The 288,358-nt window shown below is 44.9% G+C and overlaps 1 protein-coding gene and 1 pseudogene across 1 annotated transcript; one reads left to right on the top strand and one right to left on the bottom strand.

Annotated features, from left to right (window-relative positions):
• The first annotated feature begins 161,189 nt into the window (after positions 1-161,189).
• On the top strand, positions 161,190-161,743 carry LOC129502185 (60S ribosomal protein L17-like; annotated as a pseudogene).
• A 17,479-nt stretch (positions 161,744-179,222) lies between these two features.
• HUNK (hormonally up-regulated Neu-associated kinase) lies at positions 179,223-288,059 on the bottom strand. The gene is made up of 11 exons (XM_055313643.1): positions 287,775-288,059; positions 244,908-245,200; positions 232,360-232,415; positions 226,143-226,278; positions 213,324-213,451; positions 206,400-206,535; positions 201,503-201,665; positions 197,004-197,087; positions 188,164-188,211; positions 183,509-183,689; positions 179,223-182,531 (listed from the first exon to the last, which is right to left on the bottom strand). Exons 1-11 carry the CDS (start codon positions 288,057-288,059, stop codon positions 181,873-181,875), a joined length of 2,169 nt encoding a protein of 722 aa, XP_055169618.1. The 3' UTR covers positions 179,223-181,872.
• Positions 288,060-288,358: the final 299 nt, after the last annotated feature.

Genomic DNA, 288,358 nt, shown 5'->3' with positions numbered 1-288,358 from the left:
GGGTGGTTAGAGAGAGATGAGTGGACTCAATGATCCAAGGACTCACTGACTCTGAGCCTTGCAGTGGTTAAGGGCAGGGTGCCAAAGTGAGGAGTAGTAATTGGGTGTTGGCTAGAATAACTGAGAAAGCATTTGTGCTTGCTCAGAACTGGGTGTTTCCCATAATCTTTGCTTGGGCTGAAGCCAGTCATCCTCCATGACTGGCTGACTTTTTTGGTCAAAAGGAACTCATCTCTCTTTCTTCTGTGCTTCTCCCCTACCCCCTCAAAACCAAACAAAGAAACTCTGCCCTTTGGAGCCAGAGCAGCACATGCTTTGGGAGGGAAGTCTCAGAGAAAGTCTCTCTCTGCTTGTTCCCCTCAGTCATCACCTCATCTGCCAGGCTCCAGCTGTGGCCGACACGGCTGGGATGTCTTTGCACAGCTCCAGATGCTGCCCTGGAACTCTGAAGGCCAGTTACTGAGAGAGAAGGCTCTGGCAACAAAGTGAAGGAGTTAGAGCAGGAGTCAGACTAAGATAACCCCAGCAAGGTCTCCTCCACTCTGGGTTCTGGAATGTTCCCACGAGAGAAGCCTGCCCTGGGTTGACTGTTCACTTGGATGACTCTTGGGGCTTTTACTTCACACAGGACCCCTTGCTGGAGTTTGAGGGCTCAAGGAATCGCACCCTGCCCTCTTCACCTGAATCCAGAAGTAACTGAGGATAAGCAAAAAGGGGAGGAGAAAGTGCCCTAGGGCACAGTGCTGAGTTTCCTAATAGAAACCAGAGAATCATACACAGGCCAAGGAGCAAGAGACCAAATCCGGGTGTCCCAGATCTCGATCTGGCCAGATCTGAAGGATGAGGGATGGAGCCCGGGGCTGAGTGATGACCCGGCAACTCTTTCCAACAGATGATGGAAGAGCCTTCTGCTAATGGATGTTGGCCTCATGAAAGGAAATACCAGGAATTGGGAAGAAAGGCCTCTCCACACTGCTGCTGTCCCCAGGACCACCACCCAAGATATTCAGGGTGAGAAGTCTTTACTGACACCTGATGTGACAGAGGGGAGATCACACTGCAGGACACTGACAGCTTAACACTGCACATCAGCCATTAGCCCTTTGTCTCTGGCAGCCCTTTGGCTAGCCCGCCACCAGGATTTCTTCCCTGCCTTCCTCCTGGCCAAGCTGCAGCTCTTCTTGTGTTGCAGGATCCTCTGCTCCTTGAAGACACTTCCCCCACAGCATTTCCCTTGTTACGCAGAGAGAATTTTAGCTGTTCATCCCCTCCACTGCACATCCAAGGAGCATCAAAGCACCCTGTCTCCCTGGGATTTCACCCTTTGACATCTCAGAAGAGCTGGCAGGGACTTCACCCTTTCACTCTCTCTGGTCTGTGCAAGTGGCAGGAAACAACACAGACATTTACTTTCCCACTGTGATGAGCGATGCCACCTCCCCTCGGAAAGCAGAAGTGCCTACAGTTTAGCGTGGGTGTTTGTTAGAATCCTTTTTATTTACCGTAAGACCTTACCCTGATGAGCTAAGTGGTCTCCTCAGCATTCAACAGGGTAATGAGATCAATAGAGTGAGCCTTTATATTAGGTCAATGCCCAATTAACCAATTCTGGTTTAATTTTTGAGAATGGTGTGAATTATGGAGCTAACTTGATTCTTTTTCTGAACAGAACCCAGATTTCAACTCAACTTCTTCAATGGTCCATTCTTTCCCCACTAATTAAATTGCTTCCTAAAATATTTGCTAGATACGTACATTGATGTGGACGCCACAGGTTTTGGACTTTAAGTCAGTTGATTATTTGTCTGTTGCTGGATCAATAGCACACTTTGAAAATTATGATAACCTTATGGTATATTTTGGTGTCTCCTGGAGCAAATTCTTTCATTGTCATGCCTTTTCTCAAATTTCTTGGCTTGACCTATGAGGCTTTCCCTCCCATCAATTTTTTTTAGAGAAATCAGCTTTATTGTGATAGAATTTATATACAAATAAAATAAAATTAATGGAAAATGAAGTTATTGTACAATTCGATGAGTTTTGACAAATAGGTATAGTCATGTGACTACTTTTATGGTTATGATATAGATATGATAATGTTCTACATCATAACTGTAAATTTTGTCACCTCAAAACTTCCCTTGTACCCTTTTGCAACCAGATCCCCTCACCTCTGGCCCCTGGCCTGCTGTTCTGTCACTGTGGGTTTTTTTTTTTTCTTTTCTAAAATTTTAGAATAAGGGAATCCCACAGGGTGTAGTCTTTAATGTCTGACCTCTTTTCACTAAGCATAATGCTTTTGGGATCACCCACGTCACTGCAGGAAGCACTAGCTGTTCTTTATGCTGGTGACGACCCATCGTGTGAATGTACAGCACCGTGTTTCCCATCCGCTGTGGAGGGAACTTGGGCTGTCTCCTGCTTCTGAGTAAAACCTCGAGGGGTGCCTGGGTGGCTCAGTTAGTTAAACTTCCGACTCTTGATTTGGGCTCAGGTCATGATCTCAGGGTTGTGGGATTGAGCCTTGCAACAGGCTTTGTGTTCAGTGGGGAGTCTACTTGAGATTCTCTCTCTCTCTCTCTCTCTCTCTCTCTCTCCCTCTGCCTCTCTTCATGCATGATCTCTCCCTCTCTCAAGTAAATAAAATCTTTTAAAAAATCAAAACAAAAAACCCCTTTGAATTAATATTTGCATACAAATTTGTGAGTGAACACATGCTCACACTTCCGGGTAAATACCTAATGGTGGGATTGCTGGGTCATGATGATATGGCATGGTCTTATGTTCACTTTTAGAAGAAATATTTGTGTGTTATGGTTCCTCTACATCCTCACCAGTACTTGCTATTATCAGATTTTTAATTTTACCTATTTTAATAGATGTATGGTGGTGCTTCATGGATGTTCAAATTTGAATTTGCCTAAGGACTAATGGTGACCACCTGTTCATGTGCTCATCTAGCACCCATATTACTTTTCGGTAAAGCATCTGTTTAAGCTTTTTAATTTTTTTTTAAGTGGAGTTGTTTGTTTCCTTGCTGATTTTTGGGAGTTCTTAATATATTCTAGATACAAGGCCCCTCAGTCAGCTATGTGATTCTAAGATATGTAGCTTGTCTTTTTCTTAACTGTTTTCACAGACCAAAACTTCTAAATTGTGCTGAAGCCCAATTTAACAATTTTAATCTTTGGGGCCCTGAGAACTCTTTGCTAACCTCAGATTCCAAGGATTTTCTGCTATGTTTTCTTCTTTAAAGTTTTATATTTTTCATTTAGGAGTATCATCTATTTGAATTTCATTGTTGTTGTAGAAAGTGAGAGGTTTACGCCGAAGTTATTTTTTTTTCTTTTTGTTGGTTTATGGACATCCAGTTGTTCCAGCGCCATGTGTTGAAAAGATCATCCTTCTTCCATTGAATTGCTTTTGCACCTTTGTAAAAAAATCACATGGTCATGTTTGGGCAGGTCTATTTCCAGTTCCTCTGTTTTGTTCTACTACTACCACACTGTCCTGGGGAGACAGATAAATGAATAAAGAGTCCACTCATTTGTTAGGACTCAGCTCACACTTTTATTGGAAGAATTCTCTTGAAACATTACCAGGTAGAACTGACCTCTCCACCTTTGCCTCTTTGCAGCCCTGGTCCCTCTATCTCAGACCCTCAGCTCTGTGAGCTGCTTCTTCTTCTTTCTTCTTTCTTCTTCTTCTTCTTCTTCTTCTTCTTCTTCTTCTTCTTCTTCTTCTTCTTCTCTTTCTTCTTTCTTCTCTCCTTCTTCTTCTCCTTCTTCTTCAAGATAGGGGGGAGGGGCAGAGGGGGAGAAAGAGAGAGAGAGAGAGAAAGAGAGAGAGAGAGAGAGAGAATCTTAAGGAGACTCCATCCCCTGCATAGAGCCCAATTTGGGGCTCTATCTCATGACCCTGAGAACATAATCTAAGCCACCCAGGTGCCAGTACATGGGTGTTATTCTGTATGTTGGTAAATTGAACACCAATAAAAAATAAATTTATTATTAAAAAAAAACTGCCCAGTACAGGGCCTGTCACATAGCAGTGCTTAATGACATTTGTTGAATAAAATGACTAACGTTGTATGAGCTGAGTGCTGTCTACATTCAAGGAGATGGATAAGAGGCCACGTTCAGCAAGAGGCTTTTTGTTCACAGAGTAACTATGTCACAAATGAGGAACAGACAGAGACATTTTGCTGTCTTGCAGTGGTGAGAAATATTTTTGTCTTAGTATAGCCCAATTCAGGTAAAGAAATATATTTATGGCTTATAGCTTTTTTTCAATCAAAATGAAATAGTTATATTATACTCCAGGGGAGAAATGTTATTTTTCATATCTAAGATCACCTATTTTATTCAATAAAATAATATTAATGAGGAAACTGGCACTGAACTGTCCACATCTATTTGAGAAGTGATGGTCATTGGAAGCCTTATCATCCTTCATCCTGGAGTGGAATGTGGCTCATATTGGGAAACTAGTCAGTATCAGGCTGTTTCTTACTGTTGTAAAGAGTTTTTCTAGTAAGGAATTGATTGTCAAGAGACCAACAAAGCAAAATTTCTTTCAGCCTTTTGTGGGACATGGAAATAGCTTGGTAAGTCAATTTTCATAATGGTGCTCTTTATAATGAAATGTTGCCTGTGATGTCTCTCAGCTATGGAGGGTTGCCATGTGTTTCTCTTCTGGGTGTTAGGGGTCAGGGAGGGTCAGAAACCCAGGGATAGGGGATGTCTGGGTGGCTCAGCAGTTTAGTGCCTGCCTTCGGCCCAGGGTATGATTCTGGAGTCCCAGGATCCAGTCCCACATCAGGGGATCCAGTCCCACAGCATGGAGCCTGCTTCTCCCTCTGCCTGTGTCTCTGCCTCTCTCTCTCTCTCTCGAATAAAATAATCTTAAATAAAAAATCTTAAAAAAAAGGAAAGAAACCCAGGGACAGGCTGGGTTTCTGACTCACTGTCCCTTCTCTGATATTTCAGTCGGCTCCAGGAGACAAGTGATAAGCCTGGAGAGGTTGGCTTGGAGGCTCTCTAAATTCTCAAGGACTTCATGTTTCTTCCTTCCCCAAAAAGGGAGATCCTCAGGATCTAATGCATTGTCTTAGCACACCATCTTCACTGATGCAGAACTGTTAGTGAGTGATTTTTTTTTAAGATTTTATTTATTTATGAGACACACACACACACACACACACACAGCACAGAGAGAGAGAGAGAGAGAGAGAGAGAGAGAGGCAGAGACAAATAAAAGGAGAAACAGACTCTGCAGGGAGCCTGATGTGGGACTGGATCCTAGGACCCTGGAATCATGCCATTAGCCAAAGGCAGATGCTCAACCACTGAGCCACCCAGGTGTCCCACGAATGATCATTTTTAAGTCACCACTACCGTGTCATATCTATGGGAATTGGTCCTCTTATCTTCTTGCATGTTTCTCACTGTCAACCAGACACTTTGCTTCTTCAAATAAAGCAGCACTCTCCTGGAATGTTGCTTGGATTTTGATTGTGTTTTCTTTGGTTAGTGAAGAATTTAAAGTTCTACTTTCATAATAACCACACCAAATGATTTACTTAAACCTGAAAGTGAATAGTTATATGTTTAATTTTCAGAGCCATGAACCTGCATATGAAGATTATGAGTAGGTAATACCATCATACTGACTTTGAAAGAAACCACACATATAAAATCTCTAAGGTCCCTCCAAAAATACTGAAAGCCAAATACACCTTGACATTTAAAGGTGACTTTGAGGGGTAAGACCTCATTTTAGCAGCTCAAGCAACCTCTTTTTTTTTTAAAGCCCCTTTCTTTAAAGAGAAATTTCTAAAATATTTAACCAGCATCTGTCAAGTCTCCCAGAAGTAACCCATGAGCAGCGCTACCTGTGTTCTGGGATTGTAGTGGCCTCTAGGAACATAAGCCACAAATAAATGAATCCAGGGAGGAGATGTGTACATGGACTTGGCAGTAATAGTTCACTGAGAAGTGATTGCTGGGCAAATTTTCTTGAGTAAATAATTAAAAAAGAAAACAGAAAACAAAAACCAAACCAACCAAAGCTCAAAAACAACAATGAAACTGTGATGATGGTGGTGGTGGTGGTGATGATGATGATGATGATGATGATGATGATAATGATGCACCTGGGGGGCTCAGCTGGTTGAGCATCTGACTCTTGGTTTTAGCTCAGGTCATGATTTCAGAGTCATGGGATCAAGCCCCATGTCAGGCCCCATGCTCAGCATGGAGTCTGCTTGTCTTTCTCCCTCTGCTCCTCCTCTGAGCTCACACACACTCTCTCTCAGATAAAAATCTAATAAGTAGGTAAGTAAGTAAGTAAAATAAAAACAATAAACCTCTGACATTGTGGTTTATTTTCCTTAATCCTGATGACGGTGTCATGGCTGTTATCATCCTCATCTTGCGGACATTGAAACAGAGTCTGGCTCTATCCTTTGATTTTGCCCAGTGCCACATAAGAGGTCAAGTGTTGGTCCTGCTGGTCTCCAGAACCTCTCCACACCGTGACCCTGATATCACTGAGTGCTCCCCACCAGATGTGGGCCTATTATTCCTACATGATTCCCAACAACTAAGATTCGATTCCTGCATCAAAGGTCCCTGTTTCTTTAGTTAGAAATGCCTTTGTTTCTGCAGTTTCAAAAAGAGGCAGAAGCCTGTGGTTCAGGAAATGTGAGCGGGAACAACCCGGGAACTATACTGTATTTTTCTTTCAAACTACTAAAGATTTTCTCCTTAGGAAAAGGCCCCCTGTGTATAATTAATGTACCAGCCCCATAGCACTTCTCCTCCACGGAGGGCCAGACCGAGTTTGAGCTTTCATTATCTGAGAAGCAGCAAAACCAAACCAGAAGGTGGAACTCAGCTGAGCCTTTCTCCCATTCTGTTTTCTTTCTTGTGGCTTCTCTGTGGTCAGAATATTATGAAAGCCTCCCGGGGCCCAGAGTCTGTCAAGGATCTCATTTCTCTTCTGCGGCAGCTCACACATGCCCGCCTGTAACCACCCCTTCATGGGGACCTTTTCCTGCTGAGAGTCTTATAAATAACAGCTCAAGAAAGCTTGTGGGGTTGGAAATTCTTCACCCTTCTTTGGCTTTCTTGCCAATATTTTGGGGTAAAAATGACTAGAGTTTTATTTTCTGTCAAAGCTTATCAATATCAGCTGGGGTCCAAAGATATTTGAGGCAGGTTGGAAGGTGGTTTCTGGCAAGTGAAAATCAAATAGATGGTCTCAACTTTAAGTCCAGGTAAAATAGCCTCCCCCTGTCCCTGGCTCCTACCTCCCCGCCAGAAAATGAATCCCTGATAATTATATTACTTGATGTTTGTGCTAGCAATTAACTTCTCCTGGTCACCCTGAGTGCAAATGTAGGGAAGAGACACCTGGAGCTGATAGAAGCTTGACTTCTTTAAAAAAAAAAAAAGTCCCTCCCCATCTTTATCCATTAAAGGGTTATGTTCGTATGTTAAGAAGAAAATCAAAATTACTCATAGTTCCATTACACAGGTATGAACACTATCAATATTTTGCTAAGATTTCTCTCCACTGCACCTATAGGACTTCTTTTTTTTTTACACAACTGAAATTATAAGGTTGACATTATGTCAACAGGAGGGCATCTGCGTCTCTTTTATGGAGCCGAGAAAGGTTTGTTTGTTTCAGGAAATGAATCCTCATAGGATGAAGTCGGAATGATTATTTAGACATTTTAGGAAAAAGCAGAACACGCCTTGAAATGAGAGACTCCTGATCCATCTCCTCCCCAAACTCATCCCTCCCTCTTCTCGACAGCAACAACAGGTAGCGAAAGAATGCTTTGACTTAGAAGAAGTTATTAAGATTCATGGAAGACTTGGACCCACGGGAATCTGAAGAAGGGAGAGACAACATTAGCCAGAGAAATAAGGGCACATTGGTGATGGGATTAGGGTTTGCTGAGGAAGGGGCAAGAGAGTAACACAGGGAGAGGCAATAATAAGAAAAAGCCAGTATGGCGGAGATGGGGTTTCATCCACCCCTGTACACATCCCAGCTTGCTTGCAGCAAGGCAGGGTCATGGGACAAGCTGTGTTTAAAGAAGGTGGAAGTAACAAATTACTCTCAGAGTGAGGTAAAGAAGAGCTGGCATATGACTCTCCAGCTGCCTCGTCCTCTGCCATGGGGATGGAGGTGGCCTTGCATTACAAATGGTGCACCCTGGGTCCTTGAGAGACTTCATGGACTTTTGGTATAAGCGTATGAAAGAAATGTGAGTTGTATTAAGCTATTGAGATTTGGGGGTGTTTGTCACTGCAGGTACAACCTATCCTGTCCTGACTATCTGGCCTTGCAGGTTCCCACAGCAGAGGCTGATGGTGCCAGAACTTTGCTTTCCTGATCCTGCTTGTGGCTTGGTGTGGGCAAAGTGCCTGTGTAGCACAGTTGGGATCCACTGTGGGGCTTCTGAAAATGGTTTTCCATCCTTAGGAAAAGAGACAAATGAGGCAACACTGCCTTTCTTCCTACCCCCTCTTTTTTTTTTTTTTTTTGGCCAGAGGTTGTCATGGGTGGATATGGTGCTGGTACTGTGGAAGCCTCCTTGGGACCATGAGGAGAGTGACATCACTGACATTCTGAGGATGGCAGAGCAGAAAGATGGAAGATATCTGGGTCTTCAATAATACCACAGAGCCAGTGAACCAACCGTGGAGCTTCCCTGCCATTTTGCTTTTTTTTTTTTGCCTTTGCTTTTGATGGAATTAGGAACATCCTTTACATTTTTTAAAAAATATTTTATTTATTTATTCATGAGAGACAGAGACATAGGCAGAGGGAGAAGCAGGCTCCCGGGGGGGGGGGGCTGATGTGGGACTCATCCCAAGACCCCAGCATCATGCCCTGAGTTGAAGGTAGATGCTCAACCACTGAGCCACCCAGGCGCTCCCATCCTTTTCATTTTAACCATTTTTAGTGGGTTCTTCCCCTACTTGCGGTCCTAATATCCTAGCCATCCTTCTAATGGTAAGTAGTACATTAATAATAAAATCATTAATATCACTTTCTCCTAATTACTGGGAACATAACTTTATAGTTTTGCCATTTGTGAAAAGCTGAACTTAGGAAATATATTTAGGGGCAGGGCTTATTCCCCAAAGATTCTTGTTTTATAAAAGGATTCATCCAGTAGGGTTATTTCAAGAAGCAGTAACCGGTGTGCATTTAAGTGATGAATTACAAAGCGCAGGCATTAGGAACCATCTGTAAATTGATTAACACCAGGTGAAGTTGAATGGGCCTAGCTCATCGTAAATGTTCGATAAAAGGCATCCATTAGTACTATTATGTTTATGTCAATGGGCTGCACTTTTTGAACCAAGATTCCATTGCAGATCTGCTGGCAGGAGGACATGGGTGCTGAATCTGGCTGGCTGGGCTTGGCTATGCTGCCATGACACACGAGCCACCGAGCAATCTCACTGGCCCACAGCAGCATCAAGGTCTATTTCTCCCTCATCCTGTAAACCCATCTTGGGGAAGCTGGGGCTCTGTTCATACCATCTACAGTTCAGAGGCTGGTGGAGCAGCCTCTGTCTAGAGCACCCCTAGTCTCATGGCAGAGGGAAGAGACACACACCATGAACCATGCGTTGATCTTTAAAGCTTCTCCCGAAAGTGGCACATATCACTTCTGCCCACATTTCATTGGCCAAAGCAAGTTGATGTGGAATGAGGGACACAATGAAAGAAAACCAGAGTTTGGTGACCAGAGGCACTGACCTGGAGCATTTGAGACCATCAATCAGCCCACTTACCCTAAGATGACGCCATTTTTCAGGTCATTGCTTGTGTTTGTGACATCTTATCACGCTCTGTCCCTGAAGATCCATTCTCTTTTCTCTCACAATAAAAAGAATGCTCAGTTTCTAGCTGGACTGCAGGTTACATCCTTTCTTCCCCAGGCTCCCGTGGAGTTAGGTGTGGCTTGTATCAAACTCTTGGATCAATGGAAAGTGAGCCACTGTGATATGTGATCCAGATCATTCCCTTAAAAGGAAGAGACAGATGCCCTCTCCTCTACCCTTGGCCATTTCCAAGTGTCTGAAATTTAGAACTGTGTTGGACCATCAGTGGACAAGGGTGACACTCTAGGGATGACAAATCAGCAAGGTACAAGGAGTTCCAAGCCCCTCAAGTTCTGTGCCATTGAGCCACCATACCAGCCTGGCTTTCTCCATAAGAGATAAATAGATTTTGGTTTATTTTTCGCCACTGTTATTTTGGGTTTGTATTTTAGCAGTCTTTACCCATTTCCTACCCAATACATTCCATTTCTGTAAAACTCGGCTGGCATTAAATAATAGCATGGAAAAAAGCAAGGTTATATTTAGTAATAAAGATGCCCAACTGTGATACTTCCCTGACGCCACCTGTGGGGATGCTCTTAAGACAGTGCACCTGCTCCTTAACTACGATACTCAGCCAAAGAGAGTGAGAAATGCCTCCTACTGTTAGATATGCCAACTTCTTGGAGTAAAGACTGTACCTCTTTAACTCCATCTTTATCCACTTTGTCTTGCAGACATCCTTCCTGTAGAAATATTTTCCTGAATGGTGGACTGAAGAAGAAGAAATACAAGTGGACAGGTCTCCAAACCATACCTAAATCCTGCATCTCAACAACGAAGTCAGAGTCTTTACTCTGCAGGAGCCAGTGGTTAAGGCAACAGTTCACCTAGGCTTCTGGCCTCTTTGTCAATGTTTCCTTGTGTGCTGGTATAATTTCTCCTATTTGCTAGTATTATTTCTGGTAGAAATGTCACACAGGTTTCACCTCATGTGTCAGCTCATATCTTGGTATGGGCACCATGTTTAAAGGACTCTGTGTCAGATGTCTTAGGTGGGTTTTCTGAAGCAGAACCTGAGATAGGGATTCCAAAGCTCTCGGTTCATTGAGGGAGGACTTTCCAGAGAAAGGGAGCAAAGGAAGCCAAATGGTATGGAAGGAGCCGCATGAAGATGTAGTTTCAGCTGCAGCCTAGCTTCAGTATGATGCCTTGAGGGCCTGGGTGCACAAATCACACCTCACAGCTGGTTCTGCCTTGAGGCAAGAGGGCTGGACTTTCCTAATCCCTTATTTGTCAGTTGTTGGTTGTAGGCTACCTTAGATGAGCCACGTCTCATTTTGTGGAGGGCAATTCTCTGGAGGTGAGGGCAGCTGTAAGCCTCTAGCAGGTGGCATTCATAGCAGCTGGGAGAAGGACAAGGATACTTGCCAATAAAGAAGATCTGGCCTGCACACCCCAGCATCTATTATTCTGCATTCCTGCTCAGAGAATGAATGTTGTGATCAATTAGCAATGTCTGCCATGGGCATGGGAGCCATCTCTGTAGAGAAGTGTGTAGAGGTCTCATGCTAGGAGAAGAGGGAGGGCTAAAATAGGTGCTGCTCCACATCAAACTACTACAGAGTTCAGTCAGGAAGGAAGTTATGTGGAAATCACAACAAGTGATTTGTGTTACAGCCCAACCATTGCCTTATAAACTGAGATCTGGGACTACCTCTTTCCTGAGGACACAGAAGCAGAAAGTGACGGCAAGATCTGTAGGTTGCAAGCAACAGAATTCACCCCTGCTCACTTCACACATTAGGACTGTGGGAAAGAAATGGAAAGAACTTATGGAATTTAGGGCTAATTCCAGGGACCTCAGCAGCAGAACCATACAGATTGCTTCCCAGGGTGGTGCCATAACATTCAGCTCCAACTACTTTTGGTCTCTATGTTTCTGTCGTCATCATCGTCTTCTTCTTCTTTAAGATTTTATTTATTTATTTGATAGAGAAAGAGAGAGAGAAAGTACAAACAGAGGGAGCAGCAGGCAGAGGGAGAGGGAGAAGCAGATTCCCCACTGAGCAGGGAGCCCAATGCAGGACTCAATCCCAGGACCTTGGGATCATGACTTGAGCCAAATGCAGATGCTTAACTGACTAAGCCACCCAGGAATCCCTTACCTAACCTTATTTTTAACCTAATAACATTTATCTGTCCCAGGATCCTATCCAGGGCTCTGTATTACATTTCATTGTGTAAATCCTTAGGATCCTTTACACTGTGAAATTTTCAGGCTTTCCTTGTTTTTTATGACTTTGACACTTTTGAGGAATACTGGTCAAGTATTCTGTAGCACATCTTCTGCTTTGAGCTCTTCAAATTTTGGCCCAGTTTGAGCCTAGTGTCTCCCTCCTTGGATTAACTGGCCATAGCCAGGGGCAAGGTGGAGACAGAGCAGCCCATGGGGGTGGGAGTGAAGGTGGAGGTAGGGGTGGAGGGAGATCTTTGTGAATTCCAGCCACCCAAGCTTTTGCCTATAACTGGTGATCTAATTAGGCTCCCCTTCCTGCAAAATTAGATGACCCGAATTACAACTCCCAGCAAGACAATTTACATGTGCCCCAAATAGTAAAATAAGAAGCAGCACAGAACTAATGGCCAAGGTCAAGCAATTATAGAGAAAAAAACTGAGTTTTTCTGAACAGAACAAAATATGTGGCTATTGCATACTTTATTCTCTGTGCCTAAGCTTAAAAAAAGCCAGTATGCCTGAAATTCCTTCCCCATTGCTAGTCATTTTGATTACAGTGTCGCTGCACACAGCAATTTTTGCCTGTAAACAAAATAGCAAATCCCCAAATGGTAGTTTCCTACAGATTACAAGATATAATTAATTTGTTATTTCTTTTGTTTCTCTCCTCCACCTCCACTCCGAAGATTATGGAACAATGGATGTCTGAGACCCTTGGTTAAAAGCAACTGGAGAAAATTCAGAAATCTGATTCATCTCTAAATAGGTCATTTGCACAGCAAACAACTGTAGTGCTCACTGAACTGAGCTGAACTCATTGAATTCACTGACTCTTGCCTTTATTTAGAAAACAAAGAATTTATCCAGGAAAGCAATTAAACTCTGGCCTCTTTAAAGACACCTGTTGCTCTTTGGCACACTGGACTATTATTTGTTTGCATAAGATGTAAAGGTTAAGGGAGTTTAGACACTTGCCTCTTTGTGGCTACATCATGTTGTCAAATAGAAATGGTCTTATTGTGTATGTCGAACTGGGCAAGAAAGGTAGAACCATGATTTCCAAGTTCCTCATGAGTCTTCTCATCTCTAACACCCTGAAGAGAAAGAGGAAGGGCAAATTTTTGAGGCCACTGTTTTTCTGCCTGGCTTCTTTCACTTAGCATAATGTTTTCAAGGTCAATGCACATTGTAGTGTGTGTCAGGTGTCCTTTCCTTTTTACTGCCAAGTAATATTTCATAGCATTCACACACGACATTTTATTTATCCATTTATCCATTTATCCATTCATCCACTTATCCATTGATGGGTATTTGGGTTGCTTCTTTTCTTTTTTTGGCCATTATGACTAGACTGCTAGAAATGTGTGTACACATTTTTAAGTGAATTTGATGTTTATTTCCATTGAATATGTATACCTAGGAGTTGATATATCAGAGGTCACATGGGACCTTATTTAAATAATATTGGGGCACCTGGGTAGCTCAGTGGTTGAGAGTCTGTCTTTGGCTCGGAGCGTGATCCCAGGGTTCTGGGATCGAGTCCTGCATTGGGCTCCCCGTGGAGTTTCCCTTTGCCTATGTCTCTGCCTCTCTCATGAATAAATAAATAAATAAAATATAAAAAATAATATAATGTGGCAACTCTAGGAATCAGATTCTTACCCCTCTCCAGGGTTTGTTGTGTTGTTGTTTTAGTGGCTTTTCTGAATGAATCCTGTAAAGTCTGCGTTCTCTGTCATGGATGGCCATGAAGTCTCTGCTCATTCCACTTGGTGATGTGCTTCATGATGGGACAGAGGTTCCTTAAAAACCTAGCACCAATGAGTCTCTCCAACTTCGTGGGGAGCTCTGTGTGTGTACTGAGGGGCAGACCTTCAACACCCAGACAGGCAGTTTACAGCTTCTCCTTGGCCTTCACTTCCTGCTTGCACACAGCCTCAAGGTCAGTTGGAAGTGAGAGCTTACGGCCTTTGGAGCCTTTCCTGAGCATAACACAGTGCAGGGCATGCCTACCATCCTATGTTTGTGTGTGGCTTTCTAGAAGCCCAGGAATATTTTTGGAGCTTTTCAAAAAACCCCTGTGAATAACTCATTCTTTGGCTTTTTCTTTTTAGCTTCTTGGTTGTTGGTTGGCCTATTGTTAGGTGCATCATCAGTCTACCTTCTTCCACCATTTTGGCTGACACCTCCCTCCTACCCCCACTGCAGTGCATTTTTATGGTGATGGCATCACAAAGTCTTGGAATTTCATCTTTGAATGTTACTTTTTTTTTGGTCATGGTCTAGATTTTGGTATTCTATCTGGGTATATTTTTGTTTACATGGAGTTTCAAATAATGGGAAAACCTACCATCGGAAAACCTTATATACTAAACTGTCTCTCCATTTTGGGTTCAGATATCAGATCACTGTAATCATGGAGCAAAATCATCACATGCCAGAGAGACAGAGGACTCATGGTTACTCCAAGTAAGTTGGGAGGCTTCCTCCAGAATCCTCTTTAGGACAAAGGGCATGAGAAACAGGGCATAGAAGAAAGACAGCAATTAATTTTATGTCCCAACAAAAGGGGACATTCAGCATGGTTCTTTCCCCCTAGAGCTCCCTCTGAGATGGACACCAACTCGCCATAGGATCTCAGCAAGGGTAATATATCCTGCCCTACCTTGGCCTCATTTAAGTCCTAGGCTAGTCCCTAGTAGACATTAGCCCAAGGCCCAACCCACTACCACCTCATGCCTCTATCCCTTGCCTCTGGGCCTACCAGGCTCCTGTTGTCTGGGAAATCAGCCTTGCTGGGAAGCCACTATCTTTCCTGTTTAAGAACTGGTAGGGGAAAAGCTTTTCACAGCCAGGCCAGAGCCAGAGACAGCTCCTAAATGTTGCCCCGCAATGCTGCCCCTGTAGGTGTTGGTGGAAGGATGATTCAGCTCAGACGAGGTGAGTGCGGGGCGGGGGGAGGGGGGGGGAGATGCCCCTTGGGGAGGGACAGCGGGCGAGCCTCAGCAGCAGCCTGCTGACCGCCCCGGCTGTGACCCTGATTTGCAATGTCTCCTTCGGAGGCTTTCAAATCACATTAGGCTCTGGCTGTCGCTGACTTGATGAGCTATGTCAGAACTGCCAAGAGCTCTTCTGCTTGGCCTCACCAGGTGGCCCAAGCCCCTTGGGAGTCAATGTTTGCAGCAGCCTCTAGGCATTGCTTGGCCTGCTTCCCTCTGCCAGACTGCCCCACCTGCCTTCCCAGCTGCCCTCCTGCTCCCACGCAGGCTCCCATGTGTTTCCCCCAGGCGTCCTGGACCAGCTATCAGACAGGGGCCCGGCGTGTTCTCTGAGGTGGCTAGATCCTGTTCCACCAGTGGTCTCAGCCCTGGCTTCACATTTCAGTCATCTGGGGAACATTTAAAAATGCCAAAGCTTAAATCCCACCCTGGGCCTATTAAATCAGAGCCTTGGGCAGAGACCTGTGATTTTCAGACGAGGACCGTGAGATCGTGAGCAGGGATGTGACTTCCCCACTTCGCACAGCTAGTAAGTGGCAGTGTGGAGACAGCTCCGGGCATCTCGACCCTCCACTCGGTGCTCTTGGTACTATGACTAACTAGCATTGCTGTTATCTCTGTGTTATTTCTGTACCTGCATTTCCCCACCCAGACTCCTTGGACTCTCAAGACTTTTATCCCTAGATATGGTAATGGAGGTTTATGTGTTTCTATTGGGTGTTTTTTTTTTTTTTTTAGATTTTATTTATTTGAGAGAGAGAGACAGAACATGAGTGGGGGGTGGCGAGAAAGGGTCAGAGGGAGAGGGAGAAGCAGGCTCCTCACTGAGCATGGAGTCCAACTGGAGCTCAATCCCAAGACCCTGAGATCATGACCTGAGCTGAAGGCAGATGCTTAGCCAACTTAACCCCCAGGCACCCGACTATTGGGTATTTTTGAAAGCTTAATGGAAATCATGCCTTAATTTGTGAGTAGAACACACAGGCTGCTACTTAGTAAATGTAAATCGTATGGAAGAAAAAAGCTTTTAAAACTCAAGAGCCAAAAGCAGAAAATTAATAAAGGGGTCACTGGTCAACTTTTTATATGTAAAAAAATAGGTTGGGAAGTGTGGCACAAAACCGCCCTGACTATGACCCTTGTGACCTTGTCTAAATCCTAGTTGTCTCACCCTCCAGGGCTCTGGCCAGTGTATCTGGCATTGTCAGAAATGCCAATGGGCTGGATGCATTGGGCAATCTAGGTAAGGCCTAGTTGTTAAGATGCAGAGCTCTGAGCAAACCACCAGGGGAATCTAGAACATTCTCAAATGTCCCATCCCAGAGTGGAGGCTTCTAGGCTCTGAAGCTGGACCTGATAGCTATGCTTATCAGAGAATAAATGTAGAGAAGTGTAGGGTCAAGGACATGGGCACTCAAGAGAGTGAGACAGTGAGGTCTTAAACGCAGTGAACCCTGCTATTGAATGGCAGGTACTCACTAGAATGTTCTAAGAGAAACATTGGAAAAAGTAGTGAGGCGAGAACAGGAATACTTTTTGCCCATGCTCCCTGGGGTAGCCTGCATAATGGATGCCAAAGATGTCCATGTCCTAATCCCCAGAATCTGTGAAATATTGTGGACTATCCTGGGCCCAATTTAATTACAAGTGTCCTTCGAGGAAGGAGTCAGGAGGGTCAGAGTCGGAGAGGAGATGTGACCATAGAAGCACAGGCCAGAGGGGTGTGGCCACGTACCAAGGAATGCAGGCAGCCTCTTGAAGCTGGAAAATGCAAGGAATTGGATTTTCCTCTAGAGATTCCAGAAAGAACCAGTCCTGGTTTTAGCCCAGTGAGGCTGATCTTGGACTTCTGACCTTTAGAATGTTAGAAGAATTCCAGATGACAGTCATAATGCCTTTTATAGATAAATGAGGGGTTTTCATAAGAGGCTCTTAATCATAAGAAACAAACTGGGGGTTGTAGGAGGGGGGAGGGTAAGGGGGTTGGGTAACTGGGTGATGGGCATTAAGGAGCACAGGTAATGTCATGAGCACTGGGTGTTATATAAGACTGATGAGGGGCACCTGGGTGGCTCGGTGGTTGAGCATCTGCCTTTGGCTCAGGGCACGATCCCGGGGTTCTGGGATCGAGTACCACATTGGGCTCCAGGCAGGGAGCCTGCTTCTCCCCCTGCCTATGTCTCTGCCTCTCTCTCTGCGTCTCTCATGAATAAGTAAATTAAAAATCTTAAAAAAAAAATTTAAAAAGACTGATGAGTCACTGACCTCTACCTCTGAAACCAAATAATACATTATATGTTAATTGAATTTAAATCAAATAAAAAAAATAATTGTGGGTTTTTTGTTGTTGTTTAAAAAATTAATACTTGACTATGGTCCATGCTGGAAGCTGGGAAGCAACTCTTTCTCCTCTCCTGACTCTCAGCTTCCAGAGGCTTCTCCTCCTTAGAAGGAACTGCAGTTAACCGGTTCCTTGCAGACGCTTGCAGAGTAATTCTGACAAGCAGGTACACACACAAATGTAGGCTGCGGGCAAATAGTAGCATATTACACACAAGCTTGTGCCCTTCTCTTTTTCTACTTCATAGTATCATGGAGCTGATCCTGTGTCAGGGATTGATTGTGGGGGGGGGGGGCAGGGATTCTTGTGTGTAATGGCAATGTCAATTTTCTTTGTATGCATGTTATCATTTACACAACTGGGCATCTCGTGATAGACTTTTAGGTTGTGTCCAATTTCTTTCTAGTGCAAATGATGCTACGGCGGAGATCCTAGTGATACTGCACTTTGTGTACATGGTATGGCTCTCCCAAAGGGCATGTGCATTTCTTTATTTGGCTAGATATTGCCAAGTTGCCCACCTTCGAGATAGTAGTTCACACTCCCAGCAGCAGTGTTTGGAGGTGTGTGCCCCCAGCCTCTGGCGACACAGCACGTCATCTGACTTGATGTTCTCTAACAACTTGACAGATGGGGACTGGGAGACCTTGGCAACTCTGGGAATGGAGTCTTGAGAAGAACTTGAGGCACCGGTGCCCCAAGCCTGGGAGCCTCCTGCCCAGTGTCCCCAGCACCTGCACGCCTACCTAGGCCGGGGGGCCTCTGGATGCAGGCCAGCACCCTGTCTTCCCCCACTGGGCTTTCAGACCTCCTTGGAGAAGTGGCTGTGAGAGCCTGACTTCTCCAGTTTTTTCTTGGACAGCATCCTTCATGGCTTGATAAAAGTTAGAGCCTTGCAGCTGAGAAGCAAAGTCCAGGGCATTCAGGGACAGGACAGCGGCAGTGAGCTGCTGTGTAATCCTGCAAACACCGGAATATTAGAAGAACGAAGGCATGACTGCATTTTCAGGACACATTAAAGCCATATCTTCTGATTGCTCTGCATTTGACACTTATCAAGCCTCTCCTACTAATCTGAATAACAAATTTATGTAAGGGAAAGTCATCCAGCTACTCAGACAAAAAACTCACCGGGTCACCTTGATGTTAGCCTTCTCTCTCCGACTTGCCTCGCTTCTGTCTTTCCCCCAGCAGGTTTATTTCATGAGTACTGTAATCACCCCATACTCACCCTCTGGTTAAAAGGCACTATTAATTTTAGACCTCCTTTCTTGCCAAAGATCTCTTATTTACCAATTAGTTCTCTAAAAGAATCTGTTGTGCTGAAATCAGAGTGTGTATGGGGGCACGGAGTGCAGCTGCGGAGTCTCTTTGTGGATATGGAGATAGTGAGGGGCCAGCAGAGGAGGAAAAGGAGTCTCTGGTCTTACTAGATACTTAGTCCCTGAAAGCATAAAGTTATTCCATCAATGCAGATGGGGATGAAATCATGTAGTTTGGGCTATTCTCTTTGTACATAGTATTTTAGATCTTTTTTTCCTTCTCTCTCTCTCTCTCTCTCTCTCTCTCTCTCTCTGGCTGTTGTGGCCTGGATTATTATGAAGTCCACCAGAAAAATGCCTGGCCAAATGGTCAGAAATAGGATCAGAAAACTCACAAAGAGAAGTTTCAAATCCCCCATCTAACATACACCCCCCCCTCCTTAGGCTTCCATCATGGGTTGGTTGCTTGCTAGGAGATCCCTAAAAGCAAAGCTCAAAGATGGCAGGGGGGCTGCTGAGCGTACCTATCTTCCAGACACCTTGCAGACAGGGTCAGGGCGAGGTAGTAGTCATGTCTAAGAACAGATCCTGTTGTTAGGATTTGGCCTCTGAGGTGCCAGTGAAGGAATATAGCTGGCAGGGGGTGCATTTAATTTCCTGATGGAAATTGATACAGAGGAAGAAGAGTGAGGTGCGATTTACTGAAATAGTCATACATCTACTCCTTCATTTCTCCACTTAAAAATCCTGCCCATTGGTTGGCTTGTGTGGGCTGCTGAGTGGCTGGACAGCAGATTGCAGGGGAATTTAAATATATTTGAAGGAATAACGGTCGATCCACTTTTAATGCCTCTAAGGAGAATGAGTGGGTCATATTGTTTGCCTTCTCCCCGACCATGGAATTGTTAACACCCTGATTTATCAGAGACAGCATTTCTGCTCCCCAAACTTCATTCCAAGTGGATAATGAAATTAGTTTTGAGGAGACCTTTGTGTTCATGACAGCCTAGTGTCACCATTCAATGTACAGAACAAGGAGGGAGCAGGGCACATTAAAATACATCAATCCCATCCAATCGACACTTCTTGGCTTGGTGTTAAAAATGCATGAGTATGTGGTGAGGCCATGCACAAAATAAATATAAATGGTAAATAAAGAAGAGTTCATCTGTAGGTCTCCAAGTGTGAGCATCAAAACAACACCAAGATTCTTCTCTTCTTGTCTCCTGATTATTTTTGTCTCCAGATTGTGGAAGCTATTTAGAAATAATTTCCAATTTTGGTGACATGTAAGGATAATTATAATAGTATTACCACTAATAATGCCAGTGAATATCATGGTGCTTATTGCTTATTACAAGCTAGGACTTTTAAGAAAGACTTTTACATATAAAAACTCACTTCTCACTGAAATTCTAAGAGATGGGTAGTATTACTGTTCTAATTGTAAGGTTTAAGAGGCTGAGGCATGGAGAAGTTAAGTGACCTAAGATCACAGGCTAAGAAGTGGGTGCAAGAGCCTCCCAGCAGAGCCTTCAGAGCCACCCAACTTTCAACTGCAAAGTCTGAGACTTTGCAGAGAACCCATCTGGGGAAGTGTCACTGCCTGGATGTCTCCCAAAGCTGGAGAGGTAGGGGAAGCAGAATTTGGTTAGGAGTCAGCAGCACCACCCCCGTTCTAGGCCTTGGGCATATTATGCAACTTCTCTGGGTTTTGATTTCTTTACCTGAACAATGGTGGATGATATTTCTTACACCAAGGAAAATGGAGAAAATGGAATATAGTAATTTGGGCATATGAGAGCCCTGTGTTAACTCTAGAATCCTAGGCAAGACGTTGGAGCTAAGACCACCCCCTGCTCTCTGGGACTCTATTAATTATGCAAGTGAGCCTGTGTGTTTGAGGAAGAAAGATCTCAAAGGTCCATTTAACCTGTCAAAATCACAAGACTAAATAAACTTTGGCAAACTGTCCCTAAAATGCTTTAACATACGCTCAGCTTTTTTGTGTGAGCAGCTCCCATCCGTCTCTAGGAGCCCATCCAGTTTTAACATGCTTTGATTCTATTTTTTTTCAGAGTTTATTATTATCAAGAGGGTTCCATGAAAGGCAAGTAACTCTTAAAGCCACACTGTATCAAATGAATTTCCTTTTGATGGGCTGCCTTGCATACATAAAACGACTCCTTCCAGACGGACAACTTTGCTTCTAAGCACCTAAGTTTTTGCCTAAGAAAAGAATCTAACAGCTGTGCCATTTCCAACCACTTTAAACAAGGGAAGGTTGCCCATTGCTTGGTGCTGTCCCCCTGCATTGGGAGGGATGCCTGGTGATGAGAAATGTGAGCACATGGTTCAGCCTACAGAATGAACACATGATGTCGTTATAATTTACACACCACCTACTGTCAACAAAATTGAGCGGTGATTTAGGATGATCTACACACTCATGCTGTGTTGTCAACGACGAACTGGAAGGTCAAATCTCATTGGTGGTTCTTAGACTTTCGAGGGTCGTGGAATTTTTGAGAATCTGATATAGACTAAGACCTCAAGATAAATGCACGGGTGCATGGTCTACATGTCTACAGAAAGGTTTGTGTGCAATTTCAGGAGCCCCAAGATTAAGAATCACAGACACAGAGAGAGAGGAAAATATACTAAAACCTTGACTAATGTGTCTTCTTCGTTTAATTCTTAAATTTAGTACTGGACTTTAAGGCACATGCAAGACTGTCTACAGAGTTTGCGAGACCCAGTGCCAAATGAAGATCCAGGGGCTTCCTGTCAAAAAAACTATTAAGGATTTTGAGACAGCAACAGCAGAGCACCAAGTGTGGGATCCTTCTGGGATAGCGTAGTACCCCTGTGAAGCTGGCCCCGGGCACACGAGGTGAAGAGGCACAGTGGGCTCTTCTGGTCTGTCCTTGAAACTATAGCCTTGTAAAATGTAAGATCCTGCATTGAGAAATGTTTGGTAAACTTGGTATTATACTTTTCTTTTGAACTTTAATGTGGTCTTCATATTTATTGTGGATGAAAAAAATCCAACAAGAGCCAATCTGTTTCCCCACTTATGCCAATGCTGAACGGTTAGCAAGAGATCCAGCAGCAAGTTCCACAGCAGACAGCTGGGGGCAGATTAGCAGCAAACACGGTATTTGGCAGCATGTAGTTCTACTGGGCCGACTGCCCTGGGGTATCTGAGATGTGTCACCTTTCAAGTCTGATGCTTATAAAATGTGACCCCTTTAACAGTTTTATATTTATCAGGGTACCACATACACACGCTGTAAAAAAGAATTCACACTTCCCAACAACTTCTTTGAAAAAAAAAAAGCTATCCCTTAACCCACTACCCTTTACTTTCCATCCTTCTTTCCAGGACTTTCTGCTCTAGTTGTTTCTTGTGGCATTTACCATCATTTTTCTGGATAAGATGCTTGTCTGCAATTTTTTGGATTTATCAGTTTTTGTCATCTATTGACTTCTGGAAGGAGAAATTTGCTTTTGGTAGAGGCTTGATATTTTTTGAAGATTCCACATATTTTGGTCATTTCCTGCATTCCCAAGATAGAAGCCATAAAAATCGCATTCTCAGCCTCCCTGACAGCTGGGTGTGCAGCGATGTAATTTGGACGTCATCAATCAGATGCACCTGGTCGGAGTTTGATTCTGAAGTGAGCACGTGGAAAAAGAGGCATGCAGAGGAAGGTGTATTCTGGTGCCCATGGAGGTATAGGTCTGGCTTTGGGGAGGCCAAAGGGTCAGAGGCTCTGACACATGGTCCAGGGTGTCATGGCATGATGTGCTGGCGCAGCTTGGGTGCCAGGCACTGGCAACAGAGGAGCATCCACGAGTGCAGCCTGTAGTGTGTCAGACATTGCTCCCAGAGATTCTGGACTGCACCTGCTATATATCCTCTAAAAACCTCATTTCCTGCTTTAATGAGCCAGAATAGAACCTGTTGTTTACACCTAGGAGCCTTGACTTACACACTCTGTGGATGAAATGGCTCTGTGATGCTGCTTCCCATCTCTCATTAGGTTTCCATCATTATTTTTGGTTATATCAGTCTCCCATGTTTACATTATTAGGACCTTGTAAATATTAGTTTACTGCTGAGCCAATTTGTATATTATGTGCAACAGGATGTTAAACAGGGACACTCCCCCCACTTTTTTTCTCAATTAAGGCTGCATCTCCAAGACAACAGATCATAATGATTCCCACTTTCCAAAGTGAGGAATGGGGTGACCTAAGCAGGACTTGCAGTAGAGAATCGAGTAACTAGATTTTGCCCTTAGTTGACCACCCAGTTCCAGTCCATAAAACAGGGCTGTAGAAACCTAGGAAGTTGGGGATTAGATGAACATTTTTGTAGAGAGCTATCAACAGCTGAGAACTGTAACACAACACTCCCTGACTCCATCCCACAGCAATACATATGGAGGTGATGGGTGGTACTTCCCCCCTCACCTATAGCCTAGGGAAAGGGGCTTCAGTGGGTCCCCCCAGAGCCTACTCCAAGTCTCCAAGAGCTTGAGTGAACCTAGTAGTGTCTGAATCACTCCTGAAAAATCTGAAGATGAGACCTTGTGACTCTGGTGGTAGGGACAAAAGAAGTGGCAGCACTGTGCTCCCAGAGTTTGTCAGAGCAAAAACTGAAGGCTATATCACTTGGGCCAGATAGCCCACATGGGAGAGGTCACCTGTGTCCAAGAGGACAATCTGGAAGAGCATCTTGGTCCTGAAAGGGGTGTAGACCACTGGATTCCCAGGAGCCAAAGGGGAAAGAGGAGGTGGCCAGCCAGGGGAGGGCATTTGCCTGTCAAGAGAATTACAGATGAGAATTTCCCAAGAATTGTTGGGGTGGGGCTATCTCTGCTCTCTCCCAAAGTGCCCCATAAGAGAAGGCATCATCTCTAAACATACACCCAGCTCAGAAATAGCTTTTCCATCTCACGATAGCACTCATTAGAATAAAAAGGGGCAGTGGGGGAAACCTTCTTATCTCCTTACCTCTCCCTTCTTCCCTCTGCTCCCACCTTGAAAAGGCTAGAAGGCTAGAACTTTTGCTTAGCAAACTGAAAAGAGATGAGGCACAAGTCTGAGTTGTCCATCCCCTGTGACAGTCAAGCTATCATAGACCTGAATAGTCAAAGGGGCATAGCTTTAAATTTGAGGGACGACCATACCATTAGATAGGTCTGGACATTTCAATTACTGAAATGAAGCATTTTTATGATTATAGATGACCAGAAGTCTTTTAAATTATTTAAAAAAGGCATCCTTCTCCATACACATACCAATCAGAGGACTTGCTCTACATTTCATTCAAATGGTGGAGCAGAAAGTAGCTTTTGCAGAGTGCATTTAAGTAGGGGGGCAGGAGAAGAAGAAGAAAGTGGGGTTTATTTTGAGTGCAGGTAGTTTATTAGAGATGTGATCCTAGAAACCAAGAATGGTGGAGGGGTAGAGAATGACACAGAAGAAGGATAAGCCCAAATACAAGTGTGTTAGTTAAGTCACTGAGATAGGCAAAGGTGGCTTCATTCTGCCAAAACTTCTGAGGCATATACAGAGTGCCTCCCAGAACTGGCCATCCAGTGCATGGAAAACAAGTGTTTTCTATTTATCAACTCTTGCTGTCCATTAAAAGTCGTACTTTAAGGTTGTTGCTAATTTTATATTTATTTTAAAAAGATTTTATTTATTTATTTGAGAGAGAGATAGAGAGAGGCCCTCTGCTGGAGTCTATGGTGGGGGTGGAGTTTACTAAAAATTTAAAACAATAATAAAAAACTAGTGTTCTGTCTCCAACAGTATCTCTAGAACCTGTGGTTTCATAATCTCTAGTTTGTTTTGTTATTTGTCTTTAATGTTGTGGTCTTTCCTTGAGTATCAGGGACCATTCAGCTTTCTATTCATATTTGAGTGAGGTAATCCAAAACCGAGTGGAAATTCCTGTGTTGGGGGTGATATCTTTGATGGGTAGGTTCCGCCAGAGAATCAGTGGACAGTGAGGCAGTCATTTCAGTTGGGGATCCCAAGATGTCAACAGCTGGAGGTCTTTATTCTGGTGTTTTTTCAGAAACTCAAGAGACAAGTTTAATTGCCTTCCCAAGTTCAGAGTGGGGGAGGGCACAAGGGTTCCACCATTTTGTACATACACTTTCACTTAATTCCCATATTTTTAATCATGGTTCTCCATTTGCCTCCTGCTTGCCTGAATTGAACCCTTTTTAGTTCAATTTCTCTACAGAACGAATTTCTTTTATCAGTTCTAGGAGATAGGGGGGTGGGAAAATAGAGACTCAACTGTCCTGTGTATACTTTTAGACTGTCCTCATCTTTCAGCCTTGAGACTTACCTTTTCTTTCTGTGTTTTTGGGTCTCCATATCCTGGGCTTTCCCCATGATTTATAGGGTGGGGGAATGGCTTACTTCTTTGTACGTCTTCTGGAGCTCCTTTACCTGTACTCATCACTCAACACCCTCCTTCTACTTTGTAATCTTTTATCTGGGCTCCTGCCCCATTCTTTTTGTCCTTGTGGTTTACACTTAAATTTCTTCCTTTACTGCCATTTCTGGAGTTTTGGAAACAAGAGAAGAATAATCTTCAAGGTTAAGCTGTGTAACTGAAAGTTACAACTGTTGACTTCACAGAAACTGGCCATCTTTATTTAGATGCTGGGCCAGGCTTGCAAAATAAGTCATTTAAGTGACCAACAAATGGCATGGCATTTGCTATAACAGAGCCTGCCCTAGTTAGCGGTCTGCCCTAAGGAATTTTTGAGTTTTGTCTTCTGTAGATTAGGTTCCCTTCTCTTTATCCCCAGTCCAAAAATTCTGTAGTTTTCAAATATTTTCTAGGAGGTAGGATATATCTAGGAAATAAATTTCCCCTTTCACCCCCAACCTCGGGTTAGTAGTGTGTCAACCTTATAGCATTTGTGTGGGAAACATTTTAGCGGCACTAGCTGGTAATTTCCTACTCAACATGTGTTCTCTACATCTCTACCAACAGAACCTAAATTTTTGTTTCAGACAGCAATCATTTAAAATTAAATCTCCATCTCCCCATCTCCTTTACAGACAAATGAGATGCAACCAAGTAGGACTTTTTAGGAAAGCTGTTTTAAATGGGGCTCACTTAGCTGGCATGACTCTCGATCTCTCCCCTTCCCCTTGCCTCCACTATGGACAAGGGTGCTGAGGCTGGAGTTGTCATCTTGCGGCCATCAGTTGACCAACGTGAGGTCAGTCATACAATTAGGATGGCTGACGGTAGGGCAGAAGGAGGCTGGATCTCTGATGGCATCACAGAGGCCACCACGTTAGACCTGATGGGCTCACAACTTCTTGTTATGTGAAAAACAAAACCTCTAATATATTTAAACCCTTATTTAGTCACATTTTCTGTTATTTGCAGCTGAATGCAGCCCATGCTGACGTCAATTTTCTCTGTTAGTAGGAATCTGTGCTCAGTTATATGTTCAGAGAGGGTGATTATAGAAGTTGTGGTCTAGAAGCACCTGGGTGGCTCAGTGGTTGACCTTTGGCTCAGGGCATGATCCCGGGGTCCTGGGATCAAGTCCCACATCGGGCTCCCTGCATGCTTCCTCTGCCTATATCTCTGCCTCTTTGTGTGTCTCTCATGGAAAAATAAATAAAATCGTAAAAAAAAAAAAGAAGTTGTGGTCTATGATGACCTGGCAGATGTTGGTGCTCACCATTTCTCAGCATGGCAGCCTGATTTCTATCTGCCAGCACCTGTGACTTTGCTTGAGATGCTTCTCTAGCCTGGGACAGTCTGGAAGGATGTTTCAGGGCAATCATATTCCCCCTCATTCTCACTATTTGGGAGCATCCACCAACCAATGGCTGATGGGGTTGGTATATAAATACCCCAGCTCCCTTGCCCCTCAGGTGAGATAATTCTGAATCAGGTTTCACACCCGCTCCCAGGATGCCCACGGATACTTCGAGCAGATTGGAGCCTCATTTGCCCACAGTAGTGGCTGGTTTGATAGCACGTTCGTTTGTGGCTTCCTTCTCTTCTCTGTCTCACTTCCACACTCTCCTATTGGGGCCTCTGGGATCACCTCAGAAACAAACTACCTGTATGAGAATCTCTGTCTCAGGGTTTGCTCCTGGGGGAGCCCAGACCCAGATAGTGGAATTTTACAGGGTTGCTTTGAGGTCACAGAAGTTAATGAGGTCCAGAAGTATTTGTTGATCCTTCTCATAAAACTAAGCCAGTCTTTGCAATGTCAGGCGAGGGTGCCTGCTAACTCAGCATTGAAGTGCTTCTGGCTGTCAGTCTTTTCTCGGTGATTCTTTTCCTCTTCTAAAGCTTTCTGTGATCCGGACCCCCATACAGCAGACTAAGAAAGAGGAGTTAGTGTGAGAGGCACACATCATGATGGGGGTTACGGTCTGGCCATAAAAGATGAAAGGGTAGGACACCAACCCCAGCTCTAGTTTACAACTGGGCAAAAATGTTTGTAAGCTCTGGTGAACCATGTGGGGTTTACCTTAAGTAACTAATTTTCTTCTTTCTCTGGTTCTCCTACCTACTGAGGATCATCTCAGGAGATAGTTGCAAGTGCCCCAAGCAGCCAATGCAATAACCTAAATTTTAAGCATGTCTTACAATCAGAAGCATATTTGGGGGGGCACCTGGGTGGCTCAGTCAGTTAAGCACCTGGCTTAGGCTCAGGTCATGATCCCAGGGTGCTGGGATCAAGCCCTGCTTCGGGTTCCCTGCTCAGCGGGGAGTCTGTTTGTCCCTCTGTCCCACCCACCACTTGTGCTCCCTCTCTCTTTCAAAGAAATAAATAAAATCTTAAAAAATATATTTAAAAAAAGAAGCATATTTGAGGAACAGGACTAGATCACATGTCCCTAATTTTCTTCTTCTTTTTTTAAATTTTTTTTAAAATTTTATTTATTTATTTATTTATTTTATGTACCTAATTTTCAACAAAAAGGCCTTGATTTAAAGTATTCCATCTCACAGACAGGGCTGGGTTCAGAAGCTAGTGAGTCCCCAAGTTTAAGATCAGATGTAATCAAACCTATAATTGGTCTAGAATATTCCATACTGTATGAAGACACATTTGTTCCCTTAGAACAGGGGTCAGCAAACTACTGCCAATGAACCAAATGGGGCCCAGCACTTACTTTTTGTAAAGTTTCACTGGAATTCAATCATACCCATTTATTTACATACTGTCCATGGCTGTTTTTTTTTTTTTTGTTTTGTTTTGTTTTGTTTTGTTTTATGGTGGTGGTTGTTGTTTTGGCCCCACAATGATAGGATTGACTAGTAGTGACAGAGACTGTATAGTTTAAATATTTGTTGTCTGGACTTTACAGAAGAAGTTTGCTGACCCTTGCCTTAGGGTCACCAAGAAACCCACCCAAATCTGCTCTTTCAGGAAACATCTCCTCAGCCTTACCCCTTCCCACCATGAGCTCTACTTCATTTCTAGGATCTGTGCATCTTGAAACTTTAAGTTGCACACAAGTCAACTGGCAATCAGTTGTTAGAAATACCAGTTCCGATTTGGTACCTCTAGGATGGGGCCCTGTATATCTAACAGGCTCCCAGGGCACACTGATGCTGCTGGTCCAAGGACCACCCTTCAAGGAGCAAGGTTCTAGAAGGGTGGGTTCTCCACACTAGGACAGCAACTTCTTCTCAGCCTTCCTCATTGTTGGGCATCGTCAGGAGGTACTACTCCCTGACCCTCTTCCTTCCCTGACACAGACCCTCCTATGCCCCCCGAATACAGGGGTGTGGAGTCACTGTCTCCTTTTCAGTAAGTTCTGGTTTTCCATCTGAGGAGCATTTCAAGAGTTAACGAGCTATGAAACCAACAGCCGGAGAGATGCCAGGACTCTAATTAGTCTCCCTTTTTATATTTAGTTTGCTATTAGATAATGCTCGACACCTGTTCACCAGACAAATCTGTTTTTAATCTCTTCCATTTCACTTTCTTGGACATGTGGCTGCACAGACATGTTGCACTGCATGAGAAATGGGGTGAAAGCCAAGCAAAATAGCCATTTCTGTGGAATTAGAGGCACGACAAGGGACTGGAAACAACGGAGGGCTGGTTTGGGCCAAGCGCTGGTGAGGAAGACAGCTCTGTGGCTGGGGTGCACCATCCAGACCTCAGGCTCCGGGTCTCCCTGTCCTTCTCTTGACTTATAGCTCCAGGGCATCTGTGAGAAGTGTTTCCCACCCTCCAGTGAAAAAGGGAGGAGATTACAAGGAAACTCTCCTCTGCCGGGCTTTAATCAGAAAGCAGGTAGACGGTTTTCACATAAACGATCAAAATATTTCAAAATTTAATGTGATTATTTCATTTGTGTGAAGTCACCCAGAATATGCAGTTTCAGCCTTATGGATCCCGGGACCTTTCCCTCGATGCCGCAAGCACTGAATCAATCAAAAACCCTTTCTTTTTGATCTATCACTTCTTGAATCTATACGTGTTCTAGAAGTGGAAATGACCTCTTCCATGGAACCTGCAGGGTTGCCCATTTGGACACATGGATGCCACTTTCACCCAGTTTCTTTGCAAAATAGCACCTGACTCGGTTCCATCAAGTGGTGGTGAAACCCTTGTGGAGCTGGGAAGCACTGGCCTTTCGAAGAAGTGCAACCAGCCATGGGGATCCTCTGGGCCCACGAATCGTCCTTCCCGATGCGTGCGTCGGAGCCTACGCAGAGTGCAGATAGTGCATTTCCTTTCCACTGCTCAGAACTCATTCATCAGCATTAAAAGTTTTTGGCACATGCTGAACATTACATAATCATGATGTCAGTACAGAAGCTCTTAGCATCTTGTCACTGTTCGTGGTAAGCCGTCCCCAAGGTTGTGATATCATTGATCTCTCCAGAAGATAACCCGAAGCTGCCTACTGGCCATATAATTGGCCAGACATTAATCAATAAAGACAAGAACGATCAGAAAAGAAGAACAAAGCACAGTGATCAAGGACAACAAAAACTCTTTTTAGGTCCTTGGGCTTTATCATCTGTTTGGCAGTGGCTAGAACTGACTGATGGACGTGGAGACGCAAATCCATGCATCGCACAGCACCCATAGACGGACAGTGGATGTCTAAATGCCAGCCACACGTGGGTCGGTAGGAAACAGGTATTAGAGCCTCGGAGAGCTCCAGCTATGGAGATAAATTTCATAGGGTGACATGAGAAACCACCACAAGGCAATGTCTTTTTGGTTTGGTTTTTGTTTTTAAAGATTTCATTTATTTATTCATGAGAGACACACAGAGAGAGGCTGAGACACAGGCAGAAGGAGAAGCAGGATCCCTGCAGGGGAGCCTGATGTGGGGCTGGATCCCAGGACCCTGGGATCAGGACCGAAGCCAAAGGCAGATGTTCAACCACCCAGCCCCCAGGTGCCCCAGCAATGTCTTTTTTGAAATAATGAGGACAGAGAATGTGAAGAGAGGGCTTGGTCCTGAGCCCAAACTCCCCAGAGTCTAACATAGCACAGAGATGCTAATCCTAGATATGAACAGGAAGTCATAGCAGGTCACCTTTTTTTTTTTTTTTTTTTTTTTTAGATTGTCACGTTAGCATATATCCTTAAATTAGGACTTTGCTGTCCTAGCTCTCCGGAAACGTTGTGCAACTTATTTTTCACTCACAAATGAAAATGCAGCTTTGGGTGACTACCTCAGAGCTTGCCATATTTTATTTTATTTTAATTGTTTCGTGGGATGTTCCAGACAGAGGGGAGGTTCCGTCCGAATGCTGTCTGGGGTGCTTACCCCTGAGTGCACAGAGCCACGCAGCCACAGATGGGGACTCCAAGCTTGATGGCGCTGTAGAAACACGGCCAGCGAAGAGCCTGTGCCTTGAGTCTGAATTGGGATTAATTACCAATAGGGAGACTCAGCATTTCTGCTCTCAGTGTGTGAATCCTGAGAGGAGAAAGGGCTGAATCCTGAACTGACCCCAGATAAGGCATTTGGTGCTGCCTCCACCAGAGCCCGTTGCCCCTAGTGCCTGGCCCTTCACTCCCAGCCTTTGTCACATGTGCCTTCATGTGCTGTGCTGGGATGATAGATGGCCCCCCAGACAGCAACCTCATCACAAGACTCCCCAGGGCCTCTCTGGTTCTCTCTCTTGACTCTTGGACCTTCTCTTCAGCTCCTCCGAGCCTTTTGCCCCCGACTCTGCACTCTGATTTATGGTGCCTGCTTCTGACCTTCCTCTTACCCCTTACCTGGGCCACCAGCCTTGGCTCCCTGCAAATGAGCTACCCTTCCTGCAGGAACCCTCAGCAGCAGCCCCATGGCCTCTCCCTGGGGAGGCTGGGACCTCTCCTGGGGGGCCAGGGACTCAGGAATCAGGGGATGAAAGAGGGAGGGGATCTCTGGAGAACCAGGGCAGTCATCCTCCTTAGCTACTCGAATTGAGGCATTTTCTAACACCATAGCATGAAGGGGTTGACCCTTGACCCCAGAACCTCTCTGAAGGTGGTTCTCAGTTTATGGGATTATGTCTTTGCCACATGGTAAATCTGCATTAGTTTATCTGATGGGGTGGGCTCAGTTCTCAGCAAGTTTGTTTGTTTTTTTAAATCTTACCATCCTGGGATTAAGATATTATAAAAAAAAATAAGTCTTTTTTTTTCTCTCCACCCTAGGAAGTGGAACTATAGCCTATTTCTGTGTGCGTTCACCACATCTTATGCAAACAACATTTGTATCATGGACTTTAGGCTCAACTGGTATATTACTTGGGGTTTTCCAGAGAAAGAGATTCGATAGGATATGTGTGTATATATATATACATAAATCTCTTTCTATATATATATATATAATCTCTCTCTATATATATATAATCTCTCTATATATATTTATAATAAATCTCTAAATATCTTAGGATATATAGAAATTTATTGTAAGGAATCCACATGATTGTGGAGGCTGAGAAGTCCAAGCTAGAGGCCCAGGGTCCTGATGGTGGAGTTCCAGTCCAAGTCCATGTCAGACGGCAGAGGACGATGATGCCCCCAGCATCAAGACAGTCAGGCAGAGGGGGGCCTGGGGGGTTCATTTGGTTAAGCAGCTGGCTTTTGATATCGGCTCAGGTCATGATCTCAGGGTCCTGGGATTGAGCCCCGAGTTGGGCTCCCCACTCAGCAGGGAGTCTGCTGGAGATTCTCTCCCTTTCCTTCTGCCCCTCATCCCGTTTGTACTCTCTCTCTCTCAAATAAATAATTCTTTAAAAAAAAAAAGACAGTAGGCAGAGAGAGTGAATCCTCCCTTCCTCAGCCTTCTCTCCATATGGGCCTTCCGTGGATTGGATGAGGCCATCCCTACTGGGGAGGGCACTCGACTTTACTTAGCTCACAGCTTCAAATGTTAACCTCATCCAGAAACACCCTTACAGACAAACCCAGAATAATATTTGACCAAATATCTGGGTTCCCATGGCCCAAGCACATTGACACATACCATTAACCATCACAGATGGATGGAGTTGTAAAGCACTCCCCTCTTCCTCTATTCTTCCAGGCTTCTCTAGAGTGCGAAGTCCGTATTTAAAAATACACAAATACACTCATAATATCCTTCACGTACAGAATGGATCCTCCTTGAGAATTTTGCCAGACAAGTTCCAGAGAGGACTCTGATTTGCTTGGTTGTCAGCTACCCATCCCTGAGAGATTCACTAGGGCCATAAGGAGCTTGGGGCACCAGGCGGTCCCTGCAATGACGGAGGCATTCTATGAGGGCATAGAATCCGCTGGAATCCTCGGGCCTCTGAATTCTGAGAGTTTGGTGAACTGAGACCTTGCATTTCTATTTCAACCATGCTTGAACTGAAATTGAATGTTTCTTTTAATGACAAACATAGGCCAGTAGTATTAATAGTGCCTGCAACTCTGAAACCAATAGAAATCACAGATGTATCTTTATCACATTACAATTAAGGCAGACATCTCAAAATCCCATGTGTGCTCGTCACCACTCTGAAAGTGCCAGAATTATTAGGCTCACCCCAGACCCCATGAGCTAATGCATCAATAAAGACACAAGACTATAACTCTATCATGGCGTACAATCTTTTTGATGACTGCCTTTCAATATAATCAGTTCCCTTTTAACTTTATGAGTCTTATTTTATAAACTTTAAAATGTTTTTCCTTCTTTTTAATAAAAATTTATTTATTTATTCATGGAAGACACATGGAGAGAGGCAGAGACATAGGCAGAGGGAGAAGCAGATTCCCTGTGGGGAGCCCAGTGTGGGACTCAATCCCAGGCCCCTGGGATCACAATCTGAGCTGAAGCCAGATGCTCAACCACTGAGCCACCCAGGAGTCCCTTTATTATTATTATTTTTTAAAGCCCAACATGGGGCTTGAACTCACAACCCTGAGATGGAGACCTGAGCTGAAATCAAGAGCCAGACACTTAACCGACTGAGCCCCCTGGCACACCTCTTCTTGATTTTTAGAATTCTGGCTCCATTGATGGGGTAAGGAAGATGATGGTTGTTTCTCTATTTCCTGCACAGGTACAGGGAGGAACCAGCATGACAAGGCACAGGTGCAGCTCCTCCCATGTCTGGAGAGTTTAAAAATCCTATGTCCAAACTTCAGTGTGGCTGACCCAGATCCCCTGTTGCCACAGCCTTATTACTTTAGCACAGTGGGAACCACTGCCTGACTGAACCACCCAGACATCCAATTTATATAATCAATCAATCTGTGTAATCTATCTATATCTATCTATCTATCATCTATCTATCTATCTATCTATCTATCTATCTATCTATCATTTATCACCTATATCATTATTATTATTTGTCATCTACATATCATCTAACATCTATCTATCATGTCAGGAACCAATTGCTTGAACTTTGGTCACAAAGGATGAGATACTTTCCCTTTGGGCCCAAACCAGGGGATTCCTATTTACATGACTGGTGCACGGTCTAGCTGTGGATTTCAGACTCTCATCCGCTGTGGCTGGAAGCACCAGAGCTGCGCCCTGAACTCTTTAGGATTTGGGAGACCCTTTCTCCCTGCTGTTAAGGATGGAACAGCAGGCAGAGCCCCAGGCTTGGCCCTCTCAGGCCCTCTCCCAAACTATGCTGACTGCTCCTGGGGCAGAGGTGGCAGGGGACCCTTTTAGTTCCTGTTAAAGAAAACAAATCAAAATAAAAACCCGAGACAGATTCTGAGCATAGGACCTTTGCTGTCTTCCTTCATTTTTCATTATCATGAAAGCAAAATGTTGCTTCTCTTATTTTCTCATATGCCCACGGGGAGCCCTTGATGTTGATTTAGTCTGACCTAATCAGGTAAACAGGAGAGGTGTGGGGGCCCACGTAGAAGCCACTGCAGGTGCCTACCTCATGGCTCCCAGGAGCCCTGTAAGCTGTGTCTGGTGAAGACCTCCTGCTGCTCAGGTGGGCTGACAGGTGACTGCTCCTCCCTCCAGGTTATTCAGCAAAGATCCACATTTGGACTCAAGGAGGACTAAAGAGTATGGAGGCACCTGAGGTGGGGGAGGGGAGATGGGTGGGCCATGAATTCGTGGAGAGGAAGGAAATGTTCGCATTTGTACCATGCCCCCCACCCCCCTCTAATGTATCACCTGACACCTCTTAGACCATGGGGTCAGGGCAAGGGGCCAAGGAGGTGAGTCATGAAAGATCATGGGAGGCTATAGCACATCCAGAAGAGGTAGTTGGGGAGGGGGCTAGTCTCCATCCTTCTCACACAGCTACAGTGTGGCTTCAGAGCCCTGGGAGTCTGGGAACCTCAGCAGAATTGGCCAAGGTCTGGACGCGGTCACGGAGGGTGGGGCAGACATGAAGGAGACCTGGTGCGGAAACCAAGGAGAGAACTAAGTTAAACTGTTCCTGAACAGAAGTCAGACCCCCCCCAGGAAGATCCCAGGATGGGGTCGGGGTGGGTCTGCCCGTGTGCAGTCAAGTGGAGGATTTGGTATGAGGTCACTACGAATGAGTACAGGTGCATCTAGGACTGATGACCATCTAGGACATGCAGATGCAGGATGGCTCGTCCCATCTGGGCTGGCTGATAGGACTGGGGGACTCTCAGGGCAAGTGAGTGGAGGGGGGTCCAGGTACAGGAATCCACAGAGCCCAGAAAGCAGAATATGAACTAGGCGTCACCATTGTCTTAGTCTATTAAGGCTGCACATTGTCTTAGTCTATTAAGGCTGAATAACAAAATATCACACAGACTGGGTGGCTTATAAATAACAGAAATATATTTCTCACAATTCTTCAGGCTAGGAAGCCCAAGATCAAAGCAGCAAGATTTAGTGTCTGGTGAGAACCTGATTCCTGGTTCATAGATGGCCGACTTCTCTCTGTGTCCTCACATGGCAAATGGGACGAAAGAGCTCTCTGGGGTCTCTTTTAAAAGGGAACTAATCCCATCATAAGGGCTCTACCTTCATGTCCTAATCACCTCCCAAAGCCCCACCTCCTAACATCATCACATTGGGGATTAGGATTTACCAGATAACTGGACATTCAGTTCATAACAGCTATGGCCTCACCTTCCTCTGATGGGCTTCTCTTTGCTGTTGTCCTCAAACATCTGTGCCCCCCTTAAATTGGGGGTGAAAGAGAAGAGGTAAAAGAGTGGCATGAACTTTATGCTGAAAACTTGAGATGAATTCTGAGCTATGGAATGTCGTCAATTTCTATATCTTTGAGGAGAAAAGACATTGGGGGCCCCAGAAATTTACGGTGAACTCTAGACTCTAAACATCCCTCCACTTGTTTATTCATTTACTGGGTGTTTATTTGCTGAACACCTATTATGAGTTGGGTCTGGGGATGCAGACGTGAACATGAAGGTAGTCCTACCTGTAGAGAGTACATAGCCTATGGGCTAGACAGGTGTCTTGGGCTGAACTCAGCTCATAAACCCCATACATAAGATGCCTAGCTATGTCATTTTACACTTGTTCTGTTTTATTTTCAGGGAAATCTGTGTGTTTTGGAGGATAGGGCACATGTAGGGAATGTATTTATGGCACATATGACTCAATTTTGCTGGTTCAATAAGACTTGCAGTAGCAGAAGGACCTCAAAATGGCCAGGAGCAGGAGGAGGTGGAATTAATGAATGCAGAATTTCTAGGTCAAGCTGAACTTTCACAGGGCTAAAGATTATGGAAAACTATTTTCATGGCTTCTCTGCCTATTTATCACCCCCCATGCAGTGAGACCAATGTCGTCAAATGGTCACACACCATCTGCTCCTCGGTCGCCTCTGTCAAATCCTATGGTTGGTTTACTTTACAAAGCGCTACAGAATCTGAGCCCTTTTCTGAGATTGTGTGCTCTGTGCTCTATCACTTTGGAGGCTTGAGGAAAATTAAAGTAGTAAGGGGCATAATTTGGGCACTTGGTTTAGCGTTTTTTGTTTTTGTTTTTTTCCTTTACCAGAGGACTATGGGCTTCTAGCAACTGTAGGCATTTGTTTGCAAAATTTTAAGGGTAGGCGGGTATATAAATTTAGGCAGGGAGAAGGTGTATGTATTCATCGGATTCTCAGAGGTATCTATCACCAGTGCCCATCGCCAGCTCCCAAAACAAAAACAAAGCTTTGGAACCATCAGATAATTGGGCATCTTTCACTTCTCATTTTTTCCTTCTGTACAACAGAGGTGGGTGGTACCTTCATGCCTCCAGGAGATTATGCAATACTGTTGCATATAACTGGTATGATTGTACACAGCAGGGAAGAGGGAATAAACGAGAAAGAGAGACACAGAGAGGATGATAAAGCTAATGCTGCATTTCAGAAGAGGAAGAGGGGGAAACAGTAAAAGAATAATAGTGGGGAGGGACACCTGGGTGGCTCAGTGGTTGAGCGTCTGCCTTTGGATCAGATTGTGATCCCAGGGTCCTGGGATCGAGTCCTGCATCGGGCACCCAGCAGGGAGACTGCTTCTCCCTCTGCTTATGTCTCTACCTTTCTCTCTGTGTCTCTCATGAATAGATAAATAAAATCTTAAAAAAAAAAGAGCAGTGGAGAAAAATAACTAAATTTCACTATCTCATGACCCTTTGGGGCCTACTTGAAAATAACCAAGTTTTCTGCAACACGCGGTTGAGTTGTGCCATCTTCACATTTGTTAATGATCTTAGACCTTTGTGGACCCAGATCTGTGATGTCAAGGACAGAGTGGAAGGGAAAGTGAGAGTTGGCCATTTTAGTGAGCCTTTGTTGGTAACTGCTTGGTGCTGGGGGCCGTGATGGGGGCAGAGAAAGGAAACAACATCACTCCAGGTCTCTCCATGCCCAATGGGGAGAAAGGACACAGATAACCAAGAGTGGTATGGAAGGGCAGTGAGTGTGGTGGACACAGAAGATTCCAGGAAGCGCAGGAAAGGGTGCTTCCCCAGCTGAGGTGATTTAGGAGGGCTGCCTGTAGGTGACAGCATTAGAGCCAGGTCTGAAAGGAGGAGGAGTGAGTCCTGTGAACGGAGTTTTCAGATGAGAAGAAACAGGAAGGACTACGTGATAGAACATCAAGGGGTGAGAGAAACAGCAAGGTGTGGAAGTAAGACCATAGCAGTGGGAAGCCCTTGCAGTATGAGGTATGAGGCAGGGAGCTGCCAGACATGTAGCTGGGGAGTTGCACGAAGGGCAGTTGATGAGGGTTCCGCAATGCCTCTTCCTGTCCCACATCTGCTGCATCCGCACACTGAGCCACGTGGCTCTCTGCACCTAGCCTGCTTTTCCATGGTCCCTTCTACTCTTTCATAGGGTTACAGCAGAGGGGGTTTATCCCAGAAGTGTCACCATGGATTGTATTTCAAGGGGATCCCATGGATAGCCCAACCTGAGAGAAATGCAACCTTGAGAAAATTTCTGCTTCTTTCTATGGATGTGTCTTGGGCTTTAGAAAAATCTTTTGATGGAGAACTGACATTCATTGGTTTGGTGCCCTCTGTTGGAAGCCAGCTCTTTATGGGAGAATTCTTGGGTAATTTTGCACATCTGTGAAGGAGGCATTCGCTATCTTTCTTCTAAACCCTCTTTTCGGAGATGTTTTTCTAGTGAACAGCCTTGGGAGACAGAGTGAATGTCTTTCTCTGAGGCAAAGGGCAGGCGTGCTTACTATCCATTATAAAAGATTCGGATTCTCTCAGCTTAGGGTTCCCCTCTCATAATGTAACTCTGAGTGTGTACAGGTGTCACTTGGCCTCCTTTGGGTCATTCTGTGGGGATTGGGCTTGGGGAAACTGCACATAAGCTGACGCTGCTATTGCTGTGAGTTTTGAAGTCTTTTGTCTCTGACTCAGGAGTCTTGTGTTTTTGAATAGCAGCCATGAAACTGGCTAGCTGTCCTAGCTCAAGCAGCTGTAACAAAATACCATTGACTGGGTGGCTTAGACAACTGACATTTATTTCTCACAGTTTTGGAGGCTGAAGGTCTGAGATCAAGGTGCCAGCATGGTTGGGTTCTGCTAAGAGCTGTCTTCCTGGCTTGCAGACGGCTGCCTTCTTGCTGTGTGCTCACATAGTGGAGAGAGGTAGCTCTGGTCTGTTATTATAAAGACAGTAATCCCATCATGAGACTCCCTCCCCTCATGGCCTCATCTAAACTCAATTACCTCCTGCAGGTCACACCTCCAAATATTATCACTGGGAGTTAGTGCTTCAATGTACGAATTTGGAAGGAGACACAAACATTCAGTCATAGCACCAGCTAACCTGTAGCTTGCAAATAGGAAAACCGTAGACCCTTCACAGTTCTGGGAAGCTTCTTCCTTTAATCCTCTAAGGAAGAAGGAATTATCCCCTCATCTCTGACCCCATGGCATTATTATTTATTCCTATTATAGCTCATGTCCTATTATTGAGATTTATTATGTGAGGGGCTCTTCTGCTGGCCTATCAGCTTTGGCCTCAAAGGGATGGACTTGACTAGTTTTGTCTGCATCTCCCAGAACTTCTGATACCATAGGGGGGCACACAGTGGATAATTGGTAAATGTGTGTCTGATTTGATTGAGGCAGAAACTATGCATATTGGTTCAAGAGGTGAGTTTCCCTCACTCTTTTAGTCCCAGGATGACTACCTGGCTTCAAGAAGGGGAGCTCCAAACTGCTTTAATCTCTGTCTACTCCCATGTTCTGCAGACCTTGGTGCTGAGTCACCTACAACCAGCCACTGACCTCGTCCTTGAATTAATTTCAAAATATGACATGACGGGAGGCTAACTTTCCAAGTTCAAGCCCCAGGAAAATAAAAGTAAGTAAATAAGAATTCAACGCCAGATGGCTTGAAAGGACAGAGCCAGAGTGCAGGATTAACTGGCTGGTAATAAAAGCTGTCATTACAGAGTGTCATCGTTGGCGGGTTATTTATTAGCTCTTCCCTTTCGATACCAAATGTCAAATGTGTTAATGTGCAGAAACCAAGCCTTCCCCTCCCAGCTGCTCCGGTGTCAGGCTGCCAGCTGCATTGTCTCCTTTGCAAGAACTGCCAGGAATTTAGCATTCATATGTCATGTTATGCATACCATATTGCACTTAAAAAAGGCCAGATGAGGACAACTCAGCCTAATAATCAGCCTGTCAATCATTATGCTGCATTGTGCATGGAACTGCTTTACCCCAAACCTTTGTTTTCTGTTAGAATGGGCTCTCTCTGAACCCGGGCACCAGACAGGAGCGTGTGGTTTATTTCACCAATTGGTGCCTAGGATCAAAGAGGCAGATCTACTCATCCAGTGCTCATGGAGGCTGAGGGAATTGCAAAATGACTGCACTGAGAAAAGTTTTTTCTGAGGGAATGGTACTTGGTCTAAAGACTGTCCTTAAGTATCTCTCTGTCTCTGTATACTTCATTCCCTCTTTCTCTCTCTTTCACAGACACGTACCCTAAATTAGTTTTATATGCATCATACTCTTTTTTTTATTATTATATCTGCAGCTAAAGCATGAAGTTTAACCCCAAGCAACCAAATGCTATATTATGTAAGCAAAGAACAAACCTAACCCTGATGAGAGTTTGGAGATGATTCCCACTGTTAAGAAAAAATTGAGCTGACCTGTGTTCCCTGAGCACCCCCCTCTATACAGCAGCGGCATCACTGGGGAGGCCCAAGAGACATAAGGCCTGTTCTGAAGGAGCCCACAGGCACACAGGATATGGGAAGCTAATGTGTCTGTGTTCTGTGCTTGCTGTCTTGTATTTTGCTCATTATTCAAGACAAAACCATTTGGGACAAAATAGACATGTGGTCAGAGAAAAGGGTCTCTGAAAGTCTTCTAAGTCATGGTGATCGTTTTTTCCATTTTTCTTTCTTTTCTTTTCTTTTTTTCTTTTTAAAAAGGTTTTATTTATTTGGCAGAGGGGGGAGAGAGAGAGAGAGAGAGAAACAAGTAGGGAGAGTGGCAGGCAGAGGGAGAGGGAGAAGCAGGCTCTCCGCCGAGCAAAGAGCCTGGTGCAGGGCTCGATCCCAGGACCCTGGGATCATGATCTGAGCCAAAGGCAGATGCTTAACCAACTGAGTCACCCAAGTACCCCTTTCTTTTATTTTTTTAAAGTAGGCTCCATGTCCAGCATGGAACCCAGTGTGGGGCTCAAACTCATGACCCTGAGATCAAGACCTGAACCCAGATAAAGAGCTGGCCGCTCAAATTACTGAGCCATACAGGCACCTCTGTTTCTCCATTTCTCAGAGTTTCTGTCTGAGGCCACACAGTGTGAGAAATTACAAAGACTATGCTACTGCAGCCCTGAAGCCATGCCTTGGGCCTCCTTGGAATCTGGGGCTGAGACAGCGAGGCAGGAAGCCTCCTGAGCACTGGCAGTGGTTAAATGAAACACTTAGCTCCCCAGAGCTTTTCTTGAACAGGACCTCTTGCAGGTAGTCTGGAGGGTGAGAATGATGATGAGTGTGAAGGGAATATACCTGCCCTCAGGTATAACTTACTAAGAAGGCAAGATAGAAACAGGTGAGAATTCCCACCACAAAGCAAGATGAGGTTTCCAGGAATATTATGAGGCAGTGCCTGATCGCTAAGCGGCGGGAGCAGCCAGGGGCTGAGTGCAGAGGAAGGGGGATTCAGGGGCCTGAGATCCTTCACAGCGATGTGGGAGTTTGAGAGGGTCTGGAAAGAGGATAAGAACTAGACAGACAGAAGGAGATGGTGGGTGTTCCTGGGAGGGGTGGAAATGAGATAGGAGGCAGTGAAGTTGCTGTGTTATTGGGATATAAAGGGGCTGAATAAAGAATTTCCCTCTTTCCTTGAGTTTTGCATTAATTGATAAGAAGTAAAAAAGAATAAGGCAAATGGGAGGCAAAAAACATCACTTTTATTACTGAAAAATCTGGTATTGGAAGATGTGGGTGGTGCTGAGAGGTAAAGGAGCAGGCTTCCTAGCACCCACAAAGACAGCCTGTGACCGTGATTGGCCTCCCCAGTGTGAGTGTGGGCCTGGATCCGCCGAGTGGGCAGCTTGGCTCCCGATTTATAAAAGGAAGAAAAAGCTGCTGGACTACAATGCCCTGTTCCTTCTCCTAAATTAACCAGTCAGAGAAGCCCCTCTCTGCCTAGAGTCTGAGAAAAGTTTTGTCAGGTCTCAAAAACTTGGGCGGAGAGGGGCTTCTCCCAGTGGAAACCAGTTGTGGAAGAGATGGGATCCCCTTAAATGGCAGGGCCCAGAGAATCATAAATAGACCTGTCTGAACTGCCCAGGTTTAATGGGGGCCAAGTGAAGACTCCACTGGCTGGCAAGTGAAGCACCTTGGTAGAAACTCTGGGCAATAGAAACCACTGGAAATCTCAGAAGATGCTTTAAGCAGCACTGGGAGAGATGAATCCATGAGGAAAGTATGGGTTGGATTCCCCCAGAGAAGAGACTGGAGGAGAAAGCCTGGCAGGAGCCAGGACGGGGCCAGTGTAGGAAGTATCCAGCCCAGTGGGCCAGCTGTGGGTGCTCATGGGAGCACCACGAGAGGCAGAATGGCCAGGACCTAGTGATCAGCTGTGGGGGATGAGGTTTGTGCCCAGAGGCCTGAGACACTGTGTCCTACGAGCAGAGATGAGGGGACCCTCATCAGAGGAGAGGAGCCCACCTGCTGTCAGGCAGGGATAAGCATGCATGTCTGTGCACTAAGCTGAAGGTGAAAGTAAGACACCCAGGGGTCCTAAGGGACCAGGATGCAGGGGAGGGAGAAGCTGTGCGCATCCCAGGGGGACCTACAAGGGCAGGGTGGGTAGGTGTCAAATGCTGAAGGACCCATCAGGTCGGATGGGGACAGCTTGGGTAATTGCGATGTCGCCGGTGACCTTTTCATAGTCGACACCAGAACAGAGGTTGAGAAAAGATTTCAAATGTTCTGTTTCCTAAAGAAGAGCCAGTGTAACCTGGATCTGGCATTTTCTATTCAGCTAGGGGTGGAATTCTAAAGTGAGTAGGATAATGGCATTTGGACATTTTATTTACTCTCCCCTCGGTATGGGAATAAAATCTCCATTTGTCCGCTTCCCCTGATGATGCCTCTGAAAATGTCCAGCCCCAAGGTCTCATCTTGGGAGGAGGAAGGAAAACCAGTGAGTCGTGTTTGGAGGACGGCATCCAAATGGACAGACTCTCTAGACCCCAGACATTCTCACGTGGCACTTGTGATGCCAGGGGGCTTCCTGACGTGGCTATTTTGACACAACCATGTTGAGCTAAGTGAAGAAGAGGGAGGAATGAGAGGAGAGTTCAGAGATTGACTTGGAAACCCCTGAGAGTCCCATAACTTGGTAAGCTAAAAAATCCAAATGAATACCATTCCCTTAAACAGGCCTTTAACTCTATTATGTATCAGTCAGGTTTCTCCAGAAAAACAGAACAGAGAGAGAGAGAGAGAGAGAGAGAGAGAAGAGGAGATTTATTATAGGAATTGGCTAATGGGGTTACGGAAGCTAAGAGGTCCCATGATATGCTGTGTGCAGACTGGACAACCAGGGAGACCAACCAGATGGTGTAATTCAGACTAAATCTGAAGGCCCTGGAACCTCTGATGTCCAAGGGCAGGAGAAGAGGGATGTCCCAGCTCAACACAGAGCAAATCTGCCTTTCCTCTGCCTTTTTGTTCTATTCGGGCCCTTGGTGGATTGGATAGTGTCCACCTGCATTGGCAAGAGCTGAATCTCTGCACCTGGCTTTTAACCTTGAAGCAAAGCGAATCGTTGTGAGGGGCACGATGGATCCGGAAAATCACTGGATCAGTTTTTCCCATGGTACCACGTTTCAGATCAAAAGCAAGGGGTGCTGCAAGTTCGGGCCTGATTTCTTCGAGGCTCCTTCACTGGCCCGGGAAAGCAGTTTTTAAAGAGAAGGACCCAGAGTGACCACACCACTGCAGTCAGGACAGCCATGCCCAAGGTGGTCGTCTTGAAAAGAGACACGTCTCCCTTCATCAGCAAACCTGGACAGTTATGTAAGAAACCATCATACACTATGGTTACTGTCTGTGAGAAAAGAAAAGTGCAAAACTCATTATGTTTGGGGGAAATTGCCTTGACGTTTTCATGATAATTTCATAGCTTTGGGTAAAAGAAAAAGCACGTTTTATTATTTAATTCTCTTGGTGCCTTATTACTAAAACGTACTCCACAGCAGTGGTTGTCTGTGTGCTTTAAGCACTGTGTATGTGATGGACCCTTTGTGGTGGTGAATTTAATAATTGTAGTTTCAATAGTGGTAAATTCAATATCAGAGCCCCATGACATGTACAGATTTAGACTTTTGCTGAAATAGGGTCTCGAGTCAATGGGCTAAGAAGTCTCTCTGTGTGTGTATGAGGAGAGGAGTATGTGGGGTAGGGTGGGCAGGTGAAGGGTGCAAGCATATGATGCAGCTCCTACCTGCAAATTCCCCTCCTAAGGTAACGTGTTCTTGAAACCTTGCTTTTACATGATACCGTCTTTTTAATTTTAATTTTATTTTTTAAAGTGTTTATTTATTTATTTATTTATTTATTTATTTATTTATTCATTCATTCATTCATTCATTCATTCATTCATGAGAGACACAGAGAAAGAGGCAGGGACACAGGCAGAGAGAGAAGCAGGCTCCATGCAGGGAGCCCGATGTGGGACTGAATCCCAGGACCCCAGGATCACACCCTGAGCTAAAGGCGGACGGTTAATCGCTGAGCCACCCAGTCGTCCCGATATCTCTAAAAATTTTTTTTTATTTATTTATGAGAGGGAGAGAGAGAGAAAGAGAGCAGGGGGAGGAGCAGAGGGAGAGGGACAAGCAGACTCCACACTGAGCCCTGAGCCTGACCTGAGGCTCGATCTCAGTACCCTGAGATCATGATCTGAGCCAAAACCAAGAATCAGATGCTTAACCAACTGAGTCACCCAGGCGCCCCAACACAATATCATCTTTTGTACCGATAAATCTTTTTTTTTCATTGGGAAAACTAATCCCCGGGAGAAATCTGAGTCGTCATGTTATTTTACCATTTGGGAATTTAGGAAAATTCTGGAAGATGTCTGTCACAAAGGTCAAGGCCTTACTGTGGTGCACATATATTATTGTACATTTGTGCACACATATGCATTGTTGCACACTTCTTTCTCTTTTACAAACATGGTAAGTAAAAGAAGTGCCTTCCCTTTCCTGGAACAGAAAAAGAAAAATTTTACAGGATCTTGGAGATCATTTACCTTATTTTAGAGACAGGAAACCTGGTCTCCGAGAAGTCACCTGGCCCACGCAGCCCCATGCAGAAGTTAGAATCCAGGCCTGTGGGTCCCCCAGCTTTTTCCATTACCCACGTTGTCATGTGAATCCATACCCTGCCTCCCTAGGGCTCTCTGCTTTATAGTAGCAGGTGTGAAAAGCTAAGTGCCACCTCTGCTTATGATGAGCCCACCTGAGGCTCTCCCACTGTTGCAGGCACCAGGGTGGTGAGCAAATGAGCAAATGGAAATTCTCTACAGAGCTCAGGACAGAAAAGGAGGCAGTGCCTGCTTTCAATATATTTTTATTTAATTTATTTATTTTAAAGATTTTATTTTTTTTAATTTATTTATTCGAGAGAGAGAGAGAGAGAGAGGCAGAGACACAGGCAGAGGGAGAAGCAGGCTACATGTAGGGAGCCTGACTTGGGATTTGATCCTGGGTCTCCAGGATCAGGCCTGGGCTGAAGGCGGCACTAAACCTCTGAGCCACCCGGGCTGCCCTCAATATATTTTTAAAAGAGCCACGTGCAGTTGGCCTCATTTAAAAATCAGTTCTCGGGACGTCTGGGTGCCTCAGTGGTTGAGCATCTGCCTTCGGCCCAGGGTGTGATCCTGGAGTCCAGGGATCCAGTCTTACATCGGGCTCCCTGCATGGAGCCTGCTTCTCTCTTTGCCTCTGTCTCTGCCTCTCTCTCTCTCTGTCTCTCATGAATAAATAAATAAAATCTTTAAAATAAATAAATAAATAAATAAATAAATAAATAAATAAATATCAATTCTTTTTGGTCCACTTATAGGTCCTCTCTTAGAAACTTGAAATGGAACATTCCTGAATCGGTATTTCCTACCAGGTAAGTTGTAACATGCAGATCATGGGGAGGCATGGGCTCTGTTTGCCCCTGTTCATCATTTGGGCCATGACAGACATTGCCAGGGGGTCACAGTCTACTCCTCCTTTCCCTTGGTCCAAGGATGTCCTTGGAATCCTCAACAGGCAGCCACTGCCAATCAATCACAGTTAACACCCAAGATGGAAACCGGCTGCCAGTCCTGTTACTGCAGCTTTATCCATTGGGGTTGCTCATAGATTTTATATACATATAATGATTTTATTTTATTTTTAAAAATTTATTTGTGAGAGAGAGAGTGAGCAAGTGTGGGAGAAGGGGGAGGGCAGAGGGAGAGAGAGAATCTCAAGCAGACTTCCCACTGAGTGCAGAGCCCGACACGGGGTTCGATCTCACAATCCTGAAATTGTGACCTGAGGCAAAACCAAGAGTGGGAGGTTCAATCAACTGTGCCCCCATATAGTGATTTTATATATATCAGTAATGATGGCGGTTAGAATAACAACATTTACTGATTCCTTACTACAGACCAGGCCTTTGCTAAGCATTTTATTAATATTATCTCATTTCTTTTCATAGCAACCTTATAAATATGTATGAATATTCTCACTTTACAGATAAGGAAACTGAAGCACAGAGAGGTTAAGTAAAATGCCTCAGATCTAGACCCATCAGTAAAAGACCCCAGATTGTCTACCTCTGAGGTCAGACTCTCAGTCTGCTACCTTTGCAGCCTCTAGACACTGACGAGGTGAATGACAGACAAGGTCTTGTCTTAGATCCAGACTCACACAGAGATCTACCAGGACCTTGGTTTCCATTATTTCTGTTTCCATGCCCCTTCTTTACCTGGCCTTTTCTGGACTGCCATCTGTCATCAAAAGGCCAGATGTCTCCTGGTCCTGTGGCCCCAGGACCTGGGATTCCCATTACCTTGGCCTCTCTTTCATTAGGTTGGTTTCACTGGCCCGAGGGTCAGTGCCATGGCAACCTCACCTCCAAGACCCATGCTAGTGAGTAGTGTGGGTGGTTGGGACTGACCCCGTGGCCCTCAGAGCTTCAACAATCTTTCTCCTCACTGGCCTGTGCTCTCGTTCCAGGTAAATTAAAGAAAAACCTCCATCTTCCAGTTAGCCACTGGAAGCAATCAATGGATCTCAGCTCACTCTTCAGGAAAATCTGGACTCCTGCTTAGGTCCAATGTCTAAAAGAACCCAGAACAACACAAATATGTTATTCATTCACCTTTAGCAAGTCAGAAAGAGGAGTTCATTGGATTGGTTGTAGAGAGAAGGTCTTTAAGAATTAAAATCGGGGGGGATCCCTGGGTGGCTCAGTGATTTAGCACCTGCCTTCGGCCCAGGGTGTGATCCTGGAGTCCTGGGATCGAGTCCCATGTTGGGCTCCCTGCATGGAGCCTGCTTCTCCCTCTGCCTGTGCCTCTGCCTCTCTCTCTCTCTCTCTCACTCTCTCTCTCACTCTCTCTCTCACTCTCTGTCTCTCATGAATAAATAAATAAAATCTTAAAAAAATTAAAATCAGACAGTATCACATGTTGGCAGAGACAAAGCACCAGGACTTGCCTGTACCTACAGTTGGTAGTGCTATTGGTAAACCACTTTGGCAAGCACCCTGGTGACACGGAAGTGAACAATGTGCATCCACCATGATTCACCAATTCCACTCTGGTATTTTTGCTGGAGAAACTTGCTCATGTGCACAAGAAGATGTATGGCGGCATTTCTGTGATAGTGAAAAATTAGGCAAAATCAATGCATTAATAAGATCATGGAGAAGAGTCTCTGTGGGAAAGGGACTCTGGGGAGGTTGGATGGGGGAAGGGAAAGAAAGGCCAGCTGTGAATGGAGAGCAGGATGAGAGCACAACGGCGTCTGGTAGCAGAGACCTTGGGAGCTGGCTTCTGCCCTACTCTGTAGATGAAGGGGACTTTGACCTCAGGAGAAGCAGACTTTCACTTCGTCTGCAAATGAGGAACATCCCAAAGAAGACCACTGTATTTTCACTCAAGTTTCCCCATCTGGAAGCAGAGAGTGGGCCTAAGCGAGTCTGGTACGTGAAGTTCCTTAAGGAGGGGACATGTCTGATAAATTTCCCAAATACGTTTTGCTTGCTTTGCTGAATGTAATATTTTTTAAATTTAAATTCAACTGGCCAATACATGGTACATCATTAGTTTCAGATGTAGCTTTCAATAACTCATTAGTTGCATATAACACCCAGCGCTTATCACATCCCGTGCCCTCCATAATCCCTATCTATTGAACAGAGATGTGTTTAGGAGAAATCTAGAACTGGCTTATTAATGTAACCAAATATATCCCATTCAATAGGCTATTGGTTTGGTCGGCTCTGTTGTGGGCTGTCTTGTGTAGACTATTTTATTCTTTGAAGAAAACTGTCAGAAAGACTAGGCCAATGTTTTCCAACCTTGGAAATTGGGATATGTGAAATTTAATCCTAATTTCTTCTTATCCCCACTTGGATTTACTTATTTTATACCCTTTTGGAAGTCACATTGAACTTAAGGAAGCCATTGTTATGAACTAAATCCTTGTGTCCCCCCAGAATTCATATCTTGCAGTCCTATTCCCCATGGGATGGTAGTCATGAGGGAGCTTGCTTTCTCTCTCTCTCTCCCCTCTACATTATGAAGATACAATGAGAAGTCAGCAATCTGCAATCTGATCACTGACTCCAGCCTCCAGAACTGTAAGAAATAAATTTCTGTTGTTTATGAGCCACCAGAACTAAGATAGTCATTCGATTTGATGGTATGGTCCTTCTAATTTATGAGTGAGAAAGCCTTCAGCCTGTACTTCCTTTTCCAGAAAATTGGTGATGTTGTTGTCTGAAGATAGCCTTTCAGTACAGAACACCTGAAAATACTGAATAAAAGAGAAGAAAAATTAACAGATGGGTGACCTGGCAGTGAGAGAAGTCCTTCAAGGTCAGACATGAATCTAGAAGGACAAATCTGTGTAGCAGCTGGCAGTTACCCTGGGAAGATCTGTAGGCTCCTGTGGACTAGACTGTAGTCTAAATTAGGATGCATGTGTGTGTGTTTGTGCATGAGAGAAGATAGAGGAGATGATCTGGGGCCCACACAATGTTCTAGGGTGAATCAGAAACCACTTGCTCCCAGCAAACCTGAGTCCTCCCCCAAAGAAAGCCAATATCACCAAACGCAGGCATCCCTCCCCAGAAAAAAGCCTATGTCACAGAGATAAAAAATGAATATTCTTAGTCATGTTGGCCTTGACTCTGAATATAGGGAAAAGAAAATATAAAAGTCTTGAGGCTTCCTAACTTTGGGTTTGAAGCTAAAATTCATTCTGCATATAACCATATTGGTGTACACATTTTAGATACTTCAGTCAGCAAAGAGAAATGTAAAATATGTATTTCATATGTTTAAAGAAATAAAAGAAAGTATTGAAGGTAAAACTACAAGGCAAGACACTGCCACAAAGGACCAGGGAGATGACTACACTTATGGGTATAAAAAATACAATAATTGGGATCGGGAACTCAAATGATTGGGTTAAACAGCAGGTTAGGCAGCTGAAGAACGATATTGAGAAATCACTGAGAATTCAGCAGAGAGAGAAAGAGAGTGAAGATAAGAAAGATAAACTAAGAAACATGGAAGACATATTTTTTTTAAAAAAAAAGGTCTCCCCTGTTTTTCATCAGAGATACTGGAGAGAATGGCGGAGATACAGGTACAGATCTATTTGAAGAGATAGATCATAGATAAGAATTCCTCCAAAATGATGAAAGACATGAAATGTCAGATTCAGCAAGTTCAACATACCCCAAGCAGGATAAAGAAAACTTATCTTTTATTTGGTAGAACACCAAGACAAAGAGATGTTAAATGAGGAGAGACAGATTACCTACAAAAGAATGATAATTAGGTTGGCAGCTGGCTTCTCAAAATCCGTGATAGAAGCAAGAAGACAGGGGCACCTGGGTGGCTCAGTGGTTGAGCATCTGCCTTTGGCTCAAGTTGTGATCCCAGAGTCCTGGGATCTAGTCCCACATCAGGCTTCCCTGCAGGGAGCTTGCTTCTCCCCCTGCTTGTGTCTCTGCCTCTCTCTCTGTGTTTCTCATGAATGAATGAATGAATTAATTAATTAATAAGTACAATTAAAAAAAAAAGAAACAAGAAGACATTAAGATACTAGATACTATCTTCCAAATGCTGAAAGAAACCATCATCAACCTAGAAGTAGAGAGCTGGCTTGATAGAGTTTACTAGGCAGGCATTTATTAATAACATTAAAGAATATAATTCAGGAAGAAAAGAAACAAACCCAGAGGGAAAGTCCGAAATGCAGTAAGAAATAGGGAAAATAAAAAATGTAAACATTTGGATAAGCCTAAGGAAACAACAACTATATAAAACAGCAACAGCAACCAAAATCATAGTCTAATTTATTTTTCAAAGATGTCTGGGCTTTTTTGGTTCCTCTGCATTTCCCTTTGGATTTTAGAAGGGCTTGTTAATTTCCAAGGGAAAAAAAAACTTGCCTGGATTTTTACTGGATCAAGTTAGAAGTAATTGACATCTTTACAATGTATCTTTCCACCCAGGAACATGATCTATCCTTTTATTTATCAATAATTAGTAATATAATATTAACAATGTTTTGTTGCTTATGAATTAAAATGCTGTTGATATTTATTCCCATGATTTTAATTTTGTGATGTTATTATAAACGCTGTTTTAAAATTTTCATTTTCTAATTGTGCCTTCCTTTTGTATAGATTACATTTAATTTTCTGAAGTGGCCTTCTATCCAATGACCATTGTTAAAATTACTTCATAGTCTGCAAATTCTCTTTTCTATCTATGCAATCATGTGATCATGCTGTGTAGGAATAATGATGGTTTTATTTCTTACTTTCCAATTCCTACTTTTTTTTCCTGGTCCTTTTGCAACAGCCCGGACCTCCAGTACAATATAAACAGACATGGTAAAAGTCGGTATTTATGTTTTATTCCTTATCTCAAGTGAAAAGCTTTCAGTCATTCACTATCAATATCACATATGATATAGAGATTTTAAAAAGTACTCTTATCAGATTGAGAACATTGTAAGCCTAATTGCTAAAATTTTGGTCATGAATGGATGTGAAATTTATCAGATGCTTTTCTACATCTGAGATGGTCATATAATTTACCTAATTTATTCTGTTAACATGAATTCATTAACTGATTTTTAAATTTTAAGTTAGCATCTATCTGGGATAAGTCCAACTTGGTCATGAAGGATTATCCTTTTTATTTATCACTAAAGCTGACTTACTAATGTTTTGTTTAGGATTTTTGTATGTTTTCAGGAGAGGTTTGCTTTAATTTTCCTTTCTTATAATGTCCTCATTAAGTTTATACAATCTACATTATTTTTGTTCCATACAATGGTTTTATACGCATTCTCCTCTTTTTCTATTCCCTGGAAGAGTTTTGTTCAGATTTGCATGATTTCTCCTTTCAGATTTATCAGTATTTTCAAAAAGTTGAGTTTTGGCTTGTTGATTTTCCATTGTTATACACAATTGTTTTCGATGTTATAAATTTTTGCTCTCATGTTCATTATTTCATTTCTTTAGGTTTATTTTACTGTTCATTTTCTAACTTCTTGAGATAGACATTTAGATAATGATGACATCATAATTATAATGATCATAATCGAAATAATGATTTTTCAGCCTTTTTTTCTAGTGTATGGATTTTTGAGGATATAAATGTCCCTCTGTGCATAGCCCAAGCTTCAACTCACAAATTTTCATACATTGTGTTACATTATCATCCATTTCAAAGTGGATTTTTAGAAATAAACTACCTTGTTTAAAAATATTTGAAGATGTCTTATTTTCAGCTATTTGTTTCCAGCTTAATTCTACTGCATTCAGAGAATTTACTCTGATTTTAGTCCTTTTACATTTACGGATATTGATTTTATGTCCAATATGGTCTATTTGAATAAACGCTTTATGTACTCTTCAATAGAATGTATATTCTGTGTCATTGACTATCATGTTCTCTATGTCAGTTAAGTGAAGTTGCTTAATCATGCCCACATTTTGTACATCCATACTGATTTTTTCTGCTTGTTCTATTAGTCACTAAGAGTATTCTGCTTTGTCTTCACTTCTGTTCACTGAACAACAAATTCTACTTTGTGTATTTTGAAGCTGTGTTACTAAATGCAAGAAAATGTAGTTTTATCTTTATAGAAGCTTGACACTTTTTAAAAAAGATTTTATTTATTTATTCATGAGAGACACACACAGAGAGAGGCAGAGACATAGGCAGAGAGAGAAGAAGACTCCATACAGGGATCCCAATGTGGGACTCGATCCCAGGACTCCAGGATCATGCCCTGGGCCAAAGGAAGATGTTCAATCACTGAGCCACTCAGGTGTCCCTAGAAGCTTGACACCTTATTATTGAGAAATATTCTACTTTACCTCTAGTAATGCTTCTTGCTTAAAAGCCTACTTTGTTTGATAGTCAGACCAGCATTCTTTTGGTTAGTGTTTGCAGAGTATATAATGTTCATCCTTTTACTTTCAACTTTTATTTATTTATTTAAAGATTTTATTTATTTATTATTCATGAGAGAGAGAGAGAGAGAGAGAGAGAGAGAGAGAGAGAGAGAGGTAGAGACATAGGCAGAGGGAGAAACAGGCTCCTGTGGGGAGCCTGATGCGGGACTCAATCCCAGGACTCCAGGATCATGACATGAGCCGAAGGCAGCCACTCAACCACTGAGCCACCCAGGTGCACTCAACTTTCATATATTTAAGGCATCTTTTAAGCAGCATATATATTTTTTAAAAATCCAGTACAACAATCTTTGCTGTTTTTAAATAATATCTTTATTGAGACATAATTCACATACCATAAAATTCACCATTTTAAAATGTAAAATCCAGTGGTTTCTAGTAAATCCTCAGAGTTTTGCCACTATCACATTTTGATCTAATTTTAGATCCTTTTCATTACTCCCCAAAGAAACCCCACAAGTCATTACCCCCACCTTCCACCCCTGGCAAGCACTGATCTACTTTCTGTTTCCATATATTTGCTTCTTCTGGACATTTCATATAAATGGAATCATATACAATCTGTGGTATTTTGTGATTGGCTTCTTTCACTTAGCATAATGGTTTTGAGCTTCATCATCTGCACTTCATTCTTTTTTTGCCAAATCACATTCCACAGTATGGGTATACCACATTTTGTTTATTCATTTACCCATTGATGAACATTTGGGTTGTTTCTACTTTTTGGCTATTATGAAAAATGCTGCTAGGAACATTCAAGTACATTTTTTTATGAACATATGTTTTCATTTTTCTTGGATATATGTAGGGGTGGAACTACTGGGTCATATGGTAACTCTATGTTTAACATTTTGAAGAACTGCCAAACAGTGTTCCAAAATTACTGCACCATTGTACAATCTCACCAGCAATGCATGAGAGTTCTAAATTCTTCACATCCTTGCCCACACTTGCTATGGTTTATCTTGATTCTGGCTATCTTAGTGGGTATGAAGTGGGCTCCTGTATTTTCGATTTATATTTCCCTAGTGACTAATGATATTGAACATCTTTTCATGTGCTGGTTTCATGTGCTATTGATGTTATCTTCTTTTTTAAAAAAAGATTTTATTTATTTATTTGACAAAGAAAGAGAGCACATGCACAAGCAATGGGGAGGAGCAGAGAGAGAAGCAGACCCCCTACTGAGCAGGGAGCTCAATGTGGGGCTCGATCCCAGCACCCTGGGATCATGACCTGAGCAGAAGGCAGATGCTCAACCCACTGAGCCACCCAGGCACCTTGATAGATCTTTGCAGAAATATCTATTCAGTCCTATTCTCATTTTTAAATTGGAATATGTGTCTTTTTGTAGCTCTCAAGGTTCTTTATAAATTCTGAATATAAGTCCCTAAACAGGTATATTAATTGCAAATATTTTCTTCCCTTCTATGAGTTGTCCTTTCTATTTCTTGATGGTATCCTTTGAAGCATGAACATTTTAAATTTTGATGAAGTTCAATTTACCTGCCTTTTTTCTTTTGTTGATTGTACTTTTGGTGTCAATATGTAAGAAATTATTCTTTAACTCAAGGTCATAAAGATTTACTTCTGTTTTCTTCTAAGAGTTTTATAATTTTAAATCCTACATTTAAGTCCATGATCCATTTTGAGTTGATATGCTATAAAATGAGTTTAAGTCCAACTTGATTTTCATGCAGATATTAAGTTGTCCCAGCATCATTTGTTGAATTTCCCCATTGAATTGTCTTGGACCCTTGTTGAAAATAAAATAACCATAAAAGTAAGAGCTTATTTCTCTCTATCCATTCTATTCCACTGACCTGGTTATCGATCTAAAACACACTGTTTTGTTTTAAGTTTTGAAGTTGGGAAGCGTGAGTTCTTTAACTTTGTTTTTCTTTTTCAGACTTGCTTTGTTATTCTCCTCCTTTACTTTCCACACCAATTTTTAAGGTGATTTTGTCAGTTTCTGTAACTGGGATTATAATAGGATTACATTGGTCTGAGGATCAGTTTGGGGAAATATAACTCACCTAACTGTGTGGAGTCTTCTGATCTATGAACATGGAATGTCTTTGCGTATTTTTACATCTTCTTAAATTTCTTTCAATAATGTTTTATAGTTTTCACAGCACAAATTTTATACCTGCCTTAATTAAATTTGTTTCTACGTATTTCCTTTTTAGATGTTATCATAAATTAAACTGTTTCCTTAATGTTATTTTCAGATTATTTATTGTTAGTGCATAGCAATACAATTGAATTTTGTATATTGATCTGGTATCCTGCAACCAGGCTGAACCCATTTATTAGTTTGAGAAGGTTTTTTTTTTTTTTTGGTAAATTCCTCAGGATTTTTCAATAAACAAGTTCATATGTCATTGTCAATAGGAATAATTTATTTTTTCCTTTTCCTATTTGGATGCATTTTATTTGTTTCCATGCCTAATTGCCCTCGCAAAAACCTCCAGTATATTGTTGAGTGTAAGTAGCAAGACTGAACATTCTTGTTTTGTTCCTGATCTTAGGGGAAAGCATTCAGTATTTCACCATTGAATATGAGTATTTCTAGATACCCTTTATCAGACTGAAGAAGTTCCTTCCTATTCTTGGTGTATTGAGTATTTTATCATGGAAGAGTGTTTGATTTTGTTAAATGCTTTCTCTGCATCTACTGAGATGATCATATGATTCGCTCCCCTTTATTTTATGAATATTGTGTATTACAGTGATTTATCTTTGGATGCTAAACAATCCTGTATTTGTGGGATAGATACCACTTAGTCAAGGTGTGTATTACCCTTGTATATAATCCTAGACCTGGTTTCATAGAATTTCATCAAGGATATTCACATCAATATTCCTTCTTGGACTCATATTATGCATATATTGATATACTTGGTGATGTCCTACAGGTGTCCAAAGCTGTGTTCATTTATATTTATTCTATTTTATTTTGTTTTTATGTCATTTCAATGGACATATCTTCAAGTTGGCTAATTCTTTCTTCTGCCAACTCAAATCTGCTGTTGAACCCTTCTAATAAATTTCTTTCAGTTATTCTACTTTTCTACCCCAGATTTTCTGTTTGATTGTTTTTAATAGTTTCCATTTATTTCTACTTCCTATTTGGTGGGACAATAATCTTACCCTCACTAATTCTTTAGACATGATTTATTTTAATTCTTTGAATTAAGGAATTAAATTATAATAGCCAATTTAAAGTCTGTAAAGTAAGATAAATATCTGGGCTTACTCACGGATAGTTTCTATTGACTTCCTCCTTTCCTGTGTATGGGACATACTTACCTATTTCTTTGCATGTCTTGTCATTTTTTTGTTGAATATTGGACATTTGAATTAATATAATGTGGCAACTCTAGGAATCAGATTTTTCTTTTCCCCTAAGGGTTTGTTGTTGTTACTTCCACTTGTTTATTCAGTGACTTTCCTGGGCTTAGTCTGTAAATATTTATACTTTGCTGTGAGTGGCCACTGAAGCTTCTACTTGGTTAGCTTAATGCTCATCTAATTATCAGACACGGATTTTCTTAAATGCCAGTAAGTATCCCATACTTTGCCAAGGAACTCTGTGTATGTGTTGGGGTATACTTTCTATGTTCCAGTGATTTACAATTCTGTTCCTGTCTTCGTTTCCTTCTTATACAGAGCATCGGGGTCAGACAGAGGTAAGAGAGTAAAGCTTTCTCAGATATTTCCTGGCCATGCATATGCCTTTCCCATAAGCATGACCTTCTAGATTCAAGGACTATGTTAGAGTTTTTCAAGACCTCCTTATGGACATCTCATTCTCCACATTTTCCTTTTGTGTTTTGGCCAGGCTCTTGTTTGGCACATCTGGTCTTGCCAACTGAGGCAGCTGTGATGTTAACTAATTGCCACTGACTGCCTTTGACTAATACCCACGGAGCAATCTCTGAGTCAGGCCAATGAAGAGAAGGCTTATGAATGGGGCCTTTCCAGGGAGCTGCCAGAAAGGTCAGATCATGACAATTCTCTCAGAATGGGTTTTTTGAGGGAGCTTCCAACCTGTTATGCCCCCTTCCAGAGGCTGCTAGGTGGCTATTTTTTACAGCCACTGTGGTTGTGAAGCTGCTGGTTTACAAGGCTACTGCATAGCTGTAGAAAGGATGGGAGGTGGGAATAGTTTAAGTTAAAATGCCCTAATGCTCACTGTCTTTACCGTTCAGTTGTTTTTCTTGAATAAATGTTCCTCATATAAGTGCAAGCCTTTGGTTAATTTCCAGAGTTCTGAAAAAGTTCATTTTGACAATTTTTGCTGGCGTTCTTTTTGCTTTTATGGAGGGGTGGGATTTTTGGAAGTCCTTATTCTGTCATCATAGAGGTGCCTTCTCAGTCTTTAATTTTCAGGTGGAGTGTTGAGTGAGTTACTATTGTATTTGGTCTTATATTCACTATCCTATTTTTTATATTCTATTTGTTGCATCTGTCTTATTTTTCTTTTCCCTTCATTTTATACCTTTAAAGTAATTAATTATATTTTACTATTGATCTGTTTGCTTCATATATGCACATATGAATATTTATATATATAAATATATTTATTTATAATATATAATATAAATATAAATATATAATCTATTTCTATTCTTTTAGTGGTCATCTTAGATATTACAACTGCCATCTCAAAGAATCTTTTATTAATTAGTATCTTTACCACTTCCCAGATAATGCTAGGGCTTTAAGACCCTTTTACTTAATTTCCCTCTCTCTTACCCTTTGTATTGTTACATATGCATTTTTGTTTAGATATACAGAAAGCCACACAACACATCTTTTTTTTCCAGTCAATATACATTTAGTTTTACTTGTATATTTGCCCTTTCTGTTGCCCTTAATTCTTTCATATGTACATATTTTTAGATTGGAGCATGGTTGCCATACAATGTAATATGACTTTCATACTTTCATTCTCTATACATTTCTAACTGCCTAAAGAAGTCGCTTTAGTATCTCCTTACTACAGATCTGTGGGCAACAATACCAAAAAAAAAAAATCCTTTACTTCTTTCTCACTTTTATGAGATATTCCTTCCTGGGTGTAGATTTCTATATTGGGATTTATTTTCTTTTAGCACTTTAAAAATTATGTCTGTCTTAGTCTGCTAAGGCTGCTATAAGAATAGAATACCATAAATAGGGTGGCTTAAATAATAGACATTTATTTCTCATAGTTCTGAGGCTGCAGCGCCCATGATCAAAGTGCTGGCCAATTCAGTTTCTGTTATAGACGGTCTTCCTGGCTTGCAGATTAATGCCTTCCTATGGTGTTCTCACATGGAGAGATCATCTCTCTCATGTCTCTTATAAGGGCACTCACCCATTTGTGAGGGCTCTATCTTCACAACCCAAACACCTCTTAAAGGCCCCACCTGTTAATATCATCACATTGTGGGTTAGGGCCTCTACATAAAAATGGGAAGAACACAGACATTCAACATATCATTGTCTTCTGTCTCCTTTATTGCTGTTGAAATTCCAGTTTTATGTTTTTGCCTTGGAAAGTAATATCTTCTTCCTTAAGCCATTTTAAAGACTTTCCTCCTTGTCTTTGGATTTCAGCAGTTGAATATGATATGCCACAGGGTGATTTTCTTTCTGTCTGTTCTGCTTAGAGTCTATAGTCCTTGAATCTGTAGTTTGATATCTTTAACTTATTTTGAAAAATCCTTAGCTATTATCTCTTCATATATTGTTATAGTTCCTTGAACATTAGCTCTTTTACCATGTGCTTTGTGTCTTGTGTTGTTTTTGGTTTTGGGTTTTTGTGTGTGTGTGTGTGTGTTTTGTTTTTAGTATTTTTCATTCTTTTTGCTCTCTGTGCAAAGTCAGGATATTTTCTGCTGACTTAGCTTTCAGCCCCCAAATCCTCATTTTAGCTGTGTTTCATCTATTATTAGCTCATATGCAATGTTTTAAATTTCAGTTGTCATAAGTTTTAGTGTTCTCATTTTCATTGTTTTTTTAAGAATAGATTCCATTTCTTTGGTAAAAATGTCCATCTTGTAATCTAGTATTTTAAATATATTAATCACAATTACTTTAAAGTCTGTGTCAGATAACTTTAACATATGGGTACCTGTAGGTCTACTCTCTAGTTCTTCTGGTCCTTCTTCTTGGTATGCCTGATAATTTTAGATTGAATGCTGGATGCTGTGTGTGATAAGGTATAGGGCTTTGGGTGATATTATTTACCTCCAGAGAGGGTTCACCCTATATTCTGGCAGACAGCAAAAGGAAATTCAATGCAATCTATTGAGGGACTGAGAAAAATCAGGACCAATTTATGGGTTTTGTTAGGCTCAGTCCAAAAGCTGAGAAGCTTCTTGGGGCTCCTTCTTAGTGAATCCTGAGGTTGGATTTTACTTTCTCAGCACTGTGAAACCACTGAAAACTTTTCTACTTGACTTCTTAGCATCATGCCTGCTCTGAAGAAAATGCCTCTGTAGAAAAGCTGATGTTGAGTGTTGGGTTCACCCCCTGTGCCTTTCTTTTCTTCTGAATCTTGACCTCTCAAGACCTGGCTACCTTGGCATCCACAAACTCCAATTTTTGTCTTTCTCACCATGTGAGATTTTGTAAAGGGTGGTTAGCAAATGCCCCTAAGGGAGAAGCTTCATGCGAAAAGCTGAGGTTCTTCAATGCAGTTTCCTTCTCTCTAGGATATGTTGTATCAGGTCTTGGCTTCCTTGAAAGCTCTTTAAATGCTTTCAAACAGGGCAGCCCCCGTGGTGCTGCGGTTTAGCACTGCCTGCAGCCCACGGTGTGATCCTGGAGACCCAGGACGAGTCCCACATTGGGGTCCCTGCAGGGAGCCTGCTTCTCCCTCTGCCTGTGTCTCTCCCTCTCTCTCTCTCGCTCTGTATCTCTCATGAGTAAATAAAGTAAAATCTTTAAAAAAAAATAGATGCTTTCAAACAGTTTTTAGAATTTTTTTCTTTAGTTCATCTCTTTGTGTGTGTGTGTGTGTGTGTTTAATGGGAGCATTGGCCTGCTAAGAAGTTACTCCATCAAAGCTAGAATTAAAAGTCTGCAGTTATTTTTTTTTAAGAAACTTAATTTTTTTTAGAACAGTCAGATTCACAACAAAATTGAGCAAAAAATAGAGATCCCATATACCCCTTATGCACAGCCTCCCCCACTATGGACTTCCCACATCAGAGTGACACATTTGTTACAATTTATGAGCCTACATGGACACATCATCATCATCCAGAGTCCATAGTTTACATTAGTGTTCACATTGGTGTTGTACATTCTATGGATTTTGACAAATGGCATTTCCTTTTAAAATAAACTTTATCTGGAAGAAATTTTAGATTGACATAGAATTTGCAATGATAGCACAGTGAGTTCTCATTTATTTTTCATTCAGCCTCTCTTAGTGTTAACATCTTATATTACCATTGTATATATTTAAAAACTAAAAAAAATTGATATTCTACTATTAAGTAAATTCCAGACTTTATTTGGATTGCACCATTTTTTTAAAAGATTTATTTATTTATTCATGAGAGACACACACACAGAGAGAGGCAGAGACATAGGCAGAGGGAGAAGTAGGCTCCCTGTGGGAAGCCTGTTGTGGGAGTCACTCTCAGGACCCCAGGATCACAACCTGAGCCAAAGGCAGATGCTCCATCACTAAGCCACCCAGGTGTCCCTGCACCAATTTTCCCATTAATGTCCTTTTTCATTATTTGTTTTGGGATCCAACCCAGGATTCCACATTTTATTTAGTTGTCATGTCTCCTTTGGTTCCCCTGATCTGTGACAATTCCTTAGTCTCTGTTTTTCATGGCATTGAGTTTTGAGTATTACTAGCTAGCTATACTGTGGAATGTCCCTCAGTTGGAGTTTACCTGATGTTTGTTATATGGTTATACTGGGGTTATTATTATTATTATTTGGAAGAAAAATGCCTTTCTAATCACTTTATATCAGGGTGCACATCACATCATATCAGTGTACATCACATCATATCAGGGTGTACATGCTATCAACCTGTCTTACTCCTGGTGATGTTAACCTTGATCACTTAGCCAAGATATTTGAATGGCTTTTCCACTATAAATTTACCTTCTCCCCTTTCAATATTCTGTTCCTTGGAAGCAAGTCATAAAGTCTAACCCACATTCAAGCAGAAGGGGTGGAATTAAGCTTCATCTCCTAGAGGGGGATATCTATATAACCATGTGTAATTCTTCTTTAAGGAATATTTGTCTCTTCTCCTTTATTTACTTATTGATTCAGTCATATGTTTATATTGGTATGGACTCATATATAATTATTTTATTCTTTGGGTTACAATTCAGTTTTATCTGATTTATTTTATTATTGATTGATTGCTCAAATCGCTTCAGCTTTGACCATTGGGAGCTCCTTCAGTTTGGCTTCTGTGTCCTTTTGATATGCCTCCATCCTTTAATTTTTTGGACACTGCCTTCTTTCTTAATACTACAAGATGCTCCAGGTTCATCTTATATTTTCCCTGTGTAAGCCCTAGAATTGGCCATTTCTCCAAGGCTCTGGTTTCTTTTGTTAGAGAATGCTATTTAGAAATCATTATCTAACTAGCATGCTTGGTATTACTGAACTTGTGTAATACATTTTATAAGATAGAGTCTTTTGTCAGAGTCTGTATTCCATCCTGGGATTCTCTGATTTCTGGTAGATTTTTAAAAATTATTTGTTGATAAAGTTCACTTTTTGTGAGATACAGTCCTATGGGATTTGACAAATGTGTAGAGTCATGTATTCATCATCATAGTACCATGCAGAATACTGACATCATCAGAAAATTGCCTTGTGCATCCCTTTTGTAGCTGCTCACTCTGCTCTGCATCCCCAGCAACCATCGATCTTTCTTCATTTAATTTTAATCCTGCCTCTCTACCTTGTTTGTAGACCTTGGGGTGGGGAGAAATGTTTGAGATGGGGTTTTAATGTCAGCTTTGCAGGAGTGAGCAGGCAATAATGCCTGTTAACTGGATTGTGAGTTATTTGTCTTGTTTGTCATTAAGTCTGTATAACAGCCCTTAGTATGAAGTAGGTGCTCATGAAAAAAAAATTTAATGCATAAAGTACCAGCATGGGCCTAATATAGTGTATGGTTAATTTGTGACAATTGAAAATGTGCTTCTTGAAAGGTTTGAGAACTTCTAAGTATTCTAACACCAGTAATTGAATGTTGCTGCAGTGTAGACTGGCTATACTAATACCAGCTCTGCAATTCTCTCCATCCTCTATCCCCAATCCTTCCAGCACTTGATTAAAATCTGTGCAGTGGGGCAGCCCAGGTAGCTCAGTGGTTTGGCACTGCCTCAGCCTAGGGCCTGATCCTGGAGACCCGGGATCGAGTCCCACGTTGCGCTCCTTGCATGGAGCCTGCTTCTCCCTCTGCCTGTGTCTCTGCCACACACACACACTCTCTCTCTGTCTCTCATTAATAAATAAATAAAACTTAAAAAAAAATCTGTGCAGTGCACTTGATACTCTTACCTTGTTGACCTTAAAAACAAACCCTCCACATAGACCATATTACCTTCATTGCAAAAGACTCTCTTTTGAACCTCTAGGTTTTAATCCAGATTTTTTTAAATCTAGAAATGCTTTGCTACCTAGTCTTCCATGTACCCAACAGTGGTCAAAAAAAAAAAAAGCCTTAGGTAAGCAATGGATATGGCTTCTCTCAGCCACCAGCCATATAAAATGCCAGCAGGTAACAATTCAGGGAGAAAAGATCAATTAACAAGTCACATTCAACGCATCAAGAGATCTCCATTTCTCTTGGCAAACGACACAGAGAAGGCACTTTTTGGATGCTGATATAGGAAGGAAATACAAGTTCATCACCTTGGCCTGGGTTGATCTGCCAGCTTGACGCCTGTAGATTCCTTTCAGAACTGGTGATGAGAATAAGTGCCCTGGTGTTGTAAGCACGCCTCCTTCTCTTATTGTTTTCTAAGGTGATGGAGAAGAGCCAGAGGGGTAATGGAAGACGTGAAATTAAAGATACAGGAGGATTCACCAGGAGAAATGGGCAATTTGCTTGTAAATGAATCTGTAGCCTCAGGGCTATATGTACCCAGAAAAAAAAAATGAAGTGGAAATTTGGCAAACAGGATCATCAATGATCTAATTTGGCTGTTTACTACAATCAAGTTAATTGGTTAACTGCCAGGTTTTCACTTTACTTTGAATTGCTTAGGGACAGCAAAAGGGAAGGGGGATTAAATCATGCATCTGAGGCTCTTATATATAGCTGATGAAAATGTCTTTTTGGAATAGATATTGGCCTTTAAGGTACTTTATGATGAGACTCTTCTTGTATTTTCTTTGCAGAATGACAGAAGAGGCTCAGCTGGATTTCTGGTCCATTAAATAACTTAGATACTGAGATTAGGCCAATTCTTCACTCCCAGGTTCCAGACATTACTCAGCCATGGAGCCAACAAGATGCATTTATAGCAAGATTGAAAACTCCTGGAGAGGTTGGCTATGTGCCCCTGGCCTTGGAGAGTATAGAGGCCGCCTTCAGTTCATTTTCAGGAGTTTTATGTCCCTGTGTGGAAGATTATTAAATAGCCTTCCATATTTCTTTCATTCATTCATGCATTCATTCATTCATTCATTCATTCATAATTGAACACTGGTAATGTGCCAGACAGATGAAGAGATGATTTAGGAGACAGATTTCCTACCCTGAAGAGTTCAACATTTGGTTAGTCGGTGGGAACTGTAAATGAATAGTATTACAATGGTATGACCAATGCAACATTAGAAGCATGTACTATGAACACTGGGTAGGATAGAATCTGCTTGGATGGGTTAGGGGAGGTTTGTTTGTAGAGTTAAGAGTTGAAATTGGTAGATAAAACATAAATAAGATCTCTTTCCTCTGTGAAGGGGTAGAGGTGGGGGAGGAAATGTGTTCAAGGCATGATAACAGCACATACAGACACCTGAAGTGAGGTATTCTTTAGAAGAGTGGCCAGATACTCACTGTGCCCAGAGCTTGGGGTGTAGACAGAAAAGTCTACTGGCAGTACTAGAGGGAGTCTTCGGAGGGTTTTTTTTTTTTAAACCCTGTGGGGAGCCTGATGTGGAACTCGATCCCAGGACCCTGGGACTACGACCTGAGTCAAAGGCAGATGATCAGCCACTGAGCCACCCAGGTGCCCTGGAGAGATTTAAAGGAGGAAAATCATTTGGTCATCTTTGAAAGGTCATTGTAATGGGGACAGAATGAGCAGAAATTCTGGAGGCAGCCAGAGATGGTTCAAATCCAGGGCTACTTTTTTTACTGTGTAGCCTTGGAGAAGTTCCTGGATACCACCAAGCTTTAAGAAAATAAGATAATAACACAGTCCTCCAAATATTGTTGAGAAAATTAGGAACAACATATAGAAAGTATCTAGAAAAGTAACTGAAAATTTTTGTTATAATTATTGTGAGGCTACTATGATGTATTGAAAAGTGGAAGTTTCTCAGTCAGAGAGTCCTGGATTCTGATCCTAGTTTTGCTTCTGACTAGCTGGGTATTCTTTGGCATGTTTCTTAACCTTTCTGAATCCATTTTCTAGCTGGTAGGCAACGATTTATTCAATAAACATTTATTAAGGAGTCTCTGAGTGCAGTCTTATGCTAGCAATGAAGTGACTGCTGTGAACAACTAGGCACAGTTTCCCCTAAACACATAACTCCAGTTTAATATGAGAAAAAAAATCAGAAAAGTTCCAATAGTGGGGAAGCCTGCAAAATACCTAATGCTCCTCAAAACTGTCATTGTCATAAAAAAAGGAAAACTCTGAGAAAAGGTCACAGCCAAGAGGAGCCTAAGGAGATGTGACAGTAAAAGGTAATGTGGTATCCTGGATACGATTCTTGAACAGAGAAAGGACATTAACTAAAAATCAAGGAAATCTAAATAAAGAACTGACTTTAATACTAGAACGATAACAATGATTTAATAATAATGTATCAATACTGATTCATTAAATGTAAGAAATGTACCACACTGATAATGTAAGATGTCGATAATAGAGGAAAGGTGTCTGTGTGGGGAGAGGACAGGGGAGTATATGGGAAACTGTATTATCTTCTCAATTTTTCCGTAAATCTAAAAACAGTCTAAAAATATATTTTTAAAAAGAGACATGTTCCCTGATCTTGCAGAATTTGTTCTCTGCAAAATGGGAATAAGGAAAATGGACACATAGGGAGGTTTTGAGGTCTAATGACAAGCTTGTAAAATGATCTGATACAAGGTTAGTACATGAGAATTCATGAATAGAAGTTTATTTTTCTCTTCTTCAAAAATATTTAAAATCTCACATCTATACATTCATCTACATATCCATATATCTGTTGATCATTTACTTATTATCGTATGTGTGGTTGTCATGGGTGGTAGTATATTTGCAAATATTCTATTTGAGTTTACTTCTAGGCACATTAAAGAATTGCATTTTCCTGCCACATTTGAAGTTAGACATGGCCACGGTTTTGCTTTGGCTAATGGAATGTAAGCAGAAATGAACTGCATTCTGATGGGCTGGAGCTTTTAGCATAACAATTCAAATCTTTACTTAACCTCTTCCTCACTGGTATGTAAATCAAAGGTCTATTCAGGGAAGTGGAACTGCTATGAATGTTATGGGAATAGGGATTGACTTTAGGAAGTGCATCCTACACAATGGAGAAGAGAGGATCTCAAAAGGAGAGATAGATGATGGGAGACAAAGTTATTAGCCAGTCTTCCTGAAGCACTGAAGTGGGTAGACAAGTTGGAACTTTCAGGGGGAGTCTGAGAAGTCTGGTACGTCCAGCCACCAAAGTATGACCATGAATATGGAGCTTCCAGAGTTGTCCATGGGAAATTGTTGACTGAGTGCATCTTCTACTGAGTCTGACAGTGAGCCTCGGGTCACCTTTGGGGATGGGGACCTACGATCAGGAAGATGTGATGGATGTGGAACAGAAGAGAACAAGGAAAAGCTGATAGCCACTGGGCAGCTCTGTATTTGCTGTTTCTGCATCTGATATCCTTCAGAGAGTAATTGAGACGCTTCACTTCTCTCTCTCAAATCTTTTTTGAATTCCTCTTTTGATTAGTTTTAATCCAGAACCATACACGGAAGAGAATTCCAGAGGTGAAATTCCCAATTTAATAAAATTGTCTATAGAACAACTCAGCACAGTCTATCAGCTTCTTTTAACCATTATTTTAAAATAAAGACAATAGAAAAATGAATAGAAAAAAATGGATGATGAACAACCATTCCAAAAACATTCTTACTTCTCCCCCAGGAAGGACACACAAAGTATCACTTTATCCGTAGTTGGGTGATGGTCATTTCTCTTCTGAATCCCTCCTTGAAAATACTAATAATGATTACAGTCCTCATTTCTTCAGCTGATCATGTGGTCACAGTTCATATTGATCACTTACTTTTTCCGCTAGCCAGTCCATATTCTCTTTGTTCTCAGCAAGCACCTTGGGTTGTCATGATTCCCTGCCTGGTAGATGAGCCAGTCACTATTCCTGAAGGTTGTGTACCATTAACAGTTCTGCCTAAGTTGGGTTATAGTTTTCCATTTAGCTTTTCAAAAATTTGTCTTCAATTCTTTTATTATATTAAAATACCCAGAACATAAAATTTACTATCTTAACCATTTTAAGTGTACTATTCAGTGGTATTAAATACATTCACACCAATTATCACGGGACATTGGGGTTCTAAGTTGCCCCAGAAGATTCCTGTGTTTCAGACATATTCTATTGCCCCCCATTGTGTAGTGGCCATCTACTTTCCATGAGATCAATCACTCAAATCAGTACAGTATCTCCCCACTTGTCCTGTTGGTTCATTGGCAAGAGGAACTCACAGTAGCCAAGTGATTGTCTCAGTTTCCAGTTGAACAGAACCATGATTGTGTCTTCTGATGAATCACTAAATTCTACCTCTGAAACTAATAATACAATACGTTAATTAAATTGAATTTAAAATAAAAAAAGAACCTCCTCTGCTAAGGCTGCTCTTTGTAAGCATTTATATGGCACACAAATATCCTTACACATTGTGCCCATTTAGAAAGGCTGAGCCGCATACCTCTTCCCTAGATCTTGTCACTAATTTCCCAATTATGTTTCTTCCAAGTCCCTAAACTTCTGACCAAACCATTAGCTGCTACTCATAAATCAGACACAAATCTCTGGTCATTTCTCTTTCCAGGCAAAATGAACAGTCAGACACACTGCTTGAATTCCTGCCAGCTGGGAGAACCATTCCCCCACTGTTTTTTGGTGACATTATAGTGATACAGCTAGTTGTTTGTACCAACATGTCATGTAGAACCATCTGTAAACCAAATCTGAGCTTTTTTCTTCCTTAGTCACTACATATGAGTGTAGAAAGACCTTCAGAGAGTAATGACTATTTCTCTTTTTTTTTTTTTGACTATTTCTTCCTTACTATGTTGGAAATATGGGATTTTTCCTTTTAAATCTGAACTCATAGGAGAGGAGGTTGTGGGAAGTAGCTCCCAGCTTACCAAGCTAGTAATATTTACATAGCTAGTCACTATTGTTGATGTTCTTCATTTGTTCTTAAGAATCTGAGTTTCCATCTTGTCTCACTTCTCTTCAACCTGAAATTTTTCTTTTAGTAATTCTGGTAGTGCAGTTTCCTGGAAATGAATTACCTTAATTTTCTTTTATCCAAAAAATATCATTATTTTGCCTTCATTTTTAGTGATTATTTACACTGGTTAAATAATTCTGGGTTGTAAATATTTTCCCCTTTCAATGCTTTAAAGATATTGTTTCATTTCTTTTGTTTTCCAGAATTTTTTATGAGAGTTTAGACATTTTTAAAATGTTTTCCCTTGTGTATAATGTGTCCATTTTTTCTGTCTGCTTTTAAGATGTTCTCTTTATTTTTATTTTATTAGCTATAATGTACCTAGGAATATTTTTCTTTATATTTATCCATATTTATCCTGCTTAAAGTTTGCTTAACTTTTTCATTTTGTAAATTTATGTTTTTCACCAAATAAGGAACATTTTACTCATTATTTATTAGTTTCTCTATCCCATCTCTCTCAGCTCTACTAAGTCTCCAATTATATATGTCATACTTTTTAAATTATTTTTCAACTGTTTCCTGAGGCTCTATTAATTTTTCAACCTTTTTTTCTGTCTTTTTTCCAGATTGAACAGATCCATAGATTGGACCCATAGTTTTATGGATCTACCTTTAAGTTCATTTACTCTTTATCTTTTACATTCTATTCTTAAGCATGAACAGTGAACTTTTAATTTCAGATATTGTGTTTTCCAGTTCTAGAATTTATATTTGGCTCTTTTAAAAGATAATTTATAGTTCTGTGTTTTCCTTTAAATCAATGAATGTAGTTCAAAAACTGCTTGAAAAACCAAGTCTGCTAATGTCAACATCTATTTTGTTCTTTCGCTTGTTTTTATCTTGAGAATGAGTGATATTTCCTTGGTTCTTCATATGTTAAGTAGTTTTAGATATATATTATAAGGCTTATGTTGCAGAATTCTGGATTTTGTTATATTCTTTCACAGGAAGGTGATTCACCTTTGATATCTTTGTTTTAGCATCTAATTAATTTGGTTGAACTCAAACTACAAGTCACCTTTAGTGCTTCCAAGCCCTATTGTCATTCCTGGTACAGCTTTTTAAATAGCACAACAATAATAGGTTTAAGTGTGGGTCTTTGCCCTACTGAACTGTAAGTGTGTCAAAGATAGTAACCTGGTCTCATTTATCGTTGTGTCCTTCATACATAGCTTTATGTTGCACACAATGGACCTGCCATGATACTGAATGCATGAGTAAGCTAATGAAGCATGTAATTCAGGATACATCCACTAAATCAGAACACTGTTACTAAAAAGATCCATGAACCAGGAGAGAAAAGCTGAAAGTCTTGCAGACATATATCGACTTTCACCTTCCTAAGCTTGGTGCAATTTTTGATTGTTAATCCACTACCAAGAATCTGGGGCTCAGCTATATTTATTCCTCAATATTTGTACTCTCATATATTATTTCCTACAGAATACACATTGCAGCAAAATCCCATTACAATAAAATAATGAAAATAGCAGATAGTGATTGTTCAGTCATTACTTTAGCTGCATTTCCATTATGTGGGAATAATCTAAATGGTATACATTTGAATCACAATTCAAGCCCACAGCTCAAGCCTATGTTATTCATTCATTCAATAGACATTTGAGTGCTTGTGCTGTGCTAGGTTCTAGGCTCCAGAAATAAAAAAATTAATAAGCACAATTCCTGTCCTGAAGGGGTGAGGGAAATATAGAGGTAGATGTTAGTCATTTAATTAGTTATCTGTGGATCCTACAAATATGTATCGAGCACCTATTTTGTGATGGGAACTTGGCTAGGGTCCAGGGATATGATAAGGAGAAGATGGATAATTCTCTGCCCTCAGGAAACTCAGGATTTCCCTGAAAAGCATTAACTGTAGGAGAGGTTTTCCTATATTATAGTCATTCAAGTACTACCCTCACATTTTGTTTTTGCCATGGCCTATACCACTTGTACTGCTAATTCATATTTTGTCTCACTCTTCAAAAGCTTGTCAATTTAATTTTAAAAGAAAGATATATCACAGATTGCATATACTACTTATGCTTTTCAAATTCATATGAACATAAATGCATAATTATTGAAATGCAAAATGACTAAATGCAAAATACCAAGTATCACATGTCCCATGCTCTGGGGAACACTGCTTTAAGTCTGTTAAATGTTGTAAAAGAGATCTTTATAAAGTGTAAAAAGTGTAATGGGAATATAAAAGGGGCTATTAATCCTGCCTGTGTTTATAAGGAAGGCTTTGCAGAAAAGTCTTTTTGTGGAAAGTGACAGTATCCCCTTTATCATTTTATCCTTGTGGTCAAAATAGTGCCCCTCCCCAGCCCAGTCCACATTCTAGTCTGAACTTATTAATATATAACATTACAAGATGAGGGATAGTTAAGGTTGCAGGTAGATTTTAAGGTGCTAATCAGCTGGCCTTAAGATAAAAAGAAATTAAGCTGGATGATCTACATGGGCCCAATGAGATCACAAAGAACCGTAAAAGCAGAAGAGGGAGACAGAAGAAAGTCAGCATGATTTTATGTGATAAGGAGGCCAACATTATTGCAGGCTATAAAGATAGAGGAAGAGGCCATGAGCCAGGGAAACATATGGTTTCCAGGCACTGAAAGAGGCAAGGAAATTGATTCTTACCTCCAGGGAGTCATGTAGACTTACCAATACCTTGATATTTGTCCAGTAGGATGTGTGGTGGATTTAGAGCCAGTAGAACTGCAAGATAATTGATTTATGTTGTTTTAAGCCACTAAACATGCAATCATTTGTTACAGCAGCCATAGGAAGCTAATACAACCCACAGGGCCAGATGCATCTTAGTCTTTGGCTAAAAATAAATAAAAAAGAATGCCTTTAAGTTCGTTAAGGGCAAGGACCTGATCCTTTTGTCTGTTTTAGACCTAGTACCTACATCACATTTAGCATATAGTTGGCCGTCAGTGACTATTTCGAGTGCATGTGAAGGAAAGCACTATTTGAGCTGGATGATCAAGAATGGGGCACCTGGGTGGCTCAGTCGGTTAAGCATCTGACTCTTGATTTTGGCTCAGGTCATGATCTCAGGGTCAAGAGACTGAGCCTCTTGTTGGGCTCTGAGGTCAGTGTGGAGTCTGCTTGAGATTCTCTCCCTCTCTCCCTGCCCCGCCCCCACTCATGAGCACCCTCTCTCTAAAAATAAATAAATAAATAAATAAATAAATAAATAAATAAATAAATAAATAAATAGAATTTTCCTAGACATGGAATTGGATTAAGATTGGTTTTGAAGATGAGGGAGCTACTTGAGCAAAGACATGAATGTTTGTGGTATGTTTAGAGAAAAAAAAAATCTGACGGAAGACAGCATGCTCAGGGAGAATGAATTATAACAAATCCAGGGTAGTGGCAGGGGGCAGACTGAGAAAGGCCTTGTGTGGCATTCCAAAGAGTTTGATTCGAGTCCTGAGGTCACAGGTAGTCATGTGTCAATCTTGTATGAGGCATTAAAGGAATGTGGGCTTGCCCTCTCTTTAAGCCAGTATCTTCATAACATCCACTGGAATCTTGTGTTTCTGGAACCAGTATTCTTGCAGTCCTACCAAAACAGCTGTTTTGGTAGAAGGCCTGACCTTGTGGACTTGGCTTCTTGGGTGAGGGGTCCAGGGTTGCACATTAGGAATGGCCAGGCAGAGTAAGCCAGCAGCCTGAGAAGCCGGGTGACTCTCAGGCTCCCCTGGAACTTCCTCCCTGCAGGAGCCGACAAGCTGTCAAGGTTTCCTTCATAAACCCCACACTCCATGTGTTGGCAATGTGGCCACAGAGATGCACATGGGATCGGGGGCTGGGGTGTGAGAGCTTAGTTCTGGAGGCATTGCTTCCTCTGTTTTCCTGTGCATTTTAGAGAGAGCTTATTTTGCTTTCTTAAAGTTATGGTGTGGAATAAAGGGACAGTAATGAGTTCCAGATGCTTTTATTTTTCTCCTGCTATAATTGGAAACAAAAATATAGCATGGCTTTTAAATTGAAAGTGCCAGAGAGGAATGATGCTTTTAGCTCTGGGGTTTTAGCTGTGATTTAGAGCCCAGCATGAGGCTGTGGCCGTCATCACTACACACCAGCTCACTCACACTGCTCCCTGCAGACCCAGCTCAAAGCTTTATCTCAGAACCTGAATGAGGTTCAACTGTGAGTCCTATTTTAAGAAACTCTAACACAGAGAACTCAAACTTGCAAAGCAGACAGATTTGGGCAGGGTGAACAGCCACGTATTCAAAGGATGATTGTTTTGCAGAAGACCACAATGCAGGCCTCTTTTAATTGGAGCTCCCTGGGTGCACCTAAAAATCTCCCACACACCATTAATTTCTGAGGAAGGGGACAAAGACCCTTCCAGCCTAAGTGTTCCAAGCATGAAGTGTAAAGTGAAGATCAACTGAAAAATCAAGAGACCAGAGTCTTGAAGTATAAAGTGATCTGATGAAGAAAGAATGGTTGTTACCATGGACTCATTCATACAAAATCCAACTTTGCAGAGAACTTGAAAGTCATCATGTGACCATCTGACTTAGAGTCATACCTGGAATCAGATCAGCTTCCTTGAAAGTTAAACAAAGGATCATCCTAACTGTGCAGGAAGAAACACCTATTGTTAGACTCAAAGCTTCAGGTCCCTTTTGGAGTCCCCATCCTTCCCTTTGGGCAATTGTTGTTATAAAATGAAACAGCGGGGAAGGCAAGATTCAGATTTAGACTGTGGGAAAACAGTTGGCCTCCACCTACAAGACATAATAAGACCAGATTACACTCTCTCCAGGGAGATAATCTTTAACACAAAGCAGATCCCAGCCCCCAGTCTAACAGCAGGCCAGGAAGGGAAGATAAAGTTAAATGGCCACTCAATCCTTATATGATTTGCTCAGCATACTGGAAAAAATAGGAATTCTGGACTCCAGAGTTGAAATTTAAGACTGGCCTCTTGACTTTTGTTCATGGCAAAACAAAAAGTTCAAGTTCTCTTTGATGCCAAGACTCTCAGGTCAGTCTCAATGAGCAATAGACTGTCTCCTTACTTTTCTCACTGCCTATTCTCCTGTTGCCTTTTATATTTTTCCCTTGCAGCCATGCAAGTAATTAATCCCCAACACATTGAACTGCCATCCATCAAGTACTCACTGTGTGCTGGCTACCTTACAGTTTTGCACGTCATTGTCCATTATTACTCCCATTCTCCAAATTCCTGGATTGATCAGCCAATTCCAAAGTCCAGAGACTTCCTTTTTATTCTGTTCTTAAATCATGTGAACCCAGTGATATGGGTCTAAAGAGATTACTCAGTGGTTCTTAACATTTGTGAAAATCTGGGCAAGGCTGGGGCTCTACCCTGGACCTATTCAGAACCTCTGGGGCCTCAGCATCTGTGTCTTAAATCTGCTCACTGGATTCAAATGCCTGGTGGGCTGGAGAACCAGTGCAAAAACATTTTCGGTGATGTGGGGCTTAGGGGGCAATTTGGGGAGCTGACCCTTTTTCAGGGAGCCCTCTACTCTGCTGTGGGTGCCAAAGCCTGCCTGTGGCCCCTCGTTGGGCCTAAGAAAATTAATAGGGGAGACCAAAGAAAAGGCAGGTATTCTGACCCTAGTCTAGCTCTCTGAGTTGGGCTGAGTGGTCCAGAGGGAACCTTGAGATCTCAATCCTTCCTTTTCCATCCTAGAGCCAGGTTTCTGCCTCTTGCTTCTGTCTTTTGTTCCTATTAGTTCTGAACACCTTAAGGGGCCCTCCACGAAGTCTGTCCTAGCCCCTGTGAGAAACTTACTAAGCACTAATAACACAAAGTTTAAACTATAGAAGAGGAGGAAACTTTATTTTTTTATTTTAAAGATTTTATTTATTTATTCATGAGAGACACAGAGAGAGAGGCAGAGACACAGGCAGAGGAAGAAGCAGGCTCCTTGTAGGGAGCTTGATGTGGAACTGGATCCCCAGATCTGGGATCACCCTCTGAGCTAAAGGCAGACGCTCAACCGTTAAGCCACCCAGGCATCCTGAGGAGGAAACTTTAGAGTCACCCACTCCTGCCACGGCAGGGAAGCCCATCCCTGATATGTGGGGTATTCTCAGCTCATCTTCTTCTAAAGGACTTAGTCATCTTTCTCCTTATTTTTCCATTTTGTTGCTGTTTTCACTGAGTATTGATTGACAGAACCCATCCTCCCAGGGGCAAAGACTTTGTGCTGATGTGATTTTTCTGGGGTTGGGAGATTCTTTGGGCTCTAACCTCTTAGCCCACAAGAGCTATCTGGGGGATTGCCAGAACTAAACATCTAAACACAGACATGAACATGCTCTTCTTCTATGGGTGAACCTACTTCAAGTTAAAATCTCCTTAGAAGGATGTATAATGTGTGATTTTTCTGAAAAATGACTTTATAGTCCTGATTGTCTTCTTGGAATCTAGCTTTAGGGAATAATTAAGCATGTGTTCTCACAACAGGGGATAAGAGTGTCCTGTTGCATTATTTTTACCGAGCAAACTTGGAAACACCCTAAAAGGCCAATAATAGAGGATCGGGTGACTGAATCGTGCCAGTCTAAAAGTCATGGTATACATTCTGACTCTGGAATAAGGAAAGTTATTTATTATATTTTAAATGTCAAAAGTAGGTTACAAAATAACATGGACGTTATGATCTCATTTTTGCATCTGGAAAAATACATATCAAGCTATTAATAATTGCTATCTCTGGGCATGGACTAAAGGTGGTTTTCATTTCCCTTTCTATGTGCTTTCTAAAGTAATAACTATTATTATTAATAAAGAATGCATAGTACTTGGTTAATTGGAACAAACTTAATGTTGGTGTTGAGTGAGGGCAGGCGTCTGAAAGTGGGGTAGAAACAAAAACATAGGCACCCTGTAGAACTCCCTAAGGCATAAAGGCTGTGCCTCCATTTGCATCTCTCACCAGTACTACTTGCCAACTGCTGTTGATGTCAACAGGCATCACATGCATTGCTTACCAACAAGGTCTCCATAGCTTTTCATTAGCTGGAAGAGAAAACATGGAATGAGATGCCACAGTGGCCACACTATTTCTGACATTGCCTGAAAACATACAAATCTTCAACACAAAGAGAGCCAACCCAATGGACCGTTGAATTGAGAAATAGACTTTTACTGTTGGAGTTGGCCAGGGAGGCGGCCTCCTGAGTTTGGAGCAATTGAGATAGGAAATAGGTATCATGCAGATGGAGTCACAATATCACTTTCATTTCTGATAAAACTGGGTTTGGAGACCATAGGTTAGTTCTCTTAGTCAAGTGGGCCTGATAAGACACCTCACCCCAGAATAAGGCTGCATCACGGCTCTCTCACTGGTGGCATGGAATAGCTTTAGGCATGCTCTGGATGTCCTGCTCCACATGACTTTCAGCATCATAGAGGTCCCTGCTATCAGGCTAGCTCCCCCAAAGAGGGAATGGCCTGATTCTCTAGTAAAATACCCATCAGTCTCAACACTTCCCTGGGGGAAGGAATCAGGAGAATAGGCACCTAGAGTGTTACTCTAAAGGGAGGGTCTGCAAACTACTCTCTGTGGGCAAAATTTGGCTCTCTGACCATTTTTGTCAATGAGTTCTACTGGAATGCAGCCCCACACATTTGTTTATATGTTGTCTATGGTAGCTGTCCTGCTCCAGCAGTGTAGTTGAGGAGTAGTGACAGAAACTTCATGGCCCAGAAAGTCAAATAATGCTGACCTCTGCCCTAAAGGATGTGTATCCAGGGAAACCACAGGACAGGGCAATGTGTCTCCTGTAGCATTCCTGGCTACTTGGGATGCACACTCTCCTGGCTTCTATCCTGTCTCTGGCCATCCTCGGTTATTAACGTTCATCAAGGTTCAAATCTTGGCCCTCCTCTTCTCATTCTTCATTTTCAAAATCTTCTCTTGAATATTTCAAGGGCTTTTCAAATCACACAAATCTCTGCCTAGGGTGACCATATAATTTATTGGTTTAAACCAGGGCATTTTGGGGAATAACATTTCTGGACAAGACTCTGAGATAATAGACATAACGTGGATTGTCCCAGGGGAAAACTGAGAAGTCAGATCATTTTAATGATCTAATTATCTTCTTTCCTCAAATTTGGATCCCTTTCAAGGGCTTCCAATGGCTCTGGCATCACCATTCTGCCCATGGTACAAACAAGAAGCCCAGGACGTATCCTTTATACCAACCCTCTCCCTCATCAGCCACCTCCACTCCATCATCAGGTCGGCTTCTTGCATCTCTTGGGAATCCACTCACTTTTCCAGTCTTAGCTGCTAAGTCCCAGTCCAAACCACAACCATATCTGGCCTGGGCTTCTCAAGAGCCTTCTCCCTGGCCTTGGGCCATTGGCTTCAGCACCTCCAACCTCCTTTCCACCTGTCAGCCAGATTGATCCCTTGTGAAACCAGTCTGATTGGACCCCCCCTCTACATAAAACACCTGGTCTTTATGCCTTTAGGATAGAGATATAAGTTCTTACTCTTGGACTCCAGGGTCAGCCTGGGCTGCCTTCTGTTCCCAACAAGCACCCTTCCTCCCTTCTGCTCTTTTGGGAATGCTTGATTGTGTTCTGCACCTTCCTGCTTCTGATTTTCCTGCAGACCATTCCCTGTAACTTCTACTGGAGTCCAAGTCTGTCTAGGTCTCCCTCCCTCAGTGTCCACACTGGGTCGTTACTGTGTCATCACCTGTCACTGCACCCTGTACTCTGCAGACTGTAATGATAGCTACATGGTTATTTGCTTACTGACCATCTCTCCGGCCATAAATAAGCTGCCTGAGGATGGGGTTCATATTATTGCTCACCATCATATCTCAGCACCTAGCTCACTGTCAGCACATAGTAGACACTCAATAAATATCTATTGAAATGATGATGAAACAGGAAAAACAGCCTCCATGATATTAGAGTTTGGGGGTTTAGTGTAGCTGGGCTGGGGATGGGGAACTGTGCTGGTTTTCTGTGGCTTCTGTAACACATTACCATAAATGTGGTTGCTTACAACAGAAATTTCTTTTCTTATAGTTCTGGAGGCCAGGAATCTGAAACCAAGGCATCAGCTGAGCCACATTTCCTGTATGGGGTCCAGGGGAGAAGCTTTTCCACCTTTGGTAGCTGTAGGCAACCCTTGGCTGGTGGCCATGTCATTCCAATCACTTCCTCTGTCTTTACATCACCTTCTCCTCCTGGGTGTCGAATGCTCCTCTTTATTCAAGTGTCCTCTAATTTTTTATTTTATTTTATTTTATTTTATTTTATTTTATTTTATTTTATTTTATTTATTTTTTATAAATAATAAAATAATAAATATTAAAAAATAATAATAATAATAATAATAATAAATAATAAAATAATTATTAATAATAAATAATAAAAAATAAATATTTTATTTATTTTATTTTTTTTATTTATTTCTCCCAATAGAGAGAGGCTTAAAATTTCCACTGTGTGGAGGTCGTATTTATTTATTTTATTTTTATTATCATGATTATTATTATTCGTAAGGACTTTATTTTTTTTAAATATTTATTTATTTATTTATTTATGATAGTCACAGAGAGAGAGAGAGGCAGAGACACAGGCAGAGGGAGAAGCAGGCTCCATGCACCGGGAGCCCGATGTGGGATTCGATCCCGGGTCTCCAGGATCGCGCCCTGGGCCAAAGGCAGGCACCAAACCGCTGCGCCACCCAGGGATCCCTTCAAGTGTCCTCTAAAGACACTTGTGATGGCATTGAGGGCCCACCTAGATGATCTCCTTATCTCAAAATCTTCAACTTAACTACATCTTAATCTCAAAGACCCTTTGTTCCAATAAGATCATACTAACAGGTTACAGGGATTGGGATGTGGGCACATCTCTTGTCAGTTGGAGAGAGGTCATTTCAACCTACCATAGGAACATGGGACTAGATTTGGCCTAGCAGAGGCAAATATCTGTCTTGGGCAATTTAGGTTGAGAATCTCTGTAAACCAGGGGACAGAACAGATTCAGTGACTGTGAGAGAGAAACATCTCTATGATGCTTCCAACTGGAGCCAAAACAGACATTATTGTTGTCCCCTTGCCCAATCTTGCCTTCTCTACCCACAAATGAAGACCACCTCATCAAGCAGAGGGTTTGGGTGAGAGCCAGCTCTTCCTGAACTATTGAGATTCATGCCGACAAGTCAGTGGAAAGAAGCCAGAACCAAAGACCCACATTTACTACACAATATTGGGCAAAAAGCTTCATCTCTGATAGCCTCAATGATAACAAGTTACCTTGTCTCCAGGGAGTGATTGGGACGTTTTCCTGTCATTGCTCATGTGTCTTGGGATAATAGTGTTAATACAAAGCATCATTATATTTGCCAAGTTAGTTCCTTGCAAGGACTGAATCTTACTCTCAGGCCTACTTCTTACAGCTGTGAACTCTCCAGCTGCCTATAAAAATAACAACAAAAATCCACCCCAGATGTCTCAGTCACCCCGCACCTGTGTCTTTTCAACTTTCAGGAGGTGTCCTCCTCCAAATTTTCTTTCTAGTGGAACCAGAGCCATCAGCGATCTTCCGTTGCCCTGGGAAATGGCCCTTTATGGCTGGGGCAACAGGATGTCTTTTAAAAGGCATGGCTTTCCTAAGAAAATTAAAAGTATACAAACAGAGGGGCCTGGGTAGAAGTAAATACTACTGCAATTTTAGATGGCTGGGTTCTTTCATTTTTAGGTAACGAGTCTAATTCAATTTCTATAAACCCAATTGTCCTTTTGTGGTCTAACTTCAACTGAGCATGTTGTGCTTCTAGGCAGCCTTCTGAAATGGCAAGGCCTGCTGGTTGTGCTATTTATGAGGGAGAATGGGGTAAGGTTCCATTTTTGGCAGAGGGTAAAAATAAAGAATTTTCTTCTGAGTGGGCCTCTCTTAGGATCCAGCCGGCCGCTCAGTCTGCGCTGGGCACACGTGCACAGCATATGTCAGACTCGCCTCTGAAGAGAGTATGAATCACTGTGCCTGGCGCTGCTTTGAGGAGCTTTAAATCGTGCTGCTCCTACAACACAGAAAGCAGTATTTGATTTTCTGGGAGGGAGATTTTGTAACTTTTTTTGCAGTAAAATATGAACAGTTGGTACCCGCTGTGAGGACTTTAGAGAAAACAAACTAAAAAATCACCATCAGATGACCTCCCTGCCACAGGGAGCTCCCAGACGCCTTTCCTGTGGGTGTCAGCATGGTGGCAGCCTTGTGAGGGGGCAAGGTCGTTCCCTCAATCAATAAACATTTCTGGAAGCCCCCGATGTGCACTGGGGTTGTGCAGGAAACAATGAGCTGGGTGTACATAGTGTGTATTTGCTTTTAATGAAGTGAGCCATTCCCAGCTCCTCCAAAATCACAATCTCAGCAGCAAACTGGTTCATGATAACCAAGTTCAAGTACCAAGTTCAAATTCAAGTTCAAGTAGAGTTGTTTTAGCTATTGAATGCATGGTCATCCCTCCCTTTCTTCTATTGCAAGTGAAGAGGCTTGACTTGCTCTGAGTTACACTCTGGGGAGACTGGGGGTTTGGAGACACTCCAAGAAGTTAGACTGAATGGAATTCAGTATCTCCTGGGACGCCTGTCCTCCAGGACCCTCCAAGTTTGGGCTCAAAGATGCTCAATCCCCTGTGGTGACCCTGGCATGGGTTATAATCTGCCAAGGTTCAAAGCTCCAGCCTGCTGTAGAAGTTTGAGGGTGTTCTTTGAGAGACAGGGCTCAAGGCCAAAAGGAACAAAAACAGGTCCCTCTGACAAGAGCCCAAGACAAGAGGCAGGAGGCCTCTGGTGATGCTTTGTGGCCTGAAATGTATGAGAGGGACAGAGTGACATGCAATCAAGAGCCCAGAGCAGGCTAGAGAGAGGGCAGGTGCTGGTGAGAAAGAGTTGGGAAGGTGAGAGAAGCAGTGAAGGGGAGGAGGTAGGCTAGGAGGGAGAGAGGGGAGTCTTCCCACTTTTATGTCAGAATCCCACTCCTCTACAAGAGGAATGGTGTGTGCAGACAAAAAGTGGACATACTGAGGTGACACTTGCTCTGTGGAGCTCTGAGGAGGGAAGGGATACTGTTTGGGATAGTCACCAGCCAAGTGAGGAGGAGTCAGAGGATGACTTGCCTCCCCAACCCATAGGGATCCCGTGGAGACTGGAGGATGTGAAGACAGGTGGGAAGGGAGTCTCATGGAAACATCAACCTTCAACACCAGCATCTGCTCTTCTGCTAAAGGGACCCTTCTACTCCCGGGAAGTTTTGACCTACTCACTAGGCCACTCTGATGCACTGTGGCCTCTCCTGCAGTCCTCACCAGGATGACACACTCACACGCCCACATGGGTCATTTCATGGAAGACTCAACAACTGAAGTGCTCCGGCTTCGAAACAGGTAACTCGGAGGCCAGGCCATGATCTGTGAGTAGGAAGCTGGAGCTCCCTTCTCAGAGGGGCTGCCTCTGCACCCCCTGAAACCTCAAGATCCCACCATGATCCTGCCTCTGCGCAGCCACTTTGTGTTTTCAGCTCTACCTAGAATGGCTTTGTCGCTTGGCTCACATGGAGTTTTCTGGAACATAGCACACAGATTGACAAAACCTAAGGAGATGTTTCTCCAAGCACAGGCCTAGACAGATCCAATGCCAGTTTCTCTGCTTTTTCTAGTTGGGCATATGTTGTGTCTGATTAGCGTTCAAGCTGCCTTCCCAGCGACAGCTCCCAGAGTGGCAGCTCTCCAACTAGACCCATCCCCTCCCTCTTTGTTGCTAGAACCTGCAGATGCTGTCTCAAGGAAGGAACAAGATTGGGATCACGGGGAAGCCCCGTCTCTGCCTGTGGCTTGGGTGGGGGGGCCGTCGGTGGGGATTTCTGGCCTGGGCCCTTTGCTCTGTCTGAGCCATCAGGAGGTGAAATGTCCATGCTGCTATTTCACCAGATTGGCCAGCTGCAAATGCTAGAAGATTAGCCGGCGAAAGATCTCCCAGCGAAACGCTACCTGTGTTTGCACACAGCCTCCCCTAAAGATGCCCACATCTGTTTAAGACAGGAAGCAGTTAATTCTCTTTACTGACAAGCAAAAAAATATCAAAATAGAAGGAAAAGAAGAGCAATGCAAGTACCAGGCACACATCATCTCTTCTTACTTCCCTTGTATTGTTAGGGGCTCAGCTCACGCAATCTGTTCTTAACTGCTTTTAAACAAATGCCCACTGTTGATTTCATATTAGTTTTGTTACACTAAAAAGGTCTGAGCACCCCAGTCTGCCTCTTCCATGGTAGCCAGTCTCTCTTCTTTCTGGAAGAGTCTAGAATAATCTTTCTCTTGAAGCAAAACACTTCCCTGAGGAAACCCAATGTTATAGGAAGGAGCCCAGACTTGGGAGCCAGACAGATTTAGGCATGAATCTTAGTTTGACTCTGTGTCCTTCAGCAAGTGATTTAATCTTTCTGAGCCTCAATTTACTTATCTGTGCGTGGTTGAACCTGACTCCGTCACCCACTAACTGTGTGACCTTCACTAGTTACTTAACTTCTCTGGGACTTAGCATTCTTTCACATGAGATAAACATTGGCATCTATCTTGGGGCTGTAAGCAATTAGCATGGTGCCTAGCACATAGTAAGCATGATGGGAGTTTACTGTTAGGATCACCATGAGTTGCTATGCAGACCGAATGGGATGATGTGTGTCAAGCACTTGGAACATTGTAGGTATATGCCCAACCTACCCCTCCCCACAGCTTTCCCAGCATCCTTAGCTTCTCTGATTCTCACCTATGAACACAGTCTCAGGTTCCTTTCCAGGGCAGGCCCTACACGCTGGTCTTTCTCTTAGCTGATCTGCTCTGTGATTTTGCACTGCCCTAAGCTGTGTGTCTGTGCTGACCCCAGCATCTCCTGTCAGGTCTAGTTATTCTCTTTAGGCTGAAGGTGAACAGATGAATAAGCATTCCTCTTACAGAAACCAATCCTACTCTTTAGTGCAAATAATATTCAGCAAGAAAATTAACCTTAAATATAGTGTGGTAGATTAACTATGGTCATAAATTCTTTGCAGGTCAAGAAATGGGGTCTATGTACCCACCCCTCCAAACTGGGCTGGCCTTGTGACTTTCTCTGACTAATAGGTGTGGTAAATGTGACTTCCCAAGCCAGACACTGCCCTGAAGATGTCATGAAAGAAAGCTGGTCTAACTTGCTGGAAGATGAGGGGCCATGGGATGAACAGAGGGGCCCTGGATGAAGCTGGTACCAACAGCTTTTGGTAAATTCCCCCACCACTCCTGTGATCTGTGTCTCCAACAAAATCTCACTAGCACTCCAGAATGTAGAAGTTAAACAGAAAAATGTGTTCAATTCCATATATGTATCTTGATGTCTTCTTGAGGGAGTGTTGGGTGCCCGGGATGGGGATGAGATGCAGGTCTTGGTACTACTGGAAGAGTTAACCCAGGATTACCAAGCATTGTGGAGCATCAGCTGTGAAGGGCACACTGTAAATGGGAAATGCTCCTTGTTAAATTGAAGATGGGGCCAGGAATAGAGAGGGACAGTCATGTTTTATTATTAGGGTGAGTGAAATGTTCCCCAAGTTGCTCCATCTCTGTAATTCCAATGTGACTGAATTCTGCACATGTGTTAAAGACTTTGGGGCCCATGAAAAAATGGACATCAGAGCAAGGCTGGGTCTGGAGTTTCAATCAGCATTCAACTGTTTTAGTTTTTGACAAGGACTCTGTGAACATGGCGTCCAAAGCCCAGGGTAGAAAGGAAAAGCACCACCATCTGAGCAATGCAAGTCTTTCTCTAGGCCAGGAAGAAGTGTGTATTTGAAGAATACAAGAATATGATGGTGGCATGTAGTCATTAAAAACTCGGTCTTTAGAAAAACAAACAAAAACTTGGTCTTTGGTGTCAAAAAGACCTAATTCAAATTCTTCTTTTGCCACTTACTAGCTAGCTGTAGCAGTTATATACTGCTGTGTAACAAACCACTCCAATTCTTAGCTTAAAATGACAACCATGTATTTGTTCAGAATTCCACAGTTTGGATTGGGCTCAGGTGGGAAGCTCTTCAGCTGGTCTTTGGGAAGGGTCATTTATGTGGCTGCAGTGAGGGCTCGCTGGTCCCAGATGTCCTCACTACCACGACTGGGTGCTCATCAAGAATGTCTGGAATGATTGGGACCACTGTGTGTCTCTCTCCATGTACTCTTTCTTCCATCTGGTCTCTCATCCTCAGGGAGGCTAGACAAAGTGTCTTCACATAATAGAGAGATTGTTCCAAAAGGTGAAGCTCCAATGCACAAGTGATTATCAAACCTTTGTTTGCATCACTTGTGCTGATGTGTAAAGCAAGTAACATGGTCAGGCCCACAATTATTATGGGGCAGGGGAAAATTATATGAGGATGTGGATCTTGGGAGGTAGAATTCATTGGGGAATTAATATAGCAATCCCCGCACTAATGACACTGATCAAATTCCTAATCTCTCTGAACTTTGGTTTTCTGACCTATAAAATGGGAAGAATCATCTAAGTATTAACTGGAAATAGGCTGAATTTATGTAAGAACCCCCCTCCCTCCCCAAATAAGTATGGTGTGAATGATCCATACTAAAAAATAGGGGGCTATTTTTTCTCATGTCTCATGACATCTGGGGTAGGCTGCTGGTAGTGCTAGCTCAGAGACTAAATGATGTCAGGGTCTAGGTGTCCACAATTCTCTTGGCTTTTCCCTCATGGTAGGGAGATGGCTGCAATGACTCCAGTCCTTTCAATGCCTTTCTAGGAAGCAGGAATGAGTAGAGGAAACAGCAAGAGGCATGCATCAGCTGGGTCTGCCTCTCTTGAAAGAGCTTTCCCAGAGCTCTACTCATGCACATCTCACTGGCCAGGACTGTGTCATATCACCACTCCTAACTGCAAGGGAAGTTAAGAAATATCACTTTTAAAGCTGGGCACAGAACCCAAATCAAGATCTGTTAGCAACAAATGGAAAGGAAAGTATGTTTTGGGTAGGCTTCTAGAAGTAGCCCTTACCCTACCTCCCAAGGTTGCCTTCCACATAGTAGGAAGTAGTAGGAAGGTACTATGTGCTCATTGAACTGTGGCTAGTTTTCTTTTTCTGATTTAGTTGACAGCTTCTGAACCTGGCTTTTCCTCTGTTGCCCTACCATATCTGTTTCTCAAAGAGGGGGAAAAGAGGGAGCTCTGGGTTGTCCCTCTACTCTTACATTAGCGGTGTCCCAGTGATTTCCATGAGAGTTAGTGACAGTACATAACAAACCATCCTGAAACTCAGGAGGATAAAACAATAAGCTTTGTCATTGCTCACCAGTGCACAGGTAGACGGGATGGTTTTCTTTTCTAGGTTTGCTCATCCATCTGAGATCAGCTGCGGGCCTGGGAGGTGGCTGTGCTGAACTTGGCTGGGGTTTCTCACAGGTGTGGCAGGTCAGAGCTGCCAAGGGACACTGGAAGGACCGGATACAGGTAGAGGTGAAGAGTTGCAGCCATTCTGTAATCAGTTCATCCCAGGTTGAGGGATGGTATAGTGCCCTGATGTCATGGTAGGACCCAAGACATTCTGTTTACTTGTAAATCGCACCTCCTTGGTCCTGCTCTCTCACCAGAGCTTCCTCAGATCCTCTGTTTTCTGCAGAAATGTTCATGGACTAGCTTTTATTTTCACTTGCTCAGTCTTCTTGCTGTCCTCCCCTGATGTCCAGAGACCACCAGGACATTGGACAATCACAGCTCCTCCCACTGGCCCATACCACTTGCATCAGGGCACTATCATCCCATCAGGTGGCTCTTCCCTTCCAGGCTGAACCTCTGGGAGGCATGAAGCTTGGGCGGCTGTCCTCCTGAACAGCCAAGGGCCCTGGGGCAAGGTCCCCAAGGCTCCCAATAGTTTTTATCCTATAAGCCCTGATTTCAAACTAAAGATACCTTCTCCTCTAGAGCTTTCTTAACAAGCCCAATTCAGGGCAGCTTGCAGCCAGGTCAGCTGCCTCGGGCTGCATCCCTTTGGGCAAACGTCAAAGGCCTACATTCCTTCTCACCACAGGTGTGAAGTGCTTATGAGCACAGACCCTGAAGCAGGTGGCCTGGGTCCTTGACCTGGCTCATCTATCACCTGCTTCCTGTGTGATTTGGGGCCAATTACTTTCTTCTCTGTACTTGGAAACAGTGATAACCTGCCTCGTGAGTTATCAGGATTGATCATGCTTCCAGAACAGTGCCTGGCACACAGCAATAGGCGTACAAGTCTGTCCCTGCCACCTTTGCCACTACTCTCTCTTTTTGGTCCTGTTCACGCTATGCTTTCATTATGCAGCATTAATCTTGGCTGCTGCTTTAATTATTTCCTCCTCCCCCTTTCTTTATTTATTCAAACCCCGCCTGTGTGCTTTCCATATATTAGTCACTGTGTTAGACATAGGGGACAAAAAAAAAAATCAGTCAGCTGTGGTCTTTGTCCTCATGAAGACAGCTCATTAAACAAACTCTTTAAAAAATCCCACCAGCAAGGAGCAAGGATGACAAGAGCTTTGGTAAGGGTGGTTGGATGCTATCAGAGCCCAGAGTACAAGAACTGTAACTTTTTTAGAGTTCTAAAGTGCTGTTACAACAAATTATGCTGGGGTAACTAGGCCATTACCTGCGGCTTACAAATATTTTGGCTACAGTTCACTTAGATTTTGACTGTAACCGGATTTGACTTGTCTTTAGTGGCTCCATTTCCTCTGAGTTGAAAAGGAGGTCACATCTTTCAGGAATGAGACTTGACAGCCAGTAGCATTTCTTCTCTGTGAACCACTCATAGGAAGGAGGGCCATCACGTGGCACTGGGTATAACTCACTTTGTTAGAGCCAAATTGCAGTCACGGAGTTTTAAAAAAAAATGTATTTCTATTAGAGAAATACGTGGCCCCAGTTTCAAAAGGCAAACAGTACTCAAAAGCCTCTTGAAAACAGCAGTCCCCTCTACCCTCACTGGTTCTTCCTCTCCTGAGGCTAAAACTTCCAAAATCTTTGAAGGTATTTCTTTTGGTATTTCTTTTTGTGTTTCTCAATAACATATGCATATTGCAATTTCTTGATTTCTCTGGGTTGGATGTTTGTATACCCTATGATACTATTGTATCGTGTTGGTGTTTACACCCTGACACTCACACTTCCTCTGCTTCCCCAGCCATCTGACTTATTTCTATATCAATGTTTGGTCAAATTAGTATTCAGGGTTTGTGCTACTTTGTTCATGTAAATATCAATCACAGCTGAACCATAGAGCTGACCAGAATTACCTTTTCTTTCTCATACTTAGCATTAATAATTGCCTCATTTAAAACATTTTGCTTAATTTTCTGAGTATTAACCATTAATTGGTACTGTTGTCTTTACTGGAGCTGAAATTTTTTTGAATAACAGCACATCAAGTTCCTTTTTTTATCTTACGTGTGTCTCCTCTGGACAATTTCTGGACCTGCCTCCAGAAAGACCCCAGACTGCAATTCTGTGTCTTTTTTTTTTTTTTTTTTACATTCAACACAGGAATTCTCATCATGACCATCCTGGGAATTCCTTTAACTCTTTCCCATGTTGGATCCTTTACTTTCTTGACCTCATATCTTTTTCTTTTCAAAAATTTACTTCCTTGCTTTGGTGGAGCATCTTAGTAAATGGAGTTCATGAATACCTAAAAATAATTTCACTCTATGTCCACACTTGACTATTAGAATAACTGGTGTGATGGTTGTTTATGCATCATCCTGACTAGGCTAACGGATAGCCAGATGGCTAAAAAAACATTATTTTTCGGGCAGCTCCAGTGACTCAGTGGTTTAGCACTGCCTCCAGCCCAGGGTGTGGTCCTGGAGACTCAGGATCAAGTCCCACATTGGGTTCCCTGCATGGAGCCTGCTTCTCCTTCTGCCTGTGTCTCTGCCTCTCTCTCTCTCTCTCTCTCTCTCTCTCTCATAAATAAATTAAACCTTTTTAAAAAAAGACGTTATTTTTGGGGGTTTTGGTGGGGGTGTTTCTGGGAGAGATGAGCATTTTATTCAGTAGATTGCATAAAGATTGACATTCACTGATGTAAGCAGGTCCAAATAGAAGAAACAATGAGAAAAGGGTGACTCCCCACTCTCTCTTCTTTTGCTGGGAGGTCCATTCTCCTGCCCTTGGACAACAGGTCTGCCCTGGATCAGATCTTTGAATTCTGGACTTATACCAGTGGTTCTTTGGTCCTCAGTCCTTCAGTCTCAGACTGAATTGTATCACTGGCTTTCCTGATTGTTCAGGTTGTGGACAGTAGACTGTGGGACTTCCAGGCCTCTATAAATGTGTGAGCAAATTCCTAAAACAAATCTCCTCTTACCTATATCTGCATCTATAGCTATAGCTAATCTAATTCCGTATGTCCTATTGGTTCTGTTTTTTTTTTCTGCAGAATTCAATACAGCTGGGTATAAAATTTTCATTTACAAATAATTTTCACTCGTAGTTTGAAAAGCGCTGTAACATTGTTTTTCAGATTCCATTATCACTTTCAATAATTCTGATACCGTTCTGATTCTAAACTTTCTATATGTGGCCTATTTTTTTCTTCCTGGAATTTTAGGATGTTTCCCCATGCCCGCTTTTCTAAAATTGTACAATGGTTTGCTGTGATGTGGGTCTCATTTTCATTCTTCATGCAGGAAACTCAAGTTAGCCTTTTCAATATGGAGACAAATGCCTTCAGTCTTGGAAATTTTTTCTGTAGTTCATTAATAAGATCTTCTCTTCTATATTCTCTTTTATCTCTTTCTAGAACTCCTGTCATGCAATGTTGCTTTGACTCATAGATTGTAATTGTCTTAGCTTCTCTCTCCAACTTTATATTTTTTTGTCTTTCTGGGTGATCTTTTCAACATTATTCTATAATGCTTCAATTTTTTTCTTTTCTATTGGTTTTTTAAAACTTCTCTTCTGTAGGCTTGGGTGGCTCAGTCATTTAAACATCTAATTCTTGATCTCAGGGTTGTGAATTCAAGTCCCATCTTGGACTTTACACTGGGTGTGGGGCCTACTTTAAAAAAATAAATAAAATTTTAAAAATAAAAGTTTCTGTTCTCAACAAAATGATGGTTACCAGAGGCAAGGGAGATGGAGGGGTGGGCAAAATGAGTAGAGGGGGAGAGAGAGATACAGGCTTACAACTATGAAATGAAGTCATGGGAATAAAAGGCATAGTGTAGGGATATAGTGAATGGCATTGTAATAGCACTGTTTGGGGACAGATGTTAGTCACACTTGCAGTGAACACAGCATACTATATATAGACTTGTCAAATCACTATGCTGTATACCTGAAACTGGTATGCAATATTGCATGTCAACTATACTTCAATGTAAAAAAGTTCTGCTCTCATATTTTGAATTTCCTGGAGCTCTTTCTTATTCTATACATCTTACAAATATCACCTTTCATTTTTAACATTAGCTTTTTGTTTAAAATATGCAATACTTTCTCATCTTTCTAAGGATAACTTTTTGAAGCGTTGTTTTAAAAGGTTTCTAAAAAAAATAATAAAAATAAATAAAAGGTTTCTACTCCTTTTACAATAGCCAAATTGTAGAAGCAGCCCAAGTGTCCATCGATAGGTGAATGGGTAAGGAAGATGTGGCATATATATATATAATGGAATATTATTCAGCAATAAAAAAGAATGAAATCTTACCATTTGCAATGACAGGCATGGAGCTAGACAGTGTTATGCTATGTGAAATAAGTCAGTCAGAGAAAGACAAATACCATATGATTTCAGTTCTATGTGGAATTTAAGAAACAAAATGAATGAGCCAAGGGGGAAAAAGAAAGACAAACCAAGAAACAGACTCTTAACTATAGAGAAGAAACTGAAGGCCACCAGAATGGAAGTGGGCAGGGGATGGGTGAAATAAGTGATGAGGATTAAGGAGGGGCCCTGTCTTGATGAATACTGCATAACACATAGAAGTCTTGAATCACTATATGGCACACCTGAAACTAATATAACACTGTATTAACTGTATCAGAATTAACATAAAATAAAATATAAAGAAAGAAAGAAAAACGAAAAGGTTCTGCTCTTGCCACTCTCTACGTCTTTTGAGTTCCTCTTACCTGTTGTCTTTTTCTGTCATTCATGCTAGAACTTTTCCCTCAGATACCTGGTGACACCTGGTTGTCCACTTTTTAGTCAAAAGTGAAGCACAGGGTTTCCTTTGGGAGTGATGAAATGTTCTGGAATAAGATGGAGGTGGTGACTGCACAATATTATGAATGTAGCATCACTCAATTGTTCATTTTAAAATGACTAGTTTTACATTATGTGAATTTCACCACACACAAAATTTTTTTAAAAAAGAGAAGTACAAAATGGCTTTGGGACAAAGATCTCTGTTGTGCAAGGGTAGAGCACGTTGACTGGTATACCTGGACCCAGGGGATAGGCTAGGAACCTCGTCATCTCACTGGGGATTCCCAAGTGTCAGTAACTGTTGGCCTTTCCCATTAGACAGTTCAGTTTCCCTGGCAAGGAATGCTCTGACCTCCTACTTGAGTTGGACTATTAGCCTGTATCCCAGTCTCTGGGACCTCCAGAGGGGGTAAAGGACACACTTCCCTCAGGGTGCCACCTCACCCCACCACGTTTCTCCTGATATCTCTGAGTCAAAGGCACTTGGGTTCAACTTCTCCAGAGAGGAAACTCTGATGTAGTTCTTATCTGCCAGTTTAGGATAATCCCCTGGATGCCTAGATCTGGAAGGTCCCTGTTAGGGAGGGATAGGCCTTGGGCTGCACAGATTTGGGAAGTTTGGCTTTTTCTTATTGCCGATATTGACTTCAGTCTCATTCACATCCCTGCGGTCCTAAGTTCTTGGCTTCCAAATCTTCAGACTTCCAAATTTCTTCTTCCTTCTTGATACTCAAGTTGCTTAGGGATATCTCCCCAGACATAGGTTTCTTCATTCTGCTGACCAGATTTTGTGTGTGTGTGTGTGTGTGTGTGTGTGTGTGTGTGTGTGTATTTTCAAGTACAAAGATCCATCTTTTAGGCTTTGGCTGTTCCTCCAGGAAGTTCCTACTGAAGCTCCAACTCCTGAAGGATGGTAGGGTGGTGAGCTGCATGAGCAAGGCTAGGGGTGGAGGGTCTTGGTACTGATGGGCTGCTTGCACATGAACATGTTACAGGACTGCTCTTCATGCCAGGTTTGTGAATATTTTCTGATCTATAAAATGGTGGGTTGAGGGCAGATGCCCTTTCCAGTCCTCAAAGCCAGTGCTTGGACAGAGGTCTTTCAAAGATCAGGTGTCGGCCCCTTTGGAAGTCGAATTACTAGGAGTCCCTTTGAAACCTGGAGCCGTCATTTAATCTTTGCCTGCACCTTTGGAGCAACATTTTCAGCTAAAGGTATAAAGCACATTAAAAGTAAGAGAATACTTGAAACACAAGATAATCCCCAGGGGATAGAACTATTGACTAGAGCAGGTGACTTAGAACTTAACCCGTTAGCTGAAATGGATCTACTTAAATTTTCATGCATCAGGGATGGCTAATAGTTTGGCCTTACATTCCTCTACTCAGTGACCCTTCTCCTTCCTTAGATCAGATTCGGGCTTTCCCTGGCTTCACACAAACTTTCCAAATTGCCTTGAGGATAGGAATATCTGCAGAACTCACGCAACAGGGGCTCATCAACACATTAGAAAAAAACAAGAAAAATCAGTGGTGTAGAACAAATATTAATATTCTAAAATGTTATAAAGGCCATCTTCATGTACATACAGAAACAATTTGGGAGGGGAAGGGAGTAGACTCAGCTGGGCAGGGAGGGGGGTGGTCTGGGGTACTGAGGAACCTATAGGCAGGTACCCAGAATCTCCTTTCGGACGTTTACCAAAATATGCAAAGCCCTGTAAAGCTGCAATCCAGAATCTAAGCTACTTCTGAAACTCTGCTGTTAATTTTAGAAAATAAGAATTGGAGTCAAGTTTGTGTGGTTTTGGTTTCATAAGTCTTTGTTTTTTTGTTGTTTTTGTGTTTTTTTCCTCTTTTTTTTTGTTCTTTTTGGGTTTTTTATTTTTATTTTTAGTCTTTAAATTTTAATTTATTTTTAAAAATTTTTATGTTTTGGTTTCGTAAGTCTTTTTTTTTTAAGATTTTATTTCTTTATTCATGAGAGACACAAAGAGAGAGGCAGAAACACAGGCAGAGGGAGAAGCAGGCTCCCTGCTGGGAGCCCGATGTGGGACTCGATCCCAGGACTCGGGGACCACGCCTGAGCCAAAGGTAGACACTCAACCGCTGAGTCACCCAGGCATCCCTGGTTTCATAAGTCTTGAGAGAAATTTCCCTCTCACTCTTGTGCCTCAAATGATTCCTTTCTGCCCCTCCTCCAGCCTTCACTTTTCCCTCCTCACTAAATACCAGTCCATCTCCTCCCTCTCCCCTCTTCCTTCTCTCCATAAAGCTCCCATCCTCCCCTCCCACCACACTGTTTCCCCAAACCCCATTGAGACCCCTGCCCCAGCCCCAGGGGGCTGTGGGAGACATGCAGACCTCCTCTTCCTCTAGCCTCCCCTGGCTGCTTCCAGGCCAACCTCTGAGCTGTCTCCACGAGGACTCTGAATCAACCCCTTTGGATCCCTGATGTTTATCTTCCAAGTTGAAAAGTTTAATTGCAGCCAGGAGTGAGGCCTTGGAGGCGGAGCAGGGGAGGGTGGAAGTAATAAATTCCCGCCAGACCTACAGGAGGCTGTCCAATGCCCACTGAGGGGCAGTGACTGCCTGGGGGAGTGGTGTGGGGGTGCTTAGAGTTCAAGAGGCCAGGAGGCTGTGTCCACTGGCAATTAATCAGCATGTGAGAGCTCATAGCTTGTTCTCCATGTGCAACTCTGGTCTGCTTATTTCATCTCTGAAAAATCTAGTTTGCCTTCATCCCAGTTTTTTCGTGACTCTCACTTTTTTTCTTTTTGGGGCAAATTCTTCAATTCCATATGTCTATTTTAACTGAGAAGTGCTTGGGGAGCACAGATGGTGAGAAAGACACACACAAGGTAAAGTCGCATTGTTCTGCTGTATCCTAGCAAAACCTTTGTGGGTTTGGTCTGACATATTTGCAGTGGCCTCGAAGGTGAAAGGGAAAAATTCAGCTTCTTTTGACATAATAAATTGAGTCAATCTTTTGGCCATCCTTGAAAAATGAATGGGCTCCTGAGCTTGCTTTTTTTAAGAAATGTATTTTTAAAATATACTTGTAGTCCAGAGGACCCTGGGTTGCCTACCAAAGTGATGCAAAATCCTGAGCCCAGGGAAGAAATGGGAACGCAGGTGGGGTCTCACTGACTTGGCATCCTGAGTTCTTACTGGTCAAGTGGGGATGTGCCTGGGAAACCAGTTGGATCAACCATTTGTTTCCCAGCTGGTTTGCTGTGTTATTTTGAACCATTAGTCTCTGCTTCACTATTTCCTTATGTGCAAGATCTGAAAGCCTAAAATAAATCCTGAGATGAATTTTTTTTTTGGCATCTGAGGTCTAAGGAAAAAATGTTTGGCTGTGTATACCACAACCTCTAGGTGAGTGGAATTGGCTGGAAGGTCAGTTGTTGGGCTGACTTCTAAAGGAGTTGGTGCCTCAGTTTCTCCATTGACTCCCCCCTTTAGCTATGAACCTTTCCCAAGCAACCAAGACAGAAGACATTTATTTTAAAGATTCTATTTCAAGTTAGTTAACATATAGTGTATTATTAGTTTTAGTAGAATTTATTGATTCATCATTTGCATATAACATTGCTTATTACATCACATGCCCTCCTTAATGCCTGTCACCCAGTTACCCCATCACCCCACCCATCTCTCCTCCCGCAATCCTCAGTTTATTCCCTATAGTTAAGAGTCTTTTATGGTTTGCCTCCCTCTGTTTTTATCTTATTTTATTTTTCCTTCTCTTCCCCTATGTTTTGTTTCTTAAACTCCACATATGAGTGAAATCATATGGTGTTTGTCTTTCTCTGCCTGACATTTCGCTTAGCATGATACACTCTAGTTCCATCCATACCATTGCAAATGGCAAGATTTCATTCTTTTTGATGGCTAATATTCCATTGTCTCTCTCTATATACATATCTCACATCTTCTTTATTCATCAGATAGACACTTGGGCTCTTTCTGTACTCTGGCTATTGTTGATAATGCTGCTATAAACATTGGTGGGCATTTAACCTTCAAATCACTATTTCTGTATCCTTTGGGTAAATACCACTAGCTTCCAGAAGCTGGTCATGTTCAGGACTAGACCAGCTATCTCTCAGTACAAGCCTTACCTAGTAGTATTTACCCAAAGGTAAATTTGGGTAAATTTCTTGGGTCGTAAGGTAGTTCTATTTTTATCTTTAGAGGAACCTCCATTGTTTTCCAGAGTGGCTGCACTGGTTTGCATTCCTACCCACAGTACAAGAGGGTTCCCCTTTCTCTGCATCCTCACCAACATCTGCTATTCCTGAGTTGTTAATTTTAGTCATCTGACCGACATGAGATGGTATCTCATTGTAGTTTTGATTTGTATTTCCCCGAAGTTGAGTAATATCGAGCATTTTTTAAGTGTCTGTTAGCCATTTGTAACAAGTCAGAAGACATTTAATATATGTATTGACACAGATTCTCTCCTCTATTCAGGCTCCAATGAACTTTTCAAGTAGGGCTTGACTTTTTGACTCTTCATCTTCATCTCTGCATTGTCCAATTTTAGTGAGAATCCTGCTAAGTCAACTTAACTAGAATCCTCAGCCTTTGATATTTGATCCAGTTTCTTATCCTCCACCATCCCCCAGATGATATCTGATCACCTCAGTGTGCCTTCAGCAAGAATCCTCTCTGCTCCATTTAGCAAGAATCTCCCTTTATCCCTGATGTTTCCACTTGATAATTTCTACCCACTGACTCCCACCCTGCCCCATGGCTATAAATTCCCATGTGTCCATGTTGTCTTCAAAGATGAGTTTAATTCTCCCCCATTACAGTGATCCTTACTCCTATTGCCTTGGAAAAAGTCTTCCTTACTGTGCTTTCAGAAGTGTCATTTGAATAATTTTTTTTTCAGGACACTTGAGTGGCTCAGTGGTTGAGCACCTGCCTTTGGCCCAGGGCGTGATCCTGGAGTCCTGGGATCCAGTCTCACACTGGGGTGCCTGCATGGGGCCTGCTTTTCTCTCTGCCTGTGTCTCTGCCTCTCTCTCTCTCTTTTTGTGTCTCTTGTGAATAAATAAATAAAATCTTTAAAAAAATGAATAATTTTTTTCTTTAGCAGTATTTTTTTTTATTCAAATGACTGTTTTACTATATGTAATATTGGCCTATGACAGAGCTGTTACGACCACTATAGCTATTTCACAGATGAAGAATCCAAAACTCAGTTAGCATATCACAAGTCCGGAACAGGCGGTGACCCCCTACCATCTGGGTCTTCTGACTCTTGCATGTGTGCTTTCTTACCAGAAGCAGAGGCAGAAATGAGGTGCTCTCTAGTTTGAAGAATGCTTGGAGCAAAAAGGGTTAGTGTCAGAGCTGAGCATGAAGTAGAACTTTGATGAATACTTATTCCTTGCCCCATTCAACAGGGGCAGCTGTATCTGCTAAGACAGGAAAGTTCCAAGCCTTATTATGTAACAGCAGCTGCATTTCCCAGAAAGATCACTATCTTTGCAGCATCTAAGCATTGAGAAGCGCACTGGGAATGGACTGTTGGATATTTTGGGCCAGATCTCTACCAGGGGAAATAATCTGAGTGATTTGAAAGAGCTTTTTTAAGCCCACCAAGTCCTGTGATGAGCGTGTGCGTCATTGAAGACGTCACTTGGTTCTGAAAGGGTCTCTAAGGCTCCCATTCTCACCAGCAAATTTCAAACTCCTTGCCACTGGGCTAAACCAAGAAATAAAGGACATACTGGAAAAAATGAATTTGAAAGGAGCCAAGAGACCCTACCATTAAGTCAATAAGCTAAAAAAAATTAAAAAATAAAAAAAATAAAGGAACAGAAGAGAATTTGTAGTGCTCATCTGTGCTCTGCTAGGATTGCCAGGAAGTTGTCATTAAAGTAATGGCAGTGTGTTTGAGATGAATACTGATCTTTATAAAATGATCCAGTGAGGATTTTGGAGAAAGTCTGGGGCAAAGAAAGTAGTAATTATGTAACTTGTGTCCCAGCTCTGGATCGGTTGTTAACTACTCATGTGACCTTGGATACATCACTTCTCCTTTCTTGTCCTCAGTTTCTTTATTTGTACAAAGAGATAGTTGGGCAAGGGGATCAATTTTTTTAGGGCTCCTATAACTATTTGCCATTCTTTGGACCTCAATTTTCTGTCACAGCACCGGAGAGAAGGGTTGTGGCAGGTTGCAGCTTTTGCCAATGGGCAGAGAGAACACCTGACAACATCCTGTACTCAAACATACTAAGGAAATAATAGTGTCACTTCCCCACACAATTCACATCCAAATGGAGATTTATAGTTACAGAGTTTCCATGCACATTATCTGAATTATTATGATAAACACTTCAGTATTCCCCCAGGCTGCTGGGAGGACTGACACCGATACAAGTATATGGTAAACATACATTCTTTGGCCAACTGGAAGAAACAAAATAGCCTCCAGAAGCTGGACCAGCTATTTTTCAGTACAAGCTTTTGATTAAACTTCGAGAGGATGATTCTGTTTGTGGTCATATGTTTCTATCCCTCTTTCTCTCCCTTCATTCCATCATCCATCCACTCATCCACCCATTAAATCCATCCATCCATTCTTCCATCCATCTATCTATCCACAATCATCCATTCATCTATCCATCCATCTATCCATATACCCACCTGCCCATCCATCCATCCATCCATCCATCCTTCTATCCACCCATCCATCAATCCATCCATCCACCCATCTATCTGCCCATCATCCATTCATCCATCTATTCATCCACCCATTCATCCATTCTTTCATTCATTATTCTCTAAAAGTGTTTACTGACCACATAATTATAGGGGCTATGGCAGGCCCTGTGAGGGATATAAGGGACATGTTAAAGATGGGCCCTTGTACCAGAAGAGTCCTTTATTAATGTGGGAAGACAAGCCCCTGTAGCAAAGATAATAATACAGCTAGAATGATCAGTGCTGATGAAGAGTACAAGAGAGTCACAGGACCCTCGTCACCCCTTTCTTCCCCTTCTGTCTGCTATATTCTCTTGGACACCTGTGTAGCAGGCCTATCCCTGTCAAACCTCTTCCTTAGCTGAAAGTCATTATGTGGTCACATTAACACAGCTGAGAAAAGAACATTACAGAGCCACTTCACAGAATATTATTGAGCTGTTTCCTGAATGGCATTATTATTGCAGCTGGGCCCTCCTACTCGCCCAGAGGAATGTCACTGTGGTAGAATGGGCCCTTCCTTAGTTTTCTCAGAAAATAAATATATATTTATATGTTTACATATAAATATTCCTTAGTTTTCTCAGAATATAAATATATATTTATATATACAATTATGGTATATATATATGAATGGAATATGTTTATATATGAATGGATATATATATTATATATATATATATAATGTAAAATGGATGTGTCCTCTTCTCCAGCTTCTTAGTATTATTATCATTCAACTTGTTCTTTTGTCATTAATTTTAATAGAAATGAATAATTAAAAGGATAAGTACTTGCTATGATTTCTCCCAGACCATCCCACTTTTAGGATGGTTGTGGTAAACTGGGGTTTGTCAAAGGAACATGATCAGTATGGTGAGAAGGGCTTGGTGCAGAGATCACGCCACCACACTGACAACTGTGGATGCTTACCATCCACACGCTGAAGGGCTTCTCAGTGGAAGAAGGATGATGTTTGTCATGGCTTAACATAGAAGGTCAAAGTGAAGATAAAATTCTAAGTCAGGGGAGACCTGGGTGGCTCAGTGGTTGAGCGTCTGCCTTTGGCTCAGGGCGTGATCCCAGGGGTCCTGGGACCGAATCCTGATCGGGCCCCCCACAGGGAGCCTGCTTCTCCCTCTGTCTATGCCTCTGCCTCTCTCTGTGTGTCTCTCATGAATAAATAAATAAAATCTTTAAAAATTTCTAAGGCAGATTGTTGTTTAACATAAGAAGCCACTTTCTGAAGCCACCAAAATGTCTATCGAGTTAAAAATAAGTGAACAAGATGTGACATATCCACACAATGAGATATTATTCAGTGATAAGAGGAATGAAATACTGACACCTGCTACAATATGGATAAATCTTGAAGACATGATGGTAAGTGAAAGAAGCCAGATGCATAAGGGCACCTATTGTATGGTTCCATTTATATCAAATGTCCAAAATAGGCAAATCCAGAGACAGAAAGTAGATCAGTGGTTGCCTGGGGCTAGGGGTGAGGGGGGTGGTCAGAAGACAATGGGAGGGCAGCCCGGTTGGCGCAGCGGTTTAGCGCCGCCTGCAGCCCAGGGTGTGATCCTGGAGACCCGGGATCGAGTCCCACGTCGGGCTCCCTGCGTGGTGCCTGCTTCTCCCTCTGCCTGTGTCTCTGCCTCTCTCTCTCTAGCTGTGTCTCTATGAATAACTAAATAAAATCTTTAAGAAAAAAAAAAAAAGAAGACAATGGGAAGTAACTGCTAATGGGTATAGGGCTTTTTTTTAAGTGATGGACACGTTCTAAAACTGGGGTGATGATTGAATAACTCTGTGAATATATGGAAAACCCCTGGTACATTTTATGTACATTATGTAAATTGTATGTTATGTAAATTGTATGTTATGTAAATATCTCAAAAAAGCTACTCTAAAAATCAGTTTACCTGTTTTTAACTTTGAAAAAACCCAAACCTGCCTTTTTAACAGAGAGTGGAAGGATATACTAGCACATGCTTGACCCGTGGAGAGCCCTGGATGCCCTCTGGCTCACTTCTGACCCCCTGACTTGTCCAGCAATGGAAGACTTAGCTGAGGAAATCAGAACTGTTGTCATTCCTGGAGATACCAGCAAATACATGGTGGCCACCTGAAAGGGGTTGTAGAAGGTTCTTGCAGTAAGAAGGAGAGGACGTGGGTCAGGGTTTGGATTTCCTTGGGAGTAGAGTCTAAGGCAAAGACTTGGGGCCAGTAATTGATTTGAGAGGTGATGCCAGGAGCCAGTAGTTTGGAGCAGGACAGGCAGGGCAGGGAAAGAGGAGCTAACGTAAGGGACAATGTCAAGGTCACTGTTGTGGTCCTTCTGAGAAACGTACAGAATGCCTCTGCAGATGTTCTGCTTGAAGGGAGGAGGCTGGGCCAGCCACCCACCAGCTCCTCTTCCCACTGGCTGACTGCCCCATACTTCCAGGTGGTACTGGTGTAGGAGCCTGAGCGACTACCACCAGGCCCCAGAATCTGTGTACCGCATGCCTGGAGAGGAATGCTGTGAGTGAAGTGAGCCTGAGCTCGCATGGAAATTTCCAGCACAGCTGTGATTGAAATCAGGGGTGGCTCAAGGAGACATGTTACAGGCACCAGACACATCTGCCATAATGGGCAATTTTGGCTCAAACAAGCAACTTGATGGCTCTGAGGAGCATTTTTTTTAAGTGAAGCAAAATAAGATAGAAGTGATCAAATGTATTGCATCTGAAAAATACCATTTCAGGAAATTTTTGTTTCATTACATGCTAAACGTGTTTGTGTGCATATGTATGCATTGGGTTGCAACATAAGGAGTATTTGTTTCTGTGCGTCACAGAGAAAAATGCTGCTCCACTGGAACAGCCTCTAAATTCTTGCAGAAAGTGAAGTTCATTTTAGAGTCAGTTTTTAGGCTGTAGTGGAGTAACTTGAAGAGAGGTGTGTCCTGGTAGAAAGAACAAGAATGAGGTACAAGTCCAAGGAGATTTGGGCTCTGGTGTTGTCTCTGTTTCTTAGCAATAACAATCTGGGACCACCTACCTTATGTAAAGAGATTTATTTTGAGGAATGGCTTATGCAATTGTGGGAACTGGCAAGTTCGAAATCTGTAGGGAAGGCCACTACGCTGGAAACTCAGGCAAGGTTTCTATGTTACGGTCTTGAAACAGAATTTCTTCTTCTTGGGGAAATCTGTTTTTGCTTTTCAAGATCTTCAACTGGTAAGATGAGGCCCACCCACATGACCAAGGGCAATCGTCCTCACAGTCAACTGATTGTAACTGTTAACCACATCTACAAAATACCTTTCTCAGCAACACCTAGATTCAAGTTTGATTAAGTCACTGATACTATCATTTAGCCAAGTGGACACATAAGCATGACTCTCCCACCAGACCCATGGAGGCCTTGGTTTTTTTCAGTTTTGCAGCCCCTTGAATTTGAACTCATTTCCTGACAGCCTCAGAGCTAAGTGCTTTAAGGAGAATGGCATTTGCAGCTGAGGCTTGGGTTCTGTTATTCTGAAATTCCAGAGTGTTCGAACTCAGCCCTGTCCCTGTTTTTCCAGGTGGGAGGACCGAGATACAGAAGGTCCAGCTCATTCTGTAGAGGTCTTGCCACGCACTTGTAGCCAAGCCCTTGCTCTCAGAAAGGCATCCTGTCATTCTTAGAGAGCATGAAGGATTCCAAGGGGATCGTTTGCTCCAGCCAAGTAGGGAAGGAAATACTCTGTCTTAACAGAATCTCCATGTTACCGCGAGTGGTTCTCATTCTCTTGAACAAGGGGAGAGTTGTGTTTTCATTTGATGGTGAACATTATTGAGAGCACATTTCCTATGGAGAACAGGCCCGGGATCCTTCCTTATGGGAGGAGGAGAGGGCCCTCTTGAGAAGAAAGGGGGGCGACAACTGTTCTGGGAAACTCAAGCCGCTCCAACTTGGATGGGTTGTCAGTCATCAGAACCAGATGTGCAAATGTGTCTGGGCCCCTTCACCTCGCCACAGGGTGACTGAGCCCGGAAGGGGGAATGTGGCCTCAAGAAGTCTCTTCCTCATCTTGGATGCCTGTGATCCTCCAGTGCGGGCTGGAGGAGGGGGCCCTGTGGTTGGGAACTCATTGGCCTTTCTCCTGCATTTCCTTCCTCCCCACTCGCTGGTGTTCTAATCATTTCAACATGGAAGCAACCAGGTCCCCATCTTTACATGTGTTCCATTCTTACTGTAGCATGGCATCAGGGGAGGTTGAGATTGGTCAAGCCCCAGTTTCTCCTGCGTGGCTTGTAAAGAGCTTAGCTTAAGCTGCACTTTTATCTGTTTTATGTTGGGGATCTGGGTGAGATTTCACTTGAGTAAGTTCCACTGCATATATATGTATAAATAAAACAATATATATAGTTATATATAAATATAATAAATATAAATAAATATAATATAAAATAATATATAAAACATATATATATATACTCTGAAAATCATTGTTGAGGATAATGGGAAATCATTTAAGGTGATGGTCTTAGATGTAATGAATGTAATACAAGGTTAAAACATATGACATTGTGGCACCTGGGTGGCTCAGTGGTTGAGCATCTACCTTTGGCTCAGGTCATGATCCTGCGCTCCTGGGATGGAGTCCTGCATTGGGCTCCCTGCAGGGAGCCTGCTTCTCCCTCTGCTTGTGTCTCTGCCTCTCTCTGTGTGTCTCTAATGAATAAATAAATAAAATCTTTAAAAAAATATAGGAAAAATTATTAAATCACTTATGACCTTCCAAAATACTCTTTTTAATACCCTTATTTACAGTCTCCTCCATAAGAGTCAAAGAGTCAAGCATTCCTATATACAATCAGAAATTATTAAAGACGGAAAGGTGTATGTGACACAAGGCAAAATACCTCTTACTTGGACAAAGCTGGAGGATGAGTGAAAGCACATGGTGCTCCTTATCCAAAGGAGCAGTACCTCACCAATCTCACCCCTGTCTCCCAGACCATGCCTGGTGAGTCTGTTCATTCCAGCAGACCCAGCTGAACACTGGCTTTCCATCAAATGGACCTAATCTCCCAAGAGTCTCGTTTCACGCTCAGACAACATAACATGTCAAGCCAGGAACGCAACCTGTTTTTTAGATGAGAGAAAGTTCTATTTTTTATAGGAACCTCAAGATACCTCTAAATTCTGATATTTTCCCCCATGTGTATGTAATTAAACAAAATAAAAGGATATTGCTTGGCTTTGGAGGGAAAATAAACACTTTCTGAAATTAAAAAGGCTTGGCATGATGTTGACTTTTAGCTGGACTTTTGCTCGTGAGAAATAGTAGTGCCTTACATTATAACCAGATTTATTCAAAGAAACCATTTTGCATTTCTCTCTAACTAAAAGGTGCAATGACCACCTGACTGCCCTATGGTTGGCTTATGCTTATACTCTTGGGGATAATGAGAAATAAGTGCATGCCCTGGCACAGGGGTTGTTGCCAGGAATTGTAAGATGCATCCAAGGAGGCAAAGGGCCTGGGGCAGGGGGTGCCCTATGACAGCCGGTAGTAGCACAGCATGGCTGCACAGAAGCTTGCCCTGGGCTCTGGAGTTCCTTGAGTGGAGCCATGGAGCCATCTGTCATGAAGCCATGGATATTTCACAAAATCCTGTGGGTAGACTTGTGGATTTTCTGTCTCATGCATTGTCCCTCCACAATACTCATCCTCTGTCAATCACATCCATTTTGGATCCCAAGGGAAGGGAATGTTTTTATCTTGGGCATGTTTCAGGCCTTCTCTCTTGGGTATTTTACTTCTGTAGAGAACTGGAGGATAACAACAATGGCCCAGTGGTTTGGCTCAGATTTCCTAGTTCCCCAACTTCCTCTGCTTCAGCTTCAACCTAAGAAACCCAAGTTCTCCTACTGAGTATCTCCGCCTGGGAATTTGCATCCTCCCCCTCTTTTACCTCCCAGCTCCTTTCTTCTGCAGGCAGTTAGATGTATTCTCTGCCAGTTGCCTGACACTCTACTGTGGCTGTGGCCCTGGGTGAGGACCAGGGTGTTATAACACAGGTCTATAGGCAGAGATAGATCCTGGGAGAAGTCATGCTTGTCATGCCAGGATCAGCTTGGGCTGTTCTAATTACATTTGCTGTCTTACTTAGGATCAAATGAAGAAAATTAAATATTCTTCAACTTCAAGCAGGTCTGGGCAGGTGGGTATAATGCCTTCCATTCTGCTCTGGTTTATTTTTCAGCTTGTATCCATCTATGGCTGTAGAGGTGACTTCTAGAAGCCATTCAATAAAGAACCTACTATTATTGCTACCGTATCTTTCATTTACTGAGTGCTGACACTCTGCCAGGGACTTCACATACATCCTCACCTATCTCAACCATGCCAGGTGTGTGTGATCTTCATCCCCACTTGGTGGAAGAGGAGATGGAAAGTCAAAGAGGCTAATCAATTTGCCCAAGACCACACATCTGCAGAGGCAGGACCTAAATCCAGACAGTCTGACTCCTCTGACTCCAAAGTGGTCTTTTTCTACTACTGAAGCACATTGCCACCAACATCATTTTTATTTCATCACATTTCCAAGCACATTCAAGTCAATGTCTTCTTTCTAGGTTCTTCTGTTCTTTCCTTTTCAGTTTCCACTGCTCTTGGTTGATTCAAGCAGAGTATACTCATTTCTTCAGCAACATGTAATTATTGATTGCCTACTATATGACAGCCACTGTTCTGGACACTTACACTAGAACAATAAAAAAATGAAACAAGCCCCCACCTCCATCATGGAACTAAGATGAGAGAGGCCAGTATATAAATGTTACAAAGAAAAGTAGAAACAAGAAAACAGAATATTTTCCAGCATAATCCTGATACTAAAACCAGACAAAGACATCACCAAAAACAAAACAAAATAAAACAAAACTATAGGCCAATATCCTTCATGAACATAGATGCAAAGATTATTATAGGAGGTTGATAAATTGAATCCATAAATATACAAAAAGAATAATATAATGCAACTAAATGGAGTTTGCTCTAGGAATTCAAGGCTGGTTCAATATTAGAATATCAAAACATCCTACTTATTAATAGTTTAAAGAATAAAAACAACATGGTCATATCAATTGTTATAGAAGAAGTATTTGACAGAATTCAACACTTGTTCATGATTTGTAAAAATCTAAGCAAACTAGGAAAGGTGCTCTTCAATCTGATAAATGACATTTATGGAAAAACTGTAGCTGAAATCACACATAATGATAAAAGATTGAATATTTTTCCCTTAAGATGAAGAATAGAGTAGTCTCTTCTCGTCGCTCCTATTCAACACTGTACTGGAGGCCCTAGCCTGTGTAGTTAGGTGAGAAAAAGAAAAGTCATACAGATTAGAAAGGAAAAAAAAATTGCCCCTAGACAATATGGTTGTCTGTGTAGAAAATCCCAAGGAATTTACAAATAAGCTTCTAAAACAAACAAGTGAGGTTCACAAGATTGCAGGATACATGGTCAACACACAAAACATTGGTCATATTTCTATATACTGACAATGTATAATCTAAATGGAAATTTAAAAGTCAAGAAATTTTACAATAGCCCTCTCACTCCCAAAATGAAATACTGAAATACTTTTTTTGTATCTAACCAAAATTACACCAGATCTTTATGTTGAAAACCACAAAAACCTTTGCTTTCTGATAATGGAAACCAAAGAAAATTCAAATCAATGGAGAGACATACTATATTCATGGATTGAAAGATTCAATATAGTCTAGATGTTAATACACCCCAAACTCATCTGCAGAGTTAACATAATTCTAATCAAAATTACAGGAAGATAATTTTTTACAGATAGAGACAAGCTGATGTTAAAATTTATATGGCAAGGAAGATAAGGGACTAGAATAGCATGTATGATTCCATTCTGGAAAAGGCAAAAGTAGGGCAACAAAAATCAGACCTGTGGTTTCCATCTGGGGTGGGGGAGGGGATAGATTACAAAGGGGCACAAGAGAATTTTTTGGTGTACTGAAGATATTCTCCACATTGATTGTGGTGGTAGTTACACAACTGTGTACAGTGGCCAATACAAAAAGGGTGAATATTCGTCTATGTAAATTATGCCTCAAGAGGTAGAACTTTAAAAAGAGTTGAGGATGGAGATGTAATATGCAGCATGGTGACTATAGTTAATAATACTGTGTTGTATATTTGAAAATTGCTAACACAGTAGATCTTAAAAGTTCTCATCACAAAAAAATTGTAACTGTGTGGTAATGGCTGTTAACTGGACACACTGAGGTGAACATTTTACAATATATACAATATTGTTATATTGTGCACTTGAAACTAATATAATAGAGTGTATCAATTACTTTGCTGTGTGTACTAATTATTAATTACTAAGTACTAATTACTAAATGTGTACAATTATAGCTCAATAAAAAAATATGGCAGAAGTATCTTCAGTTTAAGCTCCTTTCCCCCAGAAAATGAGTCAAGGTAAGGAGCCAGAAAGTGGCCAGAGTTCCAGTTGAAATTAGGTGGCTGGGGAAGGCCTATCTGAAAAGTTGGTATTTACACAATGAGGGCAATCAGCCAAGCAGGAATCTGGGGAGTGGCCAGCCCAAGGGCAACGAGCCACCCTGGACAGTGAGAAACCTTCAGGGACTGGAGTTGTGTGTCTATGAAGGGAGGTGGAGGGGGCCTGGGAGCTGAGCTAAGCACCATGGTGAGGACTTTGTACTTCACAAAGGGTGAGAGGGGAGCCCTGGAGCATTCTGAGCAAGAGGATTATTTCAGGTCATTTCCATTTTTAAAGGTTCTTTCTGCTTTCTGTGTGAGTGGTCTGGTGGGGACAAGAGTGGAAATATGGACACCAGTTAGGCGGCCATGGCAGTAGTCTGAGGAATGAAGAAGGTGGGAAGGTGAAGAAGAGGTAAGGACAGAAGGGAGAAAGATGGGCAAGAGGAGACAAGAGTGGCCCTGTAACATCCAAACCCTCTTCATATGCAATGTGACAACTAAGGGTTAACTCTGACTCAGAAGCCATTCTCTTGGGCTGTCCTAGAATGCAGAGAGAGTGGCCCCTTGGTGACTACACTGGGTAGAGTGTGAGAATTCATGCATGAAAAGCAGGACCCCCGCCCCCAGCCTCCTTTAAATTAGTCACCATCAGGCACCCTGCAGCCTGGACTCTGGAGCCTCTTTCAGAGAGTCCAGCCTGTTGCTGAGGGGAAGAGGGAAGGATCTGGCCTCTGTTCAAGAGAACTAATGTAGGGCAGACTGAATAGAAACAAGACAAAGCTCACCGTCAAAGCTGATCATGATTCAGTATCCAGGTAGTAGAGCTCTGAATGGTGTCTGATTCAGCATTTGGTTTTGGAAAGTTGTTCTCTGGCTCATCCAGTCCCCTGATGAAGTGCACGCTGAGACTGCATTTTAATGTTAGACAGATTTCCACCACAGAAATTAATCACCAAGTGTTGACATTTATGGGGAAAATGATTTTAGTCAAGGAAGTGTCCCCTCTTGGGGCTCCTGGGTGGCTCAGTGGTTGAGCATCTGCCTTCGGCTCAGGTTATGATCCCGGGGTCCTGGGATTGAGTCCTGCATCAGGCTCCCCACAGGGAGCCTGCTTCTCTCTCTGCCTATGTCTCTGCTTCTCTCTGTGTCTCTCATGAATAAATAAATTTTAAAAAGAAAGAAGAAAGAAAGGAAGGAAGGAAAAGAAAAGAAAAAAGAAAAGAAAAGAGCCCCCTCTCCTCAAAGTGATGGGAAAATGTTTCAATAGAAGACAGAGAACCAAGGGTAAAACATAATTTGGTTTCAGCATTGAGGAGAGGGTGACAAATAGTAGTAGCTGTCATGAACTCCTTTAGGGTGTTGCCCACTAAGCCTAAAAATAGTGTATGACGGGCAAGAACAGCTACACAATATGCAAAGTCCTTGGGTAACATTTAGGTTTTCAGCTATAAGATTGGCTTAGACAATCAGGATTTATTATCTTATACATCAAGAGGTTGGAGATTAGCATTTGCAAAACTGGTGAACTCCATAGCTTGCTGACATCAGAGCTTTATGCCTAAGATTTTTGGGGGTTTTGCCTCATGGTCACAACACAGATGCCAGCACTCTATGCACTGTATCTTTACATCATAGTATCTGAAGTCAGAAAAATATGAGTGGGCACCTCTTTGTGTGCCTATTTTTACCAGAAATGAAATGTTTCCCAGAAAACCCCAGCAGATCTGCCTTTCTCATCTCATTGGCCCAAACTGGGTCCCCTGCCAACTCCTAAACCATCACTGGCAAATCATGACTTATGTCCCTGAGGTTTGGCACACCTTCACTAAATATATTGCTGCTTAGTAACCTGAATGAAGTCCTAAGCTAAGTTTTAAATGTATCTAGTGACATACCATAGTGCTATGAACTGAATGTGTACCCCCAGAACTCATACGCTGAAGCCCTATTCCCTAGTTTGATATTAGGAAGTAGGGCCTTTGGGAGATAGGTCATGAAGGTGGAGCTCTCATGACAGGATTAGTGCTCTTATAAGATGAGGCCGAAGAACTCTTTTTCTCTCTCTCTCTTTCTTTCTCTATCTCTCTCTGTCCTGCCATGTAAGCACACAGCAAGAACGCAGGGTCTGGAAAGAAGAGGGCCCTCATCAAGAGCCCAACCATACTGGCACCCTATTTTCAGACTTTATCCTCTAGAACTATGAGAAATGTTTCTGCTGCTGAAGCCACTGAGTCTTTGATATCTGTGCTATAGCAGCCAGAACTGACTGCTAAACTAAACACACATTGTTTGTATTTACTGTGTAAATGGACCGTGGATTATGGACCATGGACCATCGACCAGGTCCCTTGCTCTGTGTTCTGCGTGTATTGTCTAATCTTTGTAATTCCCAGTGAGTTGGACATCTTTGTTTTGCTACTGAAGAATTCGGAGCTCCAAAATGTAAAGCAATTTGTTCATGGTCTCACAAGAATCTGGAATTGAAATCTTGTTCCAGTCAACTCCAATGCCTGTGCTGCTAATGGTATCCGATGGTAAAGAAGGGAGAATGGAAAACAGACTTACCAAGAATTTATTTTTAAGGGGACCCATGAAAATTAACTCATTCTGAGTGAGGCATGCCCAGACTAAACCAGTGAGAAAACTTTGTTTGTCAAAAGGAATAGGCAATCTAGAACATAGCAGGGCCTCTGTTGGCTCAGTTCCTATTGTCTGAAACATTGTAGGAGATCAGGGCCAAAATATCATCCCTTGGTTACCTCTCTAACAAAAATGGAACAATGTGTTAGTTTCCCAAGGCCATCATAACAAATCGCCTCAAGTATGGTGACTTAATAGACATTCATTCTCACAGTTCTGGAGGCCAGAAGTCCAAAATTAAGATGTCTATCACCAGACCTGCATTCCCCCTCAACCCCAGAAGCTCTCAGGAAGATCCTATTTGTTGCCTCTTCCAGGTTCTGGCAGATGCCAGCATTCTTGGGCTTGTGGCTGTGTCACTCCAATCTCTGCCTCTGTTGTCACATGGTCATATTCTCCTCTCTCTTGTGTGTCTCTTAGAAGGATACTTGCCATTGGTTTGAGGACCAACTCAGGTAATTCAGGATGATCTCATCTTACAACTCTTAACTTAATTACATATGCAAAGACCCTTTCTCCAAATAAGGTCTGATTCACAGGTTCTGGGGATGAGGACACAGACACAACTGTTTTTTGGCTGGGGTTGAGGGAAGGGATTCACCCTTCAACCCACCACAAGCATATAGGGCTCTTTTGGTTTTATGTGACAGAACCACTACCCAAATTAAAATAATCAAAAGGGAAATTTGCGTGTTCATGGACATGAGAAGTATGGGGGGGTTCTAGCTTCAAGTGGATCTAAGGGCTCTATGATGTTAGCACAGCTCTTTTCTAGTTTTCACTCCATTTCTCACCTCTACTTGTCTCAGCTTGACTTTGTTCTTTCTGGAAGCTTTTTCCATAAGGCTCTTCGAAGCTCATACTTGTTACCTTACCGTTGGAGAAGACAGTCTTCCTTGACAGCACTTTAGAGCATTCCCAGGGAAGACTCTGATAATCGTATGTTTCTTTTTGCAGAAATAAATGTGAGGAGAGGGACTTTATGATGATTGACAGCCCCACTCAAAGTATATGGAAGAGTAGAAGCATATCCCCAAGGAAGGGAGGCAGGGCAGGCAAACTAAATATGCCTACCACGGGACATTCTTCTCCCCTACACTATGGAAGAAGGGACAGCTTTATCTCTAGAGAGCTCCAGGCTTCCATGAGAAGTGACTAGCAGATAACACACCACACTGGAAATTTGCATCAGAAAACGATGGGAATGGGGTGGCCCCTGAAAGGAGAGAACTTACTCATGGCCACATGTAAGAAAGACACCTATGTGGAGTCCCCAAAACACTTGTGGAAAACCTTAAGGGAAATGAGAGCCTGTGCATAAATTCACAGACTGGTGGCGCCTGGAAATAATTTTAAAATATCCAGAAAAGCCCTGAATGTTTGAAGATTAAGCAACACATTTCAAAATAACCCACAGGTCCAGTAAGAAATTACAATGGTTATTAGAAAATATTTTGAACTGAAAGCTAAGTAAATTGTGACATATTACAGTGTATGGGGATGCAACTGAAGCCATCTTTGGAGGCACATGTATATTGGTTGGCGTGAGGGGCTAAAAAAATGAGATAGATATATATTTCAAAAAGTTGGGAGCTTGGCCAAACGGGGGGATTCATTGCCTCCTGTAACTAAAAAGTCCAAGCAACGTTCTGTTTTCAGACATACCTGGATCGGGGTGTCAGAACATGTCATGAAGTGTTAGTAGCTTCTCATCCTGTTTCTTTTCTTGCCTCCATGTTAACTTCCTTCTCAGGTAAGTTCTTTTTGATGATGAAGACACCTTAAGTTTATAACCTCCAAGCTTGGCAATTTCATGAAAAGAGGAATAAATAGCTCTAACTAGCTCCAGAAGAGATTTCTGGGTGGACTCTGAATGATTGGGCTGGGGACACAAGCTCTCCTCTGAACTAGTCAATGTGGCTAGAGGTCAAGGTAGTCCCATTAGATTTGAATACGAAACAGATTATTTGGACATTTTAAAATTTAGTGATCCCTAGGAATCAGCATACAGTCTCAAAAAGCAAACCAACCTCATTTGTTTTTGTGTTTGTGTTTTTAGAGGTTTTTGTTTTAAAATTCAAGAGAACAGTCCTTCACAAAGCATTTGACGAGGACTACCATGATATCTTTGCGGTGGAAAGGATAGAATCTTAGTGCATTTATAGCTGAGTTCAGTTAACTAGCTGGTGACTGGTGATGATCACCTCATCCTTTTTCTAACAAACTTCCAAACCATGTGCTTAAAACTTGTGGATGATCAGTGTGGTAGGATGCTTCCCCAGATGACATTCTTTAGAGAATTGTCTTTAAAAGGGTAACCCACTGCTTTTTTCCTGCTTTTGGCAGAATTTCTTTTCAGTGTTTCTCTTGGACAAATGTTTAAGGGGATTTTTTTTTTCAAATTTGAAGATGATAGGAAACAAAAAGGCTAAGATAATGTCATTGATAAGAGAGCGTGTTGAATTTGACTAGAATTTTGTTTTGAAGGAATTAAGATGTGTTTAAACAATAATCTATCAATATAAAAGCCTACATTCAGGTCATCCAAGTTTAGAAGGTGGGGAAACATAACTGGTGGTATTATATGGGAGAAGACAGGATGGAAGGAAGCCAAGGGAACGACCCAGCTCCTAAGGAAAGTAAATGCAGCCCAGCACCCCCAGCCCTGCTTTGAGGGGGACCAGACCTACCCTCCATGCTGCCTGCTATTCTCTTAAGTTCCAAGAGTGGGCTCCATTCCTAGGGCCTCAGTTTAAAGGGGGTCCTGACAATCTTGAGAGTATCCCATTCAAGGCATTCTGAATGGTGAGGCTTCAGAACCATCCTGTTGGAATAATGGATGGAAGAACTGAATATATTTAGCCCAGGAAATTGGAGCCAAAAAAAAAAAAAAAAAGAACAGCTGCTTTTAAATATTCAAGGACTACCATGTAGAGGAAGAAGCAACTTTGATCTTGTTACTCCAAAAGATGCAGTATGAAGATGGCAGGGACTTTTAAGAGAGTAGATTTGACTCCAACTGAGACACTGCCTGATAGTTACAGTTGGTCAAAGTGGAGTGAGCACCACCTCTCTGTTTGCTGGAGAGCTCTAGCAGATGTGAGGGGGGAACTGCTTCAGGTAGAGATGGTGCTTTCAGGAGGTCCCATGTTGAGTAGGTTAGAGAGTTAGGACAAGCTGAATGAATTGCCTTTCCCAGTCTGAGTCCAGGTTGCAGATTAGGATTGAATGAGTTGGGTGTGCAAGTGGGATTGACACAGATACCTGAAGAGGACAGGTGAGGGAGAGAAGACCCAAGTTGGAAAGGAAATGGGTCTCCTCTTACAATTATCCTCAGATATTTTGCCAAAGGGCACGCTGAGTACATCTGCTGAAGTCCAGGCCAATAGGAGTTGGATTTTACTGTGTTAGGCAAGGCAGGTTGTCTTTCTAAGAATTTTTGTTTGTTTGTTTGTTTACGTGCTGTCAAATGATGTCCTAGGAAGAGTCCTGTTAGGGATGAGCCTCCCTGCAGTGGGATCCCACATGAGGATAGGTCACTGGATTCTGGCTGTGGTCTAGTACCTGGTGACAGCTCTGACAAATTGATTCTCTTGGGGGACTCACAAATGAGCTGTCCACATTGGCAGCCTACCTAAAGCCCAACCTGTCAGGCTTTATCAGTTTGCTACCAGAGCTCACTGGCTTCAGAGAAGGAGACAGAAGGAGAAGGGACTGATTCTTCTCTACAGTCTCCGTGGGATGAACACTGAGTGATGGCTCACCCTCTAAGTGGCTTGAGGGGTGGTGGGAAGGAGGGTATGCCTGTACCAGGAAGGCAGCCAACTTGCCCCCTAAGAAAACTAGAACCTCGAGAGACACAGTGAGATATATAAGAAAGATCGGCTTCATGAGTCAGTTAGTACCATTCCTGAGTCTGAATTACATCTCTGGTACTTGAACTTGTATGAACTTGGGCAAATGACGTGGTCCCTTTGCACCTCAGTTTCCTCATCCATAGAGTAGAGGCAGTAATAGTACCTACCTCATAGAATGCAGTGAAGTAATACTTGTGAAAGTTAAAACAGTGTCAGGAGCATAGAAAGTGCTAGAAAAGTGTTTAAAACACACACAAACACACACATACACACAACAAATTGAAATGAGATAGACTCTGGTTCATACCCCAGTTCTGCCATTTTCTGGCTGTGTGACCTTAAGAAGTGTCTCAACCTCCCTGGGCTACTTCATCCATGAAATGGAAATGGGAATGCCAACCTGACCAGTGAGGATGGTGTGAAACAGCATGTAAACTAAGCAGGGCAACCTAACTAAGCAGGTTAAGCAGTAAACCTTTGGTTACTAACAAGGGCAACTAACAACCCTTGTTAGTAACCAAAGATGCTGAGAACAAGCAAGAGTGAATGCCCTTGACCCTTGAACAATACCAGTTTGAACTGCATGGGTCCACTCATACATGGATGTTTTACAATAAACCCAGTCCAGTACTATAAATGTATTTTCTCTTCCTTGTGATTTTCTCAATAACATATTCTTTTCTCCAGCTTCCTTTACTGTGTATTTATTTGTAATAGATATAAATACAAACTAGGTGTTACTCCACTGTTTATGGCATCAGTAAGGCTTCTGGTCAACAGTAGGCTCTTAGTAGTTAAGTTTTGGGGAGTCAAAACTACACATGGATTTTTCAACTGTGTAGGGTGTGGGAATCAGCCACCCCGACACCTTCATTGTTCAAGGGTCAACTGTATTTGGCTTCACAATACTATTTTTCCTAAGTTTCCAATAAAAACAGGTTCAGAGAGTCAGAGATCATTTTGTAAGAGTGGCAAGGAGGACCAGGTGACCTGAAGTAATCATAACAGTAGCAAGAAGAGTGACAGCAGAAGCAGCAGGAATTTTCTATGTCCCAAGCCCTGGGCCAAACCATTTGTGTACATTATCCTATTGAACACTAGCAAGCCTGTGAGGCAGGGATGGTCACGATCAGGACCACCATTACCATGTCACAGATGAAGAACATGAGCCCCAGTGTAACTTGTTCAACCTCACACTGCTTTTCAGAGTGAAACCTGGATTGTAATGGGTATCTTCTGACTCTATCCCCACACTCTAGACCACCAGGCACATAGCCTCGGAGCCCCTGAAGACTGGATTCATCAGGGTCTAAGAGTCCCATGAGGAGGAACCAAGGGTCTTAATGTCCCACAAGGCTAAATGAGCCAGAAATGTGATACAGCTACTAACCAAAAAAAAAAAAAAAATGATTTCAGACAATTCTGGGTATGTTCTTATTGTCATCTTGTTGTCATCTGCCCCACCCTGAACTGGTTCTGGATGTTTGAATACAGTCACATTTTGGTTGGCCTGAGTTAACTAGAATTTTCCAACATCCTGGATCACCTTTAACCACAGTTTTAGAGATAATACTTGAAATGCAAGTACTCCAGATCTGGACTGTAACTTCACTGAAATTCACAGATACTGAAGAACGAATTGCCAACATCTTTTCCCCTGAAGAATGCCTGATCCATGTCAAACTACAGTTGCAGAGGAGATGAGAAGACTCAGATTGGGAGGCTAGGGCTTCTGAGGGAATCCAGTTTCCATCTTTGGTGCCTGGGGCTGTGGATGTAATCCCTCAAGACTGTGTCTTCCTGCTGGAGCTTCAGTGCAGATTCCAGGCTGTTCCCTGCAAGTAACTAGTAAATTCTCATTTCTCTCTCTTCCTCTCTCTTTCTGTCTCTCTGTCTCTCTCTGTCAGCCCTTCCACCTTGGAGAAGTGTGAGGAGAGACAGAGAAAGAGAGAGAAAGCACAAAGCCCACATTCCCAATCCACAAGGGAATCAAGGAGTGGGAGAGCCATTCCCACAGAAGGGAGGAGACCAGGAGGGTAGCTGCTCTGTGGGGAAGGTCAAAGGAAAGACGAGTTCATGAACAACGTGGTGGGGGGAAAGCAAGCATTTCTGATGAAGGCTTTTAAGCAACAGAAAGAATGACAGTGATAACTAACACTAGTGTGTATTTCTTGTATCCACACTCAGCCTCATTTTATGTGTATATCTCAGCTTACCAAGAAAAAAAATAAGTAAAGGATGAAGCAGGCTTTCAACAGGAAGAGGTTGGTTCAAGTCTAACTTTCATGCTTTTCCAAGACCAATAATATTGACCCTGGTAGGCAGGAAATGTTATTGTCCCCAACTTACCGAAGAGAAAACTCAGACATTATAATTTAAGTAACTGGCCCAAGATCAACAGTAAGTGGTAGAGCTGGCATTTAAACCTGTGTTTTGGCTCAAATGTACCATATCATGCAGAACTGCCAAAGACATGAATGGATGGTTGCCACTGCGATGTGTGATGTAAACCTCTCTGTCTTCCCTATGAAATATTCAGCAAAATACTATTGCTTACCAGTTCTGGTATAAGGTTTCTTGTTGGAGCCTGGGAAGTGAGGTTGTGTCCTGCTGTAAGCCAGAGCAGTGATGAAAACAAAGGGCATGTGTGGAAGCAGATGACATCAAGGTCACACCAAGGCTATAATAAGCGGGGGGGGGGGGGGCTCTATCTAAAGCATAAAGCAGAGGTAAACTAATCCCTCCACAAAATCTTCTCATGACCCAATAATCTTCCTGCCTGTCCAATCTGAGATCAGCTCAGTAACAATGACCCCTAACCCAGAATGACTCACAGCCACAAAAGTTTATTCTTGCTCAAGCTGCATGTCCATCTTGGGTTGACTATGTCCCTGCTCTTGTCCTCTTTTTTGAAATCTAGGCTGATAAAGAGCCTCTCTCTGGGTCATGTCCACTTTGTAGAAGAGGGAAGCAAACCATGCACTGCTTCTTAAAGCATTTGCTGGACATCACACAGGTCGCGTGACTTTTGCTTGCATTTGTTGGTAACCGCAAATCACAGGGCTAAATCTGATGCTGGGGGTGAGGAGAAGAATAGCAGAGCATCAGGTCCTTCTGGAAGGGCCAGCGTATATTTTTGAATGATACATTCTAAAACAGTCTCAAAACATTAAACCCTTGAGGACAGACAAAAAATGCCACCCCTAGCACCATGACCCAATAAAATGTCCTTGCTTTTCATTATAATGCATCCTGTGGGGAGGAGGGAGGAACAGAAGGGATCGGGAGCTGAGAGGAAACCCCTGGAGGCCAAGAGCATAAATTAGTGATGACAAGAAAAAGGGGACAGCCAGCTTCAGCTGATAAGTGACAAGGGTGAGTGCCCTTGGACCAGAGAGGAGGAGAGGTTGCAGAGGAGACCTGTCCAGAAGGTGGGCCCAGAGGAGGGGAACCTGGTACTGTCTGAAGCTACTGTCTGGTTAGAAAATGGAGCAACTATTTTCTATGACCCAGTTTTAATAATGTGAGTTTGTAAAGAAGCTGGGGGAGCCAAACTTTAATCTCTAAAGGAGCTTAATTTCTATTTAAAAAGAAAAAAAAAAGCACTTCTCTACAGATAAGTGCAGTTCAGTTCAAGTCTTAGAATAGAAAAAGTAAGTCAGAGAGCAGGCCAGAGGGAGTGGCTCGTGGGGAGTGGTCCTAAGTCGGCTGAGTTTATGCCTTCTGGGGTTGACTGTTAAGAGGACCAGAAGTACAAAATGTATAAAGCAATGGCATTCAGCTGAGGGGCTATGGGGACCATGACCACATTTGTCCACAAAAAGTATGGCACACACACTAAGACATTTATGTAAACTGGGCCAGAATATTTTAAATTAAATTGTCATAAAAATCTAGGCTATAGGGGATCCCTGGGTGGTTCAGTGGTTTAGCGCCTGCCTTCGGCCCAGGGCATGATTCTGGAGTCCCGGGATCGAGTCCCACATCAGGCTCCCTGCATGGAGCCTGCTTCTCCCTCTGCCTGTGTCTCTGCCTCTCTCTGTGTGTGTCTCTCATAAAAAAATAAATAAGTAAGTAAAAAATCTAAAAAAAAAAAATCTGGGCTATAAAGTTATGGTGCCCATAGGGCCTCCTACAACTCCTGAAACCAGGGTTCACTCTAAAGTTTCCTCTCTGGGCTAGAACTATCTGATTTGACCTCTTCATGGACTATTTGAGAATCTGAACATTTTTAAAAGAGTTCTGGGCCAACTTCCTGGGTGTAAGAAACCCTTTGGGGGAAGTGGTAGATTGTGTTGGTTAGCAGGGGTGGGGAACAGGCAACATTTGGGCAGAAATTTTGGCATGAAAAGGTAGGCTCAGGTTTAACTCTGACGGAGCTCAGTAAGCATGCCTGATAAAAATGCAGATTACTTATTGATCCTGCTAGGATCTATTGGTTCAACAGTTTTAAAAGAGATGAAAATAAGAGTAATTTAAACAAGATACAGGGTTGATTATTCTCTCATTTATTATTACTTTTAAAAAGATTTTATTTATTTATTCATGAGAGACACACAGACAGAAGCAGAGACATAGGCAGAGGGAGAAGCAGGCTCCCTATAGGGAGCCCTATGTGGGACTCGATCCCAGGCAGGGATCACAACCTGAGCTGAAGGCAGATGCTCAACCACTGAGCCACCCAGGGGTCCCTATTCTCTCCTTTAAAGTCTAAGGGAGTGCAGCTGCTGTGATCCACCAGGTCATGGAGGGATCTAGGTTTCCTCCTTCTCTCTGCTCCATTGTTCTCTGTGATGTCATCCTCATTGGAACCACTTCACTAACCCCAAGTCCACCTTTCAGCCCAGTTAAGAGAGGTGGAGGGCAAGCAGCCTCCCTGAAGGGCAGGACCCTGGGAAAGGCATACATCACTTTACAACATCCATTGGCTGGAGCTAGTCACGTGGCCATGGCCCCTGCAGGGGAAGCTGGGAAATGTAGTCCAGCCAGGCAGTTCTATTGCTACCAGGAGGAAGGGAGGGCAGGTCCTGGATTGTGGTCAGTAAATGACATACATCCCAGTGAAATAATAAACAAATATTTCATGTTGTCATAAATCTCTAAATAATTAGCTCTAGCTAACAACTGCAACTGTGAATATTTCTCAAAGTGAAAAGAGTTTATTCATGATCTCCTGCCCTGGGGCCTCTCTGTGGCACCTGCAAGGCCTTCGTAGCCACTCGGTAGTGTGGTGTGTCCAGAAGGGATGTACCCTTTGTGCAGTGGTCCATGAGCCACATGTTACCTGGTCCTGATGTTCTTCACTCAAGGCAGTAAAGCCTTCAGAGATCCTGAGCTACACCATGATCTTGGGGCAAAATTGAGAAGATGGAGTTTGAGATGGGACCCCCCTCTCCACTGTGTCTCCAAGGCCCTGATCCTGCGCACGGGGAGGTGCAGCAAGACTCAAATGCCTCTCTTCAAAACCAAGTCTTCTGCTTCTGTCCTGAGCCTTTCTCTATGAGGGAACCAGGCAACTTTCTCTCCTCCATCTCTCTCTCTCTCCATCACTCCTTCCTACAAGTAATAACCCCAAACACCCAGGGACAGCAAACCAAAAGACCCCAGGCAATTGGCAAGATAATCCATTTAAAATGTTAGTTTGTGTTTGTGGTTCTTTTTTTTAATTTTTATTTTTATTGAGTATAATTAACATACAGTTCCATTAGTTGCAAGTATACAACATAATGATTCAACAATTCCATACAGTGCTCAGTGCTCACCACAGTGTGGTCACCATCAGTCACCAAGCAATGTTTTTATGGTCTAATTGACTGTATTCCCCATGCTATACTTTTCATCTCCGTGACTTATTTATTCTGTAGCTGGAAGTTCATGTCTCTTAAAACCCTTTATCTGTTTCACCCATTCTCCCACCCACCTCCCCCTCTAGCAACCACCTGTTTGTTCTCTGTATTTCTCTGTATTCAGAGTCTTGGTGGTTTGTATATTACCTGTTACCCCATTTCCAGCAGGTAGCCAGGTTTTGTAATTCTTCACCAGAAAAGCAAGCTGGGGCCCAGGGAAGGTGAGTGAGGGCATCCCCCAAACCACAGACAACACCTAACACAAAAGGTTGATCACTGTCCCTAAACTCTTGACATCTTGTCCAGGGCCTTTCCAGTAGTGGATCAGAATCCCACTAGAGTCCCCACAGGCACTCGGGTTTCCACAGCAAGTGCAGCACTGTCCTCGGCTGTCCAGGCCGATGCCTCACAATGTCAGAAAAGCAGGCTGACTGTCCTGTGACAGTGGGGAGGGAGAGCCAAGCCATCGCCTGAAGGGTTGGGATGACAGCATGAGGGCCAGAGCAGTGTCTCTGCAAGTTCAGCTGCTGCTAAAAATGGCAGCGGAGACAAGATTTGCAAAGTAGAAGGACATTCAGATGGAGACTGGCCTCCTCCCCCTTCCCTGGGGCCTGTGAGCTGTCTGTGAGCTGCATCCGGCTGGTGCCATTCTGGGCAGCCTGACATTCCTCATCTGTGCCTCTCACTGGGCCTCCTAAGGAGATGGACAGATGAGCAGATGGGTGAGGGCAGCGGCAGGGGCACAGGTAATAGAGGGAAGGAACAGGGGACAAGAGAGAGGAAGGGAAAGAAGCAAGAGAAGGTATTGGGGAGGGCAGAAAAAAACAAGAAAGGAAGGAGGAATGGAGGAAGGGAACAGGGGTGGGGTGGGGGAGTCCTATTAACTCAGTTTAGGGGCTCAGGCATTTCCAACTCAAATTCCTTCTAATCCCAGTTGTTAGGGGTTAAATTATAACACTCATCCTCACCACAACCACCACCAAAAAAAGAAAAGGATATGTTGCTGTCCTAATCCTGAGTTCCTCAGAATGTGACTTGATCTGGAAATAAAACCATTGCAGATGTAAGATACCATAGAGTCCACTTACTCCAATATGACTGTTCTTTTTTTTTTTAATTCAGGTATAATTAACATACAGTGTCATATTAGTTTTAGGTGTAAAACATAACAATTCAACAACTCTACACATTACTCAGCTCTCATCTTAATAAGTGCACTCTTAATCTCCATCACCTGTTTCACCCACCCACCCCAACCTCCCCCCTGGTTACCTCCAGCTTGTTCTCTAGAGTTAAAAGTCTGGTTTTTTTTTTTTTGTGTGTGTGTGTGTGTGGTTTTTTTTTGTTGTTGTTGTTTGTTTGTCTCCATTTTCTTTATTTGTGTTTCTTAAATTCTGCATATGAGTGAAATCAGTATGGTATTTGTCTTTCTCTGACTTATTTCACTTCCCATTATGCCCTCTAGTTCCATCCATCCATTCATATTGTTGCAGATAACAACATAGGTGTTTCTTTAAAAAGACACAGAGACAAGCGGAAAAGGCCAGGTGAAGAAGGAGACAGAGATTGGAATGACACTGCCACAAGCCAAGAGATGTCTGGAGCCACCAAGAGCTGGAAGAGGTGAGGAAAGATCCTTCCCCTACAGATTTTGTAGAGAGCATGGCTCTGCTGACAGCTTTGGGCTTCTAGCATCCAGAACTGTGAGACAACAGATTTCTGTTGCTCTGAGCCACGCAGTTTATTGCACTTGGTCACAGCAGCTCTAGAAAACTGGAACATGAGATTCTGGAATGAGGATGGGGAGCCCTTGAAGAAGGTGACCCACAATGGAGCTGACTGATTCTGGTCAAAGGTAGGTGGGTCCATGGGGGTTGAGTTGCCATGGAGAGGGCCCTTGGTGAAGAGCCTAGGGCAAGGAGATTGGCAGGTGATGGGACATTCACAGCTCATGAGGCTGGAGTAGTCAGCAGATGATGATTCTTGCTGCAGGATGACTCCTGGACACTAGAACAGCGCCCCTTGTAGCGGCCGTGTTTTCAGACTCCTTTAAACTCCCCTCCACATGACTACCCACATTACCTCTACTGAAAGCTCTCATCTTCCCCTATAGATCTTTTGTGCCCAGATCTGGAAAATCCTTGGTCGTCATTAAAATCAGAATACATCAAAGTCCACAGGGGGTGAGAAATACAAATTCTTGTTTCTAGGGCATTCCCACCTAGGGGAACAGGGAGGGTTCTTCTTCAGAAAAGTGTACTTGCTTCTTGCAAGAAAAGGAGTGCCTGTATTCCAGCCTGGAAATGATTTTCCTGCTCACCCCTCTCTGCCCCCAACGGCCAAATGACATATCTAAAAAGAAAGGTTTGAAAGGAAGAGAGGAAGAAGAGGCAGGTGGTCTGCTTCTTGCAAATCATCCACAAAAATTGTGTCTCTCTTCAACCTGTGGTCAGGAAAATGATCACAGGTTGAAAATCCTTGAAATTTCATCTGGGTGGGAGCTCTGACTTCAGGGCTTTTCAATGTCCTTCACTTTAACAGACCCTGCTTTTAAAATGGGTTTAAAATGAAAACCTTTCTGAATAAGTGAAATTGGCAGGGGGTTGGGAGGTATGGCAGCCAAGGGGACCCGGGATCCTGAGCCTTCCACATGCCAGGACAAAACAGGGTATTGTCATTCTTTCTCCATCAGAAATATTTATGCTACAAAATGTTGTTAATTCTACAAGTATTAACCAAGCTTAGTAGAGCGTTCTCCATAAAAACTGATTTAGTAGGGCTTTTCTCAAAAAGCCGGTCTCACCACAGATCAACTGAATCTGATTCTTTGGACAACAGAGAAAAGGGACCTGATGTTTTCTCAAAGATCTTCAAGCGATGCTAGTGCACTGTGAAGTGAAGACCAATGGTCTGAGGTTCTGTAGACAGAAAGCTAAAGAGAGGAAGAGCTCTTATTCAACAACATGATACCTGATGGAAAGGAAATACAGACCCCACACTTCCCAGGTGGAAAAGGTATTCAACTATCCTAAACTCCAGGTTTTCTTTTTCTTTTCTTTCCTTATAGCTTGTGCATCAGTAGTCTCCCTGGTTACACAGGGCTGAAAGATTGGAAGGGATGGTCCCTTAGTTTGCAGCACAGCTCTTACTGAATGGGAGCAAGTTGGCCCACGAAGCTTCATGGAGACAGTTGTTTTTCCACATGTACAATAAACCTGATGATGCACCTAAGGCTCATTCTGCAGCTTAGAAACTGAGAATATCCTCTAAACCAAACCCCAAACCAAATAAGTTTAACTTGCAGAAGCCCTGAGCCCTTCAATGACCATGAACATCATTTACCCTGTCCAAGGGTGCCTATCTTATTAGCAATGGGTCTGGGATTCACATGTATGACTCAGCCTCCTTGCCCTCTCTCATAGCAAGAAGGGGGAACAAGAGTTGAAAAATCAGATGGCAACAAAAATTAATTCAAAAGGATCCTAGACGTTAATGTAAAATGCAAAACCATAAAACTAAGAGCTAACATAGGCAAAAGCTGACATGATTTAGGGTATAGCAATGCCTCTTTAGATATGATGCCAAAGGCACAATTCATGGAAGAAAGAGTTGAGAAGCTGACCTCATTAAAATGAGAACTTCTGTTCTACAAAACATAGTAACAAAAGAATTAGAAGATAAGCCACAGACTATGGAAAGGAGTAAAGGATATTGTAGGGTCCTCACCACCAAATAAATAAAGATTTTCTTAACCAGAGCACATACAGAACAGATGGAAGTCTGGTCCATAAAGTTGGAATAACCTGATCAGGACTCTATGATCTCTCTCCTCAGCTGTGCTCTTGGCCTTCACAGGAACTGCCCTAGTTTGGATCCTTAAGCCTCTGGACTATTTCACCTATGCCATAATTGGTCTCCTTAGCTCCTGTATCATTTCCATATAATATTCTATATCACCTGCAATATTCTAAAATTGCATTAAAAATGCAAATCTAATTATGTCATTTCCCTGCTTAAACTTCTTTGATGGCTTCTCACAGCCTAGAAAACCAGGTCCAATCCGCTTAGCAAAGCACTGGAATCCTGGTCAGCTTTTAACTCTCATCCTCCATTGCCCCTACATCATTACCCTAATAAGCTCTAGGCAGATGAAGACATTAGCAATTCTCAAAATGTTACAACCTCACACTTCATTACCTTTGTATGTGATGCTTCCCCTGCATGTGAAGGCTCATCCCTGCTTTGTCCTTCTGCTGAGTGGATTCAGCTCAGTCTTCAAGGACTGAGGCTCAAGATGTAGCTCCAATGTCCCACATGTGGGAAGCTAAGCTTCTTTGAGCCCCCGGGCAAGGTCAATCACACTGGGAATGGAGAGAAGTTAGCGGACCTTGGAATCAGACACATCTGGCTGCAAGAGCCCACCTTGGCCACTTACCAGCTGGGTGAACCTGGGCAATTTCTTATGCCTCATTTTTCTTAGCAGGACAGAGCTAATTATACCTCCAACATAACATTATTGTAAAAATTAAATACGATAATATATAGAATTCCTGACACATAAAAGATGTTCAGCTCATGGAGCTATCATTAAAATGATCACTCTGTGTGAGTTAGGGTAAAGCTAAATTGCTATAACAGGAATACTCTCAAAACATCTAGAGAAAAGAAATGACCTTTGCTTAATAGGGATTTTGGTAATGTGGGTGCAATGTTTGTCAAAATTCAACAATTATAATTATACAATTACAGTTTGTTCCTTTCATTGTATATGAAGTTTTCTTCAGGAGAAAAAGAATTATTAAAGTCTAGTTAATAATACACATGCTGAAGTACTTAGAAGAAGTCTGCAATATACTATGAATTATGTTCGAAAAGAAGGACTGATGGCTAATCGATGAAAAGATGGCTTAAAAGATGGATAGATTTGGAATAATGAAGACAAATATAGTAAAATGTTAGTGGAAGAATTCAGACTGGGAGCACATGAATGACCATTGTATAATTCCTTTAGCTTTTATATATGTTTCAAAATTTTCATAATAAAAATAAACAGACTCCATCACAAAATGGTTTTAAAACTATTTAGTTGTTTTTTTCCCCCTTCAAGTAACAGAACCAAAGTGAGTGTGCCAAGTGTGTGGGCAGTTCTGTTCCATCTGCTCCTTCAGGGGTGCCAGGCTGCTGGGCAGCAACTCAATCTCTTCCAGGTTGTCTAGTCATTGCTCCATCATTCCCGAGATCCAAGAACATCGTCCTCATTTGTGGCCAAAGTGGGACCGCTGTGTCTCGGTTTCAGGAGGGAGAAAGAGTGAAGGAGGTATGTTCACCTCTTAAAGCCTAGACCCAGGTGTAGACAGCATGACTTCTGTGTATATTCTGTTTTGGGAACTGAGTCATGTGGCCCTATGTGACCAAGAAGGAAGACTAGAAAATATCTAGTTCTAAGCTCAGGAAGAGGCTGAGTTTCTCCCACCCTAGGCTCTGTGAGAACATTCAGGAGGCCATTTATTCTGAATTATAGTCATTTGGAATCCCCAGTGGACTGCTTTAGGACACAGTATTTTACATATCTTGAAATTTCCAAAACTAAACATGGGGCCTGACATGACATAGGTCTTAAAGAAATGTTTGCTGAATAAAAGAGTTTGTGGAATAATAAATAGAAGAGTTAATAGTACAAGGTGAAGAGTTAATAGTACCTTCTTGGACCATACATTTCCCAGCATGTATCTACTTTTATCTGTGGAAAGCAAGCCATCTCTTGATCTATAATACGCCAACTCATTCAGGGGCACTGAGGTGGCTCAGTCTGTTAAGTGCCTGCCTTCAGCTTAGATCATGATCCTGGGGTCCAGGGACCAAGCCCTGTGGTGGGCTCCCTGCTCAGCAGAGAGTCTGCTTCTCCACTTTCTATCAGGCTCTCTCAAATAAATAAATAAAATCTTTTAAAAAATATGCCAGCTCATTCAAGTCAAGCAATTCTTTATTAATTTCAGCCTCCCTCCTATCTTTTCTCCTCCCTCAAGTTTTATCTTCATGAGAAACAAGAATTACTATTTTCCAAGTTTACCCAACAATATTAGATGACATGGTAGGAAAATATTTAAACTAAGAATAAAAACGATTTTCAACATTATTAAAGCACTTAAGTAACACCAGTTTCAATTAAAATAATGTGAAATGGCATAGGAAAATTGTCTTCCCATTACAATTGGCCCATAAGATGTCTATTTGGTTACCATTTTTTAAAAATTTATGTAAGTACTTGGAAGTAATATAATTGTTTTTCTTCCACTATATTCTGTAATTCTGTCATTAATTTTTATGGGGCTCTTTGCCCATTGATTCAAATTATTGTGGTTTTACTGCACTTCTCCAGCATTTAATTTGAAACTTAAAGAAACATAATACTGTTGTAGATGGCTTTTTGCTCAAGTGTTAATTGGATCACCATTGAAAAAAATAGAATAGGAAATCTAATGTTCTCTCTTGCATATGATGGATTTGTCTTATAAAAGCTGCAGGATTGTCTTTTCCAATTCTCATGTCATTTCTTTTTGTACAATTCAGGGACTTCCTGCTTTTTTGCATTTACATCAAGACCGCCACATGTAGTTCTGTGATAAGTCATGAATTTCCTACGTTCTTTTGGCTAGATCTCCTTGTGTCTGTATATTGGAGTTTGAGCAAGTTGGTGTGATATGCAAATGTTGGCATGAAGATATGGTGAATTCTGATGGTTCAGGAATTGATTGTTAGAAGGAGAATCATATTTGGATAGGTATGAGCCTGGGGTGTGTGCCTGACCAAAAAAGGCAGTAATACAGAAACGGGAGATATTTTTATAAGAAGATAAATAGAAAGAGGGATGGTTTGAGAATGAGACAGAGATGCCTGTAAAAGTCAGTGGTATTAGGAGAGTGTTCTAAGCATGGGGTAACTTTGAAAACACCTGTTAATCAGGATGAGAATAATAATAGAATGTCCCCAAGTTTTGGGATGAAGATATTTGTTGCTTGCCATGGGAGTTCTGGCCAGGTAGGTTAATGCTGGTGTTCCACTTTTAGAGTTGCAAAGTTCAGGGGTCCCCAAGACCACCCTCAGTTTTAGTAATTTGTGACAAGACTTTACAGAACTCAGAAAAGCCAAATGCTCGTGGTTATGGTTTATTACAGCAAAAGGATATTGATTAAAATCAGCCGAGGGAAGAAGTGTATAGGGCAGGGCCCAGGAGTCATCAGACATGAGTTGTGCCAAGAACACCTTTCTCCAGGATACAATATTTTGTGTGGTGACAAGCAACAGATTATTACTAACCAGGGAAGTTCAAGACTTACTGTCTAGAGTTTTAATTGGGGCTCATCCACATGGCTGAACTTTGTCTCCAGCTAGTCCAGACATGAAATTAATACCATATGGTCCAAGACCCTCTACTATAAATCACATCATTAACAAAGACCCTCTGGCATGGCTCAAGGCCCCCAGGTAAACAAAATCACTCTTATCAGTCAGGTCATTCCAAGGGCTTAGAGGTTATCTTCCAGGGGCTGAGGGCAAAGGCCAAACATTTATTTGACAAGGTAAATATTATATTGCACACAGGTGTCATTCTTGATCAAGGAGGCCTATCCTTTGATCCCCAGGGAAGATCAAAGGATATAATATGTGTCAGAGGATCAGATAGAAACTCAGCTGTTCTTTATCCAAGGGGAAATCTCAGGATTATAACAGGAGATAAAGCCCCAAAACCTGGATAGGGAAATGAGCAGACATAATGGCAGCAGGAAGGTGGTCATACCCAGGGCTGAGAAACCAGGAGCTTCTTCTTATTGGGTGCTTATCCTATGATCCTTGGATGGATCTCTCTAATAAAAAAAATCCAAGACTAGAGTGGCCCAACTGGAAAAAACTTTTTAAAAATCCAATGAAATAAGTATTTGGATTCACATTAGTTATGACAACTAATTTGAGCACCTGAAAGTTTCCAAGTTATATATAGCTTGACCTGTTTGTGGACCAGATAATTATAACATAATAACTGACACTCCATGTGTGCTGATGGTCAGGCACAGAGCCGGGGTGTGGGCACAGATTATAGGCTTCAAATGGTATACAAAGAACACAAGCTTGTGGTTGGGAAGCAAGAGTGACCACAGGTGAGTCCACGAGTCTTCGAGAAGATTGTTCACAAGCCCATGAATAGCAGATTCATGCCTATTCTGCCAAGAAAAAAATCCAATTCATAACCGAACTCCTCCCCTACCTCTCAGACCAAGTCATATTGGGTTTAAATGGGAGTGTCGAGTGTCTCTAGTGTCTAGTGTCTCTAGAAATCACATGGAGGATCCTTATATAAAGACTTTGGCAGAACCTGTAGCCAACACATTTATTTAATCAATCAATCAATCTGTATTTAATATCTATTGAACACCTTCTATGTGTTCATGGCAATAGATTGAGTTTCAGGGATATCACCTTAAAGCTTACCCTTACTCCCACTCTTAAGGAACATATGTATTGGGAATGCCTGGGTGGCTCAGTGGTTGAGTGTCTGCCTTTGGCTTAGGTCATGATCCTGTAGTCCTGGGATCAAGTCCCACAATCGGGCTCCCCACAAAGAGTCTGCTTCTCCTTCTGCCTATGTCTCTGCCTCTCTCTGTGTGTCTCTCATGAATAAATAAATAAAATATTTTTTTTTAAAAAGGAACATATGTATTAAACATCCACTAAGTCCTAGGAGTACATTCTCTTATTTGTCTGGGGTCTATATAGATTATGTGTGGTGTCATCTGCCCCGTGAAAGGTAGTAGTTAGGATCTAGTTGTCTCTTTACTTCCTCTTCCTGGATCCCATGGACTTTAGAGCTTTGGAGAAGTTCTAGAAGCCCTGGTGAAAATGCTAGTATGGGTGATCAAGAACAGGGTTGAAAAAATCAGCAGTATAGCCGGTACTAAAGTAACAACTAGAGACTACTCTGACTGTAGGGTTCATCCCATACAAGTTGTTAAATATTTTGAATATCATCCTGGCTGGATCCTCTCCTCGTCTTTCCCACCAATGCTTTCTCTTCTCAAAGAGGAATATGATCTTCCTGATGGACAAAGATGGCCTCAGAAGACACTTTCTGGAAACTTCCACTTCTCTTCTTGGATGATAATTCTGCACACACACACAGACCCCGTCCCCTCCCACAGCCTAACTTGACAAGACCTAAGGATTCACCTCTGGATAATAGGCAAATCTTCAGAATCTTTTCACTGGTTCATTCTACCCCAGGGCACAGTGTGGTGTTTGGTTCTGACAGGGCTCTATTGTGTATGAGAAACTGTTCTGAAATCTCCTGACAAGAAACTAAGTCATATTACATTGCACTGTATGGGAAATCCACACCATTTCTCTCTCCCTAGCGAGGTAATCACTGCCAATTCACGGTGCTATTGTGAAAATGAGTCATTTGGGGGCATGCCAAAATGGCCAAAGAAAGGAGGACAGCAAATTGGCCCGATGGATTTGGTGGCATTAAATAACACAGATTTAAACACGATCTACGTTGTGTTGTTGTGTCTTTAATCCTTGCTGAGAATGCTGACCAAAGAAAGACATTACCTCGATTTGTGACATTTGGTCCTGTGGTTATATTCCCTTTAAGATTTTTGATTTGTCACTGGATAATATATGCACATGTTTAAAAACTCAAAATGGTATGAAAATGTTCCCATTAAGAAGTCGTGTTCCTAATCTCTTCACATCCACCCTCCTCCAACAGGTAACCACTTTTGTATCATTTCATGTTTCGTTATGCAAATTCAAGTGGTGAACCTTCCTCTTTAAGTTAGGAGGATCCTACTTTAGAAGCTAGAGCTCACTTCCCCACCAAGCTCAGCGTAATAGATGCATTCCCAGCCTTGCCAGCACCTGTGGTGACGACATATGATCTAGGCTCAGTCAATCAAAAGCACTGTCTCCATATCTTGAATCAGAAGGTGGTGGCATAGCAAAGCAAGCATGGGGGAGAATTTTTTCTACATCTCATTTCCAGACACGGTGGTGCTAGTGGTTCAAACTGCAGCTTCTTGGATGGATCCAGGGCCTGTGGGGTCAGTATGCATATGAAGGCATTTGCAGAGCCAGATTACGGTAAGTCTAATGACTTAAATTTCCGGGCTCCTCACCTGAATGAGCCTCTTCCTAGGACCAAAAGGGGGTTCCTGCAATCTGTTCACTGTTTTTATAGAATCTGCAAAAGCAAGCTATTTTAACTGTAATTGGTTAAGACCACTGATCCCCTCCAGCTCCAAATACCCATTTGTCACACTTCCTTTTGTTTTGCATGGTGTCAGAGAGGCTGCGGCATTTTGGGGAACAAGCTAAAGGGAATCTGGGTTAGGATATATCTAGTTTGGGTTTAGTGTGACACATTTATGTGCTTCATAATTACCTCCATAGTCTTTGCTAGCCACCCTAAGGTCAGAATGCTGCCAGGAACATTTCTATCACCCACTGTGCCCATTCACTGAGCCTCACGACATGAAAGGGCAGGGCCAGCTTTTATACGGAAGTATGGATATGTCCATACTCTAAAGAGCCAAGCCCTGGGATTATGTAGAGAGTGGAGGACAGCAAGATTCAAAATGCACAGAGCCAGAAGCCGGTCTAGGAAAATTCTCCTAAATCTTCATGGCGCAAATGAAACTCAATAGATTTTCCCAAATTTGACAACAATCCCACGACTTTTCATGATGTGGCCAGTGATGGCTGTGAACTGAAAGGAACTTTTAAAAATTATAAGTAATATAAAACAAATTTGGATCTCAACCAGGCGACCACGTTTACATCTGATGGAATAAAAGTGGCACTTTGTCTGTGAGGTCTTCCTCTCTAAACCTACCATCCTGGACTCACCAGGAGAAAAATATTAGACAAACCCATACTGAGGGACATTCTACAAAATCTCTGACCAGTAGTCCTCAAAACTGTCAAGGTTACCAAAAACAAGGAAAATCTGAGAAACTCAGGATCCGGCAAAGCCCAAGGACACATGATGGCAAAATGTAATGTGTTATCCTGGGTGACACCCTAGAACAGAAAAAGGAAATTAGGGAAAAGCTAATGAAATTCAAATAAGTGCAGAGTTCAGTAAATAGTAATGTATCAGTTAGTGTTGTTTCGTTAGTAGCAACAAATGTAAATGGTGGAAAATGGATGAGAGGTCACAGGAATTCTTTGTATTCTCTTCACAACCGCCCTATAAATCTAAAACTACTCTATATTAAAAAGACCACCTTAAAAAGACATTTAAATCAGCCATGCTAAAAGAACAAGTGACTTATCTCTTCTTTCTACGGAAAATATTATACAATTAGGTTTCATAACCCTGTTCTTCAACAACCAAAAAGGAAACGGAGAAGTCTATTGCAGCAGTATGTCAAGCAAAAAAAATGAAAATATTAGAATACTATGTAGTATTTCTAAATTTTGTGACATTTATGGTATTTATTTTTCCCCTCATCCTACATATTTACTTTTGTGCCTAATTTTCTGTTTATGATTTTATATCTTTTTAACCGAGAGAAAAGATGATCTCAAGTGGCCTGTGGGCTCAGAGCCCCTGGATTTTAATATTAAATATTTTAATATTAAATTTAAATATTACTCCAACAAATCCCTTTTTTGCACAAATTATCCATGGTTATTTCTGCTGCCTGTAAATAAGGATTTGACAAAAAGGTTGAGCATCTTTTCAGACAGTGCTTCTAAGCCCTGGCTACACATTAGAGTCCCCTGGAGTGGGAGGGGGTGGGGGGTTAAAATATACTGATGCTCAATCTCAGAACAGTTAAGCCAGCATCTCCAGGCATCAGTAGCATTTCAGACTCCGCAGATAATTCTAATATTGAGTCAGGGTTGCAAACCATTGAACAGAGTCTGGTCTCCAAGTGCTCCAAATCAGGGATTTATACTATGAGTCCTGATTTTGCACCCATGGTGTCCTAGGCATGAGGGATGCATAGAAGTATGAAATAGACCATCAAGGAGCTTTCTGTCTGGACATCCTACACTGGCATTGGGTATCTGTTTTTTTCTTGAAGGAGAGGCTGAAAAGAAAATTGAGTTCAGACTGCCTGCAGAGAGTAATGTATGAAATGTGTCCAGGATAGCTGTGCTTTGCTTTATCACATCTAAAGGGTGTTGAGAGTTTCTGAAAGAGTGTTCTACGGATTCTCAGAAGCGTCCAACGAATTTGCGTCTATGAAGAACCTGCCATCACATCTCTTAGCTTTGACATTAATGAGGGAAAAGTCAATCTCACATGGCCTGTGGGCCCAGAACCCCTGCCCTCACGGAAAAGAAAAGCAAATGTACTAGCATCCCACCAGCAACTGTGGGTGTTGGGAAAACATAAAGGAAAAAAAAATCTGCTCACAATGGCAATAAAAATAAACTACCGAGGGGGGAAAGTATTTGGGAGCTAGGATCAGAATACCACAAAATTTTACTGAATAAGTTAAAAAAAAAACTCACTTTATAAGTAGAAAGAACAGAGTTGGGAAAGCTTACCACTGAAAAAAAGTTTATTTGTCCCAAAGTAACTGCATTACTCATTAGAACTTTAGCCTCTATCTCAATAAAGTTATTTTTGGAATTTGACAATGATTTCCAAGTTGATTCAACAGAATGTGTGAAATGGGTCAGTTTTTTTTTTTTAAGAAGGAAGGGCACTAAAAAAAAAAAAAAAAAGAAGAAGAGGAAGGGCACTTGTTTTGTCAGATATTAAAAGAGATTTTTAAAGTGACAAAGATATAAAAGGCCTGACACTTAGAAACCAATAAATAAAGAGTAGAATAAAAACCAAAGAAACAGTTCTACTTATATATAAGATATCAGGAGGTAAAATAAAAATAGTGTTCCAATCAGTGGGGAAAGATGAATCACTCGATACATGATTTTGGAATAACTGGCTAACCATGTGGAAAAAATCAAGCCAGACCCCCTCCTCATAACACCCATGGTAATAATGTGCATATGGATTATATATTTTTTAAATGCATAAAAGTCTTAGAAGGAAAAAGAGGTAAGATTTTATGTAAAGTTGCAATAGGAAAAATGTTATAAGCATAACAGCAAAGGGAAAAAAATCAATAAAACAAAATATTAGGAGAAATGATTTTAAAAAATATTTTACTCTTATAAATCTAAAAATAGCATGAAAGGTAAATTACATCTGGGAAAACAGCTGTAACATACGACAAACACAGGGCTTAATATACTTAAAACACAAAGAAAGTGGACAGACAGTAGGAAAGAGGCAAATGGTTCAGCATAAAATAAACAGGAGAGAATAAGAAATACTCTTACAGTAAATAGAAATAGCCAAGTAATGTATGAGAAAAAGGGTTTGGCCTCCTTAGTCAATAGAATATATATGAAAACCAAGAGAAACCACTTTTTGCGTAACTGGGTTTAACAAACAGAATATGAAGCTAAGTTTTCAGCCCCCAAAATACAAACTGATGTGCCATTTCTGGAAGACAACTTAGCAGTAGGGCTTCAAAACCTGGCAAAGATGCATATCTTTTGGCTCAACCATCTCCTTTTGGGGGAGTCATTCTAAAAAATGATGGCACCAAAAGCACAAAGAGATAAAATTAAGTACGTGTCTAGATGTTAGCAAAGCAAAGAAACCTTCTTTCTTTTGAGAGTTACTTATTTGATGTTTCAAAAAAGTACTAGAGTCATCATCATAGACAAACCAGGATCTTGTGGAACCTCCTTTATAGTTTACGATTGTTTTTATTTACTAATTTGAATTGGACAAGGGAACGGGGTGGGAAAACCCATGACTTATTTTTTTTTTTTTACCGTTTCAGTTATGTTGAGATGTCAACTACACTCTGTATAAAATGTTCAACTATGGCTCTTCACATCACCAGTACTTTTCCTGGAAAGACTTTTTTTTTGATACCCATGAGCAATATCCTATAGATTATTATTATTTTTCCAGAAAAATATGTTTTTTAGCCTTGTAGTCTGACATATTATATTGTTCTTTTATCCTTGTTTTTTTAAGTTCAAATTGCTTGCTTTTCATGGAAGAACAAATTGTGCATTTCTGGAGGGCCCTTATAAATGATTTAAAATCATTGTTTAGCACAGATTTAGTGTAATCATGGTTACAGAGCTAATATTGATTTGTTTGCTTTGCTGCTTGACCTCAGCTAAGATCTCTTGTGGAGGAAGACAGAAGGGACTAGTGCGGGGAGAGGCCTTGGCCAGAGGGTCTCTGGAATCCGAGGGTCTCTGGGTTTGGGGTATGTGGAGATAACGAAGGACAAAGCTTGGCAGGCAGAAACCAGTGACCTCTCATCCTAGGAGAAGTCACAGTATGGAGGGCAGAACACAGGAGATTTACCTTCCTTCCCTCTGTGACTTTGACCTTGGCCTGCCCCTTTCCTCTTCAGAGGGTTCAGAACACAGCAGAGAGCCAGCCCAGAAAGCATGAGGCAAAGGACGTTCATCCAGTAAGAAGTGGAATCCAGTGAAATAGCAAGGCTTGGCTAACATTTCCTAGTTTTCCTATCACTTCCCAAGGGTTTCCTCACTTCACACCCTACTTTTCTGAACTTCACTTGGAGGAGGAGGAAGACAAAAGGAGCCTCTGCTTTGACCCCAGATTGGAGTGCGTGGTGTCTGGGAGACGACACCAACGTGGGCCCCCTGCTTGCTGTCTACACATCCAGTGTTGGCCCCTGCCAACTGAGTGTGCTCCACACTGTGTGTTATCCTCAAGAATCCCTCCGCCCCCTGCAGGTACTGTGAGGCCCACACCCAAGCTGGGGGAGCCCTGAGCAGCTGAGTCACCTGTCCTTGGTCACCAGCCTCGCTGGCTCTGCCCAGCTCACCTCACTCCTCTGAGCGTCCAGTTGAGGCCTGTCCACTGTCACGTGACTGCTTACAACTTCCCATTCTGTGGAGGCCAAGGATATCCCTCAAGTTCTTGGAGTGGACTACAAAGACAAAATACCATTGGGATCTTCCAGCCCCGGCTGAGGGCACCTCTCACACTCCACCGGGCCTCAGACATGCACAGCTTGGTCTGTGTTACAATAACCAGAACCATGGGGACCTCCCCTCCTTCCACATGGCCTCTGGGGCTGCTCAGGTTGAGGGATCTCCCCGGAAGTTCTGGAAGCAGCTGGAGAACTGAGATCAGCCCCTCTAGGATAGTCCTAATGGGTGTGTTCAGGGGGAGCTGGAGGCCTCTGCAGACCTCAGCTAATTTTGTGGATGTCTCTAGCACCTTCTTGGGAAAAGTCTCAGGAGCAATCACATCCTTCAAGCAGAGGAAGGATGAGGGCTGATGTTTACTAGGTTTTCTCTCACAAAGGAGATCGACTTGGCAACAGCTGAGGGCAAGGAATCTAACCATTCATGGGGCAGCTGAAGGACCCTGGAATCAGGCTGGTCCAGTCCCCTCAGTAAAGGGTGGAATGGACACTTAGAAGCAGCTTTTTGGGTTTTTTTTGTACATAAAAAACCTTCATTGAGATTTTAGGAGGAAGAATGGATAACACCCTGCACCCCAATTAGATGGCCCCTAGTCCTGTGTGGCTGGTGTTTTTAGAAAAGGGGGAAATCGGGACAAAGACATGCATGCATGCACCTGCACAGGAGGAACATTATGTCAGGGTGAAGGCAGAGATGGAGAGGGGCACACGTCCACAAGCCCAGAAACACCTAATAGGGCCAGTAAGCCACCAGAAGCCAGGAGAGAGGCCTGGAACAGATTTGCCCTCGCAGCCCTCAGGAGGAAGCAACCATGCTGACACTTGATTTTAGGCTTCCAGCCTCCAAGACTGTCCAACCATCAATCTCCGTTGTGCAAGCTCCCCAGGGTGTGGGACTGTGTGATGGCAGCCTGAGCAGGCCGAAATGTCACCTCAGAGCTCCTTTCCTCGCCGCCAGTGGGACAGCCACATGCTCTTCTCTGGGGACTGTGACCTATTTTGTACCTCGTTACATGAGTGCAGGCAGGAGTCCGGCAGCCAAAGGGTTGCTTGCTGGAGACAAAGTCCTTCTCAAAATGTTCCGAAGTGGAGCAGCTGTCTGCTCCAAGCCTCCTGGTGGAAACCAGCCCTCCCGGGCCCTGGGAGCCCGAGCTCTGGTGTAGGTTTAAATTACTGTCACATCGGAGGAGTGTGGCCTTTTCCCGGTCAGTGGTCAGAGCCCTTCTGCTCAGATCAAAGCACCCACAGGGCCACGAGGACAAAGCAAGGAAATAGAGAAAGAGACATCCAGAAAGGCTGGAAAGCCATGAAAGCACCCCCGCCCCCCACTAGCTCTGCCAAACTCCAAATGACCTGCTTTTAGGACTGGGCTCCCCTTTATCCAGACAATGGCTTAATTCAAGCCAGTCGGCTTCCCTCCTTGGCCCAGGGCTATGCCAACAGTGTGTAGGCTGAATGCACCTTCAAAAATCAGAGACTATAGACCTAAGCATCATGGTGTTGAGCCCTGGGGGAGGACCCAGGAGGAGAGACCTGAACCCTTGGCTCCAGCATTAATCGCTCACTGATGCCTTAGTAACAAACAGCATCCTTCCAGCACTTACTCTGCATCAGGCACAATGGGCATTTCCTGTGTGTTAAGCCTTTTTCATCTTTTAATCGTTCCGGAGGTGGGTTCTTTCATGGTCTCATCTTACCCATAAGGAAACTGAGGTGCAGAGGGTTGAGGGATTTGCTCAAGGCCACTGAGCAAATAGATAGTGGACCCAAGCCACTGTGCCGAACAGCTTCCACCTCTGCTGTGTCCTATCCACTTGGGGCAGACAGGGGATGGGGCGGGGGGAGGACTGGGAGGGGCTCCTGATGTTCTGAAGACCCAGTATTGGCATTTTGTGTCCCTCTGGAGGCCACTGGCCCTGCAGAATGTAAAATCACACCCTATGGAGGTCGAGACTCATACAGTCCCCATTTGTCTCACAAAGAGGCTGAGGTCTAGTGAGGTGACTGACTGGCCCCAAATCCCAGAGCAAATTAGTGGTGAACCAGGCCAAGAGCATCTGTCCTGGTTTCCCAACCAGCGATGTTTGTTAAATACTATGTTCTGTCTTAACGAGAGGGAGTGCTTCTCTTCCACAGCCTGACAGATTCATAAAGGATGCCGAAAAACCCATTCTGGTCACTAAGACGGTGATGTACTTGGTTGGCTTTGCAATGACAGATCTTTCATGGAAGTTTGAAAACAGGGCAGATACTGTGACTTCCAATTGGGACAAGCATTCAGCCCTTTGTAGGCAGACTCCCTTGAGGAAGACCAAATGTAGGTTGAAATATCCCAAGACCATATTCTAGATGTGGAGTTGAGTGAACTAACCTTTTGCTAAAAGTCCGTCAGTCCTCCTATATTTATTGTACCGATCACTGATTAATGTCAGCTGAAGAGAAGGGAATCACAACACCATGTTCAGAGATGGCTCAGAGAGCAGATATCAACTGTTGGTGGTTCTTGAGACATACCTACAAAATCTGTCCATCCATCTGTACATCCACCCATCCAACCATCTATCTGTCCATCTATTAGCCCATCTGTTCATCCATCCATCCATCTATCCCTCTTATCCATCCATCTATCCCCCATCCATCCATCTATCCACCCATCCATCCATCAATTTACTGGGTCCTTACTTTGTGCAAAATATTCTGCTAGACCTTTGGATTTACAAAAGAACAGACAAGTTCCTTTCCTTAGAAAAGCTTGGATTCCAGTGGTAGAGTCAGATTGGAAACCTGTAATTTTAATTCCATGTATTCAGAAAGGGAAATAGCCAAAGGGCTGAGGAGGCTGGAGAGAGTTTCTTGGAGGGAGTAATGGTTAATTGAGTAAGAATTTGCTAGGCAGAAAATGGTGGAGAGGGAGCACGTTCCAGTTAGAGAGGCAAGGATGAGCAATAGGGTGGTGTGGCTTTGGCAGGTAATGATCATGACCCTTGCATTAGTTGAACTTCGAATTGTGTTTGCAAGGTACAGTGTTGACAACTCCTGTCTCGATCAATTCTCCAGCAACCCTATAAGGTAGGGGAGGGCGATGCCAGGAAAGGAAATGTGACATTTGTTCGGGGTCGTGGAACAGCACTAAACAGCTAACATCTGTCGATATTAGCTCGCTATGTACCAAGCTCCCACAAGAAATCCATGAGACATTGGCTCTACTTCCTGGACTAGAAAATTTAGAGAGGTTCCTGAACTCACCCAGGGTTACACTAGCTGGCGGCAGAGATCTGACCTGGACCTTCAGAGCCCAGTCCAGGTTACACACATCCATGGTCTCTCCAGGTGATGGGACAGGATGAGCTTGGATGATGGCATTGGTAGCAATCCCAGTACTGGAGTCAAAGCCTTGAGTCTTCACTCCCTTTTCTACTAAATGTTCCCATGAGTTGCTGTCAAAGCAGCAGACAGGCTGCCCCACAGAGATGGGAGTCGGGAAATCTGCATCAACAGAACACTGTAGCAAGGGGCCTGTGCCTCTGTCTTCATGTTTTATGACTACCACCCCTTGCTTGCGTCCTCCCAATGCCCCCAGTCACCCACCCAGTATCCTGATAGCTTTCTTCCCAGTGAAGACTTTAACAAAGTTCCAATGAAATGTGAGGTCAAAAAAAAAAAAAAAAAGAAAGAAAGAAAAAGAAATGTGAGGTCAGCCCCATTCGTCATTCTCAAATGCCGGCAAACAAGGCTGGTGAGGCTTGTCAGAGGGTGGGAGCCCCCAGAGCTGGTGGTGGTTATAGGGTCAGTGCCTGCTGGTGGGTCTTGGGTTCTTTTCTATCTTACATTTTGCTTTGTAAAATGAGTCTGCAGGTCAGTATCAAACTGTGAAGCCACCAGAATATTAAGACCAAGATATTCATATATCTCTTGATAGTAAGCATCTTGCACTTCAACAGGCATGGCTAGGCCAGGTCACTAGTCTTGTCAAGAGACCCAGAGGCTAAAAACTGGACCCCCTACTCCCAGCTTTGGAACTTGAGGAACTGATGGTAAAAGTCCTGAGGTTGGAGAATGGACCTTGGTCTGATCTAGAGGCTTAGAGGCCATTCTGGCAAACTATTTCTCAAAGGCTCACCTGCAGCAGAATTGCTCTAAAGGATGGTTAAAATGCAGGATTCTGGATGCAGACACAGAGACACAGAATCTGGGGAAGATGGGCCTCTGAGAATCTACATTTTTAACAAATTCTATTCCCCGCCATGCCTCCCACACTGGCCACAGTGACACTGCTCCCAGGTGACTGTTTATCCCCAGCTCACTATTTTGGTTTCATCTCTCCTTCTAGGGGCCAGGAGCTCTGAGCATGGGATGGGGATAAGTGGATGACATTTGATAACAGATAGATCATTCTTTATTACAGAGCAATTGTCGTCCACATGGATTGCTGGATTCTTTGGGATGTGTATTAATCAGGGTTCTTCAAAGAAGTAGAACCAATAGGATATACATACAGATGGATGGATGGATGGATACATAGATACATAGATGCTATCTTTCTAAAGAGATTTATTTAAAGGAATATGCTCCTGCAATTATAGGGGCTGTCAAGTCCAAAATTTGTAGATTAGGCTGAAAGACTAGCCAAGGGGACACATGAAAACTAACCATCAGAGGATGTTTCTTAATCGATTTAATCTACCTACCCAAGGTAGACCTGTAGGGAAAGAACACTTGTTGCATAACACGCAGTAGCATAATTCTACAGTTTATGGCAACAGCTGACTTCAGAGAGAAAAGCACCCCACATCTGCTGCCAGATAGAATCTGTGTAAGCTAGTCAAGGCAGAGGGTCACCTCACTAATAAGAATCCCGGGTTCAGCAAGCAGGGGCCTTTCATAATCCCAAGGGGTTTTCCCCTCTCATCTTGCCTCCTGGCAGCCGATGCTCTGATCTCAAAATGAGCACTTTAATTAAGGTGAGTGTTTATAAGAACCAAGGAAAAGTAAAGCCTGTGCCTTAATTACTTGGTCTCCAACCAAATAATTTCCCCCTGTATTCTTTCTTTCTTACCAAGAGTTTTTAAACAGACGAGCAGAGGGCAGGAGCAGGGGTGTGGTTGAGAGAAAGTTAATGAGTTCATTAGGTTGTGATTCTCAACATGGGTCTGTAAGTTCCCCGGGAACCCCTGCTATTATTACTTATAAACTGGGTGTGTGTGTTTGCATGCGAGTGTCATTTTTTATGTGAAGACAGTCCACACTTTAATCAGATTCTCAAAAGGGTAAGTGACTCCCCAATAGGTTAAGAACCTCCTTACAGAGTTTGGGAAGATAATAGCACCTCGTTTAGAGAACAGTGTGGTGGGTGATCAGCCAAGAGCCACTAAAATGCAATTTTTAGAAAATAAACTTTCCCTTTGAAGAGCAGATTCAGGTTTGCAGCAAAAATGAGTAGGAGGTACGGAGATTTTCCATACACCCTCTGCCTTCCGCCTCCATGCCCCCTCCACCATCAGCACCCCCCGCAGAAGGGACCTTTGTTATTATCCATAAAGCTGCATGGACACATTATAATCACCCGGTGTCTGCAATACACCGTAGGGCTTGCTCTTGGTGTTGTACATTCTGTGTGTTAGGACGAATGTGTAATGACGTGTATCCCTCATTAAAATATTACACAGGGGCACCTGGGTGGCTCAGTCAGTTGAGCACCTGACTCTTGATCTCAGCTCAGGTCATGAGGTCAAGGTCATGAGATTGAGCCCCACTTAGGGCTCCATGCTCAGAAGTCTGCTTGAGGTTCTCCCTCTCCCTTTCCTTCTCCCTCTGCCCCTGCACCTTGCCCTCACACACACACTCTCAAAACTAATAAATACATAAATCTTTAAAAAAAAATACACAGTCATTTCACTGCCCTAAAACTCCTCTGTGCTTCACATACTTACCCTGTCTTCCCTCCAAACCCTGGCAACCACTGATCTATTTACCGTCTCCATGGTTTTGCCTTTTCCAGAATGTCATATACTTGGAATCATACAGTGTGTAGCCTTTCCAGAATCGCTTCTTTCACTTCGTAATGTGCATTTAAGGTTCCTTCATGTCTTTTCCTGGCTTGATAGCTCATTTCTTTTAAGCGCTGAATGATACTCCATTGTCTGGATGGACACTCACCTGCTGAAGGACATCTTGGTTGCTTCCGAGTTTTAACAATTAGGCATAAACTGGCATGTACGTGTTTTTGTGGGGACATACGTTTTCAGTCCCTCTGGGGAAACATCAAGGAGCATGATGGCTGAATCAATATGAATATTATAGATTAATGAGATTTTCTTTAAGCTTTGACTTGCAATGGAGCAGCAATCAGCCCAGTGGACTGAAAGTAGATTGCCCATTCCTCAGAGTGGAGAAGCTTCTCTGTATGAGACAGTAGGTTCTCAGACTGTCTGGGCAGAGGGTTCTGAAGCTTTGTGACCCAGGTTCAAATCACGCCTCTGGCACTTATGGGCTGTGTGACCTGTGCAAGTTACCCACCTTCTCTGTGCCGGTGTCCCTTGATGTAAGGTGGGAACAATACTAGTGGCACCTGCCTCGTTGGGCTGGGAGGTCTATGTTAGTCTGCACATGGAAAGGGCTTAAAGCAGTTCTTTGCACAGCATAAATGTGAGATGCGACCCATTTGGTGGGCAGTGGGTGGTGGTCCGTGGGTGGGCCTAGGAATCCGCATTTTCCACAGGCTCTCCTGGAGATTCCATCTGCAGGCACACGTATCCGCATCACTGTGATCACAGGACTAAACCCGATGTGCCTGTTCAGGGCACGGGCCCTGTTTTGTATGTCAGCACCCAGGGTGCACGAGGGCAGGATGCAATCCAGTGTCTCCTGGCAATGCAGTGGGAACCAAGGATGAGCAGAACATGCCCACAGAGACACGGGGCACGCCGGCAGTTCCCTCTAGCCCTGCTCGGGGCCGCACAAAAGGCCAGTGCCTGCTGTCTCTGCTGGAGAGCACCTTCCCCAGCTGCCACCTCCCGGCCTCTGCTCCCCAGACACCACAAGTCCACCAGACCCAGGCCCCTCCCACGAAGACAAGACACACAAATGCCATCAGTGGAGAGCCAGGTGCACAGGAAGCAGCACCTCGGTCCCCAGGCCAGGAAGAGTGTCACCCATGTCTGGGCAGCCCCTGCCCTGTTGGTGATACAGCAGGAAGGCCAAACGTGGGTCCAAGGTGGAGGCTGGCCGCAAGGACAGTCATAGGGGGCAAGAAGGAGAGCATGGCCACATTGGCAGTGGATTAACCCAAAGGTAAAGAAACAAGGTTTTCACCCATTCAAAGGGACCGCCTTCGGCTAAGCATTGCTTTGAAAACAGGGCCCACATCCACATGTGGACATCAAGTGGCTCCCACTGTGAGGGGGAGGTGCCCCGGAGGGCCTGGGACCACCGTAGAGAAGCAAGCTGCGGGTCCTGGTGCTAGCAACCATCATGACTACAATCTGAGGCACCTGGTGGCAGGTGTGCTGCTGGACCTGCTACAAGGACCCCATACACCCAGCCTCGGTGATGGAGGCCGAAGAGCTCCCAAGGCCGGGGATGGGGACTTGGAGCAGAAAGCCAGCTCTACCATTGACTAGCTGTGTAGCTGTGTGACTGTACTAGTTTCTTAATTTCTCTGATTCTCAATTTCCCGGTCTGTAATACGGGCATAACACAAGGAGTTCCTGCCTCCATCAGCTGCTGTTTAGGGTTAAGTGAAAAGATGCACATGAAGCACCAAGAAGGCACCTGCGTGGCTCAGTCGGTTAGGCATCTGCCTTCGGCTCAGGTCATGATCCTGGGGGTCCTGGGATCGAGCCCCATGCTGGGCTCCCTGCTCAGCGGGGAGTCCACTTCTCCCTCTCCCACTCCCTCTACTTGTGCTCTCAGTCTGTCTAACAAATAAATAAAATCTTAAAAAAAAAAAAAAGCATCAAGCAGAGTGCCTGGCACCCTAGGCACCCAATGGCAGCTGCTGGCACAGTGTCATTGTTATTATTATTCCTCGTAGGCTCACCCTGAGGGCTGTGCTCCCCTGGCCGGGTCAGGGGGAGGAAGAGGAGCGGAGAAGTAGGCAGAGACACTCCTGAACAACGAGACCTGGCCTCGTTGAAAGGACAATGCTTCAAAAACGTGCTTGCAGCGTGGGTGGCTCAGCGGTTTAGCACTGCCTTCAGTCCAGGGCGTGATCCTGGAGACCCAGGATCGAGTCCTGCGTCAGGCTCCCTGCAGGGAGCCTGCTTCTCCCCCTGCCTATGTCTCTGCCTCTCTCTCTGTGCCTTTCATGAATAAATAAGTAAAATCTTTAAAAACAAAACAATAAAACCAAAACATGCTTGCATTTGTTTCCCTTTAGGGACAGAACCAAACCGCAAGCGGCTTTCCGCATGATCTTGGAAATGCAGCCGTACCACTGAGCAATAGAAACATCAAAACTTTCCTCAGACATTCTTGCAGGCAGACTGTCTGCAGAAGACAAGGAAGGGTCTTCAGTGAAAAATAAAATCCTTTACTCAAAACATCAATAATAATTCTACTGAGAGAGGAAAATAGTGTGGAAATAAAAGCAAAGTCCCTCAAGGCTTCTTGTAATCCTAATGTGCCAATCTTTGCACAAACCACCTCTACCCTGGCACGTCATCTATGTACGCTGCCAGAGCTTAGAGATAAAGAGCCACCGCACCCAGTGATCTATCTAATATGGTTGCGTCCCTCTGGGCACCAAAAGGAGGACCCAAAACATCTTATACAAATGTCATCATGTTGCAAATGTAGATGTGGAATGTGGAGGAGCTATGTGTAGGGGGTAAGGATACGCAGACACATTGGTGGGCGCAGGCAAGCAGCAAGAGAACAGAAAGGAAAGAGAAAAACCCCTAATGGGAAAGGGCTGATGTATGGTGCATGGGGGTTGATATGTTTGGGGAAAAATGTTGGGTCATGATGCACTGACCCATCATGATCAGGGACCATGAACCTGCAGGGGGAGACTGAGGCAGAAGAACAGATTTCCTCGGGGTTGACTCCCAGGGCTGCCATTTCCCACAGGTGATCTTGAGCAAGTGCCTCCTTAACCTGGCAATTTCTATATTATAGAAATATAATGATTGATGAATTGATGAATTATGTTTCTAAAATAATTGATGAAGCAGGGCACCTGTGTGGCTCAGTTGGTTGAGCATCTGCCTTCGGCTCGGGTCATGATCTTGGGGTCCTGGGATCAAGCCCCACATCTGGCTTCCTGCTCATCAGAAAGCCTGCTTCTCCCTCTCCCTCTGCCCCTCTTCCAGCTGGTGCTCTCTCTCTCTCTCAAATACATAAATAAAATCTTTAAAAAATAATTGAAGCTTGTTTATAATTATTATAATATTTATACATATATGAATAGAAATATATATACTTAAAAATGTCTGAGCTCCTGTCTCCAAAGCACTTTGGAAAGGCTGGCTGGGTAAGCACTGGTAGGTTGCACGGTGGGTATAGGGTCACAGTCCCGAGCAGACACCCTGCCAGACCTCCTCTGGCCTGAGTAGTAGTGAAGCGTCTGTTGGCTGCATGTTATTTAGATTCTGAGTTTCTAGGGACGGGGAGGGGTGGTGAGGGTCCTGGCTGAGGTCCCACATTGTCCACACAGTAAATATTTAGATAAATCAAGTGGCAGAGTGGAAACTAGCTAGGCGTGCTCACAACTAGTCCATGGAGCGGCCTAAGGCCTGGTCTCCAGGAGGCAGCGATGGATCTCTGGAAATTCCTGGGTAATGGGGTACCCGAGTACCCATATAGGCGAGGGGTCTGGAGGGGAGTCTTCTCCTGGATAGTCAGTGCGGTTCCTCAACAAAGCACACTGGCACCATGTGACTGCCCCACCCGGAGACACCTGGCCCCACACTCAGGCTGGTAGGTCAGTGTAAGCTGGGGTTGTGTCTGAGGCCTCTAAGTGGGGGCCGGAGATGGCCTCTGTCAATGGCTTGTTGACCCTTGTTGGGGACAGCAGTTCTGTGGATGAGGATTTTAGTGCATTTCAGAGGATCACAGGCCCCTGGGGACAAAAGAACCCCCACCTAGGACTTACTGGCAGAGAATCTCTGCCCCCCTCTCCCTCCCTCCTCCCCAGCCTCCCCCCTCTGCCCCCCATACTGCAGAGTGGGAGAAAATAATGCCCGTTAAATGTTTGGAAAGGATTAATGCATAAAGCCAGATCAGATGGTTAGCTCTGGGGAGGGGCAAGGGGGATGAAGTTACAGCCTTCATTTCAACCTAGACTGAAATTAATTCCAGATGGCTTAAAGAATTAAATATAAAACATGGAGCCATTAAAAAAGAAACTTCAAAGGTGCTGTGGGGTAGAGGATGAGACCAGAGATGAACCCCCCAAACATGAAAGCCAGGGGAGGAGTCACAAAGAAAAGGCTTGCCAGATTGGAAAACATAAAAACACAAACTTCTCCACATCAAAAAGACACCTAAAGAATCTTAAAGAGCAACTCAGAAAACACTCGCAACTTTTACAATAGTGTTAATATTATTACTATTTAAAGAGTTCTTACAAAAACAATAAGGAAATGAATAAAAAAAGTAAAACAGCGGCAGGGAATGCAAATTTCTGTTTCACAGGAGAAATACAAACGTGGAAGTAGCAAAAACAACTGGAAATCAAATAAATATCACATGAACCGACAATAAAATATCATTTTACCTATCAAAATTAGCAAATGTTTTGAAGATGATATTGCTCTGAGGCGGTGATTATGATCACGCAGGTACATTGTCGTGAATTAGTGCAACTTTTCTGGAAAAGCAAAGCGGCACTACGGATAAAAGATTTTAAGTACACACCTAGTCTTCGAGGGGCATCCCTGCTTTTGGACTTGACTGTAAGGAAATTATAAAAGACATGAAGACATAGAGGAAGCCTTAGATTTAAAGATACTCACTGTCGCACGACTTCCAACAATGGGAAACTGGGAGAGGCCCAGATGTGCATTAGGTGGGAATTGGTTTGAAAAAGGCACATCTGGGGATGCCTGGGTGGCTCAGTGGTTGAGAGTCTGCCTTTGGCTCAGGTCGTGATCCCGGGGTCCTGAGATCGAGTCCTGCATCGGACTCCCTGCAGGGGAGCCTACTTCTCCCTCTGCCTGTGTCTCTGCTTCTCTTTGTATCTCTAATGAATAAATAAAATCTTTTAATAAAAGAAGAAGAAAGAAAGAAAGAAAGGAAGAAAGAAAAAGAAAGAAGAAAGAAAGAAAGAAAGAAAGAAAGAAAGAAAGAAAGAAAGAAAGAAAGAGGTACATCCAGGGGAACCCAGGTGGCTTAGTCGGTTGAGTGTCTGACTCTTGGTTTTGGCTCAGGTCTTGATCTCGGGGTCCTGGGATTGAGCCCCACCTGGAGCTCTGCATTGAGTCTATTTAAGATTCTCTCTCTCCCCCTGTCCCTCTCCCCTCCTCAGATAAATAAATAAATCTTAAAACAAAAGGCACATCCATGTGTGGCGGTATCAACCCACCAGTGATACTCCTAACTCAGTGCTTGGTGAATAAAACGATGCGATTTGATATATAAATCATTCCAGTTTTGAAGTCTGTCTCTCTTTCTCCATCTCTCTCCCTACTTCTCTCTGTCTCTCATGTTCTTTCTCTTTCTTCTGTCTCTCTCTCACACACACATGACCAAAGTATTAATAGAGGTTATCTCTGAAAAGTGCATATAAAAATTATAAATTTTTGTACTTTTTTACAAGATGTAATACTTCTATGATCAGGAAAAACCCACCTTCATATTGTAAAACACACAGTGAGAACGAGGCCCGTCTCATAACCCGCTTAGGTGACTGCCCCCAGGCTCTGCTAGCTGGCTGCCCTGGAACTCTGACGACACGCTTGCATGCCCATGGCTCACCTAGATACGGAACACTGTTGGGATCTATTAGACCACACAAAAGGGTGACAACCTAAGGATTCTAGGAAATCCTTCCACCAGTGCCAAGTTCCATCCTGAGAGTTACCTGATGAGACTTTTGACCCTGACTGCTGAGAAATGATGGGATGAAGTGCCTCAGGCTGGGGGAGCCACAGTCAGAGCAGCAGTCAGCAACTGTGACCCACAGGCCATTGTGACCCGTAGGCCAAATCCAGCTCACCACCTGTTTTGGTGCAGCCATGAGCTAAGAATAGTTCTTACATTTTAAATATTTATCTAAGTACTTAAACAATATCTTCTATTTTACCTCTTAGACCGTAAAGCCTAAAATATTTGCTGGCTGGCCCTCCCCACTGCCCCCGCCCCCCGCAACTTGGCATTTGGCTACTTGGCATCAGAACATATGTGTACTTGAGGCAAATGTTAGTAACAATTTTCAAAAAGCAGTGCCTTCCTGAAAACCAAAAAAGAGTGAGATCGCGTCTAGTTTGGGAGCACATAGATGCAGGGGGATTTCTCTCCCCTGATACCTCTGGGGAGGGTGGACAGTTTTGGTCCCCGTTGTCATGGTAATTTGAAGTTATATCTCAAAAAGCCTTCGCTATAGGCAACTTGTTCACTTAGCGAGTCCACTTTTTGGCATTTGTAATAAGGAAATAAGTACGTATGTGCACAAAGATGTAGCTACGCAGACGTTCGCTGAAGCATTCACTATGGAATTGAAAAACTGAAAAAATAAAATAAAATAAAATAAAATAAAATAAAATAAAATAAAATAAAAGGAATTGAAAAACTGGAACCAGCCTCGAATGTCCAGCAATAAGACATTTGTCAAATTATGGACCATCCATTTGATGCACAATTATGAAGCCCTAATCCATATGCCACTGATAGACATGCAAAGATGCTCATGATCTAGTGTAGAGTGAGACACAATAGCTAACAATCACACAGTGTGAGCCCACTTTTTTATGATTATTAGCATGCCTCAATAAAATCCCTGGAGAACATAAACGGGGGGCAAGGAATGCAAATGTATGTTTCACAGAAGAAATACAAACATGTAAGTAGCAAAAACAGCTGGAAATCAAATAAATATTACATGAGCCAACGATAAAATATCTTTTTACCTATCAAAATTAGCAAATATTTTGAAAATGTTATCTCTGTGTGATGGGAGAGTGGATCATTTTCATTTTCTTTGCTTATCTGAACTTCGGGATTGCTATGCAGGGAACATTCGTTGTATTTGCCTCTCTGTTCCCTTCCCACCCTGGACCCTGCCGAAGTAGACCGGAAACTGATGAATATACAATCGTACCGACACGTCTTACAACTTCTTGCAGTGTGTTGTACAAATATTACTTGGAATTATTTTTCATCTGGGTTGAAGGGAAGGATCTACCTTTATCTCTCTCCTCCTCAACCCAGGCTGACCGGCTGATCAGGCTCTGTTGGCTGATCCATTGCAAATGCTCCATGGGTGTGACTTTCTCCCTTTCTGTATATTTTGAAGGCATCGTGTCTCTCTTGCCTATTGCTGCAAAACAATATACCCCGAATTTAGTGGCTTAAAACAGCCACCATTGTATTATTTGCTCAAGGTGTTGCAATTTTGGAACGAGTTTGGTGGGGAGAGCTTGTCTCTGCTCCACATGGTGTCAGCTTGGTAGCTTGACCAGCTAATGAAATGATTCAACTTGGGTCATATGTCTGAGGTCTCAGCTCTCGTTACTGGGGGAGGCAGAGGGTCCCTGATTCTCCTCCATGTGGCTTCTTCACACAGTTTGCACTTCCTCCCAGCATCTCATCTTAGGGCAGCTGGACTTCTTACACGGCAGCTGGCTTCCCTAGAGTACAAAGCAGAAACTGATGGGTTTTTGTTTTTGTTTTTGTTTTTGTTTTTTTTAAAGAACTAACCCCTAACTATCACAGTGTCACTTCCACACATTTGTTAAAGCAGGCCTAGGCCAGCCCAGATTCAAAGCAGGGAAGACTAGGATCTGATGGGGAGCCACCAAAGGAATAGTGTCCCACACTCAGCACTTATAGGAAAACTGTCACAAATTCTCTGGAAGGGTATACCAATCAATTACTAATATAATTTATATTTCCCTAGATAGGAGTTCTTAAACTCAGCAATACCTGTGAAAGGATGGTTCCAGGCACCTGAAGGGCTCTGCCAGTTAAGCCTCTGACTCCTGATTTCAGTCCAAGTCATGATCTCAGGGTTGTGAGATTGAGCCCTGCATCAGGCTCTGTGCTCAGCTAGGAGTCTGCTGGAGATTCTCTCCCTCCACCTCTGCCCTTCCCCTTGCTTGCTCTCGCTCTCTCAAAATAAATAAATAAATAAATAATCTTTTTTTTTTTCAAAAAGGATGATTCATTATATATTTACTACTGATTTACACCTCTCATTTGAAATAGTGTGTATTCAATCAGTGCAAACATCTTAAAATGACTGCATTTGTATAGGCCACTCAATAAAATAACCATCATTAAAATATCAACAGCTACTTATCGTTCCCTTAAAAGCAACTAATGGCAACCAATGCATTTGGGCTCAAATGTTGTTCAGGCTCCAGATGTCTTTGGTGAGAATTACCAGCCTAGGTGCCTTGGATATAAATTTCAGAAAATTTTCCAGCCAGATCAGCATTTATCCCAGGTGTGTGGGAAGGATGGCAGGACGCTGTAGACCTTCAGCCGAAGTTACTCTGGCCATGGTGGGCTGCGAGGTGTTGCCTAGTGGGTGCAGGGGAGCATGGGAACCTGGGGAGTCAGCAGCACACTCTCCCAACCCCCTACCACTCCCACCTACACCCACACCACCTCCCAAAGGACCAGAATCTTGCTTCTCAGATTTCTCTGCTGTCTTGAGCATTTTCAACCGCTCTGTCTGCTGGTTCATTGCCAAAATATAAAACTCAGGTCCATCTGGGATTAAGACAGGAGCAGCACCACACGCCAACTGTCCACTGCCATAATTGTCCTCTTTTCTCACCCAAGCCCTTGCACAAAGGCCTGCATTCGCTCTCCACTCTTCCTCGCCTCCCACTCACACTCCAGCCCTCCCTTCACCCCATCTTCCTTTCGGATGTCCAGGCAAAGCTCACCCATGACCACGACCACCAAGCCTCCATGAGATGCTCTTCAACCATGAACCTAAACTTCTCTATGAGCACAGAACCCTTTGATCCTTCCATCTATCCTTCCTCGGACATTTTCCTCCTTGGCTTTGTTCCTAAGCATCTAAGTTTTCTTCCAGTCGTTCTGACCAGCCTCCTTAGCAGGCTTCTTTTTCTCTGTCCACATCTTAAATGTTTATGTGCCCTCACAAGGCTTGACTCTCTTTTTGCTCTTGAGGGCAGGCCAGAGATTCTTGATCTTGAGTCCAGGACCTCATGATGTCCATGGTTCTAGAACCGAGGTCCATATGAAGATCTTTTTGAGTGTATTCTTTTTCTGGCCAGAGGACCAAAGCTTTCAGTAGATCCCCCAAGAGTCATATGACCCACACAGGGCCAAGGCCATTGTTCTAGGCTAATTCACCTGCTGGCTTCATCGATGCTCCACAAGCTGACGACATGTGAATCTTCATCACCAGCCCCTCTCTCTTTCTTAAGCTCCAGGCCTGTCTGTCCAACCATGATGTCTCACAATTATGTCATTGTCTTCTCCTGGATCCTTTTTCTCTTTCACCAAAATTCTCAAGCCTGAAAATGATCTCTTTTCCTCATCTCATATTCAACTTGTGGCCAAGCCCATCAACTCTACTTTTTTCCGTCTGGGCCCATATCTTTCCACCACCTCCACCTTACTGGCTTGGTTAAAGTCAGGAGTTGACAAGCTTTTCCTATAAAAGGCCAAATTGTAAACATGGTAGGCTTTGTGGGCCATGTGGTCTGTGTCACAATCAGTCAACTCCATCAGTGTAGGTCAAAGGCTACATAATGTGGAAATAAATAAATGTGGCTCTGTTTCCATGAGCTATTCATAGACTCTGAAATTTGAATTTTGTATAATGTCATGATATATATCTTTCTCAACCATTTAAAAATGTAAAATCCATGCTTACCTTTCTGGCCTTACAAAACCAGGTAGCAAGCCACATGTGGACCATGGGCCACAGTTTGTCAACTAGCTTTAGGACATCACATCTCTTGCCTGAAACAATCTTCCTTCCTCCAGTATTCCCTGACTTAGACCTGCCATTGTGCTCCTAAAGTGATCTTCTTGAGAAAAAAGCTGTGGGTGCCAATATCCAGCTTTTAAAACCCTCCAACAGCTCCAGTTACCATGGGAGTAGATTTCTCAACTATTGGTATTTGAGGCTGGATAATTCTGTTGCAGGGGGAGCTGTCCTTCCTGTACATTTAGGATGCTCAGCAACATCTCTGGCCTCTACCTGTTAAATGCCAGTAGCCTCCCTGCCTCCATGGTGGTGACAATCAAAAATATATTCAGATATTGCAAGATTGCCCCTGGTTGAGAACCAGGGATCTGGAAAGACAGCACGAACTCCCTGGAAGAGCACACAAGGTCCTCCCTGACTCAGCCCTCCTTCCACCCCATAGCGCCTCGTGCTCCCCACACTCTAGCCATGCTAAGCCATTTTTGGTTTCCTAAGTTTGGCAGGTGTTTCCCTCCTCTGTTCCCACTGAGCAAACGCCCACTCACCTTTCAACATCAGGTGTAGTCTGTCTTGTGCATCTCTCTCTCTCCTCCATGTGTCTCCTCCATGGGGACATGTGAGTTTTTCCTCCACTGTGTCCTCATGGTCATCCCTACTTACTTCCATCAAAACCCCTAAGATACCTTTAAACCCTTGTTTTCCTGCTTGTCTCTCATCTTAGATTGTAAGCTCCTTAAGAGCCTGGGTTTGTGCCTGATTCCTCTCTGTCACCCCAGCACCTGGTTGAAGACATAAATGGGTAAACTGAGGCTCAAGGTCTGTGAAGGTAGAGCCCAAGATCAAGAACATGCCTGGTACAGCCGGAGCCAGAGTATTGAACTACCTACCCCTACGTCCTTCTACCTCCCCTCTGCCATGAAGACCCCCCCGCCCCACCAACCCTTAGCTGTTGGTTTTGGCATCCGAAAACTTTGCTCTCGCCAATACACAGGAATCATTGCTCGGTGAGAAGGCTAAGTTGGAGAACATTTGGGACATGCGTTGCCACAACCCAGGCCCATAGACCCCCTGTTAAAGCTCAGGAATTTACTCGCTCTGCCGTGGGGGAGGGCAGACTAGCTTACAGTGTGGTGACAGGCCTCTGCAGAAACCCAGACCAAGATGACCTAAAGGGATAAAAACAGCAGCCTCTCACCAAGAGGCCAGGTCATTCAAGGTAGGTGGGAAGTCAATAAACACAAGATGCACAGTCCCAGCAACCTGGATCCTTGCATGTCACAGGGAATTTGCTAGCTGCTGCGAGCTGAGAAAAATTACTATAATTAATCCATGCTAAAGAATAATATTATGACACACAATCTCTGCAGCAGGGCTTCTGAGCACCTCGGAGCCACCAGTGCCACACTGCTAACGGCAGCCGGGTGCTGTCTGAGACAAGTGGCTTGGAAGGAGTTTTAGAAAAACATTCATTGGACTGAAGACATCAAGCACCTGTTTTCTGTTTTGGAAACCCAAACCTGGGTAGGTCATGGAGGTCACCAAGAGGATCATGAAACAAAGGCAAGACATTGAAAAATGGCCTGGACCTTTTGGTCCTGCTGGTGCTTCTAAGAGGAGGCAGTGCCGCCAGCAAAGGCCATCTAGCACTGGCAACCTTACTGCATCCAACAGCCCAAGCCCCTGGGTTTGACACGGCGGATGGGCCATGAGCACTCAGCCATCTGGACTTGATTAGGAAAGCTTCCTCTGCCTGAGTCAGGACACTTCTCCTCCTTCTCCCATATTTCCTTCCCACATGTGCAAACCACCATCACTTTGTGCCCGGACAGGAAGCAGGGAATGTCTTCTCTCTAAGTTTCCCTCAGAATCCCTACTTGAGAGCACAAAGGAGGAGGGACTAGGGGGTCATAGACCCTGACAGCTGGAAAGCAGGCTGTGACCATCTCCCCAACTGCATGTCTTACGGAGGAGGAGTCTGAGGCGACGGACTGCAATCACCTACCCAAGAGAGGGTCACTTGCTAGGACGAGACTGAATGGGCTCTAAAGCTCTGGTCTGGCACCTGGGTGGCTCAGTGGTTGAGCATCTGCCTTTGGCTCAGGTTGTGATCCTGGGGTCCTGGGATTGAGTCCCGCACCAGGCTCCCCCCAGGGAGTCTGCTTCTCCTTCTGCCTATGTCTCTGCCTCTCTCTGTGACTCTCATGAATAAACAAATAAAATCTTAAAAAAAAAAACAAAAAACAAAAACAAAGCTCTAGTCTCTCCAAATGTCCAGCAATAGAGGATGTGTCCTGTAAATAGTGGCATCTTCCCCAACAGAGAGCTCTGAAGGCTTAGAGATAGTGAGAAGACCTTTGAAGAGGCTCTTATGGAACAATTTTTTTTTCTTTTCTTTCTTTCTTTCTTTCTTTCTTTTTTTTTTTTTTGAACAATTTTCAAGATACATTGCAAAGTGAAGAAGAACAAGGTGCAGAACTTCACTTGGGGCAAAGAAGATATTAAATATTTGTATTTGCTTGGAAGCTGCAATGTTCTGAATTGTATCTCCCAGAAAGATAGGTCCAAGTCCTAATTCTCGGTACTGAGGGGGGAGACCTTATTTAGAAGTAGGGTCTTTGCAGATGTAAACAAGCTGAGGATCTTGAGATGAGATCATTCTGGATCTAGGGTGGGCCTTAAATCCAATTATAAGATAATAGAAAGGAGAAGGATATTTAATTTGCAGAAAGAAAGCCACTTGGAAATGGAGGCAGAGGTTGGAATTTATGTTGCCGGGAGCCAAAGAGCACTGGAAACCACCAGAGGCTGAAAGAGACCAGGCAGGACTTTCCTCCAGAGCCTGCAGAGGGAGCATGGCCCACTGCAGACTTCTGGCCTCCAGAACTATGAAAGAATAAATCTGTGTTGCTTTAAGATTCCTAATTTGGTCTTTTGCTGTGGCGGCCACAGAAAACTAATCAGATGCTAAATGACAAGTATTTTTGGAAATGAATCTAGATTTTATTGAATGAATAATGAATTCATTATTTAATAATGATCAATATTAAAAGAGCAAAAATTAATAGTATTTCTATATACCAATAATACATAATTAGAAAATAAAAAATTTAAGCTATCCCATTTACAACAGGGTCAAATCTATCAAATACACAGAATAAATATAACAAAGGACATGCAAGACTTCTACATAAAAAATTTTAAATATGAGGAAAAATTAAAGAAGATTTAAATAAATGAAGGTGTATGTTTTGTCTACGGATTGGAAGGTTCAGTGATGTAAATAAAAAATACCACTTCTTTCCCAAATTGATTGATATAATTGCAATGTATATTCGATGTAGCCCCAATCAAGATCTAGGCAGATATTTGTGAAAACTGGTAAGCTGATTCTAAAATGTGTATGGAAGTTCAAAAGTTCAGGAATAGCCAAGACAATCCTGAAAAACAAGAGAGCGGAAGCACTTACGGTACCTGGAAATCAAGATTTATTATATAGCTACCGTCATTAAGGTGGTGTGTTCCTGGCAAAGAGATGAGACGAACAGACCAAGGGAGCAGAATAGGACATCCAGGTGCAGAGCCACATGTACAGGAACACCTTTGTTTTTGTTACACAATGAGAGATTCGTGCTGTAGAACAGGGGAAGTAGTGGCTTTTTGGTAAGCGGTTCTAAGCCAGTTGACAATAAGGAAAAATATTTCTCTTGCCAGCCACCTCACATCCTACATAGAAATCAATTCTAGACCAGCTGTAGCTCTAAATGAGAACAACAAAACCATAGGGATTCTAGAAATACAACAGAGGAATGTCTTAATGACACAGGCGTGAGCCAAGATTTCTTAAAGACACATAAAATAATGACCATGGTGGAAAATATTGATTTACTAGATTTCACCAAAATCAAGAACTTGCATTCATCAAAAGACACTGTTAGAAGAATGGAGTGTTGGTTGGTGGGGACCTGCCTGGGGGGCTCAGGTGGTTAAGCATCTGTCCTGGGCTCAGGCCATGATCTTAGGGTCCTGGGATCGAGCCCTGCATCAGGCTCCCTGCTCAGCGGGGTGTCTGCTTCTCCCTCTCCCTCTGCCCCTCCTCCTACTCGTTCTCCCTCTCTGTCTCTCTCTCTCTCTCTGTCTCTCTCTCTCTCTCTGTCTCTCTCTCTCTCTCTCAAATGAATGAATAAAAAAAGAGTGAAACAGGAAGCCATAGAAAGGGATAAGACATCTGCATTCTACTCACCTGACAAAAGATGTATATCCAGACTATATAAAGAAATTCTCTAATTAAACAACAGCAAAAAGACAGCCCAAAGGAAAATAATGGATAAGAAGTTTGAACAGTCGCCTCGGAAAAGAGGCTCTCCTAATGAGCAGTTTAGAGGATAGAGAGAGACAGATAGATGGGTAGATAAAAGTTTGTGATAATTCGATATGGCAAATAATACAGACGCCGGGAACACTTTGGGAAACGAATTTAGATCTTGAATTTCTGTACATCATGGATCTGCCATGGGTCAGGCCTTGCTGAGTCCACAGCCAGAAGATTTTTAATTGTGTCAAAAAATAAAATCAGTGAAAATAAATTAGAAGGCTCTCAGTCTCATTAGTCTGCAGAGAAATGCAAACTAAAGCCATAAGAAAACCCACATGCACCCATCAGAAAAACTAAAGTGGGGGCAAAGATGGGGAGCAGTATCTTGGTGGTGGAAGCTATAACTCCACTTGGGGAAAACCTTGGCAGCACCTCCTAAAGGTGTGCCTGTCCGTATGTTTATCCAAAGATAAACAAGACTGCCTGTAGCTGCATTATTACGGAAAGTGTGACACACTCATACAACAGGATACCGAGTAACAATGAATGAATGTGTCACAGCTACAACCAGGAACACAAGGTAAGGGACAGAAGCCAGCCTCGAAATAAGGCAGATCTATCATATTTAAACAGCAACTTGCCAGGTTAGAATTCAGGGTAGAAGAAAGGACACGGCAATTGGGAGGAAGCCTCAGATCCTGAGAGATTTCCAATCCTTGACATGGCTGTGGTTACACCAGTGTGGTCATTTGTGACGATTCACTGAAGTGTATATTTATGATGTTATGTGTGTGATTGAAATTGTCATGTGTGTATGTTGGATAGCAACGAAAATTTTCTTCTAAAAAACTTTAGGGAAGGCCTGAAAAGCTCAGACATCTGTTCCCCATCCCTCCAAAAAAAAAAAAAAAATCCTAAAAGATCTGAAAGCAATATTAATTGCTGAGGAGGCCAAAATTTTTAAAAAGAAATTATAATTACACCTTGTTCTTCCCCTCGTTCCTCTTGCTGCCCACCTTTGGGTAGTAGGAGCCAGCCAGCTACAGGCCAAAGCTGGCCTTGAGAGCTTTCATCCCCCATCATCTCCCTCCTCCTCCTCCTCCTCTTCCACACACCCTTCCTTTCCCTGCCCTGCCCTGGCCCTGGCGAGGATGTAAGCTCGGGGGCCCAGAGGCCTCACCGCGTGCACACTGTCCAGGGGGCAGACTCAGTGTTGCTTGGATTCGACGTCGGCCAGCGAGCAGGTGCCCGTTGCGATCACTTCTTAGCTCCTTGAGCTCCCTCTGGGTCAGTACAGCTGCCACCCAGCCTTCTGGACCGCTTTTCTCATGAAGAGGACCTCTGGCGACAGGGGCAGGTGCTTCTCCCCAACTCCTTGCCTGCGTCTTTGGCCGTCCTCCCGCAGAGGCTGCGGATCTGACACGTGCAGCTCGTGCCTCGGCACAGGCTGGCCAGTTTCCTCTCGGGTGCAGGTGCCGCATTTCCTCCTCCGCCAGTTTTCTCTGAAGTTGCAGGATGTGTTCTTGGTGTAATTCAGGCAGAATTTGAAGCTGCAGCTTCAGCCGCTGAATCTCCCTTTCAAGCTGTGAATTTTCACGCTGCAAAGATGCTTCCTCAGTTTGGAGACTTTTTATTTGTCGTCTAAGCTCTTCGTTCCCTTTGCTTTTCTTCCCACGCTTGTCTGGCTAGTTCTTGATGTTCCTGGTCAGAGCTCTGAAAGGACACACTGAACCCAGCATCATCAGTGACACCCTTGTGCCTGTTGGGCGGGGTGATCGCTGTGTCCTGCTCCCCACTTTTGCTGGACTCCCTAGGTCCTGGCACCCTGATGATCTGCAGGGAAGTCAGGCGAGGGGCGGCCTGCAGCCTGGGGCCTGCCCTGGGCTGGAACTGGCTGGCTGAATCTTTTGGGGCAGCTCCACGCCTGCCTTCCACTGCCCCAGCCTTTCTTCCCCCTCCTTTTCCTGACCTCTCTACTTCCATCTTGAAATTCTTTGGTTGAGCAGTTCTGGACTTTCTGGAAAATGAGTGTTTTTACTCAAATGATCCATTATTTTCTTCCAAAGTTGTTCTCCATCCTTCTCTGATACCCTTAAGATGGGTTTTTTCACCAGTGACTTGGGAAAGTTTAGGAGGCTGGCCCATCTGTGCCTTTTTCGGAAAGTTGACAGTGTCCAGAAGTGAGAGCCTGCTCAGGTTTGCATTCATTGCTGACGAGCAGGTTTACAATGTGGGAGGACTGGCCTCCACCCTGGGCGGCCTGAGGGCATCATTGGCTGGTGTCATCTGTCCAGTGTTCTCACTGCCTCTTCCAAGGGCTTTACCACGGGAAGAACACCTTTTGCCCAGCGCCTTCACACTTCTTAGAGTGAGTCGTCTCTTCTCTAGGAAAACCAGCACCACAGTACATACCAGCATTGCCCCAGGGAAACACAGGGACACTTGGGCTATGTCTGGAAGCCAGCTTCCAGAAATCACCAGAAGTACATGCGACATGAGCTCCAGGATGAACTGGAAAGGGAATCCGAGGGCCAAAGGTGGGCCCTCCATGGCTGCGTAGGGCTCCACAGCTCTGCCTCCGAGTGCCAGCCCGTGGGCCACAGCTGACCACTCAGAGCCCTATGGAGAGTTCCATCTCTAAGGTAACAGGTGTCTGGCAAACAGAGATCAGCTGGGCTGGGGGACGGGAGGCCAGCCACATTCTAGAGAATAGCTCCCCCTAACTGCTCTGAAGTAGAAAGCACTGGGAGAGGCTGAAGGGGCCGATCCCAGCCTGGAGCTCACCATTCTAGGCCCCCGTGGCCTTCCTGCAAACCTATGGGGTCAAAGCAGGGCCAGACCATGTCCCTTTATGAGCACAAGAGAAGTCAGGGCAGAAGGGTGGAGGTCCTTCCCCTGGATGAGTCTCAGTCTCTGGTTTAAATTGTCCTTCTGCTTTAGGAGCTCTGGTGCTATCCACAAAGTTCCCGGGATCTTCCTTCTGTGAGGTTCTCTTTCTCCTTGTGTGTGGTCACTGTGGGCAGGCAGGGACCCAGGACTGAAAGGTATCCCCTAAGAGACCAAGAATCCAATCCTAACAACTCATAAGAAGTCAATTGGAATTGACAGGATCTTACAATTTCCTGGGTTTTCTGGGGAGGCTGCATGTCCCTGTTCAATCCGGGTGTTCCTGGAAGGCAATGACTCTGCTCCAGCAGTGACAGAGCAACTCAGGCTCCTTCCCTCATCTGACCCTCCATCTTCAGCCCGTGTCTCCCAAGGTTGCCCCAGGGAGTGTCTCCACATTATCTTTAGAAGTGGGCGTCTGCGGAAGAGGTAGGTCTCCTTTCCAGCTCAACTGCCACCTTTTATTTTGTTGAACCACATCTCGCTCGTCTAGAATCTCTCCAGCAGACCCAGGCTCAGAGCCTCCTTGTCTATCCCCTGGGACTCTGTCATGAGCCACTTGTCCCCTGTCCCTCTACCCAAGAGGGAAACAAGAGAACTGTCAGCCAAAGCCAGTCTGAGGCTCCCTAGGGGTGCCAGGGTTCAAGGGGCAGAGGTTCCCTGGATAGAGAGAACAGAGGCTCTGGCCAGGCTGGTGGTGCAGGGAGGAGGTGGCCAAGTGCCTACAGTGAGAGTTGTTGCTTTTTTTCTTTTTAATTAGACTTTTTTTAAAAAAGATTTATTTATTTATTTTGAGAGCGAGAGATTGACAGCACAAGCCCACGGGGCTTGATCCCACACCTCTGAGATCATGACCTGAGCTGAAACCAAGGGTCACATGCTTAGCCGATGGAGCCACCGAGGTGCCCCACACTATTTTTTAAAAAAAGATTTTATTTATTCATGAGAGACACACAGAGAGAGGCAGAGACACAGGAAGAGGGAGAAGGAGCCTTCCTGCTGGGAACCTGATGTGGGACTCGATCCCAGGACCTCGGGATCACAACCTGAGCTAAAGGCCAATGCTCCACCACTGAGCCATCCAGGTGCTCCTAGACTTTTTTTTTTTTTTTAAGAGCATTTTTAGGTTTAAAGAAAGATTGAGCAGAAAGTACAGGGAGTTCACATATACACCTTTTCCTTCCCCATAAAGGGTCCCCTACTATTAATTAAAGGGTCCCCACTATTACAATGGGTGAACAAGTATCAATTCATTATTACCAACTAAAGGGCAGAGTTGACATGAGGGTTGATGTCTTGTGTTGTGCAGCTCTGTGGGTTTTGACAGATGCATAGGGTCATGTATCCACCATTACAGTATGGTACAGAATCATGTCGTGGTCCTAAAGGTCCCCTGTGTACCTACCCACCTCCTCTCCTCTGGAACTGCTGGAAACCACTGGCAATTTTCCCCTTTCTGAAGTCTGCCTTGGTACCAGTATAGTTACTCTCGCTTTCATTCCATGTTGGCATGACATATCTTTCTCCCTCCCTTCACTTTTCACCTGATTATGTGTTTAAAGTAGGTCTGTTGCAGGCAGCATATCGCTGGGTGTTGTGTTTTGATCCCCTCCAACAGTCTCTGTCTTTGAATTCCTGTACTGTTGACGTTTAAAGCGATCAGTGATACATTTGGACTCATGTCTATCCTGTTACTGCTTTCCATTCATTGCCTTTTGTTTCTTTTTTTTTGCCTCTCTGGTTTTAGTTGACATTTTATATGATTCCATTTTGTCTCCTCTCTCAGCATATCAGTTACACGCCTTTAATAATTTTTTTTTTAGTAGTTGTCTTTGAGTTTGCAACATTTGTTCACCAGTGATCCAGGAAGGGGTCTTCCAACAACATTCTACCTTCTGACGGGCAGTACAAACATCTCTTAGCAGGGTATTCACCTCGTCTCCCTTCCCATCTCTTTACACCGCTATGGTCGGATCACTTATCCAGTAAGTTATAATCACATAATGCATTGTTGTTATGATTATTTGGAATGGACTGTTCTCTGTTAGCTCAATCAAGAATAAGAAAAATAAAATATTTTATTTGACCTTCATTTATTCTTTTTCTTTTTTTTTAATTTTATTCACTTGTTCATGAGAGACACAGAGAGAGGCAGAGACACAGGTAGAGGGAGAAGCAGGCTCCCTTCAGGGGAGTCCCTGATATGGGACTCGATCCCAGTATCCTGGGATCACGACCTGAGCCAAAGGCAGATGTTCAACCACTGAGCCACCCAGGTGCCCCTCATTTATTCCTTTTCTAATGCTCTTCCTTTATCAAGTAAATCTGGGTTCCTCACCTCTATCATTTTCCTTCCCTCCAACGAAAGTCTTTGAACAATTCTTGCAAGGCAGGTCTAGCAATGACAAGTTCTCTTGGTTTTTGTTTGTCCGAGAAAGTCTTTGTCTCCCCTTGGCTTTCAAAGAATAATTTTGCAGAGTACAGAATTCTTGGTTGTTGGGGTTTTTTCTTTCAACACTATAAATACGTCACTCCACTATCTTCTTGCTTGCACGGTTTCTGAAAAGAAATCCAATGTGATCATTATCCCTTTTCCTCTATAGGCAAGGGGTTCTTGAAATCTTTTCAAGATTTTCTCCATGTCTTTGATTTCCTGCAGTTCAAATATGATATACGTAGGTGCAATGCTACTACCCCATGTGTGCAGCTTTATGATCACTGTGTTCCTGCAGCAACAGAGCAGAGAATTCTCCTCTTGTGTACTCGTGTACGTGTGCACACACACAATCATACATACACATCACACTAGTTCAAGAAATTCTAAATCAGAAAAATAAGAGGCTCCTTCAGCATCTATAAATCTTCCATTTTATGTGAACAAGTTTTTAAACCATATTTTATAGGATCCTGGAAACACCAGCCACAGTGACCCACAACCATCCTGTCTATCCCTTGGCCCGGCAAATAAACACTTTGAGTTATGCAGTATTTTGGGTTTCAATGGCAATGCAAAGTTCAGGGTCAGGGCATAGTCCCCACCGTGAGGTTCAATAATTCACTAGAAAGACTCACAGATCTCACTGAAAGCTTTATATACTTATGGTTATTACAGTTTATTGCAGGTTACAGTGGCTACAAGGGTATTTAAAATGCAGCCTAAGTGATACTAGTTGACAAAGATAGTGAGAAGAGTACACAGGTAGAATTCGGGAATGCTCCAAACTCGGAGCTTACAATTGCCCTCTCCTGGTGGAGTCAGGACAACCTCACCCTCGCAGCAACATGTGTGACAATCTGCAAAGAGCACTGCCAACCAGGAAAACCCTCCAAACCTTGGAGTCCAGAGTCTCTATCAGGGCTCCTTCAGGTCCCTCTATCAGGTTGGCCTCCTACCTGGTTAACCTCAGTATCCCTCTGGAAGGAATCTGATCCCAAGTAACCTGAAGCCCCCACCCTAAATCACATTACTGTAGCTGCAAACCTCCAGGCAAACAAACACTCTCCTGCCAGGCAAGATGTCCCAAGGGCTTAGACATCTCCTCCCAGGAGCTCAGGACAAAGACCAGACCTCTCATTGGGCAGAGCTGAATTCTCCACCACACAGAAGATGAGATTTCTCTCTCCCTTCAAAGGAACCACATCACACCTCCCATCTACTTCTCTTCACTGGGTCTCACCAGTCTGGACAGACTCAATTCCCAGCCCATGTGTCTTTTCTAGATCAGATGCCACCTCCATACTCTAATCCAAATAAGTCCCTGCAGTCCACCAGTGATGTGGATGGGGACTGGTGAGAATGGGAGTTTTGTATACCCCTCCCAAAACTTCCTTGTAGATGATACCTAGGTGTCTTAAGATTAAGACAGATCTGATTCACTTTTTTCCTTTTGTAATCTTGGGAATTCATCAGCCAAGGTACAGGTCATGAGCAGACATAACATGAATTGGTAATATCACTTGAGGATATTATACTCTGCTATGAGGACAGGAAAACAAATGGATTGGATGAAATTAATAAGGTGAAATACAGAGAATGGGCAAGCATGTAGCCTTTGAGACATAAGCAGAATTCATAAGGAATGTTAAGTGTAGATAAGAAGTTAGTAACTTGTAAGAGATGTATGTGATTTACAATAAGGGGGGGAGGAGGAGGAGGAGAAAGAGAACGGCTAGAGTGCTACTTGGTTTTGGAAAGACCAAGTCAATAGCTATGGGTCATGCCACCTCTAAGCAGATGGTTTTGTCATCCCTATATCGGCCACCCATCTGTGACACTCAGTATGTCCCAGTCTGAATCCCTTGTGTTCCATCCAAGAAATGCAGATAAAACCCATAGCTGTTGGCAAATTATAGCAGTGGCCAGGCATAAGAGCCCTACATCCCTCCAATAGAACAAGTGTACACGGACTCCCCCTGCTGAACCCCTGCTCAACCTTGGCACCAAGCCATTGTGGCAGAAGGTTGACACAGGCCGCAGAGAGACAGGACAGGTACATGTCATGCAACGGGGATTCAGGAGGATGGCCTTTCCACCGCACCTGCACAACATCCCAACTGCGGTGACTGCCCCGTGCCTCTCCCCCTGCTTCTTGCTGTGTGTTTTGGACTGATTTAACAAACCAGCAAACCACAAGAGGCAAGCATCTTAATTTGATCTGTGCATTCTCTGCCCAGAGACCACTGGAATGGTTTCCAGGGCAGTGTCCACAAGACCAAGGTAATTTCCCCACGTGGCAGCAGAGATTAAGTGCTACAAACTATGACAAGATAAAGTTCAGCACAGAGCTCAGCATTTCACCAACCTTTAAGGAAGAAAGGAGGAAGACGTGGGCCATGCTCTGGAGGCCCTGGTGGCAGCATCTGTCCTTCCCAGCCCAGGGGAGGAGCCTGGATGTTCATGCCAATGGTGAATCAGGCAGCTCTTGGCCTTAGTGATTTGCACACGGGAGGGAAAAATCATGAAGTCAGGATCTGGGTATTTATTTTGCTTCATACCAATTAGAATATGAGTATTTTACTTTTTAAAATGAGACAGGGTCACCATGAACATCTATGGCTTGTCCTCAGAGGAGTTGCACTGGAGAGGGGTTCAGCATCCCAGACTAAAGTTCCTCTCTCTACGAGTGAAATGATTGAGAAGAAGTGGCTTGAGAGAATAAATGATCTTAGGAGAAGAGAGAGCTCCCCAAAGAGACTGCACTTGGCCTTGGGGAAAACAGTGGGAATGAAGTAGAGGGAATCTAGCCCAGGAGAAAGGAAGGGGATGGGTTGCCAGGGCTGGGGATTGGGTTCGAGAACCTTCCTCCCACCCTCCCCTCCTTCTGCTCCTCCCCACACCATCCCCCACCACACGTCTTTTCCTTAATAACCCCCAATAAATCTAAAATTTGTTCTAGGAGAGAGTTAGGGAAATAGATGTGGCCAAAGGCTCTGGGAGAAATGTAAGTGACTAATAAATGTAAGACGCTCAACAGCACTAGTAACTCCAGAAATAGGAATTTAAAACAACACGATTCCTTCGGAGAAATTGAAATAACCGAGGGAGACGGTCTCAGCTCTTTCTAAGTCTGGAGACCTTCAATAACTCCCTGGGTATGCCTTAAGATGTAAATGATTCTGATTTTAGAAGTGAGGTCCCCCCCCCACCCCATGATAGTGAAATAACACTATTCTATCAACAGAAGTTGCAAGCATTGGGGGATTTAATAAAAGCATGGTATCCAGGATTTATTGAAATCGTAACTCAAGGTAGTCTTGCGAGATGACAGTCTTTTTTTTCTTTGCCATTGTTCGTGCAGAGATTTCATTTGGAGAAATCAGATCTGACAACTAGCATTGAATTTCTCAGGAGGAAATTATCCCATCCTCATGATGCCCAGAGCCTTCTCTTTTTTTCTCCCTTGGACTCTCCCCCGACCCTCAGCCCTGCCCTGCTCCCTCCCCTGTCCACTGGAGCGTGGGCAGTAGAACTCATAAGCTATTGAGACCCAGTTACTTTTTTGTTAGCAGTTCCTCCTCCTTCCCTGTCCAGAGAAAATTGAGGTTTGGAGGTACAGTTAAGAGCTTTCTGGCTGGCGTGCCCATGAAATAAAGCTGAAACTACCTAGCATCATCAACGAACAGCAATATACGAGATGGAATGTCCACATGTTCCTTCCAGCCTTCACTTGTTGAAGACAGATTTTTATTCCATACGCCAGAAGGAATTTCCTCTCCTCTTCCTTCCATCTCCTCCTACGCGCTAGGAAAGAGGTTATCAGTTCAGAAGCGAACCTGAAGCTTCTAGTACTGCAGAGCTGCCAAAAGGCATTTCCCTTGTGCTTTGGTTTAGCCACATCCTACCTCCGAAAGTGACAGCTCTACAAAAAATGTCAAGGATGCAGGATGTGAGGGATCTGGCCCATCCCTTGGAAAGTTCTGCAACATTCCCCACAATGTGAAGAGGGGAGAATTCGTGTGTTGTGATCATTCTGGAAGCACTTTCCAGGATTAACGTAGGAAGATCGAGTAGGGTTTCTCACTGACCACCACCTTTGTGATCAATGGGAAAGTTCACCATAATATTCTAATCAAATAACAGGACTTCGAGAAACAGAAATGCTGGCCAAAGCTCCTACTTGGGGCTTCTTTTATTAACTGTTCTAGCTTCAGTAGTGGTGCATTTTGCCTCAAACTTCGAAACTAACAAGTGGGCAGCAGGGAGGACCACAGACTCAGGTTTTGAATTTCCTGGTTGTTTTTTGTTGTTGTTTTTAATTCCCTTTTGCGTCAGCCCAGGGGCTGCTTGGCACCACATGGCTGGGAACAGGCTGGGTGCCAGAGCATCCTGGCTGTTCCAGCAGCAGATTAGGATGTCTGAGAGGCTGCTTCATTCACAGTTTGCCTGCCCTTTGCCAACGTGAACTCCTGTGGGAACCTCCCCACCAGCCATGTAGTAGGGGGGCCGTGCCCAGGACCCCCTTGCCACTCACACTCCTGGCTCAGACTCAGTGCGGTTGAGTCAGCAGCCAAAGGGAAAGATCAGCCTGGGGGGAATGAGTGGGGGGCCCTGGAAACCCCCATCCTCTCTGCAAGCATGCCAGGTCCATCTGTGGCAGCCAAGGCAAGGGTCCCACATTATCCATGCAAGTACCTAGGCATCAGCTGGAGGCCAGAGGCAGGATTATTGCCCAGAAAGGCTCCTTTAGGCTTGTGTGTTTTGCTAATGTATTTGTGACCAGCCTTCATGGGGGGATGTTAGGGACTGAACTGTCTTTCCCAAATTCTCAAGTCGAAGCCTCAAGCCCCGATGTAACTGTATTTGGAAGCCTAGGCACAGGTAAATAAAGATCTTACCTGAGGTCATCTTACCATCTTAAGATTTTTATGATCTTACCTGAGATCATAAGACTGAGGCCCAGTGTAAGAAGAACAGGTGTCTCTTCCCCAGAGGGGCCTGAGGTGACCTCCGGAGATGGTTTGCTACTCCCTGGACCCAGAAAACCCTACAAAATCATGCAAGTCAAGAGGTTCAAATCTTTGTGTTCACTTTAAGAACACACGTGAAATGGCCCAGGCCATCAGGGGTATGCATATCCGAAAAGCCACCAAGTATCTGAAAGATGTCACTTTGCAGAAATAGTGTGTGCCATTCCGTCGCTACCATGGTAGAGTTGGTAGGTGTGCACAGGCCAAACAGTGGGGCTGGACACAGGGTCGGCGGCCCAAGAAGAGTGCTGAATTTTTACTGCACATGATTAAAAATGATTAAAAAATGCTGAACTTAAGGGTTTAGATGTAGATTCTCTGGTCACTGAGCACATCCAGGTGAACAAAGCCCCCAAGATGCGACATAGAACCCACAGGGCTCATGGCCGGATTAACCCATACATGAGCTCTCCCTGCCACATCGAGATGATTCTTACTGAAAAAGAGCAGATTGTTCCTGAACCAGAAGAGGAGGTTGCACAGAAGAAAAAGATATCCCAGAAGAAACTGAAGAAACAAAAACTTACGGCCCGGGAGTAAATTCTGCATAGAACAAATGCAAATAAAAATAAAAAATAATAAAAATAATAAAAACAAAAACAAAAAAAAGAACAGGTGTCACTTATAGGAAGAGACTCCAGAGATCTGTCTGCACTTGCACAGAGTAAAGGTCATATGAGGGCACAGAGACAGCCAGAGTCGGCCGTCTACGAGCCAGCAAAGGAGGCCTCAGCAGAAACAACCCTGACAGCGCCTTGATCTTGGACTTCCAGGCTGGACCGCAAGAAGAGAAGTATCTTGTACAAGCCTCCCCATCTGCGGTAATTTGGTCCGGCGGCCCAAACAGACTAATATGATAGATATGATAGAGCAAAAGCTGAGCAAGTCCTGGGCAAACCCAGACACCGTCATCACCCTACCTAGGGGTCTGCACACCCTCCCTTACCCTTCCTGGAAAGCTGCAAGGGTATTTAGTGCCATCCCACCTCCCACCATGGGAGGGCCAGCACCCCTACCTAGCATTATCTCCAAGGATTACCGGTCAGCCCTGGGTGACAGGCTCCCCGGGGGACACACAGTCCCGGAACTTCCTCGCCAGGCCCCTGCAGACCCAGCTGTGGGCCTCTGAGGGTCACAGGTACAAGCAGGTAGAAACAAAGCTATCTGTTGGCAAATTAAACTCCAATAAAAAAAAATATATATTTTAAATATAATATAATACATAATATATAAATAAATATAATCTAATATATAAAATGTATTATAATATATAATATATATATATTTAAAAAAGAATTAAAAAAGAAAGAAAGAAACAAAGCTGGGGGGATGCTCGCACAGAACGGATAAATGAAATCCCTGGAGTGCTGGAAAGAGCAGCTCCTATATTTTATAGATGAACAAAGTGACGTACAGGGAGATGAAGTGATTTGCTCAAGACTAGAGAGCTTTGGTTTGGGGCATCTTGATTTTAGACTTCTGGCCTCTGAACTTAGGAGAATAAATGTTTGTTTTAAGCCTCTAGTTTGTGGTACTTTTTTATGGAGCTGGGGGAGGGCGGCTGGTGGTGGTGGTGGAGGTGGTGATGGGAGGGGATCTGTGATTATGGGTTCCAGGGCCTGGGATCCTGGGCAGCCAAGGATCCTGCGTTTTAGTGTCGGAGACAGCAAGGACCACTGCTGAGATCCCGAGGTCCACCTACCCCGGCTTCCCAAGCCCCAGGCCGGTCTCCCTCCTGCAGACTTCTGTCTCCGAAACTGAGTGGGAAAAATCAGAGAGGGTGACAAAGCATGAGAGACTCCTAACTCTGGGAAATGAACAGGGAGTAGTGGAAGGGGAGGTGGGTGGGGGGTTGGGGTGACTGGGTGATGGGCATTGAGGGGGGCATTTGATGGGATGGGCACTGGGTGTTATACTATATGTTGGCAGGTCGAACTCCAGTAAAAAAAATACCAAAAAAATTTAAAATTAAAATAAAAAAATTAAAAAAAAATAACTCCATCTCCACCATCAGCTATTGTCAGTGTGAACCTCGTGCAAACCTAAGCCAACCCCAAACTGTTGTTTTCTTTCCTGAGCCTCAAGAACACATGTTAGGAATCAGAGTTCCCGCTGGACCTCCTACTGGGATATTTCCAAGGCTGGTGGTTTACTGCTCTGAAGAGCTGAACAGGAGCCAAGTGCACGCCAGGAAGCATCCGTCCTCCCACTTGGCATCCCCTTGGCAGGTCACCCAGGACGCAAGGGACCCAGTGACCTGCTGGCCTGGCAGCGAGCACCAGCAGCTGCCCCAGCCTCTTGGAGGGCCCACTCAGGACAGGGAAGCCATGGCCCTGGGGCAGACAGGGAAGATGCCAAATAAAACAATATGTAAGGAGAGGTTTTAGTTACCGGACCGACTGCTTTTGTTAGGTATTCGTATTTTATCAAGCAAATGAAACCAGTGGCAACAAAGATTGCATATGACTTAAAAAGAAAAAAAAAAGTCTTAAAGACTCATATAGTCTTGATAAGGTACTGTGGTTACATAAGATCTTATCACTGGGCACAGTCATTAGGATGGCTGCCATCAAAGCACAAACAAACAGGGACCCTGGGTGGCCCAATGGTTGAGCATCTGCCTTTGGCTCAGGTCGTGATCCCAGGGTCCTGGGATCGAGTCCCGCCACAGGCTCCCCGCAGGGAGCCTGCTTCTCCCTCTGCCTGTGTCTCTGCCTCTCTCTCTGTGTCTCTCATGAATAAATAAATAAGATCTTTAAAAACAAAAAACAAACACAGCAAGTGTTGGTGAGGATGTGGAGAACTCGAAACCCCTGGGTGTTGGTGGGGAGAACGTGAAGTGGTGCAGCCGCCATGGAAAACAGTATGACGATTCCTCAAAAGACTAAATGTGAAGTTGCCATATGATCCAGCAATTCCACTTCTGGGTGTATATCCGGAGGCAGTGACAGTAGGATCTTGAAGAGGTGTTTTTGCACACTCATGTGCATAGGAGCTTCCTTCACGATAGTCAAGAGACGGGAGCAACTCAAGTGTGCATGGACAAATGAATGGGTGAAGACAATGTGGTATATTGTCCACACCAAGGACTATGATTCAGCCTTAAAAAGGAAGGAAATTCTGACACCTGCTATGACATGGAATAAGCTTCAGGGCATCGTGCTAAGTGAAAGAAGCAAGTCATCACAGGAGAAATACTGTCTGCTTGCACTTACAGGAGTCAAACTCGGGGACAGAAGGTAGAAGGGTGGGTGCCAGGGGTTGGGGAGGGAGAGGAAATGGGAGTCAGTGTTTGCAAAATGAAAAAAAGTTCTGGATGGGACACCTGAGTGGCTCAGTGGCTGAGCATCTGCCTTCAGCTCAGGTTGTGATCCTGGGGTCCTGGGATCGAGTCCCGCATTGGCCTCCCCGCAGGGAGCCTGCTTCTCCCTCTGCCTGTGTCTCCACCTCTCTCTCTGTTGTGTCTCTCATGAATAAATAAATAAAATCTTTAAAAAAAATTCTGGAGGTGGATGGTAGTGATGGGTGCACAACAATGTGAATGCACTTTATGCCACTGAACTGTACACTTAAAAACAGTTGAACTAGTACATTTTATGTGATGTATATTTTTCCACAAGTTTAAACAATGCAAAAGAGAATATCTCTGGGGAAACCAGGCAAACGGGGAACGGCGACTCTTTATGCTAGTTTTGCAACTTATATGAGTCTAGAGCTATTTCAAAATAAAAAGTTAAACTATAAACCATTTAAAGGGTAAAAAAAAAGTCTTTATAGATGCATGAGAAAAAAATTCCGAGTATATACCAAATGTTGTTTTTAGATCATGGGATTTGGGGGAGCCATTTTTTTCCTTTTTTAAATGTTCTAAACTTGCTAAGATGCTGCAGTGTTATTCCAACTGGGGGGAAAGAAACCCTACTTTTAGAAAGTCCTCTGACACTTCTTTAGTTAAACATAGAAACCTGAGTCTCTTTTGATATCCAAAAGCCGAAGCTGAGTCTTATTTTAAGATCTCCAGCCACTTGCAAAATTTATTTATAAACAAATATTTATAGATTTGCAAATCTATATTTATAGAGCAAGTAAATTTTTGTTGAAGGAATTATGACCACCATCCCTGTAATCAGCAGGGAGATGAAAACAAGACAGACCAGCTGCTAAAAAGGAAATAGTTGTCAGCCGAGGCTAGTGGCGGGATGCTGTATTCTGAATGGGGAAAGAATGTCATTGCCACCAACAGGCTAGGGTCTTGTCAGTGGCAATCGGGAAGCTTTTTGATGAAGCTCAGTCACGACGTAGGGACACAAAGGCTCCAGTGTCCTCCGTCAGCCTCCTCCACCCCTTCCTCCATTGCAACCCACAGCACAAGGTGCAGAGATAAGTTTTCTTGAGAAAAATCTGAGCAAAAATTCTCACCGCCTAGTTGACAGGCTGTTATGGGTTAAATTGTGTGTCCTTCCCCCACCTGCAAAAAATACACTGGAATCCTAACCCCCAGTACCTAGCATGTGACCTTATTTGGAGACAAGCTGTCTTAGAGATGGTGACGTTAAGAGGAGGTCATGACGGCAGCCCTAGAGCCATGTAACTGGTGTCCGCATGAGAAGGGGGCATATAGGGGCAGACATGCACAGAGGGAAGAAGACGTGTAGACACAGGAAGAAGACAGCCTACAAGCCAAGGAGCAAGCAAGCCAAGGCTACCAGAGACCAGAGATAGGCCTGGAACGAAGTCCACTTCGCAGCCCTCAGAAGGAGCCAAACCTGCCAAAGCCTTGATGTTGGACCTGGAGCTTCCAGAACTGGGATACCAGATGTTTCTGATGCCTAAACCTCCTGCTGGTGGCAAACAAATACACTGGCCTTCCTGGCACTGCCGGGCCTGCTGCTTTCCTGATGAGCCCACTCTCAGGCCCCTAAGTGTAGGCTCTGCCTCTGGATTCAATCGCTGCTGGTTCAAGCTCTCCTTTCTAGACTGGCATCGGAAGTGGCTGTTTTCCCATTTGTACCCGAAAGGTACCAGCCTGTCATCTTTTGCCCTGTTACTTTCAGGTCTGGTAGATGGCTTGACAAACTGACTCCTAACCCATCCAGAAGACCCCCCTCTCTCACTACAGCCTGGAGCAGGGACACAGGAACTAATGACCTTTGGGACCCAAGATGCTAGCCACGCTGGGAACCTGAAGGGCAGAAGGACAATGGGTTCCAAAGAGACAGTTATACAGCCTTGCATTTCCAAGGTCAGCAAAGTGAGTGGGCACAGCCCCAGATCGGGGTGCATCTCCCACCCATGCCAGGATTGGATGGTGGCTCCAAACTCACAGCTTGTGGCTCAGCCCAGAATGAAGGAAACGTACAGCCCACTCGCCACTGCGGTGGGGGGGGGGGTGGCTGGTGAGTTCAAATGGAATCACGAGCTCCAGCTCTGTGTGGTTTGGCAACAGTAAAAACCCAGCAATACTAACATCTTCAAACCTCAAACCTCCTCTGGGTGGGGAGGAGGAACCCTCAGCGAGCCTTCCTCACTCCGTTTCCAAGGGGCCTCCCTGCCTGTGCACCCCTGACCTGCACGCAGATCCTTGAAAATGGTACATGTTGCTCCTCTGGGGGCAGGGGTATTCCCAACAGCTTGCTGCGCCCTTTCTTCTCTGAATTAGCTACATTCTTGGGTGATGTCTGCACACATCAAGTCCATCAAGTCCAAAAGTTGGATCGGAAAACTACAATAATGTCCCTATCTATTTGATCACTCAACAAATGTTTGCTGAGCACTTCCTATGCTCCAGGCACAGTGGATACTGGGAATACAAGATGAGAAAGTTAGGGTTCCTACGCTTGGGGAAGAGTATACAGTTGGAGGTAGAAGGGGAGAGAAGGATGCAGAAATAGATAATTATAAACTAAGATAATAAGTGATCAGGGTATGTATATATAACCAGTTATGGGAGAATCAGAGAGGAGCATCGTGGTCAACTGAGTAATATCCTTGCAAAAGATAGCCACGTCCTACTCCCCAGAGCCTGTAAGTGCTATTTTTTATGGCAAAAAGAACTTTCGATCATAGATATGATTGAATTAAAGGTCTTGCTATGGGGGAGGATATCATGGATTATTCAGATGGGCCCCATCTAATTGCAAAAGGCCTTCCAAAATGCGGGGATGAGAGCTTGAGTTAGAAAAAAGAGGTATATGATGACGGAAGTGAGGATGGGTGTGAGGTGCTCTGTAGGGGTCATTAGCCCAGGAATGTAGGCAGCCTCTATCTAGAAGCTGAAGAGGCAGGGAGACAGATTTGCCCTTCAGAGCCTCCCAGACAGACCAGCCCTGACAACACCTTGATTCTAGCCCCATAAGATCCATTTCAGACTTCTGATCTCCATTGATGCAAGAGGATAAACTTGTGTGGTTGAGCCATTAAGTGTGTGGGGATTTGTCACGGCAGCCGTGGGAAGCCAACCCAGTCCCGGAGGTTAGGGATAATGATTTCTTGTGGGAAAAGTGCCTCTGACACTGTCTTACAAAACAGGCAGGAAGGGGAGCCCAGCAGAGAAGATGGCAAATGTGCAGGGGAAAATTCGAGCCGTTGGGCATGGCCAAAGCATAAAGTCAAAGGCAAGAAACAGTGAGAAGCAAGTTTGGGGGTGGGCAGGGCCCAGGCTGCCCAGAGCCCTGCATTCTGGCTAAGGGGTAGGGATTTTAGCCACTGGATCCCAGGAAGTCAGGGAAGGGCCTGGAGCCAAGGATTCACGTGGTCAGAGCCTGCTATTATCAGGAAGAGCAGGGGCCAGGTAAACGCAGGGTGGATTTCGAACAAACTAGATGCTTGTTACAATGGACTTGATCAGAGAGGATCGGGGTCGGTATAGAAGCCTCTGAAGGGAAGTGGCCCCAGTGAAGTGTGGAAAAGGCACGATCCTGAAGTTGGTTGAGTGTGGGAGCTGAAGCACAGGAATCAAGTACGACAGCCAGGATTCTGGCCAGGGGGTGGGGTGGGGGGGTGGGGGTGTCTCAGGGCCAAAGGAAACAGAACAGAGGAGTGAGAGCAGATCGAGAGGGGAAACCTGGTAAGTCTGGCTTTGTAGGTGCAGACGTTGAGGTGCCTATGGAGCCTCTGACAGACATCCCCCCGGAAATGGACACCCACTTTTGAAGGTCAGGGAGATACAGATGGCGACAACTTTGGCCAGCAGGTAGGAGCCAAGACAGTGAGAGAGGGCAGGATGGCTGGGGACAGGAGGGGAAACACCATTATTTAGAAAGCAGGTAAGGGAAGAAGAAATCCAAAGGGAGACAGAGAGGGAAGAGTCAGATAGAGAAGAGGAGAATCAGGGAGCTGGGGTAGGAGAGAGTTTCTGGAAGGAAAGTGTCAGCTTGGGCTGACATAACAAAATACCATGGGATGGGTTTGGACAACCAATATTGCTTTTCTCCCAGTTCTGGAGGCTGGAAGCTCCAGATCAAGGTGTGGGCAGGCTCCATCTCTCCTGGTAGGTGGCTGTCTCCTCACTGTTTCTCCATGTGGCCTTTTCTCTGTGTGTGAGCATCCCTGGTGTGTCCCTTCTTCTTACAGGGCCACAAGTTCTATTCCAGTAGGGTCCACCCTTATGACCTCATCTAGCCTTAAGTACCTCCTTAAAGACCCTATTTCCAAATACAGTCATGTTGGCAGTTAGAGCTTTAACTTGGGAATTGGGGAAGGGGAGCAGAACTCAGTCTGTAGCAGAGATAGACCAGGGAAAAAAATGAGAGATGTCCACTCTAAGCCTGTCAGTCTGGCTGCGACTAACAGGCTCCGTTCGAGTGCTGCAGCAGCTTCAGGAGCACGTGGCTGACTAGCTGGTGGCTCTCAGTTTCAGGTCCTGGGAGGATGCAGGGGGGACAAAAAGAAAAACAAATCTTATATATTTGACAATGAGAAAAGTCCTAATGGTGCTGGAGAACAATTTCAGGGAGGCAGTGGGAGAAGATGCCAGAATGCGGTGGTGCATGGTGGATGGAACATGAGGAGACAGTGCAGCAAATACGAAGACATCTATTTTTTTTGAGGGGGGTGGAGGGGCAGAGGGGGCAGGAGAGAGAGAGAATCCTAAGCAGGCTTTGCCCTGGAGCTCGATCCCAAGACCAGGATCATAACCTGAGCCAAAATCAAGAGACGACACTTAACCAACTGAGCCATCCAGGTGCCCCGTGAAGACATCTTTAGTGAGTGTGGCTATGTTGGGATGAGAAGGGAAAAAGAGAGAGCAGATACAAGTTGGAATGGTGTTGGGTCAAGACAAGGGGTGGCTCATTATCGTTTATGGGGCTCTACAGAATAAAGCTTTGTGGGGAATTTGGGGGGTGCCTCCTAGCCAGACAGCACATGGCCCTCTTAGGCCAGTGTATTAGATGGGGTTTTCCGGAGGAACAGAACCAATAGAACCAATGTATACACATATTACCCTTATATGTCATATATACGTCCACGAGAGAGACACATTTATCAAGAAGAATTGGCTCATGTGGTGATCAAGGCTGCAGAACCCCACAATCTGCCATTTGCAGAGGCTCGGGAAAGCCGGTGTTATCTTTTACTCCAAGTTCAAAGACATGAGAACCAGGGGAGCATTTGGTGTAAATTCCAGTTCAAAGGCCACAGAGGATGAGATGAGATGTCCCAGCTCAATCAGTGAAGCAGAAGAAAAGGGGAGAATTTCTCCTTCCTCTGCATTTTGTTCTATTCAGGCCTGCAAGGAATTGGGTGATGTCCGTCTACACTGGGGAAGAAATTCTACTTACTGTGTCCTCCCATTTGGGAATTCAAATCTCATCTGAGAACATGCTCACAGACAGAAAGATTAAACATTTAATCTGACTAGCACTCCACAGCCAGTCAAGTTGACGGGTAAAATTAATTACCCCGGGCAGGGTAAACGTTTGAACTCTGCATCATGACTATCTGTCCACTGAAGTGGATTTCTGTGAGCCCAAAGTAGTGGCCTGTGAGGCCAATGGAAGTCAATGACTAATCTTAAAAGGAACTTGCTCCAACCCATCTACGTCTGGTGGTGGCAAGACCCCCCACACCAGGCAGGCAGGTCTAGGCCAGACGGTTGAAGAAGACGTGCGTGTTGCTTCATGCCCGAGTGAATGGTTGTAGTTTTAAGGGCGAAGGCTCTCCAAGTTTGTATAAGGCAAAACAATGGGCAAGCTAGACATCTGACGTATTAAAAAGAAACATTTGGCGAAGCCAAGAACAGATGGGAAAGAAGAGAGGTTTAAGGAAGGCGGGAGCCGGTTCAGTGATGGAGCACAAAGGAGTGGCCTTGTCACTCACAAGAGCAGTGGAAACACTGAAAGGTCAGCATGTGGGACAATTAATCGTGAGCGTGCTGGCTGACGTGTTACATTCACTTGGAAGAGAACTTGACCACCATTGGAATTTCTGTGAAAACTTGCCAAGGATTCTGAATGATGAACTTAAAACTAAAAAGCCTTGGCATTTGCTCTCATTGTTCAGGGGTTGGGGAGATGGAGGGATGTTTGGGAAAAAAAAAAAAAAGCACACGTTTTTGAGAAAAATAGTAACTGATCACTGAACATGGTGTTTCTATTACGATCCAGAAGCAAAGCGTCAATGTTTGTGGTAAGAAGCTTCAACATCCCTAAGATTTAGAAGGAACACCCATTTCAAAAGCAAAAGTGAAGAATGTGCTCATTTGTTTCTTTAACAAATTGTTCATGCTCACAAAAGAGAGTTGACTAGATTTTTATGCAAAACCATATACGATAATTAATGCTTCCATTGCATGTACTTGGTACCAGCGTGTGCTAGGTGTCTTTATAGATTAACTAATTAATCTCATTTACCCTATTACCCCCAAATTCCTATTTTGCAGATGGTTCTGGGTTTAGTACCATGCTAAATGGCAAGAGTGGAAAAAGAGTGGGTTTTATGCCTCCCACGTGGAGTTTGTACTGATGGCCCTTGCAAGCCCTCCATCTTCGGAGGAGGGTAGCAACAGGTGCTTTGGGGATGTACTAGATGTGGGAGGTGAGGGGAGAGTGTGGTCCAGGATGATTCTCAGGTTGGGGCTTCAGGATAGAGTCTGGGATATCCTTTACTGTGACACGGAGCATGGGAGAAGCTGGTCTGGGGCATGAGATCATTTGTTTTGAATATCCTTGGTTAATATGGGCCTTCTCTGGAGCTTGAGAAACATGCCTAAAGCTCCAGAGAATACTCTGTTCCAAAAATAGAGTTGATGACTTGATAGAGTTGAACTGGGTTTTGTGAGGACTCACAGGTCACATCAAGATTCCATAAACCCTTGGGCACAGCATTCCCAAATTGGATGCCCCACTCCCCCACCCCTCCAGCTGTCCCTCTGTGAAAGTCTATGTCAAGAGGACACCAGAAATCTACCTGCTTAAGTGTCTACTTCTTTGGGACGGGCATGCCAGTCACTTCATGTGGTCAGGGATGGATTCCTCTCCTCTCCGCCTCTAAGCATCCCAAAGTTTCCACCCAAAACATCACATCCTAAGTCCTCTATTCTGAACATCTCAAGACTTTGCAGAGTTGACTCCCCTGTGGTGCCCAAGGCCTCATGCCAAGTCCAAGGTTTGCCAGGCTTCTGGCCCTGGTGACAGCAGGATGAGGCCCTTAACCAGTAGAGTGTGCTGAATAGTGACTCCTCCAAAACTCACATCCACCTGGAAGCTCAGAATGTGCCCTAATTTGGCAGTAAGAGTTTTGCAGATGTAATTAATTGAGATGAGGTCATTTAAGATGGCTTTAAATTCAACGACTGGTACCTTTATATAAGCAGCCATGTGAAGACCTTCAGGGAAGAGTGTCATGTGAAGACAGAGCAGACATCGAAGGAGATTGGCCACCGGAGCTGAAGAACGCCAAGCCCTGCCTAGAACCACCAGAAGCTGGAAGAAGCAAGGAAGGATCCTCCCACAGAGCTCCAGAGAGACCATCGCCCTGCTACACCTTGATTTCAAACTTCCCTTCTCCAGAACTGGGAAGGAGTTAGTTTCTGTTGTTTGAAGTCACCAAGTTTGTGGTGCAGTCCTAAGAAACTAATACGGCCTGATAAATGGGGTGAGAAGCCATCCTACTTCCCTGCAAGATACAGAATGGACAAATGGACAATGGCTAGAATGGATACGACAGCTGAGCCCTGACCCACAGCCTCTGCAGTAACCTGAGCCAGACCACACCCTCTACACCAATCAGCCCAAATGGTTAGGATTTGGTTGGCAGGTTAGTCGCCTGTCAACTTCCCTAGGTTTGCCCTTGCTTCCAACTCAGAACCAATCAGAGACACCAAATATGCTCCCCGAACCTATCACCCTAGGACCCCCCTTCCAGTTAGCCTACTTCCAGCTTCTCCATGACAACAGTTGCCCAGCAGGGCACCCCTGAAACCTTCCCTTTATCCCACTGTAAAGCTTTCCTTCTCTGCCTGCCGCTGAGTCTCCGTTGAACACAAGTGATGGTTCTGACCTCTTTGCTACAGCAAGCTCTGAAAAATTGCCTCTGTTTGTTCTCATCAGCTGGTCTTCGTTATTTCCACACCTGCGATTTGTGGATATGTTAGTTTGCTGTGGCAGCCATGACAAAATAGCATAGCCTTGGTGGCTTAAGCAATAGAATTTTATTTTCTCGCTGTTCTGCAGGCTGAAGATCAAAGTGTGGGCAGATTTGGGGACTCTCTCTTGGGTTTGCAGATGGCAGCCTTCTCGCTGTCCTTGCATGATCTTTCCCCTGTCTTCTTGCATCCCTGGTATCTCTCATTGTAATCAAATCTCCCCTTCTTAAAAGGATATCATGGAATTGGGTTAGGGTCCACCCTCCCAGCAGCCTCTTTTTTGACTTAATCATACTTTCAAAGGCCCTATGTTCAAATACATTCGCATCCTGCAGTACAGGGGTTCAGACTTTGATATATGGAGTTTGGGAGAGCGCAATTCAGCCCACAAGAGTGGAGGTTAGCTGGGGGGAGACAGAGGTGTCTGAATGTCATCCCAATCAGCCACATAACCTGCCTCGTAAAAATGCATTATCTGTGTGTAGCTTGTAGATGGTTTGTGCACAATGAGGCTGGAAGCTTGGGGCGACAAGATGTGAGTGAGGATACCGGTAGTTCAGAGTCAGCATTAGGCTACAGAGTAGAGTCTGGGCCTCAGTGTACTGGCCCAGTAAACAACTGTGTGAGTAGAGTTGGTGCGCCAAGGAATTGGCCCCACATCTCACATTGTTGCCTCACATTCTTGCCAAATCTCTCTAAGGTCACCAAAGGAAAACAGTCACATGGATGTACGTGCATTTGACAGATGAGGACAATGGCTTCGCTGTACCACTAAGGTCCATGATTACTTGTTTCCAAGGTGGCGAATGGACTTAGGATAGGAGGACGCAGTGCTTTGGCTGCCCTCTGTGAAGGATATTGGTACCCAAAGTTTGTGCCCTATTTATTTCCCAGGCTTTTCATTTTTATGTTTAAAAAGTATTTGAGGGCTTATTCTTGGAATTATTTCCCGTGTCCTTAAGTGCCCTTCAGCCATCCACTAATCTAAGTCATTTAACCACTCTTAGCATTTACTCTCAATCCTATTCATTCATCATTTAATCCACCCACCCATCCATCCAACCACTCACCCATCCATTCATCTTCCCACCCACCCAGTCACCCATCCATCCAACCACCCACTCATCTACCACTATCCATCTACCATCCACACCCCCGTCCATTCATCTCCCCAGCCACCCACCCACCCACCCACCTATCCATCCACTATTTATCATTCACCCATCCAATCCAACCACCCACTCATCCACTGCTATCCATCTCCCATCCACTCACTCATCCCTTTATCTCCCCACCCACCCATCCATCCACTCATCTACCACTATCCATCTACCATCCATCCACCTACCCATCCATCCATCCATCCATCCATCCATCCATCCATCCATTATCCACTCACCCATCCACCCACCTATTCACCATTAATCCATTCATCCATGTGTTTAGATCACTGGTTATAGATACAAAGATGAGTGAGACAGTGTCCCAGAGCCCTGAGGACAGAGCAATGTGTTAACAAGTATTATAGTCAGTGCTACAACATGTATACCTAGGAGTACTCAAAGGCAGGCAAGACAAATGAGGCTTGGGAAGGTGGAGAGAGCACTTATACGTACCCTCTCCCTTCAAACACTCCTCACAAATCAGTTTCCTTCTTTCTATTATCATCACATATCCATTATGCGGCCCAAAAATCTGAAAGGGGAGCAAGTAGACCCAAAATCATGACATCCCTAAACAGCCTCAGCCTTCCTTTTACTCTGGGGTCTTTGCCAGGGATAGTGGAAAGAAAACTGACCATGGAGGCAGACATTGCCACTGCCAAATTGTGACTTCTTCAATGTATCATTTCTCCATTCTGGTGTCAAATACCTCATGTAAATCAATGTAAATGAGGAAGGTTGGCACTGACTTCTGCCTTTAAAAATTATTCCCTTGGGGCAGCCCAGTGGCTCAGCAGTTTAGTGCTGCTTTTGGCTCAGGGCATGATCCTGGAGTCCCGGGATCGAGTCCCACTTCGGGCTCCCTGCAGGGAGCCTGCTTCTCCCTCTGCCTGTGTCTCTGCCTCTCTCTCTCTCTGTGTCTCTCATGAATAAATAAATAAAATCTTTAAAAAATATAAAAATAAATAAAAAATATAAATTATTCCCTGAACTATCCAAAGCAGAGAGGACAATGAGGGTTGGACTCACAAGACTCACACTGATATTGTAGCTGAACACATGACACGTTAGTTGTAAGTAAAAAAAAAAAATAATAATAATAATAAAATTTAAATTAGCAGTGAGTTATAAAAACTGTTCCATTAAGTTGTTTTGTGCTTATTCTAAGAACCCACGTTTCTTGGTGCTCTACAAGGACTGCCCCAAATTCCAGGGGACTGAGCTTAGGACTGGGTGACCCCCAAAGTCCCCGTGATTCTGTGACTTGGGCCCGAATGTTCTGGAAGTGAGAATGGTTCATATAATTGAAGTGGTCATGGGTGGGAAGGACTTTGAATGGGCTCTTTGGAGCTGATTCAGATGACACGATTCATCTTTCAGTAAAGGGGACACTTGTCCAGCCTGGCATGACACCGCATCATTCAGGTGTGAGTAATGGCGATGATTCGTCTATGAGGCATCATCCAGCGTCACATCTGCTCTAGATTTAGGCTTGTTCCCTAAGACTTTCAGGAAGCTCTTTCTTTATAAGCAATAAGAACCCATTTTTGAGAGGCCACTCACAGAGAGAAAGGGGACATGGCTTGAATGGAAAATGATTTGCACCCCATAGCCATGCTCCTGCGCAGATGAAGGCAGGAATGAATCCGAGGTTGTGGACTCCATGGCAGTGGCAGACTTGTGACAGGGACAGCTTTCCTGAAGCACTGCCATGCCTGTTGATGGCAACCAACTCTGGAGATCCACCTAAAGTGATACAGGAAAGGACAGCAAAGAGAAAGGCCAGAGTCTCTCCTCACCTCCAAATTTCCTTAGGTTAAATCCTGGCCCCTGGACCCTTCGCTGGTTCATTGCTATTAATGAGGACTCCTTCTGAGCACCTACGAGCCCAGATATCACAGGAGGAGCTTTCTCTTTTTTACAAGTGGCAAGTTCCTAAAATGAACACCTATAGCGTGTGGCTGAAGTCCTGCTTGTGTGAGCCAGGCAAACTACCTACACTCACGTTGTTGGTGGCAACAGGACCACTTTCCAGGGTTCTCAGGAAGGTTACAACCTGAGGCCTCAGGGCCCCGTCGGCAGTGGCCTGTTTTTATGTGCCCACCAGGTAAGAATCATTTCCACATGTGTAAAGGGTTGTAGAGAAAACAACCCCAAAACTACAAACACAAAGAATATATGACAGACTACATGGTCGGCCCCTAAGCATAAAATATTTACTACCTGGCCCTTTACAGAAAAAGTTTGTACGTCTCTGGATTAAAGGAAGATATATTCTTGAAAACAACTGCCATAGGGCTGAGCAACAGAGAACACTTGGAAAGGTGAGATTTCACTGCAGAATAAAAAATACCACTACTAAAAAAAAGGATATTCTGTGATTTAGTTGTAAGAAAATATAAGTGGGATGCAGCAAATGGGACAAAATTGTCAGATTTGTGGAATGTGTAAATATTCCTATCTGGCCTCCTCACTGTGTTGGTCTTCTAGGGCTGCCATAACAAAGTGCCACAGACTGGGCAGCTTAGCAGAAATTTCTTTCTTTTTAGTTCTAAAGGCTGGAAGTCCAGGATCAAGGTGCTGGCAGGTTTGGTTTCTCCTGAGGACTTTCTCCTTGGCTCATGGTCTCACATGGTCTTTCCTCTGTCTAGTGTCCCTCTAAGTGTCCAAATTTTTTCGTCTTATAAGGTCACCAGTCAGACTGGACTAGGTCCCACCCTAACAGTGGAGTTATTTTAACTCCCCTCTTTAAAGGCCCTTATCTCCACAGGCAACCATATACTGAAGTCCTGGGAGTTAAGGCTTTAATATATGAATTTGGGGGGGGGTACAATCCAGCCCATAACACTTCCCCCTTAAATTAAACATTAATAAGCAACAGTGCTTATCCCTTTATTTAAAACCAATAATCTGTACATACTAAGAGGTGCCATAGCTGTGTAACTATGGAGAAAGCCAGTCTAGTTTCAGGGGCCCATTAAGTGGTAGGCATCCTTACCTTCCCTGGGGCAGAAACAGGAACTGTACCCCAAATGTCCCTATGTGGCCCCATATTTCTCAGCCTCTTGCTCACAGGAACGCCTCATTTTAGCCCTCAAACACTCAAGGGCAGGGGAAAGCCCTCCAGCTCACTCTTCCTCTGCCACAGCAGCCACAGAACCATGTTGAGTGGATGGAGCCACGAGGGCAAGGCAGCCTGGATCCTTGAGTCACCACATGGAAGATGGCTGCTCTGGAGTCGGCCAAACTGCATCAAATTTGTGTGAGAAATAAACCCAACAGGTTGGGTTGCCAGAGAAGTGAACACTGATGAAAGAGTCACAGAGGCATTCTCCTCTCACACGTGCCACGAATTCACCACCTAACTTTGGGCAAGAAGCCTTGTTCCAGGCTCACATCCTGTCCTTTCCAGCTGGCTCTGGTAACAAGGCCTATAAAGAAGACGTTATTCCTGAGGGTTTATAATACCAGCCAAAGCCTTTCCTTTTAAAATAGCTGATGGGTCATCTTCTGAGCAGGGAATATGTTGTGTAACCAGCTCGGGCCCTGAAGCAGGACCCATTTCTTCCTTCCACCTGAGAGTAATGCATTTCCTGGCATTGTCTTCTCTGAGACATGACATTGTTTGGTTTTTACACCATTAAAGTTCCAGCTGACCCCTGGGTTCGCTCCACACCAAGCTCCTCTATGCTGCTGGAGCTGGTTGCCCCAAATGCCTCATCCACACACCAGCTCAGAAGTAGATATACCGTGGAAGGGGATCGCAAAGGTTGAAATACTCCCCATCCTGGCCCCACCCCAGTCCCTTGGTGCCACAGACATCCGATCTCGGAGATAAGTGTGTGTCACAAAAACAGGTCGACAGAAAAGAAGTTCAAATATATACCCCATTCATCTTTGGAACCAGATGTCTGAAAAGCTCCCTTGACGAAAAAGCTGCCACAAATAATGCACTCATTTACTACTCAGGAAATATGCTCCTTTCATTGAGAAGTGATGACATTAAATTGAACCAGCTCCCAGTACTGCTCTGAATTATTCTCACTGTGCCTGTAGCACATAGAGGGTCCTACATAGAAAACAACTATAATAACCGAGAGGCTTCCGGACCCCCCCTAAAAATATCAGTCTTGCGCTCTTTCTGAATTCGCTTCATTTTATGACACGGCTACTTAGAAAATGTTTTATTGATTTAATCTAGTAAAACCCAACGGCCTTTTAACAGCTAATGCAGATATCAAAGACTTCCAGCCAGGGGTTGCTCCTCACTTGGAAGATCTGTTGAGAAAGAAAGTCTTTCTCCAGCCTCAAGAGTCGGTGGTGGATGGTGGAAAGGGCATTATGCACAGAATCTTAAGAAGCCATGCAATTCTGATAATGACCTGATACTGCAAAGACCCGGTCTATGTGAGGACCTCAGAGATACCTGTTGCAATGACAGCTTGATCTGCTGTTGACTCTCCACTCTGTTCATGACGGTCACACTCTGAGTTCTGTGTGCTCAGGGAGGAGCTCGGTATCCCAGACCAGCTCTGGGACCAGCTCACTTAGGGACTCTGGGGAGCTCTTAAGCCATCCAGGACCCCGTTTTCTCTTCTTCAAGAGGATTGGGGTTGAAGCACATAATCTCAGTTCCCTTTCTGTTCTAGAATGTTCTGACCCCTAGGAGAAGATAGCATCACCAAAACCAGGTACTCATTGTGGCACCCCAACTCCATCAAACTTCAGGGTGCTTCGTGTGCAGTTCCACCATGCCATCCTCTGAGCCACACCACACAGGAAACACAAGGCTTTAGGCAAGGTGGTCTATACGAAAAGCTTTTTGCAAACTGTGATGAATGAAGCCAGAACTGGAACAATCCAACCCTCCCATCCCACCTCACCACCCTTCTTCCCCCATCCCTCACCCATCCTTAACTCAAGGACAAAAGCTAGAGGCAATGTTCACAGACTGTCATTCTTCATGTGCCATTTTCAGAGCCTCCAAGAGAGATCCTGAACCCGCTAAGAGAGAAAAAAATGCTCATTTGTCTTGAACCGCCGGTTGCTGTACGTTGGTCAGGTAAGAATTCTGTAGATCGTACACCTGCTGCAAGTAAAATGAAGCGATGATACAGGACCAGATGATGCCCTCAAATGTCCTGTGCCCCAATTCCCACTTGTATCCGGTCAGCGGTGGGGCCAAGGACTTTACCTAGAGGGCAGCCCAACTACTGCAAAGCACTCAGTGGATTAAGATTTATCCGATGCAAATAAACGAAGCAGTCAGAGAGAGGGAAAAGTGTATTTCACAGTCATTACAAAAGTACATATATTTAATAATGGTGACATAAATACAGTCCTTACTTACGACCAAATCGCACAATTACAGTCGACTTTTCCTCCTGGACTTTACACGGTGACAGGTCAGTCATTTCCGTCCGTAACTACAGGCTGACTGAGGTCATGGGCACAGGCTAATGAGAGACAGTCACAGGTCAAACAGACAACAAACTCTGTACTTGCCAAAGGGACGGTCAAGTTTCCCATATAAATATAATAAAATAATAAAGAATTTAACATTTCTTCTTTCACTCGGTTTCATAGATTTGTCAGGTGCTCACATACAGAAAACTACAGTTGACCCTCCCCTTTCCTCACTCCCCCCTCACCTCTCACCGGGTCTGGAATAAACCTGAGTTCACAGTTCAAGTTACCGATGGTGACACGGTTAGTCGTATGACAGCTGGAATCGAGGAACAGAAAACATGCCCGATGAGCTAATCCGCGATACAGGAAGACACTCATGTTCTCAAGGAAAGTACAATACAAGAAAGAGACATAAAGGGATAGATGTTCACAAGGCACAAGGACACAGCCTGCAAACCTGCAGAGCGGGACACCTGCAGCTAGCAACCATGTTCAAAAAAGGTTCCTTTACTGATCCAAAACCACACACTTCACGTCACCTGGAGAGGTTTTTTTCAGAGGCGTTTCTTCTTTCTGCTTAGCAAACTCCATTTTCGATGGAAAGTTCTGGAACCCGGTCTGGAGCCATACAAAGGAGGAACACCGACAACCTGAAGCCTGACTCCTTCCAAACAGGCCCCAGAGCCGGGATGACCCCAATAAGGGGGAAGCAGCAGCTCCGGGTCTTGTCAAGGGTCAGCCAGGACTGGGCATCTCGGTGGCTTCCAGGGTCAGCCAAGTATCCACCGTTTCCTTGCTCAGTCAGAAACGTGTGGGGCCGACGGAGGTCACCACGGCGAAATGAGACAAGATGAAGAACCACCCCACGGCTCTCTGGGCCGGGCGGGCTGCCAGTGGAAATGAAGGCAGGCTTTGCCACTCCCCAGGGCCACGGCCTGTTTCGGAATCAGGGGGCGGAGAGGCCTCACCTGGGGGTGATCACAGCTGTGGGTTCTGCTCATGCCTGCACTCGTCAAGGAGCTGAAGACCCCAAGCCGCTGAGTGACCTGTCTCCTGAGCTAACCGCTCTCTAACCCATGCTGCTGTGTTCTTTTTGTTCCAATTCTGTTCCTGACTGAGCGGCCCCCGCCCAGCGCCAGGGCCCAGGCCCCACGTGGAGACGGCCCCACCAGGCCCCCTGCTAGCCACGGTCACACAACACTGGGATCTGCAAAATGTGCACATGGGATGGCGCAGACACAGAACCGGAGACGCATCTTTGGTTCGAGCCTTGGCAAAAGGTGTGAAAACAGAACGTGGACTCAAAGCACGTTGGAGGGACGCTGCCTTCCTCCGAGAGGCCGCGGTGCCGCATCCGAATGTGCTCGCCGCCGGGCGAGGCTGCTCGCAGCTTATAGCAAACTAGTTCAGCTCTAAACCACACTTGTTTCCTTGGCAGCGTGAAAACTGCGCTGGGCAGAGGTAATGAACGGTGCCTTCCGAATGCACCCACATCCAGCCTTAGCATTTTCTCTCTTCCTAAAGAACCACCTGTAAGCATGTCCCATGCCTTCCAGAAGGATGAGGCTGCGTTGATAGGGCGGGAGAAACGCAGGGGCCAGCGGCGATCGCGCCTTCCTGCGGCCCACGGCAGGCCGCCAGCCACTGAAAACATCACGGGGGTGGGGGGTGGGGGGCCTGAGGCCCTCCATGCCTATCTTCTCGAAAAAACAGGAGTTTGGTAGGATCGCTTCTCATCTCCCCATCCAGGGGTTTTTAAATTATGCTACTTCGCTCTGACATCACATAAAGGGGGAAAAAAATCATCTTTGGAAAAGATAATTCAACGCTTAGCAAGTTTCAACCAAAATAAAGATGGCAAACGCATGTCCCCTTTGGCCTTTTCCTTTCATTGGGCTGCCCGTGGTCTGGCTCCGTGTCTGCCCGGCTGCCCCTGCCCGCGCAGAGGGGCTGGTGCTGCTGGCGGAGGCTGCGGCCTGTCCTCCTCTGAGGTGCCTGAGCCCTGGCAGTTGAGTCACCGGCTCCTCGGGCCTGCAGGGATTCACCCCTGCGAGAGGAAAGGTTGCGTGGCCTGCAGGAGGAGCCACTGTGTGACTGGCCGACTGCTGAGAAGCCACAGTCCTGAGAGGCACACACAGAGCAAAAAGTGAGGAAAGATCTCGCAACAGGCCGTGATGTGAGGAGCCCAGGGGCCGATGCACGGTTTCCACCCAGCAGCAGGCCCTGGGCAGGGGGAGGCAGGCGGATGGAGGACATGAACGATTGAGACTGCACCTGTAGCCAGCCCTCCTGGTAAAGCGCAGCATCGCCGGGGTCCCTGCGCAAGGCCGGGTTGTGCAGGCTTTGGGTCTGCGGGTTTCAGCTGTTCACAGTCAGGACAGGGCACGGCAGGAGGGGAGGAGACCTCAAAGGAGGCTCCCACGAGGCCTTCCAATCTTCACACCCCAAATCGCGCGTGGAGCTCTGGTCATCGCTTTCTTCCGAAATCCCCAGAATCCTGCCAGTGGCCCAGGTTAGCACTGGCCTTTGACCCCGTCGGGCACGTCGAAGGAGAGGCTCACGGGGGCCATGGGCTGCAGCGGGGGCATGCTGGCCTCCAGGGGCCGGTCTGCGGGGGGCTGCAGGCTCTGCTGTCGCTTCCGCAACATCTGTCCTATGCCCATCATGGGGAACCGGCCTCGGCTTTTCACGCAATTTGGGCTCCCCAGGGGCTGCGTGCCGCCGCTGCTGGGAGCTGGAGGTGGGGGACACATGCCCTCCTCCTTTGGGGGGCTGTTCTTCTCCTCATGAGCAAAGGAGACCAGAGTGGGATGCAGAGGGGTCTGCAGAGGGGACAGGCTTCCGGGCAGCAGGGCCGGGGAGAGCGTCCGCTCCCCGGGATTCCCGCGGGCCAGGCCCCCCGGCGAGCCTAGGATCCTATAGTGATGAGATGGGGACGGCGGTTCAGTGTGGTCCTCGTGATCCACGGACTCAAAGGAGCGCACCATATCCAGCACCAGGGGGTCTTCCTTGGGGGGGACGCCAGCACCCCCAGGGCCCTGCACGGGGGGCTCTGGTCTCTTGACAATCCTGGGGGTCCTGGGGGGTGGGACAGGGATGAACTCCATGGAAGACGAAGCCACACAATTGGAATCTGAGGCTTTGCGGAAAATATTGCGGCAGCCGAAGGCATCTGTGTCCAAGAAAGCAAAGAAAATCGTGAAAACCATGGAAACAGTGTGAACGGCCCTCCCCTGGCCGCTGTGGCCTCCTGACCGAGAGGGACCTTTGCTGGGGAGGCCAGAGGACACCACGAAGCAAAGCACCCCACATCCGGAGGCCCCCACAGGGAACCACATGCTCCCTCTAGGACAGAGGGGACAGCAAGCCCCTGAGGCCAGTGACAAGAGGCCTCCCAAGTTCTAACCTGCCCATGGTGCCACCTTAACACCTGTTCTCCTTTGGTTGCTTAAAATTCTGGACCCTGCCAATGAGTCTTTGAATAAAAGAGGGACAGGGGAGCCTGGGTGGCTCAGTGGTTGAGCATCTGCCTTTGGCTCAGGTTGTGATCCTGGGGTCCTGGGATCGAGTCTCGCATCAGGCTCCCTGCGGGGAGCCTACTTCTCCCTCTACCTGTATCTCTGCCTCTGTGTCTCTCATGAATAAGTAAATAAAATCTTTAAAAAAAAAAAAAACTCAACACCTGCCCCTTGTTCCCTAATACTATGCACCCCGGTCTCTACTCCTACATCCTAGTCTCTATCCCTGAAATAATCTGTGCCCCAGTCTCTGCTCCCACAATACCACATACCCTGTCTCTGCTCCCACAATATAGTGCACCCTGCCTCTGCTTTCCCAAACCCCGCTTGCCCAGCTGGCTGACAGCACACGGTCCGGACCTTGACTGTCCTTGGGTTCCCTTGGGCATGCTCACAGCTTTCCCATGGGCACAGGAATCGTGTGTGCCCCAGGGGCCCACACAGCCACCCAAGAAGGACACACAGTGACTGAGCAGCCCAACACCAGCGGCCTAGATGGTAGCCAAGGCAACTTTGCGAATGAAATGCAACCACTTCCATCTTCATGGCTACTCCTGTGCGTTCAGTCAAGCCAAGGAGGTAGATAGCAAGCCCAGAGGGCCCTGAGCCATCCTGGGTGTTTCTGACCCACCTTTGTCGGGGAAGCCAGACTTGGGGGCCTTCCGGTCCTTCAGCAGAGCTTTGGTGTTCTGAATCTGTGTGATGAGAGAGGGAGAGGGCTGTTTGTGTGAGGGCAGGTTCTTGTCCAACTTCTTGGAAAACGGCCGATGAAGCAAATCTCCTCTTTTCTCTTGTTCTTTAGGCTTTTCATCCTTCAAGTCAAAGTAAATATACGTACTCAGACACACGCAAAAATACACAATGTGGCTCCCCTTTGAGGAGTCGTCCAAGTAGATCTGAGAAAGCCCAGCCTCTCAATTCTCTGTTCTCAACTGCATGTCAAACAACAGGACAGCTAAGGCCAGGCGGATGCTCCAGGGACCCACCTCCCTCTCCCTGGGCCACAGGCAGGCTTCCATCATCCCCAGCTCCCTGCACGGCACTGTTCCCAGGTGCTCCAGCAAGGGCGAGCTCACCCCTAGGAGGCCAACCGTTCCAGAACAAGCTGAAGGAACAAAGCCAAAGTGCATGTGGACTTCTAGAAATCTGTAGTCTTATTTAAAGCAGGGACCTGGGGCGCCTGGGTGGCTCAGCAGTTGAGTGTTTGCCTCCGGCTCAGGGTGTGATCCCAGAGTCCTGGGATGGAGTCCAGCACCGGGCTCCCCAGAGGGAGCCTGCTTCTCCCACTGCCTATGTTTCTGCCTCTCTGTGTCTCTCATGAATAAATTTTTTTAAAAAAAATTTTTAAAGCAGAGGCCTAAGATTTTGCCCACAGCAGTGGTTTTGCAAAGGCAACTTGGCAAATGAAATGCAACCACTTCCATCTTCACATCTACTCCTGTGCGTTCAGTCAAGCCAAGGAGATAGACAGCAAGCCCAGAGGGCCCTGAGCTATCCTGGGTGTTTCTGACCCTTCTGCATCCTTGGTCACGCGAGCCCTCACCAATACGCTTAAAAGTGGCACGACTTGGCCATTTTTGCTCTAAGTCTTGCCTTTACTGAACTGTATTATAATCCCTTTGACAGGAGTGAATTTTACTGTTTTATGTAGTTTCAACCCCATAGCCTCTGGCATAAAGCCAGGCACAAAGAGAAGGCTTAATAAATAGTTACTGAAATGTTAGAAGAAAAAAAAAAAGCCAGTGAAAACCAAACTGAATGAGAATGAAGTTCGAGCTTCTGGGAAAGGTGCTTCAGCTCAGACGTTCCTTCTCTAGCCCTAAAGAGTGTTTGATGTTTACTGTTTCACAGAGGTGACTGAATTCCTGACCCCACCACCAGTGAGGGGGAAAAAAAAAGACAGTTTCACAGGTTTGCCTTAAATGTTAAGAGCATTTGCAATTCAAGAGAGCTCATCCATTTTTCATTGATGCTCTTGAAAAGCTTCTTAAGGAAGCCTCTGCTGGTGCTCTAACAGCCCTTTCCAATGAGGATTTTCAAAGCTTTTATGGATTGGGGTTCATTACACCCAGCTGGCGGGTGGGAGAAGATGGCAGGGAAGAATTGCAAGTGGGGGTGCCAGGCTGAGGCGGGGGGTAGGGTGGGGGGGATCACCGTGAGGGCCCCAGCTCCTTGGGGCTGCAAGTCTGTTCCCAGTGGAGGGCTGAGGGGGAAGAAAGGAAATCAGCTCTGCAAACTCCTTCCCCTGTGTCCTCAGAGATTTTTTGGGGGGGACTTGGGGTGCTGGGGGTTACTCCTGAGAGCACGGCCCACGACAAAACAAGACCTGGCTTCTTCTCTCACAAGACCAGGGAACAGCCAGGAGCGGTTAAATAATTCACCCAGGAGCTGGGTGAAAACTCAGATTCCCACAAAGTGGGTGTTCTCCAGCCTTGCCTCCGCACACCCTCTGGAAGCCTGGGGCAGGGCCGGGCAAGAGCAAGGCAGCTGCACTGGGGCTGGCGGGGGACAGGGACCAGGCTGTGGCCCCAGGGCTCCAGGTCGGCATTGGGGATCCCAAGAGGAGGCTTGCGCTCCAGGTCATTATGCGGGGACCGGGACGTCTGCTCCAGCCCATCTCGGTCAAGGCCACGATCTTCCACTATTTCCTTCTCCCTGTTTCCCTGAAGACGCCAACAGCCAAACTTTGCTCCCAACGAGAGCAAACGAGAGTGAGCGTTCACACTCCCCATGCCCCAAGCATCAGAGGGGACGTGCCAGGCTCATCCTGAAAAGTCTGGCAAAAATCTCCTCCTCTCGTGCTGTTCTTTCTCCCTCCGTTTTTATGAAAAAAGTCACGAGTTCTACTGTTTATACTTTAAACAGCACAAAGGCAATCGAATGCGCTTCTATGAAACACTGTAAAAAACGGTCTTTGGAAGAAAAGACAAAATCGCAGTTCCCTCCTTTTCAGGACTGTTTTCCAGAATGATGAGATCTGCTTCCTTTGGGGTGTTCTGTGATCCCTACTCTTTAGGGGAATGCCTGGCTTCACGGCTTCATCTTGGCTCCTCCTCAACTCTCTAGGTTCTCAAAAGCCAAAAATCCCGATGCAAAGTTTCTGGGGGTCAGTATCGCCACCCAACTAGAGTTCATTAGCACTGAGAGGTGTGTCAGGCATGAATTTTCTGTAGAAAGAGCCCAAGGATGGCTCTAGAAATCTCTCCTGGTAACTGACAAAGGGATATTTGGCATCAAACAGAAAGCCGCTGTAGCGGTAGAAGGATGGGAGGAATGGAATGAGGACACCTGCTAGGGCCACCTTGCAGAACTTAATTCTAGAATCCTGCACCCTGGTGTTTTCTCCCAAAGCACGTCCTTCTCCAGCCCAAAAGAATGAGTGATTTCACGGTGACCCGTTTCTTAGGGGGATACCAAGAATTTACCACCCAACAGATCCAGGCCGAGGAGAACTGCTGGATCAGTCCGTGTGGATGGGTCAACAGCCCACACGAGAAACTGTTTGTGTACCCCCGGCCAGTCTCAGTGCCCCCTGAGCACAGGTGACCAAATGCAGCCGACCACCCAAGTATACCTTTCCATTTGCACACCCTATTTTCTCCACAAGAGATCTTCCGGGGAGCAGGATGCTACACTGCTTTATGTAACAGAAACAGATCTGCAGAGGGACTCACTCTGCTCCCCCTTCGGCATGCCTACACCCACTCCCACGCTCTCCTCCCAGCAATGCTGCTGCCTGCAGCGGCCTCTTTGACTTTCTTCTGATTCTCACATGCTCTCCACACCCACCCACCCCCACCCCAAACTCCCCAAGGCAGATCAGAGAGGGGACCCCAAGAGGCCCCACAAGCAAGCCCCTCATGAAACAGCCTCCGGTTTCCTTTAAACCACTTTCCACCCACTGCACGTGTGCATGGCCATTTGCAAAGCTGGGCACTTTGAAGATGTGGACTGGACTGTCTACCCAAAGCTCTTTCAGTGTCAGGACTGTGTGACAGAAGAGAGCTAGTGAGCAATGGTGCACTGGGCTCCTGGAGGGCGAGGTCTACAGGCCCGACAGCCAGTGAGTGGGAGGAAGAAAAGCAGGTCCTCAGCCTCTGAGAGCTGAGCCCCAGAGCCGGTCCCTTCAGACTCGTCTCTGGGACTCCAGCCTCCTGGGTTCCAGAGTGGGACCCCTCCCCCTTTCTCCCTAGTTTTGGTCCTCGGGTGCAGCAGGGTGACCTTCAGCAAGTCACTTCCCCTTGAGAGAAGTGTCTTCCAATCTGCAACCACAAGTATGCTCTTCAAGGATTAAAAACGAGCCTCACATCTTATCTGTTTCACGATCTGAAAAGCACAGGTGCAGCCACACCTCTTCACCACCCCAGGCTGCCGGGAGAACTGTTGCCCTGGAGAGTTGCCCTGCCCCTCACATGGTGGAAGCTGACCACAGAGCAGAATGCTTAGCAGAAGAGCCTGGGGTCTGGAGGTGAGCTGAAGTTGTTTTCTTTGTAGAACTATCGAGTCCAGCTCAGCATGGCCTCTTCTGAAGGCCCGGTGTCCCCGTGAGGATGAGCTAACCTCATCTGATCGTTTGGAACATCAGAGCTGGGTGTGGACAGGGAACACCTGGGATGGCCCAGGGGCCCGGATGGTGCTTGCTGGTGGCTTTGGGAAAGTCACAGAGAACTGAATCTGTCACAGGAAAAACACAACAGAGTTGAGAAAAAGAGGGCTCGGTTCCTAAGTGAGGCCCCTGAAGCTCTGGACTGCTGCAAGGCTCACTTCTCATACAGGAAGACACACGAACGCAGAAAGGCAAGACAATAAAAAAAACGGTCAACTAAACATAGAAAGCACCAGTCTGATCTGAGGGGATTCTGATAAACCCACTCATTTTGGATTCTGCATTCTAATTCAGGACTGAGTGGGGGTCTGTAGAATCCAGAGCCCTGAGCAGAGATGTGAATTTCAAGTGTCAACCTGGCTAGGCCACGGTGCCCAGTGTTTGATCCAACAGCAATCTAGATGTTGTTGTGAGGGTATTTTTTTTTAAGATGTGACTTTGAGTAAAGAGGATGACCCTCCACAATAGGGGTGGACCTCATGTAATCAGTTGAAGGCCACAAGAGAAAAAGACTGAAGTGTTCTGAGGAAGAAGGAATTCTGCTTCCAGAAGGCCTTGGGACTGAGCTGGTACATCCACTCTTCCCTGGGTATCCAAGCATGAGACACATGCACACACACAGTTTGTTGGTTCTCCCTGGAGAACTCAGACTAATCCATCATAACTCCCCAAGCTCTTACCTGCACAGCATGGAATTCAAGGTCTCTTGTCCAGGTGTCCAGGGAGGCCTATGAAAAGCAACATTTACAACGATTTAAGAAGCTGTACCTGCTGTTTATCCCCGAAACTCTATCCCCTATCACTTGCAGCTCGGATTGAGAATGATTGGTTTCAATGTTTAGAGGCAAGAAACCAAACTCCTAAACCATCATGCATGTCGGCAGCAGATGTTCTAATTCATGCACTGAATAGCTTTTCTAGGTAAGTTTTTTTATTAAAATCTAAGACACATAACGAGGGAACGCTCTACTGGTGAGGAAGCGGTTCAATCAGTGCATTTTCTCTAAGAGCAAAAACATGCCTGAAAGCAGCACCCAGATCAAGATACAGAACCCAACTGGCAGCACCTGGAAGTCCCTCCCACCCCCACCCCGTCCTCTCCCAGTCCCCAAAGGTAACTACCATTCTGATTTCCAACAGCACAGATGGTCTGATCTGATTCCAAACTTTATTTTTACAAGTTGCCTAGGTTTGACACAGACGCCAAGCGAACATTTTATTTTTTTTTTTTTTTTTTCTTTTTTTTTAAATTTTATAAATTTTTATTGGTGTTCAATTTACCAACATACAGAATAACACCCAGTGCTCATCCCGTCAAGTGTACCCCTCAGTGCCCGTCACCCATTCACCCCCACCCCCCGCCCTCCTCCCCCTCCACCACCCCTAGTTCATTTCCCAGCGTTAGAAGTCTTTATGTTCTGTCTCCCTTTCTGCTATTTCCCACACATTTCTTCTCCCTTCCCTTATATTCCCTTTCACTATTATTCATATTCCCCAAATGAATGAGAACATACACTGTTTGTCCTTCTCCGGTTACTGTGGCCAAGTTCAAAAAGGGTGTTGCCTGAGTTCTCCTCTGGGATTTTGATGGAATCTTGTCTCACATTTAGATCTTTCATCTATTTTGAGTTTATCTTTGTGTATGGTGCAAGAGAGTGGTCCAGTTTCATTCTTCTGCATGTGGATGTCCAATTTTCCCAGCACCTTTATTGAAGAGACTGTCTTTCTTCCAGTGGATCGTCTTTCCTCCTTTATCGTATATTAGTTGACCATAAAGTTCAGGGTCCACTTCTGGGTTCTCTCTTCTGTTCCATTGATCTATATGTCTGTTTTTGTGCCAGTACCACACTGTCTTGATGAACACAGCTTTGTAGTACAACCTGAAATCTGGCATTGTGATGCCCCCAGATATGGTTTTCTTTTTTAAAATTCCCCTGGCTGTTTGGGGTCTTTTCTGATTCCACACAAATCTTAAAATAATTTGTTCTAAGTCTCTGAAGAAAGTCCATGGTATTTTGATAGGGATTGCATTATACGTGTAAATTGCCCTGGGTAACATTGACATTTTCACAATATTAATTCTGCCAATCCATGAGCATGGAGTATTTTTCCATCTCTTTGTGTCTTCCTCAATTTCTTTCAGAAGTGTTCTATAGTTTTTAGGGTATATTTTGAGAACCATTTGAATGGTAAATGGTTCTCCAACCTTTTATTTTCAGGTTGTAGGTGTCCTTCTGTCTAAAATGAGTCTCTTGTAGACAGCAAATAGATGGGTCCTGCTTTTTTATCCAGTCTGAAACCCTGCGCCTTTTGATGGGGTCATTAAGCCCATTCACGTTCAGAGTTACTATTGACAGATATGAGTTTAGTGTCATCATGATATCTATTTAGTCCTTGTTTTTGTGGATTGTTCCACTGAACTTCTTCTTAAAGGGGAGTTTTAAGAGTCCCCCTTAAAATTTCTTGCAGAGCTGGTTTGGAGGTCACATATTCTTTCAGTTCCTGCCTGTCTTGGAAGCTCTTTATCTCTCCTTCCATTTTGAATGAGAGCCTTGCTGGATAAAGTATTCTTGGTTGCATGTTCTTCTCATTTAGGACCCTGAATATATCCTGCCAGCCCTTTCTGGCCTGCCAGGTCTCTGTGGAGAGGTCTGCTGTTACCCTAATATTCCTCCCCATGAAAGTCAGGGACTTCTTGTCTCTTGCTGCTTTAAGGATCTTCTCTTTATCTTTGGAATTTGCAAGCTTCACTATTAATGTCGAGGTGTTGAACGGTTTTTATTGATTTTAGGGGGGGATCTCTCTATTTCCTGGATCTGAATGCCTGTTTCCCTTCCCAGATTGGGAAAGTTTTCAGCTAGGATTTGTTCAAATACATATTCTGGCCCTCTGTCCCTTTCGGCGCCCTCGGGAACCCCAATTAAACGTAGGTTTTTCTTCCTTAGAGTGTCATTTATTTGCCTTAATCTGTCTTCATGGTCCCTTAATTGTTTGTCTCTTTTTTCCTCAGTTTCCCTCTTTGCCATTAACTTGTCTTCTATGTCACTCACTCGTTCTTCCACCTCGTTAACCCTCGTCGTTAGGACTTCTAGTTTGGATTGCATCTCATTCAATTGATTTTTAATTTCTGCCTGATTGGATCTAAATTCTGCAGTCATGAAGTCTCGTGAGTCCTTAATGCTTTTTTCTAGAGCCACCAGTAGCTGTAGAATAGTGCTTCTGAATTGGCTTTCTGACATTGAAGTGTAATCCAGATTTTGTAACTCTGTGGGAGAGAGGGCTGTTTCTGATTCTTTCTTTTGAGGTGAGGTTTTCCTTCTAGTCATTTTGCTCAGTGCAGAGTGGCCAAAAACAAGTTGTATTGGAACACGGGGGAGTATCACTGGTCCGTCCAGCTGGTCTTCTGGGGGAGGGGCCTGCTGTGCTGATTCTCAGGTGTTAGCACTTGGGGGAGCTGCTCTGCCCCTGCCTGCTGCAGGGCCCAGCGGGGGTTGTTTACCCCGTGGGGCCCCAGGAGGATCAGCCGCAGTTGCTATGGCAACTCTGGAAGCCTGGATTCAGCCTCCGCAGGAACTACGGGGCGCAGGAACTACGGGGCTCGGGGCTCTCGGTTCTCCGTCTGCAGGGCCTGGAGGCTCCGGGGCGGGGCCGCTGATCTGCTCAGCTCGGGGCAGGAGCGTCCTCGCTGTCCTGGGCCCTCCCGGCCTCTGCCTGTCCCGGGGGAGGCCGGATCCTGGGCTGTGTCCCGGCGCCCTGTTCTCCGGGGCCTGCGCTGTTGGATTTGCGCTCCCGCCCCGCAGCCCCTCCGCTGGAGCCGCCGCCCGAGCCCCTCCGAGCTGCTCCGGCCCGCCGTGCGCGCTGCAGCCCTTAGGGAGCTCGGCGCACTCCCCTGCGCTCGCAGGTGTCTGTTAGTGTCCCCGGGAGCCCGAGGGCATCCCCGCCCTCCTGGGTCCTGCTCCAACTCCCTGCGAGCCCCTTTCCGCCCGCCCGGGAAGGTTGGTGCAGCTCCTGCTCCTCCGGGACGGGGCTCTCCTGTCCTGGGGACACTCGCCCCGGCCTCAGCCCGGCTCCTCGCGGGGCCCCTCCCCCTCGGAGGCCTTTTGTTCCTTTATTTCTTTTTCCCCGTCTTCCTACCTTGATAGAAGCGCGGACTCTTCTCACTGTAGCATTCCAGCTGGTCTCTCGTTACATCTCAGGCCGAATTCGTAGATTTTCAGGATGATCTGAAGGTTATATTTGAAGGTTTCTCTCAGAAGTAAAGCACTGAAGGAGTCCACAGCATTGGTTTAATTTTTTTCTAGTGGGGAGTGGGAGTGATTTCTCATTTTCCAAAATTCAGTCACTTGTCCTCAGCTCACCCCGCGAGCCGAGAGACGCCCACGCCGCCGCCGACCCGCGGCTCCCGGCGCACCCAAGGTGCCCAACGGCACGCGCTCCCGCGACCGCCGGGGGCGCCGGGAAGTCCCCAAGCGAACATTTTAATATCTTACCTTTAAAGTTACTGCCCCTGGGATGGGTTGAATTGCATTCCCCCCAAATTCATAACCCCCAGGACCTCACAATGTGACCTTCGTGGAAGACAGGGTTAGGACAGGCCGATCGCGTCCACTTTGAGGCTTGGGGGGGGGCGTGGGAAAGCACACTGTCCTTTCCCCTTGAGGAGGGGGCCTGTCAGGCAGTCACCTTTACAGAGGTCATCCAGCCCCAATGCAATGGGACTGGTATTCTCTCTTTTTTTTTTTAATTTTATAAATTAATTTTTATTGGTGTTCAATTTACCAACATACAGAATAACACCCAGTGCTCATCCCGTCAAGTGTATTCTCATAAAAAAGGGGGAAACTGGCACAGAGATGCACAGACACAGAAGATCAGGGCGGTGCTATAAGTCGAGGAAGCCCAAAGTGGGGGACCCCAAAGATCCCTGCAGCCCCTAGTAGCCAGGTGGCACAGGACAGGTTCTCCTCTCACAGCCCTGGAAGGGAACCAGGCTTGATATCGGACTTCTGGCCTCTGGAACTGAGAGATGGTGAATCACGGCCGGGTGAGCCACCCTCAGTGTGACGGGACGGCAGCCCCGGCAGGCTGATCCGATCCCCCTGCCAGCCCCCTGCACAGCACTCTTCCAAGGCTGCCACGTGACTCTGCTCTACAGAGAAGCCCTCTGAGCTCGATTTTGCATTGCTCTGGACATTCACCTTTTTTTTTTTTCCCCAAATATTTTAACAAAAACAGCCTCTGGTTCTGTGGGGTTTTATTTAATAAGCCAGTGGGAAAATGATGACTGCCCCTCCTCCATCCCACCATCCTTCAGGGCCTCTTATTTTATTTTTTTATTTTATTTTTAAATTTAATTTAATTTTTTATTATTTTATTATTTATTTTATTTATTTTATTTTATTTATTTTATTTATTTTATTTATTATTTTTTCAGGAAAAGGAATCCCCAGAGCACATGCTCGAAATGTTCTTAGATAAGACATGTGTCCCACTTTTACAGACATATTTGCCACCTTTTCAAGGAAGTTACTGAGGTCGTACAAGAACAGCACTGTGATCCCAAGGGGGAAGTTTTTTTCAATTTAATTCAGCTCTTTGTCTCCTAGGAGAAAAAGGACTGGGACTAAGAAAGAAGGGGCCACACTCCCTCCGGGGGCAGGGACACGTCATGGAGCCACCTCCCTGGCCAGCTTGTGTGCGACCTGAAGCCCATCCACCTCTTGGTGTCTTCTCCTGGACCATTGCAAAGAAGCCCACAAAGGCTCTGAGTGGGCTTTTACCTGGAAACTCTGGGCCCTTTCAGATCTTCCGAACACTTTTTCTAACTGGCCCCACTCCATTTCCCGGGTTCCAACAGAGGCGGGTTGGATAATCTAGTAATGGCCTGTAATTTAATTAGTCCAAGTACCACTACCGTTTGGAGAAAACAAATGGATCATAGAAAATTGAAATGCTCTTTTCCCATTAGTGTTCCTGTTTAAACCCTAACTGTTAAATATTTCAACAAATGTTTAAGAAGCTTGCCGTGTGTTTTCAGGCCAAATGAGATAATCACCCGAGAAAAATGATCTGGGTGAAAAAAAAAGGGGGGCCCCTTTCCCATCACAGACGCTCTCAATCACAAGGCAACTACGGACACAGGAGTCAGCAAAGTGGCTCAGAGGCCACTTGGGCACACACATCGGGCACTTGGTGTATCTGTGGGTGCTGTTACTTGAGTCGCTTAAGAGTCAAATGCAGGGGCACCTGGGTGGCTCAGTCAGTTACAGGTCTACCTATGGCTCAGGTCATGATCCCAGGGTCCTGGGATGGAGCCCCCCACCATCGAACTGGGGAGTCTGCTTCTCTCTCTCCCTCACCTGCTCCTCCTGCTTGTGTGCTCAATCTCTCTCTCTCTCTCTCCAATAAATAAATAAAATCTTAAAAAAAAAGAAAAGCCAGATGCAGACCAAGAAGCAAGGGAGTCTTATGGTGAATCCTACATCCTCTGTACCCCAGCTGAGGCGACAACCTCCGAGCAAGTGACCAGGAGATGTCCCTGCCTGCCTTAGGGCACGGACACCTGGTAACGATGATGGGACATGGGTGCTAGGCTGCAGGTGTGCCCTCACCCTGGCTTCAGTCAAGCGAGGTGTCCCACCTGGATCATTCCACCTTCTCCCCTTATGGTCCCAATTCTACCTGGAGGCCCAGGTCAAGGTCCATTTGATTCTTTCATGTGTTCATTTGGCAAATATTTGCTGAGCACCTACCACATGCCAGGCATCATGTAGATTCTAGGGATATCGTGAGGAGCAAAAGGGATAAGGCCTCTGCTCTTCTGGAAATCAGGGTCCAGAGTGGGAGAGAGGTGTGGGTCAAACACTCCCGTGAAAATAAAACGTGCAAATGGGACAAGCTCTAGGATGCAGAATGGGGCGTGATGGCCTGTGGAGAGCCGGGACCCAAAGGCAGAGCACGGAGAATGGCAGGGATCCAGGAGGAACTGACCCTGCCTTGGAATCTGAGGGTAGAAGATATCACTCAGCAAAGAGAGGTGAGGGGAACATTCTGGAAGAGGGGACAGGGTGTGCACAGTGCTGGCAGCCAAGAGAGCACAGTCTAGAGGCCCCGTGGGACTGAGCATACAGCTAGAAGCTGGGCTGCATGTGGGGTCCGGGGGACAAGGCTGGAGAGGCAAGCAGATGCCAGTCTAATCCGGTGGCCATGGTACCAACTTTGCCTTCCAGGTTAAGGAAGCCTTCGAAGGTTTGGAGCAGGGAAGCGATGGGATCCCATCTGAGTGTGGACGGCTCAGCTCTGGCTGGCATATGGAGAGGTGAGAGCCAGGCATTCGTGGGGAAGGGGGGTGGGGCAACCAGTTAGGGCTGCAGCAGACATCCAGGGCTGGGATGGATAGGGACGGAGGGGCCGGACAGGGTTTGAGAGGTTTAGGAGTCAAGCCGGCATAACCTGCTCCAGGGGTGAGGAAGAGTAACTCCTGGGTTTCTGCTCTGTACTGAGGGGTAGGGATGCCATTTAGAGAGACACTGGGGGCCGGGGGGGTTTCTGGGCACGCCGGATTAGAGACCCTTGCTCACGCAGTGAGCAATTAGCCGGAAGGCTCTGGAGCTCAGGGGACCCTCCTGCCCTCAGCCTGAAAGCCATGCATGGGCTTGCAGCTCAGCCTTGATGCACTGCCACTGCCCCCCCCCCCCCCGCCAGCTTATCCCCATCCTCATCATGCTGGTGCTGCAGCCTGGTTCAGAGGAAGGAGGCCTCCAGCCTGGGGTCAAGGCTAAGCCCCCACCCCCAGCCCCAGCCATCCCTGGAGTTCCCCCCAATTTCCCTGCCCTCGATCCTCCCCAACCCCGGCATACTTCCAGCAGGGGCCATGGCATGGCCTCTCCTGCTCTTCAAGTCAGAGCCACCAACGGAGAGGTCTACGCTCACTGTCTTCACTTCCCTTCTTCCTCTTCTGAAACCCATGCAATCTTTTTTTGCTTTTGCCACTCCCACGAGCCGGTCCCTGTTAGACCCCCAGGACAGCTAACTGCTCAGCCGACACCACTGACCATTTTAGACGTGACCTTTCCCATGGTCTCCCTGCCGCCATTCCCTGCAGCGTCTCCTGCATGCTCCCAGGCCGCCCCTGTCATCCCTGCTGGTTTCCTTGGCTGAGGTGCAGGGGCTCCTCCTCTCCATCGCCTTCAATCTCACCATCCCTTGGCTGTGCGCAGATGCAACAGCCGTGCCACTCATCCTGCCCTACCTCGATGCTCAGGCCTGGCCTTCCCCTGGCTCCCATCACATCTACACGTGGTGCCTGGTAGCTCGGCTCTCCTGTCACCTGTGTCACTGGACTGGCCTGGGCCATGCCCCGGTGCTCCCCGTCGCTGTTGAGGATCCTGGCATGATGCTCAGTCACCATCCATGGCCTCACTCAGCCTTTGCTCAAGAAAAACCGGGGAAGAACTGCCTTCCCTGGGGTCAGGCCCCATGCAGGGCACGGAGGAAGGCTCCCCTTTTGATCAAATGGAACCATTCCGGAAACACGTGGCAGAGGCTCCGGAGGGGAAATCAAGCAGATTCCCGGGAAAAGTGGGGAGAAGGCAAAGGAGCTGCATCTGACTAAGTGTCGAGTGAGGAGTCCTTGAAGGGTGGGTGGGGGGGCACCCTCATCCTGTGCCCCTCGCCCCAGATCCAGCTTTCCCAGGCACAGTCTCTTCACAAGCACGTATTTGGTACGACTTGCCACATGATACCAGTTTTTACTCTGAAATCAAAGAATCTTGGTATTTTCTTAGTTATGCACTATGTAGCATCAAGCTGCCAGGAACAGGTGCCTGGAAAAGTTTGCTTTCCCCCAAAACCTTTCCCTGTCCTTCATTTTACTGTCTCCTTCTGGTGCCAGGTGTTACACTCATGCATACTTTTGAGCATCTCACTTTTACCTTTTGAAGCCCTGACAATGGTTTCCAACTTTGGCCACTCGATGGAATAAGCCAGGGAACTTTAAAAATCCTGACCCCCGCCCCCCCCCGCCCCGCCGCCCTTCAGCTCCCCTGCCCTGAGACATGAGATTCAGGGGAAGTGGTCTGAGGTGCAGTCTGGGCATTCAGATGTTTAAATGCTCCCAGGTGGAGATCCCTGGGCGGCTCAGTGGTTTAGCACCTGCCCTCAGCCTAGGGCGTGATCCTGGAGTCCCGGGATCGAGTCCCACATCGGGCTCCTGCATGGAGCCTGCTTTTCCCTCTGCCTGTGTCTTTGCCTCTCTCTCTCTCTCTCTCTGTGTCTCTCATGAATAAATACATAAATTCTTTTTAAAAAAAAATGCTCCCCGATGATTCTAATGCATGGCCACAGCTCAGAACCACAATCTAACTGATAGTGGCTTGACTGTAAACCATTTTGGGGGGGACTCATTTAAGCAAGTATTTGTCTTTTGTCCCACAATCATTGGTTTCCTTTCCATTCTGCTCTCAAAATGGAAATCCACTCTTCCTAAGCAAACCTGGCTTTTGCTCTGGGGGTCACTCACCTCATAGGGCTCCTTGGTGGGCCTGCACTTTTCTATCTGGTAGAGCTGGGTCTTGTAGCAAACGCTGTCCTGGATGTCAGATTTCTGGATGTCAGAGGAGAAGGAGGGGAAAAAAGCAGGCCTTAACTCACAGGAAATAGAAACATCCACTAAGCAGTCATTAATTTTCAAACCAGCACTTGGCTGAGAAAGTGCCTAAAGTGGTTGGCAAGCCAGTTAATTGTGATGCAAAGCCTCATCCGAGGGTGGCCTGCAGGCAGGATGTGGGCCTCTGGGAGAGCCCCAGACCCAGGGGCAGGCAGCTGACTTCTGTTACTGGCTCTGGCAGGACAGGGCCAGTTAGTCCTGGGCACGTCGCCACTCCTTGCTGATCTCAGTTTTTTTCATCCGTGCAATGAAGTCTACTCTAAGATGTGAAAGCAGAAACCAATTATGTGAGCTAGAAAGAATAACTTATTCTGTTGACCTGCTAAACAGGATATAGATCTTGCTTATTGGCTTATTGAAAAACAGCCCTCGTCTGCCTGCCCACCCAGTGAGTCACAGCACATTCATAATACAGTTTAAAGATGATGGAAAACTGTTATCTAAGAGATGTAGGTGCATGACTAAGGTGCGATCCTGTCTGGAGACGGGCAAATTAAATGACTAATTAATTTACCAACCAACAGATATTCACGGAGTGGCCTTAAAGGCTCCCACACAAAATCCACACTTCTTGGTTTTAGGAAGAAGAAATGAGAACTGGGAGACAAAAGGGAGAAATGGCAAATAATTAAGGTATGTATTTTACTTTTTCATTCACTAGTTTTGGTTTTAAAATTATACATGGGTTGTTAGGTAATTGGTTGATGAGATTAATAGTTGGGACAGTGCTACTGTGCAATTAAATTAGCGATGTGTGGAAATTACGGAGCAGACGAGTTGCAGCTGTTTGCGGGGATTAATTCGCTCGAGTTAAAAGCAGCCCCTCGCCTAGGCATTGGTTCTCAGACCAGGTACGCCCCATGATTGAAGGGTTAAGTGCAAAACAGACACAATAAAGTAAAAACCTTCTCCAGCAAGAACTACACTCGCTGAGTTTCCAGGGAACTGAGTTTCCAGGGAACGTGCTCAGTAAACAAAGCCAAGCCCAGCTTTGCCACACTGGCATGCCACCCCGATGCTGGGCAGAGCGGAAGAGCAGAACAAGCAGATGGCAAGAAACAATGACAAATCAAGACACAGCCTAAGAGCATCAGGGATTGTTCAGGAAGAGTGTGAGTAACCAAAGTTTGTATCTGTAGATGTGGAGGTGGACAGAGGAAAGAAAATATTTTAAAACTGAAAGTCCCAGGGTGCCTGAGTGGCTCAGTCAGTTGAGCATCAGGCTCTTGGTTTTGGCTCAGGTCTTGATCTCAAGGTCAGGAGGTCAAGCTCCATGCCGGGTTCCACACTCAGTATGGAGTCTGCTTGGGATTCTCTCTCCTTCTCCCTCTGCCCCTCCCTCTGCTCACGTGCCCCTGCGTTTTTTCTCTTTCTCTGTCTAAAAATAAATGAATCCTTTAAAAAATAATAAAGTCCCTTGGGGTGCCTCACTGGTTCAGTTGGTAGAGCATGCAACTCTTGATCTCAGGGTTGTGATTTCAAGCCCCGTGTTGGGTGTAGAGATTACTTAAAAATAAATCGATCAGCATCCAAAGAAGTTCTGCCAAAACAATGTTGAAATAGGCTAGCTTATTTAGGAAAGTAGCAATTTCATCCTTTAAATATGGAATTGTGAATTTTATAGTCAGCTTCATGGAGACACTTTTTTTAAAACTAATTTTAAAACTAATTTGAACAACAGTCTTCATTTGAAAAAAAAGTCAGCATGTTGATCCTCTTTTGTTCCCTTTTACTTGACAGCTATTTATATTCTTCACTACTAACTTCTACCACAGTGGTCCCCAAATGGTGTGACCTTGAATCCCATATAAGTGAAAAAAGTATAGGAAGGCACCTACAGTACATGCATATTTATAGCTAGAAGTATACACCACTGTACTAACATACGACACACATTATAAAACATAGATCTAATAGGAATTTAAAGGGATACAATAAGCAAGAAACATGAGGCATGAGGTCTTCTTATTAAAAAGAAATGGGTGGTGCCTGGGTGGCTCAGTTGGTTGAGTGTCTATCTGCCTTTGGCTCAGGTCATGATTCCCAGGGTCTTGGGATGGAGCCCCGTGTCAGGGTCCCCCACTCAGTAGGGAACCTGCTTCTCCCTCTCCCTTGGCCCCTCCCACTGTACTCTCTCTCTTTCAAATAAATAAATAAAATCTTTAAAAAAAAAAAAGAAGGGTAATGGGAAGCAGCTTTGAGCCCAATATCTTTTAAGTTCATTGTTGCAAGAGAATAGAGAACCTGGATACAGCACAAGAGATTTTCTGACTCCTTATCACATAATAAAAAGATATAAAAAATACAATGTGTTAGGGCACCTGGGTGGCACAGTCGGTTAAATGTCCAACTCTTGTTTTCGGCTTAGGTCCTGATTTCAGAATTGTGAGGTCGAGCCCTGCATCAGGCTGCATACTCAGCTTGGAATCTACTTGACTCTCTCTCCCTCTGCCCTTCCCCGAGGCATTCATGTACATGCACACTCTCTCTCTCTCAAATAAATCAATAAATGTTAAAAAAAAATTACCATGTCAAAGGTCCTGTCTTTCTGGCCCCAACTTCTCTCCTGCAGTAGCTTTCCTGTAACTGTGACACCATCTCTAACATCTAGTGTCAAAGCTGCATATCTGTCCCTATCAGAAGTGTCATCCCATCACTGCTTATACAGGGCACATTTTATCCCATAAAAAAACACTGTTCTTATTTTTAAAAGCCTTCTACTGTTGAGAATGTTTCTCCTGGTGTACATCTTTCCTTTGGCGATTCACCCAAAAAGTACTTCTGTGGATAATTTCAACTGTTGAAGCAAAATCCAGCAAATTCCCTAAGCTGAGTCAGCTTAGAAACATCTGCACTCTCATCCAACTATTTAACAAACCTCCCGATGAGCTTCTTCTTCTATTCAGCAATGTTTTCTACACATCTCCCAAATCAATTTACTAAAGAGATGCCCTCGGACTATCTCGTCTTCTGGGCGTTATTGTGTGATCATTTCTGCCACGGCAAGGAGAATAGCATTTCCCCAATTGTAGGTGGATTTCCATCTTTAGCTCTAACACAGAAGCCTCACAAAAGGCTTCTAAGCCTATTGTTTAGTGGAATTTTGTGAAACACTGCGTTGGCTATCACATGACTTTAAATTACACTGAAAAAAAAGTTAAAAAGCACTGAACAAAACTCTGTAAGTTCTTCATGTTCTGTTTTCTAAATGTCTTCCTAGGGGCACCTGGGTGGCTCAGTGGTGGAGCGCCCCTGCCTTTGGCTCAGGCCGTGATCCCGGGGTCCTGGGATCGAGTCCCGCATCAGGCTTCCTACAGGGAGCCTGCTTCTCCCTCTGCCTGTGTCTCTGCCTCTCTCTGTCTGTCTCTCATGAATAAATAAGCAAAAATTTTTAAAAATGATAATAAATAAATAAATAAATGAATTTCTTCCTAACAGTGATAGCCCCACATCATCAGATCTCAAGGCGCCATATACACACATAGGGTGAGGGTCACCCTTTATGACAGTGGATTTGCAATCAAATCTCCAACAGGCACCTTGACAATTCTGAATTTCTCTACCCAGTGGACTTCCTGTTAGAACTGGCCAGTCTCCACTACTCCGAGTAGGAGAAACAGGAGTGGTATAGAGAACCATACTGCTTTTGATCAAGTTTTCTACAGAGAATTATTTTTAAGTGGAAAGAGATGATTTAGTCACAGCTAGATACCGAAGCACGGAAATCCCTTCCCCAGGCATATACAAACTGCCTGTGGCAGAGGACAAAGGTGACCCAGGCATGAGGGAACCACTACCCACCCCCGGCTTACAGGACTCCCAGCTGTACCTCATCTGTGGCACAGGACACCTGTACCCTCTGATGCCCGGACTGAAGGCACCAGGGGTCAAGCCAGTAAAACACCATTTCATTTTTACTTTCCAGAGAAGTAAATATAAATAATGGCCTCCTCATAAATCAGGCTTCAGGGATGAAATCGCCCGAGAGGCACTGCCCCCCAACATTTATGACCACAGAAGTCCCCAACACCTTTAACATGGGAACCCAAGGAGCTAAGAGGTAGACAGAAAAGGCAACAGAGAAACTGAAGGGAAAAGTGGCTTGAGTCTCTCATAGAGCTGCCCAGGGCTTCACTCTGTGGGAGGATATTTGAAAAACACCTCAGATAAACAGCACTAGCTACCTGAGAAGCAGGTTTGGCTACTATTTTATCCCACATTCAGAAACTCAGCCTCCCACTAATTTAAATTAACAGCTCAGATCAAGTGTCAGCAAGTGAGAAATACTCTAGGTGTAAGAGCTCCTTTTTCCACAGCAAGCAGAGCAAAACTGCCACTAGGGCCCCACTCACCCCTGACAAATAGCGCTCGAGTTTCTTGTTTAAGAGGAAGTAGATGGCAAGGATGTGGCAGGCACGGTTGGAGAGCACAGTGTTGATCACGTCACTGTTCTTATAGCCCAGCTTCTCCGTCATGTGAAGCACCACACTCGGGCTCAGGTCCTCCAGGGAAATCCTGCACAGGACAGCGAGAACCTGTCACCTCTCCATCTCCACTGAGAGGCCATGGGGCCCCCTCAGGGATGCTCACAAACATGGAGGCACAAAGTACCCCCTCTCCACCACCACCAACCAGGGCCCCTATGGAAAAAGTGTCCATCCATCCACCCATCCATCCACCCATCCATCCATCCATCCATTCATTCACTTGACTTGCTATTAGGAATGATTTCACACACACAGAAAAGTAGTGAGAATAGTGTAAGTACCCTTTGTGCACACAACACCAGAATCCACCACTGTTAACACAGTGGCCCTATTTTCTTCATTTATTTATTTATTTGTTAGCTTATTTAGTGCTCAAGTATTTCAAATCACAGACATCATGACCTTTCTTTCTTACACAGCCCAGTGTGCACCTTTAAGATCCAAGGACATCTCCTGCAGAATCCCAATACTGTCCACACACCCAATAATTTAATGATTTTTAAATAATTTCTTAGGATTCTCTAATATCTAGATTATATTCAAATTTCCCCCAATGACCCTCAAATTTCTTTACAATCTGGCATTCTTTTCTAAAAATGTGTTTATTGGACATGGGTAGAACCTACACTTGAGTTGGGTCTAAGTTGGGCTGGGAATGGAGCACATTTAGGGGCCAACCCAGACTGCGTTTAAAGAAACAGTGTGCGATCCCACGTTCACAAAGAGGGAATTAGGGGCTTGGCTATAGAGTGGGGTGCTCTCAGAGGATAGATCAAAGCTTCTTCACAGGAGTATTATGAAGATAAACTCCTTAGGAAGAAATGCATGCCTGCCATTCATGTATCCACTCATCCACTCATTCATTTAATCATTCCTTCCACAAATCCCTGTCTCATGGAGACTACATTCCAGTGGGGAACAGAGGAAGTAAATTCATTTAGTCTTCAGGACAATCTTATGAGTAGGAACTACTATTATCCCCATGTTACAGATGGAAGAAACTGAGGCCCACAGCTTAAAGTGACTTGCCCTAGGTTACAAAGGCAGGAAGGAGCAGCCTCCGAATGCAAACCCTGGTAGCCTGGCTCAGAGTCTAGATGCTAGACTACACTCAGCAGCTCTCATATAAATAGACATGAGGAAGGCTATGGAGAACAAGAAAGCAGGCTGAGGAGTATAGTGTGTGTGTGTGTGTGTGTGTGTGTGTGTGTGTGTGTGTGTGTGATGGTAGTAGGGGCTTCATCACCAAATAGAACATTCTAAATCCCTTCAGGGAGATATAAATAGAGCACTCTGAGCAGAAGGCAAGGCAAGGACATCTAGCCCTAGAGCTCTGTAGCCCACCAACACCGCACCAAGGGTCCAAGGACATTTTTGTTATGGGACCTCAGACCATAACACCCTGGGAAACCACACAGAATAGCTTCATAATGATACAAAAGGATAAGTTGGCTTGCCAGAGTCATGGGCCAGTTGGAAAGGGCAGCAAAAGCAGACCTAGGTCTGCAGACCCTCTTCCACCACCCATTGGTATAAACTATGGCAGCACCCACTTCCTAGATATGGGTAAGTGCCATCCAAAGAAAACACGCCCAAGGAACCACAAAATCTGTCTCCTCCCCCCCTCTGTTTGCCACAAAATCACTAATTTTAAATAATGGATGGGAAGGGGGGTGGAATGACTAATGGTAAAAATAACATCTATTAAAAAAGAATACAAATACTTGAAGTTTGCAAAGCACTTAACTAAAGCAGAAGACTAGATTTTGGAAACTACCCAGGAAGTGTGCAGGCGTGGCCCTGTCCCCTGGCCAATCAGACCACTGCCCTGTGCTCCGTCCTTGGCCAATCAGACCACAGCCTCACAGCCTCATACCTGGCCAATCAGATTATGGCTGTGTGAGCCACCCCCTGTCAGTCAACCCAAGGCCACCCTCAGCAGCCTGCCCTCTACCCCGGGGAGGGGAGAGCCATCCGGGGGAGAGGGGTGCCACCAGGGTGGGGCTGGGAGGTGGAGGGGAGACAGGGGTGGTCAGCAGGGGCAGGCACCCCATCTCTGCCTTTCATATCCACTGTCTTCAGAAACAGGAGAGCTCTGCCAAAAGGCACTGTCGACTCTATTGATTGAGGGTACAATTTAACATTTGCAATAAGCGACCTGTACCTTTGGAATTCTGCAATACCAGTTATTTAATTCTTGCTATCTCCCCACGTTTGATCGATAGAGACACTAGGAAAATGTTCCAGAACACTTGGTGTAATTCTAAGTAAATTCGCATTAAATCCCTTGTTACACTACTGTGGCTTAATCCCACCCTGTGTTACCCATCACCTTCTTTCCCTCCCGCCCACCTCCAGAGCTAACTGGATGGTGGGAGACTGTCCAGCCCCCACCAGGGTGCTGAAGGAAGAAAGCAGCCAAGGTCGCCTCCCTAAAAATATCTGCTCCCAGCACAGGGAGGCCAGCCGGGTGCACAGCAAACTGCTGATTGACTGACTGGCCTGAACTTTTATTATAAAAGGTTGACTTTTAAAGATATTTGCCTTTTGGAGATAACTTGGAAGCCCAAATGACTTCACAGAAGGCTTTACAGAAGAGCGATATAAAACATAAGCCCTGTATTCTCACTCTTTCCCAAAAGCAAAACATTTTAACATCTAAAATCACTGAATCTGAGGCTAGGTATGTTGGGAAGCTATAAAATATACTTTATAATACAGCCTATATTCTTTCCCTGATTACATGTTCTTACTCCATTTATCTGTGAGCCGGTGATGCCAGAAAAATAACGATCAAAAGCACTTTATTTACTTATTATTATTATTAATTAATTAAAATTTTTTTTTTTGCCCTACACATTTTTCAAAATAAAGGCTCCTGCAAGAATTTAGATCTCTGGCTTCCGTACTTTACAACGGAACGTCGATTTGCCTCTGGAACAAAGTGAGCAGTGGGCCTTGTGTAACAGAAGACAGTAAGTGGTTGTTTTCTTTAATAAACAGGATCTTAACCAGTTTCACAACCCAACTGGTTCGCGTGCAGCCTTTCAGCTTTCTGACCATGTCCAAATGCAAAAATTGCCGACCTGGCCAAACCAGGAGGGGCTCCCCGAATTTAAGTTTCAATCTACAAATGCCTGCCTACCACCTGTGGAAAAGCTACAGCACGAGGCGCCTCTTCGTGAGTGAGGATGCGGCCCACCAGGAGGGGGAGAGTGTACTTCCAATACCAGCTCCGCTTCCTTTGAACAGCTGCCACGTTGAGTGGATTGATTATGCTCATTTAGGCAGTGATTACATTAGCTTAATGACTCATGTGTCTGCCTCCAGTCGCCCCTCCTTTAGCAGAAAGCGTACCTGTGTGCTCTCAGCCTTCAGGAGCATCGGTAATGAGGCATGGCTTCTCGTCTTTGCTTTCCATCTCACGTCGAGGTAATATTTCTGGTGTCTGTTTCAGACACGGGCCAAGCAGAGCCAGTGTTGGAAACCTGCAGTCTATTTCCAGGTTCCCTTGGTAACCTAAGTAACCTGGACTTTGTTTAAATTACCTCTCAAGAGTCAAATGCTAGAATTCTAGACGGCAACCGAGTGAAACCACCTGACCTATGGCCATGGGGAGTGTAAATCTGGCTCAGAAGCATGGATGCAGACTCCACCTGTGGCCTTTGGAGTTCTTCTAGAACTTTCTCCCCAAGACAGAGCCCTGCCTGCCTATCCTCTTTGGAGAACTCGGTGCGACAGCTTTACTAAGGCTTGGTGGATGTTTCCAGGCCTTCCTGGACATTTTGAAAATATCTGTTTCCCCTTCACCAGTGGTCCCTGTTCTCATCTGAGCTTCAGACTAGAGTGAGCAGGCCTGGGACCTAGAGTATGGGTCCCAGGCCTGGTGAGGATCCTCATTCCTTCACTCGGGTCGGTTAACAATATGTCAAATGGGTAGGAAGAGAGTACAAGGAAATGTGTTTTGATGTTTGTTTTCCAATCTGCAGTCAGTACAGCAGCAATGGAGACATGTGGGCCACCAGGAGGTGCCCCTCAGTGTTTCCACGCTGTGGCGATGCTTGTTCGAAGCATTCTCCTCTTGGAAGCTCCTGAGGTGAAGCCTTCACCGGAAGCCCGCAGGGAAATATGGCCTGAAGCAACTGTCTCCTTCTACCGCCTTTTCTTCATGCCCCCAACATTCTAGGGCAGGGGACTTGGGGCTGAACCAAACAACAGAGCAGAGAAGCAGCAGAAGAGGAGCCCAAGGTCTGAGAGGGGAGCGGGCCCATTCTACTGGATTCGGCCTGATGTTGGCAGGAGAGCTCAGGAATGGATCTCACACACACTCAAACACAACCAGCTATAGGCACAGACACACTCAGACACACATACATACTCATTCAGGCCACAGCTAGTCTAGACTAGACCAGACTAAATGGTCCCTTTGTGTGAATTAGAAAGAGGTGCCACGCTGTGAAGATGCGAGTCCCCGGGGTGAGTGTGATGAGGGAATGTGGCATGGACTTCACCTTCCATCCACCCTCTCCTGCGTGCAGGGCATACTCTGCACAACCACCTGGGATGGCCCTACCCACAGTTCCCCTTGGGCACCGAGGTGGGCTTGTCTGTGGATGTGTGGGCTTGGAGTGGGGGATGGGCAGCCAAGAAAACACACAGCTTTTCCTTGAATCCCCTACAGCTTCCTGTCCAGAAGTATTCAGGGCTCATAAGACAGCCGCATTTGGCCTGAGATGGGGTCCCTCTGTGTGTATTTGATTACCTGTTGGGATAGGTGACATTACATGGCACTTTGCCCGTATAATTCTCATTAAGCCAGCGATTCGCCAATGCTTGCTGAATATTGGGCCTCTTCACAGGATCTGGTTCCAGGAGAGAGCGCAGGAAGTTGATGGCGCCTGTGAAGACAGTGGGCAAACATACTCATGTTATAGGCTGAATGCACATGCCACCGAGACTCGAGGCAGGTCCACTACCTCTCCTGAGTCACTGCCAGCATTGATCTATTCCCTGGATCTCTGGGTGCCTCAAGTCCAAAGAGCTTAAGATATTTGTCCAAGGGATGAAACTGGTACATGGTAAAGCAAGAACCAATTTGGGTCTCCCCATGCCCTGCACTTCCCAGTACAACCTGTGGTCTTAGCTTGCAGCGCATCTCTAAATGCGAGCCAAAGAGATGTTCTAGCTCCAGGCTTGGAGGATAAAAGAAAGTAAAGAGAAAATGCTTGTCCTCAAGGTGAATTTTTGAGGAAGTACTCAGAAAGGAACCAGAGGGTGAACGCATTCAGAATTATACCCTCTAACTTGCAGCTCACCACGTGACACACAGAGTCTCAAGAGACCAAGGGAGGCCCTGCTTTCTTTCCAGTTTTTGTTTTGTTTTGTTTTTTAGAGTAGGGGAGAGGATAGAGGGGGCAGAGGGAAAGGAAGAGAGAGAATCTTAGGCTGACTCTACACCCATTACGGAGCCCGACTCGGGGCTCCATCGCTCGACACTGAGATCATGACCTGAGCTGACACACGAATCAGACACTTAACTTGCTAAGCCACCCAGGCACCCCCGATCCTTTCTTTTAAAGCCATTGTGCATGGCCATCTGCTTAGTCTCCAGACCCTGTGGGCTACTGACAACACAGCACCCCAACCAGCCGGAGCCCATGCCCATGTAGCCAGGCCCATCAGAGAGCCAGTTTTAGGGAGAGTGTCAGTAAACTCTGTAACAGCCACCCAAGTTTTAAATTCCTAGTCTGTATACAAAGTTCCAGTAAGTGCCGCACTATAAACCTGTGTCTACATGATGGGCCCTTTCCTGTTGTGCTCTCCCTTAAGATGAAGGGGCTGCTTGGGCGGAATGTATGCCACTCAAGTTTGTCTTTGTTTTGCAGCCCACCGAAGTTCACAGTGGTCACATCAGCTATGCTGAGCCTGGTATGTAAGGAAAGAATATGAGAAGCAGCTGACAAATAAGAAAATCCCGACAGCCCCCTTTCCTTTTCATCTGAGGCAAAAAATGATTTTTTCAAATGCCCTGGGTCTCCTTTCATTAAATGAATATTTAACAAAGGGCCTGCTGTCCACCCAGGCAGTGAGGATAGGAAGCCGGTTCATCTCTAAATAGATCTTTGCATCCCATGGAAAAACATGTTTATAATGCATAGGAAGGACACAGGCTCAGAACTGCTAGCAGGAGAATATGCATGAACACATATGGACCAAGAATGCTAGGGATTACTTCAAAATGAAGATGGTCTTAAAAAAAAAATGAAGATGGTCTGTCTTGCTTGAGTTATGAGACTACGATTTTCCTTTTATTCTATGCTCCTTCTCTTATGGAGCACGGTCCTATCATCCTTGTGCTATAAAAAAATCTTTTTATATAACTTTGTCCATGATATCCAATTTCCAATATACTAAGGAACAGACTCTAGAACATAATCCTAATTTATTTGGTTCTCAAAATTTTCTATCCTTCTCTCCAAAGCTATCTTTCAGTTTTCTTTTCTCCTTTTTTTTTTTTCAGGGGAAAGCACGAATGCAGTCTCCTACTTTCAGTTTTCTAACATAATCTCTCGAAGAGAGACTCTCAAAGAAAAGTCACTTTCTCACAGACTTTAGTTGTCATTCAATACTGTTCTGATAGAATGGTGGGTGTTTTCCACAGGGTGGAAATCATGCCATCAAAAGAGGGGCTGATGGTGATGCCAGAATCAACCCCAAAGAAACAACTTCTACTTGCTCATGCCACCAGGTAACTTCTCTAATGGGTTCTGATCCAGTTGATGTGGTCACCAGAAGGTCATTTCTCATTGAGAATGGAGTGGGTAAAAATAGATGTGCAGACACCAGAGCAGTCATGAGGTACATTTAATTAATACTCTAAGTTTTATAGCTGGGTCTCCAAATAAAACTTCCCTAAAATATTCTTCAATGGTCTGAAAAGCAAACCAATATCCAAAAAAATAAAGAAGTTCCTCTTTCTGGAAACTCTATCTCCCCTCTCTCAACTCCCTTACATTGCAAGAGCCATCTGGATGCCTAATCAGGACCACCTATTGGTCAAATCAGAAAGATGTGAGCTTAATCCACTGAAATGTGGAGGCTGTGAGTTCACGATGTTTCTGAGACATCTCTGTCGCTTACCCTCAAAGGACCCGTACAACCCAGGCTACTGCCAGGCCTTTTCAGAATATGATTAACCAGAAGAGCTAAGAACAGACTGGATGTGCGTTTTTGTTCTATTTTCAGAACCACGCACTCGGCATCTTCACAAATTGCTGATGAGCTCAAGTAATTTTAGTTCTGATCTCTACTGATGAATTTTATTTCTTTGGACATCACAAACACTGCATTACCATCCAAAAAGGACTTTGAAAATGTCGTTAGAGTTCTCTGAAGTTTGTCTTAGGGTCTTGAAGATCCCTATGTTTCAATGAGCACAAGAGATTCAAATTCTCCAAGGTCTTGGAAAGCCATGGTGGGCATGGCCACTTACAACTCTCCACTCTTCTAAGCTGTAGCTTCCATTGAGGGCACAAGGAAAGGATGACCCACACTGACAGCTCCCTCTCTGTGTTCCACATCACATGCGCACACACTTCTGTAGTGCAAAACCTTCTTTCCTCCACGAGGAGTGTGCTCTCTAGTATCTGCACTCGCTTGTGTGAGCCCCGTGACACTGTGCCTAGCTAGGGAGAGGGCTACAGGACACAGACACAGCCATTTGACTTTTCACAGTAATACAGTCCATCAGATAGATGCAAGTGGAGTCCCATCCCCAACCAAGGCTCTTTCCTCATCACCTCCTACGCAAAAGCAGCAACAATTATTTGACAGTTGAACCTTCTCAGAAATCTTAATTGGTGCTGGCTCAACCCTTGCCAATGCCAACACCCAACCTTCGGCTTCACTTCCATGACTTCATGGTGCAAAACGCTCTTGATCAGAAGTGACTGTTTGGCAGTAGAAGTACCATCCCTGAGATGTAGAGATGTAAAGATAAACTGTCGGAAAAATGTGTAAGCCATGAAAGGCATTTCCAACTCTGTGATATGCAAGTGCCAACAAGCAGAAAGAGACTGTCTCGAAGCAAGAATTGGAAAGGCCCCAAAAGCTTAAGTTTTCAAACTACATGATAGAGATGAGGGACAATTCTTCGAAAGCATGCACAAAGAAGTCACCAGGGCAGTGACTTTTTTTTTTTTTATCTTTTCAGCTCAGCAAAAATCCTCCCAACTTAATCTAAAAAAGAGTACTCTTTTTTTTTCTTTTTTTAAAGATTTCATCTGTTTACTCATGAGAGACACAAAGAGGAGGAAGAGACATAGGCAGAGGGAAAACCAGGCTCCCCAGTGGGAGCCTGATGCAGGACTCGATCCCTGGACCCCAGGATCACGACCCGAGCCAAAGGCAGACGCTCAACCACTGAACCACCAGTCACCCCAAAAAGAGTACTCTTATACAGCTGATGTGTAGAGAGTGTCACAAATATGAGTGAGAGAATCTTTAAATGAAAGATGTGTTGGTGAGACACTTAATGAAACTGGTATATTTTCAATTTGGACATCTCAATTTTAACATTACCCAGAACATAAAAGCAATAGATAATTTTCCCCAAATCGGGGGTACAGAAGGGGAAGCACTTCATACCAAATAAAATTTAAAAAGGGAGAGAGACAGCCCTGTATAGTAGGAAAATCCAGGTTTGGGAGCCAAGCAGACAGAAATTCAAAAACAGAGACGCTACATAAGCTCATTGAGACTTAGCATCCTCACTGATAAATTAGGACCAAGAGTACTTATCTTGCAGGGTTCTGGGGAGAGCAAATGATAATGTGAAAAGCACTTGCACGTGGCCATTCAGCTACTCCTGTTGCTGGTGAATGAGTATTTCTGGATTCTAAATAAGATAGCACCACACGGTCTCCTAAATGAGGGTGGGCCAGGCTGGTTGGAAAGAAGAGGTAAACCTGGCAGGGTATTTTAAAGGGCAGAGGGTTGGAGATACTGGGGGCTGCCAGGAGGCCAGGGGCTCATCTCCAAAACGGAGGTCATTCACTGTGTAAACAAGATAAGGTGACCTGCACTGCTCCATCAGCCAGCTAGCAGCTCTAGGCCCCAGTGCATCGGCTCAGCTCCTGTCCCCGAGCAGCTGGGCGGATCCATGGGCTGCCTTACAGAGCCACACACGCGTTGACCACTCAAATCAGCAACCTAGATCCCCTGAGCGTAGTGCAAACACTACGCTTGATACCTGGCACAAAGCTCCAGTTGAGGAGAAATAGGAGAAATACCTACACATCCCAATAGTTTAAAAAGTTTTTAAAAAAAGTTTAGGGGAGGGGTCCAGATTCCTTAATTGGAAAACCAAATCTAAAAATGCAATTCTTGGAGCACCCGGGTGGCTCGGTAGGTTGAGCAACTAACTTGGTTTAGGTTCTGGTCATCATCTTGGGGTTGTGAGATGGAGCCCCGAGTAGGGCTCCGTGCTCAGTGGGGAGTCTGCTTGTCCTTCTCCCTCTGTCCCTCCCCCTCCACTTGTGCACTCACTCTCTCTCTAAAATAAACAAATAAAATCTTTAAAAAAAAAAAAAAGAAGATGAAAGAAGCGCAATTCTTGCTTGTTCATGCTTGACAAGTCAAGACAACCAAGTCCCTTAGAAATGTGAAGATCTTTGAAAAGCACACACAGAGCTTAAGTCCAAAGTCAAAGCTGTCTGCTCAGAGCAGGAGCCAACTCCAGTGGTGCTTAAATCGCTCAGAACATTTCTAATATATCTTCTTTGGAATTTCTTCTGGACTATATTTTTTTAAACACCTTAGGGGTAGAGTTTTTACTTCTTTAAGGTAAATTTAATTTTCACTATCAGAAAACAGTCATAGACCAGCCTGCTTACTGGGGTTAAAAGAATGTTGATTCTTTTCTTTTTCAAGATTTATTTATTTATCTTAGAGAGGGAGAGAGAGAGACAGAGACAGAGATAGCACAAGCAGGAGGGGCAGAGGGAAAGGGGGAGAGAATCTCAAGCAGACTCTACACTGAGTGCAGAGCCTGACATGAAGCTCAATCCCAGGACCCTGAGATTATGACCTGAGCCAAAACCAAGAGTTGGATGCTTAACCAACTGCACCACCCAGGCACCCCAAAACAATATCAGTTCTGAAGTTATGAGACTGACTTCTTGGGCTACTAATCTACCTGCCCCTGACCTGCTGTGCAACCCACCCCAGGGACTACCACAGACCGAACCGCCTGCTCCTCCTCCCACAGCCGGTGGCTCACATTCATGCTGTTCAACAGATATTTCTGGTTTTCTGCCTTTTAGACACACAGTAGGGTTGTGTTTCCCCAGCCTCTTTAGTTGGGTGAAGCCAGGTGACACGCTTCAGAAAATCAGGACTTATGAACAGAACATTGGTGGGAGACTTAATTGCTAACGAGAGATGTTCTAGACTTCTCTTTTCATCCACATGGACCAGGTATGTTTGAAATGGTGTCTCCTCCATCAATCTGGGACCCTGACTGACAAGGATGGTCAGAATCCTCCAACCCTTAATCCAATTCTCCACAGACAGGTGGCATGAATGAGAAATAAGTCTTTGTTGTCTTAAGCTGCTGAGATTTGAGGGCTATTTGTTATTGTAGCATAGCCTGGCCTATCCTGACTAAAAGAATGAGAAGCCTTTCTCCAGCTCCTCGGGGTCCTACTGGGATTCAAAATGGGCCCTGTCTGCCTTCTCCAAGCAGGAGATTCTATCCTCCCTAGCAAAGGTGAAAGTACAGACCAAATTAGATCACTGCGTACGAGAATGCATTTCAGCCTGAATTCCATTTGACAAGCATAAATTCAAGGTCAGCTTCATGGATGCTTTATAAACTCCAGAGGGAAAAAAAAATATGTAACAGTAGTAAAATAAAAATTCTATATTTTAAATCATGTATTGTAAGTTGAAATTAAATGAATACTTTTTTTTTCTTGATCACATGCCTTATCTCAGGGAAGCTGAGTTTATTCTAAGGAGCCAATTAAATGATCACCAGGGCCAACCTGAAGCCAGGAACTTGAAGTGAATTGTAATCCAAACAAAAGAACAAATTGTGCTAATTTACTGGATCTGAAACCAAATCTTAATGTGACCTGTTTACCGAAATGTGAACCTCCTGAAGTTTGAGAACACTTGCCAAACACACCTGATGATTCAGTCTAATCAAGTAAGTGAAACTACATATACTTAAAAGCTTTTGAACAGGCTCAAAAGCTCAAAGAGCAAAACAAATTACAGACCAAACTCGAATGAAAGTAATATTTCTTTACACTGAATTGACTAAGGAAAGCACAACAGAACTGTGATTATAAATGCTTTTTTCACAGTCAACATTAGAATAGTGTAAGCATTAAAACAATCAAGACTGCAATCATTTCTCTAAGAGCCTTTCAATGCGTGTGTTTTGTGCAGAAGGAGGAAGGAGGAAGTTAGGGGTTCAGAGTTATAACAGAGAAGGAAAAGATCAAGGTGAGATGAAGGGTTGCTTAGCCATGGGAAACTCAACCACCTCTGAGTCAGGGTTTAATCCCATAAAAAGGCCTAACACCATTTCTGCAAAGCAAATACTGCTTCATGGATGGACCAAACCTGGTAAGCACACAAGTCCTGGAACCTGGAATCCAGAGAGGCGAGGGTGCATTACCTGTGGAGAGCTGGGTGGGGAGGGGGTTCATTTCCTTGTCCACCATCTTCTGGTACAAAGCTCTCAGGCTAAAAGGCTCCACCGTGAAAGGCAGGGTCCCAGTCAACATAGCATACATGTTCACGCCTCTGAAAAGAGAGACACCAAAGTATGAGACCAAAATGAGGCCCCCGAGAGGGGAAGACAAATAGGGCACAGACTTGGCACAGCTTTAGCCCTGTTGCTTTCATGCTGACCTCAAGAGGCCTTCTTTCTGGAAAACTCGGTGACATAGTGGAGGAGCAAAAGTGAAAAGCATGAGTAAGAGCTTGTCTGTAAAGACTTGGACAATAGACTGTGGAGATCAAAGAAGTCTATGGAACTTCAAGGGCTACCCCCTAAGGAAGGGAAACCATGTCCTTCCTTCTGGAAGGAAGTCCAGACCAAATTATGTGAAGAATACCAGCAGCAGGCTGGGAGCCTTGAATAAAAGTAGTCTTGCCATTATGTGGTTTTCCAAGTATGGCTGACAAGGTGGAGCATGGAGGAGGCCAGACCAAAAACATATATAGGGCAAGACCCTGCACTTGCATAGGAGGGCAAGCCACAGCCTAGCCAGCAGCTCTGGTTACCTGTAAGTCCTTTGAAACAAGAGTCTCACCCCCAAAATGGGCCTGTTGCTCTTCCCTTGAATTCTGTTTGGGCCTGTAACTATAGAATTCTCCAGGGCGGGAATGGGGAGACGCGTCTCCTCCCCACTCTTATTTTCTCTATCATTGTTCATTGTAAGATCCCACCACCCAGCCCTGGCCCCGTGGCCCAGACGTGGTCGGAATACCTTCTGAATGGGCTTAACGGCTTATATCCAAAGCCAATCTAGCAGACGGCAACAGCTTCTTGGAGGACTTTTATTTTCCTGAATGTGCAAACCTAATATCATTTTGATGAGATTTCCTGATGGGGATGAAATGCCTGCCTGCCAAGAGGTCTCAAGTGTTCAAAAGTGCCCGAGGGAATATGTTTTAAAAACAGGCAATAGGATTTCCAGTCAAAACAAATCCAATGAGACTGATTGAAATGAAGACCCCCGGGGCCCAATTCCACGGAGGCGCCTCTGATTTCAGTGCTCCAGATCACGACAGGTACAGAGCCCCCACGCTCCAGCCAGAAATCATTCTCAAATTGCAGCCATAACTCTAAAACCCCGTTCCTCCTCTGTAACTCACAGTGCAGTTACGGCCACAGATACATAAACATTCAGTCCACAAACACTTGCTGGCTGGCTCTCCACCCCAGGCAGGGGCTGGGTAGGGATGAACCAGATGGAGCCCTGCCATCTTCGATTGTGGGGGACAGTCAACAGGTAATGTCTAAGCACAATCCTTTCAAGTACTCAGTTTATACTAAGTGCCGGAAGGCAGGTGGCCTCTGCCAGGAAGGTTGAGTATATGCACCTGAGCTTCCACACCTTAGGGATGGGGATGACAAGTCGGGAAGACAAGATATGGAGACCAGAATGAGCCAGACATACACATACACAGAATCTACAGGAGCACTTCCCTGTGTGTTTGAGGGAACACGCTCCCCAGGACAACAACAGATGTTGGTTGAATACAAGTTCCAAGGCCAAACAATTTGGGGAGCAGTCATCTGGAATCAGGTGGATTTAAGGGGCTCAGGACAGGGAGCAGGAGCTCAGGGCAGTATATTGGCACGTTGCCACTGAAGCCTGAGTGGGAGGGATGGCGGGCCACAGAGGGAAAGGCTAGTAAGGAATAGGTATGGGAAGGAGATGTGTCGCTTTGTAAACCTGAAAGAGTGATAGAACTGAGGAAGCCAGGAGGGGCGGTAGGATGGGGTACTAGGGCTGGTAACATGCTTGGAAACCTACCATGCAATGCTAAACATCCTGGCTCGGAGGATTCTTGGAGACCAATGAGAGAGAAAACTAAGGAACCCCCCAGCCCCCAATCATAGAATTTCTTCATTCAAAGAAAATCATAGAATTTTCTTGGACACGTGGCTTTTATAATAGGAAACCCTCCCAGAACATCCAGAAAGTTACTGTTGGGAGCCCCTGAACAATTTTCAAGACACGTGTTTCCAACTTCCACAGTGCAGTTCATTCCATTCAGGACAAGCCCAGGCATGAAGGAGGCCCCCCCAGTACTAAGCCACAGTCTCTCTCTTCTCCTCTTTGGTGGTACAATGAGATCTGTCCTCTCTTCTCTGCTCACTTCTGGGCACCTTTGTCTTGGTCTAACATTCATTCATACCTAAAGCTGAAGAGGCTGGTACCTACATAATATCATCCCCCCACACAGGTAAATATTGTCTAATACCCAACCTATACTTGTTTCTCAAACTGAGATACATAGGACACATCCTCGGGGATTCAGCAATTCCAAGTTTTGATTTTCTTTTGGTGATATACTTAAGCATCCTGGAAACCGCAACCAGGGACATTGGATAGTCACCCCATAACCAAGTGCATACTGGGTTTTGGCCACATAACCAAGTACACACAGGATTTTGGTGCTTGCTTCTGCTTTGGTGCTCACCAACACACAACCTTTGCCAAAACAGATCACTTTTATTGTCACAGGCTAATGAGAAAGGCGCAGCACCCAAAGTGTGGTGCTCAGTAGAGCAACAGCATCACCTGGAAATGTTGGATTTGCAAATTCTTGGGCCCCACTCCAGACTCAAGGAATCAGAAGCTCTAGGGGTGGGTCTCCGCAAACTGGGTTTACACAAGCCCTCCATGCGCTTCGGATGCAAAGTCAGATTTGAAAGCCGCTGGAGGGGTGAAAACGGGGGGGAGAATTGATTGAGCCCATGGCAATGGGCCAACCAGCTCAGAGAGCCTGTGCCCAGCAAGGAGAAGTAACGCCCAGATCTTTTGAGCAATTCAGCTCTCACCAACCAGTAGCCATGGCACCTAACTAATGCTACTCATTTGAATATTTGGGGATTCTTTTAGTCTCGGTTATATTTAACTTGTACATTAGTTTTGGGTTTTTAGTTGTACAGAGCCATAAATAAAAGGAGTTTAATTTTACATTCATGTACATTAAGCAAAATTTAAATCAAAGTAACTAAAGTCAACACCAGGGGTTACCAAGAATGTTCTTCCTTGACAAGAAGAGTGTTCAACACTCCAGTTTGAAGAATACTGCCCTATGACCTTTTATATTTCCCCTTATCTTTAGGGGACATGGAGCTTCTTGTCACGGGGCGGGGAGGGGGGTTGTTGCATAAAATAGTGCCAAATGCTAGAGGAGATAGGCCATGACAGTAACGGAGGGAAATCCAAATGAAGGAGTTCAGTGAATGTAATATGTAATATGATGCCAGGGGGCCAACTCTAAAACCTTTACGAAAAGTCTCTGTCTCCGAGGTGTCGTTGAGACTTCTCCTTGCCACTAAGTGGCTTCAAAAGATGATACTCTGGCCACTGAGTATCATTCTCCATTATCTGGCTGGGGCCACAGATAAAGGTAATAGATGCCTGTTTTAAAGACTGTGCTGGTGAACTTGCACCAGGGCGAAGCAAGTGGTTTTTATAACTGATTATTTTACCAAACTGACTCCAGAATTTCATTTCACTTGGGGAAGTTTATCATCAAAGTTATCATTGAAAACAGTCATAAGTCCCTAAAGGGAACCCCGCTGTCTCACCCAGGGTCGCTCCTCTACAAAACGTGGGTAACAAGAGTACGTTGATAAGGGTCAAATGAACCAAGCCACAGAAAGTACTGGATGCTGGGCCTGGCACAGATTCAGTGCCTGATAGATGTGAATCTATCTACTGCTTCATCGGTAAACTTAAAAACAACAGATACAAAGCTACAATTATATTTGTATCCTGTTGCCAGATAATGATGGAAATCTACGTGGAGAGTCATGCAGTCCCAGGAAATTTTACAAAGGAAACCAGATTGAGCATCTTCATTCCTTTCCCCCAGGCTTTTCATACATGTTTAATATCGGGATAAAGAGAAATCTTATCCCTTTGACATTTCAGAAGTATGTGAGGATACCAAGGGAAAAATGTGGAATGCAGTTTATAAACCTCTGTAATCCTATAGAATTAGTAGGAGTCCCAAGACATGTACAGAATTTCCTGATGTGTCTTTTGAAATATGGTCCAGGGGCTTTCTAACTTCTCCATGGCAGACATGGGAATCCCAAGAATCACAAATAGTGGGGTACCTGGGTGGCTCAGTGGTAGAGTGTCTGCCTTTGGCTCAGGTCATGATCCTGGGGCCCTGGGATCGGGTCCCACATCAGGCTCTCCCCCTCCCCCAAGGAGCCTGCTTCTCCCTCTGCCTATGTCTCTGCCTCTCTCTCTCATGAATAAATAAATAAAATCTTTCCCAAAAAAATCACAAATCCTTTTTTTTATTTAAGATTTTTAAATTTATTTATTTGAGAGAGAGAGAGAGCGAGCAAGCACGGAGGAGCAGAGGAGAAGGGAGAGAGAACCTGAAGCAGACTCCACACAGAGCACGGAGCCCAATTTAGGGCTCGATCTCACAATCCTGCGATCACGACCTGGGCCAAAACCAAGAGTCGGACACTTAACCGACTGAGCCATCCAGGTGCCCCAAATCATGAATTGAGAAAAAAAGGGATGAGAGACCAGAATGAAAGTCTCAAACAAATACGATATGTGAGTTTTTCCAAACAGAAAGAAGGCTGAGTCATTACTGGGTGACAGAAAATCCAAAGGTAACTGGCCAGTGTGGCATCAGAAGAAAAAGGTAAAGTGACAATGAAGAAAAACAGAAGGATGAGGGGATGGGGCCCCATAAAATATAAATGTGGAATCTTTGGGATTCAGTCAGGAAGTCCAATGGTGGTCCCCATGTCCCATCAGATAATGAAATACTCCCTGGTGGGAAAGCTGGAGTGTCACCTATCATCCAAGAGAGGAAAGACAAGGAGTCAGACCACCCTGGAGAAGTTGGCCAGCAGCTTTAGCAGGACACAAGAGACAAGGTAATGGACAGAGCTGCACTGGCCCGTGTTGGGAACATCTGGCTACTGTTCTCACCGGGCCAATGGGCAGCATCCTCAGGAACTGCCCAGGATACACCAAAGCGAAGCTGTGAGAACCTTCAGCTGACACACCCGGCTTCTGTGTGATTCTTCAAGAAAAGAATTGCCTGTGAAAAATGTTTAAAAACCCTCTCTGCCTAAAAGCAACATCTTTCCATCTTTTAGTATCAACTTTCAGTCCAACTTCTGATTTTAAGTCTTGAAAGTAGACTGGGAAGAGATCTGTCCACTTGGAGAATCTCAAACTTCATGGCTACTCCTTAAAGTGGTCTGTGTTCCACAAGAAATTACTATCTTGTGGATTTTCAGCCTTTTTTCTTCCTTTTCCTTTCCTCCTTCCCCTCTTCTACTTTAAATGCTCAAGCTAACTACACACACACACACACACACACACACACACACACACAAGTCTTAGATTTTATAACTGAAAAATCTCAGAAGCTAAAGGAATTTCTCTGTTTAAAGTCAAAAGCCCTAAGCTACCCAAAAGAAGCCACAGGGCTCCAGTTTCCACCTCCTTCTCCTGTGATTTTGAGGGGGTATAAATGGAGAGAAAATGCTATCCTTTCACATTTGACCACTGGCAGCTGGTGGTGTCTGGTAGTACTTTTTACAAAACAGAATCTAAGGCTTGAATGCCTGAGCAGGGTTGGAAACAAGATGGGTCCCCTCAGCCAACTTGTCTACCCAAAGGGACAGCAAAGGGGAGAGATTTTTCCCACTAAGTGAAAAGAGATTCAGTGAGACTGGGGTGGTGGTCTGGGTGTGTTGTACACGACCTTCCACTAGGCACTAGGTCTTCACATAAATGTTTCGCCCACCCCATGCACTCCCAGGGGAGCAAAGAGCAGCTTTGGTTGAAACAATACAGCATTTCCAATGCTTTGGGGATATATCTCCTGATTCCCATTTTCCTTCCTCTTAGAGATTCATCAAAGTTCTCAAAAGAGCACTGCAATATTCTGAAAATAAAGTTAATTTGTATTCTTTTCATTTAAAAAGTACATCTGCATTAGTGTTTTTTTTTAATTAGCATATATGCCACTCTGAGGAAAAGTCAGTTAACCATAAAAGCAGTTCACTACCACGGAATGAACATTTTTGATTTCGTGCCTGAAATCTCAAAGTTCACTGGAGATCAAGATATTCCAGGCAACTCGATTAAAGGTAAGATGTGAATGATTTGAAAGATATTCATATATGAAAATGAAGAAAATAGTGGGAAAAGCCCCAAGACAGCATACACCATCCCACTGACATTGTTAATGCCTGATCCACTAGAAGAGGAGGGTCCCGGGGGCCCCATTTGTCAAAAGAGCTCTCCTTCCAGAGGTTTCTGTGAGTGACAAGCTGGTTTTCTTTCCACGTCAGTCCCAGAAGTCCTGGAGAAAGGCCCCAGCCATCCGTCAAGGTCCAAACCTCCAGAGGCAGAAGTTTGCTTTTCATTTGAGAAGTGAATTCTTCATTCTGTTGTTTCAGAACGATAAAAAGGGATGTTTTATAATAACAGTGTCTGACCCAGAAAGAAAATTGGTTCCATTTTCACTCTCTTAAATGGCCTTTTAAATTAAATTCTCTTTGGGTTTTCCATTTCCAATTCTGCCAGCGAAGTCGTGGGCACCAAACAGGAACCTAACTAGTATCTCAGACACAACACCCCGAAGCAGTGGAGAATTAATCTCTTCCAGAAGGTTCTGAAGTTTTTCATTTTCTCTAGGATCAAGAAGGATAGTAATCAGGTTTTCATAGGTTCGAGCCTCTGCATATGCTGTTCCCTCTGCCTGGAAATATTCTTCTCACTCCCACCTGGCAAATTCCACTTAATGCCTCAGAAGCAGATTAGATTCTCCTCTGATGCCTTCTTGATCTGAGCCAGCTATGCAGCTCTATTTGTTCTGTGTTGTACCTTCTGACAGGCTGTAATTGTTTACAGGCAACACTTGTTAGGTAAGTAGGGGTCTTTGTTGGCTCAGGCCTCTGTGACAAAATACCACAGATGGGGTGGCTCAACCAGCAGACATTTATTTTCTCAGAGTTCTGGAACCTAGAGTCTGAGATCAGGGTGCCAGCATGGCCAGGTTGTGGTGAGCTCTCTTCCTGGCTTGCAGAGAGCCACCTTCTTGCTTTGTCCTCACTGTAGAGACCAAGCAAACTCTGTGGGGTCTCTCCTTAAAAGGACTCTTATCCCATTATGGGTAACTCCACCCTCATGACCTCACAAAGTCTCCACCTTCCAATTCCGCCACACTGGGGAAGTAGGGCTTCAATATATGTATTTTTTGGGGGGGGGGATACAGTTCTGTCCACAGCAGCAGTTAAGTGTGGTGGATTATAAACAAAACAAAACAAAAACCCAAAGTCCACAAATTCTTTCCCACTCGCCCCACTACTGGGTGCAATCTGATGACCTCTCCTTGATTCCGGGTTGGCCATGCAGTCTGCTTTGAAAGGTTAGCAAATGTGACACAGATGCTTCTTGGAAAGTGTTTACACACCACGGCTTGCCCTCTTTTACTCCCGGGAACTCTTCCGCCATCGTGTGAATGAAATCCGGCCTATCTTGTGGTTTTCATGCAGCCAGAAACTTATTACCTACAGGTAGTAGCGATGACTGAGAATTTGGATTTATAACTGAACCATGGGGTGCTTTCTGCTGGGTGGCTGATGGAGGCTCACGCTCCCACTGGCTAAGGGATGAGCAAGAATTCTGTGAGTCTACTTCGTTCATCTGTTAGTGACCTTGATTCAGTGCAGGAAGCACTTCATACTCACTGGGAAGGAGGACAGCTCTTGGGATCTGGAGCAGCTGAGTTTTTACTCATCAGTTTACTTTTGACCTTTCCCCAGATTTCAGAGCTTAAACAACAGAAACTGATTTTCTCACCGTTCTGGAGGCTCAGAGTCCAAGACGAGAGAGTCGGCAGGGGTTGGTTCTTTCTGAGGGCCGTGAGCAAGATACCTGTTCCATGCCGCTCCCAGAGCTTCTGGTGGTTGCTGGCCATCTGGTGTTTCTTCTTAGCTCGGAGATGCAGCACTATGATCGCCGCCTTCAGCCCCACGTGGCGCCCTCCCTTCATCTCTCTGTGTCTAAACTTCCCTTCTTTATAAAGACATCTGTCATACTGGATTTTACGACCTCATTTTCACCGGATTACCCTGTCAAGATCTTCTCTCCAAATAATGTCACATTCTGAGACACTGGGACTCCTGCATATCTTTTGGGAGGAGAACACAATTCCATCCATGACATGTTGTTACCCTCCTGCTTATAATTTTCCAGTGGCTTCTCACGACCTTTAGGGTGAAACCCAAACCCCTTCCCACACTTCCCCACCCACCCGCCCCTGGCCTTCCCACATCCTGTTCCCTGCATCTCGGGCCTTCCTCCCTGACACCTCTCTCTTCCCAAAGTTTGGTTCTACTCATCCCAAGGATCTGGCTTTGAGGTTTCCTCCTCTGGAGGCCACCACTGTCCTCATTCACTGCATCCCACCCACTTCCTCTACAGCGGTTCCCACACCCAGCTTATAGCTTTTAAATAAAACTACTTGTCTGCCCCATGAGACTGTAAACCCCACAAAAGGAAGCACACCATTGTAGTAGAAGCAGAAGAGAGTGACAATTTAAGGCAAACTCTAGGGTCAAGCCAGCTTGGTTAAATCCTGGCTGTGTAGCTACTAGCAGTGCCACCTTGGGCAAGGGCTGAGAACTCTCCGGGTCTCAGTTTCCTTGTCTATAAAGTGGGATAACAGAGCATTCCCTTGAAGGACTGTGAGGCAGATGAGATGAGTTAATACTTGCAAAGCCCCTGGAACAATGCTTGTCACTCAGTCAGAGGTGTGTGGGCATGAATAGCGATCTTTGCAGGAGCAGGGACCCACCAAGGCTACTTTACTCACCCTTGTGCACTCATAATTCGGCACAGCACTTGGCTCAACAGATATTTGCCAAAGAAACGGACAGTTGGTAAGCTGTATGCTGCTCACATGGCTTCTTTTTATTCTTTTTAAGCTTTAGCAACAGCTTCTAAAAGGGGCCTAATTTATGCCATCCCTGTGAATCAGGCATGGGTCATGTGGCCTCATCTCGTCAAGAATGTTCTAGGGTCAGGTCACCCAGACTTGCTCCAGGGAAACCTCATTTCTTAGAATAAAACATGGTACTCCGTGGCTTAATGAGAGTGAGAATCTCCACCTCAGCTCCACACCACAGGGCGCACTGGATCCCGGACTCATGCAGCTACAGTATCTGGTCTACCCAGAGATCCTCCATCAGCCCCCAGAGCTATGCCACAATCAACGGAAAGACCACAGTCTGTATAGTGTGTTACTATTTATCAAAGACTTTCCTATATACTACTCGAGGGCACCAGGATAAGAATGAGGCCTGATTAGAGCTTTTCAGAAGGCTTTAAGCTGCACATCACCTTCTTGGGGGTGGGGGTGGGGAACAGGCAACTACGTGGAGAGGTGAGCAAAGAAATGTCCAGCTGCTCCATACAGCCCAACCACGACAGAAGCCAGGGCGGAGGAGGGAAGTGAGTGTTTTGGGGTCACCTTCATCTCTCCTGCAGCTTCCCTCCACCTTCCCTCCTTTGATGCCACCATTACTTCCGAGTGGAGTCACTGCTTGGTTGATGGATGGTGACACAATAGGTGTCAGGAGACCAGGCCCCTCTGCTGTTATCTCCGGGTCCCGAAACTGAGCAATCAAGCACCTGTGGTCACTAAATGCGGATTTCTTTCCCAAGTCAAGGGATTCGGCAGTCAAGGGACTGAAGCAAGGGACTCAGGCAAAGTCTGAACTTATACCTGCCCCACAGATGACACTGCCTTTTGCAGCTGGTGCTTTTCATTACCCTCCTTGGATGTCCCAAGATGGGAGAAGTGATTTATTCCCATCCCACAGTCAGCACAAAGGGACGAGATGTTCCACGCAGGTGATACAGGTCCAGAAGCTTTCTTGCAGCTTTGACGATCTGTAAGGCTCCTTCCTTCTATCCACACTTCTAGACTGTAAGGAGCTGCCTGCTTTGCCAGTCATGGAGTGGAAAGGTCCCCCCCTTCATAGACTGAGCCCCGTCACCATGACAACTTGTGATGACACTTACTCTGTCCCTGAGAGAGCAGAGTCCCTGGGAAAGCAGGGCCGGAGGAGTAAGTCGTCACCTGCCCTCCAACCGCCGGTTTCTCTTCCCCGTGGTCATTACGTCTCCCACTCCACCAGTCACATCACACCCCTGAACCTCTTGGCCTTTCAGGCTGCCTATTCTCCATAGCCTTTTTATTTTTGTGTGTGTGCAAAAATTGTTCCTCATATAGCTCTCCCTTTAGCATAACTGAGTTCCCTAACTGTTTTGGAGAGAAGGTGATTATAGACTCAAACATTCATATTCATCCGTTAATCAATATTTACCAAGGGCAGATCATATGCCTGACACGTGTGAGAGTTCTTAAGCATTGAAAGAGACCAAGAATGGATTTCACCTCAAGTATCGACTCTGATCCATGGGCAGTGATTCCTGATGGCTGTGTTAAGAAGGATTCTGAGGCCCTTCTGGGCACAGGATAAAGAATTTGTGAGTCAGCAATGCTGGCCAAACAACCCAGGGTACCTGGAGGAGAAGGCTTCCTCTGCTAGGGCTTCCTGCAACCACTCCCACCCACTCCAGCAGCCCCCAAGCCTTACCCCAGGGGGTCACAGCACACACTCTCCATTTACAGCCTCCTCCTGAGAGGTCAAGAAAGTAATGGGGAGCTCAGGCTTCTGTGTGAAGAGCCCTGAGTGCAAAATGTACCTCCACTGCTTACACACTTACCCCCGGGCCTCCCTCCTGTCTGTAAAATGGGCACGAGAAAGCTTCACTGGCTGTCCTGCGGATCAAAGGGGCAATTAGCTCTGAGCACTCGGCCTGCCCAGGAACAAGAGCTGATGCCCCACTAACTTGTGACCAGCGGCACCCAAGTCCAGGGAATTCTGTTGTCCAAGTCCAGGGAATTCTGTTGTCCCCTGAATCTCATGCTGGGCTCCAGGTTCCCCTCACTTCTGACTAGAACCTTCTGGACTCCCTTCACTTCTGGACGCTGGCCTTAGGTCCCATTGCTCTGTTCGTTTCCTCAGTCAACTAAAGCCCCTGACCCTGTAGCTTCTGTTCACTGGGATGAAATGCCTGTCCCTCCCCACCCTTTCCCTCCTTCCTCTATCCCAGGCTCCATGCCAGGTGTCCCGCCCCATCGGCCTGCAGTGCAGGGTTTCCGGTAGGTGAGCTGTGACCACAGGGGGAGCACCAGGGGAGCAGGAAACAGATGAGACACAGAGGCTCAGAGCCAGCTTGCGAGACGCAGGGAGGGCTGCCCTGGGGAAGTGGCATCCCAGAAAAGAAGAGGGAAAGAGAAGGAGTATGGGAACAAGAGCAAGAGCCCCGACTGAAGGCATAGTGCGTGCAAGGGACGGGAGACATAAACGTGGAGTCAGCTAGAGAACAGATGGGGAGGGAAGCAGAGGGAGGACGGCTCCCAATGAGGCGATGGGGAGGCCTGGTTCGAATCCCAGCTCCACCACTCAGTAGCCCCGTGACCTTAAGAAATTTTATTAATGTCTCTTGCAATGGGTTTTTTCTTCCATACAATGGGGATACGGAGTGTAACGGTTTCACTGGGTTACCATGAAAATGAAGTCCCGTGGTGCCTGTCGTACACCAAGCAGCAGCAAACATTAGCCTTTCTCCAAACTGGATAAAGGAAGCGTAGCGAGGAGGGAGAGACATAGGAGAATTCTAGAAATGTACTGGATCACCACACTCTTGGTTCAAATTCGCCGCTCTCATCCCCAGCTTCCATCCTATCAGCAGCCCAATCTCTTTCTACAGCCCGTTTCCCATTGGTGAGGAACTTGGTCCCGACCCCAGAATCCAGGACCCTCCCCGCACCATTCATGCATGATGCTGAGGGACCCACCCACCGGGGGGACCTTAGGGAGCCAGACTCAGCAGCCCTGCTTACCACCCATGACTCATCCCTTCAGCGTGTCCTGAGTTTGCCCCTGGAGACCCGTGCTATGCGAGACACTGGCAAAGCGGACCTGAAAGGTCCCATCCTCACTCAGCATCCTTCCCAACTGGGGACTTGGACAATAAATGGATTAACGAACACTAAAATGCCAGGCCTCCATGGGTGCTAGAGAGGGATGTGTGAGGGTGACAGGAAACTCAGAGATGGTCTCTGCAGTGGTGAGATTGCATTCAAGCTGGAATGTGGGCAGGGACAGGCCACCTGAAGAGCCAGGAAATGCCATCCCAGACAACGGAAATAGCAGGTGCAAAGCCCAAAGGTGGGAAAGATGCAACAGAGGCCAACGTGCCTGAGGAATTGTGAGCAACACATAGAGTAGATGGCGGAGAGGTGGGAGCGTGGGCCAGGCAGGGGCTGCTTTCTTCCGACGAGGATGCAAAGCCATGGGACAATTTTCAGCAGGACAACCACAGGAATGACTCATGAAACTAGAACATGAGTTCTGTGAGTTCAGGACTTTGTTTTCTTGTCTCCCCAGCAACGGAATGAGTTTTGGTATAAGCCTCTCTGGTGGTCTGGGGAGAAGGGATCAGCTGTTCCAGAAGGAACAGCAGTGGAAAGACGGGCCCCCAAAGAATCATCGAATATCTATCCCAGAGCCTGTAATATAACACCTCCTCGTCAAATACTCCAAGGTTATTTCATCAGAAAGGGAGAGCGGACACAACAGGAGGGAGTGTTCCCTTTTATAAGTTCCATAACTCACATGGACCAGACATCGATTTTGGGGCCATATTTCTTCCTGGCAAGAAGTTCGGGCGCGGCGTAGGCCGGGCTGCCACACTGCGTGCTGAACGGGTCAGAGTGGCCCAGGATCCTCGCACAGTTGCTCAAACCAAAGTCTGCAAAAGGGGGGAAGACAAGGCCGGCTCTGGATTAGGAAACTGTGAAAAAGAAGAAGGAAAAAAAAAAAAACAAAAAAAACCAGGGGGCAGCAGGAAAGGAAACGTTCTCTCATGCTAACACATCATTTAGCATCCCAGAGGAGCACCAGCAGCTGCAGACCATAACCTCTGGATATGGATCTCAAGCCTGGAAACATTTTATATCAGGCCTCGCTATAAAATCCAGCTAGAGCTAAAAGTATGTTGAACCAAAACATTATTTTCATCAAACCTTGGAAATGAGTCATCCAGGAAAAAGAGAGGCTTCGCTTTCTAGGACTAAGGCAGGAAGGGAGAAGGAGCAGAGGCTTTGCAGTCAGCAAACTGGCTTTCAAGTGGCCACGTGGGGGGAAAAGCTGAAGGAAGGTTCGTTTTCTCTGGCTGGGGTTGGCGTCACCCGGGGTGACACGCGATCCCACCATTTGGACTTGACTTTTTTGTTTGGCTCAATGTTTTCATTTCGTGCAAGTCTCTTAAAAATGCTCCTGATGCGTGTGGGGAAATATGGGGATTGGAAGAGGGAAAACTATACACCCAATGATTTAGACGATGCTGAACGTTGCTGGAAAGCTACCGCCAGGAAGACAGCGATGAGAACTGGACTAAGCGACCTCCTAGCGTTGCCTTGCTCTTGGATGATGGAGCCAAATGGGAAAAGTAAAGAAGAGCCCAGTGCATCCAAAGCTGTGCTGGGCACAGTACACCTGCTGTGTCGTGTTTACTCCTTTGATCCTAAGGACGCTGCGACTGGAGGGTAATCAGAGCTGTCAGTGTTCTGTCCTCATCTGACGTCTTTCCTCAATCTTTGCTGATTCCAGAAGGAAGATTGTGGCTTCTCCTTTGAACTTCAATGTGAATATTGGGTTCTAGTCTCCCAAACAGGACATTCTGCTCACAGGGCTCTCAGTGGCCAGAGACTGGCTTGAACCAAACCCTTGTATTTTCTCAACTGGCAGGATTTAGACCTAATTTCACTACTGGGTTTTCTCCTTGACTAACGTGCCTCCACCTGCAAGCACATGATTGCTATAAAAAAAACTCAGGAAAAGAGGAACATGGGACAGAGTGTGAAGTGACTATAAGTCCATAAAGTGACTCACACTACGGGTCAGGATGCACCACTAGAAATTCTCCCTACAGTTGCTGTGGGGACTGTCTGGTGATGGGGTGTTCCCAAATAGAACCCCTGCCAAGCAGAGCTCAGAAAACTCTTCAAGGCTCTGGGCTTAGAGATGAAGAACCAGAACCTACCCCAGGGATTGGCCCGGGGAGGCTGCATGTGGACACATTTCACTCTTCCTTTGTCTTTTATGATTCCATGTTTTTTTCTCATAACATCCCTTTGCTCTCTACTCTTGCACCCCCACCTCCACCCGGCCCCCAATTCCTTGCCCCCCCCCACCCTCCATACCAGTAGGCCCCATATAACCTGTTCAAGAAAGTCCCTACGGGAGCCACGGGGCCCTTGGCCTCCCATCTCAGGACAAGATCTCTGTGCCAAGGATCTGAGGACCCCTGTTCTCAGACCTCTCAGACCTCTGTAGTATCACCGACACAGGAAAAAAGGGAAAGGGCGAATATTTTTCTAAGAGGAAAAATCATAGCATGCTTGAAACTGGACAGTTGCTTAAATGCTTTGGGTCTGCAAATCATCCTAAAGGAATTTTAATAAAACAACAAATACATAGAGGACCACGGGGGCAGCCCAGGTGGTCAGCGGTTTAGCACCGCCTTCAGCCCAGGGCCTGATCCTGGAGACCCGGGATCGAGTCCCACGTCGGGCTCCCTGCATGGAGCCTGCTTCTCCCTCTGCCTGTGTCTCTGCCTCTCTCTCTCTCTCTGTGTGTGTGTCTCTCATGAATAAATAAATAACATCTTTAAAAAAAAAAAAAAGAGGACCATGGAATAAAGATTACATTGTTGGGGGCAACATTTTAAGGGAAGCTTTACAAACAGTCATGTTAAAGGCCCGATCTCCCTAGGAGTTCTGTAAAATTTCTCTCTAGATTTCTGACATTAAATCAAGAGACTCTGTGTCTAATCTCAGTGGGGTTCCATTAACAGCAAAGCATTGCCTCATTCAGGTCACTCCCTCCACTCCCCAGCGGGGGTCTGTAAAGAACTGCTGGACACCAAGAGGGCAGGGCGAGATAAGCAACTGGGTCACCCCCAACCCCCCTCCCACCACCCACCTAACCCTCGCTCTGCTCCCAGGCAAGCTTGAGAACACAGTGCCTTGCCTTATCTTAAGCACAGTTTCAAGATAAATTAGCAGATGATCTGGTGAGGGGAGGAGAGAAAATCTGCATTTTAAATGACTTAATGTCGACCTAGCCAGAAGGGTTTCATTTAAAATATACTGGAGAAAAACAACTGGTCTTCTCCACACTTATAAGGGTAATTATTAAAATATTATACGTGTGGCTATAATTAGAACCTTGAAACTACAGTGAAGTCCACCTGCCCGTGTGTCACCCAGGTCTGCCTCAATTAGAGTTGGTAAATACATAAGCCCACTATCATTAGGTTTTCGAAGAGCTGCAAAATGAATCTTGCAAAACGCTCCAAGGGAACACTGCTATGGAAAACTGAACTGCAAAACCTTCTAAACTATCAGACATCAGATTGCTTTTTCTAAAAGGGGCGGGGGGGACCTTGATTAAATCAGATCTTACTCGCAGTTAACTCTAGTTTATTTGAAACATGGCGGACATGGCTTAAGTCAATTTATTTGAAATCAAATTATTTCAAAGAAGGAAAACTATTATAAGAAGAAATGGAAATAGCTATAATCCATCTTGGAAAAATAACTAGGTAATTCCTTTGAAGCAAAGGTTTGAAGAGCTTTCAGGTTGCAAAAAGACATTGGGATCCAAATGGCCCGATCCAGGGGCAAGAAAACGCACAAGACCCCAGGCCTTCTCTCCCTCCAGGGCCCACCACTATCTTTGTGATTGACCCATTGGGAAAAAATGAGGAAAAGTGGGTACAGGTAAATGCAAGGCGATTCCCAGTTGTCTGCTCTGGTACTATAATGTCTCTTTTGAGTACAGGTGTACGATAGGCCTTTTGGTTGATACTGGTCACAGGGACTGGGAACCACATAAGAAGTTTAAATAATGGGAAGGCCAACGATCAGAGCCTCCTCTCCAGCAGTCTTAGAATCTGTGGTCTTTGACACCTCGCTTCCGACAGAACCCACCAATGTCCCAGCTTGGGTGCCAAGCCAGCAACTGCCACACTGAGCAGAAACTGAGCAAAGATGAGTCTGAGGCTTCTGAATCCAAAGAACCTCCTCCCACCCTCCTCAAGGGGAACTGTGGGCTCCCACTGAAATATATCATATCTTCCTCTTATTTGCACGGGTCCCCTCTGAAAGGGTTTGTCGGGCAGCCAATCTGTGAGCTAGTTACAAATGCATCCACTGTTCACAGAAATTGGTTCTTCTAGAATCTTAGAGCAAATTTCTAACCAATAAAAAGAGCTGTCCTTTTAAAAAAAAAACAACAGATTTTATTTATTTGTTCATGAGAGACACACAAAGAGAGGCAGAGACATAGGCAGAGGGAGAAGCCGGCTGCCTGTGGCCAGCCTGATGCAGGACTCGATCCCAGCACCCCCAGGATCATGACCTGAGCTGAAGGCAGATGCTCAACCACTGAGCCATCCAGGCGTCCCAGTACATTTCTAGTTTTTATACATGATTGTCTAGGGCTATCACTGGGGAAGAAAGAGAGAGCAAGCCCAGAGGGGAGGGGAGGGAAGAGGAAAGGAGAGAGGCTATAGGAGTAGTGCCCAGTTAGGACGTGGAAACTTCCCCCTGGTGACCTGCCTCAGCCTCTGGATGGTGCGAGATGGAAGTGAATTATTTTAACTTTTACTATAACAGACATTTGGCCTTCACGTGGCCTGTTTTCTTATCATCCGCTGCCATTAGGGCAACTCTGTCTCTGACCCCTCCACATTTTCTGAAGACAAGTTCCAGGTCAGCGCTGCCAGAGAACCTAAATAAATCTCCTTTCCTCGCCCCCCCACCATGATGGGCCTTTGTTTAATGACACGGATCCCGGAAACCAGGACCAGAAAGACATCCTGCAGGCATTTCAACATCTATCTTGTTTAAATGCTTCTGTGTTTGGTTCTCAGGATAACTGAGATGCAATAGCGATGATAAAAAAGAAAATTCTTGGGACGCCTGGATGGCTCAGTGGTTGAGTATCTGCCATCAGCTGGGGTCGTGATCCCGGGGTCCTGGGACTGAGTCCCACATCAGGCTCCCCTTGGGAAGCTGCTTCTCCTTCTGTCTGTGTCTCTGCTTCTCTCTCTGTGTCTCTCATGAAAAAAATAAGTAAAATATTTTTAGAAAGAAAGAAAGAAAGAAAGAAGAAAGAAAGAAAGAAAAGAAAGAAAGAGAAAGAAAGAAAGAAAGAGAAAGAAAGAAAGAAAGAAAGAAAGAAAGAAAGAAAGAAAGAAGAAAGGAAGGAAGGAAGAAAACTCTTTGACTTGTCCATTTTAAGAAATATGATCCTTAAAATCTTTGGGGGGTGGATAAAAACATGTTTCCTCTTATTAGTTTTCTAAGGATCGCTATGTTCAGTCATTCACACCTGTCCACGGTGCTTAATCAGCCAGCCAAGGCGTCTGGTTTGGGGAGCCAAAGAATCTAATTGGTTATTTGAATGCTATGTTTCAGAACCTAGAGATGGCTTTTAGTATTTGCCAAACAAAATTTCCTGCTTTAGGTACGAGGGTTAAATTCACGATATTCTATTGATCGTTCCCTTTTCTCCTAATATAAAGCCTTTTTCAAGCCATTGAGAGGGAAGAAATTGCTTGCACCTGAGGTGGGAAAAAAAGAAAGAAAAGAGAGGAAGCAACGATGGTGCTAACATCTAAGTGTAAAAATGATGCCATGAGACTTTAGCCAAGAGCAATCGTATAGGCAAACAAAAATGGAATTCTTCTAGAAAGTGAGTCATGGAGTGAACTCGCTTATGGACTTTGAATTATGAACCAATTATGACTCACTTTATCCTGGAACCTCCTTCTGATTACCTTCCTTCTAAATTATCCCTCTGTGGGGACTTCCCTCTGCACAACCACCATTGTACGATGGGGCTTCAATAAAGATTATAATAAAAACGGAAGGTTAGGGGCAGCCCTGGTGGCTCAGCGGTTTAGCGCTGCCCTCAGCCTGGGGCATGATCCTGGAGACCTGGGATCAAGTCCCATGTCCGGCTCCCTGCATGGAGCGTGCATCTCCCTCTGCCTGTGTCTCTGCCCCTCTCTCTCTCTCTGTCTCTGTGTCTCTCATGAATAAATAAAATCTTAAAAAAACAAAAATAAAAAAACGGAAGGTTAGTTGGGTTCCCTTTTACATGGGTGCCTCATAGTCATTGAAAAGTGAATTAAGCCATGGCTAAGCTTAAAGTATTACTACTGAACTGAACTATTTTCCACTATTTTTAAAAAATTTTACGGTTAGGGGCACCTGGGTGGCTCAGTGGTTGAGTGTCTGCCTTTGGCTCAGGTGGTGATCCTGGGGTTCTGGGATCAAATCTCACATCGGGCGCCCTACAGGGAGCCTGCTTCTCCCTCTGCCTATGTCTCTGCTCTCTGTGTCTCTCATGGGTAAATAAATAAAATCTTTTTTTAAAAAAAAAGTTTTATGGTTAATCCAAATAAAAATAGCCCCTATAAAAATTAAGGTCCATCTTTTTTTGCAATTTTTGCAAAGCTGAAGTTTGAATAATCCAAAGAACCGATAACCAACAAATACTTATTTATAGCTGTGGAATTCATTTTATGGTCACTTTACAGTTTTTCTACCTTCCTGACCATGTTTACTATTAAAATTAATTCTTATTTTCAAAACCATTATTAAGTATTGGAGTGTTGTAAAAGGAGGCAATCTAGAGTATCGTCTGGGATTAGAAATAGACCATGAATAATTTTCAAAGTCAATAATCCAGCAATAAATAACAGAATTGATAACACAACACTTAAAGGATAATCTTGCTTTAAAAAAAAAAGTCATACCAATCAGCTTGATATTATTGTCTTCATCTAGTAGCAAATTTTCTATCTTCAAGTCTCTGAAATAAACAAAACCACAGAACATTACAGAGAGGCATTTGAAATCGTGGAATCAACATTTTGCTTCTGAAGGCAATCAAACTGTTTGAGAGCCACTTTGAACCAACCCAAAAAGCTATCTGCCAAAACTCACACAATCGATAAGTAAATATTTATAAAGATGATATCATTAATTGCTGCAGACTGAAAAAGCCAAAGCATTTCAGAAAAGCAGAGAGCACTGAGGGCAAAACACATCGTGAGAAGTTTCCGGAAGGCGTGGGATCAAAGCTGAGACTTGGAGTTTAAATAAACGGGGTTGGGAGAGGGTGAAAGAATTATTCGAAACAGGCGCTGCCTGAACAGGTGGGGAAATACAAATGTGGCCACACGTTCGTGAGCTGGTGAGCCACACCAACCAGCGTGAGGAACAGATTCGAGGAAACAGCTAAAAAAAAAGTGAGAGGTGACATAATTTGTCAGTCCTTCAAACTCCATGCATGGAGCCCAACTGTCATCCACAAGTTGGCAGGTGACAATCTACTTAAACAAGCAGGTACCACGGTGGGCAGAAAACCACCTCCAAAGAGGTCAGGTCCTAATGCCTGGTATTACACCCGAGTAAATATTAATGTTACATCCCAAAAAGGAATTCAGTGTGCGGATGGAATGAAGATCGTTAGTCTGCGGGGGACTCTTATCATTGACAGAGGTGACTTGAAGAGCAGAAGGAAAAAACGCACAGGCTCATGCTGGATGGGAGGTGACTGTGGCATCTGTGCTCGCGGACTGTAAGTGGGCAGGAAATATGTTGGCCTTGCTTACCACTGTACCCTCAGGACCTTTGCACATCCCAGGTACTCGGTAAACACACATGAATCTACATTACCAGAGAGATAGTTTTGGATTTCAGAAGAAAAAAAAAAAACACATGGGCAGAAATACACATTTGGGGGATGCTTGGGTGGCTCAGTGGTTGAGCATCTGCCTTTGGTTCAGGTGGTGATCCCGGAGTCCTGGGATCAAGCACCGCATCGGGCTCCCTGCAGGGAGCCTGCTTCTCCCTCTGCCCATGTCTCTGCCTCTCTCTGTGTCCCTCATGAATAAATAAATAAAATCTTAAAAAATAAAAAAGAAGTATACATTTGGTCATCAAAACCATCAAAATCGATGAATACAGTATAAGCATCTTTAAGCTGTAGCCTGTCAACTCAGATACACCTTGAGGATTGGATATGTAAGAACATTCTTCTCTTACAAACACACCAAGTTTTATTCCATGGTTCTGAAACACACAGCATTCTTGGTCCAGTTTTTTATTTTTCCCATTTTGAACAGAGAGGCACAGTCACAAGAAATCTTTTTTCCTCCTAGCCCTACTGAAAGGAACAGAATCGCATGATCATAAGCAAAAATGGCAATGGACGGCAGTACTTCCAAGTCGTGAGACAAAAGGGAGCAGTTGCTAGGACTTTTGGTAAACGGGAGAGCAGTGTCCCATTTAACGGGGACAGTTGCTCCCAGCCCGGTCACGGCACCGCCAGCTCCTCCTCTTCTCCAAGAGAAGCTAGAAATCTGGATTTTATCCCAAGTTTTAAATGCTGGCAACACATTCACATTTAAAACAGTAACAACCACACCGCCTGAGCCAACCTCGCAGGCAAGACGTGGCCTGCAAACCACCAATTTTCAACCTCAGTACTGGGAGGGGGGCACGGTTGCTGAGTCTTAAAAGGACAGGAGATGAGCACTGGGTGTTATACTACTATATGCTGGCAAATCGAACTCCAATTAAAAAAAATACCAAAAAAATATACAAAAAAAAAATAGACATCACCTACAAAAAAAAAAAAAGACAGGAGATTGCTCAGGGAGAAGATGGGAGGGGAGAGGGGAGTCAGGGACACTGTTGTCACGGGAACATGGAAAGGAAGCATTTCAGGATGGAAAGAAGTCAAGTGTAGAAAAAAGTGAGCTCTCGGAAGTGTCCAATGTCTCTCAAAATTGGAAGGTGGCTGGGAGCCTTAGGGATGGGCACTTGGATGAGAAGGGAGGTCTGAACTGAAACTTGCAGCTAGAGAATATGAATATTCCCCAACGCACATGCCCCCACCAATGGGGGGAAGAACTGGATCCTTTCACCTGGATCCAGTTGAAACAACACACAGATGATATAAAAACTATGTCAGCCTTTAAAAGGGATCATCTATGTCCAAATGTAGGGTGATCCCAAACATAAGGTAATCTCCCCCTCATTTTTCCAATGGAAGGACTCTCATTTCCCACTCAGCAAAGGGTTTTTGGAAAACACAAATACGTAATTTTCAAAAATGCAATGGAATTATCAAATGTCTATCTAGGAAGCTGCACCATCACCTTTAAGAGCATATGCCGTATAATGTCAACTTTAGAAATATTAACCCCACACCTTCACATTTCGTGAAACAATTTCATTGAAATCCGTCACAGCCAGGATGTGAGCAGGATGACGTCTACGTGTGGTGTCACCAGGGCAGCACAATCTTAAAGTTGACTGGATGTTTGTCAAAAAGCACTTTTTGAATCACTTGCTGGTAATCTTATCACACGCTATTGAAATAACAAGCACCCATTTAAAATCTCTGTAGACTAACCACTCAGTGGATTGTTTTTAAGAGTTGTCTCCCAAACCTTCACAATCGTGAGGTCATAGCTAGAAGTTATTATTAAAGCTGCGTAAAGGGACGCCTGGGTGGCTCAGTGGTTGAGCATCTGCTTTGGCTCAGGTTGTGATCTCGGGTCCAGGGATCGAGTCCCACATCGGGCTCCCTGTAGAGAGCCTGCTTCCCCCCCTGCCTATGTCTCTGCCTCTCTTTCTGTGTCTCTCAGGAGTAAATAAATAAAATCTTAAAAAAAAAAAAAAGCTATGTAAAATGTCCTGGCCTCCCCTTTCTATCCATTTCCTCAGGAGATTTCTAGAGCTTCCAAAGTCATAAATGAGTCCAGGTGAATGTGTCTTTTCCAGCTAGTACTTTGTTGTTGGAAATGAAACACATTCTCTTTTTGGAGGAGAGCTAGGACATGATCTGATCTGACCTTATATTCGAACATATATGGTAATTCCAAAAAAAAAAAAAAATACTGCAAAGCACACACAAAACAGTGGGCCAGCATTAGCCCAAACTGTGATCCTGTGAAAACTGATTATAAAGCAGCAGTGCTATTTAAATCTAAAGGAAGGCCACAGTTTGTTTCTTGCGAAATTAAACCTCCTTCCCTGGAAAGAATGGAAGCCACACTAAGGTATTGAAGGCAAAATTTGGTTCAGAACATACACTACGGAGAAAAACACTTTAAAGAGGTGAAGGATCAGAAAGCAATTGCCAAGAATTATAAAGCCAAGCTGGATATTTCTGGGATGACAAAAGCCTAAGAGAACAACCATAATGATTAGAAGAATGATATAAATGGAAGACTAAAAATAAGAAAAAAATGCAAAAGACAAAAAAAATGCCCACTTTTGAAAGCGGGAAAATGTCATAAAACCAGGGGTGGAATGAATAAAAGGTAATAATTAGGCAAAATGAGAAAAATAAAATGGGTTTTCATTTTCACCCACCGCATCCCATAGTAACCCTACTCCAGCCCCCAGGGTGAATACTCAGAACAAACCTGTTAACCCGTTGTTTGGCCATGTATTACCCTTTCGTCAATGTTTCTAAAAGATTTCAGCAATAACCCATGTCACTACCTAGAGATTCCATGACTCGTTAAAGGTGAGCTCCATTTGTCTCTGTCCAGGAGATGAGACCACCTAATGCACCCAAAACAAAGGAACATCCAACTGCTTTTGGCTTCATCTATTTCTACCTCTTGCCTTGTCTTTTGAAATAGTTCTAGAAGGAGGGGGGAGAGGTTTTTCCTTCTGACTCTTCAGGAAAAGGGCCTTTAAGATCCTATTTTTAAAAGTACTTTTCACCTAGGTATTTACTCAAAAGAGTCAAGAACTTGTAGACATAAATGTTCACAGCAGCTTTATTCATAATTTCCAGAACTTGGAAGCGACCCACCCATCCATCAGTAGGTGAGCAGATAAACTGTGGTCCACCCAGACAACGGAATGTTATTCAGCAACAAGAAGAAATGACCTATCAAGTTGTGAAAAGCCAACAAGGAACCCATATGTGTGTTTCTGAGTGAAAGAAGCCAGTCTGAAGAGGCCACATACTGTGTGATTGCAACAACCATATATCCTCTGGAAAAGGCTAAACTATGGAGACAATAAAAAGATCCCTAGTTGCCTCAAGGAGGAGGAGGATGAATAGGTGGGGCATATTTTTTATGAGTGGTGAAATTATTTTTTATGATACTGACATCATGCATTTGTCAAAATCCACAGAACTGTACACCACAGGGCGAACCCTCATGTAAACTATGGACCTTAGTTAATAATGGTGTATCAGTATTGGCCCATCAATTATAACAAATGTTCTGCACAATCACAAGGTATTAATAGGGAAAAACAGTATGGAAGGGGGATGGGAAGGCATCCCATGTGGGGGGGGACGCTTACAGTTTCAGCACGTTTTTCTGTAACCCTAAAACTGCACTAAAAAATAAAGCCTATTAATTCTTTAAAAGTAGCTTTTGGATATTTTCCCATTCCTGGGAGGTGGGTCCTAGGAATGTTACAGCTACAATCAAGTGCCTCATCCCGGATGTTCCCCCCAGAGGGAGCATCCTTACCACCTGAAATTAAGGATGAGTCCCATTCAGCACCATGGGCCACTCAGACCCAGCCCAGCTGTTCGACAATGGTCAAAGAGGCCACGAATATTCCCAAGAGGCCACAAAATTGGGAGACATCTTTCTGGATAATAAAAGAGGGATGAATCTATTCATAAGGTTTTAGCGTTAGCGTATTACGGCTTATCTTTAAAAGAAAATACTCTGTTATCCAGAACACCTCCCTGCGGTCCATGTGAAAAGCACGGTGCTAGCTCCATCCCGGAGAACAAAATATTTGGCTCTGTTAAGTGTCAGATTGGCCACCTAAGAAGGAAGGTTCTGGACAGCTGACTGGTTCGCACTTGATGATGGAGGCAATGCTCAATTTCACAGTAATGTTCTCTGATTGGATTAATCACTTTGTGGAGGGGAGAGAGAAGTAGGGGGCTCTTCCCACAGTCCTGCAGTGTGAGGAGCTTCTCCTTGTGGCAGGCAAACTGGAAGTTCAGAGTAAACTTGTAACTCAGAGGGGAAAAAAAAGGAAAGAAAAAGGCAGCTTTTTTCCCTTGGCCAAAGGAGCTTCAAAGAGGAGACAGGACAAGCAAGAGAGGGAACTGGCATGCCCTAATATAAGGGGGCATCAGAGGATGGGGTTACCTGGACAGCCCTGGGGTGGGGTGCATGTGTCTTGGGAAGTTACTAAAGGAAATTACCATGTGTCTTGGGAACAAAAGAGGGAGCCAAGCCCAGAAGAGGCCTCCCGAGGTGCAGGCACAGACCTTTCTCTGGAAACTGGGCAGTTCTGGGAGAAACGCCCAAGGGTCTCTCATCACAGCGCACTGCAGATCTGACCTTGGGTCTCCAGGTGCAATGTGCTTCGGGAAGAAGGAGACTGGGAGAGGTTGGTGGGTGTTTCTCCAGCGACTGAGAGGGCCCAAGGGGAGAGCCCTAATTACCAGCCCTTTGTTCTAGTTTATTTCAAAAGAACAAGCTCCAACAGGACTTAACCATTAAAGGTTCACCCACAGGCTCTCAAGCACACCCCTCACACTCCCCCTGCACCCACCCACTCACCCAAACTCTCCTTGTATTTCTTGAATGATGATAATCTCTAAGGTTTGGAGGCTAGCCACCAAGAACTCCAGTCACAGCCCTCCCAGACAGAGGGGTGTGTGTCAGGGAGGACCCCGTTGCCATAACAAACATACTGGGCCGTGGTGCTCAGTGGGGGAGGGGAGGAGAAGCAGCAGCTGGGCCTCTTCAGAGAACAGGCAGCCAGGAGTAGTAGTGGGGAGGTGCGGAGCTGAAGTGTGTGTGTGGCCGTATGTTTGTGCATGTGTGTGTGTATGCAGAGGTGCATGCATGGGTGCAAAAGTGTGTGCATGCATGTGTGAATGTGGGAGGGCGTGGCGTGTGTGCATATGTGGGGAGGACACACATGGATGCCTGTGTGCATATGTACATGTGTGTATATAGGTGGGCATGTGTGTGTGAGTGGGCATGTGTTCCTGAGTGTGTGTATGCATGGATGCATGTGTGTATGTGGGCAGGCGTGGCATGTATGTGTATATGTGGGGGGTGAGCATGTGTGGGTACATGTGTACGTGTGTGCATGTGTGTATATAAGGGGGCATGTTTGCGTGCATGCATGTGTATGTGTGGCCATGTGTGCGTGTGGGTGCGCCATGTATGTGTGCATATAGGCAAGCATGTGCACACATGAACGCACATGCACACACACCCAGAACACTAGGATGGGAGTAAAGGAAGAGGTTCTCCTTGGCCTCCCCACGCCTTGCCCAGTCCCATAGGGAAGGTCAAAAGGTCAGACCTAACAAACCTCAGGCCTAGACAAAGGGCCCCTGGAGTGGGTGCCACTTGGGTGGTGACGGAAGATGGAAGGAGGAACTGAGCCAAGGTGCCACCAGGGTTGACGGCAGCGGAGAGCGGATGGTGTGACCCATGAAGGAGTGGGGAGGACCTGGGGCAGAGGTGCTGAGCACAGTTCAGGGCAAGACCTGGTGACCGGTGACAAAGACAGACAAGCTCATTGAATGACAAGCCCGTGGCCTAGAACAACTCACTTAAACATCGAGTGCCTGATTCTGGTCTGAAAAACTGCATTCCAAAGAGTGGCCACCTGGCTAGGGCCCTAAGCAGGAGGAAGTAGGAAAATGTGCTCAAGTGTTTGGTGGCCACTGGGAGGCTATCCAGGAGGCTACCTCACCGCTAGCAGAGAAGAGGTGAGAGGCCGGAGCTGGGGATAATAGAGGTGCTAAGACCAAGTGCATTGGGGAGCCCAGGGAAGACTTGAAAGGGTGATTAATTGGGTGAAAAGCAAACAGCATCGGGGGCCATTAGCCATCAAATGAGAGGTCAGAGAGAAGGAGCCCAGGGGGTGGCCAGAGCAAACTCATACAGGATTAGGTCTGGAGGAGAAGTTTGTGCCGGTGGAGATGGATTTTAGCAATAAACTAAGAATAAAGCATCCAAGAAAAGCACATAACTCCCCAAGGCCATCAGCATTTTGCAGGAAAATGAGAGGGGTTTTTTGGGGTTAAGTTTATCTTCAAAAGCACTGTATTAAAAGCAAATGATTTTTTAATCGCTGATTTACTTACGATATGGGCATTTTGATAAAACACAAGAACAATTTGTTAAGCATGCACCTGATTTATTTATTCAAAACGAAACCTTTTATTGAGATCCTCCAGCGCTCCAGAAACGAACCATTTATAAAAGGAGAGAGCTGCTCAGTCACTAGAAAGATGCCACTCTACCGATTGTGACCTGAAAAGTAAACAACTTGGTACTAAGTCAATGCAGGAACTCCCTTGAAATTCCAGGGACAACGTGGAATATTCCAGAATGAACAGGGAACTGGCCACCAGGAAGCTTCCATCCCGGTGCTAACTCTGACACTAGCTGTATTCATTCAACTTCCTTTCTTTCATTCAACAAAGTCTTGCTGTGTGCCTCCTGGGCTCGAGGCTGAGCTAGCTGATGGCCCGTGCAGAAAATAGATAACAAGCAAAGTAAGTTATCGTTCGAAAAGGGTTTGGAAAGCAAAGCCTAGTTTAGAGCGAGGACCTGAAGGATGAGCAAGATGAATACAAGCCCAGGACATCTGTGAGGCCTCGAGCACGCGGAACGCTGAGCCTGTTTCCCACATACAGAATGAATGAGGTGGGATCAGTACTAATGATAGCAAACACGTACTCGGTACTCTCTCAGTTTTGACACTTTACGTGAATTGGCTCCTTCAATCCTCACAAGCACGTGAAGTGGATAATCCATTATCCTTATTGTGTAGGGAGGCACAAGAGCCGGAGGGATTTGCCCAGTGCAGCTTTTAAGTGGTAGAGCCAGCGTCTGGGTGCAGGTGGTCTGGCTGCAGAATCAACACCGCTGACCACTGGACATCGCGCTCCACAAAGCTGCTACGTTCAAGCTTGGTGAAATCTCCTATTTCCAATCATATTTGTTAAACCCAACTTAAACACAACAACTTTGATAGATATAACCAGCACCTTCGATACGTGCTCTCTCTTAGCAGAAGGCCCTGGGATCCCAACTAGTTCCCGACTGTGAGCAGAGGTTACCCTCTTCTCATCTGCCTCCCCGCCCCCACCACTCCAAGAAAACCTAAAGTTTTAACTAAAGTTCTTTTAAGAACTTAATAACCTACAAGTGCTTCTTGTCAGGCCCAAGAGAACAAAGAAACATCCCTTCTCTTCCAACTGCATTCCTCTTGAGCAGAGAGGGCCCTTTCCCAATATTGATGAATGAGTAAGGTCATGGCCTTGGGAGCGGCAACGTTGACGTACATCCAAACACAGGCTCGCACTCCCTTTGATCATGTGTCTCTCTGTCCTGGTCCTGCGGGCCCCACGGCTTGTCTCTTCCTGCTTAGGGACAGCGGTATTGTGTTACCCTGTTATGTTTTGTCTGTACAGTTTGATTGGACTTTGTTATTTTGAAAGAACAAGATGAATCTCAAATTAGCCTCTTGGTATAATCACACTTTTCGTTGATTGATGTCAAGAGTCAATGCTCCACATACAATGGGCAAATCATCAGGTTTTGGTATCGTGCTGGGTGAGCACGTTTGAGAGAAAGAAAAAAAAAAAAAGGACTTGCTATATCTTAAATGTGGAGCATCTCAGGCAATCCTAACATGGGGTAATGAAGAAACGAGACCATACTCTCCTTTTGTAAAAGTTAGCCCCAGCCCGGTTACAGCAAAAGACACGACGAAGGCCCTGGCAGGTCCAGTTTAAAATGAGCTTCTCTGCCAGCTAAGGGAGTCTACTATATAGGGCTTTGGGTTCCTTTATTCTTTTTCCACTCACAGTATTTACATGATTTTTCGAGATTTGCTGCCTTTAAATGATATTTCAGTAGTTCTGAGTAGATAATTAAATATTTAGATTTCGTGTCACGGGAAATGAGGGCTTTGCCAACATTAAGTTGATGAGAACATGAGGATATAGTATCAGCCTAATCAGCAACTGCGCATTTAGAGCATCCTCTGACACACATAACCGAAAGCGCTTTAAGTCATTGTCTATGCACAGCCACCCAAATTCATCCTAAGTCCTTTTGGATGATCCAATCTATTTGCTCAGAAATCTTCCCACCAGCGACTCCGGGCCACCTCCGAGATACTGTACTCTCTTACTCATTTGAAAAAAATCTAACAGCAAGATAATCATGAAATTCATTCCATCTTCACAGCATAGAAGAGAAATCTCCATCATGGAGAGGGTCTACAGTAGAGTATACCAGCTATGAGCTGCGTCACGTATGCTAAAAATTGGTGTTAACAGCATCTGGGAGAGTCAAGACATCCAGCTCAAGTCACCCACGAGTCTCTTCTGAGCAAATACTTTCATGTGATGTCTCCACCACCTAAAGCACCTCCTGTCTGTGTGCAATGGTGCCCGTTAATACGAGTTCTAGAGAGAAAAACGAAGAACTCCTCCTTAACAGCACCTATGTCTCCAGTCTCCCCTAACTTTAAAAGATCTGAGCCTCTGCCATTTGGGGCTTATGAATATCTTTCCAAGGACAGAGGGGGAAGTAGAAAGCCGGGGATCAGAGGGAGAAAAGCACACCGTCTTTGCTATCAAAACATTATTAAATTCCTTCCTTTGACATTATGACAGTAATTGCACTGAGAGGGATTGGAATTTGTTAAAATTACTTTAAAAGGGTTGTTGAGAGTTTCCTGCGGGAGAGACCAGCGAGCCATGCACAGCCCTCACTGGTTTTCCCTTTCTTGTCCTCGGAGGCCTGCGATGCTGGGCACTCATCTGGTTTCTGACAGCACGAAACCCTTGACACATAACACCCCGTGTGACACCCCCTCCCCGCAGCGAGCCCCACAGAAAGCCCTGCCCCCGCTTCTAGCCTCTGCTGTGACCAGCGGAGTCCGTTATCCTGGCTGATTCATTTGTGAGGTTTCTGCCTTTGTCATCGTAATAAACCAAGATAGAACCAGGCTCACTCACGACCAGTCGTTTTCCTAATAATGGCAGAACCGTGACACGGCAGGCTTCAGAAGGGTATTGTTGGAAAGAGCCAAAAATAGTGTTATTCACTTAAAATTTCTGAATGTTCCCTTCCTTGCTGATCTAAACTCAAAGAGTTCCAATGAACCGTGATTTCATGATGACGTGTGTAACTAAAAATATGTCCACGAAGAGACTCTCTCACCTTGGTGAGGAAACGATCCACCTGCAAAGTGCCCCACCAAGGCTGACCCCGGAGCAGCCCCAAGCCAGGGGGCCTCCCCCCATGGGGTCCCCTAGGCTCCAGCACCAAGAGGAAGAGCATCCAATCCCATCAGCAGGGAAAGACCCTCTTCACCTCGAAAGCCCATAAATCCTGTTAATGAAAGGCCTAGAGCTGCTTTCTTCATCGGTCAGAATACGAATGGCTTTCAAACACGAGAAGCTGATATTACGTCTACTCTAAAGGTCGAACATCGAGCTGCCATATGACCTGGCAGTTCCACTCCTGAAAGTAGAATCCTGCAAACAAAGAGAGGACACACGTTCACACTGTAACTTGTATGTGAAGGTTCACAGCCGCATTGTTCACAGTGGCCAAAAACTTGCAAACGGCCCGGATGTCTATCAACTAATGAATGGAAAGACAAAATGTGGTCTCGCCACCATGGACTAGGCTTCAGCCATAAAAAGAAGTACTGATAGATGGCACGCCAGGGAAGGGTCTTGAAAACATGATGCTAGGTAAAAGAAGCCTACCATAAAAGACCACATACTGTTCTTTTCCTTTGATGGAAAATGTCCAGAACAGGCAAATCCATGGACAGAGAATAGAGTTAGTGGTTGCCAGGGGCTGGGAGGAAGGGGGAAGAGAAAGTGACTGCTGATGGGTACAGGGCTTCTTCTTTGGAGGGATGAAAATATTCTAAAATCAGATAGTGGTTGCGGTTGCACAGCTTTATCAATAAGAGGGCCTGAACTGTACGCTTTATGGTGGTGACTTTCAAGGTATGTGAATTGCACCTCAACACAAAAAATGTTAAACGTACGCATGCATGTGTGTGTATATATAGGTGTATACACACACACATGCACACAACACGTTTCATGACTTGATCTTGCTTTTTTTTTTAAGATTTTACTTATTTATTCATGAATGACCACAGAGGGAGGAGAGAGAGAGAGAGAGAGAGAGAGAGAGGCATAGACACAGTTGGAGGGAGAAGCAGGCTCCCTGCAGGGAGCCCAATGCAAGACTTGATCCCAGGACCCAAGGATCATGACGAGCCGAAGGCAGATGCTCAACTACTGAGCCACTCAGGTGCCCTTGATCTTGCTTTTTTAAAATGACAATCTATAAACCATGACCCCTAACCTTTCTCAACAACCCAGAGTAATTATTGATCATAATTTCAAGAAGGAAGGACTATGCATTTATTGGTGAAATCCACATTTCCTTGGGAGGAAAAGAGGGACACTTTTAGAATATTTTTTCTTTTTCTTTTCATTTTAATACATTTCATTTCATTTTATTTTAATACTAAAAATAGGTATCACCACCAATGGCAACCATCACTAAGGATGCTATTTCCACTCCCTTTTCTTGTGGAGCTCCTCCTCAGGAGGGAACAGCCTGTTCAAGAAAAAGTTTGATTTTCATAAGGATTGGGATCTGGCTTGGGGGAAACACCCCTGCCTTGCAGGAACAAGTTCACAGTTTAAATGGGGATTCAATTCAGTTGAATAAAACAGCTACTGAGCAACTACCGCATATAAAGCAAATACAACGGAAGCACCATCCCTTAGCACTCGCTGCAAAACCATCTCATGCCATCTTAACATTGAGTCTTCTTTCAGGCTCCTGAGCCCCTGGTCTCATTACGCTTTGCAAATAAGAACAGGAGCCAACCAGTAACATGACCCTTATTACGTATACCAAGCAATGTTCCAAGCACTTTTCATATATTAACTGATAGCATTCTCCAAATTAACCCTTACACCAACCATGAGGGAAGTATCATCATCATTCCCGTTTTATAGAAGAAGAGACTGAGGTTCAGAGTGGTTAACTAACTTGCCCAGGGTCACACAACTAGGAAAGGGGAGAGCCAGGAGGCAAACCTGGGCACTCTGGCTTCCGTCACCCACAATGGTGCTAAGTCAGTTCACAAAAATAAGCACGCAGAGGAATCGTAAAGCACGCTGCAACACCTGAGCCTTGCTCAGAGCACACTGAAGCGCTGTGCCGTCGGGATAGTCAGCACAGGGTCATCGGCACGGCATGGCCCTTACCTGTGGACCACCCCAGCCCGGTGCAGGTGCTCCACTGCAGAGATGAGCTGCCGGATGTATCTGCGGGCTTCGGATTCTTCCAGCCGCTTCTTCTCATAGATCTTATGCATCAGGTTGCCCCCAGGACACAGCTCCATGACCAGGTAATAGCTATTTTCCGTCTCCAAGATATCAAGGAGCTGGGTGATGTTGGGGTGGCGGATCATTTGCTGAATCTGCCCCTCTCGCCGAAGGTTCTTGGTGACATAAGTGTCCTTTTTGGCTCTCTTCTTGTCAATGACTTTTATGGCCACCTGAGAAGACACCAAGAACATGGCTGTTGTCAAGCACTGCAAGCAGAGGGTATTCCCTAACGAATCCCAAGAACTCTAGGAAAATGCGTAGCCACTTCTCTGTCCCAGGAGAAAAAAAAGAAAAAAAAAAAAAAAAACCTTACCTAAAATAGCAGCAAGGGGGAAAAAGAGGGAAAAAAATGTAACATGAGGAACCAGATCCAATTATTAAGCCAGAGAGTGAAATCAGGCAGACTTGAATGGTCATCAGGAAGGCTCAGGGAAGAGTCCGTGTCCAACTTGGTTTTCCACAGCCTGAAATGCCAAGTTCCACTCCAGCCAAGGGCTCCCTCTCAGGCCAAGCCATTATCCATCCAGGGGCTGGGTTCCCCGGGGGCCTCCACTTCTGAAAGAGCTAAATCTGCTCCCATTTTCAGTTCAAGGGCATGGTTGGGGACCTGGGGGATGCAATGCCCTCTCCTTCCACCCTTTCTCTGCAACTGCACCAAGCTCTGTGGCCCCCAGTGTTCTCCTTCCCTTGCTGAGTTATGGTGTAGGTTAGCTCTTGGCCCTATATCAGGATCCAGGAGGTTGCTGCTCTAGGGTATAATTTAACTATCCACAGGACACCCCTCCTGGGTCACTGCCCCTACAATCAACATGTCACATGCACAGACCCTACAGCTTTGTATAAAGATAGGGAAAGGGGGGGGCAAAGATTGTCCTTTCCAGCCAAAACTGCACCCCTTTCCTTCGGTGGCATTCACCTCTCTGCTCACCAGGCCCTAAAACACACCACTGTTATTGCCCATCTATGGTTTCTTTCCTCTTACTAAATGACCAGCCACCGACATCATGTCAATTCCTTCTTTTTTTTTTTTTTAAGATTTTATTTATTTATTCATGAGAGACACAGAGAGAGGCAGAGACATAAGCAGAGGGAGAAGCAGTCCCATTGCGGGGAGCCCGATGCGGGACTCAATCCCAGGACCCCGGGATCATGCCCTGAGCCCAACGCAGATGCTCAACTACTGAGCCCCAGGCGCCCCTCCTTCACCCATTATAGTGGGGGATTTTCAGATCATTAATCCACAGACATGACTAGGAGGAGATAATCAGTCAATAGACCAGACAAGCTGGGGGCTGGTATGTAGCCCCAGTCAACCTGAGGCTAATGCTGTCTCCCCACAAAAGTTAAAGTGAGACTCTGGCTATAGTTTGGCCTCAACAAGGTTTAAAAACTGTACTCATTCATGACCCCAAAAAAAGAAAAATATATATATATACATAAATATATATACATACACACACGTACACACATGCACACACATACACACCCATAGACATACAGACATCCATGCCCACGTATACACACATATAGGCAGGCATGTGCGTGCACACTCGTATATGGATATATCCATTGTCTTGCGGGGGTGGGGAGGAGAGATGCTGAAAAGTACAATTAGATTCTGTCTTTGTTTGAGTCTGTGTTGCAATGTTTTAAAAATTACACCCTTTGGCAACGAAATTCTTAAAAGTCCTATGACCAACAATAGTTTGAAAGCCCGGCAGTAATACAATCTGCCTTTTGCAACAGAGCACACAACAATTATTAGGATCATTTATTTAGCTCTTCAACTGCCTGTAGTAGGTTATATAATAACGGCCACCCAAAGACTTTCAATAATCCTACTCCCTGGAACATGTGAATATGGCCTTATTCGGGGAAAAAAAAAAGTGAAGGATTTTGAGATGAGATGAACCGGGACCATCTGAGTGGGCTCCAAATGTCAGCACAAGTGTCTTTATAAAATAGAGGCCGACAGGGGGGGAAGATCTTGCACAAATATTCAGAGGAGCAGGCTGTGGGAAGGAGGAGAGATGACCACGACGGCCCACGAGCCAGGGCGCACTGCAGCCACCAGAGCCATCGGAGGCAGCACGGCCCTATCTACGCCCTGATGTTGGTCCAATGACATTGATTTTGGACTCCGGGCCTCCAAAAAAATTTTTAGGAACTGCAAAAGAATCCATTTCTGTTGCCATAAGCCACTGAGCGTGTGGTGCTCTGTTACAGCAGCCCCGGGAAACTAGCCCACCAGATGTGCCCCCCGGTCACTGGGGATCTTGGTTCCCAAGTCTTCCTGGTTCTGAGAGCCCCCCGGTGAAGACCCGGAGCCCCCAAGCCACCTCACCATCCCCCCTCTCCCGTTTCCACGCGCCACCTCGTTCCCAGGCTTTTTAATTCACCCCCTACACTTATCAACTCTGCCTTGATAATACTGAAAATGGAATGCCGTTCTTGATTACAGCAGCTTCATCTGTAACAACCGAAATGGGAAACACTGAGCAGGGAAATTAAGGAAAAAGCAGTCAACGATCAGCAAAGGGAGGCACCTAATTTAATTTGACAGTAATCAGAGATTTGCAGGCAGAGTAAGACCTAACGCTGATTCTATCCAGTTGAAGCTCCGCATGATGATGGGTCTCTAGCAGAAAAGAGAAAGTGCTCGAGTCAGGAGAGTTTTAAAAGGTAAAAAGTAAACGTGTGCAGACGCGCTGAGGACCAAATCTAAGGACCCAACTGGATGAGTGTGTTTGGGGAGGGCGAGGACTGGGGTGTCAAGGGAGTAAGGAAGCCTGGATGTCATCCTGAGCACATACATCAAGAGCAGCAATTTTTCGTGAAAGGTGAATCAGACAACTCCAGCTCTTCAACGGATTCAAGTTGCAAAATCTCCCGAAATCTTACAAAGGAATCCGTTTTCAAAGACTGCCCTCACGTTTCCAAGAGGAGTCGCCGAGTCTCACAGTGGTGGTGGAAAATTAGATGAGAGAGAAAGAACAACCTGGCTCCAGGATACCACAGTTGAAACACATTATTCACCAACTTCTCTCATTAATTAAAAAATTGCATTTCTCAAAAAAAAAATTGCATTTCTCACAACCTGGCAAGTCCTGCCATCCTCCCCACCTCACTCTACACCACCAAAAAAAAAAAAAAAAAGAAAAGAAAAAGAAATGTCTACCAATGATGGGTAAGATCAGCAAATGCAAATAGCTAAACTCCTAAGAAAGGAAAGGAAATCCTCCAAAGCCAAAATAATGAACATATCTAAGATGACTGGGTGGCCCCTATGGGGTGGGGAAATAAAAGAGACAACAGAGGGGCACCTGGGTGGTGCAGCCAGTCAAGCAAGTGTCTGACTCTTGGTTTTGGCTCAGGTCGTGATCTCAGGGTCGCAAGACTGAGCCCCACGTCCAGCTCCGAGCTCAGCATGGAGTCCAATGCTTGAGATTCTCTCTCTCTCTCTCTCTCTCCCTCTGCTCTTGCACTTTCTCTCTCTCTAAATTAAATAAATAATTTTTTAGGAAAAAAAAATGCAAGAGAGAAGGGGCGATTGCAGGCAAGAAGACCCTGAGGAAGAAGAAGAACAGGTGGAGGAGTCCGCTCTGCATGAAAGAGGAGCACCACTCCCTCCAACATAGGAAAGGGGGAGGAGCTCAAGCATGTGGATCCCAGTTCATCAGGAGAAAGATGAGTTGCAGAAAGGAATTCATGCTTAATGCCCTGCATTAGGGGAAAAAAAATTCCAACACTGAATCATACTCAGAAGGAAAGATGCACAAAAGCATCTGACCCCGTAGTGGCACGTACTGGTACCTAAGATAATGTGCGTAAGGCACTTAGTACGACGTCTGGCAGATAGTAAGTGCTCCTCAAATTGATGCTCTTAGTATCATTACCATGTTACTTTCACTGAAGCAACCTATGGAGAGGGTGAAAAAGCACTCCAGCTTTTTCCAGTTCAGCCAAGGAAAAAAAATGTGCATTTCCTTCCCTTGCAGATGAAAAAAGAAGCCGGGACCACATTTCGGCGTCCCAAACTCTCTGGGATGGAGTTGCTTTTAAATCCCAAGGCAGTGGTTTAATATCAGTCTAGTCTCTCATCTTTAAATATTGACTTAGTTGAGACTGTCTACATAAGATCAGAGTTAACAGGATCTAAAAATGCATCCCTTCATCCTCGATCACCCTCCACTGCCTTTAAAATTCATTACTCTCCAACACATCAAGAATTGTAGATGTGTCCAATCTCTAAAATGAAAAGACAGATGTAAAATGGATCTTCCACATGACTAAGAAAAAGAATGCTGCCCAAAGCCCTACTCTTAATATCACAAAAACACACATGCATGTTTGCCCATTCTACAATGTGGACAGTGTTTTCGAAAGTTCAGGCTTTCTTTTTTTTAAGATTTTATTTATTTATTCATGAGAGACACAGAGAGGCAGAGAGGCAGAGGGAGAAGCAGGCTCCATGCAGGGAGCCCGATGTGGGACTCAGTCCTGGGTCTCCAGGATCACACCCTGGGCCAAAGGCAGCACTAAACCGCTGAGCCACCTGGGCTGCCCTCAGGCTTTCTTTAAAGAGTTTTTATACCATACTTTAAAATCAGAAAACATGATGCAAGAGGCCATGACCAACTGAATTTTCTTATTATGTGGAAATTAGCCAAAAAAGGAGCTTTCTTCCAGAATGCTTTGGTTTCTTTTTTTTTTAAGATTTATTTATTTATTTGAGAAAGAAAGTGTGTGCACACAGGAGTGGGGCAGAGACAGAGAGAAGAGAGGGAGAGAACCCTCAAGTAGACTCCTTGCTGAGCACGCACAGAGCCTGACATTGGGGATCGATCCCAGGATCTTGAGATCATGACCTGAGCCGAAATCAAGAGTTGGACCTCTTAACAGACTGAGCACCCCAGGTGCCCCCAGAATGCTTTGGTTTCTAAATGAATAATGTATATTAAACTCAAGTGACTCTTATCTTCTTCAGCAAACATTTATTAAGCACCTAAAATACACCTGACACTCTTCCACATGCCCCGAGTGCACACAAGGGAAGAGAAATGGATCTTCAGGCTCTCTCAGGGGGATAACCCAGGTCCTCTGTAGTGGTTCCAGATTACCATCTGTTATGGACTGACCTGTGGCCTCCTGCTGCAAAATTTGTATATTGAAGCCAACCCCCCAAAGTGACTGTATTTGGAGAAAAGGGCCTTTAGGAGGTGATTAAGATTAAATGAGATAAGAGTGGGGCCCTAATCTGATAGGACTGGTGTCCACATATGAGGAGGAAGAGGGGCACCTGGGTGGCTCAGTGATTGAGCATCTGCCTTTGGCTCAGGTCGTGATCTGGGGTCCTGGAATCAAGTTCTACATCAGGTTCCCCACAGGAAGCCTGGCTCTCCCTCTGCCTATGTCTCTGACTCTCTCTGGGTCTCTCATAAATAAATAAATAAAATCTCTATAAAAGGAAAAAGAGGGACGCCTGGGTGGCTCAGCGGTTGAGCATCTGCCTTTGGCTCAGGGCGTGATCTCGGAGTCCTGGGATCGAGTCCCACATCAGGCTTCTGGCATGGAGCCTGCTTCTCCCTCTGCCTGTGTCTCTGCCTCTCTCTCTCTCTGTCTCTCGTGAATAAATAAATAAATATTTTTAAAAAATAAAAGAAAAAAGAGCCAAAGTGGCTATCTCCAGAGGTAATTCATATTTAAAAAAAAAGAGAGAGAGATACACAGATTTCTCTCTTTCTCTCTCTCTGTTCCTCCCTCCTCCCCTGCTTGGCCCCCTCTGCCTCTGTGCATGCATAGAGGAAAGACCACATGAGGACACAGCAAGAGGATGGCTGTGTCCACCTACAAATAAGGAAAGAGGCCTCACTGGAAACCATCTCTCCTGGCCCCTGATCTTAGGACATCCAGCCTCCAGAGCTGTTAGAAAATAAGTGTCTGTTGCTGAAGCCCCCAGTCTGTGGTCTGTGGTTATGGTCACCCAAGCAGACCACTAGATCATCCAAGCATCATACAATTCTATGGATTCCCTCATCCTGCAGAAGAATGAAAATATAAGAGCCAAGGGCTCGTGTCCCTTCACCCAGGGCTGAGGCCAGACCTCAGTTTCTTTCCTGATCTCACCTATTTTCCACACTCTGGCACCTGGGCCTGCAGGCTCCAAGCCCCGGAGCCTTGACTCCAGAGCCTGTCCCTGCCACTTGATGGCCTCTCTTAGCCTTAGTTTCCTTACTTTCAAAAAAAAAAAAAAAGCAAGGAGGGATAATAGCGCCTACCTCCTAGGGACATTGGAGAAATACACGAGGCCACCCAGGAGGGTGTTCAGCACCAGGAGCATTCGTGGAAGCCCTCAGGAAGTGTTCGCTGTCAGGAGCTGCATGTTTTGTGCGAGAGGAATGAGTAGACACGGAGCCAGGAAGCCTGGCTCCCAGGCTTCCGTGCCCACTGCTCCCTGTCGTCCTCACGGGCAGGTCTGGGGCCCTCGGACCACCCAGCCAGGGGGTCAGAGCAGACTGTGCTTCTCCCCACAGCTCAGCCTCCTCAAGCTTCTGCCCCAGGCCTCTTCCCTCCTTACATGACGATGGGCCACCATGCCACCCACTGACCTCTCCTTCCAGCTCCTTTACTTCTGTGACCTGACCGCTCATGTCTCTTTTCTGAGCTCCGACTGCCTGTGGATGTCTCCACCACCCCTCTGCACTGCCTGCTCCCCGCACCCCACCTCTGCCTGGAATTCCCTCCCACAGAGCTCTCTTCCCTGGCCAGGTCCCACTCCCTTCTGACCTCAGAGGACAGTTTACTTCTCCACCCCAGGCTGCCTCAGGTCACCCACACTCCCCCAGCTGTCATACCCGCCACACACACTTATCAGTCTGGGACACCTTCACTTGAAACCGCCGAGAAGGCAGCAGTATGGTGGCTTCTTGGTCATCCCTGCTCCTGCCTTGGGTAGGTCTAACCACTCAAACCCTCCCCATCTTCAGCTACAAGACAGGCAGACCAAAATCCTTCCCTTGAACCATTACAGTTGCAAAATGGGATGCTTCCCACTTTTTAGTTTCCCACTAAGTTGTGGTTCACACATGCCTTGACGTGTTTCAGCTCGTGTGTGATTATGATGCAGAGACACAGACTCTCCCTCTTGGAGAAATGTCACCTTCTGCGAGAGGCTTCCCAGACCCACCTAATTCCAGCTGCTCCCATGTCCTCTGCCCCCACTCCCAATCCCTTATGCCATCCTGTGTTTTCTTTTTTTTTAAGATTTTTTTTTTTATGAGAGATACACAGAGAGAGGCAGAGTCATAAGCAGAGGGAAAAGCAGGCTCCCTGTGGGAAGCCTGATGTGGGACTTGATCCCAAGACCCTGGGATCACGCCCTGAGCCAAAGGCAGACGCTCAACCACTGAGCCACCCAGGTGTCCCTCCGCCCTGTGTTTTGCTGTCCTTCCCTCCCAGCACAACATTCTCCCACCTCCAGACCCCCTTCCCAGACTCCAGGATCGGCCCAGCTGGGCCCCTCTCACCTTTCTCCAGAACCCTCTTCTAGAACCACCTTCATGGCCCTAGCCCCACTGTCACTTCAAATGGTGGCTTGCCCTTGCGTGCCCAGTGCCTGGCACAGCCTCAGAGACAGAGATGCTCAATAAACATGTACCAGAGCCATGACACAGCTGATGCATGTGCCAGTTAAGGAAAGGAGGAGGGACGGGGGTAGGACGGATGGCTACAGCCATCACCTATATGCCCTGGGAATGCCACTTCAGCCTGGACAGAAGCCATACAACCTAGGCTAAATGCTGACAAAAGCAGATCAGAGGACCCTGAACAAAGTGTACCTCTGGTGGCCCTCTCTGGGTGAGTCAGAGAGAAAGAAATTTGGGATCGCTGCCAAGCTAAAGGCAGTGGGCTGATGTCCCCTGCTCATCACACGTGAACTGGAACCATCCGCCATCCTCCTGCATAAAGCCATCTCTTGCTTCCTAAGCGTCTGGCTGAGTATGGGAGAAGTCACCAGGGTGAAGAGCCCTGGAGAAGCGCCATGACTGGTGCTAAAGCATGTATCTGGGACCCTGACATTCCAGCACAGAAGAACTGTCACTCTTCCCCAGCCACTCCCTTGTGCCACCCTAAGTCCCTGTCACCATGACACCTGACTCTGGACTGTCCATCTGCTGGGCAGCCTTTCTTCCTCCCAAACTTGTCTGATCCCATCTGTCATCTTCTTGAGAACTGACGGGGGTTGGGGGGGTCACAAAAGCTCTCCAAAAACAAGAACCAACCCCCATTTCTCCCAGAGGAAGAGTCAAAGTGCTCACGATGCCCACAGGTCCCCATCATGCAGCCAGCTCACCCCCTGACTCCATCTCGCTCTGGTCTCCCTCTCATTCCCTCAGGTCACCACCCAGTGCCTCCTTACTGTTCCTCAGATGTGACAGGTATATTCCCACCTGGGGGCGGGAGCAACACAGGCTTACTCCCTCACCTCTGAGACTTTGCTGAAATGTCACTTCTCAGAGGGGCTTCCCGGATCCACCTGTTTACAGCGACAGCCGCCTGGCACTTAATACAACCCCTTTACTCCAGCCTGTTCTCCCCACTTAGTGCCAGTCACTTCTTAAAGCCTACACAGCTCACTGAGTGAGGGTGCAAACTGCCTGACCCTCAGATGCTCTGGAAGGGAAGGCACAGCCCTCTGTCTCCTTCACTGACGTGCTCTCAGCATCCAGAACAGTCTCTGGCACATATACAACACTCTAGTATTTCTCGAATGATGAATGAATGATGAATGAATGAATGAATGAATGAATGAATGAATGAATGAATGAATAGCAGTATAATTGGAAGAAAAAGATTCTATTAACTGTATCAGAATCTGTTATAGGCTCAATTGTGTCTCCCTGTCCAATTCACATGTTGGAGACCTAACCCTTCATGTGACTATATGGAGACCAGGCCTTTAAAGAGATAATTACACATAAACCAGAAAACAGGGGTGTCCCCTCATCCAATAGGACAGGTATCCTTATAAGGAGAGGAAGAGACACCAAGGGTTCACGAGCACAGAGGAAAAGCAGCAGCCATCTGCAAGCCAAGCAGAGAGGCCTCTGGAGAACCCACACCTGCCGACACCTTGATCTTGGAACTCCAGCCTCCAAAGCTATAAGAAGATAAATGTCTGTGGCTTAAGGCAACTGGCTGTGGCACTTTGTCGTGGTGGCTCTAGCAGACTAATGCAGAACCTTTTCAAAAGTGTTTAGTAATAGTAGCCTAGAATAGTAAATCTCATTCTAACAATAAGGTCTGGGTGACCATGCGGGACGAAATGAATGGGGCAGGGGTGAGCTGGAGGGACTGTCCCTACAAGCCATGAAGAAAATGACAAGAGCCCAGGGGCTCTGAGGCTCCAGGCTCCAGCCTGAGCCTGAGTTGATGCAAAAGGGCTGGAAACGGTGGTGATTAGCATGACCCAGTGGGGAATTCTGAAAATAAACTGGTTTCACGCCTTCTTCCCAAGAAACGATATGTGTAGATGCATCCGAGTGGAACGTGCGCCTGTGTGCCGGATACTTATTTAACAGAAAGCAGAAAATATCCTGTGCTGGCTTCATAATTAATTTCAAGGTTGCTCCAACTCACAGAGAGACGATGCTAGACAGCAAACACACATCGCTGTCTTTTAGAGGGGTCCATTAATTGCTGCTATTTCTGCAGCGGAGCGCGACAGCTCCTGACCCCTGGCTCCCTGCCGGCCACCCTCCCGCTGCTGCACGCTAAAATCTGTGTTCTTGTAAATGAGGGGAAAAAAGTTTCCTTCCCCAATTTAAACAACAGAGCTCATTAGGGCTGATTTGGCAACGATAGCAGAACCCAGCGCTGGGGAAAGGCAAAGAGCTCAACTCTGGTTGAAGGAAAAAAAAGTCGGCTCGAGAGGCACGCCTCTCCCCTGGAGATCTGGAACCACTGTCACTGGGATCCTCTGTGCCCAGACTCCGGCTCCGGTTCAGAAAGCAAATCAAAGTCCTGACACCCTAGAAACGTCCTGCTGGTGGGAAACCAGAAAGTGGTTCTGGCAAGGAAGGAAAAATGCAAACTGGAGAATTTGCAGATGGCGAGGTGCACCGGTGGGGCTGCACATAAAGGCAATAGCAATGCAACTGGAATCCTTTGTCGAAGCCTGTCTCCTTAGAATATGCACGCCTGTTGTCATCAAAATGCTATTTATTATCTGCAGGATAAAAGTAATCCCAAATTCCAGTGCACAGACTTCTCCACAATTCGGGAATCTTAAGGGGAGGTGAAGTATGAATTAAAACAGGGAGTGCCAAAATCATTTCTCTTTGGTTCTGGAAAAGAGCCAAAGGCCCAGCTTGGCCACAGATGACAAGTTTTTGTTGTTGTTTTTACACCGCGTAGAATTAGGCATGTTATTCCCCACCATGCTTGGCTCCTGAAGCGCCAAATATATTGAATCCATAAATACGTAGGTTAAAAAACTCAGTGTCCAGTTGTCTCAAATACCCCTCAACTCTGATCCCTCAGCAACCCCGTCTTGCTCCATTTCTCTTTCACTTTGGCCCCGTTTTTCATTACCCAGAGTATCACTTGGTGACAAGGGACAGAAAGCCTCGAATTACATCACCTGAAAGCAAATAAATTGATGAATCCAAAACAAAATGCATTGGTTAGGCATGACTTCCCCTGGCCATCCAAGACTGTCAAACTGCTGAGAAGAGCAGCTTCCCCACTGGCCACGTGGACAGCCGAAACCCCAACCCTCCCTGGCCAGCCTCACAGAATCATAATTGTCACCATTCTCTGTGCTCTTGCCATGGAGGCCATCATCATCCCCACCTGGTGCCTGGGCAGCTGACTCTTTTCCCCCCCTCCCCTCCTGGCAACCAGTCACCTCTAGAAGGTTCCTTCCTTGCCGTGTCTATTGTCCTGGCCAGCCTTCTTAGGGATTCCCTGCACTCCTTCAGGTCTTCCCCCACTTCTCCTGTCTTCACATCGAGGCATTAGACATTTTCCTTCTAAGGATGGTTATGATCATCCTTTAAAATAAACTCGATTCTGGGACACCTGGGTGGGTCAGCGGTCGGGCAGCTGCCTTTGGCTCAGGGCATGATCCTGGGATCTGGGATTGAGTCCTGCATCAGGGTCCATGCCGGGATCCTGCTTCTCCCTCTGCCTATGTCTCTGCCTCTCTCTGTGTGTCTCTCATGAATGAATGAATAAATAAATCTTTAAAAAAATTAATAAAATAAACTTGATTTTTTAATGAGAAATTTAAAAACCCTCCTTGATCTGGCAACCAGCCCCACTTACTTCCTCCTCTGCTTTTTTTTTTTTTTTTTTTTTTTTTTTTTTTTTTTTTGGTGGGGGATATTTTATTCTGACTAGCTTCCAGCTTACCAGCTTTCAATGAACCAGCTCCCAGATGCTTTTGGTCAGATATTTTCACATAATAGTCACAGTGAGACATATGGTCCTTAGGGTCTTAGTTGTTCTTTTTTATGATGTCTTTTGATAAGACACTTACCATCAAATAAACCATTATTAAGTATGTTCATATTTGTTGTGTGGCCATCACCACCCTCCATTTCCAGAACACTCTTTTTTTTAAGATTTAATTTATTTATTCATGAGAGACACAGAGAGAGAGGTAGAGACACAGGCAGAGGGAGAAGCGGGCTCCCTGCGGGGAGTCTGATGTGGGACTCGATCCCAGGACCCCGGAATCATGACCTGAGCCAAAGGCAGACATTCAACCACTGAGCCACCCAGGCGTCCCCAGAACACTTTTCATCTTGCAAAACTGAAGCTCTGTCAGTCTCTTCAACAAATGGTGCTGAGAAGACTGGACAGCTACAAGCCAAAGAATGAAACTGGACCACTTAACTACACTGTACACAAAAATAAACTCAAAATGGACTAAGGACCTAAATGTGAGACCTAAAAACCGTAAGAGTCCTAGAAGAGAGCACAGGCAGTAATTTCTCTGACCTCAGCCATAGCAACATTTTTCTAGATAGGTCTCCTGCGGCAAAGGAAACCAAAGCAAAAATAAACTATTAGGACTATATCAAAATACAATCTTCCGCACAGCAAGGAAATAACCAGCAAAACTGAAAGACTTCTCCCTACTGAATGGGAGAAGATATTTGCAAACGACATACCCGATAAAGGGTTAGTATCCCAAGTACAGAAAGAACTGATGCAACTCAATGCCAGAAAGAAAAAAAAAACAAATAATCCAATTAGATTATGGGCAGAAGACATGAACAGACATTTCTCCAAAGAAGACATCTGGATGGCCAGCAGATACATGAGAAGATGCTCAACATTACTCATCATCAGGGCAACGCAAATCAAAACCACAATGAGATAGCAACACACACCTGTCAGAATGGCTAAAATCAAAAAAGCAAGAAATAACAAGTGTTGGTGAGGATGTGGAGAAAAAGGAACCTATGTACAGTGTTGGTGGGAATGCAAACTGGTAGCAGCCACTATGGAAAACAGTATGGAGGGTCCTCAGAAAGTTAAAAACAGAGCTGCCACATGATCCAGCAATTCCACGAAAACACTAATTCAAAAAGACGTATGCACCCTATGTTTATTGCAATGTTGTTTACAGTAGCCAAATTATGGGAAGCAGCCCAAATGTCTCTTGATAGATGAATGGATAAAGAAGATGTGATGTTATTACACATGTGAATGTTATTCAGCCATAAAAAAAAAATGAAATCTTGGGATCCCTGGGTGGCGCAGTGGTTTGGCGCCTGCCTTTGGCCCAGGGCGCAATCCTGGAGACCCGGGATCGAATCCCACGTCGGGCTCCCGGTGCATGGAGCCTGCTTCTCCCTCTGCCTGTGTCTCTGCCTCTCTCTCTCTCTCTCTCTCTCTCTCTCTCTGTGACTATCATAAATAAGTAAAGAAAAAAAAATGAAATCTTGCCATTTGCAAAGACCTGGATGAATGTAGGGGGTGTAATGTTAAGTGGAGTAAGTCAGTCAGAGAAAGACAAATACCATATGATCTTACTCATATGGAATTTAAGAAACCAAACAAATAAACAAAGAGAAAAAAGAGACAAACCAGAAAACAGACTCTTCACTGTAGAGAACAAAGTGATCTTGAGAATTATTGTGATTGTTAATGAGATATTTTACATTTTTTTTTCATACTTTCTGAAGTCTGACATGTATTTCACACTTAGAGCACATCTCAGTTTGGACCAGGTACATTTGCAGGGTTCAATAGCCACACGGGGCGAGGGGCCGGTGTGTTGGACAGCACTGTCCTGGCTCCCTGGGTCTGACCAAGTCACTTACCCTCTGAGTCCCGGACACGAAAAAGTCTGAATGAATGAATGAATGAATGAAGAAATGCCCCATTGTCTGATCTACAAACTGCATAGGAGATTACCCATCACACAAATTTGTAGTGAGGATGAAATCACACCTTTTTAAATTTGTTTAGTTTCAATTCAATTAGCCAACAGAGTGTATCATTAGTTTCAGATGTAGAGTTCAATAATTCATCAATCGCGTAGAACACCCAGTGCTCATCCCACCACATACCCTCCTTCAGTGCCCGTCACCCAGTTACCCCATCCCCTCACCCAGCTCCCCTCCAGCGACCCTCAGTTTGGTTCCCAGAGTTAAGAGTCTCTCATGGTTTGTCTCCCTATTACTTCACACCTTCTAGAATAAATGCAAGGTAGGAGTCCCAGAACTGAGAAATCCTGGACCAGAAAAAAGCCAAACTCAGTAACCCTCAGATTGTTCATCTTGAGGGGGGTAATCACGAGGCCAGGGGACATTACATAAAGTGCTCGGTACACAGTAACCATTCATTAGCTGTAGTTACAACTGAACAAACACAGTGACAACACAGCGGGAGAGGGTATGATTGATCTCTGCAGATAGTGCTAATGGGGGCAAAAAGGAAAGGCAGTGCGGAGGGGGAGAGGGGGCTATGGCCCGGAACCCTGGAGGGGTGGGCTGTTCCAGGTGGAAGAGCACGGGGGAGGGCAAAGACCTGGGGTGGGGCTGCAAGGCAGAGGCGGCTCCAGGAAAGGGGAGTGGAAATACTAGCTGTGCCTTAACTGAGCACAGAAATCCTTATCAGGCCTCCCTCTCCTGCCCCCGGGACTGCTGGTGACCCTTTCTCACATGAGGTCCTCAATAAACGTCCGCAGATGGCCTCCCCGGGCCACCAGCGCGCCAGGCTCCCCACCCCTCTGCTTAAATCACCCACTAAATGTCAGGGCCGGCCCCAGAGCCTGTGCTCATCAGAAAGAGAAAGCTAGGTCTTTTTTTCGGCCCTGCTCTGATTTACACGTGTACATTGATGATGTCAAGTCTGTGTGAAAGCAGAATTTGTGTTCCTGCAATGACACCATAAATCCTCCGGCCTCCCTTCCGCTCACTGGGAATATTGAATGCTCTGCTTCCACTGACAGCAGATAACAGCCCTTAGGAAGGGCAAAGAATTCACAAGCAGATAAGAAGGGGACTCGGTGGGAGGTGTGTGCGTGTTTGCACGCACGTGTGCACAGGCTGGGGGCTGCAGGCAGAAGGCCTGCCAGCGGAGCTCTCGGGGTCCTGATTCTTTTTTTTTTTTTATTTCTTTAAATACAGACTGTTCTTTCCATCATTTTTAATAAGTATCTCCCCGTGTGTTCATTTGCAAAAAGGCTGTCGAAACAACCACTTAAACAACAGGAATTTATTTTCTCACAGTGCTGGAGGCTGGAAGTCTGAGATTCAAGGGTCACCAGGGTCGGTCTCCTCTGAGGCCTTGCTCCTCTGCTTCTACATGGCTGTCTTGTACCTGCGCATGACATGGTCTTCCCTCTGCCCCCGTGTGTGTCCTAGTTTCCTCTTAGGAGGATACCAGGCAGACTGGGGTAGGGCCCATCCTAATGACCTCATTTAAAAGTAATTACCTCTTTAAAGATCCTACACCAAATAGAGCCACATTCTGAGCTCCTGGGGGGTGAGGACTTCAACAGATGAAATTTGGGGAGGAGACAACTGAGCCCAGAACATCCACCAAAACTTCTCACAAATTTTAGGTTTTTTTTGGTTTAAGCTCAGGTCATGATCTCAGGTTGTGGGACTGAGCCCCGAGTCAGGTTCCATGCTCGGCACAGAAACTGCTTGAGATTCTCCCTCTCCCTCTGCCCCTCCTGCTCACGCTTGTTTGCGCTTTCTCTAAAATAGGTGAATAAATCTTAAAAAAATAAAATAAAATAAAAAATAAGACCTAAAAAAAAAAAAAAAAGAAAGGAAACAATGGGATCCCTGGGTGATGCAGCCGTTTAGCGCCTTCCTTTGGCCCAGGGCACGATCCTGGAGACCAGGGATCGAGTCCCACATCCTGCATGGAGCCTGCTTCTCCCTCTGCCTGTGTCTCTGCCTCTCTCTGTGTGTGTCTATCATGAATAAATAAATAAAATCTTTAAAAAAAAAAAAAGGAAAGGAAACAATGAATCTAGAAGATACTCACCAATGCTCCCAAGTGAGAGGCAATGTGATTTGAGTCAACTCAGTTCCAATAATCACAGTGCTTCGATTTCCTTTTATCTCTGTCACCTGTCTTCCCTCCTGATGAGTTTCAATATACTACTCTAAGTCATTAACTTTTCTGCAAATAAGCGTATATTTTACATCTTAACTTTGAACATCCCCTTGCTGCTTATCTCTGGAAAAGGAGGCCGCCATCTTTTTATTGGCATTTGCAATGGTGTTTTTTTTTTCCTCCTTTTCTTTGCTTTTCTTTTTTGGCTGCTTTTAGTGATAACGTGAAGTTTGGGAAATATCAGATAAATATGCTTTCTACTCTTTAGCATTTGTCCATTTAAGGTTTAGCCAAAAACAAAGCAAAAGCAATCAGAGACAGAAAGGAACAGCAAAAGTAGAACCAAAAAGATTTCCTGAGGCAGATCCATGTCAAAAATCTGCCAGAATTTCAATCTTTGACCATTAAAAAAAAAAAATCCTTTGTACTGAATAGTCATGACTTGAATACTTGACTAGAGAGCTGTGATTAATTGCTTAGCTTATAGGAATGAGGGGACCCAAGATGGTGCTAGGCAAAAACAGAACTGGTTTTTGGCTCCATCCTCCTTAAAGAGGGCCTCAAGCCTCTTGTAATTCCAAGTATCAACTGAGAAAGTCACACCCAACCCCAAAGGGGCTGTACTTTCTGCTGCTATTGAGTTTCCTTAAATGGTGTCATGACTTAATTGCATTCATCCCATTAGATACAATTCAAGTGTGTTTTAGAGTTTACTTTAAAAAAAAAAAAGAGTTTACTTAAAACCTTTCTTTTATTTTCTCTAAAACCCCTTTCATTTGTGAATCGCCATTTTTCTTAGCCAATCCCACTGAAAATGTCACCATTTAAGAAAGGATTGGGGGGTACATTTTGTTTCTATTAATAAGACGGGGTTAACTGTATTTAATACAGGTGTTGGGACTTGCCCAGGGTGACACAGTGTTAGCAATTCCCGGACTGGGACAATCATTCTGATTTTATCCAGGACACCAATGCTCAGAATTCCTTTTCTTTTATTTTTAAGATTTTATTTATTTATTCATGAAAGACACACACAGAGAGGCAGAGACATAGGCAGAGGGAGAAGCAGGCTCCCCACAGAGAGCCTAATTGGGATGTGATCCCAGGACCCTGGGATCATGACCTGAGCTGAAGGCAGACGCTCAACCACTGAGCCACCCAGGTGCCCCAATGCTCAGAATTCTTGTAAAATATACACACGTTATTCATCATTAAGTCAACTGCCTGCTATAAATGTTATTTAGGGAGGGGGTAAGAATAAATCTATTTGGAGAAGAATTAAAATTATTTTCAATTTAGTATTATTTTCAGTACCTCCCAACAATTTTTTCTATTCCGATGGCAAAAAAAAAGTAACTAATGAAACAATATAAAATATATACACACAGCAACATGAATATTTATACAGTCAAATCCAATAAAAGAATCATTTCAAGAGAGCAGACTACTACCGACTTCAAAAGGATGTTTCCCACTTAGAAGTATGTGATCGCTAACTCTGAAAATACATTTTAAATTCTGAGATATCTTTTCTTATTTTTCACAGTCGGGTTCCTGTGATTGGGGGATATTATTCTGTTTGTGATTTCCTGTGCTTCTGGGTCCCCACTGCAAATTTGGGTCAAGTGCCAGTTATCTACTTCTTCCATCAAAATTAATCAAGCTTTGTTATGACAAAATCAGGCTGGAAAGGTTTTAATAGTGCCTTTTATAGGAGACCAGATATACTGGTTGCAAAGCTCACCTCTCCTCCTCCATCAAAAACAAAACAAAAAGCTAGACACTTTGATCATTACCATAGCTTTCTAAAATAGATCAATAGTGATAATCTCATTATACTGAACACATTTTTCTCATTATATAAAGAAAAGATTAACTAATAGTAGGAATAATATTAAAAATCCATGTTGTAATTAGGTCTGGGTCTCCAAGGTCCAGATCAATCAATCAGTCAAGGTAGACAACTGTCTGAATAACTTAAGCTAAATAAATAATCAAGCCCACTGGAGATCCATTTAGTGATCTAAACTACATAGTTTAGTTATCTATAAGCATAAAATTAATGAGCTATTTGGACAATTGCCGTTTCTCTGTCAAATGCATAGTGTGAAAACAAGTAAGAAGGCACGCGTATGGACCACAGTCCCTAAGCCATATAAATCTCAGCTTGGGACTAGTCCCATTTAGTAAGCACGTGACAAGCAAGACTCTGCAACACATATTACGTACACTGTCCCTTGAAACTCCCAGAACCCTATGAAGAGGATCCTATTGTTTTTCCTTTATACAGGAGGGAAAATTCTTGGTTTGCACAGATTAAGAAATCTGCACATAAGTCGCCCAGCTGGGTCATCGTACAGCCTGGATTTGACTCCCAACCCACAGCAAAGCTGCTTTTGCCCTGTAGAGGGGCCATGTGATCTGGTTTGGGGCCCGAGCTAGGCCACCCAGGGGGCGGTTGATTAAGGTAAACAGCTCAATCAGGAAATTCTATGTAACCAAGAGAAACAAAAACTTATCTTACTCTCCACATTGATCACTAGAAAAGCATAATTCCCAAATCTCTACATCATTTCACTGCCTCATGAGACGTGCTTGGCCTCACGGAAGTAGTTCAATCACGTCGATGATTAGAACTCGGTTAACAGAGGAAGCAATAGCACAAGTGGAGTGTAAACAGAAAAGTGAGCTACAAGTTTAAACATTAGTTAAACGCAGATGTGACTGATGTTAGGTCCTTATCTCTGAGATCTCAAAAGCTCCTACCAAGAGGGCCTAACAATCCCTCCCGACCAGACGAGCAGGATTGACCACTGCCCATCCCCCAGGGCCAAAGGGTCACTCTTGCCAGCAGCCTGAAGCCTCCACGAAGAGGAGCAGCTGGCACAGCATCAACAGCAGACCCAGGATTGTGTCCCCAGGGACAGGAGGGAAACAGTGTGGACAGAACAGTCATCCCCTTCTTTCCACCTCCATCTTCTCTGAAGATCTATCCCTCTGACCTGGCAAGCTTCAGCGACTTACCCAAGTTGGACACGCTGGCACTCACTACTTGGTATGGGTTCAACTGTGTAAAATTTCACGTTGAAGTCCTAACCCCCCAGTACCTCAAAATGTGACCTTCTTTGGAACAAGAGTTGCTGGGCACCTGGGTGGCTCAGTGTTTGGGCAGCTGCCTTTGGCCCAGGGCATGATCCTGGGGTTCTGGGACAGAATCCTGTATCAGGCCCCTTGCAGGGAGCCTGCTTCTCCCTCTGCCTACCTCTCTGCCTCTCTCTCTGTGTCCCTCATGAATAAATAAATTATTTTTTAAAAAGGAAATAGAGTTGTTGCAAATGTAATCAGGTAAGATGAGGTCAGTGGAGGGGAGGGCCCAATCTAATATGACTGGTGTCCTTAAAGGGGGCAAATTTAGACACAGAGACACACAAGTAGGGAGAAGACGATGGTCACAGTGATGCTGCCACAAGCCAAGGAGCTACTGAAAGCTAGGAGAGAAGCCTGGGACAGATCTGTTCTAGAGCTTTCGGAGAGAGAGCCCCCCCAGTCAACACCTTCCTCTCAGACTTCTGGCCTCCAGGACTGCACCAGAATACATTTCTGTTGCTCTAAGCCACCTGGGCTGTGGTCCTTTGTCACACCAGCCCCAGGAAACACACGCAGTCCTCTGAGGTTACCTGGATCCCATCCGTTCTGACACCTGGGAAATTCTTTGCAGCCATTCTGCGTCCAATCCATCAGGAAGTTAAATATAAACCATAGTAAACTCGGCAGCTGACTTGGGATAAAGGCTTATTTCCAGAGTACTGATTAACTTAGGTTTCACACAGGGCTCTACAGAGGGATGTTGTCCAGAGAGAACCTTTGGACCATGACAAAGCCTTAACAGGGCAGCCAGAGCTTCCACAGGAAGACCCTGTTCCTTTTTTTTTTTTTTAAGATTTTATTTTTTACTTATTTATGAAAGACACAGAGAGAGAGGCAGAGACACAGGCAGAGGAAGAAGCAGGCTCCCTGCAGGGAACCCGATGGGGGACTCGATCCCGGGACCCCAGGATCACGACCTGAGCCGAAGGCAGATGCTCAACCACTGAGCCACCCAGGTGCCCCAGAAGACCCCTGTTCTACTGAGCTGCCCAAGGACCATTGTTTGTGAAACATCAGGATGGAAACAGATGAAAATTTTTCTTTTTCCATGCTTAAAACCTGGTTCTATCTAAAGAACCATACAAACACACACTCACAAATGTCCAAAATGTCACTGGGAACGTCATGCGAGGGAAGGACATGCAGCAGGTGAGACAGAGGGTGAAAGAAAATGCTTCATTCAGGCTGGGCGGAGCAGGGAAGACCCCACGGAAGAATGGGGGGCATTTTGGTGGACCTCTCAGGGCAGGGGGTGGCAGGCGGGGAGCAGAGGCACCCCAGCAGGGGGGCCCCCAAGAAGGACACTCAGAGGACAAAGAACCCACCTTGCCTGGATCAACACGAGGGGTGATGGGACAGAAATGAGAACAGAGCCCGGGGACTGAGCAGAGAGCCCTGAACACAGGGGCTGGAAGCTGGAATTCACTCTGCAGGGAAGAAGGGAACCAACCAGTCTAGAGCTTTTTTGCTTTTCTTTTTTCCTTTTTTTTTTAAAGCAGGGCCGTTGCATGATTAGAGTTCATTTCTACATAGTTAAGATGGATTATGGCCATGAGCAACTGGAGATGCAGAGGATTAAGAAGCCTAAACCCGCATGTGGCCAAGGGATGGGTCAGTAGGAGGTAAAATCAGAAAGCAACACAGAGGGGAGCCTGGGTGGCTCAGTGGTTGAGCATCTGCCTTCAGCTCAGCTGATAATCCTGGGGTCCTGGGATCGAGTCCCACATCGGGCTCCCCGCAGGGAGCCTGCTTCTCCCTCTGCCTGTGTCTCTGCCTCTCTCTGTGTCTCTCATGAGTAAATAAATTAAATCTTTAAAACATTTAAAAAAAAAAAAAAAGGAAGCACTGTGGTCAGTGGCAGCAGACAATGGATTGCGTTTGCAATGTATTAGGGGATGAATTATGTCCCTTCAAAAAGATCCTAACTCTCTGTACCTCCCAACCGGACCTTACTTGGAAACAGGCTCGTTGCGAGTGTAACTAGTTACAGCAAGGTGAGGTGAGACAGGAGTAGGAACGGGGGTCCCTAGTCCAATATGGCCAGGATCCTAATTAGAAGAGACACGTGGGCTCCACACTCAGCAGGTGCCTGTTTCTCCCTCTCCCTCTGCCCCTCCCCTTGCTTGTGCGCTCTCTCTCTCTCTCAAATAAAGTCTTAAAAAAAAAAAAGGAGAGAAGGAAAAGGCTTTGGGAAGATGGGAGGGAGGCTGAGGGAGGCCATTTCAAGCCAAGGAACACCCAAGATTGCTGGCACATCACCAGGGCCTGGGAGATCCCCCCACCGGTTTCGGTGGAAGCGGGGCCTGTTCGGACTCCTAGCCTCCTGAGCTGTGAGACCAGGAGCTTCTCTTGCTCTGAGCCACCCGGTGTGGGGCATTTTGTTGCAGGAAGCCCAAGAAAGTAACACAGGGTGTGAAAACAGAAGATCTCAGTAAGGTTAGTTCACCAGGGAAATTGCTGCCAGCCTTAAAGTCACTTCCCCGCAGCATCGAGTGCGGGGAAAGCATCTCCCCCCTTCTACTCACCAACCTACAGAGAGCAGTGGAAGGCGGTGATAACTTTAGAGCAATTTCCAATCATTAAAACTGTCTCTGCTATAACATACATTATAAATGTGCGTAACATTAAGCCATCAAAGAGAGTAAGTTCACTAATGGTATTCCCCGCGAGGCTTCTGACGAACTAACGAGGCTTGCCAATTGGATGCTTCGTGGACACTAAGGGCTTCGCTTTCCAACCAGTCTCTTTCAGGATGGGCAGACGCTCCCCTGGCTCTCAGATCTCCCAAATTCATTGCTTCACACAAAGCTCCTCTGACAATCAGTCCCCTTTCACCCTTCTGGAAGCCTCTGTCTCACCCCCCCAGGAGTTCAATGCTTCTCCGTGGGGGTGACCAAGACAGGCCTCCAGAGTCCAGAAGGAGAGCGAGCTCACAAAACCTATATTCAACACACCTACCTTTGCCCTAATAACACCATGAGATGTAAAGCTTGTCCTGATAACCACAAACCATAAAGTGAGTGTGCCAGGTGGGGAGTCACCAGGCCAGGCAGGTAGACAATGAGGCTGAGAAATACAGCTCTGTGTTGCTCACCTCTTTGCCTTCCCATGGAAGCCAGCCCACCTGGAGGGCTCAGGGCTCTCAAGGCTTCATCCAGGGTCTGGTGTCTCCTTGACAGCACATTAGCATAACCACCTGCATTTCTACATCACCTCTCTGTTCCACGCTGTCCCCCATGTTTCTCTCCCCAAGTTAACTGTCACTCCAGGATGAGCCCCAAGCACTCCCAACAGTGGCCAGCATCCCAGGAGGAAATGGAGCCAGATCAGTGTCCCGGGAAGTTAGAACACAGGGAGCAAGGGTGATGGAGCACCACAGAAGCAGACAGTGCTCTCCACCCAAACCCCAAGGACCCCCATTGTCCGGGTAATGTATCTTTTGGTCCTGACCGCTCCACCTCCTTCACTGTCCCCTTGACTGTGCCTGTCTCTTGCTTTTTGCTTTGAGGGTCCAAAGGCGATTCAGGGTTAGTGAATGAATGAGACAGGTTAAGGAGAAAAAAAAAAAAATCCTAGCATGATGTAATGGATTGAATTGTATCTCCCCAAAAGATGCTGAAGTTCTAACCCCTGAGGACCTACGGATGTGGCCTTATTTGGAAATAGGGTCTTTGCAGATGATAAATTTAAGAGGTCATTAGGGTGGGCCCTGATCCAGTAGGACTGTGTTCTTATAAAAAGGGGATATTTGGCCACAGAGATGGGTGTACACACACACACACAGAAGATGCTGGGAAAATACCATTTGCAAGCCAAAGGATACCTGAGACTACCAGAGGCTACGAGAAAGACCTAGAACAGATGCTCCCTCACAGCCCTCAGAGGTAATCAGACCTATTGCATCTTCATTTTAGACTTCCAGTCTCCAGAACCAAGTAAGTTTGGTTGGTTTGAGACAGTCAATTTCTGTTGTCTAATCCACCCAGGCTGTGCTATTTTGTTATGGCAGCCCTTGGAAAACTAATACACATGACCAAATGCTATCAGCAATAACAATATTTTCAATGTAAACATTTTAAGAGATATACAGAACTGTCTTTTGGGTTCACACAAATCATATGCAAATTATCGATAAGCCCATGTGTCAATATCTCATAAACAAAGTTTAAGTATCTCTGTGGGATGTCTTCATAATTTCATATACCTAAGTGTATCCCTTAAGATATTCTAGTAGAGGGGCACCTGGGTGATTCAGTCAGCTAAGCACCTGACTCCTGATTTCTGCTCAGGTCATGATCTTGGGGTTGTGAGATCAAGCCCCGTGTGAGGCTCCGAGCTAAGCATGGAGCCTACTTGGGATTCTCTCTCTTGCCTTCTCCCTCTGCCCTCTTTGCTGCACTCACACACATGTGTGAGCACACACACACACACACTCTCTCTCAAAAAAAAAATTCTAGCAGAAATTTAAAACACTTTATTCTTCTGAGTGCTATAGAAATAAATATACCAGAAATATAGAACTACTATTGGCATTGAGTATTTTCAGAGGGTTGGTTGGCTGGTTGGTTGACTGATGGATGGATGGATTGAACTATTCCTACATGGAATCAGACAGCACGCAGCATCACTCACCAAAAACAGATCAGGAGTTCAATCAGCAATATTAATTTCCTTACTGAGCGAGGGGGTCGTTTCCAGGTATTATACTACCTGGATACAATGCAATTCACTACGGCGAGGTTGCCTAGCATGATTCCAGAGGTTGGCCCTAGCTCTCAGGACACCTAGCAAATATGGATTATATAAACACTGTGTGTGTTTGCTGGAGCCACCATGACAAAATGCCACAGACCAGGATCTTAAACAACAGAATTTAGGTTCTGAAAGTTGTAGAGGCTGGAAGTCTAAGATCGAGGTGTCGGCAGGGTTGGTTTCTTCTGAGACCTCTATCCTCGGCTCGTGGATGGCCAAGCCATCTTGGCTTCTCCATGTCCTCAGAGTCTTCCCTCTGGGTCTGTGTCCTAATCTCTTCTTATTCGGACACAGTCGGATGGGATTAGGCCCACCCACCTGACCTCATTTTACCATAATCACGTCTTCAAAAGCCTCATCTTCAAATACAGTCACATTCTGAGCACCTGGGGGTTAGGACTCCAACATAGGCATGTGGGGGGACTCGATTCAACCTAATCCAACACCTATACAGACGCAAGACATGAGCTACCACCATGTGAAGAAGCTCAGGACAACAGTGGCTTGACAAGCACTGCAAAACACCAGGCACCAGGTCACGAGCCCTTTCGGAGGCAGGAGCCACGCTGAGCAACAATATTTAAAAGGTCGCTTATGCCTGTGCACCAATGAGGCATGGCCCACCCAGCTGTTGGTGATAAATCAGAAGTTACTTTCCTAATGCCGAAATTTTCCTCTGTCACGTCGAGATGGATGAGTCTCTCAGATTACACACAGAGAAACCCAAAACCATCACAGTCCTTTCCCAAGGAATAAAAAAAAGAAAAAAGAAAAAACACACCTCTTTTCTAACCCTTCCTTTTGATTCTCTCCACTTGCAAGTAATGGTCACTGACCCCTTATTAAACTGTCACACTATTTACCCATCCAAGGAAGGAACTGGGAAGAGGGGATTGATGTGTGATCCACATATTGGGGGGATTTCTCTCTTTGAGCGCACAGAGTCAAACAGCTGTTGCAGCTCTCAACAACGCACAGGAAGTCTCAGCCTCGGGCCCCTCCATCAGGGTGAATGATGACTCAGGAGACAGAGGGGTCACAGGTCTTGAGGCTCCAGAAAAGGGCATTTCCCCCAAGATCCTAATTGTTACATATGCTGGAGGATGTCTTGTGTCTCCTGGGCAGTGAGTGACACAAACAGACCTGAATTTATTTCTCATCTTGCATATCTTTCTCTTCGACAGCAAAGCAACAAAGGGGCTTTTCCAGACAAGAACCAGGACTAAGTCTGCAGAGTTTTACTTGAGATCCCCTAAAACCCTAGGACACAGAATCTGTTGCTTTAAAAAAAAAAAAAAAAAAGTTTTTTATTTATTTTTTTAAAAATATATTTTTTTAATTTTTACTTATTTATGATAGTCACACACACAGAGAGAGAGAGAGAGAGAGAGGCAGAGACACAGGCAGAGGGAGAAGCAGGCTCCATGCACCGGGAGCCCGACGTGGGACTCGATCCCGGGTTTCCAGGATCGCGCCCTGGGCCAAAGGCAGGCGCTAAACCGCTGCGCCACCCAGGGATCCCTAGATTTTTATTTATTTATTCATGATAGACTTAGAGAGAGAGATAGAGAGGCAGAGACACAGGCAGAGGGAGAAGCAGGCTCCATGCTGGAAGCCCGACGCAGGACTCGATCCCAGGACTCCAGGATCACGCCCTGGGCCAAAGGCAGGCGCTGAACTGCTGAGCCACCCAGGGATCCCCTCTGTCACTCTTTAAGGAGAAATTTTCACCGTAATGCCACAAGTTCTATTTGTGGTTCACAGCTTAATTCTGACTCTGGGATCCACTTTCTTTGAGGGCAGATCGGATTCTTGTGCCTTCGGTGCCTTACAAAATCATCCATTGCAGGGGGCCCTTTGGGACAGAAACCCAGGCCTCACTTGGCTTGCCATCCTAGGTGCTCTGCAGGAAAGTGCATATTTTTCCCCCAAATACTCACCAAATCACACACAACAGAGCTGCAGCCACTCAGAGGGAGCCCCTTTTTTCCAACTGGTCTACCCAGAGGGGATGCCTTTTTCTAAATGGTCTGCCTAGTGATACCTTTTTCTGATTCGTACAAAAGCCCATACAAGTTACCAACAGCTCTGCATAAAGGTAGATCGATAAATGTTTGAAAAGACACGTGATAGTTTCCAATGGCCAAGTAAAGATAATGCTTTTTTAAAAAGATTTTATTTATTTACTTATTTATTTTAGAGAAAGCGAGAGTGGGGGTGGGTGCAGAGGGGGAAGGAGAGAGAGAATCTGAAACAGCCTCCATGCCCAGCACAGAGGTCCATGCAGGGCTCAATCTCATGACCCTGAGATCATGACCTGAGTCAAAATCAAGAAGCGGACACCGACTGAGCTACCCAGGTGCCCCAAGATAACGATTTACTTATTTATTTTTTTAAAGATTTATTTATTTGTAAGAGAGAGAGAAAGAGGGCATGGGGGAGGGATAGAGAGAGAGAGAGAGAGAACATCTCAAGCAGACTCCACTCTGAGCATACAGTCTGATGGGGGGCTTCATCCTAGGACCTTGAGATCATAACCTGAGTCAATACCATGAATTGAACACTTAACTAACAGCCTCCCAGACATCCCAAGATAACTTTTTTTAAAAACCATTTACAACTGGGAAATTTCACTAGCAGTAACCATTCTGACCTCACAGTACGCCTAGCAAATGGCTTTAGATTAGGAAATAAATATTAAAAAAAAAAAAAGATGTTCTGAAAACGAGAAGGGTTTTCCATGGGTGTAAAGGGAATGATTTTGAAAGGCAAGAAGTCATCATTTTTTTTGTGCTTTCCCTCTTCCCTTCCCCTAAGCCTTACATGACCTTCTCTTCCATAACAAAGAGATCTTAGACATGCTTTCTTCAAAATTTGACATTTAATACATAAACTCCAAAATTAGCCCTAATTCAAGAAGTATTCCTGTCCCAAAGGCAGCAGAAAACAATCAGTAGTGTATTCTCACGTCCTGAACAAAACTAGCAGCCAAATGTAGCTGAAAAGGTACATGAATAAAGTAATCCTTGGGTGGAAGGGGGTTTTGGGGGACACTGTAGGAGCCGGAAACACAGAAATTTTGGCGATAATAGTCCAAGACAAAATTCTCAACCCAATCCTGGAATCTAAAGAGGTCTTAGATCACAGTGGCAATAGGGACTTCTAGCAGAGGGCCAGTCAACAAAAACAGCATCATACCTCCAAAACCACAAATGTAGAGGACCTCATAACCCCTATAGATAGTAAAATGTTTTGCTGCGTGTTGAATAAAAAGTTGGCTACCAAACCAAAACATGGGGAATTAAGTTGTCCAATAATTTTTTTCCCACTATACCAATCTGGTAACTTGGTGGGGAATTATCTCTAGATTTCCTCTTTCTTCACCATTAAAATAACTTTCACTGTTTAAGGATGCTCTGTGCCAAGAAGGTGACCAGAGGTAAGGCCAATAAGGATTCAATGATCATACCTTCCTAGCACTTTGTCACCAACCCAAGAAATGTAAGGGAACCATTAGTACTTAGAAAGAGCTCAAAGTAAAAACCAGTCAGCAAAGAAGCCACCAACAGTATGAAGCCATGAGGCAGAGAAGAGAGTGGACAAAGGAATATTCCCTGTGAGCCACGGAAGCTGCTGGAAGCTCCAGGCAGAGGCAGAGAGGAGGAAAGTGGGATTCTGGGAATGCAGGTCCTCAGGGAGGTGTTGACTGTGGGCTGAGAGGTGCAGCCCTAATCTTCTTCCTCACTTTCCTTTATGCCTAAAATAAAACTCCAAGACCCATGATAAACTCAGTATCTATTTCTCAATCTGAAAAATCCTCATTCACACATACCTTTAATGGTTAAGTATAAACGTGAAAGTCTAACAGAAGAGAATAACCACCTGCCATTTGTACACTGACAGAGTATTGAATATATTTTCAGGATAAATATGTGCTTCATGCAGATATACATATATAAAATATATACCTACATTGTATATATGTAAATTATATATACATACATTATCTACATGTGTATGTATGTCCATTATCTATATGTGTGTGTGTATATATAAAATATCAAATCCCCATTGAATACCCATGAGGTATTATCATTTTACAGACACAGAAACTAAAGTTTGGAGGGCTTGAATACTTTATCCAAGATAACATAGCTACTAAGTAGCACAAAGGTGATAGGAACCCAAGACTGTCAGCCCCTAATGCCTGTGCTAATATCCTTAACATGTAAAAAGTTTGTACAAATCAATAAGACAAACAGGAGAAATATCATTAACAATAGTTAATAGAAGAAACATTTTTTCAATCAAGTACACAAATTATCCTTACCCCTAGTAACTACCAAAATGCACTTTTTAAAAGTCACTTCCAGGCAGCCCGGGTGGCTCAGTGGTTTAGCGCTGCCTTCAGCCCAGGGCCTGATCCTGGAGACCCAGGATCGAGTCCCACATCAGGCTCCCTGCATGGAGCCTGCTTCTCCCTCTGCCTGTGTCTCTGCCTCTCTCTCTCTCTCTCTCTCTCTCTGTGTGTGTGTGTGTGTCTCATGAATAAATAAAAATCTTAAAAAAAAAAAAGTCACTTCCATACATTGTATCCCTTGGCATAATCTTTTCAAAGTGCAATTTGGCAATATGTTGAAAGCCTTCTAAGCATTTATCGTAAAGAATGGCTTCCCCAATGTGTATACATATAAGGATAGTAAGAGCAGTATCATTTATGTAGGGACATGTTAAAAATAAGCTCAATGGCCAAGAGTTGGGAACTAGTTTGTAAAATTCCAGTAGTTCTAAATAATGGAATGCTATTTATCACCACAAATCAAATTTTATTTTTTTTCACAAATCAAATTTTAAAAGAATATTTAACATTATGGGAAAATGCTCTCTATATATTGAAGTGGGGGAAAAAGTAGTAAGAACATTGGAATCTCAACTTCATAACATATGAATTCAAAGGGGAAAAAATCAACTGTGTGTATATGTATCTGTATTTGTATATGTGTATATGTCTTTGTATCACATGTACCGAGCTCAAACACCTAAAAATGTTCATAGTGATTATTGCCAGTTTGTGCGACAGCAGGTGATTTTTCCTCTTCGTGCTTCTGTTTATTTTTCGCAAGGAACCACAGAAAAAAAATTCATGCTTAATTATTCAAAAAGAAAAAAAAGGACAACTATTTTAAGGTACCTAAAACAAAAGGGGAATAGACAATGAAGTGTGATTATGAAGTATGAAGTGTGGTGGCAAGTGGCAAAGTTAATGATGAAGAGAGTGTACGTAAGTAGCTATGCAAGAAAAAAGGCATGACAATGAACAATTATTAGCCTGGAACAATTATTCCCAATTGAATAATAACCTCAAATATTCTGGAACACACCTGTAACTGGCCTGGTTCAAAGAATTTTAAAACACTTAAATGCCTGGTCAAAAATGCTTTTATTTACTTATTTTTAAAGATTTTATTTATTTATGTATTGAGAGAGAGAGATAGCACGTATGAATGTGTGTGAGCTGGGGAGAGACAGAGGGAGAAAGAATCCCAAGCAGACTCCGCACTGAGTGCAAAAGCTCAGCTCGAGACTCGATCTCACAACCCTGATATCATAACCTGAGCAGAAACTGAGAGTCAGATGCCTAAACAACTGTGCCATCCAGGCACTTCTGAAAATCCTTTTTAAAATTAAAATTTAAAAATTATTTTAAAAATATTTATAGTTGATCATATGAAAAAACTCATTTATATTAAATGATTTGTATTTGTTTTTAAATAAATATGCCCCTTTGAAATCTGGAAGACATTATTCTAAGTCTGATTATTGGAAAGAAACGATTTGTTACTCCACACACTCTCAGGCGCTTTCATTTAATGGCCTCCTATGATTTAAAAAAAAAAAAAAAGAAAAGCAAGCTCATTCTTGATCTAGGAAAAGAGCATCTCAGAGTAATGAATTAGGTGAGAGTACAACAGTCATATAGCCATTCCCTCCAGAGGGAAATGCAAGTTTCATTACCTCAAATTGGGCTTGAAATTGCAACTACTGCTCACAAATGTTAGTTTTTAATAGAATAAAATGCCATCCTGTGGGAATGACACTTTACAAACCTGGAGAAGTGTTTTCAAAACAAGTTTTTTTATTAGTATTACTAAATATAAATGTTCAACCGAGAACTGAGTCAGAGACTACTTTCTCTAATTAAATTTTTACCCTGGAATAAAGAATGCACTTAGAAAGCTAGACTTCTAATCAGAGCAGCAGTAATTCCAACTGAAAACCAGATTACATAAGTGATAAACACTTATCTTTATCCACTTGGTTTCACCAAAGTAAGGTTCAGATAAAATGCTAGAATATTCTGAGCCCACACTCCACAGCCAGCTTTCTTCCCTGATGCCTCTTCTTCACCTGGGCACTTTCTCATTCCCTTTGTCTCTGATGCCCCTTCTCAGCCAGCCCAAGGGGAGCTTGGAAGAGCTGGCCGAGCTCCAGACAGTCTGCATCATAAGTAAGGTGAAAGCACTGAGTGTTTTGTTGAGTTTTTAATAAATAATCTGTGTTCATTCTTGTAGGAGGATGGTTGAACAGGACTCTAAGGGACTGTGCAGGCGGCTCCCTAAACCCATGGCCTTACCTGCAGCTCCAACATTTGAGTCAAATACATCTCTCCTCCCTTAGAGATGTGTCTCCCTCCAGCACAAAAGAAGGTACCAAAAGTAAGACAATTGCTAACCAGAGCTACTCAACGTGCCTAACAGTCCCCACCGCTCCTTCATTAAGAAAATCTACTGCCAAAAAGTTATGCATTGATATTTACATTTAGCATAGTATTATAAGATTTCTATTTGATGGGGGATCCCTGGGTGGCGCAGCGGTTTGGCGCCTGCCTTTGGCCCCGGGCGCGATCCTGGAGACCCGGGATCGAATCCCACATCGGGCTCCCGGTGCATGGAGCCTGCTTCTCCCTCTGCCTGTGTCTCTGCCTCTCTCTCTCTCTCTCTCTCTCTCTCTGTGTGACTATCATAAATAAAAATAATAATTAAAAAAAAACCTTCCATTAAAAAAAAAAGATTTCTATTTGATAGAGATGCACACATTTGTGCGTATATATATAATTAAATATATATTAATTACATATTAAATATATATTATTTATTATAAGATTTCTATTTGATAGACATACACACATTTGTGTTTATATGTATAATTAAATATATATTAATTATATATAAATATATATGGTTATCTATTATAAGATTTCTATTTGATAGACATACACACATTTGTCTGTATATATATAATTAAATATGTATTATATATTAAACATATATTATTATTTACCTATTATAAGATTTCTATTTGCTAGAGATACACACATTTGTGTATATGTATATACATGTATACATTTATGTGTGTGTGGTATGTGCACACGAGCGCACGCACAAATCTCAAGCTCCGCATCTCATAGTGAACTCGTAAGACGTGGCTGACCACACCTGCTGTCCACACTTTCAAGACTCAGAGTGCACTGCGAATCTGGCACAGTGGAGCAAAAGGGTGCGGAAAGCACCCTTCACTACCCGCGACTGCACGTGGAGGTTGTCACCCACAACAAGCTCCCCAGGTATGCCTAGGTCTTTGGGCTTTGGTTTATGCATTGCTGACTCATGACCTGATTAGCTGCTCACTAGAACTTTTATTTGAAAGCCCTCAGAAGGATTCCAGACACTCTGACGAAATGTTTTCTAGGGTGAATCTGGTTTTGCCATTCTCTGAGGGGTTTCCCAAAATGTGGGATTTTCACTGCTTAACTTGAGAGAGTCCTGTGCACAACAGCATGGCTGGTGACTCAGCAAAATGAGCACAACAGTGCCTACCACAAAAGGCCACTGTAAGGAAGAAATTATTTTATGCAGCAAGCTAGGACCTGGGACCTAGGACATAGCCTAGCAGGTGGTATGAGGTCTATAAATGTGCATGATGATTATTGTTTTCAGTATTACCTCTGGTGGCGGAAGCAAAGAGCAAGCATTCATTTCTTTCCTGCAGGTTTTTGGTGATTCGGGACCTCATGAAATCCCTGTGTTGCTCTAGTAGACAAAGGGTTCGCTAGGAGTCTAATTTCATCCTACCACCCCTACACAGAAATAGCAAGACTCCCTGAGGGCAGATGCTACAGCGCCTGCCTCCTTTGTCCCTCACCAGCCCGCTCTGTGCCCAGTGGGTACCCATCACTGCTGTCCACTCTCCCGTGTTCTATTCACAGATCCCCGGCAAAGGGCAGGAAGTGACCGAGAGTGGAGTTTCATCGAACAAGAGGACCTAAGCAGAGGCAGAAAAGGAAGCCAGACACCTTAGCAAAAAGCCATGGGATGGGATGCAAGACTACAAGGACTCAGTACGCGATAAAAGAGGCAGGGAGATGAAAAAGAATCAAATGGCTCAGAGAACAGGCAAGAGAAGCAAGCAGGATTGCCAAATGTTTTGGCAGCAATTTGGCTTAGGAGACTGATAAACTTATTAAAAAATTATAGTCAAAGAGACAGATCCAAACCTCCATATATCTCCATGGGAAACATCCAAAAAAATGTATGTTTGCAAATAGCAACTTTGCCATCTGTTGCAGTGTTAGTACATTTTCTCAGGAAAGAGCTGAGGGTCCATTAGCAAGTCCCATGACATTGCAAAATAGTCTTCTGCTTCTAGCTGGTCACCTGTCACTCTGATACCTAGGTGTCATCCGTAACAAATCCCTGCAGAAGGCACAGCTGTTCCGGGGCTAGGATTTTTCCCAAGGAACGCCACCTCGACAACCAAGTCCATCTAACACACCCCACACGCAGGCATACCTATGGGCCATGAGGAGTGGAGTCACAGTGTGTGCAGAACCAGTACCTGCCAACTTGGACACTCTCATCCAGAGGCTGCCCTCATGTCCTGGAAACCTCAAAGCATTTTTTGATGCACTCAAAAAATATTTACTGAGCACCTTCTCTGTTCCAGATACTAGTCTAGACACCAGTAAGAGAGTGGTGATCCCTTCCTCATGGGGCTTATAGTCCAATGAGGAGACAATAAATGTATCAACACACAAATATACACCATAGGGTCAGGTGACATTATGGGTTGAATTTCATCTCCCCAAAAATTCTTATGTTTAAGTCTTCTCCGAATCCATCCAAGCTGCTATAACAAAATACCATAGACTGAGTGGCTTATAAATAGCAAAAATTTATTTCTCACAAATTGGAAGTTGGAAGTCTAAGATCAAGGCACTGGAAGATTTGGGGTCTGGGGCTGTATTTTCTTGCTGTGTTCTTGCAAGAGTCAAGGGAGCTTTCTGGGGTCTCTTTTATAAGACTGCTAGTCTTCTTCATAGGGGCCCTGCCCTCATGTCCTATCACCTCCTAAAGGCCTCACCCCCAAATACTATCACACTGGGGCTTAGGCATCTACATATGAATTCGAGGGGCGGGTACAAGCATTCTCACTACAGCAAGTGCTAACCCCTACGACCTCAAAATGTGACTTTATTTGGACATACAGTCTTTACAGAATTAATCAAGTTCATGTAAGGTCATGAGGATGGGCCCGACTCTAATATGGCTGGTGTCCTTATAGAAGGAGGAAATGTGGACACAGAGACAGATATACATACAAGAAAGGTGATGTAAGAGTCACAGGGAGGGATCCCTGGGTGGCGCAGCGGTTCGGCGCCTGCCTTTGGCCCAGGGCGCGATCCTGGAGACCCGGGATCGAATCCCACGTCAGGCTCCCAGTGCATGAAGCCTGCTTCTCCCTCTGCCTGTGTCTCTACCTCTCTCTCTCTCTCTCTGTGACTATCATAAATAAAGAAAAGAAAATTTAAAAAATAAATAAATAAATAAAAAAGAGTCACAGGGAGAAGACAGCCATCTGTAAGCCAAGGAGAGAGGCCTGGAACAGATTCTCCCTCACAGCCCTCAGAAAGAACCAACCCCACCGACACCTTCATTTTGGACTTCTAGCCTCTAGAACAGTGTGACAATACGTTTCTGTTTAAGCCACCCAGTTGGTGATGCTTCGTTACAATGCCCCGGCTAACTAACAGAGATGGTGAGGGGGGGAAGACAAATTTTATCTATTGCCTTTCCCATGAAGAGATTACAGGATATGGATTCGGAGTTGTCCCAGCAAGAGTCAAGGTTTTCCAAAGATCCATCCATACACCATCATGCCCCATGCCCATGGTCCAAGCACAACAGGAGCAGGGGGTCAGAATACCGTGCTCAGTCTGAGGTGATGGTTGTAGAGTCAGCCAGCCCAATCCAAGTGTAATCTGCAATTTTTGCCCAATCAGCACAGACGCTAGCACACCAAGGTGACCCAAACCCTTATCCCAACAACACAGAGCAGACAGGGCTGGGCAACAAAGCAGTAGCTCTTAACATTCTAGACGGAAAGAACTCTTTTTAGAAAGAAAGTCATGGAATGGACACTCTCCTCAGAAATATTTAATTATCCACATACAATTTACAGGGGTTTGTGGACATACAGAGTTCATCTATAGTCCCTCTCTAGTTAGTGGGATCCAGGGAAATAATCTCTGCAATGGCAAGAATCACCAAGAAACAAAGACAAAGAATAAACATGGAGCAAGAGAAGATGGGCAAGGCTGCCAAACATGTCACTGAAAGAGGACTGATTTCCTTAATATATAAAATGCACCTAGAAATCAATAAGAAAAAGACCCCAAACCCAAGGGAGAATGGTGAACAGACAGGAACAATGAACAGAAATGGCATGCAAATTGTTGTTAAACATGAAAATATCCTCACTTGTTAATTGGAGGAACTATGAATACAACCAGATACCATGTTTAATCTACAAGACTGGTAAAGATCAAAACATTTAAAGAGGGTTTGTATTGAACAAAGATATAGAAAGATACTCCCACAGCAGGTTACTGTGTGCAGAAATGGGGATAACCTCTATGGAAGGCAATTTGGCAATATTTTTCGATGGTTGAAACGGTCATATCCTTTCACCTAAGACTAGCAACCAATCCCTCAGATATACTCGAAACATTTACAAAATAACCAACGGGCACAGATGTTTACTGCCGCAGCGTTTGAGAAGGACAAAAAATTCCATACAACCTAAATGTCCCCTCTTTAATCGTCCTTAACTCTTTAAATAATGTCCTTTGACTTAACCAACAAGGAATGATACAGCAAATATGTTAGCTCTATCCGATGAATAAAATGCAGTAATTAAAAATAATGAGCTGGGGCGCCTGGGTGGCTCAGTCAGTTAAGCATCTGCCTTCGGCTCAGGTCATGATGTCGGGGTCCTGGGATCAAGCCCTCCCCCGCCCCCCACCTCACCCTTGTCAGGCTCCCTGCACAGCAAGGAGTCTGCTTCCCCTTTCTCTCTGCCATTTCCCCACACACACACTTCGTGTATTTTCTCTTTCTCTCCTTTTCTTTCTCTTTCTCAAATAAATAAATAAAATCTTAAAAAAAATGATGAGGCAATCCTATAGTAGTTTGCAGGAAGGATGTGCAACACATATTATTACTAAGTGAGAAAAATCAAGACACCAATAGCACGTAGGTGTAAAAGCATACTTTGCCACACCTCTACATTTACAAATGTATATGAACACCTGAATGCACAGAGAGCATCCCTGGAAGGACACACAGGAATCTGGAATCAGGGTTGCCTCTGGGGACAGAAAGGTACACAGGTAAGAGGCAGAATGACCCCTCACTACCTACCCTCTTGAAACTTTCGAACTGAAGAACATATGTCTGTATGAACTACGCCAAAACTGAACCAGATGAATCTTAAAATACACAAAAATGATTAAAAACCAAAAAGAACCCAGTAATTAGGAAGGGCAGAGAGCTAAGGAGGGCAGAGCCAGCAAGGAGAGGTGGTAAGAAGATGTTAAGAAACGGCTCTGACCCAGGTAGTCTTCTGTCCGCTGGTATGGCCGCAATCATGAACTCTCATCGGCTATAATCCAGTTTCCCACAGCTGCTTCCGACAACTCTTCCCACAACCCAGGAGGGGATCGGGGAGGGAGGGTCCCTCCCACTGTCTCTGAACTGGGCATGCTGGTCAACAAGAGCGCCCAAGGATTCCAACCGAAGAGAAACACGAGGCAAGAATATTTCCCAGGACACTGAGTGTTTGGAGTGTAGACCTCGCCGTTGCTCCCTCGTGCCAGGCTGAGAGGGATGATGACAGCTGGGTCAGCAAGGTGGGGTGGGAAGCTACCCACTTCCTTTATGGACTCAGACTAAAACTCCCTCCCAGTCGGGCCCTGGCCCCATGTCCCCCACCCAGTAAGCCAGTAAGCTGTGGACACTGGGCTGCTGCCCAGCTTCCCATTTAGGGCTAAGGAGCTTCCTCCCTGCTGTTGCTGGCTCTCAGCTGTGAGCCCCCCAGGAACTGCCCTCAGCAAGTGCCCAAGGTCATGCCCCCCTCCCAGGGCAGCCCCCATCCAATGATGGGTCCATGCAGAGGCTAGTAAGGCCCAGTCCCCTCATTCCAACTTGGGACCCCCATGTAGGACCATCTTGGCTCCACAGCATGGGCAGGGGCTTCGCTGAGACTGCATTGGAGCCCAACATCTCCCCCTGCCCTTCCTGCCATGCCCCTCCTCACCCCTCCCCTCCCAAGTACTGGTATGAAGATAACCCTGAGACCACATCCTTCTCCTGCTCAATGCCTGCTTCCCAGGCAATCGCCTGCAACACAATCCTAACAGTCTTTGGGGGCGCTGTGAGCTGAGCTGCGTCCCAAGAGACACGTTTCAGTCCCACTTGTGAATGGCACCCTCTTGGAAATGGCATCTTTGCGTATGTAATCAAGACGAGGTCCTACTGGATTAGGGTCAACCCTCTAAATCCAGTGACCAGTGTTCTTATACGGAGAGGCAGATTCGGAGACACAGGTGGCACCCAGGAGGAGGAAGGCCACGTGAAGACAGAGGCAGAGACCAGAGTAGCAGAGCCACCAGCCAAGGAATGGCAAGGATTGCTAGTAAGTGGCAGAAACTAGAAGCAGCAAGGACGGGTCCTCCCCTAGAGCCTCCAGAGGAAGCACGGCCCTGCTGACACCTGGATTTGGGACTCCTGGCCTTCAGAACTGTGAGAGAATAAATGTAAGCCACCAGCTTCGGGGTTATTTGTTACGCTGCCCTAACAGTAGAGAAGTGAAGATTGCAGGGAAAACCTAATCAGGGCGCTCCCTCTACTTCATCAATACAGGTAAGGACCCCAGTGAGTTGGTTCTCACCTGCCCAGGGGCATTGCTAGCACAAAGTGAGAAAATGCACAGAGGGCCCCCCAAAAAACCCACAAAACACACTACACCTGCAAGAGCTAGCACTTGTGATAAATGAGAGGTAGCACCCCTCCCTGCCTTTGTACAGGTGATCAGCTTCCTCTGGTCCCATTCAGCCCCCGGGGGTTCACCTCCCTCCCCCTGGTCATCTCACCAGCCAGCTGCACCCCATCCGAGCGAGCGAGCAGCCTGTAATTCAATTCAGGTGGGCACTCAGGAGTGGCCGGGGGTCCCCTGGTGAGCAGAGGAAGAGCTCTGGTCAGTTTGCTAAAAACAGGGCTCGTGGATTTATCTATGGGTTTCAATGAGCCAAGAGAGCCGGTCACTGGGTTACCACGGATGCTCAGAGAGGGTGTGCGCCCCAGGGCAAATGAGACCGTGGCCAAGCCACCTTGTCACAGAGGACGACACCCGGGCTGCTTGTCATTCCGGGCAGATGCAGCTGCCACTGGCCCCCACCTTCTGGAAGGTAACGGTGGGGATGGCTGACTGCCAGACTTCGCTGCAGACCGCCGTCATCACCCACCCCCCCATATGGGGACTCCACCCCTACAGAGAAAATGTAGGGCTGTAGGGCTCCAGCGCTGTTAGGCCCATTCCAAGCTCCCTTTGAAGTCCACGGCCCCGCGCATCAATGAACCCTAAGAACTAAGCCCTACGTGCCAATTTCCATCATTCACACGGACTTCAAAAAGATGAGATGGGGCAGCAAGTTCAAAAAGAAACGTGCCCGCGACGGCGGCATGCAATCTCGGAAATTAGAGGCACTGCCTCGCCACGCGCGCCACGCTGAGCAGGTGCCTTTGCCGAACGCCTCCTCCTTGCCAAGAAATCCCTGCTGCGGATTAATAGGAGTTTCCAGTTCTCTAAGCATTGCTTGTTCCTCGGAGCTATTACCCCTACATTTCTAGCACTTCAGAAAATAAAAAAATAATAATAAAAAATACAGGATTTAGCACCTGTTTGTTTCAGAAATACCTGCTAAAAACAGATCTGCCAAAAGGCCATCTCTAAAATTAGTCATATTTCCTGTTCTGCAACACATAGTAAATTGTATTTTTAGTAACTCCTTCACTCCAGGTATCTGGCACCGTCATGCTCCCAGCATAATTATTGGCAACTTACTAAGCAGGCAACCCTTATTTTTAGCTGCAGAATAGCTCCAACAAAAGTGATAAACAGGCTTATTATTTTTTTAAAGCAAGGGTTAGAACAAGATATTTAAACATCTTAACCAATCATTCATGTATCCAACTTTGTATCTTAGAAAGGTTTAATCACAAAAGGAGGTACTTTGTGGCATCAGCCAGGGTCCCCTTTTTGCAGCCTTGCCTATGAAACCAGCTCCCTACCTGAGATATATATATACCCTGCTTTTCTCCATAAGCTTTTCCAACTTTATTTTATCAAGTCTATTTTAAAAAATACAATAATAACCTATTGCATGTCAAAATGAGGCGTTTCATAGGTATCAGGATGAATTTCAGGGGCAGCAGACACAACCTCTTAGGTCTTTCAAAGTCATCACTTGGGGACGCCTGGGTGGCTCAGTGGTTGAGCAGCTGCCTTCGGCTCAGGTCGTGACCCCAGGGTCCTGGGATCAAGTCCCATATCAGGCTCCCTGCAGAGAGCCTGCTTCTCCCTCTGCCTATGTCTCTGCCTCTTTCTGTGTCTCTCATGAACAAATAAAGAAAATCTTTAAAAAGAAAAAAAAAAAACAAAGTCATCACTCAATTACCACTCCCACCCACCCCCGCCCATGGGGGGGGGGGCTTGGTCTCAAAGTCACAGAGAATACTACGCAAAATCTGATTTTGTTTTTTTTTAAATAATAAAATTTTTTTATTAGTGTTCAATTTGCCAACATACAGAATAACACCCAGTGCTCATCCCGTCAAGTGCCCCCCTCAGTGCCCGTCACCCATTCACCCCCACCCCCACCCCCGTCCTCCTCCCCTTCCACCACCCCTACTTCGTTTCCCAGAGTTAGGAGTCTTTATGTTCTGTCTCCCTTTCTGATATTTCCTACCCGTTTCTTCTCCCTTCCCTTCTATTCCCTTTCACTATTATTTATATTCCCCAAATGAATGAGAACATATATAAAAAAAATCTGATTTTGTGGTCACTTTTCCTCCTCCAATTATCAGCCTCCTGTAGTCACAGACACTCTGCCCTAAGAACGTACCAGTTAAGAGTCTCACATGACCAAGAGAATTATTTTTAAAGCCATATTAACAGAGATGACGCTCACTCAAAGCTAAAGGAGGGCAAAAGTAGGTGTCACCCAAACCCATTCTTTCTTTTCAAGCAGTAACAGGGCCATCTAGATGCAAATAACTTTCAAACCAACAACTTCACAGGAAAGGCAGGCGAAATACTGCCCTGCCCAGCAGACAGCGGTGGCCAAAGGAAGCTTCTTGATGAGATAGGATTGAAGCCTGAAATGAAAGTCAGGAGAAAGTGGTTTTCTATCATCTCAGACAGTAATTCCCAGCAAGCCACGGAGTATATTGCCCAAATCTTTTTGGAAATGTGCACCGAGTCGAAATGCCACACACACCCTAAGTGTCCTAAACCAGCAGTACTCTAGAATTTGGCACAAAACACCCAAAACACAGTGTATAGTTTGAAACTGTAACTGTGAAGCTGGCCAAACGTAGGTACCCCTTCTTCTTCCCTTTCTCCATCCCACCTTTGAGCTTTTTCAAGAACTGATTCACCATCACAAGCTGCCCCGGGTCCTGCCGCGGGGGATGGCATGGGGCCATGCATCCATTTACTACAGTGTTCATGACTTAATGTCTCTCCCACTGTGATCTATCTCCTTTTAAAAATAAAGGGAAGGATAAAAGTGAAGTGCTCTAACCAAAGTATGCGCCCCCAAAACGAGGGCAGTATTGGGGTGAGAGGCTTAACAGGGCCATTTTCATCACCCACTGGGAGGGTCAACTCATTTCCCTCCCCCTAGGGTACTGTCACCTAGAGGTTTCCCCTTGCTAGGTTCACATTAAGTACCCCTTCGCCAGCCTGAAAACCCTCTTACTAGGTCCCCTTGTAAAAAGAGGACAAGTCTGAACATAGGAGGTTCACTTCACCTTTGTTTGGCTTTAGTAAGACAATATCCAGAACTCCAGTGTGGATGGGGACTCAGGAACTCAGTAATCCTTCCCCAAGCCATGCATGCGTGTGCATGCACATGCAGGCGCGCACACGCACATTTTAATCTCCACGATCTGCCAAAACCCTAATCTATTAGTTAAGCTTTAAAGGTGTCGGATTTGGGAGATAAAAGCCACGAATGACGCCCATTGTTTCCTTAAAGCTGGCAATTAAGGGAACTAAAATCCAGATTTCTGGTGATGCTTGTACTCCCTGAAGCACTGATTCTCATAGCTGGAGAACAGTCAGAAAAATCTCCCCACCTCCTCCCCAACCCCAGGAACCGCCCTCAGTAACTAGAGCCAATCAATTAGTCGAGAAGGACAATTTCACTTCCAATTAATGGTCTCTTCCCCACTTGCTGAGAGGAGGTGAGACTCATCATTTAAGAAAGATAAGACGGGGGTGCCTGGGCAGCTCGGTTGGTTGAGCGTCTTGGTTGAGCGTCGGACTCTTGATTTTGGCACAGGTCGTGATCTCAGGGTCCTGGGACGGAGCCCCAAGTCAGCTCCCTGCCGGCAGGGAGTCTGCTTCTCCCTCTCCCTCTGCAGCTCCCCTGGCTTGTGCTCTCTCGAGTGCACACGTTTTCTCTCTCTCTCTCTCTCTCTCTTTCTCAAATAATTAATAAATGAATATTCTGTTCCACTAATATGTCTCTCGAGTTGAATACTGATACCACAGCTGTTTAAAAACATAAAAAGGAAAGACAGATAAGACAAGGGGCGCCTGGGTGGCTCAGCTGGTTGAGTTTCCGACTCTTGCTTTCGGCTCAGGTCATGATCTCAGGGTCCGGGGTTCGAGTCCCAGGTCAGCTCCACTCAGCAGGGAGTCTGCCTGAGATTCTCACCCTCCTTCTCCTTCTCCTCCTCCCCTCCCAGCTCACATGCACTCTCTCTCCATCTAAAATAAATAAAATATTAAAAAAAAAAAGATAAGTCAGGAGTTCTCAGTGCATCCTCGCCCAGTTCAGCCAAGGCCAACAGCCTTATGTTATGGAGCAAAAATGCACCGGTGAGGAGCTGGAGGCAGAACTCAGCATGGGAAAGTGGAGAGAAGCCAGGGGAGGCAGAGCGGCAGGGCCAGGCGAGATGAACGTGCTCCTAATGTTGGCCATATGCTGTCAGTTTAAAGTCTCGTCTCTTTTTGCTAAGTTTCAAGCAGGAACACACACAACCAGACTAAGTCCTATACGTTTCAAAGGAAAACAAAGTTCTCCCACCCGTGCCAAGAGGAATGTCCCCGGGAATGGGGACGTGAGCGCGCTGTGGTTAGCCAGGGGGGCCTGGGCTGGCCCGGCACCCTGGCCGCCTGTGTCCCTGGGCCAGCCCGACTGCAAACCAAAGGAGGAAAGTACGCTGTGCTCCCTTTGGACTAGGAGGAGCTTAGGAGTGTTTTTCCTTGAAGAGGTACCCGATTTCGAGGAGTTCATTCTGCACACTCCCTTTTTACGTGGAAATTCAAGAAAAAGGCACTTTTTAAACTACTCACTCTAACCGCAGCTACCCCACCAAGGTACCCCTCCCCCCACCCCCGGAGCAGCGGTAGGAACAGAGGACAAATGAGAAGGGTGAAATGCAAGGAGCTTCAGGACACAGGAGGGGGAAACCAAAGTTAGGTGAGGCTGGGGACACGGGTGCAGGGCAGTTCACCCTGGCTTCAAAGGTCCACAGTATGGCATCGCCAGGCATCCCAGGCTGGGCAGAGGATCCCAGGTCAGTGGGCAGAAGGGGAAGTAGGAACCTACAGCCTCCTGCCCCCATATGTGGATGCTTCCCTGAGCAGTGAGCCAGCAGAAGGGGATACTCTCTGGCCAGGGCTGAGAGACTCCAAGCCTTGCAGGGGGAGCAGGGGAGAGGAAGGCGCTGGGGAGGAGGGAGAGCCTTGAGTCTGAGATGACCATGAGCTTGTGGCAAGCTTGGGCAGCCTCACCACTTGGGGTGACCCAGCGTCTGGGCCACTCACCTCCAAAATCAGCCATCACCTCTTGGCTTTCTTCTCACAGATCCAAGCTACAACTTAGATCTACCTCAGCAAACCCTGGCAAGGGTTACAACCATCTAACTTCTCACAAGTTGCGGGAGGGTGCCCCTCTGGGGGCTCTGGGGGCTCTCCCGGAAAGATCGGAAGGCACCTCCAGACCCCCCTAAGCCTGGGGATATCAGTGTGTAGTTCTGTAGCCCCCCCACCGCCACGAAGAGGGTCCTTACAGCAGCTCCCACCCAGCGGCTTGAAGAGAACGGAGGAGGGATGGAGGGATGGAGGGACGGAGATGGAAGTGGTTGGGGAGGGAGGGGTGGGGGAGATCAGAAAGCAGGGGCGGGAGGGGGCCTCATCTGAGCACCAAAAGCTGCCCCAGCTGCCCCAGCCTACAGGTGGAAGAGGTCCCCGGGGTCTCGGAGCCCAGGAGGGGAACCTAAGGCTCCCCAAGGGCTGGCACCGTCCACGCAAGGGCCTGGCTCCAGCTCCTCCACGGATCTGGGGGGCCCCTGGGGGGGGGGGCGCAGGAACCGAGCCTCTCCATCATCCATCATCCATCATCCCCCTCCCCCGCGCTGGTGTCCACCAGGCGGCGCCCTCGCGGGAGCAGGAAGGCTGCGGGTGGCTCCGCGGGTCCCCCCGCCGCCCCCCGGGGAAGGGGGGGCTCGGCCCCTCTCTGCAGCCGCGAGCTCGGGCAGGCGCGCGGCCGGGCTGGACTCCCCGCGCAGTGCTCCCCGCGCAGTGCTCCCCGCGCCGCGCTCCCCGCGCGCCCGGGCCGCTCACCTTCTCTCCGGTCAGCACGTGCAGCCCCTCGCGCACCTTGGCGAAGGAGCCCTCGCCCAGCTTCCTGCTGCCGACGAGGTAGTTGCCCACCCGCTTGTGGTGCTGGAAGTCGCGGAGCCGCTCGCGGGGCACGCCGCTCACCCAGGCCGGCAGGAAACTTCCCTCGCAGGCCGCCGCCGGCCTGGCCGCGTCCTCCGCGCCGCCGCCGCCGCCGCCGCCGCCGCCGCCGCCGCCCCCCGGCGCCGCCGGCTCGCCCAGCAGCCCGTCCCCCGCCGCCGCCGGCATCGCGCTCGCCCGCAGCCCGCAGCCCCGCAGCCCCGCAGCCCCGCAGCCCCGCAGCCGCCGCCGCCGCCGCCGCCGCCCTGGGCCCGGCCCCGCCCGGCCCGCGCCCCCCGCGCCCCCCGCGCCCCCCGCCGCCGAGCGCAGACAATAGCGCGCGGCCGGGCTCCGGGGACCCGCCCCCAAGAAGTTCTTCTTCCGAGGGTCGCCCGGGGGGCCCAGCGGTCCCGCCCGGCGGCTGCTGACAGTCGGCGGGCTCGCGGGCGCGGGTCGCCGGGGTCGCCGGGGTCCCCGGGGGTCGCCGC

This window comes from Nyctereutes procyonoides, unplaced genomic scaffold, assembly GCF_905146905.1.
Source record: "Nyctereutes procyonoides isolate TBG_1078 unplaced genomic scaffold, NYPRO_anot_genome, whole genome shotgun sequence".
NCBI lineage: Eukaryota > Metazoa > Chordata > Mammalia > Carnivora > Canidae > Nyctereutes > Nyctereutes procyonoides.
The sequence above is the reverse complement of the archived record's forward strand: the minus strand, read 5'-3'. Positions and strand labels throughout refer to the sequence as shown.

Coding starts and splice junctions, on each gene's coding strand:
- HUNK (XM_055313643.1), bottom strand. CDS start 288,059: ATGCCGGCGGCGGCGGGGGACGGGCTGCTGGGCGAGCCGGCGGCGCCG. Junction 232,416..244,907: donor CGGGCTGGGGTGGTCCACAG/GTAAGGGCCATG, acceptor TGTTTATTTCAG/AGACTTGAAGATAGAAAATT. Junction 213,452..226,142: donor AAAATCGATGTCTGGTCCAT/GTGAGTTATGGA, acceptor CTCTCTTTTCAG/AGGCGTGAACATGTATGCTA.